At 48.0% G+C, this 285661-nt stretch overlaps 5 protein-coding genes and 1 non-coding gene across 6 annotated transcripts; 3 read left to right on the forward strand and 3 right to left on the reverse strand.

Moving 5' to 3' along the window:
* Positions 1-17219: 17219 nt before the first annotated feature.
* On the reverse strand, positions 17220-19264 carry UBIAD1 (UbiA prenyltransferase domain containing 1). Its single transcript, XM_056865245.1, has 2 exons — positions 18707-19264; positions 17220-17707 (listed from the first exon to the last, which is right to left on the reverse strand). Exons 1-2 carry the CDS (start codon positions 19227-19229, stop codon positions 17220-17222), a joined length of 1011 nt encoding a protein of 336 aa, XP_056721223.1. The 5' UTR covers positions 19230-19264.
* A 4858-nt stretch (positions 19265-24122) lies between these two features.
* Positions 24123-115787, forward strand: MTOR (mechanistic target of rapamycin kinase). Its single transcript, XM_056865639.1, has 59 exons — positions 24123-24144; positions 26623-26787; positions 27367-27475; positions 29923-30155; positions 31031-31231; positions 31580-31714; positions 32145-32420; positions 33493-33601; positions 34063-34249; positions 34834-34962; positions 37449-37693; positions 39443-39658; positions 40295-40500; positions 41168-41290; positions 41474-41563; positions 41890-41982; positions 42173-42307; positions 42870-42999; positions 44717-44967; positions 46161-46202; positions 47828-47914; positions 49595-49762; positions 50409-50521; positions 52989-53151; positions 54071-54163; positions 55271-55417; positions 57325-57467; positions 60503-60665; positions 62014-62159; positions 82762-82837; positions 85061-85200; positions 87566-87666; positions 88335-88450; positions 88986-89063; positions 89170-89277; positions 93976-94101; positions 96520-96651; positions 99988-100103; positions 100309-100426; positions 100798-101004; positions 102066-102166; positions 102396-102492; positions 103031-103129; positions 103218-103340; positions 105042-105224; positions 106395-106529; positions 106652-106826; positions 107486-107621; positions 107910-108057; positions 108221-108343; positions 109009-109091; positions 110378-110450; positions 110609-110683; positions 111504-111639; positions 112681-112746; positions 113937-114017; positions 114594-114674; positions 115042-115147; positions 115772-115787. The coding sequence occupies exons 2-59, from the start codon at positions 26668-26670 to the stop codon at positions 115785-115787; spliced, it is 7608 nt and encodes a 2535-aa protein (XP_056721617.1). The 5' UTR covers positions 24123-24144; positions 26623-26667.
* TRNAA-CGC (transfer RNA alanine (anticodon CGC)) lies at positions 48460-48528 on the reverse strand. The gene has a single exon. It is a non-coding gene; the product is annotated as a tRNA-Ala (tRNA).
* Positions 66759-74256, reverse strand: ANGPTL7 (angiopoietin like 7). Its single transcript, XM_056865640.1, has 5 exons — positions 73884-74256; positions 69850-69950; positions 69081-69275; positions 68013-68211; positions 66759-66956 (listed from the first exon to the last, which is right to left on the reverse strand). Exons 1-5 carry the CDS (start codon positions 74254-74256, stop codon positions 66763-66765), a joined length of 1062 nt encoding a protein of 353 aa, XP_056721618.1. The 3' UTR covers positions 66759-66762.
* Positions 115788-118521: 2734 nt separating the features above from the next.
* EXOSC10 (exosome component 10) lies at positions 118522-137745 on the forward strand. Its single transcript, XM_056865396.1, has 25 exons — positions 118522-118701; positions 119427-119563; positions 120235-120358; positions 121516-121620; positions 121940-122108; positions 122791-122902; positions 123879-123954; positions 124061-124171; positions 124870-125013; positions 125895-126085; positions 126698-126854; positions 127886-128034; positions 128213-128263; positions 128353-128464; positions 129540-129590; positions 130630-130708; positions 132045-132166; positions 132822-132917; positions 133239-133313; positions 133678-133780; positions 134822-134895; positions 135335-135503; positions 136420-136481; positions 137059-137135; positions 137683-137745. Exons 1-25 carry the CDS (start codon positions 118585-118587, stop codon positions 137711-137713), a joined length of 2694 nt encoding a protein of 897 aa, XP_056721374.1. The 5' UTR covers positions 118522-118584; the 3' UTR covers positions 137714-137745.
* Positions 137746-141392: 3647 nt separating this feature from the next.
* Positions 141393-153138, forward strand: SRM (spermidine synthase). Its single transcript, XM_056865394.1, has 8 exons — positions 141393-141550; positions 143667-143787; positions 144592-144684; positions 148375-148528; positions 148944-149027; positions 149949-150094; positions 151597-151719; positions 153083-153138. The coding sequence occupies exons 1-8, from the start codon at positions 141393-141395 to the stop codon at positions 153098-153100; spliced, it is 897 nt and encodes a 298-aa protein (XP_056721372.1). The 3' UTR covers positions 153101-153138.
* Positions 153139-285661: the final 132523 nt, after the last annotated feature.

Consider the following 285661-nt stretch of genomic DNA (forward strand, 5'->3'; position numbering starts at 1 on the left):
TGGAATTATCACTAGATAATGATAATCTTTATGGAAGCCATTTAAGAGGAAGTCTGATCTGCTTTTATGAGGTGACTTTTGAAAGTTCCAGTGCAGGGAGATGGAACGGGTTTGGCATACTAAGCACCTCGGAGGTTAGGAGGGAGATGACAGACCAGCGGCTTTTTTTCTCTAGCTAATTGGATCCCTAATTCCTGTTGGGCTGTGATCGCAGCGGGGTGCCTTGGGACAGGAGCAAGGTGCCCAATTAGTTCGGTGTCACATGAGCCAGGCTGGATGAGAAATCAGGTAGTGGCGGGGGGGGGGGGCAGATTAAGATGTGACACACAACCGCCTCTCCTGCTCTCCCCCTTCCCCTTCTCATCTACGGGAAGCATGTGGTTTTTTCAGGTGCATACCTTAGGGTTTGTGGCCACCTTGGAATTGCCATACAAATGTTCCACGACACAGCAGTGTTTAGCTGAGCAGAGATTGTGCACAATCATGCAGCTTCTTGATTTGGAAGTGCGCCCTGGATCCCAAACAGCAGGCCTCAGCATCTGCAGTACAGAGAACACTTGACTGCCTTTCCGAAGAGTCAACACTGCTCAAAATTCAAGGGCAAATGTGGGCCCGCTCCTTGCTGCTGCTGCGGTTACAGGAGACGCAGGCAACCATTTCCCTTTTCGCTTTAAAGAGGATTAGCTGGTGCTCCTACTCCTGGATTATTTGTTAAGGGGGGCTTTATCCGTATTCCTGTAAGACCTGGCTTAGGGATTTTTGGCACTCTAGGCAAACGATGACTTTGGTGCCCCCCCCCCTCCAATTCAGTAGAGGGAAAAGTGAGAAGGCTAGAAAGAACATTTTACTTACTGGGCATTTGATATGAACAACGTAAAAATAAAAACAAAGAACTTCTTCAAAAGCCCTTCCTGCTCCATCATGGCAAGACCGGTGTCAGCAGAGGAAATTCTAGAAGCCAAGGGATTCCAAGCTTTCCTTTCAAGCCGTCAGAAGGGGCTCCTCTTGCCTTTTTGGTGCCCCTCAAAATCTGGCGCCCTAGGCGATTGCCTCGGTTTGCCTAGTAGTCAGGCCGGCCCTGATTCCTGTTCACACCTTCCCTTCCCAGAGAACCTCTGTTACCTGTGAGCAGTGCCTCTAGAAAGCAGAAGCGGTAGGTGCCTGATTCCCCACGAAGTAACTTCCTATGTTCGTAGGGGCCCTGAATGTGATGGAAATGAGAGAAAAATGATTGTTGACATATAAATGAGCAAAAGAACACCACACCATCCGCCACAGACACCGCCGGGAGTCTTCACCGCCTTTGTTCCTGGGAATTCAAGTTATCGCCTTGCTGCTCTGACACCCCGAGCTGCCCGAGTACCTGCATCTTTGTCTGGCTGATCCCAGCAACTGGCTCCCTCCCCTTCTTCCACGGGTGACATTTCATCCTGGCAATGGCTCTCACCTTGTGCCATTTCTGCTCCAGCACATTTGGAGTCACGACTGAAATTATATTCATGAGGCAGGCTCAGAGCCAAGGGATCTCTCTTTCCCGTCACACAGTTGGCAGCGACCGGAGCAATTTCGAGCAGGCTGAAGAGGAAGGGCTTGATGAAGGAAGGGATGCTACTCCTCATCTCTGGGTTTAACCCCACCTGCAAGTAGGGTTGCCAACCTCCAGGTGGTGGCTGGAGATCTCCCGCTATTACAACTGCTCTCCAGGCGATAGAGATCAGTTCCGCTAGCCGCTTTGGAAGGTAGACTCTATAGATTAATACCCCACTGAAATCCCTCCCTTTCCAAACACCACCCTTCTCAGGATCCACCCGAGCCCCAAAATCTCTAGATATTTTCCAACTGAGAGCTGGCAATCCTACCTCAACCCTACCTCAAGCAGGGTGGGGGAAGTGTAGGGTTGCCAGGTCCCTCTTTGCCACTGGCGGGAGGTTTTTGGGGTGGAACCTGGGGAGGGCGGGGTTTGGGGAGGGGAGGGACTTTAATGCCATAGAGACCAATTGCCAAAGCAGCCATTTTATCCAGGGGAACTGATCTCAATCGGCTGGAGATCAGCTGTAATAGCAGGAGATCTCCAGCTGTACCTGGAGAACCCTAGGGTAGTGTCCACAGAGGAGCTAGACAGAAGGCTGATCTTCTAGTGGATCTGGAGGGCATGGCTTCTTGGCTTTTAGAAAATAGACTTCACCGAGAGGCCCTTCCTGAGTTACCTTTTAGGGATAAGAAAATATTCCCCATAGGGTTGCCAACCTCCAAGTAGGACCTGGAGATCTCCTGGAATTACAACAGATCTCCAGATCACAGAGATCAGTTCCCCTGGAGAAAATGGCTTCTTTGGAGGGTGAACTCTATGGCATTATACCCCCCCCCCACTGAAATCCCTCCCCTTCCCAAGCCCCACTCTCCCCAGGCTCCACCCCCAAAATTTCCAGGAATTTCCTAGCCCAGAGTTGGCAACCCAACTTCCCCATCTCATCCATACCCCCCTCCTTTTATATTTTTGCCAACCATTTGGATTTTCTGCTGTTGGTCTTGTAGATTCATTTGCGTTGCCTACGCACATTGTGTTGCTTTTATGAGCAATTTAGATGGTATTTTTTATGTTCCGTATGTGTTATTTATTAGGCATAATAAGGAAGATTTCTTGCTCAGCAAATAATGTTGAAAGATGCACTCGTTTTATGAGAAAAATTCACTACAGGGAAATAGGAAAAAAACCCTACAGGGTTGACTTTCAGGTCATACCAGTGAGGATGAGAAAAAGCTCCTGTCAGTTTCTTCTGGAGAGGTGAAGGCATGGAGCAGGTGGGTTGCAGTCAGTCAAAGGCCCCTGAAATGCTCTGGCTGCAGAAGGTCAGGACGTGGCACTGGTAAAGGTGCCCGTCTGAGATCCAACAGAGACCTTGCTGGGGAGAACAAAATTTGAGTCCAGTAGCACCTTAAAGATAGGATTGCCAACCTCCAGGCGGTGGCTGGTGATCTCCCAGTATTACAACTGGTCTCCAGAGATCAGTTCCCCTGGAGAAAATGGCTGCTTTGGAAGTTGGTCTGTAAGGCATTATACCCTGCTGAAGTCCTTCCCCTTCCCAGATCCCACCCTCCTCAGGCTCCACTCCCAAATCTCCAAGAATTTCCCAACCCAGAGCCAGAAACCCTACTTAAAGACCAACAACAGTTTCCAGGGCATAAGCATTCGTAATCCTGACCCGAATGGCCCAGGCAAGCCTGATCTCCCCAGATCTCAGATGCTAAGCAGGGTCGACCCTGGCTAGTATTTGGATGGGAGACCTCCAAGGACGACCAGGGTTGTGCCATGGAGGCAGGCAATAGCAAACCACCTCTGTTTATCTCTTGCTTTGAAAACCTGACAGGGTCATCATTAGTCAGCTGCGACTTGACAGCACATTCCACCACCCTAAGCATCCATCAGTCAAAGTTCACTTTGTCCATATACAAAAGATTCAAGGTGGGCAGAGTTAAGGTGACCAAACAGCCAGTACTTTGAGAGCTGAGGCTAAGGATCAACTGGAACCTTGGAGGCAGGCAGGCTGATGCAGACAGCCTGGAGATTGTATGGTGGGCAGCACAGCCTGGTGGTGGGCAGCACAGAGAGAAGACCAGGTGGTTTCTCCCAGCCCTTGGAGAAATCAGAAGGCCTGAGAGTCTTCATATTACCAGAGGCCGCCCGACTTTCTTGAATGAGCTCAGTATTTATGAGCTTTCTCAGCAAGCTTTGGGGAATACCAGCTCAGCTGTTTCAGAGAGTTCTCTCCTGGCCCATAATGTTGGCACGTTTGCATTAGTGGGGCTGTGAACAGGCATGCTCACCTCTGGCTCTCAGGGAACTGCCATGGCAGAGAGCAGTTTGAAAATGCATCTGCCCCTATGCCCCCCCCCCACCGCTCATTCTGGCCAATGCCCAAATTAACATGCTGTGAAACAAGAAAAGATTTTGTGTCTGGATGGGGGAAAACAACCATGAATTTTTTTTGCTAGAAGCAGTTGGGAGAATGATCATTGTAAGAAAGAGATGTTTGCCGAACAACAGGCCACGAGGTTGGAGAGTCAGTTCATGCAGTTCACAGCAATAAATGAGAACTATCAAAGGGAAGGAGTCTTCTGCTACAGGAAAAGACCTTCACATGGGATTTGTCCTCCATCCACTAGGTAAAGCTAGTGGATGGAGGGGAGGGGCTGTAACTCAGGGACTCAGGGGCTGTGGCTCAGTAGTAGAGCATCTGCTTGGCAAGCAGAAGGTCCCAGGTTCAATCCCCGGCATCTCCAATTTAAAGGACTAGGCAAGTAGATGATGTGAATAGAACTCTGCCTGAGACCTTGGAGAGCCGCTGCCAGTCTGAGTAGACAATAATGACTTTGATGGACTGAGGGTCTGATTCAGTATAAGGCTGCTTCATGTGTAAAGCTGCTCAACGTGTCTTCTGTTGACTGTACCTGTCTAGCACATCACCTCAAATTAATCTACAGAACCGCCATGTTTTTTCTTCAGCTCTCTGCCTTACAATGCCCGTCTACTCCGATTAGTCATTTATTTATTTATTTATTTTAAACATTTATTAGCCATTTTCTTCCTTATGGAGCTCAAGGCGGCTTACAGCATAGATAAAACACGTAAAATAAAATACATTAAAAACATAAAAACAAGATTTAAAATGGCAATTCGGGACTGCTAATCACTGAACCAAATGCAGTCCTAAATAAAACTGTTTTCAACGGCCTCCTAAAGAGCAAAAATGAGGAGGGGGTCAGGTGCAGCTCCCTTGGGGAGGTTCTGGAAGCAACCCAATTACTGCTGGTGTTTACATTCTCAAGGGAAAAGTGACTTTTAATTTTTGCTTCTCTATCCCTGTAGTATCTTTAACCTCACTTTGCCACCCAGCACTGCCTAATATAATAAACAGCATGTTTACTCAGAAGCCAATCCCAGAGTGTGCAATGGACATAGGATGGTGACCCAGGTTTGCAACATATTCCATTTTTAGACTCCACATAGGCTTCTCTCCCATGCCCCTAAACAACCTCCACTCTTGTGCGCTCGACATCCAGCCCGATGAAGAGCTCTGGAGAATCCTACGAGATATTTGATGGATCCTAATAAAGAAGTATTGTACTTCAGTTGTTTTGGAAGCCATCAATGTGAATGTCAATAAAAGTCAGCAGTTAACATTAAGGAACTTCTGCACACGGGAGATGCTTTGGAGTTCATTGCTTTGTAGCAATCGATGCGAGCTTGAGACGAAGGGTTAACTTTAAAGGACTCTTCCCACATGTGCCTACGAAGCAGTACATTTAACTAGGCATACACAAAGCCCCATTTTACGTTCTGAGCCCAGGAAGAACTGATGAGAGAGTATGCTCAATTCATAGCACATAAACATTCTGAGTTGGACAAATAATTAAGCAGCTAAATTAAGGAGGCAGCTGAATACAGTTTTATTTAGGACTGCATTTGATTCAGTTATCAACAGTCCCAAATTGTGATTTTTAATCTTGATTTTTATGCTTTTAATGTGCTTTATTTTGGGATTTTATCTATGTTGTAAGATGCCTTGAACTGGACACCTAACAAGCATTCTGAGCTGGACAAATAATGAAGATGAGGTGTGGATGAGATCTGATGTTCAGGGGATGAGAAATAATCAGACCCACATAGAATCATAGAGTTAGAAGGAACCACCAGGCTCATCTAGTCCAACCCCCTGCACAATGCAGGAAATTCACAATTACCTCCCACACCCCCCCCCAGTGACCCCCTACTCCATGCCTAGAAGGTGGCCAAGATGCCCTCCCTCTCATCAACTGCTTAAGGTCATAGAATCAGCATTGCTGACAGATGGCCATCTAGCCTCTGCTTGAAAACCTCCAGAGAAGGAGCGCTTACCACCTCCCGAGGAAGCCTGTTTCATCACTAACTGTTAGAAACTGTTAGACTCTAGACGGAAACTCTTTTGATTTAATTTCAACCCGTTGGTTCTGGTCTGACCTTCTGGGGCAACAGAAAACAACTCGGCACCCTCCTCTATATGACAGCCCTTCAAGTACTTGAAGATGGTTCTCATATCACCTCTCAGTCTTCTCCTCTTCAGGCTAAACATATCCAGCTCCTTCAACCTTTCCTCATAAGTCTTGGTCTCCAGACCCCACCTTCCACTTCTTAATGGATAATGTGGGCCATGCTTATCTGCATACATTCAAATAGGCCCCCTTAATGTACTCTGGACAGGATTCTCCAGTCTGGTTTCCCTGGGCAGGTGGTGTTTTGCACTCACGGAACCCAAAGGAATCTTCTTTCTTTCCTCTTCCCCACCTCCCAGTTTAAACTCAAAGTAGCAAGAGAAGCCTATGAATTATTAACTTTCAGCTGAGCTCCGTCACTGAAGCAACTTCACAGGTTTGGAAGTCTGTGAGAAATAAGCCGATCGATGGTGTTTCATGGTTTTGGGATGTGCCTTGCCATCAGAGGGTGGCCAACGACAGGAGGAAACTCATCGGGTAGCTAACTGCTTCCATTGATTTCGACCCTCCCCTCCACAGACACTCCAGTTACAAAAAGTGAGACTCTCTCTTTAGTTCCTTCACTAAGATAATTAATCAAAAAACAACACTAGGAAAGCAAGTCCCCTGAGAAAATTGCCTCATGTTTTACTGCTAGATATGTAGAAGGAGGTTTTTAACTGTGGGGCCGAGAGGAACATCTCAGAGGGGCAGGTTCAAGGTCAGCAGCTAGGAGCTGCCAATCCCAAACACAGAGACAATGTCTAGACATTAGGAAGAATTTTCTAACAGAGCAGTTCCTCTGTGGAACAGGCTTCCTTGGGAGGTGGTAAGCTCTACTTCCCTGGAGGTTTTTAAGCAGAGGCTAGATGGCCATCTATCAGCAATGCTGATTCTATGACCTTAGGCAGATCATGAGAGGGAGGGCATCTTGGCCATCTTCTGGGCATGGAGTAGGGGGTCACTGGGGGGGGTAGTTATGAATTTCCTGCATTGTGCAGGGGGTTGGACTAGATGACCCTGGTGGTCCCTTCCAACTCTATGATTCTATGATTTCTTCAAGGAATAAGATAACAGAGTGGATCCAACTGTCCTCTAAGTAGCATTCTTCCAACTTCAGTGCCTCTTCCTCCAATGGAACAGCCACTTAAATTGGAGGACACTCCTTAGAATGGAAGACTTCAAACTTGGGCCTTCCAGGAATGCCTGGAGCTGCTCTGCCGCCATGTGCTCTATCACATTTGGTCATTTCCTTCTTAGCCAATGAAGGAGGATGTTCAATAACAGCTTCCTTCAAAGGCCTAGAAGGGGGGTGGGGAAATCTCAATAAGGCATTAACGATTTTAACAAACGTCTCTGATACCAGCACGATTTTAAAGGCCGGAATGAGTGTGGATCAAGAACTCAGGTGGTGGCTCTCTGTTCCTATGGACCCTGTCAACATCTATCGGAAAGATTAATCAGAAGCTACCCATAGAAAAAAGGACAAACAGGTGCTTCTGACACCTGGGTAACATTGATTTATTGATGCACAAACAACATTGCAAAGCTCATTCAGTAAATGGAGGAAAAAATGGTGCATCAGAGCAGAAAACAGCAACAATGAAAGATCATGGGTTCAATTCACCCAAGACAGAAGTGAAATAAAAACTGGATTTTTGGAAACAGCAGCAACGAGAAGTTCTGAATCACCTCCTAGCTTCATCTGGCCCTACTGCCAATCGTTCCTAAACCACCAGCCCCTACTTTCCTTTTCTGCCACCTGTAGCTCTCCTGCTTCCTTCCTAGGGATATTTCAGCCACTGCATGAGGCATGCCCAGGTTAATGATCCACTATAGGGAGCTGCAGCCAACGCTGGCCCCCAAGAGAGCAGGGCTATACGGCTCAAGTCTTCACCAACATATGACATGAAATTAAGCCCCCCTTGGTTCTCAAGCTTTGAGAAGCGGTAGCATTAAGATGTCCTCTAGAATTTTAGCCTATTTCTTAGCAACTGGCCAAAAAACGCCTACTCAGCCCCTTTCCTCCACCAGTCCATTCATCTCTGTATGGTATTGACAACACTGGGTGATTAACTAGCAAGCAATCTCCCCCCCCCCCACCCCAAAAAGACCGCAGGTAGCCACCACGCCTCAACTCTAAGGAATACAAATGTGAGGCTGGCCAACCGATTCGAAGGCTCCTTTTTATGATTATTAATCATAGGGCTTTAAATCAATTAATCAGCCAGTCAATTACATCTTGATGCATTTACATGCTTCCGACATTTTAATGTCTCTTTGGGGGAAGAAGCTACAGAAAGAAAACAATGAAAACCATCAAGGGGTTGGAGTGTCTTTCCAATAAAATGTGCAAAGATGCTTGGGTTAGAAAACAGATGACCGGGGTGGGGGCGGAGCAGGGCATAGCTGGGGAGAAGCCGTGGCTCAGTAAGAAAGCACCAGATTTATGACCCCAAGACCCCAGGTTCACTTTCTGTCATCTCCAGTAAGAAGGCTCACAAGGAATGAGAAAGACCCCTTTCATCCTGAGACCCTGGAAAGGTGGTGCTAGAAGAAGAAGAAGAGTTGGTTTTTATATGTCGACTTTCTCTACCACAAGGAAGAATCAAACTGGCTTACAATCACCCTCCCTTCCCCTCCCCACCACAGACACCCTGTAAGGTAGGTGGGGCTGCGAGAGTTTGGAGAGAACTGTGACTAGGCCAAGGCCACCCAGCTGGCTTCATGTGGGAAACCAACCTGGTTCACCAGATTCGCCTCCGCTGCTCATGTGGAGGAGTCCATCACTCCTAACCACTACACCACACTGGCTCTCTAGCCAGAGTAGACAGTACTGCAACAGCCAATGTGGTGCCATGGTTAAGAGTGTCAGGCTGGGATCTGGAAGACCCAGGTTCGAATCCCCACTCTGCCAGGGAAGCTGGCTGGGTGACCTTGGGCCAGTCACTCGCTCCCAGCCTCATCTACCTCACAGGGTTGTTGTGAGGATAAAATGGAGGAGACTGATGTGAGCCATTTGGGCCCCTGTTGGGGTGAAAGGTGGAGTAGAAATGAAGTAAATAAATAAATACTAAGCTAGGTGGAACAGCGACCCGATTTGGCGCGCAGGCAGTTCCTTGGGAGGGACCCGGGCTCTGTGGTAGAGCACCTGCTTTGCAGAGCAGAAGATCTCAGGTTCAATCTCCAGCATCTCCAGTTAAAGGGATCTTGAATCACAGGCATACCGAAAGATGTTCCTCCTCTGTTTGAGACATTGTATAGTCACAGACAATCAAAGGAGACAATATTGAGCTGGACCAATGGGCTAACTCAGTCTAAGACAGCTTCACAAGCACACTGGAAACATAAGGGTGGGGGAGAAATGCAATGGATGAGAGGAAATGATTGGAAGCTACAATCCTACCTGCTTTACCTGCCCAAAGGCCCCAGGTTCAGTCCACAGCATCTGCAGTTGAAGGATATGTTTGCAGCTGCTCTGTCAGTCCTCGTAGAATTACTGCTAGTCAGCAGAGCCATTATTGGCCAATTTATCTTAAACCCCTCCCCCATTTTAGCCTCACAACAATCCTGTGAGGTTAGGCTGAGAAAGTACAACATGTTGGCTGTTGCGTAGTGAAGTTCATGACAGAATGGGGAATTGGCGTTGAACTCGTCTTCTTGCCCTAGTATGACACTCTATTCCCTATACTGCCGATAGTCTAAGCATAAAGCTGCATGCAAGAGCTCATCCTGTTTAAATCCATGCTCGCTTTTGGCTAAGGGGCGAGGCCGGCACACTCAGGGCTCCTCTTTGGTTCTTTTGAGCGTTCAATTGAACTTACACTCCTGATGAAGCATCATCTGCCTCACCTGGGAGCTCTCCAAGGTACTGAAAAACGCTCTGGTTTCTGGAATGAACAGCCTATGGGCGGAGGGGGGCAATTTAGTGCTTCCTGTTTCACCTGAGCCCTGATTGGGCTTTGTCCCGAGGACACTCAGCTTGACTGGTTCAGGGGGCAAGAGGCATTGAAATTTGGCTCATTCTTGAAGAGGTCATGAATCTTTCTCTTTCTCTCTCTCACACACAGAAAGACACAGCATAGTTTTATCTGATCTTTCACACCAGGGGTGACTGACTCTAGCACAGAATCTGGGACAGGTGGCCACGTGTGTGACGGTTTCCAAGGAAACAGATGCACTCGGCTTGTTCCTCCTGATGATCTCTCTGTTCAACAAGGTCTCTTGGTGCTTGACAAGCCACAAAGCCCTACCTGCAAGGAGCCGTCTAGAGTCTCAGGACAAAGAAAAAGGCAACGCAGAAAGTTTGAGTAAACACCGGGAAGGACTTATTTTATCTCTTGTGTGCTGCTTAAGATGGAGGGGCAGGAGGCTTCTTCCAAAATGGTGATGTCTGGCTGTTACTCCTGGCAGAAAACTGGAGTCCTCTGTTGCCTTTTAGACACACAGCTGCAATAACATGAGTTTTATTAAGCCTTATGAATTTTTTAGCAGTGCTGGGAGCTATAGATTTTTAACTTGGGCAGATATTTAGCTCCACCTTAAAGTGAAAAATGGCCTCTTGAAAGCCAGAACAGCAATTCAACCCTTAAGGAGGCGATTCCGGGGAAGAAAAATCTCCAGGCAAAGAGACAAGCCAAGCCCCTTAGTTGTAAAGCAATTCCACTGCAAAGCTTCACAGAGAGCAGGGAGCAGTAGAGCAACCTGGGACAATAGAGGAAGGGAGCAACACACATTTCTGTAAAGACAAGCCTGCTGGGCAGCAATCAATGCCTCTCTTTCTCTCTGCCCCCGTCACCTTGCTGTGCTCTCACAGAATGTTCACAAACATTCCAACTCCTCTCTGCCCTCGTTTGCTGTTAGTACATTGTTTTCTCTTGTTTCAGAATCTGGTAGGTGGTACGGAATGGGAACAGATAAAGCCGCCTGATAACCACATCATACCACTGGTTCACCTCCCTCAGCATTGTCTGCTCTGAATGGCAGCAGCTCTCCAGGGTCTCAGGCGGAGGGTCTTTCATATCACCTGTGATCTGATCCTTTTAACGGGAGATGCCAGGGCCTGAAGCTGGGCCCTACTACACGCAAGGCAGGTGCTTTATCACTGAGCCACCTTCAGATCTGGATTTCTGGGAGTTTTCTTTCTTTTAAAAGAAGATGATGCTATTAGTCCTCCTGGTCATGAAAATTGTGCAGACAGAAGAAGCAGAAACTCCAACTTAGCAAAGAAGGGCAGAGGTATATTAATAAAAGAAAGAATATCATTATTAAGGCAGCAGATATATTGTGTATAAGAAATAGTTAAGTTTAGAGCAGCAGGCGAAGAATAAAAGCATAGAATGGGAAATATGGAATGTATTAAGTATTATTGCTTCAATAGATAGCTTGAAAAGTAGTGGAAATATGGATAAAGGATTTAGATAGATCATTGATTTAATAAATGTCCAGTACGACACGAAGGTTTAACACAAAACGAACTTCCTGAAAGATGCTTATGCTGTATGTACGTGAATGACTGAGAATGGTATGTTTGTTTTTTTCTGAAAATTTTAAATAAAATATTAAAAAAATAAATAAATTATACAGAGTTTACAAAGGTTTGAGAATCACATCGACAGGAACTGTGTGGCGGCTTTCTCCCAAAGGATGGTGGAGGAAGCTGAGATATATTCTCCTGGGAGACCTTCCAGACACTCCTGTTGGGGTAGATAGGAGAGGATACTTTGTTCAGCCCCACACACCTTCAGAGAGCCAGCATTGTGTAGTGGTTAAGAATGGTGGTTTGGAGCGGTGGAGTCTGATCTGGAGAACTGGGTTTGATTCCCCACTCCTCCACATGAGCGGCGGAGGCTAATCTGGATTTGTCTCCCCACTCCTCCACATGAAGCCAGCTGGGTGAACTTGGGCAAGTCACAGCTCTGTTAGAGCTCTCTCAGCCTCACCCATCTCACATGGTGTCTGTTGTGGGGAGGGGAAGGGAAGGAGATTGTAAGCCGGTTTGATTCTGCCTTAAGTGATAGAGAAAGTCGGCATATAAAAGCCAACTCTTCTTCTTTTCCTCTCTCCTCCCCCAAGGATGAGGAGTAAAGCAGAGACGCTGAGCGGTTCCCACTCCCTTTTGCATCTTCCTGTCATTCCCCCCCCCTCCTCCTCTGCCTGCTCTTCTGACTGATCACAAGCAGGTCGTGGAGGAGGAGGGGGCTGGTCCTGCCTTTTATCCTCTCGAGTCCTTGGTCTTCCTCTTTGCACTAATGTCATTAAGGCTTTTCAATTACAGGCAATTTCCCCACCATTATATCCAGGAGAGGAGTCTCTGTAGTGCCGTGCACGCCTGATCTGCCGAACGTTTCCTTGCCCCAGCAAAATTAGCTCCTTAATGAAGGGGATGACAGGTGGAGGGGAGGGGGAAGAGGCGGCTTCTGCACTGGTAAGGATCCAAAGAGCCCTCTCCAGTGACCTTACTCAAGGCAGCTGGCCCAGGTGGGCAACAGTCCCGGCTAAAGGAGACGGCTGGGGTCGAGGGCCTCGCTCCTGGTGTTAAACGGGGAGGGAGAGTGTGGATAACTCCACCTCCTGGCCCATAGTGATTCTGCTCCTGAAAGACAAACCTCAGTTAGTAAAAGATTCATCTTGGGGCAGGAAGGTGTTCTGGATGAGCCAGAAGCAAGCTCTGAACCCCAAAGAGAGATGGGAACCTTTGTTGGGGCCAAAGTACAGCAGTAAGGCTGCCAGGAACTACCAGTAGTTAAAGAATGCTGTCGGTTCATTTCCAGGCTCTGTCGAAAGCGCTCTTTCTTTCCTTGATTGCCAGAAGCAATCTGCTGGGAGACTGACTTGAACATGTGTTTCATACGAACCTGCCCAATAATTGAGATCCTCTTCTGAGGTCCTCTGAAGAGAGATGGGCAGACAAGGAGAATGGGATCTTTTCTGCTGTGGCCCCTCATCCTTAGGGTACCCGCTACCCGGTACAAGCTTGGTTACTACTCAGTACCAGCCCCAAATGTTGCTATTTTCACAAAATTTTGTTCCTCTGTCACTTGTGCATTTGCTCTGCTGCTGCTGGCCTGTTAGTATTACATTCAGATTTGCTGCTTTGCACATTTGTATTTATGCCTCCTTCTCATGCTTTGAACACTCTGTTATCTGGGCTTCATTGTTATTTGCAAACCGCCCAGGACAAATATTTTGGAGAGCACGGAATATAAACGCATTTAATAAACATATCCTTTGGGACTCTGACAAAAAAGTTTAGAAGAGAAAGCCCACAGGTCCTGGAAGATCAGCACTAAGGGAAGGGTACAATGTGGATACCTGACTTGAAAACACATCTTATGTCAAACACAGGATGTGGAGGAGCATTTATTCCAAAAAGCTGTCGCAACCTAGAATTCACAGTGACACACTGCCATCTTCTGGATGATGGAAAATTGTCTTTATGGTCGCCTCTATTTTAAAGAATGAATTCTATAACATAGAATCACAGAGTTGGAAGGGACCACCAGGGCCATCTAGTCCAATCCCCTGCACCACGCAGGAAATTCTGAACTACCTCCCCAGTCCCCACCCCCCAAATAGGTATACTGTAGGCATGTGTTACCTACAGCTGGTAGATCTTTTGGGCTAAGTGTGTAGACCAAAAGATCCTTGGCAAAATGTCTAGGTTTTCCTTTGAATTTGGGGTTGGAATAGTTAGATTCATGGGAAGATATATTTTTATTATAGTCTCTGCTTTAGTGTATAGTGCCTTGCCTCTTCACTCAGTGCCTGGAAGGGGCCTTTCCTTGAAGAAGGCCAGGCTGCCCCAGAAAAAGTTACTGTTCCCTTATCTCTCTCTCAGAGACAGCCTGTCTGCATTCCTCAATTTTATTGTCCTCTCCCCCACTGCACCATCCGCTGGCTACATGTCAAATGTACCAGGCAGTCACCCCGGAGAGCTCCCGGAGAGCACCCTACCAACTGGGAAGGAGGGTGGGGAATCCGGGAAGTGGGGGGGGGGGGGAGAGAAGACAAAGAAGATGAAGAAAAAGATGAAGTGTTGGTTTTAATATGCCAACTTTCTCTACCTTTTAAGGAGAATCAAACCGGCCTACAATCTCCTTCCCTTCCCCTCCCCACAACAGACACCCTGAGAGGTAGGTGGGGCTGAGAGAGAACTGTGACTAGCCCAAGGTCACCCAGCTGGCTTCGTGTGTAGGAGTGGGGAAACAAACCCAGTTCACCAGATTAGCCTCCGCTGTTCATGTGGAGGAGTGGGGAATCAAACCCAGTTCTCCAGATCAGAGTCCACCACTCCAAGCCAGCGTGGTGTAGTGGTTAAGAGTAGTGGTTTGGAGCGGTGGATTCTGATCTGGAGAACCGGGTTTGATTCCTCACTCCTCCTCCACATTAGCGGCGGAGGCTAATCTGGTGAACTGGATTTGTTTCCCCACTCCTACACACGAAACCATGACTGGGGAAGGCACTGGCAAACCACCCCGTAAACAAAGTCTGCCTTGGAAACGTCAGGATGTGACGTCACCCCATGGGTCAGCAATGACCCGGTGCTTGCACAGGGGACCTTTACCTTACCTTTACACACGAAACCAGCTGGGTGACCTTGGGCTAGTCACAGTTCTCTCTCAGCCCCACCTACCTCACAGGGTGTCTGTTGTGGGGAGGGGAAGGGAAGGTGATTGTAAGCCGGTTTGATTCTCCCTTAAGTGGCAGAGAAAGTAGGCATATAAAAGCCAACTCTTCTTCTTCAAGAGCAGAGGTGCTCTGGGAAATACAGGGTGTGTGTTCTGCTTTTAAAAGAATTTTGTGGCATCAAGATCCTTGGCCCATCGTGGTGGCCAAATATCTTTCAGGGCTAAACAAATTGCCCTCGGCTGTGGGGATGACTCCTAGAGCATCTGACCTTGCTTCCCCGCCCACACTGCACAGGTGCTGATACATGAAGATGGAGTGGAAAAACTGGAGACGGCAGCCACCCACTCAGCCAGCTGGCTGGAAAACCCGAGGGCCCAGCTGAGGTTTGTGTCTACTTACGGAAGCAGAATTATGGGGTTTGTGCAGTGGCATTCCGGCAGCTTTTTCCAAAGGGCGAGGCGGTTTTATTGGTATCAACCTGTGCTTTCTCATTGCCCTTTAAAAGGAAGGAAGGAAGGAAGGCGGAAGGCCGGCTGGAATCCTGTGGGAGGACAACCGGTCTCATCTTGCCCAACCTTGTGCAGCCCAGGTTGGGGGTGGAGGAGGGCCAAAGGGCCAGCGCTGTCTGTTGCCATTCCTGGTAAAGCATGGGTGGAAAAGGACAGAGCTGTAGCTTTGTGGAGGAGGAAGCAGAACAGACACCACCTTGAGTGTACATGTGTCGCATAAAACCATCATGTTTGTTGTAGAATACTCCAAAAACTTTCATTGCACTGTGCTGCAGTTTTGGTTTTTTTTATTATTTTTTGTTTCCAATAAAAGGATACTACCTGGGCAGGTGTTGCCTAGTGGTTAGAGTGCCAGACTAGGCCCTTGGACAACCTGGCTCAAATCCCTCGCTTAACCATGGACGCCCACGAGGTGACCTTAGGCTGGTCACCATCTTTCCCCATTCCTACACTTGAAGCCTGCTGGGCGACCTTGGGCTAGTCACAGTTCTCTTAGAGCTCTCTCAGCCCCACCTCCCTCACAGGGTGTCTGTTGTGGGGAGGGGAAGGGAAGGGGATTGTAAGCTGGTTTGATTCTTCCTTAAGTGGCAGAGAAAGTCGGCATATAAAAACCAACTCTTCTTCTTCTCACCTACCCTCACAAAGTTGTTATTGAGAGGACTGGAGGAGTAGGGAACAATGTGAAAAGTCGCTTTGAGCCCGATAAGGGAGAAAAGCAGGATATAAATTAAAAAATAAGCATAACAAGCACCGGTAGCAGCCTTGATTCTGATGGGTGGAACAGGGTTATACCTTCGGGTTTTGTGTCGGCATGTGTGTGTGTGAGAGACAGTGAACACCCATGACACAGGGCCATCAGAAGCAAACCCGGCACCCATCTGTCAAAGTTTAAAAACCAAGGACCCAGAGGTCCTTGCCACATTCACGAGCATAATCCTGACATTTCAGCCACTGATATGAACGCAGGATAACCCTCCTTTGTGAGGGGTGTTAAGGTACACAACTGTAATGTTCACTGAATTCTATACATCTCAGAGGGAAAGGCGCTGGTGCGGCTCAGCCATCACCTTTGGAGGCTGTAGACATACATAAGTAAACATAGTGGTTTGTTGCGCCACAAACAACATTATGTTGTTTAACTCTCAGAGGGGGTTGGCTTTATCTGCTGAAGACAAAAATGGAGAGAGTCAAGGAAAAAAGACTTTGGCTCTCACTCACAGCCAACCTGGGGCATTCCTTACAACATGTATAAACCGTTGTTCCTTTCTTCTTTGAAAAGGTGTTCGTCAACGGCTATCTTGAAATGCCGCAGCTTTCTTTCACAGCACATTTCAAGCTTAAATTTGAAGCGGCAAAGATTTGTAGTGGAAGTTTTAAAAGCAAACCTTTCTTAGAACATCATACCAAAGAGGAGGGTGAGCAGCTCTGTTGGCTGAGCAATGGACCTAATGCCCTTGGGCAGTGGGGGGACACACACAAAATAACCCGAACTCCCTCCCATAGCAGGCCCAACTGAGTTCCTCCCGACAGGAATTTCAGATGCCAACAGTTCTTTTTCAGACCAGGATATGCACTGATCTTCTGCAATGCAATATTTTACAAATCCCCGGCTCTCTGTTTCAGTAGTGCGCATGCTTTTTTGACTCATTTAAAACAGTTCTTGCTGTATGTTGTGGGTTGAGAAAAGTTCCCAGCTCAGAAAAGCATGTTTAAAAAAAAAATCAAGGTGGAAACAAAGTTATTATCTATTTATTTATAACTTAAGAGCGTGAAGTTTTATAACACAGTCTTTGTGAAATTTATATATGTGTGTGTGTGTTCTATAATAACCCTTTCGAGGAGGCATATCCACAGGAGGCATATACGGGGTTGGCACAATCCCTGGCCTGGCAACACCCCTCAGTGGTCAAGGCCAACTCACAATTGCCACTGTGAGACCCCCGCCTCCCTGGTTCTTCAGTCTTGGAAGGGCCAGAACTGACCAGCCTCTCGCAGCTGTTCACAGATGACTTCCTCACCCGGCCGCCTCTCACAAATGTCCTGCTCCAGACCCCAGCCCAGCAGCATGCCCTAAAGCTTGGGCAGGGAGCCCGGCGGTGCCAAGACGATGCCAAAGACATAGAAGAGTCCCAAGAGAAGGTTGAGCTTGGCTGTCCTTTGGGGGATCTTGTGGAAGCTCTGGCTGCGGAACTGCCTCTCCAGCGAGAAGGCCATCGGCATGGTGAGCAAGGGCAGCGCCATGCTGATGGTGTAGCGGGTGGCGAGGACGCAGAAGATCACATAGGGCAGGAACAGCAGGGTGCTGTAGAGGACGTAGGAGAGGGTGGGACCGATGAGGATGGCCAGGGTGACGATGCCTGCCTGCCGGTCAGACTCCATGTCCCGCGTGTTGTTGCTGTGCAGGATGGCCTCGGTGCTGAGGGCCAGGGGGACGGCGTAGAGGAAGGGCGAGACGGAGAGGAAGCCCACCTGGATGGCGTAGGCGAACATCACGGCCAGTGGCCCAAAGGTGATGAGGATCACCACGTCGCCCAGCGCCACGTACTTGAACCCGATGCCTGCAAGTGCAGCAAAGAAGATCAGCCCTCGAGCACTTTGCAGAAAACCCTCAACACCTTGGGTGATGGCATTATCCTACAATGAGGGACTTGCTCATCAAGGGTTGCCTTGAACCCCCACGTGTTGAATTGTGAACAGACAAAGCTGCCTTCTACTGCGTCAGACCATTGGCTGGCCAAGCTTGGTATTGTCTACTCTGACTGGCAGCCACTCTCCAGGATCTCAGGCAGAGAAAGGACTTTTGAAACCATACCAGAATGGCACTCCCCAAACCTCAACTTTTACCTTTGCTACAGTTCAGGAAAATTCTGTGGTGCTGCCATTCAGATTAGGGCTACAGTGACCAGGGTTCAAATCCCACCCCCCTCAGCCACGAAGCTCACTGGGTGACCTTTGAGCAGAAGTAACTTTGAATCTAACATAGCTCCTTGTGACAAGAAAATGGAGGGGAAACTCACATAAGCCATTCTGAACTTTTTGGAAGAAGTAGAAAAGAGCAAGAGTTCAGCAGCACCTTGAAGACTAACAAAATTTCTGGCAGGGTATGAGCTTTCATGAGCCACAGCTCACTTCTGAAGAAGATATCTGAAGAAGAGAGCTGTGGCTCATGAAAGCTCTTACCCTGCCCGAAATTTTGTTAGTCTTTAAGGTGCTACTGGACTCTTGTTCTTCTCTACTGCTAGTGACAGACTAACACGGCTACCCATCATGATCTATTTGGAAGAAGGGCAGGATAAAATGGATAGGCAGGTCTGCATTGCTGTCAGCCTCCCCCAGTTCCACAGCAGCCTAAATTACGCAGAGTAGTTTGTGCAGCTTAAGAAACCAATTTTATTCATTTGTGTAACTCACACAGGTAGGAGACTCTTGACTGGCATGTTAACAAATCAACCTGCCCCTGCCTGCAGCCAGATCCGGCCTCACCACCCCAACCATTGATGCCAGCCTCTCGTGTTTTTCCTCCCACAAGGTAAGTGAGCAAGAGTGCATGTCCTTACCTCCAGTATAAAGGAAGGAGCTAGAGAGTCCTCCAAAGTAGATTAGGGCCAGATGCTCCAATTTCAGGGTGGAGAGGCAGTAGAGGCAAGCTGCGGAGATGCAGCCGAGGGTGTACAAGAAGACGCCAAATCTGACAACATCTTGAGGCTCCAAGATCCGGTCTACCAGAGTCCGGTCATCACTTTTCTTGTGATCAATGCCTTTGGAGAAGTCGTAGTAGGTATTAACAAGGTTCCCAGCCCCATGGACGGCCAAGACAGTGACTGCACTGCCAACCAGGAGTCCGGGATCCAGAGTCCCCTGGGACCGATATGCTAGGGCACTGCCCAGAGCCACGGGTGTCAAGGAGGCGCTGAAACTCCAAGGCCGGAGGGCCAGGACGTAGGAAGCGCATTTATGTTTCCAGGTTGTAGAAGTGCCCTTCTCAGAGCCAAGCAGCCCCACCCCCTGATCTCCTGCCTCGCTCTCTCGGAGGTTTTCAGCAATGATACTGATCTTTTCCACCTCCTCTTCTGCTTCCATGGTTTAACCGGCTGATGCAAGATCAGGTGTCAGAAGTGGACCTGAAAAACAAGGGAGGGAAGTCTGTACTGTAATCACAATCCTGCAGGGGGAAAATCATCGAGATCCAGCTGTTGTTGCTCTAGATCTTGGTGTAGAGATTGCAGCAGCAGCAGCAGCAGAAGAGTTGGTTTTTATACGCCGACTTTCTCTACCACTCAAGGAAGAATCAAACCAGCTTACAATCACCTTCCCTTCCCCTCCCCACAACAGACACCCTGTGAGGTAGGTGGGGCTGAGAGAGTGTGACTAGCCCAAGGTCACCCAGCTGGCTTCATGTGGAGGAGTGAGGGAACAAATCCAGTTCACCAGATTAGCCTCCACTGCTCACATGGAGGAGTGGGGAATCAAACCCAGTTCTCCAGATCAGAGTCCATAGCTCCAAACTACTGCTCTTAACCACTACACCACACTGGCTCTCCATTAGTGAAAATGGAAGCCTCCAGTGAGTCACATCACAGCCATATATGTTGGAGAGCCACGAGAGCCACAATCACAGTGCTGGAAATGGTATATCGCATAACGCGCAAGACTAAAATCCAATTGCATAACTATAAGAATGAATGGGACCCCAAAACTGCCCCCTCCCAAACACAACACAGCAAGCCACAGGTAAACAGAAGATTACTATGGAAGGTATCTGTGCAGCAAAGACTTGGCAAATCACTCACAGAAGTAAGCCAAACGTCATGTCACAATGTTCACCTTGTTGCAGTGGGATCCTTCCACCCGCACCCTTCGCTTTTATGAGTCATATGGCTGCTTTCCCACCTGAGTAAAGACCTGAATGAGTCTCTGACCTACACAATACCACACACACAGACACACACTGAAAAGCACAGCTTAGAAGGACCCAAACTAACCCCCACTCCACCTCCAACAGGTTACTACAAAACAAGATATCGAACAACCAAGGTCCCAGCAGCATACTCAAATAGTACAACACATCTCACATAAAGGAGACATGCTACACACTACAGCGGAAGAACTCTACACACTAAGTCAAAAGAACTTCACAACTGACTTCGAGAGACCCCAAACCTTTTAGCAAAACACACCAGCGAAATCCCTGTAAACATTGAGCAGAGAACATACGAATATAATAAATGCCATGCTGGATCAGACCAAGGTCCATCAAGTCCAGCAGTCTGTTCACACTGTGGCACCATGTATAGCAGGTGCCCAGGTTTAACCTCCAGTTGCATAACCTCAGGGAACAGATTGAGGGGGGGGAGCTTCCTCGGCCCGAGACCCCGGACACCACCGGCCCTCAGAAGACACCACAGCAATGGACTGGCTCCTTACAGATCACCTCGTATCTTTTAACAGCGACATGGGAGGCACTGCTTCAACAGGTATGCATCTCCCCGCAGCATGAATAAAAGAAGCTTTGCCTATCACATGAACACATGAAGCTGCCTTATGCTGAATCAGACCCTTGGTCCATCAAAGTCAGTACTGTCTACTCAGACTGGCAGCGGCTCTCCAGGGTCTTTCATATCACCTTCCTGCCTAGTCCCTTTAACTGGAGATGACGGGGATTGAAACTGGGACCTTCTGCCTGCCAAGCAGATGCTCTACCGCTGACCCACGACCCCTCTCCCATCTTCAGACCCTTGTACACAAACCAATCCCATGACCAGTGGGCATTCCAACTGGCATGCCATGTTGGACATCTGCCTGCTGTTAAAAGCAGGGGAACCCTCTCAAGGGAATCTGCCTGGCTGTCACGCTCGCCCCCAAAAGCAATGCAATGCAATCCTAATCTGCCTCAAACTGACATCACTTGCAGCCAACTTTCCTTTATTCTGGGTCACGAGCAAAACAAATCCAATAATACAGAAATAACCAAACATACACAAATCCAATATCTGAGCAGTGCAGTTAAAAGGAAGCATCAGGTCGCAAGGAAAACAAATCCAATAAATTCAATAATACAGAAATAACCAAAATAACCAAACATACACAAATCCAATATCTGAGCAGTGCCGTTAAAAGGAAGCATCCTTAAGAACATAAGAAAGGCCCTGCTGGATCAGACCCAGGCCCATCAAGTCCAGCAGTCTCTTCCCACAGTGGCCAACCAGGGGCCTCCAGGAAGCCCCCAAACACGACGACTGCTGCAGCACTGTCCTGCCTGTGTTCCCCAGAAGCTAATATAGTAAGCATGCTCCTCTGATACTGGAGAATAGGTATGCAGCATGACCAGTATCCATTCTAACTAATAACCATGGACAGCCCCCTCCTCCATGAATATGTCCACTCCCCTCTTGAAGCCCTCCAAGCTGGCAGCCCTCACCACATCCTGGGGCAGGGAGTTCCACAACCGAACTATGCGTCGTGTGAAGAAATGCTTCCTTTTACCTGCTTTGAATCTCTCCCCCTCCAGCTTTAGCCCCCATCCTTAAAAGCCCTTGCAGCAGATACATCCCAGGCTGTACTTAGGGAGGGGGCTGGGTTCAGAAGAGGGGCTGCTGGAGAAGGGCAGGGGTCCCGGGCCGGGGGGGGGGAGGAGGAGGAGGAGGAGGAGGAAGAAGAAGAGGAAGAAGAAGAGTCCCCGCCCTCTCCTTGGAGCTTCTCCCAGCTCACCTCTCCTTGAGCCTGCGCCATGCACGCAGCCCTCTCCTTGCTCCTGGGCTGGCCCTGCTGGCTCTTCCGGCAGGGAACGGAGGCCCGCAGTGAACAGTTCCTCCCCTCTCACGCCCTCGCGGTGGAAGGGGTTCCTGTCGGGCGGCTCGTGTTTCGCGGACGGTCCTAGGGCTGGTCGGCTTGGAAGCAACCCTGTGCAAAAGTTCGCCCCATCGCGCTCCCTCCCCGCAAGAAACGCCGGGGCCACTTATGCACGGGAGGTTTTGCTGCTCTCTGGATGCACATTTCCCCCATCTGAATTCTCAAAAATCCTGCATTGGGGGCTTATGGTTGAATTTGGCAAACCCAAAGCAAAAAAACCCCACCATCAACCGAAAGGGAGACTGCAGCCAAGAAATCAGGAAGGAGATGGAGACTGGGAAGGGCAGCCATGAAGGAGCTAGAAAAGCTTTTGAAGTGTAAGGATGTGTCACTGGCCACCAAGACTAGATTAATTCATGCCATCGTATTCCCTGTTACTATGTATGGCTGTGAAAGCTGGATAGTGAAGAAAGCTGACAGGAAGACTCCTTTGAAATGTGGTGTTGGAGGAGAGTGTTATGGATACCGTGTACTGCCAAAAAAACAAATCAGTGGGTTATAGATCAAATCAAGCCTGAACTGACCCTAGAAGCTAAAATGACTAAACTGAGGCTGTTGTATGTTGGTCACGTCATGAGACGACAAGAGTCCCTGGAAAAGACAGTCATGCTAGGAAAAGTTGAGGGCAGCAGGAAAAGAGGAAGACCCAACAAGAGATGGATTGACTCAATAAAGGAAGCCACGGCCTTCAATTTGCAAGATATGAACAAGGCTGTCAAAAGATAGGACATTTTGGAGGACTTTCATTCATAGGGTCGCCATGAGTCGGAAGCGACTTGACGGCACTTACACACACACAAAAGGCAAAACCTCATGCATAAATGGCCCGGGAGAGAGAAACGTCACCCTTGCATTTCATGGCTTCGTTTTTAAATTTATAAATTGGGGTCTGCGGTCAGCTTGAGACTTGCCACTCTCCTGACTTTCCGCAAACTATGCACAACTGAGCGATCCACACCCCCCCCCCCCAGCGGGCAATAGTGTTGTACAAAATGAGCCACACAATTACTTGGAACAACGATTAGGGACTGTGCTCTACACTACCCGGTATGTAATTGTGCATCATTCAATGGGTCGTGTCAACACCTATGCTTTGCTTCGCTGCACTTTTTGCTTTTTAGACTTGTGGTTGGTCCTACAACCCCAACCCTATTTCATTGGTTCTTGTAGGTTATCCGGGCTGTGTGACCGTGGTCTTGGTATTTTCTTTCCTGACGTTTCGCCAGCAGCTGTGGCAGGCATCTTCAGAGGAGTAACACTGAAGGACAGTGTCTCTCAGTGTCAAGTGTGTAGGAAGAGTAATATATAGTCAGAAAGGGGTTGGGTTTGAGCTGAATCATTGTCCTGCAAAAAGTATCAAAGGTAATGTGCTAATCATTGTCCTGTAAGTATCAAGATAATGTGCCAATGTGCTAATATGGTGATATTTAATTGGTACAACTTTATCTGTATTATGCACAGAGAGGTTTTAATCTAATTATTTATTTATGTAATCGATTTTAACTGATAAGGTTTGTAGTTTGTCTGGCTATTGCCGTAATAATAAAATCATTCAATGTGCTAATAATTCTCTGCGCATGCTCGGGGTAAAACAAATAAGCCTAAAGCGGTCTCCTCCCGTAACTACAATTCCGCGTCCTTGCAGCTGAGCGTCGTCCAAAGGTGACCGAGGGACCCCTTTCAGTGCCGCACTCCCAACCACCGAGATGCCCGGCGCTGGAGGACCCCGCTCTACATAGCACGAATAAGCCCTTTCACGCGCGTGCTTACATCAACTCATGGCTTCAGGGAAGGGCGGATATGGCGGCCCACTTCCGCCCCATCCGCTCTTCCCCAGCGCCAATCTGAGAACGTCCCTTCTTTGGCTGGCCGGCGCCTCACCCTCCTCGTCATCACGGTCATCCCCGCCCTCCGCGCGATCCTATTGGCAGCCGCCCTGTCCCTCGAGCGATCCCTGGCGCCTGATTGGGCGGCTGGCTGCACGGCTCGCCGTGTTGACAGCAGAGGAAGAGGAGGAGGAGGGAAAGGCAGGGGGAGGAAGCGGGGCTGGCTGGCGGCCGCCGGTGCCGGGCCGAAGCGGAGGATGAATTAGGCGGGCAGGAGCCGGTGGAGAGAAGGCAGGAGGGGGCGGTGGGGGAGGTGCCTGGTGAGTGAGGGGGGAGGGGAATCCACGCGGCCGTTCCCGCCCTTTCCCCTCCCCCCTCAGCGCCCCTCCCCCACGTCAGTTTACCTCAGAATTTCGACCTTCAAGGGGGAGCGGGGAGGCCTTTCTCCCTCCCCCCTCTGTTATTAATTGTTATTAATGTTGTTATTGCAACCGCGCGTCGTTGCTGTCACTCTTAAAATGCGAAACTGGTGGCAGATGTGCAAGATCGTGTGCAATACTAGGAGCCCCTGCGCCTCGGGTTGCCAGCCTCCCGGTGGGGCCTGGAGATCTACCGCTATTGCAACGGATCTCCAGGCGACAGGTGTCAGTTCCCCTGGAGAAAATGGCCGCTTTGGAGGGTGGACTCCGTGTAGGGTTGCCAACCTCCAGGTAATAGCTGGCGTTCTCCTACTATTTTAATGGATCTCCAGGCAATAGAAATCAGTTCCCCCGGAGGAAATGGCCGCTTTGGCAATTGGACTCTATGACATTGAAGTCCCTCCCCTCCCCAAACCCCGCCCTCCTCAGGCTCCGCCCCAAAAACTTCCCTCTGGTGGCGAAGAGGGACCTGGCAACCCTAACTCTATGGCATTGTACCCTGATGAGGTCCCTCCCCAAACCCCACCCTCCCCAAGCTCCACCCCCCAAATCTCCAGGAATTTCCCCACCCAGAGCTGGCAACCCACATGGTACCCCACAGAGGTCCCTCCCCTCCCCAAACCACGCCCTCCCCAGGCTCCACCCCCCCAAATCTCCAAGAATTTCCCCACCCCAATCTTAGGAATCCTCCCACAGCTTCTCTTGGTTCTCTCAGCAACAAACTCCCCTACTTATCACTGGCCTTATTTAAACATTTACAGAAATATATGAATGGTAAATTTAATTTAATAATGCATTTAATAACGTGCATCCCTAATTATATTAATTGTTCACTCCTATGACGATAATGAATGCTGTGGTTCGTAATAGCTTTTTAAAATTATAATTATAATGTAGTCTATAATAATCCTTATAATATCGTTGTTGCTGTAGTTGCATGAGCGTCACATTAGAATAATAGTAGTATATTCCATGCAAAGGTTATAATAGTATTATAATTACATCATGTTAGGTAATATCAGATTATAATAGCAATATACTGGAATAATAGTATTATATATGACCATTGTAATAATTTATTGCACTATGTAGTGTAAGGAGAGGACGGGAAGGCAGCTTGGTATAGCCTGATCTCGTTAGAAGCTAAGTAGGGTCAGTACTTGGGAGGGAGGCCACCGAGGAAGGCTCTGCAGGGGAAGGCCATGCCAAACCACCTCTGCTTCTCACTTGCCTTGAAAGCCCCCCACTGGGGTCGCCATAAGTCAGCTGCGACCTGATGGCAGTTTACACATACACAACACAATGAGTTGTAGCCTACTGCTCAGCTGATGAGTGCAGGGCCTTTCTTCATCCCAGTTAGCCTTCTGCCAGTGTAAGTGGTTCTCCCTCTGGAAGTAATATATAGGGTTTTATGTAAAATATTTTAAAGCCACCTTTTCTCCCAGTTCAGGGACTTCAAAGAAGGAAATTGTAACATTAGAACAAACAAGCTTTAAAATGTCTTAATTCGTTAAGCTGGCCCTGCATTGAGGGATTGGACTACATGGCCTATATGGTCCCATTCCAACTCTATGATTCTCCCATATTCATCCCATACTTCAATATTATTGCAGTTAATACAATGTTACGACTTGTGTTATTCCTAATGGTGTTGCGTGCAGTTTTGATGTCTTGTTTCATTACTTCTTGTTAGTAATAATTATAATAAATGAGAATAATTGAACAAGTTCATAAATTCTCCGTGCAGTCCTATTCAGAGTTACTTTGGTTTTAACCCAAATGAAGCCAGTCAGTTTAGGCTGAACTAATGCTGCTTAGGGTTGCTCTCTAAATAAAGTAATAGGAAGGAATAATCCATAAATAAGTTGTTGATATTATTAACAAGAAATTATATCTTATTCAGTGGGGCTTATTCCCAGGAAAGAGTTTTTAGGATTGCAGCCTTCGTTTATTATTATTGTCAACGTTGATATAATTTACTACAGTAAGTAAGTTAGTGTCCTATTTTCAGTAATAATAATAAATAACTAGCGGACAAATTGTGATTTAGAATGTAAGCATGCTCTTGGCTCAGACCAAAGGTCCTTCCTTCAAAAAAAGCGCCCTTCACCGAGTGGATCGGCAGCCTCCCTTCAACTTGGGGAGGAGCTGTGGCTCAACGGCAGAGCACTTGCTCAGCATATAGAAGGTTCCAGGTTCAATCCCTGGTATCTCCGGTTAAAGGGACTAGGCAATTAGGTGATGTGAATGACCTCTATCTGAGACCCTGGAGAGCCACTGCTGGTCTGGATAGGCGATACTGACCCTGATGGACCAAGGGTCCGATTCAGTATAAGCCAGCTTCATGTGTTGAACTCTTGGTGATTTTTTCTGCCACAGAAGACCAAGTAGACTGGATGCCGTGCGCTCTGACTTGCCGCCACCATGTCAGGGACGGTCACTATCCTCCAGCAGTTTGCCAGCGGCCTCAAGAGCCGCAACGAAGAGACCAGAGCAAAAGCCGCCAAAGATTTGCAGCATTATGTCACCATGGAACTCCGCGAGGTGAGTAGCACAAAGAGGGAGAGCTGGGAAGTGCCTTCTTAGCTGTTGCCTGGGGCCCGAAGTTGCAGATCTACCCAGGCTTCATTTTCCCTCTCTCCCTTCCTTCTACCTCCTGTCCAGCTGGAACTCAGCTTATGAACTCAAAAACCAGGGATCTTGTAAGCCTGCTGGGTCCTCTAGAGCTGTTCATTTAAATATTTTTAATTACTTTTGGCTGCCTGCTGTGTCTGCATTTGTTTTTTTTAATCTAAATTTTATGTGTTTAAATTTTTTGAAGATTTATAATCCTGGTGCTGGGGGTGTCACAATTTCAATGAAATTGTTTTATTAATTTTTATTGGTATAATTTCATTGTCGCTCTAAACCACTTCAGTATGAGTGTGTGGAAGGTCAAAATATTAGAAACAAACCATTCCAAATTCCCTTCACTAAGGCACCAACAAGTAAGTACAAGAGAACTCTTCCAGCCTGGATCTGTGTTCTTCTTATACTCCCCCCCCCCTCTTCTTACATGGGATAGTCACTGCCAGGAAAAAGCTGCTAATTGGGTTGACATATTTCTTTTTCCTTCCTGCACAGATGAGTCAAGAGGAATCCACTCGTTTCTACGACCAGCTAAATCATCACATCTTTGAGCTGGTCTCCAGTTCAGATGCAAACGAGAGGAAAGGAGGCATTTTGGCCATAGGTGAGTATGTGTATGTCCATCCAGCTAAAGGAAATTGGATGCCTTCTGGAGAGAAATTCTTCTCTTGATTGCCTTAGCAAGACACAAGTTTTTTAGTTACAAATTTTATAAATTGCTGTTCTTTTATGAATTGCTGTTCACATTTTAAATGTGAAAAAAAAAACAGCGAAAACAACAGCGCAGAAGCAGGCTACACCATGTGTCCTCAACATGGTACCTGTGGGTGCCATGGTGCCCCCAGACTCCTTTCCTGGTGCCCACCAAGTGTTTTCTGAAAGTGGGCAGGGTGGGGCTTTGCTCAGCAAGGCTTCTGATTGGCCATTGGAAATTTGATTGTGCCGATTAAAAAAAAAAGTTGCTTTGGCAGCAGCTGCCACCACAGCACGAGGATCTCCACTATGTAACTGAAGGTGAACTGTGGCTGCCCTATTAAGGCTGGCTCCGCCTCCTGCAGTAGCCAACTTGTGTCAGCAGTTTTGTGGCTGCGCCAACCACATGTGTCAGAATTCCAAAGGCGCCCACGGGCTCAAATAGGTTGGACTGGGCTACTCAATGATATATGTGCAAAGAAAACTCACCTGTAAGCTGTTTCTGTTGTGTTACAGTAAATCTGCATACCGTTGTCATTCAGTTTATGACTCACTTTTCCACCCGCAACAAAGCCACTTGGAATGAAAAGCAGCAAAACTTTAGAAACGTGAATTAACGGAGCAGTCACAAACAGCTAAGACGAGCAGAAGAGGAGGCAGAGTGTGGTGTAGCAGTTAGAGGGGGTTGGTCTAGAACTTGAGAGACCAAGATTCAGATCCCCAGTAAGCCCTGAAAATCGCAGAACGATCGCATTTCAGTCACACTGTGTTAATCTAACCTACCTCAAAGGGTTGCTGTGAGGAAAAAACAGGAAGGGAGAAACGCATAAGAGCATAAACCTGTTTGCAACAGAGAAACAAGTGTACATTGTTAATTTTTAGTTGTGAAGGAGAACAGCAGACAGCCGTATGCCCTCTGTGACCCTCATTCCTCACCTGAACCCTCATTCTGTGAGATCAGTTTTAAATGCAGTTATGAGGAGGTGGTGGAGGGAGGGGGACTTCCAAAATGTCAAGTGAACTTAGCATGAAGATCTCTTCCATTTTTGTTCCTTTTGCTGTGTTGCTTTTCTGGAAACAAGGTGCCTGGCTTTATTGATTTTTTTTTAATGGTCTGAGAGACCCATCCACCCAGTTTTCTATTGAAGAACCCCTTCATATTGGCCATGGAGCTTTTGCTTGCTGCAAAGGATTTTGGACTTTGTATTGCCAAGGAAGATTGGAAGCCGGTGGGCAGATGACCTTTTGGAGACATTTAGCTGCCATTAGTGATTATTCATTTAAGGATTCTTGATCATCTTGTGAGGAATCTCAAGGTTTTCTGGAGCACGGTTTGCAAACCAGTGAGATTTTATCTTTTGACTGGGTTAAAGAAATTTGCAGGGAGGGGCAGTTTTTCTCTTGCTTCCCACTCTGTTACCTTGTGCACTTCCCCCACCCCAAGATTCGATCACAGGTTCAATTTTAAAGCAATCGCAAGAAGGCAGAAATAACCAAGAAGCTTTTTTCTCTATTTTCTTTTGTTCTTTTTCTTTTGTTTTTAAAAGTTGATGCAGTATTGCTTTGAAATTGTTTCTGTGAATTTAGTGCTGTTGAAAGGTGCCGGCTTGACATCCCTGGACCCTGACGGCCTGTTCATCTGTGGCACAGGTACAACCCAGGAAGAGGCTGTGTGAGCTTCTGCCGCACTGTCCCCTCCCTCGCTGGTGTGCCTCAACCTTCGCTCTGCAGGGGGGAAGAGGGTGAGGCGAGGCCGCAGGCTCCAGAGTTAATTTCCACAGAGATGGCTGGGACAGGATGGGGAAGGCTAAGGGAAGTAGTTGGTGCTGGTGGATATTTGGAGACATCTGTTCAGTGAGTGGAAAGGAGGGAAGGGCCGTAGTTCAGTGGTAGAGCATCTGTTTGGCACGCAGAAGGTCCCAGGTTCAATCCCCGGCATCTCCAGTTAAAGGGACCAGACAAGTAGGTGATGTGAAAGACCCATGCTTGAGACCCTGGAGAGCTGATGCTGGTCTGAGCAGATAGTACTGACTTTGATGGACCGAGGGTCTGATTCAGTAGAAGGCAGCTTCATGTGTTCATGTGAGACGGCTGGGTGAAGTTCTGCTGCAAACAGAGTGGATTTGAACACTGTTTACTTAACTAATTCAAACTCCCCCCCCCCCCCAAAAAAGGTCTCTCTTTCTCTCTCTTTCCCTTTGATTGCTATTTTTATGGTGGTTTGTGGTACAGGAAGAATTAGTGTAGCATCTGTTTACACCAGTGGGTTGTGGGAATATTTGTGCTCATCCTGTACCATCTTGCTCCCTGACAACTCCGCCACCTTTAAAAATCTGCCTGGCGCTTTCTGTTTCCCAGCAAGCCTCATTGGCGTGGAGGGAGGCAACGCCACTCGCATCGGCCGGTTTGCCAACTACCTAAGGAACCTCCTCCCTTCCAATGACCCTGTCGTCATGGAGATGGCCTCGAAGGCCATTGGGCGCCTGGCCATGGCAGGAGACACCTTCACAGCGGAATATGTGGAGTTTGAAGTCAAGCGGGCGCTGGAGTGGCTGGGAGCTGACAGGAACGAAGGCCGGAGGCACGCGGCGGTAAGGGTCCCTTCAGCAGCTAGATGGAGTGGGAGTTGCAGGTGGGGAGGAGGGAAGCAGTTGTTCAAAGGAAGCTCAAGAGCTGTGAGCTGCAGCACAGCAGTTGCTATAGGCAGAGGCACTTCCTGTGTCTGGCTGGGCTTCCTTTTGCAGCCCCTTCTTGTCTCGGTGCCTTAAGTATCACTCATAAATGTACCCTGCCCAGTTCTGGCACCAGGCGTCCCTGGAACGTTAACGCCTCCATGTGCATATTTATACCACCAAATCTTCACTGTCGTGAAGAATTCCCAAAAGAAGCTTGGGAATTGTAGTTTGGTGAGGATGCTGAGAATTCTGTGTTGGAGATCCCTAGCTTACTCATCCCTTTCATGTAACTACAGTTCCCAGAGTTCCCTGAGAAGAGGGAACAAAAGTTAAACCAATTTAAATCTGTGGAGAAGATATGCCTAGGGGTGGGAAACATTTTTGCTGATCTGCTGCAAGCTTTTCAAGTAGAAAAGTGTTGTATAAATAAAATATCTACCCTGGAAGTGTCATTAGATAGAGAGGATGGCTTTTCACCTGATCTGTTATGTAGAAGTCATCAAACTTCTTTATATGGGTGACTTTGAGGAGGAACCGTGGTTCAGTGGTAAAGCCACTTGCTAAGCCAAGATCCCAGCAGCTCCAGTGTAAAGAGCCTGGGTGCCAGGTGTTTGGAAAGGCCTTTCTCTGCCTGAGACTCTGGAGAGCTGCTGCCAGTCAGAGGAGATGGGGCGGAGCTAGAGGGACAAGCGTGTAATTTGGCAGAAGGCAGCGTCAGGTGTTCTGCATATGTGAGTGGAAGAACTGTTGGTAAGCCTCTGAAATCCCCCCCCCCCCCGGGTTTTTCTCAGGTCTTGGTCTTGCGGGAGCTGGCCATCAGCGTCCCCACATTCTTCTTCCAACAAGTGCAGCCGTTCTTTGACAGCATCTTCGTTGCTGTGTGGGATCCGAAACAGGCCATTCGCGAGGGGGCGGTTTCTGCCTTGCGAGCCTGCCTTGTCCTCACCACCCAACGGGAGTCGAAGGAGATGCAGAAGCCGCAGTGGTACCGGGTAAGGGGAGAGTCTTTGGGGGCAGCTCCTTTCCCCAGCAGGTTTTTTCTAAAGTTCATCCTGTGCATGAGAAAGTCTAGTCTATTCTGGCCCACTAGGTCAAAATGTATTGGTCACCAGAGTAGACTGGACTTTCTCATGCACAGTTAGTGTTTTCTTGAGACGCTGTCCACTGTAGCAATGCCCATCCTATGTAACAGCTAGAGTTGACAGCTCACTTGAGACCCAGAAGCTGTTAAGGCCCGGCAGAGCACTGAGGAGCTGGGATTGTAGAGACGATGGTGTTCCTATTAGTATGTCTACCTTCCTAAGTGTTATCCTTATTAATGATGAATAATGTTCATTCAGCAAACATACGAGGAGGCTGAGAAGGGTTTTGATGAGACTGTGGCCAAAGAGAAGGGTATGAATCGGGACGACCGAATCCACGGTGCCTTACTGATCCTTAATGAGCTGGTGAGAATCAGCAGCATGGAGGGAGAGGTGAGTTAATGGAGGAGGTGGCGGCCGGCATCTGATCCCACGGACAGCCACAGGGTGGCAGCCATTCTGGCCCGGGGTGCATACTTAGAATACATTCATGTTAGAAGAGAAGCCTCTGTCAATTGCTGCTCATCATGATGGATGATATGGTGGTAGTACCTCCATGTTCCGAAAAAGTGTTCCTGTGAATACCACGTGGTGGGGGAGCAGACATTGCTGGAAAGGTGTCACACGCACAATGCCTGGGTGGGCTTCCTGATGGCACGCAACTGGCCCTTGTTTGGAGACCAGATCTTGGGCTAGACGGACCCTTAGCCTGATCCAGCTGGGCTCTCATTATGGACCTTCCGTGTGAAGGGAACTGGCTGCCTCCAGTGGGGTTTCTTGGAGTCGCCTCTCTTCTCAGCACCCTTTGTCTTCTTTTCACCAGCGTCTTAGAGAAGAGATGGAGGAGATCACGCAGCAGCAGCTGGTGCACGACAAATACTGCAAAGACCTGCTGGGCTTTGGGACCAAACCTCGCCACATCACCCCCTTTGCCAGCTTCCAGTCTTTCCAACCCCAGCAGTCGAATGCTCTGCTGGGGCTGCTGGGGTACAGCCCCCTTCAGGGAATTGTGGGCTTCAGTGCATCGCCCGTCCCAGTGAAGACCACCTTGGTAGAGAGCCGGTGCTGCAGAGAACTAATGGAAGAGAAGTTTGACCAGGTGAATTGGCAGGCCCTCCTTTTTTTTTCTTCCCCCTTTTCTCCCAAAGCTTCAGCAGTTATGTATGCTTGAAAAGCTTTCTTTAGATAAAGCCCCTGATAGAGAGCAAGGTTTACTCAGTTGTCCCTTGCTTAATCTATCCCAGGAAGGTGAAGAGAGGGATCTGAGCTTCCTTCACTGTGTTTCTCCAGATTAGGTCCTCTGAATTAAATCAACCCACTTGATGTCTCATTTCTGTCGTTGTGGTAGACTCCCATGCTGAAGGCAGAAGGGGAAAACAAACCAAGCATTGGGCTCCACAGCATGGTGGGGGCTGCCTGAAATTGCGGCTGGTGGGCTCTTTAATTTGCCAAGGAAGTTGCCTTTTAGCCTCTGCCCTGGAGAGCCACTGGGGGATAAGCCAGGCGCAAGCCAAACAGCGCCCTGCTGGTGGCACTGCAGGGGTGGGGGCTTGACTTGGACCCCGGGGATCACAACCAGCACAGGCTCACTCATCACTTCCTCTCCTGCTGCCCCAGCCAGGTCCAAGTCAAGCCCCCCCTGCAGTGCTTAGCTGAATGGGCCTTGCAGGGCTGCTGAACTCGGCTCGCTTCTGGGGCCTTTGAGGAACTCGATCTGTCTCTGGCCGTGGCAGCTTCCAGGTGGGCACCCGTGATACTGACGGCCGCTTCCCACGCTGTGGGGGAAATCCTGCTGACCCTGCACTTCTTCCTTGACAGGAATGTTTCCTCCCTTGCAGCTGTAGATAAAAGCAAATACGAATAAGGTGTATGAGGTAGCAGAGACTTGGAAGCAGGGCCTAGTTCTCACAAACAACGGATGGAATAAATCTGTTTCAGGAGTGTCCCCCTTCAGACTACAGGCAGAGGACTAGCATGAATTAATATTTCTGCATACCAAAAGAAAAAAGAACCCGTACATTCTCCCTGGTGTGCTAGGTTTCTGTACTCAGGAAAATCTTCTGTATTGGAAGAGTGATCTGGTTCGTAGATGGGTTTTCCATCCCAATCAGAGTTAGTGAGTACTGGGCCATTGTCAGGACTCATTAAAACGCAGTCCGTCTGTTTTTCAGGTGTGCTATTGGGTTCTGAAGTGCCGAAGCAGCAAGAACTCCCTGATCCAGATGACGGTCCTCAGTTTGCTGCCCCGACTGGCAGCTTTCCGACCTTCTGCTTTCACAGGTACAAATTGGCCAGGCAAAGCTGGGGGGTGGTGGTCAGAGAAGTGATGTGCCAGTTTGGGGGTGAGGCAGCACTGTTCCAGCTGTAAGTTCTGTTTTGTAGAGGACATAAAAAATACAGAAGGGAATATTCTTGCTCTAGAGGTTGGTCTGTGCCAAGCAGGAAAAATATGTCCTCCTCCTGATCACCATTACAGGCAGAACAATAGAAGCTTCCGTATCTGTCATTAATCTTAGCCAGAATCTCTTAATTCCTATTTTAACTAGGAGAGGTTTCCCTCTGCCAGCTGGCAAAGAAGGGGCTGTGGGTGCTTCCCATCGCCAAGCAGGGCTTTCCTCTCCTACTGACTGAAGATCTGACTTTGAGGGAGGTTTCCTCGCCATTTCTTATTTTTTTTTAAATAAAGGACTGACATTACTCTTGTTTGTGCTCTGCTCCCTTTTCCTTTTGTTGCCTACCAGCTGACCACTACCTTCCGGACACCATGAACCACGTCTTGAGCTGCGTGAAGAAAGAAAAGGAGCGCACAGCGGCTTTCCAGGCCCTGGGCTTGCTTTCTGTGGCTGTGCGGTCAGAGTTCCAGGTCTACCTGCCCAAGGTCTTAGAAATTATCAAGGCTGCCCTCCCTCCGAAGGACTTTGCCCACAAGTGAGTGTCTGCAGTAGCTTGGAGATGGCCCTCACTATTCAGAGCTCTGTACCTCATCCCCGAGGGACCGTTTCTTGCAGCTTCCCTGTTTGACTACTTCTTCCAAAAAGGTCGAGGGCACAACCTGATGCTAGCTGTGCTCTGTGCACATTAAAGTCTGTTGAGCATCCTGTTCCCAGGATGCAAACAAAGGGCCTTTTTTCCCCTTTCCCCTCATGTCTTTTTTTAAAAGATCCATTCTGGTAAAGATGGAGAACTCAGATTCTCTGGTTGTTTGAATGGCTTTTGTGCTTGGATTTGCAGCCTTATTACTGGAGGATTCCTCCCCCCCCCCCCATGTAGTGGTTTGACCTGGGATTTCCTGCATTCAAACATGTGCTCTTAACACTGAACTTAGGTCTTTGCTCTTTGTGGGGTAGTTGATGAGCACCTAAATTTGAATCGGGCTGGGAGGTTCCGGTTGGTTCTTAGCAACTGTGCCTCCTTGGGGGGGCTTTGCCTTAAGAGGAAGAGAAGGTCAAAGGGTGACATACAAAATGTTATTTTCTCCTCGAGTAGAACTGTAATTCCGCTTGCATCTTCAGGAGGCAGAAGTCAATGCAGGTGGATGCCACAGTCTTTACCTGCATCAGTATGCTGGCTCGCGCAATGGGGCCCTCTATCCAGCAAGACATCAAGGAGCTGCTGGAACCCATGCTGGCCGTGGGACTGAGGTAGGACTCCCAGTTACCTCCACAGACCACTGTGTGGTGCTCTTGGCTCTGCAGTTCCTTCCTAATTGATCACCAAGTAGGGCTTGCTGTGAATCTTAGAGCAGCTGTTATTTCCAGCAAGTCTTCTGTGCGCCTCTCCTTGAACATTGCAACATATGAAGTGGTGATGTATCTGTAGACACGGTGAGCGTATGCCAGAAAGCCACGATTGGCTGCCAGATCCTCGGTGTGCGTGCATCATAGTTGAAAGCGTGCATCTCTTGTGTAGATGTTAACAGTGTTTGCTGCATGGAGATACAGGAGCCATGAAGAGCTTGCAAGCAGACTTTCCAGGTTTCCGTGCTCAGGAGATTTGTTCCTTTTATGAAAACTGCAGCACCAGAGTGTTTTGAAGTGCTTGTCAACAAATTACAGTGCCTGAAATGTACATTGTATGGTAGGCTGAGAGAGATATGAAAATAATCCACTCTCTATGCAACTCAACATATTCATAGAATCATAGAGTTAAAAGGGACTGCCAGGGTCGTCTAGTCCAACCCCCTGCACAGTGCAGGAAATTCACAACTACCTCCCCCACCACAGCCCCAGTGACCCCCTACTTCATGCCCAGAAGATGGCCAAGGTGCCCTCCCTCTCATGATCTGCCTAAGGTCATAGAATCAGCATTGCTGATAGATGGCCATCTAGCCTCTGCTTAAAAACCTCCAGGGAAGGAGAGCTTACCACCTCCCGAGGAAGCCTGTTCCACTAAGGAACTGCTCTAATTGTTAGAAAATTCTTCCTAATGTCTAGATGGGAGCTCTTCTGATTTAATTTGAACCCACTGGTTCTGGTCTGACCTTCTTGGGCAACAGAAAACAACTCGGCACCCTCCTCCATATACTTGAAGATGGTTATCATGTCCCCTCTCAGTCTTCTCCTTTTCAGGCTAAACATACCCAGCTCCTTCAACCTTTCCTCATAGGACTTGGTCTCCAGACCCCTCGCCATCTTTGTTGCCTATTAATCCAGACCATAATGCAATGCAAGCAGAGGTTAGGAATGAATGATATGCTCCATTCTAGAGGTGTCTGCTCAGTTTAAATAAATGAAACACTTGGTGAAACCAGGTAGTTCAATCAAGAAGGCTAAAATGCACATGGTGCGGGGGAATGGGTAGAGAACCCCTCTCCCCCACCGAGTGACCAACACAGACTCCTTTTGAGTTTGGGGGAGGGAGAAGCCGGGGGAGAATTTTCAGCTTAAATAGTGGCAGTGTCTGAGACCCTGAGAAAGATGGAGAGATCGCCAACCTGGAAGCCCCAGCTGGGACTGCCAGTGAACCACCCTCAAACGCCGGATCAGATGGAACGTTTGAGTGTCTGTGCCAACTTTTCTTTGCCACCTGGGTCGCTTAGTTACCATCTTCACATCTGCCAGGTTCAGGGGGTGAGTTATTAGTGCTGAGGGAGCTGCTGCTTTCTGGTGAAAGTATCAGCTTCCTCTTCGTTGTCGGTTCGAGAGCCCAAGCCGCGTGTGCCTGGTATTTGAATTTATAAAATTCCATGTGAATTCCTCAGAAAGTCTCTTGGTCTATTTCCAGTGCTTGAAATACCTCCGGTGAGGGAAATGCCTAAGCAAGTCAATACTCTCCCCCATCGCCACTGAGAGGAGACTCGGAGAGCTGAATTCTTCACCTTTGACCCCCCTCCCTTTTCTAGGAGTCTGGCCACTAAAATGGGATTATGCCCAAGCTCTGGGTCTGAACTGTTTTCTGGCCTTGCAAGACAGGAAGGTTCAGAGGATTCCTTTGACTGCCTAGAATTGGGCATTTATTGTATGAGGGTGAGAGAGAAGCCTTAGGGAGACCCCGGGGAGAAGAGCTGAGAGTGACGCTCTGTTCAGCCTTCTGATGTAAATGGTGTAGACAGAGGCATCCTGGGAAGGATGGAACTGGCCCTTTCTAGTTAATGTTCATCGAAGCAGGTCTTGTGGTTTAAAGCAAGAATTATACTCTTCTGGCTTGCCTCAGGCGGTTAGCCGTGTCGGTCTGCGGTAGAAGAGCAAGATTTGAGTCCAGGAGCACCGTAAAACAAGACTGATACTCCCAGGGTATAAACATTTGAAAGTCAAAGCTCCCTTCATCCCTTCAGTGCTGTTCTCACTGTATTGGCCAACCTGTGGCCGGGCTCATACCCTCTTCAGATTGCTGGTAGGGTGGTCTACATGATGTAATGCGCCCTCTCTCATACCCTTCCACGTAGAAAACTGGCATGTCAGAGGGAGGGGTTGTAGCCTAGCCTTCTCCTTACTGCACTAGATTTCTGCAGGGGGGATTTTGTGCATATGAAGGTGCACCTCTACACAAGCGCACAGAATTTGAAATGGTACAGTCCAGGCACAGGTTGATGGTCTCTGAGAACCATGTCTGACAGAGGACCGGGAGGTGCCTGGAAATGATGCTGCCCACCCCAAGTAACCCCCATGGGCCTGCTTCTTGTCCTCAGCCCTGCTTTGACAGCCGTGCTATATGACTTGAGCCGCCAGATCCCACAGCTGAAGAAGGAGATCCAGGACGGGCTGCTGAAGATGCTGTCCCTGGTCCTCATGCACAAGCCCCTGCGCCACCCGGGCATGCCCAAGGGGCTGGCCCACCAGCTGGCTTCCCCCAGCCTCACCAACATCCCCGAGGCCAGCGATGTGGGCAGCATCACGCTGGCGCTCCGCACTCTGGGCAGCTTTGAATTTGAAGGTAAGGGGTCCTGGGGGCGGGGGGGGGGCAGAGGAGGGTCAGGTGCTCCTTTATGTTATATATATGGAGCTTCCCCTTAGTTCACCCCACAGCCTGAAATCCTCCTAAAATCCATTGTGGGAAAGAAGCAGATCTTTTTTAACCTCTGAGAAAGATGTGGGGCTGCCAGGAGTAGCTTTGTAGAGCTAGAGCCGTCCTCGATAGCTTGTCCCCAAATGAATTCCATCTGCATGTTTAATAAAGTCTCTTTTTTCAATAAAAGATTTGGGAACTTTGCCTGGGTTACATAAATGTAAAATGAAACATTGGGCTAATCCTGTTCAGGAGGAGGTCGTGTTTCCAGCGTTCCTCATTTTTCTTGGGGGTTTTCAGAGAGCTTCTTCCCCTTTCCAGCAATAACAGGGTAGTCAGAGATTTGGGGGAGGCGGTTATTTATTTTATTTTATTTTATTTTATTTTATTTTACAAAACTCATATCTCTCCTTTTTGCCCTCACAAGGATGCAAGAAAGGGATTTTCGAAACTGTTTGATTTTTAAAACTCCAAAACCCAAAACTTGTGAGAACGAGCTAAGAGTTTTATAATTTAAATTATACCCTGCTCTTCAACCATATGGGCTCTCAAAGCGATTTACAGTTTAAATCAATGATACTATAGAAATGAATCGAAGGTAGGATTGGGGTGGGGGCGCAAGTTCCCTCACTGAGCCTCTTACTGGTCCACCTGATGCTGCTGGTTTTTCTACTCTCCTCTGGATGTACATCTTCTTTGTTTAGAGGGTCTTATTTTCCACCTCGCCTTGCACTGATTTTCAGCAGTACCTGATGCATTATCTTCTCCTGTACAAGTCTGCCTGCTGCTTAAGAGATTCAGGGACTTTCCTCTCTGTGCCCCCACTGTCAGATGCAAGGTGGATGAGGCAGGGATGGTGCCACAACCAAGAAGGCTCTGAGACATGGGACCAAACTTGCGGTCCTTTGTAAGCCAGGAGAAAATGTTTTTATTTTCTTGAGCTTGTAAAATGACCGTTCCCTCTGTGGGAAAGTACAGCCAGGATCTGTTATCATTTTGTGGTGTAGGCCACATAATGTTTCACTGGATCTCTTTCCGCTTTTGTTTTTGATCTGCTGTTGGTTTTTAATTTAGTTGCTCTGAACTTTTATTTTTCAAAGACCTGACTTTGAGATGACTATTGGCTTTAATATGGTGATTTCCTGATGTGTTTGTTTTAATATATTTTTGCTGCTGATGTTTTGTGGGTTTTTCAGTATTGTTGTTCAACTAAGCCACCATAGGAGTCCCATGGCGCAGAGTGGTAAGCTGCAGTACTGCAGTCCAGGCTCTGCTCACGACCTGAGTTCGATCCCAACGGAAGTTGGTCTCAGGTAGCCAGCTCAAAGTTGACTCAGCCTTCCATCCTTCCGAGGTCGATCAAATGAGTACCCAGCTTTCTGGGGGTAAAGGGAAGATGACTGGTGAAGGCGCTGGCAAACCACCCTGCAAACAAAGTCTGCCTAGGAAACGTTGGGATGTGACGTCGCCCCATGGATCAGGAATGGCCTGGGGCTTGCACAGGGGACCTTTACCTTTTTAAGCCACCATAGACATGATTCTATGGAGAAGGGCAGGATATTAAAAATGTTTTAAATAGTGCTTCCTGTCATGTTCTTGGTTTCATTTCTGAGATAAAATCCTTTTCTACGCAACTAGAAATCTCCTTTCTCTTCCGCCCGGCCCGCTGTCTTTCAGGCCACTCTCTGACCCAGTTTGTCCGTCACTGCGCCGATCACTTCCTCAACAGTGAGCACAAAGAGATCCGGATGGAGGCAGCTCGCACGTGCTCGCGTTTGCTGACACCGTCCATTCACCTGATCAGTGGGCACGCCCATGTGGTCAGCCAGACGGCAGTGCAGGTGGTGGCAGATGTCCTCAGCAAACTGCTGGTGGTGGGGATAACAGATCCAGGTGAGTGCAGAAAGACTGTGTGTGTCCACGCGCGTGTGGGCGATGGTGCTTGGAAGCTGCATTATACTGAATCGGAGCCTCGGTCCATCAAAATTGTTATTGCCTACTCAGACTGGCAGCAGCTCTCCAGGGTTTCAGGCAGAGGTCTTTCACATCTCTTAGTATTTTTTAACTGGAGATGCCGGGGATTGAACCTGGGACCTTCTGGGTGCCAAGCAGATGCTTTGCCACTTGAGCCATAAGCCCCTCCATCGCTTAATTCCTCTTGCTTCACTGAGGCTTCAAGGGTGGTCATGAACCTGGAAGCTGCCTCTGCAGACAGGATGCTGAAGAAAACCAACGCTGGAATGGTCATTGGCTTCTAAGTATGCTTGCCTGGCTTTTGTAGGAAACAAAATATTGGGTGTGATGAGCCTTGATCTGATCCTGTGACAGAGTTTTTATGCTCTGATTCAGGGCAAGACGCACCGTAATTCTGGATCAGTTCCTCAGGGTGTTACAGCTTAGCAGTTCTTGTATGTTACTGCTGAATGCCATTGGATTGAATGAGTAGTTTCATTTAAGTAAGTTCTTGTATGTTAAAGCCCCATAATTCAGTGCTTCCAAGTGGCTACCATTTGAATGTGCTCTTTTCAGACCCCGACATCCGCTACTGTGTGCTAGCTTCCCTGGACGAGCGGTTCGATGCACACCTGGCCCAGGCAGAGAATTTGCAGGCTCTCTTTGTAGCCCTGAACGACCAGGTGTTTGAAATCCGTGAACTCGCCATCTGCACCGTAGGCCGGCTGAGCAGCATGAACCCCGCTTTTGTCATGCCGTTTCTGCGCAAGATGCTGATTCAGGTAACAGAGATGGGAGAAGCGGGTGAGATGTTAAGAAGCGGGATTCTTCAGCCCAAGTAGGAAAGAAATGGTGGTGGGGGAGAGACGTGAAGTTGAAGGAGGAGATGTCAAAATCGTCAGTTTCACATCACACCGTTTTTGCCTGCAGGTTGTTTCTTTGCAGTTTGAGAGGTTTGTGTCAGGGACATGAACAGCTGCAGGGTTTTACAGAAGCAGGTGGGAATGACCCTTCTCACTTTCCTCCTCAGAATAACCCCGCACAGGTCCCAGGACGCAGATTGAAAACAGTGTGTGTGTTTAATGTTGTGCATTCTTGGTGTGGAGGCCTATCCTCTGAGCCAGTTGCAAATTGGCAATGCGGGCTTTGAGTCTAACACTTTCTTCCGTTTCCTCATCTTGTGCTCCATTGTGAAGGATTATTGTTATTGGTGCATTGTTATTGGTTATTATTATTGAGACATTGACTATTGTTTACAATCGTATACTTGCTCCATTTGTTCATATTCAAGTGATGGGTTCAGGGGATGTGTTCATTTTGTACATCGTATTTTTGAGATACCATCTCGTGCTAGCGTACTTTGTTCTTGCGTTTCTTTCTACTCTCCATTGTGCCTAAAAAAACACCGTCTTCCCCATCTCCCTGGTGACATTTGCCTTTCCCATTCAGATCCTAACTGAGCTGGAACACAGTGGTGTTGGCAGGATTAAGGAGCAGAGTGCCAGGATGTTGGGTCACTTGGTCTCTAACGCCCCACGGCTTATTCGCCCCTATATGGAGCCCATTCTCAAGGTAGGGCTCATGGGCAGAGATCTGAACTTCATACATTCCTTCCATGAATGATTTGGGGGTTGCATCCAGCATCTCTGTGGGAACACTGATGGAATGGACTGGCTGTAAACAAGCGAGCGTGTTTTGTCTCAGAGGGTTTTTCCCCCCACTACCCAACTCCTTATTTGTTATGGCATCCAACAGGCGCTGATTGTGAAACTGAAAGACCCTGATCCCGATCCAAACCCTGGGGTGATCAATAACGTCCTGGCTACCATAGGCGAGCTGGCACAGGTAAGCAAGGCTCTAAGCTTTGCTCAACAAGAGTTGCCACCTTGTGGCAGGTAGATCACAATGGGTAGCCATATTCATCTATCTGTAGCAGTAGAAAAGAGCAAGAGTCCAGTAGCACCTTAAAGACTAACAAAATTTCTGGTAGATATCTGAAGAAGTGAGCTGTGACTCTCACAAGTTCATTACCTACCAGAAATTTTGTTAGTCTTTAAGGTGCTACTGGACTATTGCTCTTTTCTATGCCTTGTGGCAGATTGTGACGTTGCAGTGTTGATAATGTGCCCGTAACTTCCTTCCATGGTCACCCCTGTGTTTTTCTTCAACAGGTGAGCGGGCTGGAGATGAGGAAGTGGGTGGACGAGCTCTTCATCATCATCATGGACATGCTGCAGGACTCCTCCTTGCTAGCTAAGAGACAGGTGAGCACTGGCTGTTGAGTTCATGGGGTTGTTCCTCTCTGGTCCTAGGAAATGGGGCTAGCAAGCTTCGGGCCTGCTTGTGCTGCTCTGGGCTCTGAGAGTTTTGACAGGTAGACAGCAGACTGCTCAGTCATTTCTGGATCGAATTACAGCCCGCTCCCCTTTTTTTCTTGCTATGAATCTCTTCCAGGTGGCCCTCTGGACGCTGGGCCAGCTGGTGGCCAGCACTGGCTATGTGGTGGAACCCTACAGGAAGTACCCAACTCTCTTGGAGGTGTTGCTGAACTTCTTGAAGACGGAGCAGAACCAGGGCACCCGGAGAGAGGTTAGAATTAACGGGTTTTCCTGTTGTCATGCATGAAGCTGCTTGACACTGAATCAGACCCTTGATCCATCAAAGGCAATATTGGCTGCTCAGACTGGCAGCAGCTTTCCAGAGTCTCAGGCAGAGGTCTTTCACATCACCTACTATCTGATCCTTTTAACTGGAGATGCCGGGGACTGAACCAGGGACCTTCTGCATTCCAAGGAGATGCTCTACCACTGAGCCAGGCCCCTGCCCGGGGTGGGGCTCCCACAGCTTGGTTTCTGGCACCCGGCTGCTTGGTGTGCTGCAAGGGAGGAAGGGACTGGTGAAGTTTTTTGCAGATTTCTTGCGTTTTCCTTAGACACTGTTCACAGATTCTCAAGTTGCATGCAACCAGACAGTGTTGTTTCTTAGAGATTTTTGTCAACATCAAGTTCCTCCTGAACAGCAGATTCCACATATTATCTGCTCTGCCCTCAGAGTTCCTGGCTTGACCATGTTTGTAACAGCGTTGTCTTTTTGTGTGTCCCAGTGAGGCTGCCTTCAGAGCTCTCTGACCATCGACTTTTCTTCCCGCTAGGCCATCCGCGTCCTTGGTCTCTTGGGGGCCTTGGATCCCTACAAGCACAAAGTGAACATTGGCATGATCGACCAGTCACGGGACGCTTCGGCTGTCAGTCTGTCGGAGTCCAAATCCAGCCAAGATTCTTGTGAGTTGACTGGGCGAGGGCGGGTCATGATTTAGCCTTCTTTCTTGGGGAAGGTAGCCTTGCTGTGAAGGGGCTTCCCAAACAGTCATTCCAACATGTGCTTGTGAACAGGCGCAGAGTGTGGGGTTTTCAAACTACCCAACCGACAGCAACTTTGCTTTAAGTTGTATTTTGGAGAAAGGCTCCTCTGGGCCTTGGAGGGGGGGTTGTGAGGATGGGCTGCCTAAACTTACGATCACGGACCATTTTATCCTCACAACGTCCTGTGACGTAGGAAGTCAGAATGGAGATTTGTACCTGGGTCTTCCAGATCCTGTTCTGACACTGACTAGTGTACCACAGTGCCCCGTTGCAGGACCCCACCTGATATGGGATCAGGTGGTGCTTTCCAGTGAAGGGTTCCCCGTTTGAAACCCCTTCCACCAAAAGTTGCTTCATGGAATCACCCGTCCTCCTCTAGGACGGCGGTCTGTCCAAGAAATTCTTTAAGCCGTCTGGTTTTAAGCAGTGCAGCAGCCCCTCTGTCCAAAGAAATTGTGGCTGCGTTGGCACGGGGAAGGTGCCCCATGAGTGCACTCAGGACACGTCTGCTTGGTTTTCCTCATTTCCTGTCTCTTGCCTGTTTGAAAAGCTGTTTCCTGGATTAGAGAACAGTGAAAGGTGCTAAACTACTTGGCGGGGTGTGGCTGTCCAGCTGCAGGCCACATGGTTGCCTTCAGTTTTCACTTGTGCAGAATTTATTTAAAATTATTAGCAATCTGGATTTTTTGGTGGAACCCAATAAACCTGTATGTGAAGGCTGGAACCCCTGGAGTAAAACATGCGAAAGGGTGTAAAAGAAGCACCCACCACCTGTTTTTGGAAGCGTCTCTCTTCTTGGGTTGGGTTGGCAGCCAGGATTTGAAAATGCCCAAGCTGAAGGAGAGAAGGGAGCCGACAGAAGTAAAGGGGATTAGGAGGCTGTCCAACGGTGTCTGTAACCGGTTCAGCTTGTAAGATTTGCCGAGGAACTGAAAACTGATACTTAGAATAAATATCTATCGGGAAAATAATGAGATGCATATGCATGCTCAGATTGTGGAGTTCCAATGAAAAGAGGGTCGGATTTCACACTTTCTCTAGCACAGCTGCTTGGCTTTCTGCATGAACTAACACTAGCAGAAGAAATTAGGCAAAGCAATAAGCAGTGAAGAATGGTTTATGCAACATAACATTATAGCCATTTGCTTGTTGGGGACATGTCGCAGAATTTGTGTCACAGAATTTTTTCCTTCATTTTTAGTGTTGGCCTGACTGTTAATTTTACAAGCTTTTTTTTTTTTTTTTAATCCCACCATTCCTTTAAGGAGTTTAGTAGACAGTGGACATGGTTTTGTCCTCTTGTCTTCCCTCCCCATTTTTTCCTCACAACCACCTTGTGGTTAGGTTAGGAAGAGAGGAAGAGTGCCGTTGGCCCAAAGTCACTCAGCTTCATGGTCAAGGGGGGCTATGTACTGTACCATGCCAGGCTCTTAATTGGGGTGGTGGGGAGCGGCAGATGGAAAAGACCACAGCGATATGTGAGCAGCGTTGCAGGGCATCCGGCGAACTGCATTGGGCCACGTCCCAAACCTAGGCAGTCTCCTGAGCAGCTGTGTTATGACTCCTTTGGGGTGTTCAGATGCTGTTGTGGGCACGTGCCTGGCACTGGTGGCACACTAACTCCCCCCCTTTTCAGCTGACTACAGCACCAGCGAGATGCTGGTCAACATGGGCAACCTCCCCCTTGATGAGTTCTACCCGGCCGTCTCCATGGTAGCACTGATGAGGATCTTCCGGGACCAGTCCCTGTCGCACCACCATACGATGGTGGTCCAAGCCATCACTTTCATTTTCAAGTCCCTGGGGCTCAAGTGCGTGCAGTTCCTTCCTCAGGTCATGCCCACCTTCCTCAATGTTATTCGGGTTTGTGACGGTGCCATCCGGGAGGTGAGTGTGCCCTTGTATGGCTTTTCTCTCCTCCTCCTCTCCCCCCCCCCCCACACCTCTATCCCCCTGGAACAGTATTCTTCTTTTAAGAACAAACAGGCGATTTGACTGTTTGGGGCATTCCTGCGTCAATACCTTAGCTGCCAAGCTTGCTGCAAAAGTGAGTTTTTTTGCTTGTGCTTCCTGTGGCTCATTTTGGTGCTTTCTTGGGAAATCATGCGCTTCCCACCACTCCCTTGCATCTGCTCTCTCGAGGCTTCCTTTTAATGGCTAGCTCTGCATCGGACTTCTGTGTGGAACTTGCCTCCCTGCCACAGAAAGGAAGCCTCTTCCGGTCTAGCTGGTGCTGGCTCCTCTCCTACCCCGCTTCTAATCTTCAGACCTCTCCATCTGTAACGTGCTGTTTTTCTTCTTTTCCCCAAGTTGCCTTGAAAAGAAGTATGAATTGCCACAACTAGCAAACTCCCCATTCAGCATCTGCCTAGATCCCACCACAGTTCCTCGAATCAATTTCAGTTTAAAGGCCTAAATAAAATCTGTTATTTATATCAGGCTTTTCAGATTTGCATTTCTGTGCTCTGGGCTGCCTCCTGCGTACCGCGGGCATGGCCTCGTTTATGGAGCACTTCTTAAAATTTCAGGCCACCTTTTCCTTTGTTTAAAGAACCCGTCCCCAGAAGGGAGCGCGTATTGGCTGAGGTCTACTGAGCGAGCTGGAATACTTAAGAGACTGGAGTTTGTTTATCTGCTGGACTAGATTTGTCTCTCTGGGTCAGCAAAGGCCTCAGCTGTATTTTAATATCTGTTGCTTCCTGAATGGAGTTGCAGCCCAGGATAAATTTAGACATATGCAAGCTCCATCTAAGACTTTTGATTTAAACCCCAAACTTAAACCCCGTTGCTTTCAGTGCGACTCGGTCACACAACAGTCTCTAGATTGTGCCGTTTGTGTGTGCAGTGGACAGTTGGGAACCCTGGCATAGCTTGTGGAACCTGGCATGCGCTTTTGGTGTGAGCTGTTACTGAGTCGTTTTCCTAGAACTGTGGTCAGCACTGCCTACTCTCTCCCAGAATGGAATCACTCTGTGGATTGGAAAGGCAAAATTCTGGATTTGCTGGGTGCCTGAATCTGATTTGATCGAACTTCCTTGAAAGCTACGCTTTGTTTGCCTACTCTCTTTAAAAATTTTCAGGTAAAAGAAGATGGTGACAGTGTACTGGGAAAAAGAGCTGAGGTGGGTACACATGACATTTAAACACCCAAGCAAGGCACTTCCTGTGTTGTGTGTAAGCATGTCATCATAGTCCCTACTTAAAGGCCGTATCCCCGAAGCTCAAGGATTACATTTTGGAGAAGCATGAATGCGCAAGCTGTCTGCAAGGCCAGTTGGTTCTAATTAGCTAGACTTGAGTCCACCAAAATCTTAGAGACCAACCAGATTTCCGGGGTATGAGCTTTGGGAGCTCAGGCTCTCAAAAGCTCAGCCCCCCCACCAATCTTGCTGGTCTTTAAGGTGCCGCTGGACATGAATCTCCCTCTTGTACTGCTACCCTCTGAAATTAGTTCTAATCAGTATGTGAAGTGTAGCTTCCCCCCTACTTCTGAAGCCTCTTCACCCTTTGCTTGTTCACCTGCTCCTTCCTATCAAAGGCACACATCCTGTCCTGCCACAAAGTGCTGTTTCTTCCAGCCCCAAACCTCCTGAGCCTGACCAGCACCTGTGCTTGTTGCTCTCGTTCCTGCCAACTCTGCAGAAGCCTTTGTGCCCTAGCCAAATGCACCTTTCTCTTCCCTCGTGAAAGCTGCACTGTTGGCTAAGATTCTGTCGCTTACCGTTTGTCCTAAGCAGTTAGAATATAAAATCCAGGTTGTGCAGTTAGTGGCTTGCCCGCGATAAGTTACACGGTTGTCTTATTCCATCCTAAAAGACAGGATTGTTGGCCCCATGTTCTCTCCCACCCCTGGACTTCCCTCTACAAAGATAAATCTCTTGAGTTTTTATTGGCTGGAGTCACCAGAGTCAGGGATCACGTTTGAACATCTGCCTTGTGTTCAAACTGGGATCCATTTAGCTCAGTATTGTGTCCTTTGACGGGCAGTGGCTCTCCAGGATCTCAGGCATAGAAACACAAGCTGCACATACCCTGTGCTTCTGTCTGTTGCCCCTCCCTCAGCAACTGGTATTCAGCAGTAGACTGCTTCTGAACTTGGAGGTTCTGTTTATCGATCATGGTAAATAGCCATTGGTGGACTCCTCCTCCACAAAAGTGTCTAATCTCATTTTAAAGCAATTTAAGCTAGTGGCCATCACTGCATCCTGTGGCAGTGATTTCCACAAATTAACTACATTTTTAAACACTGTCTTGATCCTGGGCCTTCCAGTATTCAGTTTAGCTTCTTGCAAGTTCTTTGGTCTCTCCTGCCATTTTGTTTTCCCACAAACGCACCCAGGCACAGAGAGGGGAGGGGGACCTAATTTGGCTATCTTGGAAAATCTGGGTGAGTGTGGCTAGTGGGTCAAGTTTGGGGGGGTGAGGGTGGCAGTACTGTCAAGTGCAGCTGGCGTTCTGTGGCAGTCCAGGTTCTGGGGTTGTCACTTGGATGTCTGGATGTTTAGCTGCTACGCTTTGTCTCCGTGCCTTTGGTGTGCGTGTGCCTGTGAACCTCTGTTATGTGCACAGAAGTGCTCGCAGACTGTCGCAGGGTGGTTGTGAGAGAGAAGACGTCTTCCTGGGCTTAGAGCATGCCCTTGCCATGGTGCACACGTGCCAGCAAGAGCTTGCCAGTGGGTTGGTCTGTCACCAGCTCCATTTTGAGCTGTTCCTACTTTTCGGTAAAGGCCCTCTTCTTCTTTTCCAGTTCCTGTTTCAGCAGCTGGGGATGTTGGTGTCCTTTGTGAGAAGCCACATTCGGCCCTACATGGATGAAATTGTCACCCTCATGAGAGTGAGTATGTTGCCCTTCAGCTCTGCAAACCAGGCAGCCCAGAATCCTAAGGGTCTAGGGGAGCTGGTTGATGCTGAGTCAGTCCGATGAGAGCCCAGTTCTGTCTTCTCTGACTGGGGAAAGAAAAAACTAGGAGAAGAAAATCCACAGGTAGAAAAGAAATGTATTCTTTGAAAAAACTGATGCATTTCAGGGATATTGCTCTTTATTTCAGGATGGCTGTAAGATGTGATGGAAGTCTGTGTGTATGTGTTATATGCTGTTAAGCCGCTTTCTGTGAATTAATGACCTCCAGAACGTCCTATCATTAACAGCCCTGCTCAGGTCTTGCAAACTGAAGGCCGTGGCTTCCTTGATTGAGTCAATCCGTCTCATGTTGGGTCTTCCACTTTTCCTGCTGCCTTCACATGAATACATGAAGCTGCCTTATACTGAATCAGTCCCTTGGTCCATCTAAGTCATTATTGTCTACTCAGACTGGCAGTGGCTCTCCAGGGTCTCAGGCAGGGGTCTTTCACATCACCTACTTGCCTAGTCCCTTTAACTGGAGATGCCAGGGATTGAACCTGGGACCTTCTGCAAGCGAAGCAGAGGCTCTACCACTGAGCCACGGCCCCTCCTTCAACTTTTCCTAGCACTATTGTCTTTTCTGAGTGTTTCTAAAAATGAATTTTGAAACCAACCTATCTGTAACGTAGCAGTCATTATTACAAGAGCATCCCTTTAAAAGAAAGAGGTTCATGTATTTATTCTCCAGTAGTGGGGAAAGGTATCCTGGTGGTGGTTTACTCCACTTATGTAATTCACAGGCACGGTGTGCAGAGACCAGGCATGGAATTGTCTCTTCCCAGAAGGGGGGTGCTCCCTCTGGTTCTAATCCTGCCAACTCTGCAGGGCAAAGGGCTATTTCAGGCCTTCCACTTTCTTCTTTGCTTTCCGTGGTCTTGAGGCAGGAAGAGCACCTTTCCTCGAGACAGCAACAGATGACAACTTATGGGCACTTTAATTCTGTGAAGCGTCTACAGGCTATCCCATAAGTGCAGCTTGGCATTAAAAGACTCTGCACAATATCCTTGGCTTGAATTTTACAAGAGCGGCATTTACATCAAACAGGTTTATTAAGGTAGAGGTTTTAGGGTTTATAGGGTCCTGGTTTCCTTTGATCTGGTTATGGGGCATCAGAATGTGTAAAATGACTCTACAGAAATCAGACATGGCATTTGTTTGCTGTGCATTGAAAGAGGGAACAGAGGAGGTGACAACGAGACTCCACGGTATCAAAAAAGCAAAACTACAGTGCTGAGGAAAGTCATTTTCCTTCCTTGGGAACCCCTGCGAGATCCTTCTGGCATCCTGGCCAGCAGCTGCAGAACAGGCAGACACGTTTACGACAACCCGGAAGAGTGAGAGGCGGGAGGAAGATTGCATTTCAAGGCAGCGCGGGGAGACCGTTCCTTTGAGGCTTTGGTTGTCAAAGAGAAATCAACTGTCTGTTGCCGCCCAAGGAGTCCAAAGAAGTTTCCTTTGCTAAATTGCAATGTGACGTGAAGCCAGGGGACCTTTTGTATAGCAAAACACATACACTTTGCACTCCTCACTTTTTTGTCCTGACTTGTACCTGGTTCGTTGCTGAAATAGATTGTCGTAGTCCTCAGCTTTCCTCTTTTCCCCTCCCTCCAGGACTTCTGGGTTGTGAACAACTCAATACAGAGCACCATTATCCTCCTCATTGAGCAAATCGTGGTGGCCTTAGGTGGGGAGTTCAAGCTCTATCTGCCTCAACTCATCCCTCACATGCTGCGGGTCTTCATGCATGACACCAGCGGCACCCGCACCGTCTCCACCAAGGTGAGTGTGATGCTGAGCAGGTGGAGCAGGCCTGGGGTCTTCTTTGTGTAGTGGACAGGTACATTGAGGAGACCATCTGGCTGCAACCAAGTTGGGTGTGGTGCAGGGATGGGTCCGATGCGGTAATCATGGTGGGCGATTCGGTGGAAGAGGAGGCGGAATCCAAACAGCTTCTTTTTCGAGATCTGTTTACTGTACAAACGGCTTTTTGACGTTCATAAGCCCAAGAACAAAGAGCACTGAATGTTTTTGTAGAAATTACTCTGCAGGGTTTTCTTGTTTGCTGTAGACATTGTGTGCTGGAATACATTCCCCACAAAGAGCGAGGTCATATCTAGTGAGGTTATATGAGGTGATTATAGTCTTCTGGATAGGGGCATGTTGGCATCTGATGTCCTCCATAAATGCTTCTAAATGGACTATTGGCCAAAGGCATAGCATTTGCTGCATGGCGTTTTTTTCCCACCACTATAAATTTGCCTGAGCAAGAGTGTGATTGGGATTTGCTGGGTTCTTCTTACTTTCACCTGAACAGACGTTTCGGGAGCAGGGCTGTGGGTGTTCTTAGAAGCCGGCTAATGAATAAACTTAAAGGAATTGTTTTGGAAGTGGCTGTCCATCTTACTGGGCTTTCTCTCCTTTCCAGCTCCTGAATGCCATCCAGCTATTCGGAGCCAACCTGGATGATTACCTGCATTTACTGCTTCCTCCCATAGTAAAGCTCTTTGATGCACCAGATGCCCCGCTGACAGCTCGCAAGTAAGCATCGGCCTCTTCCGTTCCCTCTTCCTGAGCAGCCGGAGTCTGCAGATTTTTTGTGGTTTGTGCCCCTGACTTCTCTGCCCACCATCCATGTTCTCCTTCCGACCACCAAGTGGGAAGAAAATGCTCATTTATTTATTTACTTTTATTTATATCCCGCCTTTCTCCTCAGTGGAAACTCAGTCTTACATTGTTTTCCTCTCCTCAATTTAATCCTCACAACAGCCCTGTGAGGTAGGTTAGGCTGAGAGGGTGTGACTGGTCCAAGGTTCCCCAGCAAGCTTCCATGGCAGAGTGGGGATTTGAACCTGGGTTCCCCATATCCTAGTCCAGTGATGGCGAACCTTTTAGGGACTGAGTGCCCAAACTGCAACCCAAAACCCACTTATTTATCGCCAAGTGCCAATATAGCAATTTAACCTGAATACTGGACATTATTGCTAGGGTTGCCAGGTCTCCAGCCACCACCTGGAGGTTGGCAGCCCTAGTAGGGGAAGGGGGAGGGATGGAGAAAGGAAGGAACTGGGAGAGGAAAGAGAATGAAGGAACTGGGGAAGGAAGGAAGGAAGAAAGGGGGGAGGGACAGAGAAAGAAAGAAAGAAAGAAAGAAAGAAAGAAAGAACTGGAAAAGGAAAGAGAAGGAAGGAACTGGGGAAGAAAGGATGTAAGGAAGGAAGGAAGTGTCCTGGGTCGGGCCTCAAGCCCCACCCAGGACTTGCTCCAGGATGCACACCTGAAGTTCTCCCCCCCCCCTTACCGGCAGCTCTGGGGAGGCGGCGAGGCAATGGCGCAGGACGGCGGAGACGTTGGGCCCCGGCGCGGCAGCATTGGGCACCTGCTGTCGGGGGCAGGGGAGGAGGGGCGGCGAGAGCGAGGGTGCCAACACTTGCGACCCCGCCAGCCTGCGGGCGACCTTAGGGGGCGGGGAGGGAGAAGGCAGAGGCCACGCAGCCACGCCCAAGCCGGAGGACTCGAGGGTGGCTCCGGCTACCCCACAAGCTTATCTCAGGAGTCAGGGACGAGCGCGAACGGGGGAGAGGGGGAGGACGGCGGGAGATGGCAGGCCTTTCTCCGGCAGACGCACGGCTGTTGAGGGGCCGCCTGGCCCTCCACGAGCGCCCGGAGGAGGAGGAGGTGGGCGAAAACAGCCGGGGGAGAGGCGCCTGAGGAGGAGGACGATGGCGGCGGCAGCCTGGAGCTGGACTGCTGGGAGCCGCCTGAGGGGGACAAGGAGGAGGAAGGCGGTGAGGAGGAGGCCCCGCCTCGTTGCTGCTGGCCTCCCCGCCGCCTATCAGCTGTTGTGGGGCAAGAGGGGGGGAAGAGGAAGAAGCCAGCCGCGTGCGTGCGAGGCAGGAAGCTGACCCGCCGACGCACGCACGGTGGGGGGGAAGCTCAGCTGAGAGAGGGAGGGGCACAGACGACCCAGGAGGCCTTTTGGAGCTCACCCACGCGTGCCGGCAAAGAGGGCTACGCGTGCCGGAAGTGGCACGCGTGCCATAGGTTCGCCAACACGGTCCTAGTCTTTAACACTAACCCCCATGCCATGCGGGTTCTTCTTTGAGCTGTCGTATGAAGGAAAGCATATCACAGCTGAGCACATGTCACATGAGAAACGACTACCTCACCGCTGTACGGTTAGCTCATACCATCGCTAATGTGCAAAGGGCTGCCCCTTTTCCAAGTGGAGAGCATTCTTCTGATCCATAGAATCATAGAGTTGGAAGGGACCACCAGGGTCATCTAGTCCAACCCCCTGCACAATGCAGGAAATTCACAACTACCTCTGTTACCAAACCCCCAGTGACCTCTACTCCATGTCCAGAAGATGGCCAAGATGCCCTCCCTCTCGTCATCTGCTTAAGGACATAGAATCAGCATTACTGACAGATGGCCATCTAGCCTCTGCTTAAAAACCTCCAGGGAAGGAGAGCCCACCACCTCCCAAGGAATGCCTGTTCCACTGAGGAACCACTCTAACTGTTATGACAACCATCTTCAAGTACTTGAAGTGCTATCATGTCACCAACTTTGCTCTGAAGCTTCCCTTCGACTCAGCATATCATTTGTCCATCTAGCTGTGCATCGTCTTCCCTGACTGGCTGTGGATCTGCGGGTTCTAGGGCAGAGAAAGGTCTTCCCCAGCTTTTGCTACCTGAGAGCCTTTAACTGAAGAAGCTGGAGATAGAACACAGGGCCTTCTGCATGCGTAGCGCATGTTCAACCACTGAGCTATGGCCCCTTTTAAGGATTTTTATGAACATATGAAGCTGCCTTAGGCTATGTCAGGTCATTGGTCTGTCTGCCTGGTTTCATGAGAAGCACCTCTCCAAGGTCTCAGGCAGGGGTCCTCCACAGACGCCTTCCTACTAGAAATCCTTTTAACTAAGGGTTGAATTTGGAAACCCTTGTCATGGAGCCGCGGCCTCCTCATAATCACAGTGCTTCCTTTCTCCCATAACTTCAGAGCTGCCTTAGAAACTGTGGACCGCTTGACAGAGTCTCTGGACTTTACCGATTACGCCTCACGGATTATCCACCCCATAGTGCGGACCCTTGACCAGAGCCCAGAGCTCCGGACAACTGCCATGGACACGCTGTCATCACTAGTCTTCCAGCTTGGGAAGAAGGTAAAAAAAAATCCCTTCCGAAATGCAAAACAATTGGCTGAAATTAACATAGGAACATAAGGAAGGCCATGCTGGATCAGAATGAGGTCCATCAAGTCCAGCAGCCTGTTCACACAGCGGCCAACCAGGTGCCTCTAGGAAGCCCACAAAAATTTGAGTTTGTTGGTACGACTCCCTTCCTTCCTCTAATGTAAACTTCGTCAGGTTTAACAGTACCCGCTTCCACCAACAATGTTCTTTGTAGGGTTGGAATCCAAGTTAGTAGGCTGGTCATATATTGTCAAACGTCCCACAAAACTGAGAATGATGGTTTATAGGTTGTCATCTGCGCCCCCATCCCCAAATTGTTAGGAAAGGTTGCTTGCCCTCTTGTTCTTCATCTCCTACAGGACCCCCCCCCCCCGGTCTCACAGTGGCCTGCTCTAGCTGACTCTTGTTTTTTTAGTAGCAGCAGTTGGTTTTACTTTAATAAAAAATTTAAACAGAAATAATGTGGAAACTGTAGGCTGGTCCTGATATTCCAGGATAAGAGCCAATTTGGAGGCGGGGGAGGGAAGAATCAGTGAACTAGTCATGTTTTTAAAAACCTTACCTTAAAGGTTACAATAATTCATTACAACCTTTTGAAAAGTATATTTTGCAATAGTCATTTGGTTTCTGTTTTGCCATCCGTGTAAAAGTGTTGATGACTGAAGCACCTTCTATTGTTGCTGTAGCAAAATTGATGCTTTAAAATACTTTAACCAGGGCTTGTTTATATTCGATTAAATCTACTTTAAACTGGACAGGTGACCAACTTTAATCCCTTAGATTTGGGGGGTGGCTTTCGTTGCTTCTAATGGGAGCAGTGAAGTGGGTGGATTTAATCACAGACCTGGTGAGGATGACTTCCTTCTCTCCCCCCCACCCCAATCTGCAGTATCAGATTTTTATCCCGATGGTGAACAAAGTCTTGGTGAGGCACAGGATCAACCACCAGCGGTATGATGTTCTCATCTGCCGGATTGTGAAGGTCAGTGAAGGGGCAAAGGGGAGGGCCCTTTGCGTGTGTAGGGGAGGGGGATGTATTACCTCGGGAACTATGGGGCTCCTCTGCACATTTACCTTCAGTTGATAGGTAATAAATTTCATCATACTTGTGTGCGAACAGAGCAGGTCAAGGCCTTTTATTGTTTCATTCTGTCTGTTCACTGTCCTTCCTGTTACTCAAGGAGAAGCATATATCTGGCCTAGCCTTCTGCCCGTCTGCCCCCTCCTTCCATTATTTTCTCATCAAGCTTTTTATTGATCTGATTCAAAGGATAAAATGAACCTTTTTGATTTGTACCTTTCCGCATTTTGATCCTCCTGTGTTCGTTGCATGATCATGTGGCTTCAGTGTTGCACTCAAATGTCGGGTGGTTGCTGTGAAATAAGAAATAAGAAATATCTTGTGTTTAATTCTTTGCAAAACATCTGCAAATTCCAAAAGGGGAATTTTTTATTTAATTTGGGCCCCTCCTTTTTAGCCCCAAATAAGCTGCTGAAGCAGCTTGTCACAATTTAAAATACAGAGATAATATAATAAAAGGTTTTCAGGAAAGCAGGTCTTATGGAGGTTTGGATCCAGGCATCACGGGGAAGCATGCCTGCCTGCTTAATCTGGCCTTAGCAGTTGGGATGAGGAGGCTGCCAGTTGGAGCTGGATCCAGGCCCAGTGGAGGAGACTTGGTGGCTGCCTTTTCTCCCACTGGCCATATCTGTTGACATTGTGTCCGTCTCAGAAACCCCCCCCCCCCGGCCCTTTGAGATGGAACTACTACCGGCTAGTGCCTGAAAAGTCATGATTATTATTTTTTTGCTGAATCTTAGTACAGCAAAACTGCTGTAAAGCTGCCATAAAGCATACTGCTGGAAAAGGCCAACAAGATACAACAGGGCTATACCTGGGACAGATGAAATGTTAAGTCTAAATTCGGGACGTGGACAGACACCCAAACTTGGCAGACTGCTTCAGTCACCTTCGCGTAGCCCCAAAGGATATGTGAACGGAAAGGAGCGGACAGTGAATGAGCAACACCGTGCCAGACCTGCAGAGCCAGATATGGCCTTGGTTAATACCCTCCCCGCTCTGAATTAGGGCTACACTCTCGCCGATGAGGAAGAAGACCCCCTCATCTACCAGCACCGAATGCAGAGGAGTAACCAAGGAGAGGCGTTAGCCAGCGGCCCAGTGGAAACAGGTCCAATGAAGAAGCTGCACGTCAGCACTATCAACTTGCAGAAGGTAGGCGGGGTAGGGGTGCCGCTGCATCAGGAAGCAAAAGGAACCCGTTCAGGTCCCGCGTAAACAGCTTACGCCAGTTTATTTAACACGAAAGAATCATAACACACAAAACAGAAGGCGGCAGTGTCCAAAATGCACTTAGCTACAATCTGTGCCTATTGCATCAGTTTTAGGCAGACACAGCAAATGTTGTGACTATATATGCCAAGTGTCTCCCAGTTTGATAAAAGGAGGCTAAAATCAAAATGTCCTATTTCTGTACAACAGGCTGCCGTGCAAACGACTGCCAACTCTAGGGCCACCAGCCAGGAACATGTCTAGCTGCCCAGGAGTTTTCATTGCATGTAACATTTTCCCCTCCATCTGTTCTTGGCCAGGCATTAATACAATTGCATCTAATGCGTATGATCAAAGTGCACCCCATGGCAAGAGCTAAAAAGAGTTGCCTGAATGTGTGACTCTCTCCTCTACTGAGCTGTGAAAGGTGAGGGAATCTCACCTGGCTGGGAGGGATGTTTTTTAGGAAAGCTGTGTGGTAGTTTGCAGCACCTCTGTGATATTTCAGCATTAATAAATGTCTCCTGTCCTTTTTCATACCTTGTCAGTGCTAGAATAAATTGGCCAAATAAAGACTCGTGTGAGCTTGTAGCTCTGTTCGCACGCTGACTGCTGTCTCTCTGCATGAACCATTTCTCTGGCTTTGCCTTCTGCAAATCCATCTCTGTGAGAGGCTGGTCATTCTGCATCGATTGTGATTTGACCGTTCACTTGCTCGACAGTCAGAAGACTTGCATTCCTTCAGAGGAGGCTGCATGTTGAATCTCATGAGTCCCTGTTCTGGATGTGCTGCCTCAAGCAGTCAGGGGACATGCCCGGAACAGTGACTCATGCAGGTATTGGAGGCCACTGTAGGTAAGGAATCCTTAGCTCTTACATGCTCTTAAGTAATCCTTTTCACATGCAAGAATAAAGCGTGCCTCAGATTTTAACTTGAGGGTAAGAATGGAACATGCCTCAATTTTCTGAAGTTTGAGAAACAATCTAAACAATTTGTGGCATTGCTGTCTGGACTGCTGTCACTTCAGGCATGCAGGCTGGGGGATGGCAGGTTTGAATGTTCTCCACTCTGTGTGTGTGTTGGAGGGGACCCCTACAAAAAGATGGCAGTTAAATGGGGAAGAAAAAGAAGAGTTGGTTTTATTTGCCGAATGTCTCTACCACTTAACGAAGAATCAAACCAGCTTACAATCACCTTCCCCTCCCCACAACAGACACCCTGTGAGGTAGGTGGGGCTGAGAGAGTGTGACTTGCTCCAGGTCACCCAGCTGGCTTCATGTGTAGGAGTAAGGAAACAAATCCAGTTCACCAGATTAGCCTCCTCCGCTCATGTGGAGGACTGGGAGATCAAACCCGGTTCTCCAGATCAGAGTCCACCACTCCAAACCACCACTCTTAACCACTATACCATGCTGGCTATTTACAGCTGGTCAGAATAACATCCTAAACAAAAGCTGGGATGGGGTCAGACACATTCCAGTGACTTCTTGGGCACTGGGTTGCCTTTCATTGGAGAAAGTCAAAGTGTTCAATCGCCACATCCAGTTAACGGTTTACACTTAATACCAGTATATTGATGTCAAATGAGTTGCTGTAGTGTTGCTAGGATACCTTTTCCCCTCTTAGAAACCCACATTGCAGTTTAGAAGAAAACTTTTTGAAGCTTCCTGTTTAGCTTAGGATATTAGTAAATGGAGACGCTTTAAAATGTTTGCATTTAAGTGAATTGTAACGCTGGGGGTGGGGGGGAAACTTAAAATGAACAGGGAGAGGAGTGAGCGAGCGAGGGTGTCGAGCCAGTCTGTATCCTGGCTTTCCGCGGTCAATGAAAGTGTCTTTTGTGTTTCAGGCCTGGGGAGCGGCGAGGAGAGTTTCCAAAGATGACTGGCTGGAGTGGCTGCGACGGCTGAGCCTGGAGCTGCTGAAAGATTCCTCGTCGCCGTCCCTGCGCTCTTGCTGGGCTCTGGCCCAGGCCTACAACCCGATGGCCAGGTAATGGCATTTCCTGCCTCTCCTCCCACGCCCGCCTGCAGCCAAGGGCCGTAAGGAGTGGGGGGGGGGGAACAGGAGGCATTCATGGTCTCAGTTCGCTACCATACAGAGGCAAATAAAAAAGCATTTGGGAATCGCACTTTGTGGCCAGCTTTTTGCTGACCGGCATCTCCTTGAGGTGTGTTCCTCAGAACGGTGAGGAGAGAAACCTCACACTTTTAATAGGCCCGCTGCTATTTCCAGTATGTGAAAAGTGAGTCTGGAAAAAAGATAGTAAAACTTAGTTCTGCACAGGTCTCATGGCTCAAATAAAGAGCTCGTCTGGATGGAATAAACAACCCCTTCCCCGTGCACTTGCTTCACGACTTGGCTGTCTTATTTCTTTGATGAATGCAGGGGCTCCACGTACTCCCCCCTCCCCTCCATTTGCATAACTTACAAGCTGTAATTAAGAGTGTAGCTTAGCAATTGCCGTGCTGCAGTATGCCACAGGAGAATTGCTAGCATGCTGCTGGAAGCAATTAAAATATCCCCACCCTTCCTCATAAGAGGTTGCCTGCTGTGTCTCTGCATGAATTACTGCTCTAGTTTGCCACCTTCCATTCAGCCACAGCTGGGAATGAGCAATTCTGCAGTGGGTGTGCAGAGGACGCTGCATGTTGTGTCTGTACTTGAATCTAGCTGAGGCACAGACCAAGTGGTTGTGATGTAGGACTGACTTCCTTTATTTATCCTAGTGGCCATCATAGGATTTTGTGGCAGAGAATGAGTTTGAGGCATGAGAATGAATTTAATGAGTTTGAGACATGTTACAAACATTGCTGGGTGCTGAAAAGGCAGCCCTCATTTCAGTTATCCATACATTTTATATCTTTCTCTCTAGAAGTGACGGGCTGTTTCTCTCTTTCATTCTCATTCCCTGTGTTGATAGAAGTTTGGATTCCTTGTTTAAACCTGAGTGGATGTTTTGCACAGTAGGAACATGAGAGCTCTTATGCAATTAATCCTGTGTGTGGCAGGCAGGATTTGATGGACATGTGCGTGAAAAGCATTTTGAAGCCTGTGCTTCTAATCCACCTTGTGGCTTTGTGAACGAAGGATGGGATCAAGGAGTTCCAGCTTTTCTTGGATATAAAATCCAGTTGAGGATGACTTAGCCACAGAGATAAGCTAAGAGTTTGGCCTCCATATGGCAGAGGAGGGCATTGTGTTGCAGGTGTCGTATTCAAAGTCCTAATACAGGGCAGTTATCCCAGTTTCATGTTGAAAAGCACCAGCTCCTTCTCATGAATGTGAGGGCAGAAAGTAGTGGCAGGATTGGGTCCCTCTATGGTGTGGATCTCTGTACAAAGTTAGGAAAGGCTCAGCTGAATCAGACTGATGGTCACATGAAGCTGCCTTGGTCCATCAAGGCCAGTATTGTCTAAGACTGGCAGTGCTCTCCAGGGCCTCAGGCAGAGCTCACCTACTGCCAGATCCTTTTTTTAACTGAAGATGCTGGGGATTGAACCTGGGAACTTCTTCATGCAAAGCAGAGGCTCCATAAACTGAGCTACAGCCCCCCCCCCACCATCCTGTTTGCAACAGTGTCCAGCCAGATGTCTCCGAGAAGACCAGAAATAGGGCATGAAGACAACAGCCCTCTCCTGTTTTCTATTCCAGGCTTCTGGAAATCAGAGGCATACATTCATAGGAAGTGGCAGGCTGACTTCTAAGTGGTTGCTGAAGAGCCAGAGAACCTACAGAAAAGGAAATAGGCAGGCAGCTGGGAGGGAGAGATCTTAGGAGCAGGCATTAAGAGTCACAAACACAGAGTTGCCCTGTTGCTCAGCCAGAGACTGGAAGCGCTTAAACACATGTATCTCCAGGGTCTCAGGCCGAGGTCTTTCACATCACTACCTGGTGTCTGTAGCCTCTGAACCTCAAAATTGAGGTATCTTTCCTTGTCATTTTTCCTAGGGGTAGTTCCCCCCCCCCCCGTGCAAGCGTTCTTGCTGTTACTATTAGGCAAGCAGCAATCACCTTATATACTGCTGGGCAAATTGCCTTATAAACAGCTGTGAAATGTTTGCTGCCCACTCCAAAAGCAGTCCTTTTGCCCCGAAGGAAGCGTGTCTAGCTTGGGGAAGTTTGGCTGGGACAAAATCCCTTTTTGTCTTTTTGGCTGCAGCTGAGGCAGCCAGGGGACCTTCGAACAAGGGAAGCCGCCTCGTTCTGTGTGAGACTGATGTGGATTGAACCCTGGGGGCTTCCGTCTGCAAAGCATGTGCTCTACCATTGGGCCTGTGCCCCCTCTGCATAAACATTGCTTATATTTGCCTTGTTAGTTACCTTTTCACGTCCGGCAGGGTCCCAAGACAAGCTGGCCTCTCGGGATGCATCCAGAGCAGGAGCAGCTTCTCTCTCTCCTCCTCCTTGTCACATTTATATAACTGTAGTTATATTCCGACTTGCATCCCAAGATAACCTCTTGCCTGTTCAATTGTGCTTTGTCCACAGCTGCTTCTAAGAGGCTGCAGCTGTTGGGGCCGTAATCCCATTTTGTCTTGTGGGTTTGGTTTTCAGTTTCTAGAAACCCCACAAGATCCTTGCGACGCTCCTCATGTTCCAAGAAATACATTGGGTTCCAGGGCACCGTATCAGTTGCAGATAGACTGTTGAAGCAGCAAAACTTTATTGTTCAGGAGTGAAGTTGGCATGGGCTTTGGGCATAGCATCATGGTCACTGTAGGATTACAGTCCTGCTGGCTGTTGATTGTGCTGTGGATATTTTTAGGGTTGTTTTAATGGTAATTACTGATTAGGCCGTTGCCTGCATTGGATTCCAGCTGTGCTGGAACAAAGCCGAGTTTATAAATATTTTAGATTAATATAACTGGCCCTAAAACACTATCAGATCTCATCCCTCAGGACCTCTGCCCTACTGGCTTTGTTGGAGGATGGGGAGAAGAGGGCCTTATTGGCGTTAAGCTGTTCCACATTTGCTTGCTTACCACTACTTTGCTCCTCTCCCATCCCAACCCCTCTGTCCACAGAGATCTTTTCAACGCTGCCTTTGTTTCATGCTGGTCTGAACTGAATGAAGACCAGCAAGATGAGCTGATCCGGAGCATTGAGTTGGCGCTGACCTCTCAGGATATTGCAGAGGTCACACAGACCCTGCTGAATTTGGCGGAGTTCATGGAGCACAGTGACAAGGTAAAAGCCACTGGAGGAAACTCCTTTTTGGAGGGTTGGGGTGGATGGGGAGGCAGGGAAGGGGCTTAGCCCAGCCTGAAACCCAGGTTCACAAAGGTCACCCCCCCTTAAAGAAATTACTTCCAGTGGTGCTGTGTTTGTATCCTTCTGTGACTCACTTGTGGCTTAAACAACATAGAATCATGAAAGGGACCACCAGGGTCATCTAGTCCAACCCCCTGCACAATGCAGGAAATTCCAAACTACCTCCCCCCCACACCCCCAGTGACCCCTCTACTCCATGCCCAGAAGATGGCCAAGGTGCCCTCCCTCTCATGATCTGCCTAAGGTCATAGAATCAGCATTGCTGACAGATGGCCATCTAGCCTCTGCTTAAAAACCTCCAGGGAAGGAGCGCTTAGCATCTCTTGAGGAAGCCTGTTCCACTGAGGAACCGCTCTAACTGTGAGAAAGTTCTTCCTAATGTCTAGATTTCAACCCGTTAGTTCTGGTCCTACCTTCTGGGACAACAGAAAACAACTCGGCACCATCCTCTCTATGACAGCCCTTCATGTGAAGTGACATTTGTGAAGTTTCCTCACCGGAATGCCTGGGTGGGATTATCATTTGACCGGTCACAGGGCTGTATGCAAGCCCTGACGTGGATGTTACACTTGCATCCGCTGTGGCCTTTTGGGTCTGCCCAACTTGCTGACTTCCTCTGTGCATGGACCAGCATAGAATACCAGAAAGCAACGGGACCTCCAGGGTTGAATCTGAAACAGATGAACTCCCAGCTCACCTTTTCAATTTGGGACGGGGGGGTGTCAGATCAACCCTTTACATCTTGCTAGCCCTGTGCTGCCAAGGGGGCTGCTTTGGGCCTTGCAATTAAGCCCCGCTTAGCCCTGCCTCTCCTGCCTTTGCTACAAACTGTTTATACCTCGCACCTGGAAACTCAGTGATGCCCGACGAGCCCTGCTGAGCTGAGGCAATGGCTGTCCCTGGATGTGGCCCCTGGAGGTCTCTTGACTGTCCTGCGTTCTGCCTGCGAGAGCCAACATGGTGTAGGGTATATGAGCGGTGGTTTGGACTGGTGGACTCTGATCTGGAGAGCCAGGTTTGATTCCCCACTCCTTCACATGAGCGGCGGAGGCTAATCTAGTGAACCAGGTTGGTTTCCCCACTGCTCCACTTGAAGCCAGCTGGGTGACCTTGGGCTAGTCACAGCTCTCTTAGAGCACTCTCAGCCCCACCTCCCTCACAGGGTGTCTGTTGTGGGGAGGGGAAGGTGATTGTAAGCCTGTTTGATTCTCGCTTAAGCGGCAGAGAAAGTTGGCATGTAAAAAACAACTCTTCTTCTTTGCAGGGTCCGCTGCCGTTGGGGGATGACAATGGCATCGTCCTGCTGGGGGAGCGAGCTGCCAAATGCAGGGCCTACGCGAAGGCCCTGCACTACAAAGAGCTGGAGTTCCAGAAGGGTCCATCGCCTGCTATCTTGGAGTCCCTCATCAGGCAGGTCCAGTCCTACAGATTCTCCTTTGCCCAATGGCTGTGTTGAAAGGGGAGAGCAGTGGTAAACCGCGAGGCGCATCCTGATTGTGTGTGCCACAGTGCTTCAGTGGGGAAGTGTTGGACGGGGGAGAGGCAGGTAACTTTTTACCTCTGGGACACATCTGTGCTGGCTGTGGGAAAGCCGGGAAAGCGTTCACTGTTCATCCTGTGCAAGCTCCTTTTGAATGTGCCTGTGAGCCCTGGAGCAGACTCTTGTTCTGAAGCACCTCTATGTGGCACCTGACCGATGTGTGTCTGTGCTGTGAGTGGGTTATCACCGAAGCAACCTTTAAGGGTTGTCTTTCGGCCATTGACCTGAAAAATGTTGACAAAACAGCTTTGGTCCTCTTGTGCGGCGGCGTCTTGCTTGCATCTTGAATTCGTGCAGGTGGAAATGAGGTCAGAGCTCGCCCTGTGCCACGTTGAACTGCGCTAGCTATAAAGGGAAGTGTAAAGAATCCCTTTTAGTCTCAGGACTGTTTCCTGAAATGTGGGTGCGTGTGCGTCCCTTGAATCGCCCCTTTCCCCTCTTCTGCTAAGGGCAAAAGGCAAACCTTGGCACCAGGGACGTCTCCCTTGTGCGTGTCATCCCAGGCCAAAGCAATAAGCGACTTTCAAGAGACTTTACGTAAGGGACATTTGAAGACGTTTGCTAATGCCTTTTTTTTTTTTTAAGCACACAGATACCATAAATAGCTGCTCAGTTTATGAAGGCATCGTAGCGGGTTGGGGATTAGTTGAGATTTTGGAATCAATTGGCTTGGCAGCAATAACAAAAGTGCTCCTGCACAATAGAAGCTCATAAAAACTCTGGGAATCGACCCTCCTTGTGTCTTAAAATACCTTCCTCTGTTATTCAGGCGCCTCGGGGCCAAGCGCAATAGAAACAGTCCAGCTGTGTGCCAGCGGTTTTGCAGACTTCCTTGGCTCCCGCCTGGGCCCTGGCCTGGTTCTGCTGGAAGCGACCTGGCCCTTCTCTGCTTCTGATGCACAGTTTGGAAACTGCTCGACGCGTGGCCAAACCCTTCCTGCATTAGTAGAAAAGGGCAAGAGTCCAGTAACACCTTAAAGACTAACAAAAATATTTTCTGGTAGGGTATGAGCTTTCATGAGCCACAGCTCACTTCTTCAGTATCTGCTGAAGAAGTGAGCTAGTACATTCTAGCTGTATCTGAAGAAGTGAGCTGTGGCTCACGAAAGCTCATACCCTACCAGAAAATATTTTTGTTAGTCTTTAAGGTGCTACTGAACTCTTGCCCTTTTTGACTACTTGTGTAGGAAGAGTAATATATAGTCAGAAGGGGGTTGGGTTTGAGCTGAGTCATTGTCCTGCAAAGTATTAGAGGTAATGTGCAAATCATTGTCCTGTAAGTATCAAGATAATGTGCTAATGAGGGTGTGGTATGTTAATGTGGAACCATTGTATCCTGAAGTGATCTGTTAACATGTGGAATTCAAGGCTAATCTGCATGGCTATTGTGGACTGTAGTCTTTGTTAGTTTGGAGGTTTTCAGGACAGGAAGCCAAGCCTTATTCATTCTTAAACTCTCTTCTGTTAAAGTTGTGCTGATGTTTATGAATTTCAATGGCTTCTCAATATCTCTGAGCCTTTTTGCAAGTCTACCATTGATGAAAGAAAGTCCCTTTAGTCTCTGAACACTTCCAACAGTTTGCTTGGTTGGGTCTATACATTTTTTGTAAGTCTTTTGGTGCAAAATACCACCTATAAAACATTTTATACCAATTTTCTCGGACATCTTGAGATCTTGAAAAATTTGTTCCAACTTTCCACATTTTCTCCCATTCTCCCATTGGAATCATTTCGCCAAAATTTTGCATCCATTTAACCATACATGACTTTACTTGTTCCTCCGCGGTCTCCATATCCAATAACATTTTATAAATTTTAGACAGTAGATGGTCTTGTGATTTCATTATTGTTCAAAATTTGTCAAGTTGTTTGATGGTTGATAGTCCGATTTTAACGCATGTATAACTTGATGATATACCAGCCATGTTATTTTAATGTTTTCTCTTCTTAATTCCTCAAATGATTTAACCTGTCCTTTTTTCACCAAGTCTATGTATCTCAAAAAGTCATTAGATTTTTGACTCGTGAAGTCCATTTACGCTTCTGTTGGAGACATCAATCTGGATACTTTTGGGCTAACCAATGGTTTTGGTAAATTCCATATTTTAATCAAGTGATAAGATATAGATTCTCGAGATACGTTCTTGGGTATTTTCTTTGCGTCCTTAAACCATAACCAATAATGAAATCCGTATTAGAGCCTTTTCCAGTCTTATTGTTCTGCTCTCGGGTTGTATAATCCAATCTGTTAAAGCTAGTAGCGCAGCGGCTTGGTAGTATAGAAGTAAATTGGGTAGTGAGAATCCTCCTCTTTCTTTGGCATCTTGTAGAACCACAAATCTTACTCTGGGTTTCTTTCCTTTCAGATGTTACCAATTGATATTAGCAAAACCGTGATAACTAAATGGCAAAGAAGTATCAACAAGTTTCACTTTTTTTAGTAGCAGTTTTGAAGGATCCAGCACTACACAGCACTGGGAGAAATGTTCCTAGTAGCAGGCATCCTTATCTTAAGACCTTTGATAACAAGGTGCCTGTGATTTTTCCCTCCTCTGTCTCTTTCTCACACACATACTTTTATCCCAGCTTCCTTACAAGGGATACAGGGCACTGTGCATGTTTCTTGTCTCCTTTTTATTTCTAAATTAACCCTGTGAGGCCAGAGAGAAGGTAACTGGTCCAAGGTCATCCTGTGGTTTTCATGGCTGCATATGCAAACGCATGCAGACCTCTCCATTACTAGCCTGATGCTTTCGCCAATGCATCTCACTTGCTGTGAAGACATAAAGCACAACTCAGAGAAAGGAAGGCGTGTTAAAGCACCTTTCAAGTAAATGGGTTCTGCAGCACAGTTCTGTGTAGCCTGAGCCTGTGTATTCTCATTCAGAATAAGCCTCAGTGAGATCAGTGGCACTCATGCTTAAGTCAGCAGACTTGAGTTCTTCCATTTGTGGCAGGATTTAAATATGCCCCAATTCCTCTCGATTCCATCCATTAGCATCTTGGTCTTTCTTGTATTGAACGTTCTTTTGTTTAACATAGTGGGACATTTTTAACCCTACTCATATTATGTGATATGTACCAGGCCATAGTTTGCCTCCTCTCTTTGTTATTTCTGTTTGAGAATTTTAAATCAACCATTCCTAATATTTAAACATTCAAAAACATGTTTTAAAAACAAGAAAGTTTATTATAGAATTTGAGAAAAAAATATCCATTATGCAGGCATAGCAATTTTGCGCAGAGCACTTATTCAATGTACCGCACATGCAAATCCACCTGGAATACCTCCCACGTAAGAGTCTTACAAAATAATGTGATCTGCGCTCCGAGTGTTCCCCGTGCAATTTCCAAGTTTTGACTAGTCAACATATACACAACGCTTCCTAGAAAACTGTCATCTCCTGACAGCAGATTTAAATTAAGCAAAATTCCTCTTGTAATAAAAAAAAGTGAATAAAACCCCAGACATAAGAACTGTGAATCTACTCTGGCGATAACAGTTAAGCAGGAGATCGGGCTGCAGGAGAGGTCCATCTTGTAAGTGTTTTGAAAATTGTCCCAATGAATGATGGGGTAGTTTGAGAACGTGCGTTTGCAATGCGTGCTTATGCAAACAGTGCATCTGTTCTGTTCATACTGTTAGCCCTTACGCCTTTTAACATACTTCGAATGCTGTGTAATTTAGAATGTTAGCCTGCCTTTTGTTTAAAAAGTAACAAAAACCCATAACTAGGACAATGTGTAACTTTCAAACTCTGGAATCTGCTTGCTGGTTGCTTCCGGCATTCTGCTGGGATGGTTTCATCGCAGCCTCTCTGTGCCGTTGGAAGTCCCACTGCAGCTTCCATTTTAACTGGCAGCTGTCTCTATCTAAGCTTCATCTCTACCCTACTCCCCTTTTGAAACTGCAGGGCATAAAATGTCCTGAAGACTTCCTTGTTGTTACCTTTCTGACTCTACCCTTCCTTTCCTACCTTGGAATAAAAAAAAAACCTACCTTATTTTGACAGCATTTATATCTGTGGCTGAGCTAATGTAAAACACACATTGAGATAGCAGTTTGGACATAAATAAAGGCACTCTTCTCCCCCCCTCCCCATACCACATAAGACCACTTAGAAAAAGGGCCAAGGCAGCTCTGTGATAAGGACAGTATTCTTGTGAGACAGTATTCTCTGTGAGTAGGACAGTAGTCTTGTCCCTGATTGGGCGCTGTCGCAAGAGGTTCCCAATCCTGATGTGGTCTTTGTATCCTGTTGGAGAACCTTGTCATGAGAGAGGTGCAGAAGCTTTGGTTTGCATTTTGAAAGTCTGCGGTCTGTAGTCATACGTGAGTCACCATCCATGTGTACAGCCCCAGTATTTTCAGATGAGTGGTTGTGCTTTGCTATGTAAAATGTTTCCTTCTTTGTTATCCCCCCCCCCCCGCCGCCCCATAGTCCCCCATGAAGTGATGGCGGTGTTTCTGCCTTACTCAACTTTGTTGTTCTCCCCCTGGGCTTTGAAGTCTGCTGGCCGAATCTTCATCTCGACCCTTTTCAGGGAATAGGTTTTGCCGTGCCAGCCGTACCAGGTGATACCATCTGTGCTCTTGTTGTGTTCTCCGTTGCGGTAGTAAACCCCGTTCAGATTGGAGTCTGTGCAGCAGTTGTACCAATAACCACCTTTCAAGAAGCAAAAAGATAATATCATGTATATGTAATCCTCTGCAGTCTTCTAAGACAGTGACTTTCAAACTTCAAGAAAACTCTTCCATGGCAACTGGGGCACAGAGGAACGCTCGCCTTGAATGGCAGCCTGTTGCAAAGAGTTCTGGGTCGCACATTCAGTTCATGTGGACCACTGGCCAAGCTTGGGTCACCCTGTTACTTTGCCTGACCTAAAAGGTGACGTAAAATGCCCCGAGGCGCTCCTTTGCAGGGGTAGATCTAGCTGTCCAGCAGTCCAACCCTAAGCAGAATTACCCTTGTCTAAGTTGATTGATTTCCATCATTTCTCCCAGAGCTACGGAGGGATAAACTCAAAAGAGAGATCAAGATGTTGTTAAAACAGAGCTTGGATATAATTTTTACATTTGAAGGTATAAATAGGATGGCCCCAACTGACCTCTGGGGAAGCAGGGGGCAGGAGGAGAGGGCTGCGAGCAATGGAAGACATGAGGTTTTATCATCTCGACTTAAGAAATGGCAACGTTGCGCGCAGCCCTCTTTGGACTAACCCCAGTGTGATGCTCCTCTGGCTCAAGGCCGTGCTGCCCCGGCTCCACTGGGATCTTCCCTGCCGTGGAGGGCCTGCGAGGCTGCTCAGATTGGAGAGGGGAGGGGGCTGTCCAGCCCTGTTCCTCTGCCTCTCTGTATCCTCTGCTCTTCTGTTCATCCTCCCTGGCCTGCTGCAGATCCTCCTTAAGCTAGGCCACCCTTCCAGACCCCTCCTCCCCGCTACCCCTTCACCCAACCAGAAGTTTCCTGAAGCCTCCGAAGCCCTGTCTCAGCTGTAGTTGCCTTCCAGTTTGCTTCCTTTCCCAGGCAGGTTTTGTTGATATGACTGTTCTTACCTGGCTGTCAAACACCGTTACTGAACCTCAAGTGTGGAGCCCCACCCTGCCTGTTTTGGGAGCATCCTGGCTTGGCTGCTGCAGCTGCCAGTTGTGTGTGGCTTGTCTAAGCCAAGGTGAGTTGCCCCTGCACGTTTGCCAGAACAGGAACCTGCATGCAACTTACCTTTGCGTAACAGCGCACAGTGGTCCACGCATTTGTCGTTATCCTTGTCCTTGGTGCTGAAGGCCGTGTTGTTGTGGTATCTCATGGAGTCGTGTGGCGTGTTGCCACTGTAGTTGGCCAGGAACAGGCGGTAGCTGTTCAGCTCATTGCTCAGAGTGAAGTGGTTGTATTGCGCGTAGCGGATGTTGCCGTTCCAGTCCTGCCAGGTGGGAGGAGGGAAACCCTTTGCATTACCCATTAATCTAGGAAGATGTTTGCCTGGAGTACATTTTCCTGTTCCCTTGCAAAGTAGTACAGCCTTTCTTCCAGCATTTGTTGATTGTATTGTCTACAAAGCAATCTTGTTTGTTAGCTTGCTTTCTTTTAGACTAATAATCACTCTGTGTTTTATTTATTTTACTTAGTTTATATACACCATGTCTCTCCCTAACATCCATTATAGAAAACTGAGATAACTGCCTTCAGGAAAGATCTAATTTTGCCTCCTGTTTGGCAGATCATCAAAGGAAGGAGATTTCTTAGTGGTAGAAGAAAAAGAAGAAGAAGAGTTGGTTTTTATATGCTGACTTTCTCTACCACTTAAGGGAGACTCAAACCAGCTTACACTCACCTTCCCTTCCCCTCTCCACAACAGACACCCTGTGAGGTAGGTGGGGCTGAGAGAGTGTGACTAGCCCAAGGTCACCCAGCTGGCTTCATGTGTAGGAGTGGGGAAACCAATCCAGTTCACCAGATTAGCCTCCGCCGCTCATGTGGAGGAGTGGGGAATCAAACCCGGTTCTCCAGATCAGACTCCACCGCTCTAAACCACTGCTCTTAACCACTACACCTCGTTGGTGTGACCGTCTTAAAAAATGGCACTTGTGTGCTCTGGCTGTTTTCAATTTGTGTGAATCACTGAATTGTCAGCCTCATCATAGACCAGTGCTAAGAATTGCACATGCCCGTTAGACGGCCTTGAGCTGCTTTTGGAAGCTGCCCTTGGACTGCTCCACTTCCTAATGGTTCAACTTTGTATTTGCCACCTGTTACCATGGGTGGGCCTTGCATTTGAAACCATTCACTTGCCTCTAACTCCACGCGCAGCATGGTCGGGCGCCTGGAGAGCCGGTGGATATGTTCGTTTCCCAGCCAGAAGTCTCCCTGGATGCTGCCAAACCCTTGCTTGTACTGTCTCCAGTCTCTGTTGAAGGAGGTCAGGCCGACTTTGCGCCTCTGGATGACAGTCCAGCCACCCCCGTCTGTCTCCATGTCGCAGTACACCTGGAGGCATGGGAGACAGCAGCAGTTCCTGTTGGTCAGCAAGCTCAGGGATGGTTCACAACTCTTTTAATTTCATGTTGCCAGGCCAGTGTGACTGCTCAGAATGACTTGAACATGCTGTGCTGTGCCTGTTCTGTGTAATTGCATTTTTTAGCCCTGGTGCATCTTGATTTTCTGTTGTGGTGACTCACCTTTGCAGCTCCCTCCTGGTTGTGATTTTGTTCGACACCAGATTTATTAAGGTTAAGATGCCAGACCTTTCAGCCCTCCCAGGACTGATCAGAAGGTTGTCGTTTTGGTGGTTTCAATCTGTAAACTTATTAGATTCCCCACTTTTATTTTTGCTTCATAATTTCACAATGTTGGTTTCTGGAAAAGATGGATTTATTCCGTGTAGTATTTTTTAAGACTGTGATATATATTTTTAATTCTATGGTTGTGTTGCTGATTTTGTGTTGCTGTTTGCTATTTCTTGTCATTAAGTTTTGTAAGCCACCTGTAGAGGTTTTTAGCTGAGGGCATAGGGTAGAAGTGTCCTCACAAGTGAATGAAATAATATGTCATGGTTCCTTACCTGCAGCTCTGGGGTTCCCAGGAATTCGTCAGGGAGCAGCTTGTAAACCCCAGAGGTTCTGTAATTCCTCTGATAAAGGGATGAGCAGTCATAGACAGCATCTGTGTGAGTGCAAGAAGGGAAGTAAGTACACAAGGCCTGATGTCAGTCTGCTTCTCAGTCTCTTCTCCCTGCCCCACCACCCCAGTCTCCTACGCTGTGGTGGTATTTTAACTATTGAAGGCTTTTCTGTTACATTTGATAACGAGAGGAAACACTTTTGAATTCGTGGTTATCATCCAATACAAATGAACAAATAGCTTTCAGATGTAGTTGCACAGTGAATGGCAAACAAAACACCCTCTTACATTAAGCCCTCAAAAATATCCCATGATTATAACTGTATGGTTAAAACATTAGGAAATTACATATGCACAAGAAAACCTGTCCACCTCAGATACAGTGTGTGTGGGGGAACAATTTTTTTAGGACATTTTTTCAGTTTTCCCAGTAGAAAAACTGGGTAATTTTAGGAACTCCGAAAAAAACTATGAAATGTTTTCTCGTTTTAGTAGGTGTGAAATGCTTCTTAAGGAAAGGGTTTTCACACTTAAAATGCATACTATGAAAAATTCTGAGGGCTTTTCCAATGGAAAAATGCCAATATGCCAAATGTTAGATTTGAGGCGAGTAGCACCTTGGGCTATAAGCTTCCAAGAGTCAAAATTATATTCCGAAAATATTGATGGTCTCTAAAGCTACTGGACTCAAATCTAGCTCTTCTTCCACTGCAGGCCAACACAGCTATCCTCTAAAGCTAACACTGTTATCATTAACACATTTTAGCATAACGAGTCCAGCGTTTACAGTGTTGAAGTTTAACTTGATACCCAAATTTGCTGGTATTCCTACCTATTGTGACTACATGAGAGTGTTTCTGTCCAAACATGCTCCATGCAGAAACTTTCTGAATGCAAAAGAGCCAGATTCCATGTGCTCCATTAAGAAGTTGCTTCAAACCACCTGGGAAAACTCCCACACTGGAGTAAGGTCAGATAGGCCATGCATATTTGCCACTCTTCAAACCCAAATGTGTTGATCTGCTAGGATGGCCAGGCCTGGAGCCAGCATGCCTGCTTGTGCAGCTGGGCAGATGAGCCAAGTAATCAAATCCAACATGTTTGGGCAGTTCACGGTCTGTTTTCTGCTTCAGAGCCCACCCCTGTTCGTAAGGTGCATTCCTACTCAAGTGAGCATGTCAGCCTTTGGAAGCCTCCATTTCCTGCCTGTGTAGGAAATGAACATCCAGCTGCGTCAAGGGGAGAGGCTGCATCTGAGGAGAATTTTTATCCATCCTGACAGCTTTAGCAGCATGCAGGCGGAATGATTTCCACCTGTTGGGATTAGATGCCAACGGTGACTTCCTTGTATGCAGTGGTTCAAGTCCTTTTGTGGTTGCCTTCTATATGCGCTGGTTTGGTTTTTGAAACCATTCAGGTTTTGCCCTGCCTCTGAGATGATGTGTTGCAGTTAAAAAAAAAAAATTCTGTGTTCAGTGGCCTTGGTTTGGGAATAGACTCCCTAGAGGAATCCTACCAAATTTCAGAAACGTTAAGGTCAGGTAGGGTCAATTTTTGAGATCCCAGGCAGGCTTCTGAAACAGCCAGTTGTCTGTGCTGAGAAAGGAGAGCCAGCGTGGTGTAGTGGTTAAGAGCGGTGGTTTGGAGCGGTGGACTCTGATCTGGAGGACCGGGTTTCATTCCCCACTCCTACACATGAGCGGCAGACGCTAATCTGGAGAACCGGGTTGGTTTCCCCACTCCTCCATATGAAGCCAGTTGGGTGACCTTGGGCTAGTCACAGTTCTCTTAGAGTTCTCTCAGCCTCACCTACCTCACAGGGTGTTGTGGGGAGGAGAAGAGAAGTGGTTGTAAGCTGGTTTGATTCTTCCTTAAATGGTAGAGAAAGTCAGCATATAAAAACCGACTCTTCTTCTTTTCTAAGTGGCCAGGGAGAGAGAGGCTTGATTCTTGCTGTCATTTTAGGCCACAGGTAACTAACACAGGTATGTGTGGGCAAAGCAGGTTAGTAACATATTTATGGGTTAGTAGCCTTTGCCCTCTTATTTGCAAGGATGGCCTGAGGGGGGTGTGGTGGCAAAGTTGTTCACTGTTCTGCACCCAAGAGCCATGTGCGGTTACACATCAAAGGATATACATTTCACATGCTCCCACTGACTTGTATTGGTATGCTCCCTCTCTCCTAGCCACACACACATAACGCAAGCACCTTCTCCCCTCCACCCCCCAATTTGGTTGGTGAAGTGCCACTCCTTAGTTAAGCACTGCCCAAAGTAGGCACAGACCAATGACCAGAAGCCACTGTAGGAAAAGTTAGTCAGCCCCCTTCCTTTAGGTAACTGGAGCTGTAAGAGCATACAGTGTGCAAAGGGACAGCTGTGCTTGCCTGCTGCAGCAAGAATAAACAGGAGTTCTACGATCTCGTAAAAGTGGACATACGTTTATTGTAGTGTAAGCCTTTATGGGCCTTGACCTGGACGACCCAGGCTAGCCTGATCTTATCAGATCTCGATAACTAAGCAGGGTCAGCCCTAGTTAGTACTTAGATGGGAGACCTCCAAGGATTATCAGGGTGATGACGCGGAGGCAGGCAATGGCAAGCCACCTCTGTTAGTCTCGCCTTGAAAACCCTGCTGGGTTGCCATAAATGGACTGCGACTTGATGGCACTTTACACACACACACAAGCCTTTATGGGCTAGAGGCCACTTCGTGGAGGTTATGGAGGGAGACACTTTATAAACAGCAAAGTCAAAAGGCCATTCTCTGGTACTTATAATTTTTCCCCCCTCCAAATATGTCTACCAACTGAGAATCCACCTCATGAAGTGGGCTCCAGTCCACAAATTTGATGTCCTGATAACAACCTGTTGGTCTTTAAGGTGCCACAGGACTCTGTGTTTGAACATATAGTTTACCTTAGATAATAGCGGGTTTTAGACAAGTTGCAGAATGTCTCGCAGTCAGCACTTAAAACTGGGAAAGTTTGGAAATACCTTATACTTCTCAGAGACTTACGCTGTGGTCTGCCTCTGAGGAAGCACAAATGAAGACTGGATTAAAAAAAAATATTTTCCTTTGAAAATAGTCAGCACTTATGTATATCTTTATCTACATGTTGATAGTCTAGAGGTATTTTATTCTGAATCCACATGCGACTTTTTATGCAGATTAATCCATGCACTGTTTAAAATAATCCACTTTTTAAAATTAAAGCAACAAATCTCATAGATCAAATGTAAGTATTAGGATTGCAGGTCTTTTAGGTTGTTTGGAAAATGCCTCTCCTGCTTTTAACAGTGTCTTTGGTTATGAGTAGTGTTCTTGGCTGAGGAGAGAGAGGGTTAATAGGAGAAGATTGAAATGTATAGCCTGATTATGCCTTTCTATTCGGATAGAGGACGGAATAAGACATTTTAGGCAGATTTTACAGCCCTGCAGTCGAAAGCTCTGCTCTTGCTCCCCAAATTCAGTTTGAGATCCATGTCTACTCAAATGTAATTGCCACTCACTTCAGTGGAACTTACTACCAAGTAACTATGCAGAGCATTACAACCTAAGCTGTCATTCTGGGCATTCAGCCTTCCTGCTGGGGAATAATCCCCAATTGATGGATGCAATTTGTGGCAGAAACTGAAGGCCTCTCTGAAGTAGCAATTTCCTCGGCAGGCACGCTTTTGGAAAGATTCCTAGGGACACCTGTGGAAAATGTTACTTTCAAGGAGGTTTAACAGAAAAAGTACATGAGCTGGAATTCAGTATGCTGGTCACGGCTCTTTCTTGGAAGTAAAATCCACATAGATTTCCCCCCCCAATGCCAGTGTTATGATTTCCACAGCTGTAATTTCAAAAGCTTACCCACCAAGAAAATCACTATGCCAGAACCGGCCTCAAGGGAGACACGAGCCGGTGGCTGTTTTTTCCTCACTGCATTTATGAGCACTGCCTGGGCGGTACTGGGGGGTCCCCTCCTTACCGGCCGACGTTTGTGTGACGGTTTGGGCTGCCTGGAGCTGCACGATGCCCAGCTGGTTGTTCATCTCGGAGTACTTCCCTTCCACGTCGTGGAGGCGCAGGTCCATCTGCTTCAGGCTCCCTTCTAGCTCCATCACCTGCACGATGGCGTTCCCCATCTCGTCCTCCTGCTTCTTGCTGAGCTCCTCTATCAAGGTGGTCAGGTTGGCCACCTGCATCTTCAGCTCCTTCATCTCCTCGCAGCAGCCCACGGCCTTGGCGTTCCCACTGACCACCTTCCTCTTGGGGGGCTTCTGCAGCCACACTGGATAGATGGCCAAAGAGATGATGATCACACAGAACCAAGCCAGATGAGTGCTGACTGGGCTCTGCATTTCCCCCCACCCCCCGGCTCCCAGCAACTGCTTGAGAAATTCCTAAATTCACCCCGGGTGGAACTGGCTTTAGATTTGAAGTTTGCAGGTATGGAAGTCTCTGTAAGGACAGTGGCAAGCTAAAACTCTTGTTCTTGCCTTCTCCTCCTCTCTGTCTCTCTCTGTCTCAATGATCTGAGGCTGTCAAAGAAAGAGAATTCACTAGGACCCTGTGCTCTTTAGAAGTGCGTGTGTCTGTCTCACACAACACAGCATCTTAAATAGCCGCCACTCCTATGTACCTCCACCCCTTGACAGCCCTACACAGCCTGCTAAGCCACTCCCAATTCATCTGTTCAGATCAGGTGAAACCAAGGCAGCTTCAGGGTGTGTGTGTGTGTGAGAGAGAGAGAGAGAGAAGGAGGAAGTAATGGCATACTACTGGATTTTAGCCTTCCCAGTGGCTAATATTCCGGCATGCTGAGGAAGGGAAGAGGATGGGAAGTCCTGTAAAAGCAAAGGGTTCCACGGGCTTCATGATTATGCAGCAGGCTGGCAAACTGCCCTCCTCTGTGGGAGTAATCCTATTTCTAAGAGCCTTCGTTAAAAGAGCCAGCATGAGTTGTGCCTCCGGTATGTTTTCCTGGCCATCTCAGTCGGAAGGGGCCAAAAGGCCAATTGGTTTGACATTCCTCTCGGGAGGAAAGGCCCACATCGTACCACAGGCAAATGCCCCATGCAGGAGGTGTTTGCAGAGTAGGTTACAGAATCAGGCCAAGGAAGTGAATGGGAAATCTGAAGTGAACTCTGAAATCAGACGCCACGGATGAGCAGAGTGTGAAAATTTATTGAGCACAGCCATTCCGTTTCTGGCAGTCCCTGCCACCCCAGAAGGTAAACCCTAAGAAAGAAATGTCCCTTCCTGGCATTAACCCATTCCCTTTTGCCTGTTATTGAACCAAAGCCCCATCCGTGTCCACCAGAAGTTAGAAAATACATCAGAGAAACACATCCCTGTTTGTAGACATACAAAGAAGAGTTGGTTTTTATATGCCAACTTTTTCTACCACTCAAAGAAGAATCAAACTGGTTTACAATCCCCTTCCCTTCCCCTCCACAGACACCCTGTGAGGTAGGTAGGGCTGAGAGAGCTCTAAGAGAGCTGTGACTAGCCCAAGGTCATCCAGCTGGCTTTATGTGTAGGTGTGGGGAAACCAACCCAGCTCACCAGATTAGCGTCCATCACTCATGGGGAGGGGAATCAATCCCAGTTCTCCAGATTAGAGTCCATTGCTCCACACCATCGCTCTTAACAACTACACCAGCTGAGTGGCAAAGCTGAAGAGCAGGAGCTCTTCAATACTTTATCAGTATTGTTATTAGTAAAAAATGTTATGATGTTTTAGTGCCACATTGGGGGTATTCAAGGCAGCTTAACAGTACATAAAACCCAAATAACAATAGGAAACCACATTAAACAACAGTGTGAAAAACCAGCAACAATAAAACTACATTAGGCCAAAGGTTATGAGGCCAACCTTTTAGATTTGTTTAAACCTTGATTCTCCTTGAAAGGGCTCAGGGTGACATACATGGTTCTGTCCTCCCCTGTTTTATCTTCACAACAACCCTATGAGGGAGGTTAGGTTGAAGGAGAACGACTGGCCAGTGTTCATGACCTTCATATTTGCATGAGCAACTGAATCCAGCATTCACCGACCCTAGACTGATGCTGTAACCACTACTACACACCAGTTGTCCTCCTATCTCTCCAGCTGACATTGATCCTGCTCTCACACCTACACTGATCCTGCTGTCACACCTACACACACACCAAATCAACTGCTGCTTTTTACCCTCTTAAAGAAAGTTGCTTGGGGTTGCCAGACACCCTGACCTTCTAGCAACCTTCCAGGAAAGGCAATAGTGGTGTCCTTGATACAACTGTGTAGTGGTTAAGAGCCAGCATTGTGTAGTGGTTAAGAGCGGTGGTCTGGAGCGGTGGAGTCTGATCTGGAGAACCTGGTTTGATTCCCCACTCCTCCACATGAGCGGCGGAGGCTAATCTGGTGACCTGGATTTGTTTCCCCGCTCCTACACATGAAGCCAGCTGGGTGACCTTGGACTAGTCACAGCTCTTTCAGCCTCACCGACCTCACAGGGTGTCTGTTGTGGGGAGGGGAAGGGAAGGTGATTGTAGGCCGGTTTGAGTCTCCCTTAAGTGGTAGAGAAAGTCGGCATATAAAAACCAACTCTTCTTCTTCAACGGTGGAAAGGAAGAAACTTGAACATCCTGGAATTTCAGCCTTCAGTCCATGTAGGTGTGCTCATTGCGTGTACCCATGGCCTCTGGTTGCCACTGTTTCCCATGACCTGAGATACCACCAAATTCCGACACTCAGAAACCGCTGGTTTTTCCTCTGTCGAAGCTAAGATTTGTGTCTGGCAGATGCTTGGTCTCTTTTCCTGTTGTGTGCCCAGGCTGTGTTTTAAGACCCAGTTAAGTAAATAAATGGCTTTGAAGAAAGTCACAGGGCCTCGGCCACTGCATCCTCCCCTTCTTGCACACCCCAACCTTTGACCCTTTTCATTCTCTCTGTAATCCTGTCTGAGTCCCCCTCCCGGCCATGATTTCTCTTGTTCCCAGGGGCAAATTCTTCGTTGGGCCTCTTGTGATGCGAAACATATTTGTTCGAATTGGAGGCCAGATAGTAAAGCGAGCAGTGTGTTTGCTGTTTTCCTTACTTGTCCTCATTTTCCTGGGATCTCTCCTTGTGCCCCATCTCACATGTGCTGAGACCAAACCATGGGGAAGTTGTGGCTTCTGAGGCTTGTGCTTCGTTTTTTGTTTTTTCTCCTGGAAAAAGAGAACGATTTCACCAGATCTGTGCATGTGAGGAAAAACATCTACCTGTTTCTGACCAGCTTGCTTGTTAACGAATCTTGGCACTTGTCGTTCAAGCCAGCGGCACCTCTGCCTGATCGAAAAATTTGTCCCTTGGGTGATTTACAAGAGCATAATTTCTTCCCCGCTCTCGTTGAGCACAAACTTGAAAACAGTCTTGTAATTTCATAAGAATGTCACAGAATTCCAGAAGCTGGTGCGTGAACATCTGATTGAGGGTGAGAGCCAGAGTGTGCCGTGCCACTGCTCAGAGAGGCAGGAACTGGTTTTTTGAGAAACGGGATTGGAGAGAATTCTCCACTGGAACCTTTGAAAATGCTTTGAAGCTCCGGTCACAGCTTTGCTTGGAATTCAGTTGACTAAACAGTTAGTCACAGGCTTCTAGGAAAAGTGCGCTCTCTTTCCCATCTGCCTCTCTGCCATTCCAGCCACAGAAGAAAACATCATTGTTTTGAAGTGACTCTCCTCCTTTTAAACAACACATTCCTGTCGGTGACGGTAAAACTGATTTTATAATTTGTCAATAGGCCATCAATAATACTTGAGCTTCTCTGCAAACATACGTTGCATGGGCGTCTGCCTTTTGGTTTTGCAGAAAAGCTCAGCTATTATTAATGGGCTATTGACAAATTATGAAACAGATTCCGAGGATGGAAGAGATTCCCAGGAATCGGCTGTGTGAGTCAGTTGCAGAAAAAACCCACCAAGGAGCCCACCTTAAAGAGATAGTAAGAGACTCTTGTTTTTGTTGGTTGCCTGCAGAGCACACATGAACACACACATGAAGCTGCCTTATGCTGAATCAGACCCTCGGTCCATCAAAGTCAGTACTGTCTACTCAGACCGGCAGCGGCTCTCCAGGGTCTCAGGCAGAGATCTTTCACATCACCTACTTGCCCAGTCCCTTTAACTGGAGATGCCGGGGATTGAACCTGGGACCTTCTGCATGCCAAGCAGATGCTCTACCACTGAGCCACAGCCCCTCAGAGCACCTGAATCGAGCCAGTGGCTTGAAGAGATGAAATTGACCAGGTGGTATCTGATATTTTGTTTCAGTCCAGTCCCGTGCTCCATGTTTATCCATTTGAATACATTACTCAGGGCAATTTTGTACGTGCCAGAAAGGGAAGGGGGTTCTGGATGTGTTGGATGTCCATCTGACCAGCGTCTCCTGCTCCCAGAATCTCTCTGGCCTCAAATTGGTCTTGCAAGCAGGGTCTTCTGCAGAATTGATTTTGGATGAGGTGGATTAGCACATGGAATAGGATGCATGCCCAGTGCATTTCTCGTTGCCCTGCCCTCCCCAAGTGCTATGTCTGAGGCATCCTGGCTCTGCATTGTAGGATCCATGTCTTCCCAGAAGTCCAAGGAAAGTGCCTGTAAAATGCCTGGAACTCTCACAAGAGCAGCTAAATGCTCTTGCGCCCTCTCCGTCCACTGCAGCGGGCTTGCATATTTCAAGTTCCAGTTGGATTTCAGAATGTGCATTGGAGCCACAGTTTGATCAACGATTTTGCAGGGCAAAGTACTTTATAATAAGGATTGAAATAATTGCTGAGTGATCTCCATTCTACTGAGGAAAGAAAGGTTTTTTTTTAAATGTTAAAAGCGTAGAGTCCCCTCCCCTCCCCATTTCCAAGGTTTGAACATAAGTTCCATCTTGTTCAGTCTTGTTTAAGGTACAAAATATTTCATCTTATTCTAGAGAGAGGGCCCGCTAGTCAGTGGCAGCGAAGGAGCAGCACTAATTATGGAAGGGAAGAAAGAGATAATGGCCAATTTGTCAGTAGGTGTTGACAAGAGAGATAAAGTGGGAAGTAATTAACTGCCTGACTTGTGCAGGGAGCGACGCGCCTGCCAACGGGGATCTCTGGGCTGCGAAATGTGACAGCCATTTGTCACTGTTACAGCGTTCTGTTGGCTGAGTTCTTGCTCGGGATGAAAGCCGCTCCCATTCCGCTTCCTAGAAGAGCAGGAGTTTATCTCCGAAGTCCATCGTGGAAACAGCTGTTAGTCAATAACATTGATGTTAGCTGTAATTGGAAGGTAGTTTTGGAAGCTGGGGCTGGCAGCAGAGGAGGAGGATGCTCTTTCCAACATGAGCAGATAACCAGGCTCTTGCTACACAGTCCATAACTCCTGCCCTGCTTCTGTATAATCCAAGCTAGCAGTCTACATCTGCAGCCCCCAGGAAGGTATTTTAGTAGACTCAAGACCTTGATAAATGGATCCCGATCTTTGGGAAGGAGCCCCATGGCGCAGAGTGGTAAGCTGCAGTACTGCAGTCCAAGCTCTGCTCATGACCTGAGTTCCATCCTGACAGAAGTCGGTTTCAGGTAGCCGGCTCAAGGTTGACTCAGCCTTCCATCTTTCTGAGGTCAGTAAAATGAGTACCTGGCTTGCTGGGGGTAAAGTGTAGATGACTGGGGAAGGCAATGGCAAACCACCCCGTAAACAAAGTTTGCCTAGGCAACATCGGGATGTGACATCATCCCGTGGGTCAGTAATGACCCGGTGCTTGCACAGGGGTCTACCTTTACCTTTTTTAATCTTTGGGAGAGAAAAACCCTCCCCATTAGATGGGTGATTTAGTACACACATACCAATACAGATCCATATATAGCGGTTACACAGCACCCTATTTGGTGCTCAAAACACTTCATGAGAATATAACGTGGCTGGACCACGTCATCAAGTGTCCATCTACTCCAGGGTCCTGCTTCCATTTGTGGTGAACCAGATGTTCCCGAGTAGCCCACAAGTAGAGCATAAAACTGACACCCCGTACTGTTGCCCCCAAACAACTGTATTCGGTGGTATCTGCACTTCAATTAACATGTTGTGCTCAGTAGAGAGAGGTAAAGAGGGTGTGCGTATAGAGCTGTCTGAATGTTTGCTTGTCCCATGTCTCAACTAGAAGAGCATGGCTGGAACTCCAAGTAACATTCCATGGTACCTTTTTTGTTTGGGAAAGCAAGCCACTGTTGCAGGCTTACTTTGAACACTTATTCTCCTTTGTTGTGGGATAAATTATAAGAGTCAGAAGGGGCAATAAAGTGAGCGTTGCAAAATCCCAGGCACCCATTTAAAAAAAAAGTAATAATGGAAAATAGGCACATATGGTGGGAAGGCTTAGCCCCTCCCCCAAGACATTGCCTGGGCCCTTTCTAGTGACTCGTAAAACCAGTGAGAAGTCAGATCACTTCAAAGGATCACATGTTTTTTGCTCGGCTGCACAGGTGCGCCAAGGTTTGCCTGGCTTGCCCCTCCACCAGACAGCAGGCCTGACAAGGGAGTATTTTGTTCAGCTGCTGTTCTTATGCTGTTCTTATGGCGTTGACTTCTCGACACACTGAACACTGCATTGTGGCAGACGCCCACTGACCACTTATTGGATGCGGCATCCTTTTTGCCCATGACTTCGCTGTGTGCCTCTGGCCTGGCCATTTCAACTTCTTGCCCAGAGAAGCTGGTCTAACCAGAATCAGTCCTGGCACTGAGGTAGTGGAATGGGCTGCAGGTGGTCAATTCCAGCTTTCAGTGTTCTTTCATATTAAAACAACAATAAAAAACCTCCCTGCAAATAGAAAGAGCAAGCAAAGAGAAGGCGGTAGAACTTTTTTCTCTGCAACACTGCTAGTTTTCTGTGGGCAGGGAGTTGTTAACATAGGGGAGCATTCCATAATGTGATATTCTGTGCTCTTCCTCATGCAGTTGGAAGCGATGCCATCTGCTCTCTTGCCTCAATGCCAGCTCATTCCCCTGCATGTGTGAACCAGGCCTGGAGGAACATCTGTCCCTATATAAACTTCTTAAGACTGAGTAGGATGGCCCTGCTCCAGCAGGTTCCACATCTGGGGTAACTACAAGGACCTTTGTGATAGTTGCCCTGATTATCTGCAACCCTCTTCCTCGTGATAGTGGCTTATCCTCTTTCCTTAGCTCTTTTCAGAAGCAAAGCTTTTCCACTGAGCATTTTTTTAAAAAATATAAGGCTATATGATTTGGGCGCGGCTGTTCTTTCTTATGCATTTATCATATCTTTTGTAGTAATTTGATGGTGCTTACTTATCTGTTGTGAACTGCTAGGAAAGTTTGGCTATGTAATGGTTTATACATCTTCGTTAGTAAATGCACTTCACCCACATGGAAGAACCCGTTTATATGGCTTGCTGCAGATTTGGTTGAACACGTAGGCAGCACCGGCTTTCTACCATTAATAGTGTTCTCTTTCTGTTCTCTCTTGTACTTTGCACTACTGATTTTCTTCAGCTTAAGGGGGACTCTAAAACTTCACAGGGTTGAAAGCCGCTGGTGCAGAGAAAGGGGAGGGGTTACGGTAGGGAGGAGATTTAAGTGGTTAGGAGAGACCAACTGGGGCTGTTTTTTGCTACCCTGCCGCTCACCTGGGGGCACTCGATGCTTTCTCCAGGTGAGCAGCAGATTAAAACAGTTGAACCCTCTGTTATAAAGTATTCATGTCTTTTTCAGGCCTTACGGGAATTTAGGTTGAGAGTGCTGAAGTGCTCATTCTTAGGGATTTGCTCTCTTTCTAAAAGAGGAGGGGAAAACCGTACCTCGGCCCATCAAGGGAAGCCTGGAATATTCATGGCTGGTGTTTTGATAGCTAAAGGGGCTTGCGTGTGTGGATGATCAGGAGGGCGGAGCATGCTGAGGAGAGGAAGCGCGAGCTTAAGGGGAAAGTGGCCTGGAGGAAATTAAAACAGAATAAAACCAGGCACGTGAGCCTTGCTGAAGTCCATCTCCAGTCCCTTTGTTGAAATCACATGGCAGCAGAAGAAGCCGTGGTTGGAGAATGGGCGGGTCGCTGTCTGGGAAACTGAAGCAAAGGGACAGCGAATCATGTGGTGAATGGGTACTCACAGTCTTTGGACAGCCAGCACCAGCTTTCCCATCTTCAGACGCATCAGTTGCCTGCAAATCCCCATCAGTGCACAGCGATGTTCACCCGTGCCTTCTGCCTTCAGGGAGTGTTCTCCATGGTGGCCAGTCAGCTGAGGACCCCCTACACATCTGCTTGCAAGGTCCTACTGAGAACTGGTCAGGTCTCTGGGACTTCCTCCTAGCATTCTGCATGAGCCGAGTACATTGCAGAACACAACCGGTGCTTTCCAGAAGCACCCTTGTGAACAGAAAGGTCTGCAGAGGTGGGCAGGCTGTTTTTCAGGGACGCTCTTTGTCCACTGTGAATGGCTGACCTTCTCATTAAAACCCAGTGGTGTAAACAACATTTGCAGGCTTTTTGCCTTTACTTCTTAGATGCATAGGGTTGCAAGCTCAGGATTGGGAAATACCTGGTTATTTGGGGGATGGAGCCTGGGGAGGGTGGGATTTGGGGAGGGAGATACCTCATTGGGATACAATGCCATAGAGTCTACCCTTCAAAGCAGCCGTTTTCTCCAGGGAAACTGATTCGTGTCATCTGGAGATCAACTGTAATAGCAGGAGATCTCCAGGCCTCACCTGGAGGCTGGCATTCCCAGCATGCATCAAACATCAGTGATGCGGAATGGGCTAAATGCACTTACGGATTGTTCACAGAGTGCCAGTATCTGCCCTTAAACGTCATTCTTTTTGTTGTCCTTCTTTTCCCTTCTTAGCATTAACAACAAGTTGCAGCAACCTGAGGCCGCGTCTGGGGTGCTGGAATATGCCATGAAACACTTTGGAGAGCTGGTGAGTGGTCTCTCTTTTGCCTTGAACGAGAGCAGTTGCATGGCCCTTTGTGGAGCCAGGGACTTCCCAGAACCCGGAAGATCTGAATTAATGCACATTTGTGCCCTCCCCTCCTCCCAAAATAGAGGATAGGTTGATAATCGGAAAGGGTTTTGCCGCCTGATGGGCCCAACAGGGTCTCTAATCTAGAGAACCAGGGTTGATTCCCCACTCCTCCACACGAAGCCTGCTGGGTGACTATGGGCTAGTCACAGCTCTCTTAGAGCTCTCGCAGCCCCACCTACCTCTCAGGGTGTCTGTTGTGGGGAAGGGAAGGTGATTGTAAGCCGGTATGATTCTGTCTTAAATGGTAGAGAAAGTCGGCATATAAAAACCAACTTCTTTTTTTCTTCTCTTAACGCCCACTGGGCAGAGAAACGTGCAAATCTCATAAAGCAGAAATACATGGTGAAAAATGGGGGCTGCTGCAAGGTGTACAAAATGCTTTAGATCTAGGAAGCCCCTTTCATTCAGTCAAGGGCAGATCCAGTCATTGTGGGGGATACAGCCCCCCATACACAGAGCACGTGCCGTTCTGGAGTCCACCAACTCTCCGTGGCAGTACTAGGGTCTGTGTCCTATCGCAGCGGATGACAGAACACCTGCCTTTTCCCCACCTTTAATGAACCTGAGTGGGACCCAGCAGTGGGACCCAGTTCCTTTTGGACTTGAATGAGCTTTGAAGCAGCCTGCCCGTGGAGCCCTGGAGGGAAGTATTTCCAGGCCGGAGCGGTAAACTCTCACGTGGAGGGCACTGGTGCTGTGCATAGCTCTATCTGGCCTGCAGGCCATCAAAAAATCCACCGCTTGGCATCCTTCACAGCAAGAACTGCCAAGGGCTGAGCAGAAGAGAACATTGGCCTGGAGCCCACACTGAGGGGCGGGGGAGCAGAAAATCTAAAAGGATTCCAAGCACCTTTTTATTATTTTTATTAATACCTTGAAGCTGAGAATCCGTAAAGAAGTGAGCAGTTGGAGGAAGAAATGGCCAGCTGGAAAACTGTCCTCGGGTGGCACTTTTTTAAAAATGTCGTTCGAAGAGCAGGGGGGCCCAGGCCGTTTCTCAGGCTTTCGGAACCCTTCCCTGCCGCATGGGGTCCCGGCCCCAGGTGAGCCGCATGACTGTGGGCTCGGCCGTTAGCTTTATTGTTCCCAAGTTCCTCCCTGCTGCTTTTGTTTAAGTGTGTTGATGTGACTCAGGTTTTGGAGCTGGTAGGGGGCTGGCGAAGAGGGGGAGGCTCTGATGCTCTCCGGCGGTCTCCTGCTGGCCTTTTTCACACTGAGCATAATTAGCATGTGGTGTTCGCTGCCATGCAGTGGCCTAAAGCACAAAAATCCAAAAAGAAAAAAAAAGATTTTTTTCCCCCCAGCAGCAATTTAGGCATGATTGCTAGTATCGTGGATTATGTGCAGTCCTAAACCATAGGGTCGCCATGAGTCGGAAGGGACTTGACGGCACTTAACACACACACACACACACACACACAGAGTTACACCCATCTGTGCCCATTGACTTCAGCGGACCTAGAAGGATTTAACTCTGTTTAGAATGGTTCTCTCTGTGTGTGTGTGTTTGTGAGAGAGAGAGAGAGAGTTGTGAACCAGCAATTTTCCCATTCAGATCTCTCCTCTGTCAGCAGCTTGGGCACGCCACCACCTCCTAACCGCATCACCTCTGTTCCTGTCCATACACACTCATGCACACACACACACATGTCTGCAATAAGAATTAGCAGGCTTGGGGGCTAGGAATAGTTTTTAAGTGAGTTGAAAGTGGTTTAAGAGTGGCATTTGCTTCCCTTGGTGCAGACGCCTGCTTCTCTTTTCTTGCTATTACTTCTGGACAAAGACGTTTGGCCTGTCTTTGAAACTATAAACAAATCTTATTCTAGAAGCACAAGTAAGACGAGTGTTCATATCAAGTGTGGTCATTCCTCTTTCAAACTGCCTTCAACTTTTTAAGAAAACGTATCACCAACCCTTTAGGCTCATTTGTCCCCTTTTTATTTACATTCAGTCTTATTTTTCCACCTGTCCCCTTCTCCTGGAACACCATTAATAGAGCCAGTGGCATCATGTATGTGAGACAACAGATCATTTGGGGAGGTTTCTGTATCTTGGGCCCGACTCCCTCCCTGCGTTAAAACTACTTTTTTATCGGCTGCTCCGCTCTTTCCCACACAGGAAATCCAGGCAACCTGGTATGAGAAACTGCACGAGTGGGAAGATGCTCTGGTGTCCTATGACAAGAAGATGGACACGAACAAGGATGACCCAGAGCTGATGCTGGGGCGCATGCGTTGCCTGGAAGCCCTGGGGGAATGGTAAGAGGGGGCCTGGGCCTTGGTGTCTTTCAAACAACCCACTTCCAACCATCTTTGCACCTTCCTCACAAGGTGTCTGTTGTGGGGGAGAGGAAGGGATTGTAAGCCAGTTTGATTGTCCTTTAAAAGGTAGAGAACGTTGGCATATAAAAAAACAACTCTCCTTCTTCTTCTTCGGTTCATTTCCAAAAAACAGTGGAGTTTTTTAAAAATACAATAATTGCACACTTCTTACTTAGTTGCCCGTGTGTGTGATCTTCAGGGTAGCCCTTCTGTTGTACTCCAGCAAGAATTTTGGGCTACTGAGCTCATGCAGCGCTCCCAGGGGGTCTCCAGTCCTGGCAGTGACTGGACCACAGCAAGGCAGTGTATCAATGTGCCTCCCAACCCTAACCTTTAATAATTATTTTATTAATTTTAATAAATGGTTGCTTTGTTCTATTCAATTTTGGTAATGATTACTGAGTTTATGACACTTGTACTTGGTAACTGCTTTGACACAGAGAGCTTTTGCTGGAGAGCAGGGTATCATTAGTTGGGGGCAGGGAATATAGTGAAAATACCTGACCCCGTATCCTGTGGAAGCCAGATACGGCTTCTGTGGGAATTGTAAGGTGGGTCCCGCAAAAGGGAAAGAAAATGTGGGTGGAGTGTACTTTGCAAGCTCATATGGATAAAGCCCCTTGGCAATCTGTAACATGCCAGTTTTTAAGTGTGCATATTTGGTGTGTGGGGGTGGAGGTGACTCTGCCTTCTGGAGACAAATTGGAAACGACAAGTTCTGTGTAATGCAGCATGCAGTTTCTCCCCGGAGGGTCCAGCAAATCCTTGCAAGCCGTGCCGAAATGGCAAAAGTCTCTTGCTGGTGAGCCTGCATTTTGATGGGTCCTGATGTGAACCCATGTTGATGGCATATGGGGTGGGGGTGGGGGGGCGGGAAGAAATGTTTGTCCGTTGAAGTCACTGCATTGAAGACAAACCAGAGATGTAGAAATTGCACAAAGACTATTTATGACACCAGTTCATCCTACATTTTCCCTACCTTTTTGCATCCTGGTGTGCTTTGAAGAAGGAAGGAAGAAGAGCCCTTTGACAGAGACTCTGAGCTAAATCAGCCAGTGAATAAGGGGTTTTTGCTTTCAGATTGCCCTCCTGGGGGGGTTTGCCCACAGGGCCCCTCTGAGCACCTAATGGCATGTTTAAGAGCAATGTAATCTCAATTTTAAGCAGCAATAAAGTCAGCAAATCAAGTTGTTTAGCAACTTGCAGCAACAAACCTGACCCCAAAAATCACAGAAAAGGGGAGACATTGGCACAAATCTATTATATGCTTTAACTGTTCACTCTTGTGCACAAGCCAAGTTGTAAGAAAACAGAAGTGAGCACCAGCTCAGGTGTGTAATGAAAGGGCCCTGTTGCTTATGCTTAAAAAAAAAAAACCATAAGAAGAGCCTTGCTGGATCAGACCCAATGGTCCATCTAGTCCAGCATCCTGTTTAGCACAGTGGCCAACTAGTTCCTCTGGATGTCCAACACAGGGCATAGACTGAGGCCTTCTACTGATTTTGCTTCCTGGCATTGGTATTCAGAGGTTGATTTAATCTGAAAATGGAGGTTCCTTTCAGTAACCATGGCTTGTAGCCACTGGTAGGCCTGTCCTCCATGAAACTATCTAACCCCCTTTCAAATCCATCTATGCCTGTAGCCATCTCTGCATCCTCCAGCAGCAAATTCCACGTTTTAATCACTTGCTGTGTAAAGAGGTATTTCCTTTTAGCCATCCTGAATCTACTGCCCATCAGCTTCACTGGATGCCCTTGAGTTCTAGCATTTTGGGAGAGGGAGAAAAATTTCTCTTTGTCAATTCTCTCCATCCCATGAATAACTTTATAAACCTCTATTATGTATGTGTGTATCCCCCACCCTTAGTCACCTCTTTGCCTTTTGCCCAGGTCTTGACTTTTGTGGGGGACAGCCAGTGAGTACTGCCAGTGCCTTGCTCCACTGCAAACGGAAAACGTGGCCTCTGTTGAAAATGAGTTGTGCACATGAGGGGCGGACTCTAATCTGGTGAACTGAGTTGGTTTCCCCACTCCTACACATGAAGCTAGCTGGGTGACCTTGGGCTAGTCAGAGTTCTCTTAGAGCTCTCAGTCCCACCTACCTCACAGGGTGTCTGTTGTGGGGAGGGGAAGGGAAGGAGATTGTAAGCTGGTTTGATTCTTCTTTAAGTGGCAGAAAAAGCCAGCATGTAAAAACCAACTCTTCTTCTTCTTCTACCCTAAAAATACAGCAGTGAACTGGGGCAGGGATTCCACGGAAGGAGGTTTTCATCCTAATCACTCTCTGGTGTTTGTCTTCATAGGGGTCAGCTCCACCAACAGTGCTGTGAGAAATGGACGTTGGTGAACGATGAAACCCAGGCCAAAATGGCTCGGATGGCAGCCGCTGCTGCTTGGGGTTTAGGTAACTCCCTTCCCAACGTCTGGCTTATAACCATGCTGAGAAACATTATTTAGCTGCCATTTTACAAAGTGTATAAGAGAGAGAGAAAGAGAGAAGTTCTTCTGCTGACATTTAGAATGGGCCCACAGTAAGGACTGTGGCAGCCTGCTGGGCCCTCTATGACACTTTGGGTCCCTGGGCAAATATCAGACCCCCCCCCCAGTGTGCATAAGTTCTGAACATCTGTACAGGGCTGTCATTGTGTGATGAACTGGACATATTAAGGGGTCTGTTGCAGTTCGGACCTTCAAACCCAGGTCAGAATTGAGCACTTGGTCTCACTTTCCACCAAGAGGCACGAAGGTTTTGGGTGACCCTGCAGTCTGGTCTGTCAGCCTTTGTTGGGTTGCGGCCCTCCCACCTCTCTTTCCTCCTGTGCCTCAAGACCCCTAGTGTGCTCTTAGGCCCGTTTTTGGGCAGCCGAGGAGCACACGGTCACGCTTGGTTCCTCCTTTGCAGAGAGAGGTTTAAAGTATGGGGCTGTCCAGCAAGACTGATAACTTGCTCAGCACTGGATATGAGTTTCCTAGCTAGGAGAGCAGGAGAAATAAACAGTTGAAGGAGATTCAGCCATCCTGTTGAACCCTTCCTCACTCTGAGTGCTGACCCGACCGCCTCTTTGCCTGCAGGTCAGTGGGACAGCATGGAGGAATACACCTGCATGATCCCGAGAGACACCCACGACGGCGCCTTCTATCGGGCTGTGCTGGCACTGCATCAGGACCTCTTTTCATTGGCCCAGCAGGTGAGCATCGGGACCTTCGTGTTGTGAACCCTGATGGGTTCTTTTCAGCAGCTGGCTGTTGTGTCCCCCTCTGGTTTGCCTGCCTTCTTTTCAGTCACGTGTTGCTGTTTCCTCTTGAATGGCCGTGGCTGTCCCTGTTCTCTTTTTGTGTCCATGGTTCTCTGAACCTCCATGTTCAGAGGCTGTTCAGATCTGACTCTGCCTGAGATGGTGGACGGAGCAGACAGTTCTGAGCTAGATGGACCAGTGGTCTGATTGAGGGTAAGGCACTGTCGTAGGTTCAGTTTCTTGACAAGGAACCAAAACTCCACAGGCCCCTCTCTGTAAGGCACTGTTTTATGCTTCATAACCAAAATCCAACCTCTTCTCTCTTCCAGCAAGTGGAAGTGGTGGAATTTCTCGGTAGTATTGAGGGGTTGAAAAATTAGGGTTTGTTCTTCATGAGTGAAGTGTCAGGCATTTAACGCTGGCTTATGCTTGTGTAGCCTTGGAGGTCAAGAAATCTTAGTGGTCTCTTTCTCCCTTTCTCCATCAGTGCATCGATAAAGCCCGAGACCTCTTAGATGCTGAGCTGACAGCTATGGCAGGAGAGAGCTACAGCCGCGCATATGGGGTAAGCGCAGCCCCCTCCCACTATGGCCTCGAGTGCTGCTCTGCCATTTGGGATGCGTTCCGTGCAGTGGTGATTGGGATGGAATGTGATCGCCTGTTTCCTTTAGGCAATGGTATCCTGCCAGATGCTGTCAGAGTTGGAAGAAGTTATCCAGTATAAACTTGTACCAGAACGACGTGAGATCATCCGCCAGATCTGGTGGGAGAGGCTGCAGGTAAAACGGCTGAAGGGTCCCCCTCTACATGGCCAATGCTGCAATCAAATGGAGCAAGCAGACACAGTTTCAGTTTTCTCAGCTTGTATTATTAGTATTAGTATTATTAATCCTGCCCAGTTCCTTGCTCTTTGAGTGGACAGAGAAAGCAAGAGATGAAGTTCTAAGGCTAAGTAACAAATTACAAAGTAATAGCTCATCAGTTCTGGATGGCAGACATCCAGGAATGCTCAATAAATGCAAAATTCATTATCTTCCTACAAAAATATGCAGCTAAAATTAGCTTTCTTGTTGGATGGATAGAGGGAAGCCAGTGCAACACCATTTTTTTTCCTGAAGAGATCTATGTGGGAGTCAGCCTCTGACCCAAGTCTAAGCCTGTCCCAGAGGGTCGGACCAGAACCAACGGGTTGAAATTAAATCAAAAGAATTTCTGTCTAGACATTAGAAAGAATTTTCTAACAGTTAGAGTGGTTCCTCGGTAGAACAGGCTTCCTCGGGAGGTGGTGAGCTATCCTTCACTGGAGATTTTTAAGAGGAGGTTAGATGGCCATCTGTCAGCAATGCTGATTCTGTGACCTTAGGCAGATCATGAGAGGGAGGACATCTTGGCCATCTTCTGGTCACTGGGAGTGTGCGGGGGAGAGATAGTTGTGAATTTCCTGCATTGTGCAGGGGGCTGGACTAGATGACCCTGGTGGTCCCTTCCAACTCTATGATTCTAAGTAATTTGATGGAAAGTTTTATTAACAGTAAATTATTTTAATAGACCGATGAATAAGCCTTGCTGAGGGAAAATCAGCATGGCCCCTGCACACCTATATCCTGCCTCAAATACAACTGTGGGAGTGTGACAGAGGCTTATAATATCATGACAGGTGTGCAGAAAGTCCAAGCTGCTAAACTAGGTGGCCCCTCCTTTGCCCTCCCCAAGCAGGGCTTATGAGCACATATTTTGTTCAGCAATGATGGGCAAGCGAGTTCGAGAATCAGCAGCTTGTCCAAAGCTGTCCAGAAATGTTTTCATCCTTTAGCTCACCTTCATCATGGCCACAGTGTTCTACCTGTGGTTCAGTAGTTTGGCTTGAGCCTTCTTAAAAATGAGGCAGTGTTCAAAATGTGCACGTGATAATAAGCTGCACAATTCCTTGTCAGTTGCTGGTCTGCCATTGAAGATGCTTTCTGTCCAGTTCTGAGTTATTTATCCTTGGACCAAATGGAGCTGGGAGGGAGGGGTGCAGAGAACTCTTGGTGCCTGGTGTTTCCAGGTGAACTGGTGATGGAGGAGGAAATAAACATTCCACGCACCGCTGTCTGGGCTCCAGCCTGAGCATTTGTCCCCAAAGGCAAGCAGAGCAAAGAGCCTCACAGGGAGGGGCAGAGGTCACTTTGTCTTGCTGCTTCTGAGCTGGCACCCGTGGCCTCCAAGGTCATTACAGTAGTCTTCCTTACTCAGCCGCTGCCACAAATGCCTTTTCTGGGTGATGCCAGAACTCCACCTTCCCTCGAGAAGTTCCCCTGGATCTTAGCTGCCCCCTCCTTCTGTCTGCTGTGAGACAGACCCACCAGAGGCTGGCTGGGTAGTCGGCTGCCTGCTGCCCTGGCAGTCGCCCCACCCTGCCCTGGCAGTCTCCCCACCCTTCTCTTCTCCTCACCCTTCTCTCTCCTTCCTTCCTTCCTGCCTGGGCGTCCATGCTGTCTGAGAGCTGTTTACCTGTCCCTGCCAAGAGCTTTGTCCCATTCCCCCTTTCGGGAAGCTGTGACAAAGCTTTCTGCCTCCAATATTGCATTCCTGTCTAGAAAGGCTCAGAGAACATTCCGCCGGAGAGGCAAGGCCGTGAGCGGCAGGGCGGATGAAGTCTGCAGATGCGACTGTTTATGGTGCTGTGAAAAGGGGGTGGGGTGGGAGGCAAACAGAAGCGGTACACAGCGTTCTTGTGCATTTTATAAGCATCTTGCTAATAATTATAGAAAGCCCGCTGGAGCACTTGGCGGAATGTTTATTTGAAATGTCTGGGAGCTCGAGGTTTCCTGCCGAATATGAGGAAAAAAGCCGTGAGCACAGAGTACCTGGGATACATTCAGCTTTCGGCTCTCTTTGTTCCTCCAGGAAAACCATCAGTTCAAATTTCCGTTCCTTCTCCTTGCATTGTAGTTAGGCTGAGAGAGAGAAGTGACCAGCTCTGGATCCCCCTGTGGGCATTGTGGCCGAAGTGGAGATTCGAACCTGTCTCTCCCCAGCCCTCGCCCAACACCCTACCCCAGAGCTTCAGTCCTTGGCCTGAATGCAAGCCAGTATCTTGAGCTTCCTACACTAGGTAGACATTCTTATGGAAACAAAGGAGCTGTTGTTTAGAGAGCCACTATGGTGAAGTGGAGAGAGTATTGGACTTTGCCCGGCCATGCCCGGGTTCAAATCCCCATTTGGCACAAAGCTGACCGAATGAATTTGGGCCAATTGCACACTCAGTCTGACCTACTTCACAGGATTGTTGTACAGAAAAAATGGGATTACCCCTATGTAGAGGAGAGGGATCAATTACTCCCCAGCTGTGGGAAGAAGTACAAGTTGCACATCTGATCGGGGGGGGGGTAGTCCTGTGAAGCTGTTCTTTTTTGCATATTCTATGTCGTCATAGGAGCCCAGAGTGGCGCAGAGTGGTAAGCTTCAGTACTGTAGTCCAAGCTCTGCTCACGACCTGAGTTTGATCCCTATGGAAGTTGGTTTCAGGTAGCCGGCTCAAGGTTGACTCAGCCTTCCATCCTTCCGAGGTCGTTAAAATGAGGACCCAGCTTGCTGGGGATAAAGGGAAGATGACTGAGGAAGGCACTGGCAAACCACCCCGTAAACAAAGTCTGCCTAGTAAACGTTGGGATGTGACGTCACCCCATGGGTCAGGAATGACCCAGCGCTTGCACAGGGGACCTTTACCTTTACCTTATGTCATCACAACTACAAGGACTAGGAACTTGTGTTTCATGACACCAGTGAAAAACAGATGGAGTAGGAAGCCGAATTTCCAGGCCTGAAGTTAGGTTCCACACAGAGTTCAGCACATTTGTGGGATTATTGAAGACGGTCTTCCCCGCCACCATCTTCCCTTCGCACCCGCAAAGCGGACTCACCGTTCTCTCACCCAGCAGCAGTAATCCTGTTTTCCATCCCTGCCCCTGGAAGGTTCTGTACAGGGGATGGAGCCCCTGAATTCCCGCCAGGCCCTGCCTCCGTCTGCGCCGTGGTGGGTATTGAGCTGCCGTGGCTGGCGGCCCCAGCAGGCGAGAAGCAGACGGGTCTGCTGATTTCGTTTGCCAGCCAACAACACACCCGTTGTCGAGGTGGTGGCCTCATCGCTACAGAGGCAGCAGAAATGCCAGCTCTGGGCAGAAGGGACAGGAAAACACTGTAATAAAAAGAGTGTGTGAGGATGAATGACAGGCACAGAGAGACAGAGGACACCCAGCCCCCCCCCTTCTTTTTCTCCCTTCTTGTTTTTGTGCCTTTTGCTGGCACTAGTCACGGTCGAAACCCAGAATAGTGTGAAGTTCTTTTTGGAAATGTCGTTAGACCCCTGCCTTGTTGTTTTGAAAGGGATTTAGGTGAACACAGAAGTTACTGCTTCGTTTTTGAATCCGTTCCTGTTTCAGGAGGTTGATTGTTCATCCCTTTCCCTCCCTCCTTCCCTTTTTCCATTAATGAACATCTTTAAACTTGGAGAATTGGGTCAGCTTCTTGCACAGGGGCTACTATGAAGAGTTCCAGTTCCAATTCACAGTTAGACACCTTCAGGAAGGAGCGGTGTGCAAATGGGGGAAATATATATATTTTGTGTGTGTGTGTGTGTGTGAGAGAGAAAGAGAGAGAGACTGATTCTGCTAATGCTGAATGAAGCTTGTGTTTCCTAAAGGGGCACTTCACTGTTTTATTCTATATTTATGACAGCTTGTTTGAGGCACAGCACTCCCTGTTGTGTCCTCACTGCAAAGTATATACATAAAGTAAATAATGTAATTTAATTTAAGTTCAGAAGCTGCTTCATGCATTTCCCCTGGAAAGGCATTTCTTAGGGTTGGGCCCACCACCAAAAAGGCATTGTTCTCACTGAGGCCAAAGGAACATCCCCAAAGATGGCAAGCTCCAGGGAAACTGTTGATCTGAGTGGAATTGGCAGGTAGGTCCATATAGGGCCTCTCTATAGGATGGAAAGGGTCTCTCGCCCCCAAGCCATCGTTACACAATAATTTTTAAAAAATTATGCAGGTGGCCGGCACTACACCTGGTGGAAATGCATTCGGGTAGTTTAATTTGTTTGGGGGAGGGTTGGGATTTTGTTAATTAGTTTTTTGCATCCTCCCCTTCCTCCCAAGGAGCTTAGAGCAGGTATCTAGCCTTGTCTCCTGATAATTTTGTCCTCACAGTAACCTTGTCAGGTAAGTTAGTCTGAATTATAGTGACTGGTTCAAGGTAGCCCACGGAGCGTCATGGCGTAAAGGAGGCTTAAACTTCCGTCTCTCTCATCTTTACATCCCAGTGGCTCTTGTATGCCATGGACTGACAGTGTTTGGTATGCTTCTGCTTCTCCTTCTGAATCTTCTGCTGCTTCTTGTCTGACACCCACTGCCTCTTAATTTTAGTTTGGCAGAGAAGGCGACCAGGACAGCAAATACTCAGCGAGTCTGTTTCTGCTTCCATTTTGGCAGGGCTGCCAGCGGATCGTTGAGGACTGGCAGAGGATACTCATGGTCCGGTCCCTTGTTGTCAACCCCCACGAGGACATGAGAACGTGGCTCAAGTATGCCAGTTTGTGCGGCAAGAGCGGGAGGCTGGTAAGTGCACCGGACGTCTGTCTTGCCCAGCGAACCAAATACAGGTAGCTGAAGCCAGCGTGAGCAACAGACGCTGAGTCAGCAGGTGCTGGGACCAGGTGGCTGGTTCCATTAACACCCCTTGCCTCCCCAGAACCATAGGTCTAAGACCAAAACGTGTAATAGCAAACATGATGGGTTCAGGTATCTGATGCATTTGTATGAAGAAGAGTTGGTTTTTATACGCCAACTTTCTCTACCACTTACGGAAGAATCACTACACCACGCTGGCTCACGTGGAGTCTTGCATGCAAAAAGTTGCTTACCCCTCCCATCATTCTGCCTCAGCATGTGCATTGCTTCCTTGTTACAAGCTTAGTTATGGGTTTTTTATGTAATTGTAATAATATTTATTACTTCAGAAGAGCTTGTTGAATCTCAAACAATTCCCACTCGTGGTTGGCTACTGTAAAAAAAGCATTTACCTCCAAAAGGAAGAAAAAAAATCCGCATGAGTTCTGGAAACGGCTCTTGTTCAAATCCCTTGAAGCAGATGAATTATGGCAGCAACAGGTCTCTCTTGGAAGCAGCAGCTTTTTCACCGCAGTTGTTGACAGCTTTTTGTGTGTGTATACTCACACACAAGTGGAACCCTTCCACTGCAAACTCTGCCTTCTCTTGGATCCGTGCCTCTCACTGGACAGTTTCTTTACACTGACTCAGGGTCTCTAAGGGATAAGAAAGCAAGAAGATGCCTCAGCAAGGACAGTAATAGCATTTTTATAATATAAGAGGAATGCAAGTTTCCTCTTCCATTTGTGTGGCCGGAGAGCAAAAGCTGGCCTGCCTGTTGTTGCTTAGAACTAGTTCCAGGAAGGACCCCAGGATCTAAAGAGAGCCAGCATGGTGTAGTGGTTAAGAACGGTGGTTTGGAGCTGTTGAGTCTGATCTGGAGAACCGGGTTTGATTCCCTGCTCCTCCACATGAGTGGCGGAGGCTAATCTGGTGAACTGGATTTGTTTCCCCACTCCTACACACAAAGCCAGCTGGATGACCTTGGGCTAGTCAAAGTTCTCTCAGCCCCACCTACCTCCCAGGGTGTCTGTTGTGGGGAGGGGAAGGGAAGGCGATTGTAAGCCGGTTTGATTCTCCCTTAAGTGGCAGAGAAAGTCGGCATATAAAAACCAACTCTTCTTCTTCTAGTTTGGGACTGATACATACATTGCTTTTGCTAAGGATTGCAATTCATGGTCACTCTCATACGCTGCACACCTGGAAAACTTGTAAGATGCAAAACAGTAGCAGACAGATCTTGCCGCTGTCGGAACCACGCGCCAAGATGATTTCGGGACTTGACTGCAGGTGGGATCCATGGTGTGCTACGAGCTGGAGTTGTCGCATAATTAAAGAAATCCTTGTTTATTTTTTAAACTTCTTTTTGCTTTTGAGTTATAGTGGTACAAAACATAATAGGGATAGGAAAAGCTGAAGAGGCATTCCTTACTGTGGAGAGAGAGGAGGGGGGATGATTCTTCTCAAAAGGTACCCATGGATTTATAAAAAGAAGAAGAATGTGCTGTCAGGTCGTAGCTGACTCACGGTGACCCCTTCCAGCTTACCAGCGTGGTGTAGTGGTTAAGAGCAGTGGTTTGGAGCAGTGGAGTCTGATCTGGAGAACCGGGTTTGATTCCCCGCTCCTCCACATGAGCGGCAGAGGCTTATCTGGTTAATGGAATTTGTTTCCCCACTCCTACACACGAAGCCAGCTGGGTGACCTTGGGCTAGTCACAGCTCTCTCAGCCTCACCCACCTCACAGGGTGTCTGTTGTGGGGAGGGGAAGGGAAGGCGATTGTAAGCCGGCTTGATTCTGCCTTAAGTGGTAGAGAAAGTTGGCATATAAAAACCAACTCTTCTTCTTCTTCCATGGGGCTTTCCAGGCAACAGACAAGCAGAGGTGGTTTACCTGTCTTCCTCTGCATAGCAACCCCAATCTTTGGTGGTCTCCCATCCAAGTGCAGATTTCTAAGCTCTTACATCAAAGCAGAAATGTGTAAGGTGGTGGTTTCTTAAATCTGTTGTCCATATAATAGGAAGCACTTTTCCTAGCTGGTATAGGTTCTTCTTCAGTAAGACCAAGAAAGGGACCTTGGGGTGGTAGTGGATAGCTCAGTGAAAATGTCAGTCCAGTGTGCAGCTTCTGTGAAAAAGGCAAATTCAATCCTGGTCTTAATTAAAACAGATAATAAAACTGCTGCTGTCATACTGCCCTTATACAGATCTATGATGAGACCACCTTCAGTATACTGTGTACAGTTCTGGTCACCGCACCTGAAAAAGGATATTGTGGAGCTTATGTCCTCATGTTCTTAATTTTTAATGCCTGGATAGTTGGAAGTGTTCGCTGCACTAACCTGTCCTCTCCTGTTTGTTCGCTCAAGGCATTGGCCCACAAGACCCTCGTGTTGCTCCTGGGAGTGGACCCGTCCCGGCAGCTGGATCACCCCTTGCCAACTGTTCATCCTCAGGTGACCTATGCATACATGAAGCACATGTGGAAAAGCGCCCGCAAGGTAAATGCTGTGAAGAATCTCAAAAATCTCTCCCCCACCCCACCCCCCGGCAGCCAATTGCTCCATTCCTTATAACTATTGCTCAGCTAGGAGCAAAAGGAAGGCTGGCCCTTCACCCCCCAGCCACCTCCCCCAGTTTCGATGTACAGATGATTTCCTTCTCTGCCCCCATGGTTTTCTGTAGCTCTCTGTGTGTGTGTTTGTGCCCGTCGGTGCGTCTTGGTTCCTGATGTATGTTGCTGGTCAGTAAGGAAACAAGCAAGCATGTTGCATAGCTGGCAAAGATCTTTGCAGACAAAATACCTTTTTGCAGACAAAAAAAACAACAACCATCCAGCCGACAAACAGCTGGAAAAGGCCCCAGCCAAATAGTTTGGCTCCGCAGGGCCCAGGACCGAGTCTGTCTGGCACTGCAGCACGAGGAGAATTTACATAATCGAATCCAATAAATCTCAGCCTGGGCGGCTTCTCTTTCCCTTCGAATGTGTACTTAAAGTCCCTACTCCTGACTGTGATGCCACATCATTTCCTCCCTTCAGCCCTCCCTCACCGCCGATCCTGCCAGCTGCGGGGGCTGAAGCCGTCCTGGCCCAGTCTCCCTGCCGCTCATCTGCTCCAAAGCAGTAGGAGCCGTTGGCAGAGGGCTCTTTCTGTATTTTGATTACCAATTCTTATAGACCATACTAGCAATATCACAGTGCATGAAATAAGTGAATAGAGCCATATTTCAACAGTGAAGAAGAAGAGTTGGTTTTTACATGCCGACTTTCCCTACCACTTAAGGGAGACTCAGACCGGTTTACAATCACCTTCCCTTCCCCTCCACACAACAGACGCCCTGTGAGGTGGGTGGGGCTGAGAGAGCTCTAAGAGAGCTGTGACTAGCCCAAGGTCACCCAGCTGGCTTTGTGTGTAGGAGTGGGGAAACAAATCCAATTCACCAGATTAGCCTCCGCTGCTCATGTGGAGGAGTGGGGAATCAAACCCGGTTCTCCAGATCAGAGTCCACCACTCCAAAAAGTAATCACAGATATGTATCTTTGCTCACTTAGAAAATGTATTTAGATATTTAAAATACTGATAAGCCTTACCCAGGGGGAACTGAATTTTTTTTTAAGTCTTCTCATCCATTTTTGTCCCGCTTCTCCTCTAAGTAATTCAGGACAACACACCTGGTTCTCCTCTTCCCCACTGTACCCTTCCAACAACCCTGCGAGGTAGGATTTGTTGAGACATAATGACTGGCCTGAAAGTCACTCAAGAAACTTCATGGCTGACAGGGAACTTTTGAACCCAGGACTTCCCAGTCCTACTCTAACCCTAGCATGTAACATCAAAATGGGGCATACCATGGTTAGCACAAAGTTCCAAACTGTGTGCAGTTTGGAGGATCAGAATGCATTGTAAAAATTAGACCACATTCTCAGTAATTTTTATGACAACTCTGCATGGTTAGGTCAGTTTGTTACCCCCTATTGCAGATGTTTGGGGGGATGACTGTTTCATGAACTGGACATTTTCTAGCTCACAATTCACACCTGTTCGGCAGTACATCGTATCAGCTCCTCAGCAGTAACGCATCTTTGCTGACATCCCACTTTCTTGATAATTGAATGACCATGTTTAAAGGCATAGGTGATGTCACCACTGAAGGGGCCGTGGCTCAGTGATAGAGCATCTGCTTGGCATGCAGAAGGTCCCAGGTTCAATCCCCGGCATCTCCAGTTAAAGGGACTAGGAAAGTAGGTGATGTGAAAGACCTCTGCCTGAGACCCTGGAGAGCCGCTGCCGGTCTGAGTAGACGATACTGACTTTGATGGATCGAGAGTCTGATTCGGTATAAGGCAGCTTCATGTGAAGCAGCATTCAGAGTGTGGGCAGGTAACGGCTGACTTTGCTCGTTAAATGTCTCTTTATAACAAGAGAAATGTTCACTGCTGTAAACAGAACAGAAGCAAATAGCACCACAGAGCTCCTGACCTGAAATGACCTCTTTTTTTCCAATTTCAAGAGTTTTAGCTCCAAATTGCCTCCAGTGATGCACGAGCGCCCGTCTGTCTGACCTTTACAGCCAACCTTTTCTTCTCATTTTTCCACCAGATTTTAAAGAATCTCCCGTTCAAATTTATTTTTGTTGTTGTGTGTCTTCGCAAGGTTGTGACAGGAACAGTGCGCAATGTGCTGTTCCACTAGATATGTAATGCACTGGAAATGAAGCAGCCACTATCATAATGCCCTAATATAAATCTGTGATGCAGCGACATTTGGGAAACTGCACAGTTCTGGTCACCCCATCTCAGAAAAGGGTATTGTGAATCTGGAAATGTATGTGGAAAATGCCAACCAAAGTGATGAAGGGATTGGGACCCCTTGCATACAAGGAAAGGTTAAAGAGCTTGTGGGCTTTTCAGTTTTTTTAAAAAACTAAGTTGGGCATGATAGAAGTTTATAAAATTAGGCATGGTATGTTTAATGAGAGAACTTTTCTCTCCCTTTCCCAAATACAAGAATTGTTGGGACACCCAGTGGAGTGGAATCAGAGTAGACAAAAGAAAGTACAGGTTGGGTATCCCTTATCCGGACTGCTTTGGACCAGAAGTGGTCCATATTTCAGATCTTTCTGTATTTTGGAATATTTTGTAATTTTTGCATAAACATAATGAGATATCTTGGGGGTGAGACCCAAGTCTGAACATGAAATTCATTTATGCTTTATGTATACTTTATACACGTCACCTGAATGTAATTTTAAACTATATTTTTAATAATTTTGTGTGCATTGAACCATCAGTGGCACTGCTGAGGGCCTGTGAGTCATGCCTGTATGCCAGCTCAAAAGGTTTTTGGATCAGTCCGGATATTGGATGTCCGGATAAGGGATACTCAACCTCCGCTACTTCACACGATGCATACTTCACTTGTGGAACTCACCAACACAGGACTATTGGTGTGATACAGTAGTGCAGCTCTTTGTACATGCTAACAAGAGAGACTGCAGGAGCTGGTCTCTGCTGTCTGAGGCCTTTGTCATTGGAGATGCCTGGGACTGAACCTGGGACCTCCTGTGTGCAAACCACGTGTTTTACCATTGTGCTTGTGGGCAGCCCTTTCGAAAGTATTTGTATAGCCTATGAGTGGAAGACTTTACGTGTGAAAGCCCAGCCTGTGCCTCAAGGATTTGTTAGCAGGTGCTGAGGATCCAGGTCTGCTTTTGGGAAAGGCTGGGGAAAAGGGATGAGGAGAGGATCCAGTCTGCCTTCTCCGTAGAAGACTGGCAAAGGCTCCCTGGCATTGATGCTTCTTAACAGCCTTTCCAACCACCCGTTCCTGTTGCAGATCGATGCGTTCCAACACATGCAGCACTTTGTTCAGACCATGCAGCAACAGGCGCAGCACGCCATCGCCACCGAAGACCAGCAGCACAGGCAGGAGCTCCACAAGCTCATGGCACGGTCAGTACCTCCCTCCGGAGCGCTCTGCACCCAGCTAGCGACAGTGGGCACATTGACCAGACATGGGGGGGAAGCCCTAACCTCAGACCTCTGGCCATATACCAGCAACGGAGTAACCCCAGCAGAAGCATCCTCGGCGGAGAACTCTCCTTGGTCCCTCAGCTGCTGCTGCTTATGCTTTTTTCCTGCTTTGTTTTGCTCTCAGCTGCTTTCTGAAACTGGGCGAATGGCAGCTGAACCTCCAAGGCATCAACGAGAGCACCATCCCCAAGGTCCTGCAGTATTACAGTGCCTCCACCGAGCACGACCGCAACTGGTACAAGGTAAGCGAGGGGAAGGAATGAAGCCCACGGCTCATGGAATGAGATGCAGTTCATCAAGGGGTTTAATCCCAACCCAGTTTGACAGGCTGACTTGAGCACGGGCTCTCTTGAATAGAGAATCAACATGCAGCTTTTACAGGATGTCATGTTTCTGTCAGGTTCGAGTCCAGTAGCACCTTAGAGACCAACCAGGTTTTGGGGGTATAAGCTTTTGAGAGTCAAAGCTCCCTTTGTCAGATACGATTTGGCATATAGATATCTCTTGAGTCCTTATATAAGGGGGTCCCCTGGTCCTCCAGGCACCCAGCACTGAGCTAGCCCAGGCCATTCTGACTCTCATGATAACTGTGGTGGTCGTCTCCCTTTGACAGGCTTGGCATGCCTGGGCAGTAATGAATTTCGAGGCGGTGCTTCACTACAAACACCAGAACCAAGCCAGGGACGAGAAGAAGAAGCTGCGCCACGCCAGTGGGGCCAGTGTCACCAGCGCCAACACCGAAGGCAGCAATAGCGAGAGCGAGGCGGAAAGCACCGAGAACAGCCCCGTCCCGTCGCCTGTGCAAAAGAAGGTGATGGAGGTAGGACCCCAGCCCAAGGGCTGCCTGGGGGCTGGAGGGCTTCCTGTCGAAGGGGAGGCTCTTGGTCCCTCTGCTTAGACTATTGGGTATGTTTAGCCAGGAGAGGAGAAGATGGAGAGGGGATATGATAACCATCTTCAAGTACTTGAAGGGCTGTCATATGGAGGAGGGTGTTGAGTTGTTTTCTGTTGCCCCAGAAGGTTGGACCAGAACCATCGGGTTGAAATTAAATCAAAAGAGTTTCCATCTAGACATTAGGAAGAATTTTCTAACAGTTAGAGCGGTTCCTCAGTGGAACAACAGGCTTTCAGGAGGTGGTGAGCTCTCCTTCCCTGGAGGTTTTTAAGCAGAGGCTAGATGGCCATCTGTCAGCAATGCTGATTCTATGATTTTGGGCAGATCATGAGAGGGAGGGCATCTTTATTTATTTATTTTTGTGATTTATAGCCCGCTGTCCCTGACCGAAGCCAGGCTCAGAGCAGATAACATAATATAAAATACATTAATATAATCAATAATAATTTCCTGCATTGTGCAGGGGGTTGGACTAGATGACCCTGGTAGTCCCTTCCAACTCTGTTATTCTATGATTTATTGTTTTATACATACAGTAGATGTAGGGGTGTGTGGATGGCCATCTCTACAGACCGCTGGCAGCAGGTTCTAGACTTCACTTGTGGAACTTGTCCCAGGTTCAATCCCCGTCATCTCCAGTTAAAAGGATCAGGGTGTAGGTCACGAGAAAGAGGCCTGTGACCCTGGAGAGCTGCTGCCACTCTGAGTTGACAGTACTGACCTTGATGGACCAAGGGTCTCATTCAGTATAAGGCTGTTTCCTGTGTGTACATGGTTAGAACATAAGAAAGGCCCTGCTGGATCAGACCAAGGCCCATCAGGTCCAGCAGTCTGTTCGCACAGTTGCCAGCCAGGTTCCTTCCAGGTGGTTTTGCAGGCTCAGCAAGCCAGACATTCAGTTGGTTCTGTGCTTCTTCAGCCTCCCAGAACAGAATGGCTGATTCTTGTTCCTGCGGAGATTGATGTTCAGTGTTTCTTCCCAAAAGGACTTGTCCAAGACTCTCCTGATGTACACGGTTCCTGCTGTCCAGGGCTTCTTCCGGTCCATCTCTTTGTCCAGAGGCAACAACTTACAGGATACGCTCAGGTGACCAACAGAGAACTGAACCGGTGCATTTTGCCAATAATTGTCAGGTCATTTTTGTTCGGCTTGTGTGTGTTTTGCTGACCCCAGCAAGTGGTGATGCTTGTGCAGCTGTAATGAGTTGTTGTGCTTTTTTTGTTATCACACATGCACACACCCTGCTTTGTCCTACTCATTTTGGAAGGCTCTTTGTAAAAAACAATCCCTGCTTGTCTTGGTTTTCTTTCACCAGGGTCCTTACTTTATGGTTTGACTACGGCCACTGGCCAGAAGTGAACGAAGCTCTTGTTGAAGGGGTCAAGGCCATCCAGATAGACACCTGGTTACAGGTAAAGAATTGGTTTCGATGTGGGTTCCTCATCTTATTTCAACCAGCATGTTACGGGGCCTGTAGTATAAAATCTAAACTTGAGTGCGGCTGAAGGGAATGTTCCCGTCTTGGTCCGAAGAATGGGAAGATGAACCAGGAGAGCCAGCGTGGTGTAGCAGTTAAGACCGGTGGTTTGGAGTGGTGGACTCTGATCTGGAGAACCGGGTTTGATTCACCACTCCTCCACATGAAGCCTCCTGGGTTTCTTTGGGCTAGTCACAGTTCTATTAAGAGCTCTCTCAGCCCTACCTATCTCACAGGGTGTCTGTTGTGGGGAGGGGAAGGGAAGGTGATTGTAAGCTGGTTTGATTCTTCCTTAAGTGGTAGAGAAAGTCGGCATATAAAAATGAACTCTTCTTCTTTTGTGTACAGTTACGATTCCATTGTGACTTGGAGTCTCTGGCTCTGACATGAGAATCTTTCACTTGGAAAGACTAGCAAGGACTAATGACTGGGCTTGTGTTGTTGTTTTTTCTTCTGTTCTTGTCCAAACCCAGGTGATTCCTCAGCTCATTGCGAGAATCGATACTCCTCGTCCTTTGGTTGGTCGACTTATTTACCAGCTTCTCACAGATATCGGCAGGTACCACCCACAGGTGAGCTCCCCCACCCCAACCTTGCTCTGGCTCTTGACTTATAAACAGACAGCATTAATAAACAGCTGCATTCTGCTGTCTGCCCTAGGCTTTGATCTATCCGCTGACTGTAGCTTCAAAGTCGACTACAATAGCCCGTCACAGTGCTGCCAACAAAATCTTGAAGAATATGTGCGAACACAGCAACACACTGGTCCAGCAAGCCATGATGGTAAGCGAATGAGGGGATGTGTGTCTACAGTCATGTGTGTGTCTTGCCCACACACACAGCAGTGATTGGTACAGACATGTATTCAAATTCCACCCTTCTGGACCTCAAAGGTTCAGGGTCAGTTGCATTGTTTTCATTAATATCTCCTTCCACTTTACCCTTGCTCAGAAAAGGCGCATGGACTCATGCAGAAACACAATGGGCAGATTCCTCTCTCAATTCCTCTGCAAGGTTTTAAAAATGAAGTGTGCCTCATGCAGAAAAACCTTATGTCTCAGCCATTTTATTTTGAAAAGGATCCCAGCTGTCATAAGCCCGGGGACCACTGACCGAGCCAATCACCTGCATGAAAACACACCTTTCCTTCAGGGGACACAGCAAGACCTAGAAGGAGCCAGAAATCCCTCCCTGAGGCCAAGCGGCGAAAGCTGCTCCCTTCCACCTGACTAGCGACCAGGACTCCATGTGCTCACCGGATAATGTGGAGTACCCAGTGGCTCCAGCTTCCCCTGGCCTTCTACCCTGCTTAATTTTTCTCCATAGAAAAGCTCCTGGCCTTCTGACGGTGCATTCTGGACAAAATAGGTTTTATGTTTACATCCTGATCAGGAAATTGCTGGGGCAAGAAAAGCGTCGCTGCTTTGTAGAACTCTGTGTGAATCTCCTTTCGGAAGAGGCACTTGCTGCACCCTCTAGCGGCCATTTAGGGATGTAGTCCATCTTTGAAAACACACAGATCGTTCAGGACCTAATTTGGGCCTCTCTTTTTTTCTTTTTGCACCGTAGGTGGAAATTAAGATTCGAGTGGAGGAGCACCTAAAGACTAACCTAAAGATTTCCAGAGCCATGTTGATCTTTAGGTGCTACTGGACTCAAATCTTGCTCTTCTGTTGCAGATCAGCACTCCTGCCCACCTGAAACTATCAGGTGCAAATTAGAATTACTCCTGTGGGAAAACACACGTCAAAAGCATTACACCAGGATTGAAAAATTGGGTGGGGGAGTGCCTCCCTCCAAGGAAAGACCTATATGCAAAGAAAGATCTATATGTCTGATTATTCAGATTCATAGGTCTTGCCTGACAAGTTGGATTTCCAATTTTCCCACCTGTGTTTCTCCATGGAATCATTCCAACACTGTTCCTGTGGGGTTACATTTTTTGCTGTCTGTATAAATTAACACCTTGGCAAGCTGGAGCTGTGTGGAAGAGCACATACTTGAGAGACTGTAAATGTATATTAACTTCTGTAACTGTCCTATGAGGAGCTCCGTGGCGCAGAGTGTTAAGCTGCAGTACTGCAGCCCAAGCTCTGCTCACGACCTGAGTTTGAACCCGACAGAAGTCGGTTTCAGGTAGCCGGCTCAAGGTTGACTCAGCCTTCCATCCTCCTGAGGTCGGTAAAATGAGTACCCAGCTTGCTAGGGGTAAAGGGGAGATGACTGGGGAAGGCACTGGCAAACCACCCCGTAGACACAGCCTGCCTAGGAAACGTCGGGATGTGACGTCACTCCATGGGTCAGGAATGACCCGGTGCTTGCACAGGGGACCTTTACCTTTTACATTTACCTTTTTAGTTGTCCTATGAGTCAGACCACTGGTCCATCTTGTTTAGCATTGTGGGTTCTGGCCAACAGCAGCTCTCTGTGGGTTCTCTGTCTTGAGCAGAGAAACTAGAGGCTCCTATCTTATATCAAACCCAGGTGAGCGAAGAGCTGATCCGTGTGGCCATCCTTTGGCACGAGATGTGGCACGAAGGGTTGGAAGAGGCGTCCCGTCTCTATTTTGGGGAGAGGAACGTGAAGGGGATGTTTGAAGTGCTGGAGCCACTGCATGCCATGATGGAGCGGGGGCCACAGACTCTCAAGGAGACCTCTTTCAATCAGGTATGAATGAGCGAGAACGGCCCTTATCTGCTGCAGGGTCAAAATTCTGGGCAGTGCTTGTTGTATGCAAAATGGTAACAAGAGATTCTGTTGGGAGATTCATCCTGAGATTAAAAATGGCCTCTGCTTCCAGGCACAAAGAAGCCCCTTGGTATTACAGCTGCCCGCTTTTGCTGTGCAGTTCACTGTGTTCCTCAAACTATGGATTTTGGCCACACACCCATTTGCAGAGGATTCTGGGATACAAGCCAGGGTGTTCAAGCTATTCCTCTGGAGCGCTAGACAAGTCTGTGAAGATCCTGTGTGAAATAAAGAGTACACATTGCATGGGAAACCCTGGCCTTTCAGAGGAGCTAGTCCACAGCTTCTGATCTTCTCATGAAAAATCCCCAGGGGTTCCATAGAGCAGGGTGTGGAAACCTCTGTCCTATCGAATTGTTTGCTCCACTATGAATCAGAGAGGAGTCAGGGTTTATGCATCTTGCCAAGGGCTCCTATTCATCTCACACAGATTTTATTCCATTTCTTTGAATCCTTCAACAAATTGGAGTGAAGAGGCTGTTATCCCAGAATTACTGATTGTATCCATGGGCCCGTAGGAATGGAGTCACCCAGGGTAACTTTCCCCCTTGAGGCCACAGTTGAGAAAGCCACATGAGGTCCTGACAGCTGACCCCTTTGCTGAAAGTGCTTTCTAATGAAGGGGAGAGTCCCCAAAGGGTAATGCAGGCAAATGAGACGGGAACCCTTGAATCTGGAAGGAAAACAACCCCACGCACTCCCAAGCTTTCCAAATGCAGAGAATCTCCATCGTGTTGCTGAAATCTCTCAAGAGCCTTTAACAAATAGGCATGATGCAGGAACAGGAGAAAGTAGCGCAGATGCCAGGTGAGGAATTCGTTTCTGTCCCTGACTGAGGATTAGAAACTGAGAGTTGCGTGGGAAAGAGTAGAGGTGCCAGGTGAGAAACAAACTGCTGTCCTTGAGTAAAAATGTAAAGAAGGGAAGCCAAAAATCATACCATTTGCGGCAGAATGTCTTTCAGAAGGCAGAGAAAACAGATTTCTTGCTCTTTCAGAGGCAGGGGTATGGTATAAGGCAGGTTCCCTTTCTTGCTTCAAGAGGGTAAGCACAGAATTATGAAAGGTTATCCTTTTTTTGCCTCCTTAGGCTTATGGCAGAGATCTAATGGAGGCTCAGGAGTGGTGCCGGAAGTACATGAAGTCAGGAAACGTCAAAGACCTCACCCAAGCCTGGGATCTGTATTACCACGTCTTCAGGCGTATATCTAAGCAACTGCCTCAGGTGGGGGAAGAGGTACACTTTATTTTCCCCACATACACCCCAGCAGTGCGGTGCTCTGCCATCGCCAAGCAACTGTGGCATCCTCCAAGGTCTTGTATTGAAAGTGCTTTTCTTGTCGTCAGCTGACCTCCTTAGAGCTCCAGTACGTTTCTCCCAAGCTCCTGATGTGCCGAGATTTGGAACTGGCCGTCCCAGGAACATACGACCCCAACCAGCAAATCATCCGCATTCAGTCCATTGCGCCCTCCCTGCAGGTGATCACATCCAAGCAGAGACCAAGGAAGCTGACTTTAATGGGTGAGAAAATTTGTGGATGAAAAGATGAGAGGCTTCCCCGCCCCCTTTTTGTAGTCTATGTATACGCCTTCAGTGGCTTGAGCAGGCTAATTTCCCATCCCATCTCCTTTTTCTCCCTTTAACTTCATCTCAACTGCTCTCACTGTTCTGTGCCTCCTGAAGTATGATCATCTCCCTCTCCCATAATACTAGAACGTGAGGTCACCTGTTGAAGCTGGAGGGTGACAGATTCAAAACAGATAAAAGGAAGTATTTTTTCACACAACGCATAGTTAAATTGTGGAACTCCCTGCCCTAGGATGTGGTGATGGCTGCCAATTTGGAAGGCTTTAAGAGGGGAGTGGACATATTCATGAAGGAAAGGGGTATTCATGGCTATTAGTTAAAATGGATACTAGTCATGCTGCATACCTATTCTCTCTAGTATCAGAGGAGCATGCCTATTATATTAGGTTCTGTGGAACACAGGCAGGATGGTGCTGCTGCAGTCGTCTTGTTTGTGGGCTTCCCGGAGGCACCTGGTTGGCCGCTGTGTGAACAGACTGCTGGACTTGATGGGCCTGGGTCTGATCCAGCAGGGCCTTTCTTATGTTCTTATCCCTCTTTATACTTGCTAGCTGAATCATGGCCTTAATCTCATGCCTCCTCTCCCCACACAGGAAGCAACGGGCATGAATTTGTGTTCCTCCTGAAGGGTCACGAGGACCTGCGTCAGGACGAGAGAGTGATGCAGCTCTTCGGCCTCGTGAATACTCTGCTCGCAAATGACCCGACATCCCTCCGTAAAAACCTCAGGTCCGTAAAGCAAATCCAAATCTCTTGCAGTATACAGAATGAGTGTGTTGTCAATGGGCCAGGCGCCTCTGGTTTTCGGCAGAATGTATAGACCCAAAGCCCAACCAGTTGTAAGATACCGTGTTGTTTTGGAATTGCCTGGGCAGAATTGCTGTGCACCCTAGGTGAGCAAGAATGTGCACTTTGGTATCTTTCTCCGTGATTGAACTGGTAGATTTATGAATGGGCATGACTGGTTCCCAGAACCCAGCTGTTTGAAGTGACATTTTGTTATCCCGGTTGTTCTAGCATACAGCGATATGCAGTGATTCCGCTGTCCACGAACTCTGGCCTTATAGGCTGGGTGCCCCACTGTGACACTCTGCATGCGCTCATCCGAGACTACAGGGAGAAGAAGAAGATCCTGCTCAACATCGAGCACCGTATCATGCTCAGGGTGAGGCCGCTGCAATGGATTCGAAGGTCTTCCTGGGGAAGGGGGGAAGTCTGGGCATGTCTTACTGCTTAGGGCTTGGCCTGTGGAGCTCCATCCTGTTCCTGTCAGAATTGTACCTCTTGAAGGAACATTATAGTTGCTGACTGTTTCTCTTATTTTGTAGATGGCTCCGGATTATGACCACTTGACACTGATGCAGAAGGTAGAAGTGTTTGAGCATGCTGTGAACAACACAGCTGGAGATGATCTAGCTAAACTTCTGTGGCTGAAGAGCCCCAGCTCTGAGGTACAACCTCTCTGGCTGTTTCTGGTGGCTTCTGCGAGTATTAATATCCCTTGTATGAAAATTTGGTATTCAGCAAATGGTATGCACCTTCTGCAGAACTAGATCTTTGTTATTAATATAAAGGATTTGAATTTAAAATACACAGCAAGCAAGAGGCTATGCTCTTGCAGCTAGCAGAAAAAGGGAACTCTGTAGTTTTCCCTCTCTCTGAGTGAATATAAATTCCTATTTCTTGCAGAGAAATGGAAAACTACAGAGTCTTTTTGCTAGCTGCAAACTAGCTATTGTCCCATTAAGCCCTTTCAGTGATTGGCTGAGAAGCTGCTATGCCATGGAATGTTCACAAGCATTCTAGTTGCCAAGGGAGGGGAAAGGCAGTCAAGGAATGTCACATGTGCTATGAAGAAAACGGATTGTTCATGAGCAGGAGACTCACTCTTGGTTGGTATGGGGCAGAGAATTAACGTGTGTTGGAGGGTGGGAGAGTTGTGATTGAATCTCACATTGGTTTAAAATAGCCGGGCCCAATCTCTGGTTTCCTTTTCAAGCGTAAATTTAACCTCTGCTGTGTTTGTTTCTTAACATGCCTTTTTTTCTGAAATCATGTCTCTGGTGGACACAGTTCACTTGGGTCTCCAAATGTCTCATAATCTGTTTGTTTTTAGGTGTGGTTTGACAGGAGAACAAATTATACTCGTTCACTCGCAGTGATGTCCATGGTTGGCTACATCTTGGGTCTTGGTGACAGGCAAGTGACGCAGGACTTGTTTTCTCTCAAAAGCACCTGAATATGAAAAACAGACCCTAGAAAGGGCCAGAAAGCCATAAAATCCGGTCCCAGCCCAGAGGTTTAATGCATCATTAATCCACACAGATAAACTCATGTAAATTAAACTGCTCTGGGTGTAGCTGTTGTTTGCTGCATTTATTTGTATACTGGGAAGTCATTTGTTTTGGTTGACTGGGAGTTTTTTTTGCTGGGCATTTTAGCAGTTGACTTTCTTTGTTGTTGCTCTGCATGCATTATGCATACTTTTATTATTCTAGGAAGGTTTGAGTCCAGGAGCACCTTAAGGACCAACAAGATTGTCAGAGAATAAGCCGTCGAGAGTCAAAGCTCCCTTCTTCAGATTTCAAGAACTTTGACTCTCCAGATCTTATTCCCTGGGAATCCCTTTCGGTCTCTAAGGTGCTACTAGACTCAAATCTTGCTTTTCTACTGACCAACACAGCTAGCCACCTGAAACTTTTGTTATGCTAGTGTAAGCTGCCTTGAAAGCCAGATTGCCGGGGAGCATGGGAAATAAATTAATTTTAAATGACTGGACACGTTTATTATTAAATAATGTAAGAAGACTGTTCAAGACTTTCTATTTCTTGGCTCCATCATCAACCAAAAGGGAGACTGCAGCCAAGAAATCAGAAGGAGATTGAGACTGGGAAGGGCAGCCATGAAGGAGCTAGAAAAGATTTTGAAGTGTAAGGATGTGTCACTGGTCACTAAGACTAGGTTAATTCATGCATCGTATTCCCTATTATTATGTACGTGTGTGAAAGCTGGACAGTGAAGAAAGCTGATAGGAAGAAAATAGATTCCTTTGAAATGGGGTGTTGGAGGAGAGCGTTACAGATTCCGTGGACTGCCAAAAAAAAAAAATCAGTGGGTTATAGATCAAATCAAGCTTGAACTGACCCTAGAAGCTAAAATGACTAAACTGAGGCTATTGTATTTTGGTCATGTCATGAGACAACAAGAGTCCCTGGAAAAGACAGTCATGCTAGGAAAAGTTGAAGGCAGCAGGAAAAGAGGAAGACCCAGCAAGAGATGGATTGACTCAATAAAGGAAGCCACAGCCTTCAATTTGCAAGATCTGTGCAAGGCAGTCAAAGATAGGACATTTTGGAGGACTTTTATTCATAGGGTCGCCATGAGTCGGAAGCGACTTGATGGCACTTAACACACACAATCTAAGAAGGGTGAGTAAATTCTGTTAAGTCAATGGCACTCCAGTTACTGTTCCATTCCTTCCACAGGCACCCGTCCAACCTTATGCTTGACAGACTGAGCGGCAAGATTCTGCACATTGACTTTGGGGATTGCTTTGAGGTAACTTGGTGCCTGGATTCCTTGTTAGAGACAAAGCTAGGAAATGAAATTAGCTTCACCTTGTGGAGTAAACCCAGAGGAAAGCCTTCCTGACTAGCTCAGTACCCCCTTCTCAGCAGGGGAATATACTTGACTGTCTTCCATCCTGGCCTTTCTAGGTTGCGATGACCAGGGAGAAGTTCCCTGAGAAGATTCCTTTTAGGCTGACGAGGATGTTAACCAATGCCATGGAGGTAAGTGAGAGCCAGTGATGGCCATCCGTAAGCAGAAAGGGGAAGGGTGTGGGGCAAGCCTGGGGCCACCACTGGGAGTAAAACCTCTGCCCTTTCTTTCCTGGCCACATTTTATTATGTTGGTTTTCGGTCTGTGCTCCAAGACCCTTATCAGAGGGCCAGCATGGTGTAGTGGTTAAGAGCAGTGGACTCTAATCTGGAGAACCGGGTTTGGCTCCCCGTTCCTCCACAATGTCCTGCCTCCAGAGTGTGTTGGGGACATTCTAGGGTAGCTTGCTCAGTTCTTTCAAAGCAGCAAGAGTCCTGGCCAGCCCTCTGGGTGAGCTGGATAGAACGTGGTCCAGAATCCTCTGCAGCAGGAGTTTTGTAATGGGCAGTTCTCAAGCAATCTCCCTCTGCTGTCTTTTACTTACTAGTCTGTTCACTCCTGTTTCCCTGTAGTCAGAGGGACAAACTGCTGACAGGGAACTCACTGTGACTCTTTTCCCCTGCAGTTTAGGAGCCTTTCGCCCTTAGCAGCTCCGACCTTCCCTCCCTGCATTCTCTGTCCCCCTTGCTCCTTTGGATGTCCGCCTAAAAGAAAACGAGTCCTTTGAAAACCCAGTTCTGTGTTTCTTTGAAAACCCAAACACCTTCTGTGTCTCAGATGGAGTCAAACTTTGGTTTCCTTAGCATACAATTTGGAATGATGTGCATGCATAGAGCCTTCCTTAGACAACGGAGCTTCACACTGTAGTAGTACGACCTCATTTTGGGGGATACTCCCCTGTAGGAACTGGAATGCCGATTTCATCTCCCTCCCCTTTCCCACTCTTGACAGGTGACTGGCTTAGATGGCAATTACAGAATCACCTGCCACACTGTGATGGAAGTCCTGCGCGAACACAAGGACAGCGTCATGGCGGTGCTGGAAGCCTTTGTGTACGACCCCTTGTTGAACTGGAGGCTGATGGACAGTAAGTTGGCCCCAAAGAAAAGCCTGCGGCGGCAGCAGAGAGCTAATTGTGGGATCAAATTGTGCTGGGCTGCTGGGCCATTGCGCAACGCCACCACGTGACCAGTTCACGGGCCGAAATCTAAGCTAGATTGAATTCAGTAGAGCTCAGAAGACCAGAGAAAGGGCCGAGTGAGTTGGTGGATTAGGATGTAGACACAAAGTCAGCTCGAAGTTACTCTGGATATTCCATTTCCATTTGTCTACCCAACATCTGCTCTTTGGGGGAAAATGTTGGTGCTCGGTTAGACTATTTAGAGAAGATAAAGAAAAGAACATCGTCATAGCTGTCAAGTTGTTTCATTGTTTTAGCAGCAGCACATTATAGATAAAAAGGACTCTGCAGCATCTTTTCTTTTTGCAAACAATTAAGCAACCACATTGTGGATAAAGTCTGCAGTTGTGACTGGAGGGTCCTCCCTTTTTATTTCTCCCTTCCAGCAATGTTCCATGTTAGCAACCCTCCATATTAGCATTTTAAACTCCCCTCAGGTTTAAAAGATATTTGATATGGGAGCAGGTAGAAGGGGGAAAGCCGCCATTGGTGAGATGCTCATTTTCCCGACTGCCTCTTGTAACAGCGGTTTGTGAGCCACATCCCGAGACTGTTTTATCAGCTTGGAGTTTGTGAATTACTTTGCCAGCCTGGAGATTTTCTAGAGGTGGCTACCAAGAGGAGAAGTGCTTAAAAAATTCAGGTGTGCTTATGCCTGACTAGACTGAAGCCAAAATAATGGCCCAGAGCTAACTTGCTTTTAGTTTCATCAGGCACGGCCACAAAAGAGAGACATAATTTCCCTTTTGATAGGCACATGCCCAAGATTGAGTCTTTTAAACTTTTTTAAAAAGAGCACCAATATCAGAAGCACAGACCTTCTCCCTGAAGCGTGGTTGTCTGGAACAGAAAGAGTTTTAACCTTGTGCAGAGTTCAGGGGAACAAAGATTCACAGTGCGAGCCTGAAGTGTATTCTCTCAAAGTGACCATACCTTTACTCCTTGCAGCAAATACAAAAGGCAATAAGCGATCGCGAACACGGACGGACTCCTACTCGGCTGGCCAGTCAGTAGGTGAGTGCTGGCCCACCGCAGCCTTCAGCGGTTCCTTTTATGCTTTTCTATGTTTGGGTCTAGCAAAATCTTCATTTTCCCACTTGCCCCAGAAAAACAGGGATGACAGTGACAGGAAGGAAGTTCCTGGACTCGCTTGTAACAGCATTTTTGTTTCTAGAACTGGGCACTGAACATTCCCCTGCCCAGAGAGTTGCACAACCGGCACTTCAGCAAAGGAGGGAGATGAGAGCTCATCCCGAAAGCTGCTCCTTGACGGTCTGCCTCTGTGGGGCGTAACAGTGCCACCCTAAGAACACTTCCCTGGGAGTAAGCCCCACTGAGTAGAGCTGGCAGGGTTTAGAGCAAACCTGCTTCCGATCGCACTGTAAGTGGCCTTTCTGCCCAGAGAGGGACCCAGGGCCGTGACAGCTGTAACCCCATTCAGCAGGCTAGAGCTCTCGTTCTTAGCCCTATAATATAAAGGCTGCTCTTGTAAGCTGGAAACTCCAGGTGGGTTAGAAAGCTGCAGTGAGATTGCTGGCAGGCCAAGGACAGAAGGGAACACCCCTCACCAGCAGTCAGTCAGTCTTTATTACAGCCCACAGAACATTAAGAAGCAGAAAATACACTACTATATTAATAAACGACTTAAAATCTCAGCATGCATCATCCATCCTAATAAATCTAACAGTTTAAGGGTTAGAATCCGAGTAGATTATACACGGGACGTTAACGCAGCCCATATTTTAATTGCAGAGAATAGATACTTAGCCACAGATACAGTAGTTCTTTGGTCATTCCCCTGCCAGTAAGATTTTAAGAGTCTTCTGCACAGCGAACAGTTTTTTTAAGCAACCAGCCCAGGTTGCCATAATTCCAATGGGCCTGTACTTAAAATCTTCAATGGAAAAACAAGTGAACCGATGTTTCACCAGCACTGTTCTGTGTATTTTTTAGTTGTTGTGTGCTTTTTCTTATTATATTTTAAAATTGCATTAAGCTGCCTCAGGGACCTCCCTGGCTCCCTGGGGATGTAAATTTCACATCATTAATATTACTGTTGTCTTTCTTCCTCTGAGGGGAACCATAATAAATGAAACCCTGCTTATACTTTACAACCAGCAGCACGGAGACCCCTTGCAACAAGATAGCTAGCTACGCAAGGTGTGACCCTTGTCTTTGACCTTACCTTTCTCTTCCCTCATTAGAAATGCTGGACAGCGTGGACCTGGGTGAAACGGCCCATAAGAAAGCTGGGACCACCGTGCCTGAATCCATCCATTCCTTCAGTAGGTGTTGGGGTGGCTGCTGTTTACACTGTAGAGGAGTGACCGGGGGGTGGGGGGTGGGGAGGATGCATTGCTCTTTTGTTGGTATTATGCAGAGTGGGAAAGAAAGATACGTTCTATTCGCATAACGAAGGAAACATGAGCAGAGGCCTGCTACATCGGGATGGTTCCAGCTACTGGAATAGTTGTGTCAGGGGTCATAGGGCCCACATGAACAAAAGCCACGTGGAATGGGGAAAGCAGTGAAGAGGGCAGTTGGATGACACAGAGAGAGAAAGTTTGCAGGGTCCCAGCTACTTTTTTTCCTATCAGTGGCCAGCCCACACCCCTGGGAAGCCCACGAGGAGACAAGCGCCCCAAAGTGTTAGCTATTCTCAGAGTGAAGGAGCCCCAAGCCCTGAGCATCCTCTTCTGTTGATGAGATGAGATGAGGTGACCCAGCAATCTGTCATTGGCTTGGTTCCCCCCTCCCCGTGTCGTCATAACTGGATGGGATGCCCTCTAAGCACAGCTGTCTAGGAGAGGGGTCATCACCGAAACACAAATCCAACCTTTCTCCTTGTTCTTGCTTTCTAGTAGGGGACGGCCTTGTGAAGCCAGAGGCCTTGAATAAAAAGGCCATACAGATCATCAACAGGGTCCGTGATAAGCTCACAGGTAAGTGTGTGCCAAGTGAAGGGTAATACTTCACGCCTCTGACGAAGTGTGCTCTAATTTACGAAAAGCTTCTGCCCCAGTAAACCAGTTAGTCTTTCTGGAGTCACAGCATGCTGTTTTGTATTTCTTGCTGTGAGGGCATCTCATTCCGGGCTGCCCTGTGCGCTTCCTGTGGAAAGAACAAACTACTTCAAAAGAAGAGAAAAAGCCTGCGGTTTAAAACAAAATAGCGCTGATCCTATCTGCCTTCTCGAATGTTGCCTGGTACCCTGCCTGCCTGGTCCTTTTCTATGTGGCGAGAGCCTTCTTCCCCCTTGCAGTTCTTGCCTTGTGCGCGCCTCAGCCTCTGTTCTCTTTCCTTGCAAAGGGCGAGACTTCTCCCACGACGAAACGCTGGATGTCCCCACGCAAGTGGAGCTGCTGATCAAGCAGGCCACCTCCCATGAGAATCTCTGCCAGTGCTACATCGGATGGTGAGTTTTTACCTGGCCTTGGAACCAGCTGCTGTTCGCCTCCCCTTCTCCAAAAGGCCTGAATAGGAAATTGTTAAAAGAAAAAAGTTCATCTGCTTGCCTCTGTGGCCATTCCCTCACTCAGTGAGAAACAAAGGGCTTCTTCTGTTGTGTGAGAACAACCGTGGCAGCCTCTCTTTCAGCGGCCCTAATCTGTGAATTGTTCTCAGTGGAACTGCCTTAATTGATAGAAGCATTTTTTAATGTGTACAGACCGAGGCTGCTGGTTATTCTAAGCAGGAACACTCCTCTGGTGGGGTAGAGAGAGATGATTAAGTACACCTTACCTTTTCATATTTGTACGCATTGGTTGAGATCCAGAAGACTCCTCTAGACAACCCCAACTTCTGGCACTTTGACCTTTTTTCATTAGAACAGCAGACTTTCCCCCCTCCCTGTGCCTTTACCTCAAGCTGCTTTAGAAATTCCTTTTGGCTTCAGAAGTAGTTTTGAGGGATGGGCTGATGTTTAAGAAGCGCCAAGTCTAAAACCACCATAGGAAGACAGAATAAGTCGGGTAGACCTTTGGATCCTGACCAAATCCCAGGCCAACGTTACACACCTGCTCTCCTTTTCTTTCCGTAGGTGCCCTTTTTGGTAGTAGATTTGCACCGAAGCATCCACGAGTTGTACTTCTGGAGATTTTTTAACCCTCCGAGCGTTCTAGAAATCAGAGGAGGGGGGAAATGGATGGTGGGGGGGAATCCTGCCTTTGTGAAAGATGTTGATATGTAAATGAAAACACTGTATCCTAAAAGCTGACTTGAGTCTGTTTGGAGCTGCTGCTGTTTGTCGAGGAGCAGGCTGGGACGAAACACAGATCTTGAACTGGAGTTTCCAGGTTGGCGTAGAACAAACACAATTCTCCTCCCGACTCCAGACCTTGTGGGAATTGCTGGCTTGGCGAAAGTGGTGACTGGTCATGTTTTCCTGAGACTTTAACAAACACAAGACTCTGTTGAATGGTCAGGCCATTGTGAATTCATTTCAGTGGCCCAAGGGACTGTACTGGGAAGGTACGGAGCACTCAGGAGCAAGCACATCTGTTGCTCTGCTGTTGTCAGATTACCTTGTCTGCCTCCAAACTAGATTGGAACTGAAGCTGAGAATGATAACCTAATAATAGTATGTGTTCTGACTCAGTTTGCATGGAAGGATGAAGAAATGATCAAAACCCTGCAAGAGCAGGCTGTCTTGTTAGGGATAGGATATTGCAAGTGATAAGGGAGTTTTCCACACTGGCACTGAGCAGAAAGATGGAAAAATATTGGAGGCAAAGTTGAGCATAAAACCAGCAATGGGTTTGGGAGAAGAATCAGTCATATCTGAGGAAAATGGGTGTTAAAATATTCGGGCGAGTGCTTGACGGCATCCTGAATTTATTAACGAAACTATTACTAAGGAAACTGCACAAAGCATAGCCACGTTTAAGATGCCATGTTGTAGTTTGAATATTTTTGTGCCAATAAAGTACACCAGACTGTGTAAAGACCCCAGCAGGACCTTTTCGTCTGTGACTACATGGGGTGTGGCGGGAGGGCAGGTGAGGAGAGACATCTCGCCTGACCAGTTCATATGTGCCGTGGCGAAGCAGTGCGCACAGATCCCACCCCGCATAGAAATTGCACACTGCATGCCATGTCAGGGAGAATGCTTGAAATGTTGCTTTTTGCTCAAGACTGCAATTTCCAAAATTCCTTTCATATTACCCGAGGTGGTAGAGCCACCCCATGAGGACTGCCACATAAGTATCTCCCCCCCAGAAATTCAGCAAAGACTTGTGGGTCCTTGAGAGAGGTCAACTGAAACGTCAGCCATTCTAAATACAATTAGGGGTATGATTCTGATCCCAGCCTACTAGCAGCATCTCCCATATCCCACCCCCCATTGCTGAAGCCCCATGGAAATGAATTCTTATTAGGGACATTTGGCCAAGGAAAGTTCCTGTTTGACTCGTGTCCATGTTCTGGATTTTGCCTAGTTATTTTCAAGCAGAAAAAAGGGGGCCGCACCAAAACACAACAGAGACAAAACGCAACAATAGGTACAAGAGAATAGAATTAACATTTACCCATTAAAGTACCCCTTTAAAGTAAATTGAACGTCTAGGTGCTTGGCCCTGCCCTGGATAGCACATAGGGTTGCCAACCTCCAGGTACTAGCTGGAGATCTCCTGCTATTACTACTGATCTTCAGCTGATAGAAATCAGTTCCCCTGGAGAAAATGCGCACTTTGGCAATTGGACTCTATGGCATTGAAGTCCCTTCCCTCTCTAAACCCCTCCCTCTTCAGGCTCCGCCCCAAAAATCTCCAGGTATTTCCCAACCTGGAGCTAGCAACCCTAATAGCACAACGTATCCCAATCTTGTCAGATCTTGGAAGCTAAACAGGATCAGCCATGAGTGGGAGACGACCAGGGAATACCAGGGTTACTACACAGAGGCAGGCAATGGCAAACCACCTCTGAATGTCTCTTTGTCTTGAAAACCCCGTGGGGGTTACAATAGTGAGCTGCAACTTGATGGCAAAAAAATGTATATACTTGTGTTCCATTCATTGGAAATGAACACATTTTTACCACTGCAAAATCTGTAGCGACAGAATGCACTGTACAGCTTCAGGCTTCTTGCCTCCCCGCAACCAGAAAGCAAGTTGTACAGGGGGGAAAGTATGAGGGGGAGGGGCTGTGGCTCAGTAGAGCCTCTGCTTGGCATGCAGAAGGCCCCAGGTTCAATCCCCAGTGGCATCTCCAGTTAAAGGGACCAGGCAGGTAGGTGATGCGAAAGACCTCTTTCTGCCTGAGACCCTGGAGAGCCGCTGCCAGTCTGAGTAGACCACTGGTTCCCAACCAGGGGTCCGTGGACCCCCAGGGGTCCGCGAGAACTAAATTAAGGTCCGCGAAACAAAGTTATAAACCCATAATAAATTAATATTTTCAATTAAAAGTTCTCTATTATAAAAATATATATTCAAAGATTATTCTAAGTTTAATGTTTAACTAACAGTTATGATTAAAGTTTATTTTCAAATTCCCGGAATTTTTATTTTGAACCTTGGGGTCCCTGCACCGAACAAAAAAGTCCTAGTGGTCCCTGGTCAAAAAAAGGTTGGGAACCACTGGAGTAGACAATACTGACTTTGATGGACCCAGGGTCTGATTCAGTAGCAGGCAGCTTTCACGTGTTCCTGATTCTCCACTCGCCCCCAAAACGTCCAGAAATGCGGGGCTGCACGTGCCTTTCCCTTCTCCCTTAGGAGAGTACCTTGCCCCGCCCCGCCAGGACGAGTTATCGCGAGAGCGAGCGGGAACAGCGCTCCCTCGCTGCGGGAAGCGCTGTCCAATATGGCGGCTGCCTGCTGAGCGAGCGGACGCGGAGGCCTGAGACCCTCGAGGGAAATGGCAGCGAAGGAGCGCGGCGGGAAGGTCGCCGAAGCCCCTGGGGCGGCCGAGGCGGGCGGCGACAGCGCGGAGGAGATTCTGCCCGGGTTTCGGGAGGCCGACGCCTTCGTCAAGGTATCGCGTCACGGGAAGGCGGGGAGGCCGCGCTGGCGCTACGGAAGCTGCTGGGGGGGAGGGAGCGCGAAGCACGACGGGAGTTGTAGTCTCCCGCACCTCGGCCAGCCTGTTGCGTTAAAGGGGGGGAATGGGTTGCCTGGGGCAGGAGTGCGGTGGAAAACACGTGACCCTCAGAATGATGGTTAATAAGCAGATGATGAGAGGGAGGGCACTTTGGCCATCTTCTGGGCATGGAGTAGGGGTCACTAGGGGGGTGTTGGGGGGGGAGGTAGTTGTGAATTTCCTGCATTGTGCAAGGGGTTGGACTAGATGACCTTGGTGGTCCCTTCCAACTCTATGATAACATCCAACTCTAACCCCAACCCTGCCTTCCCCAGGCTCCACCCCTCCCCATCTCCAGGAATTTCCCAAATCAGAGTTGACAACCCTATAGGTGGGCCAATACGCTGACTCAATATAAGGCAGCTGGTAGTATCTGTCCTACAAAAAATAACCTTCTCCCAGCACCTGATACTGAGATCCTTTAAGAAGCGATGCTGATGGTTCAGCCTCACATCTTCTCCAGGCCAAGCAGGGGCTCTCTCCCTTAGCTACAGGCCCTCCTATGTAGGTAGCAGATGTTGCATCTGGGGCATTAGCAGACATCCATGCTCCTGCATGTCTAAGTGGCTTGATCTGCTTCAGCCCCTGACTGATCCAGTGTCCTTATTCCCTTTGTCCAGCATGCCCTCGGCACAGTGGTGACGGCCACCAAAGCGTCCGGTGGCCTTCCTCAGCCCGGAGACGAATATGACTTCTACCGCAGCTTCCCCGGCTTCCAAGCCTACTGTGAAACACAAGGAGACCGCTTGCTGCACTGGTGAGTCCCTCCGGGTTGCTTGGCGTGTGGATTGTGGCCAGAAGCACACCAGCGACCAAGACGGTTGGCATAATGTGGGGAAATGACATATAGAGGATGGTGCTGAGTTGTTTTCTGTTGCCCCAGAACCAGTGGGTTGAAATTAAATCAAAAGAGTTTCCGTCTAGACATTAGGAAGAACTTTCTAACAGTTAGAGCGGTTCCTCAGCGTAACAAGCTTCCTCGGGAGGTGGTGAGCTCTCCTTCCCTTAAAGCAGAGGCTGGATAACCATCTGTCAGCAATGCTGATTCTATGACCTTAGGCAGATCATGAGAGGGAGAGCATCTTGGCCATCTTCTGGGCTTGGAGTATGGGTCACTGGGTGTGTGTGTGGGGGGGAGTAGTTGTGAATTTCCTGCATTGTGCAGGGGGATGGACTAGATGACCCTGGTGGTTCTTTCCAACTCTGATTCTATGCTGGCACCAGGCAGAAGGTGGGCAGCCACCTTTTGAACTAGTCGAAGATTTTGGACACACCCTTGAAGGGCGGCCCTTGGCTTTAACTTTGAGGATAGGGTGGGGAGCATATTCAGAGCGAGGCTGGAACCCGGCCTCCCTCTGACAGCGGGTTAGAGTTCTTGCCAAAGGTCCGAGTCTTGACCGCCACATGCTTCCCTGTCCCTCCTGGCAGCATGAGCAGAGTGATGCAGTACCACGGCTGCCGCAGCCACCTGAAGGACCGCAGCAAAGTCATAGAGCTGGAGGACAAATTCGATCTGCTGGTGGACGCCAACGATGCCATCCTGGAAAGAGTGGTAAGTGCCACTCGGCGCCAACAATTGACGTTCCAGAGGGACTACAACCAAATCACAGCCATGTAGACACATCCCATGAATTGGATTTGGTCTGCCTTTTTGAGGATGAGGTCCTGTTCTTGTTTTCCCCCTGCTGTCACTCGCTGCCAATCAGTCGACCAGCGAAATATTGTTAATTAACCGCAGTTAAACATGGTCAAATCTTCCGTGAAAGCAAGAAGTACATTGCGTAGGTGATAGGCTCCCTTTCTAAATTTCATCCTGGTGTTTTGGGTTACCAAATGATACCTGACTCCTCAACCCACCACCACCACCCTGCATCATTTGAGACAGACCTAGGCAGCCAAACAAAGCTTCATCTGCAGGCCAACTTCTATATCTGTAGGCATTTCCAAACTGGAAGAGCTAGGTTGCTTCCCCCAGAGCACAAATGCTTTTAAACAGCTGGGTCTGTGTTTTTTTTTAAGTATGATTATTATTTTGTAAGTTTTGTAAAAGCCACAAAGAAGACTTGTTCAGGGAATTGTTCACATTGCTAGAAACCTTGGTCTAACATTTTAAAAAGTTGTAATAATTCATTGCATTATGTTTAAAGTGTTACTTTCTAACAAAGAGTGCTTTGACCCTTCAAAAGCTCACACCGCTCAGAAATATTACAAAAAGACACTCAAAGACCAAATAAAGACAAATGGAATTCCTTCTATGAATATATTAAAATCAAAAAATAACAACAAAATCTTATGAGTCATAAGAAAGTTAAGTCGACGATCAAATGTATTACATTAATAAATGACTGTAATTTTGAACCTTATAAGGGGTAGAACTATACTTTATTTTTTAATGTTAAATATTGTTTAACCGATGGTTTTCCCTTTCCCTTTTCTTTTCCCCTGTATCCTTATTTAATACTGAAAACTAATAAAAATATTTATTTTTTAAAAAAAGCCCACACCGCCCAAATCTTCTCAGTCTCTTAAGGTGCTGTTAGCTCATTTGTCTGTGGAATTGGCATAAATATCAAACTGGTTGCTGATGAAAGTGGTCTGTTTTTTCTGCTTTCAATGTTCAGCTGGTCAGTAGACCAAATCTTCTTAATGGTTTGAATGGCCCAAATCCTCCTGTGCCGTTTCCCAGAACTTCCCCTGCTTGCATTTCAGGGCATTCTATTGGACGATGCTGCAGGCATGAACAAGAACCAGCAGCCTATCCTCCCCTCGGGCTTGCAGGCACCCAAGACCATCGTCTCCAGCTGGAACCGCAAGGTAAAGGAGGGCTCTTCGTCTCTCCTTAGGTTTTGCCCCCATCCTTTGGTTTGGGTCTTCCTGCCTGCCATATTGCACTTCATATTCAAGATACCCCAAGCTGTGAGCTCCGGATGGATCGTGTTCCTTGAATGCCAGGATTCAGGCATCCCTGTCCTTGGGTGCCACCCTAGAAACCGGTTCCACAAGCTCAGAGGTGTATGTTGCCATCTTCTCAAACTTAGGAGGCTGCCTTATCCTCTCCTTGTGCTCGTATGTCCAACACAGTCTTCATTCTTGCTCCGTTTTAATGTGTCTTGCGGTGTTCCGCTTTTTCCAGCAGAGCGGAGAATCCAGCAAGTGGAACAAATCGGAAACCTTTCGCTTGCTGCATGCCAAGAACATCGCTCGGCCGCAGTTGAAGTTTCACGAGAAGGTTGACAACTCCAATACACCCTTCGTTCCCAAGCTCTTTGTCAAACCCAACGCCCTGAAGCCGCTACCAGAAGGTGAGGAGGACTTGGAGGGGTGGGGAGGGTCTCCGCCCTTCTGAGTGCCAAGGGCACACCCCTGGCTGCTGAATGAGGACCCCCTCCCTGATGAAGTAGTAAAAGGAAAAATAAGATTTTTCTTAAAACGTGTTAGTGATGTGTCCAGAAAAAACTGAGATCCTATTAAATGAAGATTAAACTGGGGACTTTGTCCAAAACTTGTGTTCTCCCAGTGAGCTCTGTCACTTTCCTGCACCTTGACAACTTTTAATTAACAAAAAAATTCTGGTGCTTGGGTGAGGCCAGAGGTTGGAGCAAGGGGTGATTCAGGAGGACAAGGCCATACAGGCAGAGGGTAGAGAGAACAATTTCTGCAGCTGGTATGGTCCCCCATCCTGCCTCGGCCGAGCAAACTGAGCATCTTGCATTCTGGCACATGGAAGTGCATGAAGTAGTGAGCTCGTGCATTAGACACATATATTTAAGCATGCACGTTAAGGAAAAATAGCACTGCTGCCTTTTTATTTAAAAGGGGGGGAAATTCTGCCTGTTCGCAAAAATATCCTAGCAACCAAGCAAGATTTCTGCCCCGTTAACCCCCACAAAAGTTGTGGTCAGCTTTTGAGCCCAAGAAGGTCAGGGGAAGGAGTGGGCCGTTTTCTTAGCCATGCACCTGACTGCCTGCTCCTGGATATCGCAGCGCTCTCGAGAAGCCAACGCGAACGAAAGGAGCGCCCCGAGGACCTGGACGTGCCGGCAGCTCTGGCCGACTTCCTCCATCAGCAGAGGACTCAGCAGACGGAGCAAGACATGTGAGATGCTGCCCGGGGAAGGAGACAAGGGGGCAGATAGTTCTGGGATTTGTCTTCTCCGCTTCCCAGAGCTGTTGTCAATAGTTACACTGCTATTTTTACAAAGGGTAGTAATGTGATGTGAAAGGCCTCTGCCTGAGACCCTGGAGAGCCACTGCCAGTCTGAGTAGACAATACTCCCCTTGATGGCCCAAGAGACAGCGTCATGTGTTCATGTATTATATGGGAGGGGCCGTGGCTCAGTGGCAGAGTATCTGCTTGGCGTGCAGAAGGTCCCAGGTTCAATCCTTAGCATCTTCAGTTAAAAGGGGACCAGGCAGTAGGTTATATGAAAGACCTCAGCCTGAGACCCTGGAGAGCCACTACCAGTCTGAGTAGATAGTGGTCGATCAAAGTCATAGAACTCTATGATTCTATGACTTTGATGGACCAGGGGTCTGATTCAGTAGAAGGCAGCTTCATGTGTGTGTAGAGGTTAAGAGCTGTGGTTTGGAGCAGTGGACTCTGATCTGGAGAACCGGGTTTGATTCCCCACTCCTCCACATGAGCAGCGGACACTAATCTGGTGAACTGGTTTTTTCCCCCCGCTCCTCCACATGAAGCCTGCTGGGTGACCTTGGGCAAGTCACATTCTCTCAGCTTCACCTACCTCACAGGGTGTCTGTTGTGGGGAGGGGAAGGGAAGGTGATTGTAAGCCGGTTTGAGGCTCCCTTAAGTGGTAGAGAAAATCGGCATATAAAAACCAACTCTTCTTCTTCTTCTGTGTGTTCAGTACAGGGAAGAGAGCAGAACATTCCCTGCAGAAATGATTCATGATTCACCTTCCCTTCCTGGATCACGGCTGCTCTCATCCCTGTTATCCCCCTCCCCAGTCTCTGTAAACAGAACCTGTTTCCTCTGCAGCTCTCTCTTCCCCCATCTCAGCCCAGTCCTACTCTTGGTTCCTAACCGCGCTCTTCCTCCCGGTTTGCACAGGCTCGCTCACCCTTACCAGTACGAACTGGAGCATTTTTCCCCAGCGGCTGACCTTCTCGAGAAACCGCAAGTTCAGGTGAGTTCCCCTGTCTGAGCCCACCCACCCCCTTCCCCGGCAGCACCTCTGACTTGGGTGCTGGAAGGGCTGTCCGCTCATCCTGCCTGTCGCTTTCCTCGGCCAGGTGCACCAGCCTGTCTCAGAAACCTCCTGCCATTTCATCTCCACCTTGGACCAGCTAGTAGAGTTGAACGAGAAGCTCCTGAGCTGTAAAGAATTCGCCGTGGATTTGGAGGTAAAGATTTTCTCCGGGACTTCTGAGGGGGTGGGGGGTGCACCATTTGAAAATCCAGAAGCAGCACCTTGAACTCCTCAAGATTTTCTTTAGTCTTTTAAAACAGTCATTGTAATTTTCTTGTAAATTTAACTTTCTATAAAGAAAAGCATTTTTTTTTGTCCCCACGCAATGTCTTTAAGGGGGACGGAACACATTCTTAGAGGAAAGGTCGATCAATAGCTGTTAGCCATGATTAAATGGTGCCTCCATATTCACAGGCAGTATAGCCCTAAATACCAGTTGCTGTGAAGTAACAACAGGGAGAGGCTTGGGCTTCTGTGCCTTTGCTTTTTGGGCTTCCAGGGGAATCATGTTCATTGGGATGCTGGACTACTTGGACTGGCTGGTGAAATCGATCAATATTTGTTAGGAAGACTCCTCTGTTCAGGAGCAGTGTACCTTTGAGTATTAGCTGCTGGGAACAGTCAACAGTAGAGGGCTATTAATTTTGCTGTGCTTTTGAGCTTCTTAAAAGCTGTTAAAGATAGAACGTTTTGGAGGACATTGATTCGTAGGGTTGCCATGAGTTGGAAGCAACTTGACGGCACTTAATACACAAAAGCATCTGGATGGCCTTTTCTTTGCCCCAACCCACCTGAGTTCTCCTGATGTTCTGGACAAACAAACCCCTTTCATTCGTGTGCCTTCGCTCCCAGCACCATTCGTACCGAAGCTTTCTGGGCTTGACGTGTCTGATTCAAATCTCCACCCGGACAGAAGATTTCATCATAGATGCTCTGGAGCTGCGGAGTGACTTGTACATCTTGAACGAAACGTTCACAGACCCCGCGATCGTCAAGGTGAGCTTTGCAGGTTGTGAGGAATCGTAGTTGGAGAGATTGTCTGGAGGTTTATTGGCTGTTCGGTTGAGTCTTTTTCTATTTCAAAAAGTTAATCACAGGTTGTATCACATAAATATGCTCAGTCTGCCACAAGTTAAAGAGCGGCTCTTTTTTTTTTTTACTATACTCTGATTCAAATGCTGATTCAAGCCCAAGTAAGTCTTATGTACGCTATTTAAATATATGCAGGCAATGCCAAAGGTTTCTCTTTTTGTAGTTAAACTTTATTGTGAACAGATGCATCATAACAATGTTTAGTGGTTTTTATTATAGTAACACATCCATTTTTACACACACAAAGCTGCCTTATGCCAAATCAGACCACTAGTCCATCAAAGTTAGTATTGTCTACTCAGACCGGCAGCGGCTCTCCAGGGTCTCAGGCTGAGGTCTTTCACATCAGCTACTGGTACTTGCCTGGTCCCTTTAACTGGAGATGCCGGGGATTGAACCTGGGACCTTCTACATGCCAAGCAGATGCTCTACCACTGAGCCACGCCCCCTCCCCTATCTGAACCTCCAACTTCTAGGAGAAGTGTTGAGCCTTTTCCTGGCTTTGTCTTCGGCCCACCTCCCTCCGTTCCTCCCACCCACCCCCCAATTTACTTCTGTTTCTTTAAAGTAGGCCACTTCTTCCCCCAAGAGAAACAAACACAGGCAACATAGAAAGAGGCCGTTGGGGTGCCGGGGTGCTTCCTCCCCTCCTTCCCAGGGTTGCTTTGTTGGTCTGCGAAGCTGCACGGTTGATTTTCAATGCTTGAGGGCAGAGGGCGTCCCCTCCTAATCCTGCTGCAGCTGCCTCGCCCTCCTGATGCCCTCTCCCCCCCCCGACTTCGAAGGTCCTACACGGTGCCGACTCGGACGTGGAGTGGCTCCAGCGGGACTTTGGCCTCTACCTGGTGAACATGTTCGACACCCACCAAGCGGCTCGGCTGCTCAACCTGGGCAGGCACTCCCTGGATCACCTGCTCAAGTTCTACTGCGACGTGAATGCAAACAAGCAGTACCAGCTGGCTGACTGGAGGATCCGGTAATGGTCTCTCTCTGCCCCCTCCCTCACCAATTCCTGATGTGGAAGATGAAGGAGTAGGGGTCACTGGGTATGTGGGTGGGGGGAGGTAGTTTTGAATGTCTTGCATTACGTAGGGGGTTGGACTAGATGACCCTGGTGGTCTGTTCCAACTCAATGATTCTATGAATTGATAAAGGTCTTGTGGGAGGAAGATGAAGGAAGGAATAAAGATCCTGTGGGCAGAAATGGGGGAGTGCTTGTCTGCTTCTGCAGCTAGAGTCTGGGCCTGCCCTGGGCCAGCCCTGGAGTGGGAGGGGTACCTGGAAAGAGGAGGGATCCCCCTCACCCACAGTCCCTGCCATACCCAAGACCTCAAGCACATCCCTGTAGGGAAGCCCCAGATCAACTACTCTGAAGGGGTCTCTGTCTAGGGAACTGGGGGAGCTAGAGGCAGGACCCCCCACACCCCCACTGGACCCATCTGCCTCCAGAATCCTCCACAGTCCTCATTCTCCCCAACCCTAAGAGGGTGGCAGGCCTGACAAAAGATTGTGGTCACATTTTGATGGGGAGGGACCTGAGGAGGGAGGAATCCTGTTTTATCCTTCTCTCTGTCTGTCCCTCGTCCAGTCCCTTGCCGGAGGAGATGGCCCATTACGCCCGCGACGACACGCACTACCTGCTCTACATCTACGACCGGATGAGAGAGGACCTTTGGGAGAAAGGCAACGGGCAGCCCGCTCTGCTGCAGTCCGTGTGGCAACGGAGCAAGGCCATCTGCTTGAAAGTAAGATGCCCTCGTAGCTCACCTGATGGGGCGGCGTCGGAATTCCAAGGGCACCACGAGAGGTTTGAGGCCAGCATGTGGGGAGCTTGGTAGAGTTTCCAGCCACTTTTCTTTCCTACAAAAAACATACCTCAGTTTCTGTTCCTTCTGAATCCACAAAGCAAGGATCTTGAACTGCCGCATGTAATCGGAAATCATGCACGGCAAGCAGCATACGGAGTGGATGGAGAAGCTTTTCTCCCTCTCTCATAATACTAGAACACAGGGTCATCTGCTGAAACTGGAGATGAAACAGGTAAAAAGAAGTATTTCATCACACAACACGTAGTTAAATTGTGGAACTCCCTGCCCCAGGCTGTGGTGATGGCTGCCAATTTGGAAGTCTTTAGAAGGGGGTGGACATGTTCATGGAGGAGAGGGGTATGCATGGCTACTAGTAAAAAATGAATACTGGTCATGATGCATTCCTATTCTCTCTAGTATCAGAGGAGCATGCCTGTGATATTAGGTGCTGTGGAACCACAGGCAGAATGGTGCTGCTGCAGTCGTCTTGCTTGGGGGCTTCCTAGAGGCACCTGGTTGGCCACTGTGTGAACAGACTGCTGGACTTGGTGGGCCTGGGTGTGATCCAGCAGGTCTTTTCCGATGTTCGTATTGAATAACCGGGTGAAATGCAGCAAAAACATGGGCTGCCAGATGCAGCGACAACTCAAAACCTGTTGCCGGGCCCCTCAAGTGCTCTGTCGAAGCATTGCTTTAGCTCGATTTTGGGAAGCCAGTAGAGCCAGAGCAGAGTGGGAGTGGGCACAATCTCAGAACGGCTGTCAGGAATGCCTTGTCCCATGGGTCTGGCCGCCCCTCCTGAACAGATGAGAGAGGGCCTCTGAGTGTCGTGTGCAGGGGCAGATTCATAGGGGAGGAGAGACTCCTGGAGTCATGAAATCTTTCCAGGTTGCAAGAGATCCTGATAAGGCTGCCTTTGCACCAGAGAGCTTCCTTTGCCCTTCCAACTGGCTGTTTTCTTTCCATAGAAATATCTCAAGCCCATCTTCACCGACGAGTCGTACCGCGAACTCTACCGCAAGCAGAAGAAGCTCCTCAACAGCCAGCAGCTGACAGCCTTCCGACTCCTCTTTGCCTGGCGGGACAAGATGGCACGCCAAGAAGACGAGAGCACCGGGTGAGGGGGACGTGGGGGGTCTTGGAAAACGGAAACCCCTGGGTCTGCGGCAGCGTTCCCACTCCTGGCTGTCTATGCTGTCTGTGGGTGGTGTGTTGGTCACCTCTGGGCTTCTTTATTTAGGTCAGGAATTCTGGAATGGTTTCAAGAGAGCTGTCATTTCTGTTTTGCTCCCCAGGTATGTGCTTCCGAACCACATGCTGCTGAAGATCTCCGAGGAACTGCCCAAGTAAGCAGATAACATTTTGGGCTGTGCCTCAGTGTGAGCCAGCTGCCCAAATGCTCCATGAATAAATGTCTCCCCTTTTCTGTCCGCAGGGAGCCCCAGGGCATCATTGCCTGCTGCAACCCGGTCCCGCCACTCGTCCGCCAGCAGATCAACGAAATGCACCTCTTAATCAAGCAGGCCCGAGAGATGCCTCTGCTGAAGGTATTTATTTGTTTGTTCATTTCTGCCCCCACCTTTCTCTCCATTGGTGGCTTGCGTCTTTCTCCTCTCCTTCATTTTATCATCACGAAAACCCTGTGAGGGAGTTTAGGCTGAGAGAGAATGACTTCCCCAAAGTCACCCAGCAAGCTTCCATGTCAGAGTGGGGATTTAAACCCGTGTCTCCCGGATCCTAATCTGACACTCTGACTGTTACAGTGTGCTGGGGGGGGGGGCATGCTGTTCATTATGTTGGTGAAAGAAGAAGAAGAAGAGCTGGTTTTTATATGCCAACTTTCTCTACCACTTAAGGAAGAATCAGACCAGCTTACAATCTCCTTCCCCTCCCCACAATAGATACCCTGTGAGGTAGGTGGGGCTGAGAGAACTGTGACTAGCCCAAGGTCACCCAGCTGGCTTCATGTGGAGGAGTGGGGAAACAAATCCAGTTCACCAGATTAGCCTCTGCCGCTCACGTGGAGGAGTGGGGAATCAAACCCGGTTCTCCAGATCAGAGTCCCCCGCTCCAGACTAAAGTGGTTGAATAGATACGTTGGCCAGAAAGAAGAAAACACCTTTCCCTGAAGCACCCCTCAGTTTATACCAAGTTAATCCTAGTTGTGAAATCTGGGTAAAATTATGCACCGTCTGCCAATGCTCTCTTGCTGACTACATGTTGTCTTTTGCGGGGCAGGCGGGGAAAAACGGCTTTTCCAACCCTGGTTTTAAGACCCCTGGTTTGCATCCTGTTTACAGAATTCCAGGCAGGGCTGAATAGAGTTGACGTGGTTGGTAACTGGTCACATGTTTGTCCTCTCGGGAAGTCAAAGTGACGACAACAGCAACCTCCAATTGAAAATATAACAAGCAGTGGTGACACCCAACAGACTAACACTAAGCAGCATAGACAGAATGTTTGTGAATATTCTGTATCTCATCAGCGCAGCTCAGCCCACGACTAAGAAAGCGAGGCTTGGACATAACAGGCTGCAGCCAGGATTGGGCGGGGCATGTGAACATGTATAAAAACTAGATTTGGAACCCGTTGGTGATTTTTCATCTTTTCATCCACTTTTAGTCTGAAATTGCGGTTGGAGTGAAAAAGAAAGGGCCTCTTCCCAACCCAGAGGTATGCTGTTTCTGGTATCGGTATTGAAGGGAGGGTTCGTGGTTCAGCGATATGAGCAGAAGGTCCCAGGTCCAATCCCCAGCATCACCATTGAAAAGGATCAGGTAGTAGGGGGTGTGAAAGACCTCTGCCAGAGACCCTAGAGAGCAGCTGCCAGTTTGAGTAGCCAATGCTGACCTTGAGAGACCAAGAACCTGGCTTGATGTCAGGCAGCTTCCTGTTTGTTAGTTACTTTTGACACAAGCTCCTTTTCGTCAGAATTGGCGACACCTCTCCCTTTTGTGTGCAGAAGCAACAGCCATGAGCCTTAACACGTTTGCCTTTCCCTGGGATTATCCCTTGTACATGTTGTTCTGGGATTCGGGTGTGGGGGAGGAAACCCAGACCCCCTTGCAGTATTAAGAAAGCATGAACAATGCTGTATTTAAAAGGGGAGAATGCTCCAACCAGTTCCTTCTGAAGACCAAAAGGATAACTACATATTTCAACAGTCAGCACTGTTTTCCCACACCCCTTTAAAATTCTGGCTCTTCTAGGATAATTGAAACTGTGAAGAGCAGAGAGTGTTTGTACTGCCACATTGAAACAGAGGTACAATCCTCCTCGACTCTTGAGACATATCCAGGAATTTTCTTTCCCTTTTTAAGAACATAAGAAAGGCCCTGCTGGATCAGACCCAGGTTCATCAAGTCCAGCAGTCTGTTCACACAGTGGCCAGCCAGGTGCCTCTAGGAACCCCCCAAACAAGAAGACTGCAGCAGCATTATCCTCAAGAAGAGCAGCTGTTCTCCATTTCTTTGGGACAGAGAGATGTCCAGGGGAAGGGGGAAGGGGCCAGGTGGGCCCTACTCGGGTGATGTTCTCAGGAACAAGCAATTTTGTAAGGATGCAGGACTTCAACATCTTAAAAGAGCCACCTATCCACTTACCCACTTTTAACAGTTTTTTTAGACGTGCATATGCCGACCTGAGCTTTTCCTTCATGTCAACACGACCTGTCAAGTGCCGTTTTGAGCCTGCCCCTTTTTGTTTTTGGCAGAAACTGGAGAATCGCTTGTTCGGACCACATGACAGCTCACGTGTTCCTCAGGACGAGAAGCGGAACCAGTCGGAACTTGGTAATTTTGGGAGGGCCCGGAAAGCCAGCCATAAAAACTGAGACAGGTTTGATCGAGGGTTGGGCTGCAAAAATCCCGGTGCCCTGTGGCTGCCGACATTTAGAAAGTGGGCCCAGCAACTGAGGAGCAAGAGACCATGGGATATTTATTTTTATTGGATTATAAGGTTTCCCAAAAGGTCAAGAAGACAAAACCATAAATCTGATTTCAAGTTCCATTTAAAATCTTGCAAACGGAGTAGCAGGAAAGTCCTTGTTCCTGAGCAGGCTTGGGCGCTGCCCCAAAATACTTCCAGAAACTTGTTTAGAGTATTCTTTTCTGGAGATCAAGATAAGACTTTTTCGTGATATTATTCCCAGTTTAGAAGTTGTTTTTAGTCGGTGCTGTTGGTTTTTTTCTGTAACCTTGGGCTAGTGGTTTTGTTATTGACTGTCCTGCCATCTGTTGTCTTGAAGCGATACTTATTTCTTTTTTGCGATCCTTCTGGGGTTTGCGCTACTGCTTTTAGTTTTCGTTGTACAATCATTTTTTTTATTCTTATTTTTTATTTTTTATTTTTATAATTAGGGGGATACAGAAAGGAAAATATAGGGAAGGGTAAAAACCGTTTAAAACACAAAAACAATGTAGCATATCAATAAAACAATAGACTTAATCAAATACAGTGCCGTATAACAAGCATGAATATTAATCAAGTAAAATAGAATATATCTAAATGTATAGTTATAATTATAAAAATATAAAAATCAATCAAATTGTCTAGCTATTGCATAATAAAAGTATGTTTTACCGTTCGAAAACCCAAAAGTTACGTAATAAATGATTGGGACAAAATAAATGAAACATTACCTATTACTTATACTAGTACTATTCGGTATATGTCAAATTTGATTAACTAGAGGTCATATAAATGTAAAATGATTCCCACTTTTTGTCAAATTGTTCTGTGGATTCGTTATGATTGGGATTCAACATAAAAGTCATTTTAGCCATAGTAGCGTAGTGTAGCATTTTTTCTTTCCAATCTTCTATTTCGGGTATCTGTATTCCAGGTTCTTGCCAGAACCACTCTGGCTGCCGTTGTAGCATACTTAAAAACATCATGGTATCTCGCGGGCAGATTTATTTTTTATTCTTGTTTTACATTTGCATCTATATGTTGTAAGCTGCCTCGAGTAGAAAGGTGTGATAATACATTTCCCAAATAAGTAAGCAAAACACCTACCAAGCATCTCTGTGTCCTCTGGTTGCTGGCGTCCCCTTCGCTCCCACTTTCCAATCTGGGGTCTCGTTGACCAGTTTTCTGTCTCTTGCTCCTCATTGTCTCCATGCGTAGAGCCCGAACTGGCCCTAGAACGCGGCAGTCTCTTTTCCGAAACGAAAGAGGAAGCGGACGGGAGAGGGGAATTGTCACCTTCGCCTTACCTCCTTTGGACAGCCAGCATCAGTATTTTCAATGTAAGTCAGAGTGGTGAAAAAGGTCTGATAATGGAGGATGGGAAAGGGAGGAGAAGGAAGACCTTGGGCCGGTCACAATCTGTAAGCCTAGCCCTCCCCTCACAAGGTTGTTATAAGGACTGAATGGCGAGGGAGGGAAACAATTCAGAAAGCTGCTTTGAGGCCCTGATGAGGGAGAAAAGTGGGATATAAATTTTAAAAATAAGTTATAAAATCATCACTGGATGAACCACAAAACAAGTACTGAAATTTGCCGGATTAAATAATTGAATGGCTTCAACAGCCAGCCAAATCCAAACCAGGAGTTGTACATCATTCTCCAAAAGGTCCCCTTTTTTTTTTTTTTTTTGCTTCTCACCATGGAAATCCAGGCAGAGTACTTTGGATGGTTCTCCTCCAGTTTATCCTTACAGCAACCCTGTGAGGTAGGCCGACTGGCCCAAGGTCACACTGTAATCTTTGCAACTGAGCAGGGATTTGCACTCGAGCCTCTCTGGCCCTCCTCTTATTCCCAGCACCGCTCCAGCTGTGATGGAATAAGGTCTGTTCTGACCGCCAAAGAGAAGGTCCGGGCTGGGGGTTCTGAAATGTTGCAAGCAGCCCCGTGCCTTTTGCTGTCCCACAGTTGCTAACAGCTTTCCCTGAATTCCCCAAGGAACCTGAACCAGACGAGGAAAAGGATGAGAACTTAACTGTGGCCCAGCGGAAATCCCGGCGCATCATGGAGTCCTTTGAAAACCCATTTCGAATGGTAAATGGCGCTGACAGTCGGAGGAGACGAGACGCCGATCGGATCTTCCCTGCGGTTTCTGTAATGGAAATGGCAAAGGACCCCGGTTTGGTTCAGGGCCACAGGGAGGGAGGAGATTTGATTCATTTTGCCATCAAAACCAACCACCTCTGTCAACAGCACTGAAGATAAAAAGACCTTCCCTTCCATGGGGCCATCCTTTTGCCTTGCATACCTGAGGGCTGGGCCCATCCCCCCAGGTGGCTCTCGGCCTCCCAAGAACCACACACATTGTGGGTGGCCAATCCAGACCATTGCGGGATCTCTTTTTCTTTCTTTCAGTATCTGCCAGCAGAGCAGAACCCTGCTCACGTCTCCCAGTCAGCAAAGTCTGATCCCTCGTCGAAAATCTACGAGGTAAGCGCCTCAGACGTGGACTTATTGGAATGCCCTCAACAAATCCACGTTTGGCTCTCGGGGTCCTTTCTTACATGCCCAGGGTAATGTGATCACCTCTTTAGGGTCAGGAAGCAATTTCCCTCCAGGCCACAGTCCCTCCCCAGATTAGACCAGATTTTCAAGGTAGAAGCTTTCGAGAGTCAAAGCTACCTTAATTGGAGACCATCTTGACTCTCGAAAACTTATCCCCCCAAATGCTGGTTGGTCTCTAATGTGCTCCTGGACTCGAGTCTCGCTTTTCTACTAGAGACCAACACAGCTACCCTTCGAAACTGGCATCATGAGTTTTATTTGCTTTTTTATTTTTGGCTTTGCCATCCAGATCAGTAATCGATGGAAGCTGCTGAGCCAAGCGCAGCTGCAGGCAGCAGCCAAGAAAGAGCCAACAAAGAAATCGCAACAGCAGCAGCAGCAGCAGCAAACAGGTGAGCACAGACGGCTCGCTTGCTTTCTGCCAAAGGTTGCACTCTCAGAGAATCTCTCGCCTTTTTAATAGCCAGTGAAAGCCAGTTTCTTTACCTCTTGGGGTTTGTTTCCCTGGGACCCCAGTCATCCATGGCATAGACAGCCAGCATGGTGGAGGGGTTAAGAGCAGGGCTTTGGACCGATGGACTCTAATCTGGAGAACTGGGTTTGATTCCCCACTCCTCCACATCAACGGCCTGAGGCTAATTGGGTGAATCGGGTTGGTTTTTCCACTCTTCTGCATGAAGCCAGCTGGGTGACCTTGGGCTAGTCACACTCTCTCAGCCCCACCTACCTCATGGTGTCTGATGTGGGGAGGGGAAGGGAAGGTGATTGTAAGCCGGTTTGATTCTTCCTTAAGTGGTAGAGCAAGTCGATGTATAAAAACCAACTCTTCTTCTTCATCCTGTCCTTTAAGACTTGGGGCCTTTTTGTTATGAAAAGCTTGAAGGGCTGAGATTCAGGGGGTTATGGAAAAGGACAGCTACAGCCTGACTCAGAGATGGTATGGAATTATGAAGGATGTAGTGGGAGAGATATTTATTCCCTATCTCTCAGAAAGCTAGAACATAGGCAAAAGGATTAGATGCACTCACGGAGGTGAGGTCCATTAATTAATCGACCTCTTGTTGAACCTCCACGTTCAGGGGTAGTCTACCTAGGAGTACCAACTGCTGAAGAGAAACCACAGGAAGGGCTCCAGCGTTCATGCCCTGCGTATGGACTTCTTGAATGCCTCTAAGGGATCCCTGAGAGCCAGAGGATGCTGGACTGGATAGATCTTTGGTCTGATTCAGTGAGACTCTTGTTATGAAAGAATAAGGGGGAAATCTCCTCTGTTCCCAGCCAAGAGTAAAAGTGTAGCAGAAGCATAGCTGACGGGACTGTTGAACTTTGATTTGGGGGGGGGGGGCTTCGTTCAGATCTCTGCCTGGCCCGCTGGACTGCTGCTGAATCCGTTTGGCAGTTCCTTTCTTGACTTGTCCTCTTTTCCTCTACAGCAACACGGGAGGCTGCTGAGAAGGAGTTCAAGGAAAAAGCCGCCAACACAGCCTCCGTGCGCCAGCTCGTCACTGTGAGTCTCTCTAAATCATTTGTGCTGCTTTGGGCGGGGGGCGAAGGATGTAGGGGGGAAAGTGACATCCAACGTACACACCTTGGCCTTGCCTTGTTCTGAGGCTGTGCTCAAAGCCACCCACCTGATCTGAGCTTGCCGCGGTTAACACATCTCCTGTAAGAAGGCTTGTCAATTTCAGCTTCACAATAAAACCCACATGGTGGAATCTCTTACATGTGGAGTGTGCAGAGCTCATGGGGGTGAGGGGTACATTTTGATAGAAAAGGCTCTCTGCCATTCACAGATTTTAGGTTGGGGGGGGGGCTTCAATAGCAAGGACTCCCTGCCCTCCATAGATTTGGGTCTGCCTTGCTGAGATTTGGGGGGCTTTTGACCACCGCCTTCTATAGTAAATAACTTCTGTTTTGCAATTCTTCTTCCTTGGGACTGTTCATAGCAAGAACAGGCTGGCAAAAAGAGGGAGAGAGTGGCCAGCGAACCGGGAACAGAGACCCCCAAGCAAGAAAAAAAGAAGCCTAAAGCCTCCCAGAAGCCGGAGGTGGAAGTTGAAACAACGCCTTTCACCCCCTTTGACTACAGCAAGTCCGACCTCAAAGTCTTTGCTGGTAGGAGCCAGAGTTGGAATGTTTGTGCCCCCTTCGAAGTCTGGACCCCAATGACCCTCAGAATTGTCCCAAGGATGGGGAAGGTGGCTTAACATAAGAAAGGCCCTGCTGGATCAGTCCAAGGCCCCGTCAAGTCCAGCAGTCTGTTCTCACAGTGGCCAACCTGGTGCCTCTAGGAAGCCCACAAGCAAGACGACTGTAGCAGCATTGTCCTGCCTGTGTTCCACAGCACCTAATATAATGGGCATGCTCCTCTGATTCTGGAGATAATAGGAATGCATCATGACTTAGCAGCTATTTTTACTAGCAGCCATGGATAGCCCCAAGTTCCATAAGAACAGAAGAAAAGCCCTTCTGGATCAGACCAAGGCCCGTCAAGTCCAGCAGTCTGTTCACACAGTGGCCAACCTGGTGCCTCTAGGGGTACTGAAAATTCTTGGGCGCTTCTGTGCCATGGCAGCTCAGGGGGCATCTTTATCCTTTCAAAATACGGCGTGCCCCTGGCACCCTGTGCAAAGGCCTCTAACATAGCTGAAATTATCCTTTTTTTAAAAAACAAAATGTATTCAGCTGCACAAAGATCCTTAAAAGCTGCAATAAAAGGGCAGATGAAAAGCAAAGCGAGCTTTCAAAACGATCGGTAAATAAGAGATTGCTCAGAGGAAAGCTGCATGTCAGCTTATTTAAGGAAAAGCAACAGAAATGAACCAAGGAAAGACAAATGATAAAATCCTTGGAAGAATGTTGCCTGATAGCTAGCATCTTAATGAGGCCTAATAGCTAACAGCTTTGGAACCAGGCAAATTTCTTCAGGTACGGAGTTTGAGAGTCTTGGTGCCACCACAGACAAGGCCCTGCACCTGTTTGTAGTGCAGACAATCAGCTGCACTCTCCTCCTCTCCCAACTCTCTTTCAGGGGCCAGTAAGTCCAAGGCCTCGTCCCAGTTCGATCCCGCCAGGCAGGCCCAGGCCAACAAGGTAAGTCGACGCTGTGAGGGAGGATGGGGAGAGAGACTTCGGGTGGGGGCAGGGAATTGCATGGCAGGGCGCTGTGCAGTTTCCCCTGAACGTAGGTAGAGGACCTCTGCTTGTAGCCGCATGCAGACATCACAGCGAACTCTAACAAAACAGGGGCTTGGTGGGTAGAACCGTTTGTGTTGTCTGAAGCCGCCCAGAGCTGCCTTTCTAAGAACTCGGGAATTCAGTCAGGAGATTCCTGTTCCCTTCGTTAGGTAGCCACAGATTCGGGCATGGAGGGAGAAGGAAACACATTCCCTGCCCCAGTTGTCATGACATGGGGCAACTATGGGTTACTGGCTGCAAAAGATTTAATAAATATCAAAGAGTCCTGCTGGATTAAAAGTGTGGTCCTTCCCACTGCTGTCTGAGGAGATGCCTCCAGAAGACCCATGAGCAGGGCATGGCAGCCAAAGCCTCCCTCTGTTGTTGCCCCTCAGCAGCTGGTCAGAGATATACTGCTTCTGTACATGGAGGTTCCTTTTTGTATTCCTACAACGGGGCCACTATTTCTCTTTCTCTTCTTTTTTTTTAATAGAAATTTTCGGGAGCTGGCAAGGTTGCACAACCGGCTGGAACAAAAAGCATGTCCTACCTGGCTGGGAAATCCAACCGGTAAGTTCACACAGCTTGTCTGCAGCCCTCCAGACAAGGAACTGGCTGATCCATTTCAAACCAGCGTGTGAAATTCTGTCCTGGCCCAACCAAGCAGCCCTCTTAATCCTGTAATTCTTTCTGGGTTTTTTCCACACTATTTCCCCACACACATACCTGACTCCTGCTTTTCCTTTCCCACCTGCGGGCCAATCCGCCAGATTCTCTTTTCCCAGTTCGCTGCTTGTTCTGCACCCTTCCTCCATCAGTCTGGATTTTACTCCCCACCCCCCTAAATCCCACCTTCCTCAGCTTTCCAGCTCTCTGCCTGGGGCTGGAATATTCCTGAATGTTTTGCAATATCCCGTCTTCTCAGCCGGTCAGCGTCAACAATCCCCACCGACAGAAGCGCCCCATAATTTTAATTTCTTATCTAGGAGAGTGGCACCACCCAAGTCCCTTCCGGGTGGAGGCAGCAAACACGTTGATCTGGCTGGGCTGCTCCAATGACCGGACTTACCCTGAGAAATTCACCTGTTCTGAAAATATAACCTCTCTCTCTGTGCAGGGGCTTCAGGCATAACTGGCCGAAAAGATAAAGTTGTTGAAGTAGCCCACCAGAAGGAACCAGGGAACGCACCTTTTAAACAGTGGACCACTGGGAGGTGTCTGGCCGCTGTTGCTGGTTTTTTTGTACGGATACTTGTTTTTTTATATATATAAAAACACGAACAATTAAACTGCCATTTCTTCCCCTGTAAGTGGGGAAGAGAAAATCTTAATTGCTGTGGAGTTTGCTTCTTTAGTTGTGAGACACTAATCGGTTTCTCTCCCCATTCAGTCTCGCAGATAACTTTTTGGGGAATGGGGTGGGGGGGTTAGTCCCTGTTCAAATGTGGCAAGTTCTGTTTCTAGGGAGACAAATTCTCTTTCGCGCCAATGCCCCGCTGCAGTGGTGCTTTCTCGTGTCATTTCCCAGGTCAGCTTCCTCCGCTCAGGCGCTGCGTTTAAAGATAATCCGCCGGGAAGCCTTCCCTTGCAGTTATAAACAAAAAGTGGTAAGCTGGTTCTTGCCTAGCCCCTTGGTCTAAAGGAGTTTGTCTCGGTTTTCAGGCTCAGCTCCGAATCACAGGCCAAAAGCCTGCTGTCGCACAGCAAATTCCATTTGAATTTTATGTATTTGTTGGAAGCAGTTACTGCAGATCATTTTTGGCATGCAAGCTTCTTTACAAGCTGGGTACGGTTGTACAAGCAGAAAACAGGAAGCGGGGCTCACCCGAGGCCCTCCAGCGAGTCTGTGGCGGAGACGGAAGCGGTCTCCCAGGCCCAAAGCTCATTTTTTGGCTCCATGGAAATTTTCATTACATAGATTTCATAACCAAGTGGGGAAATGAGAATTTTCATTCCTGTCTCCTATAACTCTTTCAACGTATTCAATGATTACTCTAATTAAAAGGGGGGAGTTGTGGCTCCGGCAAGCGTTTTTTGCGGGTGGCTGACGCCAGCTGACAGGTAGGCGGCAATTCGGAGCCCAGTTGGCACACGAATAGACAGCCACATGGGGATAACCCACACACACACACACACACCTGCACCCGTTGGTTTCCTTCTGCAGTACTTGGTTTCACTACTAGCCCTCCTCTCTATCCATTGTGCATGCCCAAAGTTCCATTCCCTTCGCTGTTGGAGGAACAGCATGGGAAGCAGAGTATGGATTTACATGTACTTTGAGAAGTTGGCACTTCTCACTCTGCAGTTTTAAGCACAGGATTTAACGGTATTTAAGGGAAGGTCTGGCACTGAGAAGATAAGGTGGGATACTTGCCAGTGCCAGAGGAACAGAAGGATTTAATTGTGCTATTGCTATGGATTTGTGCTTCCTTTTTTTTCTCTCCCCAAGAAATTTAAATCACGCTTCAGTTAAAAGATCTAGCAGGGCCCAATCTGCGTTAACTTCCCAAGCACAGCCGCTGCAACCCACACTCAAACCCTGTGCCCCTATCAGTTGGGTTTACTCTGAGTAAATCTACAGAGCCTTGCATGTTTGCATTTTCCTCCCGCACCGAGTTCTCTTTGTCCAGTGTGTGCGGCAGACATAGATATGCAGTTATGGGAGGGGGGAAACAGCTGGGCCCCAAAGCTATGAAATGAAAGAAGTGCAGCAGGTCACGATGTTGTGTAAAATTGAAATGTCAGCCAGTAAAAAGCACAGTCTGTCTACAGGAGCAGTAACTGAAGATAGCCCCACCCCTTTGAAGAGTATTTAGGAATGAAGTTCTCAAACAAGGGGTGGGTTTTGAAACCCGAAGTGGTTCATTGCTAGGGTTGCCAGCTGTGGGTAGGGAAATACCTGGAGATTTTTGGGGCAGAGCTTGAGGAGGGCGAGGTTTGGGGAGGGACTTCAATGCCATAGAGTCCAATTGCCAAAGCGGCCATTTTCTCCAGGTGAACTGATCTTTATCAGCTGGAGATCGGTTGTAATAGCAGGAGATCTCCAGCTAGTACCTGGAGGTTGGCAGCCCTATTCATTGCTCTGTTGCAGATGGGTTGCAGGGCCAACAGGAACCAGAAGGGATGGCCGAGTGGAATATGTGGGTTTACTTCTGTGTAACGTGTGATGCTATGGTATTTATAAATGCAGAACATGAAAAAAAATCGATAACGTTTGGTGTTAACTGCTGTGAGAGTCATGCAGTTGGCGGAGGCTGAAAGGATTCCTTCTCAGCGGGTCAGTCTGGACGCTCTCAGGAGGTCCCTGTGGAGTGGCAGCCAGTTACCAGAGTGCTTTCCAGAGAACCCTTGGTCTAAAGGAGTTTCCTAGTAAGGAAAACACAATTCCCCGTCCTTCTGTAACAACTTAATTTCAGATTCCCCAAAGTATGGAAAGTTTAGAGGTGCGTCCCTTCTAAAAGACACTGGAGCGATCTTTGTTCCAGATCCTCTGGAAGCAGCTTATTTTGCTCTAAAAAGTTATGGATCATTGAAAGCTTTAAAAAAAAATGTTAGATTTTCTCTGGTGTGAACACATCCCAGAGCATGCTGGGAAGGATCCTGCTTCAGTGCCCGGCATGGAAAGAACACACATGAACACATGAAACTGCCTTATACTGAATCAGACCATCAAGGTCCATCAAAGTCAGTATTGTCTACTCAGACTGGCAGCAGCTCTCCAGGGTCTCAGGCAGGGGTCTTTCACATCACCTTCTTGCCTAGTCCCTTTAACTGGAGATGCCGGGGATTGAACCTGGGACCTTCTGCATGCCAAGCAGAGCTTTACCACTGAGACACGGCCCCTCTCCATGAATCTCCAGGGTCTGAGGCAGAGGTTTTTCACATCACCTACTTGTGTGTGTGTGTTAAGTGCCGTCAAGTCGCCTCCGACTCATGGCGACCCTATGAATGAAAGTCCTCCAAAATGTCCTATCTTTGACAGCCTTGCTCAGATCTTGCAAATTGAAGGCTGTGGCTTCCTTTATTGAGTCCATCCATCTCTTGTTGGGTCTTCCTCTTTTCCTGCTGCCCTCAACTTTTCCTAGCATGACTGTCTTTTCCAGTGACTCTTGTCGTCTCATGACGTGACCAAAATACGACAGCCTCCGTTTAGTCATTTTAGCTTCTAGGGTCAGTTCAGGCTTGATTTGATCTAGAACCCACTGATTTGTTTTTTTGGCAGTCCACGGAATCACCTACTTTGCCACAGCCCCTCTCCAAGGCTCTCCAGGATCTCAGGCAGAGGTCTTTCACATCACCTCCTTGCCTATTCCCTTTAACTGGAGATGCCGGGGATTGAACCTGGGACCTCCTGCATGCCACACAGACGCTCTACCACTGAGCCACGGCCCCTCCCCTAATGCCCCCCCCCCCATCAGCGCCTCCAGAGCGCATTTCAGCCTCGGCTGCAGCAAGTCGCCCAAGGGCGCTTCCCCTGTTGAACCGCCCGCCTGCCAAGTGGCCCCACGTGCGAGGGCCTCTCCGGCCCGCCCACCCGCTTCCCGCCAGCCAATCCCGAACGCGCGCCGCCCAGCCGCGGAGGCGCGCCCTGCCCGACTCCCCCACGTGGCCGCCCGGGCCAGCCGCGCGCGCAGCCTAGCCCGCCGCCGCCGCCAGCCCGCTCCTCACTGGCCGCCTCCGACCGGGGGGCGGGCCCTGCGGAGGCGCGCGCCTATGGGGCCGCGGCGCCGGGGCGGCGCCCCGCCCCCTCGCCAGGCAGCAGGGTGGGTTGCGGCGCGCGCGGGTGGCAGGTGCGGCGCGGGCGGCCCGTGCAGCGGCAGGCGGCCCATGGAGCCCGGCCAGGCCGCCCCGGGCCCCGCCGGCCTCCGCGAGGGCTGGTTCCGCGAGACCTGCAGCCTCTGGCCCGGCCAGGCCCTCTCCCTGCAGGTGGACCGGGTCCTGCACCACCGCCGCTCGCCCTTCCAGGAGATCCTCGTCTTCCGCAGGTGAGGCGGGGGGGGGGGGTCCCCCGGGGGAGGGTTCTGCAGGCCGGACAGGGCGGCTCTGGCCACTGGGCTCTGCACCCTTCCCCCCGGGGGCTGTCACACGCATGAAGCTGCCTTGTACCGAATCAGACCATCCGGGCCCATCAGAGTCCGTCTTGTCTACTCAGGCCGGCAGCGGCTCCCCAGGGTCTCAGGCAGAAAGAGGTCTTTCCCATCACCTACCTGCCTGGTCCCTCTAACTGGAGAGGCCGGGCATTGAACCTGGGCCCTTCTGCAGGCCAAGCAGAGGCTCTGTCCCTGAGCCACAGCCCGTCTCCATGGGTTCTCCAGGGTCTCAGGCAGGGGTCTTTCACATCACCTACCTGCCTAGTCCCTTGAACTGGATTGCACCTGGGACCTTCTGCAGGCCAAGCAGATGCTCTGCTACTGAGCCACGGCCCCACCCCATGGCCCTCCAGGGTCTCAGGCAGAGGTCTTTCACATCACCTACTTTGCCTGGTCCCTTTAACTGGAGGTGCCGGGGATTGAACCTGGGACATACTGTGTGCCAAGCAGAGGCTCTACCACTGAGCCACAGCCCCTCCCCATGGCCCTCCAGGGTCTCAGGCAGAGGTCTTTCACGTCACCTCCTTGCCCGGTCCCTTTAACTGGAGATGCTGCCGGGGATTGAACCTGGGACCTTCTGCATGCCAAGCAGAGGCTCTGCCATTGAGCCATGGCCCCTTCCCATGGCTCTCAGGCAGAGAGGTCTTTCACATCACTTACCTGCCTAGTCCCTTTAACTGGATTGCACCTGGGACCTTCTGCAGGCCAAGCAGATGCTCTACCACTGAGCCACGGCCCCACCCCAAACTGCACACAAAGCTGCCTTCTACTGAATCAGACCGTCAAGGTCCATCAGAGTCAGTATTGTCTACTCAGGCCGGCAGCGGCTCTCCAGGGTCTCAGGCAGAGGTCTGTCACATCACCTACTTGCCTGGTCCCTTTAACTGGAGATGCCGGGGACTGAACCTGGGACCTTCTGCATGCCAAGCAGATTCTCTGCCCCTGAGCCACAGCCCCTCCCCATGGCTCTCCAGGGTCTCAGGCAGAGGTCTTTCCCATCACCTGCTCGCCTTGACCCTTTAACTGGAGATGCCGGAGATTGAACCTGGGACCTTCTGCGTGCCAAGCAGATGCTCTACCACTGAGCCACAGCCTCTCCCCATCATGCTCCTCCGACCGGCCGCGGCTCTCCAGGGGGGCTTCAGGAGAGGAGAGGAAGAAGAAGGGTTGGTCTTTACATGCCGGCTTTCTCTACCACTTAAGGCAGAATCAAACCGGTTTACAATCCCCTTCCCCTCCCCACAACAGGCACCCTGCGAGGTAGGTGGGGCCGAGAGAGCTGTGACTAGCCCAAGGTCACCCAGCTGGCTTCGTGTGTAGGAGTGGGGAAACCAACCTGGTTCACCAGATTAGCCTCCGCCGCTCATGTGGAGGAGTGGGGAATCGAACCCGGTTCTCCAGTTCAGAGATCAGGGTTACAATCGCCTTCCCCTCCCCACAACAGGCACCCTGCGAGGTAGGTGGGACTGGGAGAGTGTGACTAGCCCGAGGTCACCCAGCTGGCTTCATGTGGAGGGATACAAATTTGGTTCACCAGAGTAGCCTCCGCCGCCTGCTGAAAATGGACTTGCCATCTCTCTCTCGCAGCCCCCTTCACTTCCTACTACTGTCTCAAGCAAAAAGAAACGTGTGCGATGCTCTGTCACTGGAAATGGGGTCTCCGCCCTAAAGGACAAGCAGGCCCAACAAAGGAGAGAGATCCCAGAGTTTAAATACATGTGTTCAATCCCTGGCATCTCCAGTTAAAGGGGCCAGGCAAGTAGGTGATCGGAAAGACCTCTGCCTGAGACCCTGGAGAGCCGCTGCCAGTCTGAGTAGACAATACTGACTTTGATGGACCAAGGGTCTGATTCAGTAGAAGGCAGCTTCATGTGTTCACGTGTCCACAAATGCAGTTCGGTGTATTGAGGCTTTAATAGGGGGGAGGCTGTTTTTAAGAGTTCGGGGTGCGCATTTTGGGCAAGGAGGTCTGTCCTGGTTCCCTTCATCTCTGTTTCTTTTGCCCCAGCAGCAAAACATACGGGAACGTGTTAGTCCTTGACGGCGTTATCCAGTGTACAGAGAGAGACGAGTTTTCGTACCAAGAAATGATCGCCAACCTGCCTTTGTGTAGCCATCGAAATCCACGCAAGGTGAGCCTGGGACGCCGCCTCGTAAGAAGAGCCCTCCTTCTGGGGATTCGGGAACAGCAGCCCTGTGGGAAATGGACAGAATTGTATAGTTCTGGATTGGAAGGAAAGATAATCAGAAAACAGATTTCGGCAACTTGCAGTCTTGTGCAGCTGGTATAGTCTTCACCATAACGGGAACACGCCGTCATTCGGTGTTCAGTAGTGAACTATACCAAGACCATGGTTACATAGCCCGGATAACCTACAAGAACCAATGAACTCTGACCGTGAAAGCCTTTGACAATATTTTATACTCTGTGAATTTCCAAAGTCACTTTCCTGCCCGCAGAATTCCATAGCAGATGCTGCTTTTGTGAATTGGATGCCAGGTTGCCTGTAATTGAACACATGAAGCTGCCCTATACTGAATCAGACCTTTGGTTCATCAAAGTCAGTATTGTCTACTCAGAGAGGCAGCGGCTCTCCAGGGTGTCAGACAGAGGTCTTTCACATCACCTACTCCAGGGTCTCAGGAAGCGAAAGGTCTTTCACATCACCGACCTGCCTAGTCCCTTTAACTGGAGATGCTGGGGATTGAACCTGGGACCTTCTGCATGCCAAGCAGATGCTCTACCACTGAGCCATGGCCCCTCTCCATAAATTATGCACTAGAAAGAAGATTGTGCTCACTAGTGTGGGTGCTGTGGGGCTCGTGCCTGTTTCTTATGCCTACAGCCCCACCAACACACCAGCGACCCTTTTGTTCCTTGAGGAAACCTTGGTGAGGATGGGCCCCCCAATGATTTTGCTCCTCTTTTGCTGCAGGTACTCATCATTGGGGGTGGCGATGGAGGTGTCCTACGAGAAGTGGTGAAGCATCCCTCCGTGGAGTCGGTGATACAGTGCGAAATTGACGAGGTGGGTCTTAACGCTTGGTGATGTTCCCCACGTTGGGGCAGCCATGTCTGCCTCTTTCTTTCTGGGTTAAACATGGAAGTAATCTCCCCTCCCTACCTATGGCGGGATGCGTAATCTGTCTTCTCCGTAAACTGACAGAGCAATGGGGTGGGTGTCCTCCTTACAACTGTAGGGCATTTATTATTATTTATTTTTTCGATTTATAACCCGCCCTCCCCAGTTGAAGCCGGGCTCAGGGCAGGTAACAACATTTAAAGTACATCACTGTAACCGAGAATAAAATTAATCTTAAATCCTAAATTAAAAAATGCTAAAATCCCAATTAAAACTAAAGTCTACAGATGGTTCCTAAATTAACCTCATGTTGTCAGAGACAGGCAGCAGGTTACCCCTCAGTTAGTATGAAGTAATATAGGTGGGGGGGGGGGAATTGGGAGGCAAGCAAGATGACATTCATGGCTGTCCTCAACCGTAGGCCTGGCAGAATAGCTCTTTCTTGTAGGCCCTGCAGAACTCTTTAAGGTCCCACAGGGCTCTGATGTCACCAGACAGAGCATTCCACCAGGCCAGCACCAGGGCCGAAAAAGCCCTGGCTCTCGTTGAGGACAGCCGCACACTCTTAGGGCCAGGGACTACCAGTAGATTGTTATCAGATTATTGTAGAGGTCTTTGGGGGATATAGCCCTGTTCTTTACCTTTTCCCCTCTTTTTCTTTTGCCCAGTCAAGGGTTTTTTTTTTTTTTTTGCTTTGTGAGGCTGGGATTCCCTTGCACTAGTTGGCTAGACTTCACCAGGAACTCCCTTCACATTCTTGCTTCCTCTGCTAGAGATGCTGTTCCAGTTACTATAATGGGGCAATGGTTGAGTCCAATGACACATGAGGTCTCCCCATTCAAATGGGCATAAAGTTGTCTCTGCATCCTGTATGGTGGTGGTTAGATGTTTTTCCTGAGGCTTTTTTACCCAGTTTGGGAACCTCCTCTGTATTAGACTCACAGGTGTACCTCATTGGGGCTGCATCCTGGAGCATCCTTGGGATAATTCTGCTGCCTGCATCTCACCTGGGATCAGTTACCGCACTGGGCCTCCCCGGTCAGATGCGTCTAGACCAGTGGTTCCCAACGTGTGGGTCGCGATCCCCTTGGGGGTCGCAAAGTGTTTTCTGGGGGGTTGTCGCTGGTCTCTTTTTCCTTCCTGCCTGCCTTCCAGCAGCTGGGCGCAACCTCCTGAGGGCGAAGGGGGGGGTGCCGGCCTCCCACTCGCCTCCTGGCTCCCCTCCTCCTCCTCCGCCGCCGCCTCTCCTTCCCCGGGTCCAAGGCCCCAGCGCCTCCACCGCCACTCACTCAGCCTCGGCAGCCTGGCGGCAGTGACCCCCCTCCTCCTCTTCCACACAGCCAAGCAGGCAGTTCCTTCCCCGCCCTCCTCTTCCTTCCCCAGTCTGCCCCTTCCCTTCCTGCCGCTGGGATCGCAGGAGGGAGGAGGCGGGTATGGGAGACGACTTCTTCCCCCCCCCCTTCTTCCTCCTCCTCCTCCTGCTTTCCTTCCCTGGCTCCTGGGAGGATAGAGTCTTGTTTGGGGGGCTTCCTAGAGGCACCTGGTTTGGCCCCTGTGTGAACAGACGGCTGGACTCGATGGGCCTTGGTCTGATCCAGCCAGGCCTTTTCTTATGTTCTTAGGATCTCCTGTGGCAGCAACCTTGCTTTGCCTCCCCTTCCCGGAGGGCGGGGGGAGAAACAACAAAGCCGGGAGGTTGAAGAAAACAAAACAGGCGATAATGGGGAGGGAGACTAAAAGGCGACTGCAGCGTGGTCGCTATTCCAGTGTGCCTTTCTTTGGGGCGGCCTGAAAAGTTTGAGAAAAAACGTAAATATTCAGAAGACTATCTAAAATTTGGCTTTACCACCTTGATCAGCAATGGCATGGAGAAGCCACAATGCGTTTTGTGCAATGTTGTTCTCAGTGCTGAATCTATGAAACCTTCAAAACTCAAACGTCACTTAGAGACAAACACTCAGCCACGAATTTTGAAGCTGGTTACCCAGATGCAAGCACAGCCATCGCATTACATATTAATTAATTATTTAATGAAATTAGTTAAATATTACGTTGGAATTGTATTCTGAAAAATCTATTTTTAATGTGTTTTCTTTATCCTATTGAAAATGTCATTTTATGGCTTTATGCAAATGTGGTGGGGGTCGCAGGCGACTCGAAAAAGGTTGGGAACCACTGCCGAGGAATGGGCCCACAATGGTAGATTAGTGGCATGCCTCCGCCTCTCTTGTAGCCACGCTGTTTGGTTTATTTGAAGCATTTCTGTTCTGTACTCTTGACCAAAGTTAACAAGGTGATTTAAAATGGCTTTAAAAACCAGGTGGTTGTTGTTTTTTAAATGAAGAATACGATTGGCAGCAAAAATATTGAAAACGTTAGCAATAAAAATCCTCAGCATAAAAACAAATCCTCACAGTAAAAGAGGAAATCAAACGTTACATTGTTGCGAATTTATTTTAGAGGTTTATATTAAGGTTGTGCGGAGTGTTCTTTAGATGTTTGGTTTTTATATCTAGCTGGATGTTTTTGTGCATTAAGATGCAGGTTTTATGAGTCGTTTTCTGAAGACTTGAAAAGCAGAATGCAAATATCAGAGTGGCTCGGCGCTGAATCTCGGCAAGATGAAAAAGCGTAGCTTTGTGTGTGAGGGGATTTTTGAGCCAGGGTGTATCCATCAGCAAATGTTCAAGGAAAATGAGAACACTTCTGCTGGATACCTAAAACTCCACAAACTGGGTGCCAGATCCGTAGCTTGGAGGAAGGAATTCCCCTGGCATGACTGTACCACTGAGCAAGCCCTGTAGCCCCAGACCATAATATGGCAGCAGTTTGCAAAAGTTATTTGGCTTGGGTGGAGGAGGAAGTGAAGACTTCCACTTGGCACTAGATATTGCCTAACAAAGGCGGTTCCGGTGAGGAATTGAGGCTCCAGGGCAGGGATGGGTTAGTGATGGATTTCCCCATCAAAGGCCTTCTCTGAAACATACCGGAATTCAGGATGCTGCCGCCCTAACAAATAGGGAATAGGCTGAGAAAGGAGCAGTTGGGGCTCTGGCAAAAGCTTCTCAGGCAGTTTGAGTCACCCCTGGCCCAGAGAGTACAGATCCAGCCGCAACATAGCCAAAAGAAACTTGTGCAATTTTGAGCATGTTCGGGACTGGCGGAGAAAGAGGACTGGCTTCCATGTTTCCATAGCCACACTAAAAGAAGAGTTGGTTTTTATTTGCCGACTTTCTCTACCACTGAAGGGAGACTCAAACCAGCTTACAATCACCTTCCCTTCCCCTCCCCACAAAGGACACCCTGTGAGATAGGTGGGGCTGAGAGAGCTGTGACTAGCCCAAGGTCACCCAGCTGGCTTCATGTGTACATTGTGCAGGCAGGATGTCATTTTTAAAATTTTATTGACTTCTTTATGAGAATCTTCAAGAATCCCTTAATTTACGCAACATGTTTGCATACCACACTCTTAATTTTTTTAAAGAAAAGAAGAGAGTTTCCAATGTTTGAGCTTGTAACCCATTAAAAAAAACCAGGCATGATCTGTGGCACGCCCTCACTGATGTGATACAGGCCCGTTTGTGTCTTTACTGGCCTGCGTTGCTTTCTTAATTCTTTACTCCGGCTGCTTTGCAGGACGTGATCGCGGCGTCCAAGAAATACCTCCCGGGCATGGCTGTAGGATACTCCAGCCCGAAGCTCACCCTGCACGTCGGGGACGGCTTTGAGTTCATGAAGCGCAACCAAGAGGCTTTTGATGTGATCATCACGGACTCCTCCGACCCCATGGGTAAGCGCCTGAGTGTCCGTACATGGAAACATAAAATAGAATCATAGAACCATAGAGTTGGAAGGGACCACCAAGGTCATCTAGTCCAACCCCCTGCACAGTGCGGGAAATTCACAACTACCTCCCCCCCACACACCCCCAGTGACCCCTATTCCATGCCCAGAAGATGGCCAAGATGCCCTCCCTCTCATGAACTGCCTAAGGTCATAGAATCAGCATTGGTGTCAGATGGCCATCTAGCCTCTGCTTAAAAACCTCCAAGGAAGGAGAGCTCAACACCTCCCGAGAATCTATGATTCTATGATTTGTCTTAAAAAATTTTTTTTAAGATATTTTAAAAAAGAGGATCCTACTAACGGCATCTCTCAGATGCCTCCTGATGGCTGTGAACCGCTGTGTGGGTCTCTTTTTCCAGGTCCTGCAGAGAGCTTATTCAAAGAATCTTACTACCAGCTAATGAAGACAGCTCTAAGGGAAGACGGAATCCTTTGCTGCCAAGGTGAGGCTGGACTCAGATGGAACCAGCAAGTCAGTCCTAGAGAGGCTCCAGTGTCCAAGCAAAACATCGACTTCGGCCTTCTTAGTCAACGTGCTTGAAATGTTGGTGCTCGGCTTCTTATAATTGAGAGCCAGTGCAGTAAGAGTGACAGGCTAGGATCCTGGAGCCCTGGGTTCCAGTCCCCACTCTTCCATGGAAGCTTGCTGGAGTCAGTTACACACTCGCAGCCTAACCTACCTCACAAGGTTGCTGTGAGGATAAAAATGGAGGGGAGGAGAACAGCATAAGCTGCAATGAGTCCTCACTGGGGAGAAAGGTGGGATACAAATGAATAATAGTAGTTGGCAAATGTAAAAAGCCTTCTGGAAACATGGCAGTCCATGCAATGAAATCCTCTAAGCCCCTGTTCAGTGGTTCTCCCCCCCCCCCCCCAGCCGGCCGTGTGTATAGCCAAGTGCTTGCACAAAGCCCCTTTCCAAGTATGTCTGTGTGGGAGCACCTCTGTAACCACCATTCCAATCACATGGAAATACCTATGTGTGTTAAATGCTGTTGAGCCGCTTCCGACTCACGCCGATCCTGTGAACGAATGACCTTCAGAACATGATATCATTTAGGGAGGGGCTGTGGCTCAGTGGTGGATCATCTGCTTGGCATGCAGAAGGACCCAGGTTCAATCCCCGGCACCTTCAGTTAAAGGAACCAGGCAAGTAGGTGATGTGAAAAGACCCTGGAGAGCCGCTGCCGGTCTGAGTAGACGATACTGACTTTGATGGACCTTGATGGTCAGATTCAGTATAAGGCAGCTTCCTGTGTTCATGTGTTCCTTGCTCAGGTCTTGCAAACCGAGGGCCGGGGCTTCGTGGATCGAGTCAATCCATCTCATGCTGGGTCTTGTGTCTCTCTCTGTCTCTCGGCCAGGCGAATGCCAGTGGCTGCACCTCGACCTCATTAAGGAGATGCGGCAGTTCTGCAAGTCGTTGTTCCCCGTGGTGGAGTATGCCTACTGTACCATCCCGACGTACCCAAGCGGCCAGATCGGCTTCATGTTGTGTAGCAAGGACCCAGTAAGGATTGAGCAGCTCGTTTTTGTAGCTGGGCAAGGCCAGTGTGGTCGGGATGCGAGGGGAGCTCATCTCTTACAGGGGGAGGAGCGCTTTAGCTCGATGGACAGCGGCTGAGCTTGCAGGGACAGGGAGCAACCTTCTGTTACAAAGTGCTTGGTTCAGGGTCTTGCAGAGTGTTTTGGAGGGTGTGTGTGCTGTCCTTGACTTGCAAATAGCATCTAATGCAAGATGCATTGCAGGTTAGGTTTGGGGAGGGGCTGTGGCTCAGTGGAGGTGCCTCTGCTTTGCGCACAGGAGGTCCCAGGTTCAATCCCTGGTATCTTTAGTTTTTTTTAAAAAAAGATGTACCAGGCATAGGTGATGTGAAAGACCACAGCCTGGAGAGCAGCTGTGAGTCTGAGTGGACAATACTGACTTTGATGATTGGGTACCAGCTGAGTCTCAGTGGCAGAGCTTCTGCTTGACATTCAGAAGGTCCCAGGTTAAATTCCTGGCATCTCCAGTTAAAAGTTCTAGGTAGTAGGTGATGTGAAAGACCTTTCTCTGCCTGAGACCCTGGAGAGCCGCAGCCAGTCAGAGTAGACAATACTGACCTTGACGGACCAGTGGTCTGATTCAGTATAGTGCAGCTTCATCTGTGTATATGTGAGGTTTTGAGGGCACCCTTTTTCCATAATTCATTGCCGTTTGCAGGGCAGGGGAGTCTTGCTTGCAGGGCTGGGGAGTCTTGCTCCACTTTACACAGACCCTGATTTGGATGGGTTGGGTAAAATTGCCAAAATAAACAACCCCCACAACAATACATTAGGAGCAAATGTGCATGTTATTTTCTGTACCTCATTTTGGTAACCAGAGATCGTCACTGCCTTGAAATTATTTTGCTTATTTTACCTGTGCTTTTAAACCAAAAATGTGACTTACGGTTTCCAGTGTCAAAAATGGGGGTGGGGGGGAAGGCCTGGGTCCAGGCTGCCTTCTCCCCTCCCTCTGCGAGAAGAGCCACTGTGGTGCAGTGGACAGAGGGGCGGTCTAAGTCCCTGGGTGACCCGGGTTTGAATCCCCACTTCTGCCATAGAAGCTTGCTGGGTGACCTTGGGCCCGTCACAGACTCAACTAGCCCTACCTCACATGGTAGGAAATCGAGGGGGAGGGTGAACCACGTACTAAGCTGCTTTGAGTCCCAACGGGGGAGAAAAGCAGAATGTCAATAAATAAATGAAATTTGGAAGGCTGAGGCTGGGGGCTGTTGGCTGGAGCGGAATCCAGATGGGTCCAGGCACCAAGGGAATTGGGGCCAGGCTCTCTCCCCAGGCTCTCTCCCCAGAAGACAGTCGCCTGAGCTCCCAGAGGTGCTGGAAGAGTTAATTGAATGCCCCCGTGTCACCGTGTCTTATGCTCGTTCAGGAGCCTTGAATGCTCGAGTCCCCACATGCGGAGGGCGTAGTAATCTCTCCTTGTGCATCACAGAGGGCCTGATGGATTTCCTGCTTTCCTTCCTGCAGAGCACAAATTTCAGGGAACCGGCGCAGCCGCTGTCCCAGGAGCAAGTCGATGCCATGGACCTTAAGTATTACAACTCAGACGTCCACCGGGCAGCCTTTGTCCTGCCGGAATTTGCACGGAAGGTAACGGGGGTGGGTTCTTATGAAATGACTGGTTAATCTGATGCGGGATGCAGAAACCCTGCATAGTTCCCCTCATAAGAGAGCTGATCTGCAGCATCTTCCCTGTTCTTTTTTTATTTTATATAAGAGGGGTACAGAAGGGGGGGGAGGGGGGGAAGAATACACATCAACCTCCGAGCTTCCACATAATTTACATTTAACAAATAAAGAAAAAATATTACCAGATCTGATATCATTCAAAACATTACTCCATCTCAAGATTATCTTAGAAGAGAGAAAAAATGTTTCCTCCACTGAGCCTCCGCATCAGCTAAACTTAAAAAAGAATCGTATACCATGTCTACAGTCAAATGTCTGAAGCTTGGAGGGCAAACTTGGTGTTAGTGTCTGGCTGCCCCATCCTCTTCTCGGCGTGACGTGGCCCAGCCGGCAGAATTGCTGCTGCAGCGCAAGGGGGCCTTAAGGCATGAGTATTTCTCCCTCCCCACCCCAAGAAAGAGTTCTTGAAACCACGTCTCTCTTTTGTGAGAGCATCGGGCCAGATGGTCTACGTTTCATCCTTCCTTGATATACACGCTCTGTAGACCCATGCTGTGGTTACTTCCAGGTTAGATTACTGCAATGGGCTCTACCTGGGGCTGCCCTTGAAGACGGTTCAGGAACTTCAGTTGGTAAAAAAATACTGCAGACAGATGCTGGGCAAATGTATATTGCTGGTGTTTAAGGGGTTCTTTCTCTTCCATTTAAAGCCCTGTATGATCTGGGACTGGAATTGGAAGGGCCCCCTAATCCTACTTGGATTTGATTAATTGTTGAGACTCTTTTCTGAGACTCTTTGCACTGCCAGCATATGATGGAGGGCCCTAAAATGCAGCGCCTTTTCTGTTGTGGCACCTTGTCCATAGAATGTCTGCCCCTGTCCCTCTGCCTGGTGTAAACCCTCTTGATGGGGTGGGGGGAGAGACACTGGTTACTGGCTTTGATTAATATTGTTGATGGTCTTCCATTGCTTGCTTTGCTGGCTGTTTTTGAGGCTCTCTCTTAATCTGTTCTTTTTTTTCTTGCTCTGTCCCGTTGCTCCATTCTAGTTTGTTCAGATGGTCTTCTACTTTGCCACCTGTTGACGCTTTTTAAACGGTTGTCCTCTTTCCATGCAGTTTTATGCATGTTATTCCATTTCTGCTTTTATTTCTGTTTTGTATTTTTGGGAAACCAGCTTGGCCAGTTGGCTGGGGGGGAGGAGTTCATGCCATTGATTAAGCAGTTTTGCCTACCCAGAATGCTCTGCCAGAGTCCTCTGATTTCCCCCCCCCCTTCCCTTCTCTCTGGCCCATGACAGATGCCTCCTCTTCTTCTTCCCCAGGCCCTGAGTACGGTGTGAAAGCTTTTCCGGGGGCAGCTCTGCCTCTTATCTGAGACCCTGGAGACTTCGAAGGGCGGCCGGAGCAGCGGGTGTTCTCCAGCAGGGGCCTCGGCAGCTTCCCGTCGCCCCCTGGTCCAGCCAGCCCCCCTTTATCAGCCAAACATTCCTTCCTACGACGTATTGAAAGACTTTGGGCTCGCGCCTGGTGGGACTTGGGAGAAAGACCCCGGTCTGGGCCTCGCTGGTCATTTGCTTCAGCTGTTTTTTTCCAGGGCTGGGAAAGTCGCACAGAGCTTCTTGGCCTCAGCCCCTTTCTCCCCACCCCCTTGAAGTGCGGTATTTATAACTGACAAGCATTCTCTCCTCTTCCTGTTACGCCAGCCTGTTACCTGCCAGCATGGAAGGATCCAACACCTGGTTTTAATATGCTGCCGTCAGTGGGATGGAAAGGGGAGGGCTGGGATTGCGCGCACACATACACACACGGCTTGCTGCTTCTGGCTTCCCTGTTCCGTTTGCCCTGGGAAGCACACACCTCTCTGCCGTCTGTTTGGGCACTTGGTGGCATGAGTCCCGGGCACAGACCTGCTCCTTCCGACTCTGAGCCAGTTGCCTTCTGGGAGCACCTTTTTAATCGGTTTGGTGGAGGGGGTGGCTCTCGGGCATTGCCCAGAAGGGAACCATTGTCCGCTCCTATATTAAATGGTGATCTCTTTGGCAAAGGGTGGGCAAAGAGGACCTGGGCAAACCCTCCCCGGGGGCCACAGCTAGAAGAATTGGGCTGTCTTTCTGGCTGGGCTGTTGACAACTGCCAGTTCAGGGATGCTGTGGGTTGCTTTCCTTCTTTCTCCATCTCCCCGCTCCCCATCCCCTGAAATTGCTGAGGTAATCATGTTTCCTCCAAGGTTGGGGCCTAGAAGCAAATCTCTCATCTTCATTTTCTTAAAGTAGCTATTTTTTAAATATTCCTCTTACGTTGGTGGTGGCCCCCTCAATGGCTCTGCTATTAAAAACAGTGGGCAATCAAGGGCAGAGTTAAGGAGATGCCGTCTTTTTGGAGGCTTTATTGGGGGAGTTATGGGCAGAAGGAAAAACTTTTAGCTGCTGTCATTTGGTAACAGGACAGTGACGAAATGGAAAATTAAATATCTCCTCTGTAGCCCTGCCCACTGCCATAACAGAGGGGGAGGGGGAGAACAATTTATTATAATACACTCTTCAAGGTTAATGGTGTGGGGGGGCACTTGATATTTTTGGCCCGTTTCATCTGTATGGGCAGGGGGACAGAAAAACAGACCACCTTCCTACGGTAGCTATTTACGTTACCCCACAATTCCTGGAGGTTCAACACAGCATCACCTATTCTGTTTACACTGGAATTTGAAATTACATGTAAAACTCAAGATCATGGGGAAAAAAACTGAATTCTAATGGTGTTATTTTTTGCTTTATTTGGGGGTACTTTGTTACGCTTGAAGAACCCCTTCAACGAAGGGCATTTATATGCCCGCCAGGCTTAATGCCCTTCCTTCGGAGGTACTAAATGATAGATTTAAAAATATTCCCTTCGAGAAAAAAATATGTGTACGTGGCTTGAGTCAATACGACACACTACAAAATTTTCATCTGCATGACGGCCCCCGTAAGAAAATAATTCTACCCTTGATTGATAAATTGAAATCTATCCAAGAATCCTCTGTATGCCAGTTTTTATTGAACGATTCTATTCCTGAAGTCACTTTAAAGGTGGTGGAATTTCTGATGGAAGTTGTCAAAACTAGGACCAAAGTTTAAACTGTATTTAAACTGAAAATGAATGGACAGAGAATTTTGTGCACTGCTACTGTTGTGTTTCTGGGTATATGCCAATAAAGGTTGATTGGGGTGGGGTGGGGGAGATGGCTCTGTCCTGGAGCTCATGGTTTACATGCCCAAGGCCCCCAAGTTCAGTGCCCGGCAGCCCCACATAAAGTCTTGCAGGAACAGGGACGTATCTCCCTCTGCTGGAGTCTCTGGAAATGGGAGATGAAACTGACCCACCTGGACGGATGCTCTGATTCCAAATAAGGTAGCTTCGCAGATACACTTGGATGCTGTTCATGCGGAGGGCCCTAGTTTAGTGCCAGGCAATGCACCTTCTAGGGTCTTGGATCCAGAGGGTTAAGCAAGGCTCTTCTCTGCCTGGGGCTCTGGAGGTTTGCTTCTCATCAGAGAAAAGAACGCTTCGATAGCGGCTGAGAGATTAGAGGTCTATAACATTATGCATGGTTTGGAGAGAGTGGACACTTCTCTCTCGAAATACTAGAACGTGGGGTTATTCTTTTACCATTTTGCACCCTGGTGCATGTTGTCTCTCGATCTTGCCAAAATCACGCCACCCACCCCAAAAGAAGATGGTTATCCTTAAGGATTAATGTCTTTGGAATTAGATTCTGGCCATGAAGTACAAGTGGGGACCCCACAGTTTTAAGAGGACTGGGAAAGCATTTCTCTGAGCCGGTAGAAAAGGGAGATCATCTCCTAGGCAGCCCTGCTTCAAATGGCAGACTCTGGGGAGGGGGGCGGTACATGTCTTTCTTAAAAAAAAAAAAAAAAAAAACTACCTGCTAGAATAAAACTTGTAGATTTAGCATAATTCATTAATAATTTTTGTTTACATGTGGCACGGTGTAGAAACGGGAAAAAACACCCCAAATCAGTATACAGGGCAGAATTCTGCCACTTTTTCCTGTGTAAAGGCTAGATTGGCTATGCAACTTTGCATCAGAGTAGACAGAGTTTCCACAGGGGCTGGGCCCTGGTAGAACAAGCCTGACGTTAAACCCAGCTAAGTAAAGATGCACGCGAGACGTTATTTGTAGGTTTATTTTGGTTATTTATAGGCTTCTTTCCCACCCGGCCGGTTCTCAAGGAGGCAGGCAAATAGATTCCAATAGAACAATCCAATAAAACATCTTAAAATGATAAAGCAGGGTTAAGTAAAGAAAACGTGATTCGGTTATTCAGTGAGAAACCAGTGGTGAATAGGTGGTATTTAAAGATGGCTTGTAAAATGTCTTCTTCATCGAGAGGGATTGGAGCTAGCGGTAGGGTTATGCAAAGGTTACCAAACTGATTCTGGAAGCCGAGGATGCTTGACAAGAGGCAGAATATGAACAAAGCCTTCCCGAGGGGGATTTTATGGTAGTGCTATTGGATGGTCAGGAGTTGGTTGATATACATACTCTTCCTTTGAGGAAGGGCTGAAAAGTTTACCCAGAACGTTTACCAACACCGCCCAGCGTGCCCTCTCCTTCTCATCACTTTTTCTGACCAGGCCTGTCTTGCTCTGCGATCCGTCCTGTTGGCAGCAAACACAAGGGAACGAACGTCAGAACTCAACCCCAGAATCTCTCCAGTGGCAACCGTAATCTGGATGGCCTCTCGCTAGAAGATCATAGGCCATTTATGCATGGGAGGTTTTGCCTTGGATTTGCCACTCTTTATATGCACATTTTCTCCATCCAGATTCTCCAAACTCAACAATATGCCCCCATGCAGAGTTTTGAGAATGCGGATGGGGGAAATGTGCATCTAGAGAGCAGCAAATCCAAGGCAAATCCTCCCGTGCATAAATGTCTATAGAGTCATAGAAGAACCGAGTTGGAAGGGTCCATGCAGGCCATCTCGTCCAACCACTTGCTCAATGCAGGATCAGCCTTGAGCATTCCTGACAAGTGTTTGTCCGGCCGTTGCTTGAAGACCAAACCAGCTTACAATCACCTTCCCTCTCCCCACAACAGACACCTGTTCCTTCTGTTGCTAGGCAGATTTTGGCCGCTGTCAGATGCTGGTTGGTGACTTGATGACTGGAAAGACATTGGTGGTCAAAGGACTCCCACCCCCTGCACAATGCAGGTAGTTGTGAATTTCCTGCATTGTGCAGGGGGTTAGACTAGATGACCCTGGTGGTCCCTTCCAACTCTGTGATTCTATGAGATTGCTGGAGGGCTAGCAACTGGGCAGCCGGTGCCTCGTGCTCTAGTGTCGGGGCTCAGCTCCATCCCCTGCCCCATCCTCGCTCAGGTTAAGGTTTGGGAAAGACGTAATCATGAGGGACAGAAGCTTTGCAGTCAAACTTTTATTTGTCCAAGCTTGGCTTTGAGCGAGAGTATGAGAGGAAAGTCCTGATCGGTCATCTCAGCAAGGACTGGAGGACAGGCAGAGGCTGGTGGTGGAGTGGGACGGTACTCCCAAGGCAAACCGGCCGGCACTAGCAGGGATAGTAAGTCTTCCAGAAAACCCTGTTGCAATTTTGCCTCGGTCCTGGCGTGGTGCTGTCCCGGGCAAGCCGATTCCGAGCAGCCGCTAAAGCCGAAGAGACCTCACCCTGCGGGCGTGCAGCAAACAGAGCAAAGGTGAGGGCTAAGGAGCAGGGCCTTCCTTAAGGTTGCCAACCTCCAGGTACTGTGGAAATCAAGAAAGTAGCACAAGACAATTCTTTCTATAATAAGACCAAACTATAGCAATTAGTGCTATTAAGAATATGTATTGGAAACATACAAAGAACAAAATTCTGGAGCAAAAAAGTATCACATAGGTAATTAAGACCCCAACTTTCAATAAGGGCTTTACGATACAAATATGAGCCCAAATTCTCAATCCTTATTCAGTCTACATAAATAATTTCATAAAGTGCATGAGTGAACCACGGGAACAATACTCAGTCCTTATAGAGTCCGCATGAAATTTCATAAAGTGCATCAGTAGGTCGCAAAAGCAAGATGAAGGGCAATGGAAATCCGGTATAATTCCATTTCGTGCAGTCTTTTTCAAGCCTTCAATCTTTTTGTGCACTATTCAGTCAATGCACATAGGAGTGTACCCTTTTCTTGTATCTGGACGGCAAAGACGTCTGCCGTCCAGATACAAGGAAAGGGTACACTCCTATGTGCATTGACTGAATAGTGCACAAAAAGATTGAAGGCTTGAAAAAGACTGCACGAAATGGAATTATACCGGATTTCCATTGCCCTTCATCTTGCTTTTGCGACCTACTGATGCACTTTATGAAATTTCATGCGGACTCTATAAGGACTGAGTATTGTTCCCGTGGTTCACTCATGCACTTTGTGAAATTATTTATGTAGACTGAATAAGGATTGAGAATTTGGGCTCATATTTGTATTGTAAAGCCCTTATTGAAAGTTGGGGTCTTAATTACCTATGTGATACTTTTTTGCTCCAGAATTTTGTTCTTTGTATGTTTCCAATACATATTCTTAATAGCACTAATTGCTATAGTTTGGTCTTCTTATTATAGAAAGAATTGTCTTGTGCTACTTTCTTGATTTCCACACTCCCTACTTAGCACTTGCAAGCCCTTTTTTGATTACTAACCTCCAGGTACTAGCTGGAGATCTGCTATTACAACTGTTCTCCAGCAGATAGAGATCAGTTCACCTGGAGAAACTGGCCACTTTGGCAATTGGACTCTATGGCATTGAAGTCCCACTCCGCCCTCCTCAAGCTCCGCCCCCAAAACCTCCTGCCGGTGGCCAAGACGGACCTGGCAACCCTAGCCTTCCTTCAGAGCTTACAGGCCACGCAGAGACACATGGCAGGGATGGCCCCAGCCGGAGCCCTCTGCATGTTTGTATACCCATGCAGAGGTGAAAAAGAATAAATAGGGGCCGATGCCATGACTGGAAAGAGGTGTTTATACATGAAGTGCAAGAAAGATAGATTATCCTTATCCAGTTAATGCCTCTCTCATTTCATGGCCTTGTTAACCTCATCTTTCACAACCCACCCCCATCCCTGTGTGTGTGTGTGTTTGCGAACTGATGTCTCACTTCGTGCATGTACAAAGCGGGCTTTGGAAAAAGAGTTGGTTTTTATACCCCACTTTTCTCTACCTTTCAGGAGTCTCAAAGCGACTTACAATCACCTCCCCCCTCCCACAACAGACACCTTGTGAGGCAGGTGGGGCTGAGAGAGTTCTGAGAGAACCGTGACTGCCCCAAGGTCACCCAGCAGGCTTCATGTGAAGGAGTGGGGAATCGAACCCGGTTCTTCTGATTAGAGTTCGCTGCTCTTAACCACTACACCATGCTGGCTCTTTAGAAGAAGAAGAAGAGTTGTTTTTTTATATGCCAACTTTCTCTACCACTTAAGGGAGATTCAAGCCAGTTTACAATCCCCTTCCCCTCCCCCCAACAAAGGCAACATCCCATAATAAGGGGAGGGGCCGTGGCTCAGTGGTAGAGCATCTGCTTGGCATGCAGAAGGTCCCAGCTTCAATCCCCGGTATCTCCAGTTAAAGGGAGTAGGCCTGGAGAGCCGCTGCCTGTCTGAGTAGACAATACTGACTTTGATGGACCTTGATGGTCTGATTCAGTATAAGGCAGCTTCATGTGTTCATACCTCATCAATGGCTGCCACAGTCCAGGCCAGAAGCACGAGGATGAGAAGGCAGGACGCCACCTTCATAGCACTTCTCAATGGGAGCATCTTCCTTGGGCTGGCGAGGAGGTGGCTGAGAGGGACGGGGCTCCTTCCCTGCCTCCGCTGCCCTCTTTATGTAGCCCAGCCTAGAATTAATGAGCCCAGTTATCCTTGACTAACATCAGCCCCGCTGGGTCTCAATGGGACTGAAGCGCAGCTGGTTGGATCTGGGCCACCGTGGGCGAGTCTTGCTGCTGGCAGCTCTGAGAACAGTAAACACCTTTCCTGAGACACAGCTGCTGCAGCTGTTTATCTCAACAGGGAGAGATGTGGCTCAGTGGTAGAGCCTCTGCTTGGCATGCCAAAGGTCCCAGGTTCAGTCCCCCGGCATCTCCAGTTAAAGGGACTAGGCAAGTAGGTGATGTGAAAGACCTCTGCCTGAGATTCATGGAGAGGGGCCGTGGCTCAGTGGTAGAGCATCTGCTTGGCATGCAGAAGGTCCCAGGTTCAATCCCCGGAATCTCCAGTTAAAAGGACTAGGCAGGTAGGTGATATGAAACACCTCAACCTGAGACCCTGGAGAGCTGCTACCTGTCTGAGTAGATGATACTGACTTTGATGGACCCAGGGTCTGATTCAGTATAGGGCAGCTTCATGTGTTCATGTGTTCTTTGCTTCCAGCAGCTTCAGGAGAACTGAAGATGCAGCTCTGGAGATCCTTCTCAAGATCCTTATTTATTTGGATCGCTGACGTGCCCGCTCTCCATACCAAGCGGCTTCACCAGACATTAAAGATACGTGAAAGACACCAGATCAGGAATGATAAAACTCAAAGATACAATTTGCAGCGGTGTAATTTCAGTAAAACAAGCTCCCCGATCAATATATTGGCATGAGCAACTTTGAAGAATCAAAGTTGAGGCTCTCCAGAGAGGCAGTGTGGTATAGTGGTTAAGAGCAGTGGTTTGGAGCGGTGGAGTCTGATCTGGAGGACCGGGTTTGATTCCTCACTCCTCCACATGAGTGGGGGAGGCTAATCTGGTGAACCGGGGTGGTTTCTCCACTCCTACACACAAAGCCAGCTGGGTGACCTTGGGCTAGTCACAGCTCTGTTAGAGCTCTCAGCCCCACCTGTCTCACAGGGTGTCTGTTGTGGGGAGGGGGGGGGAAAGTGATTGTAAGCCGGTTTGAGTCTCCCTTAAGTGGTAGAGAAAGTCGGCATATAAAAACCAACTCTTCTTCTTCTTTGTCTTTTCAAGTTGGGCAAAGAAGCACTGTAAGTTTTCTTTCTTTTTGTTTATTTTCTGGATGTTGCCCCTGTGAATGGGTTTGTTGTGCCAGACGAAGCTGAAAAGCCATTGGGTGTCCCCTTTCCATCTTTTTCAGAGCTATTGTGCAGCCCTTCTTTTTTGCACTGGCCACTAACGGGTAACTCCTGGACCTGGAATAATTTCAGGACGAGGGGCCTGCCTTTCTGTTCCCTTGCTCAGATCGGTGGCTTCGGTGGAATATTCTGCTCTTTCTCTCCTGGTGTTTGACTTGTATTGTCACAAGAGCCTTGAGCAAGGTTGCATCAAATGCTTTTTCTTCCCTTGGCTCTCTTCAGAATTTCAAAATGTATTGGCAAAATCGGTGAGATCCAGTTCCTGAGCAAAACATTTCCATGCCTTTCATGTGGAACTCATTGGGACACACCAACAACCAGCCCCTGGGGTCATCCCCACACACGCCTATTAAGAAGGAGCACATGTACCTATCAAAAAGCACAGAGACATTTGGCCGGTGCAACTAGTCCACCTTGATGAGAAACTCTGTCCCTGGCCACTGTTGTGTTGCCAACGAGTCCCCACACTATTTCCTCTTTCCCTCCTCCTGGAAACCCCCCTATCTGCACCTTCGCTCCCTTCCTTCACCTAGGGTTGCCAGGTTCCTCTTTGCTATCGGCAGGAGGTTTTGGGGGCAGAGCCTGAGGAGGGTGGGGTTTGGGGAGAGGAAGGACTTCAATGCCGTAGAGTCCAATTGCCAAAGCAGCCATTTTTCTCCAGGTGATCTGATCTCTATCAGCTGGAGATCAATTGTAATAGCAGGAGATCTCCAGCTACTACCTGGCAATTTAAACCTAAACATTACTGTCGGGATGATGTGATTAAAATTCTACATCAACAGGAATTTAGGTACATCTATCTCTTTAAAACACTTTCCCCAGCTGGATTGAACAATGAATTTGAGCTATCTAGCTTTCTTTGAGAGGCTCACTAATAGAGTTCAGCTGCAGGTGCCCCGTTTGGGATTTAAGTGTTTTGGCTGTAAGGAGCACTTACCAGCCCTCAACTGAGGTGAGACACGCGCTTGGTCTGCTGGTCTGCAGGGTAAGCATATGAGGAATGAATTGTAGTATTAATATTATGTTATAAATTTAATCTGATTGTATGAGCACTAATGACTGTGAGACGTTTATCTATTTATATATATTTTTTCAGAGGTCTTTGACCCTATAAAATTATAACAACTGATGAAGCTTATGAGCGAAACGAACACGTATCCGGAAGTGTCGTTTTGTCACTGACTTTCTATGGTACTTTTCTGATTTTTTGAAACCGTCGGATTTGGACGTCCAGCATTACTTTGCCACTACCATTTATTTTGTTATACTGAACATCAGCTTAGAAGATGTTTCTTTGATGAACTGATCAGCACGTCAATTCTCCTTGAATCTTATCAGGAGCTGTGGATTACAAGAACGAGAGGAATTGGACTTTCCTTTTCAGTTGATTGTACTGGGTATATGTACTCGTTTCTTTCTGTTGATTTATTCCGGTGATGTAACCGGTTTAGTGGCTTTTCATTTCATCCTCGTTTTTTAGTATACTGAATTTTGAGTAAAAGTGACTGTCATTATGAAAAGAACTTGTTAGTTTTTCATGAGCCAGTGCTGTATGTTACTTCAACTATTGTTTGTTCAGCATATGTAACAATTTATTAGCACTACCTGGAGGATGGCAATCCAGGTAGTAGGAGGAGATCACCTGCTAATTCAACTGATCTCCAGCCGATAGAGATCAGATCACCTGGAGAAAAATGGCTGCTTTGGCAATTGGACTCTATGGCGTTGAAGTCCTTCCTCTCCCCAAACCCCGCCCTCCTCAGGCTCCACTCCAAAAATCTCCCGCCGGTGGCAAAGAGGGACCTGGCAACCCTACCTATGGCCCAAAGTCACCCAGTGAGCATCTATGGCAAAGTAGAGATTTGAACCTGAGTCTCCCAGATCCTAGTCTGAAACACTAAGCACTACTCACACTGGTTTCTGTGTGGTGGCTGCTGTTCAGCAATAGCCAGCAGCTAGGCCTGGATGAGCTATGCAGTTCTGGTGGTGGGAATTCACCTGGTTTCTGTTGAGCCTGGCCCTTAACGACTGCTTTGAACTATCAACCTCCCACTGTGTTATATTGATTCGAAATTAATGTTATAACACAGGCATTTCAGAAGCCACCGTTATCGCAGCTGAATAGAGCTCCTATTCTCTGTGAGCCTGTGTATCTGCAAGCCCCCACCCCCACCCCCCTTGCATTTGCAAGAAGCAGCTCTGCCTACTCTGCATTCTTTGGATGTGAACTCACTGTATTGCCTTAGATGGTATATGAATCTACCTCCTTATGTGGAAATGTATCCGCCTCTTTGAATAAAGTATAAAAGCTTTCCTTTGTCCGGTGTGGCAGCCGATCGGGTCTGTCCACCCAGTTCTGTGCTTGGCCAAATAAAGAACCGTACTCCTTTTAACCCAACCTCCTCCCTATTGTCTTCATTGGACTCTACAGATAATTGGGTCACAACAGGACAGGAGGGGCTTGAAAACTCCAGGGGGGGGGGCCACAGGAAGACCTACCAAAGGGACAAGAATAGCTGAGAGAGACTCCAGTCCTGTTCAGGTGTGACGTTGAACACACTCAATATGCAGAGCACATTCCGGCCAGTTTTCTGCGGTTGATGTACATGCATTAATTTTATTTAGTCCTTTATTTGCCCAGTTGCTTATGGTGACGGGCATCCAATTCAGTGCTGGAACAATAACGTGCCCCAAGAACACGGCTTGTTTTTGCTTCAGGAGACTAACATGTCTCTCCCTTCCCCCTGTGTACATTTGACAGTTCGTACAACCACGTGTGTATCCTTTGGTCACGAACCCTTGTGCATTTCTTATGCATACACATGCCATTAATGCAGGTGAAATGTTAATTTGTGCATATTACATCTCTTCGACCTTGGTGAGCAACCTGGGTTTGTTGCGTTGTGATGTGTGAAATGTTCCCACGATCATTTTTTAAAAAGGGAGAGAGAACTTTTGGGGGCAAACTTTATTTGTGACTCCAAATAAGACTTTGAATCGCCAGGCAGCTGACGAGAAACCAGGGGGCAAGCTTTGAGAACAAAGCGATCGGTGTTTGTGGCATGGTGAGGCCGCTGTACCGAGTCAGAGGAGCAGGGGATGCACCCTTCTAGCATGGTACCCAGTTGTTCCGGTAACTCTTTCTGCAAATCACGTCTGGTTCATTCTTCTCAGCACTGCGGGAAGCTCGGTGGTGGCCAGAGAGTAGGCCTTCGGGGGATCTCAGCCTACGACTCTGGAGCACTTCCTGTTGGAAGGGGAAACGAGACATGTCCTCTGTGGTCATGGGTAAGCCATAGGGATGCCCGCCTCCAGGTAGGACCTGAGGATCCCCAGTATTAGCTCCAGACTACAGAGATCAATTCCCCTGGAGAAAATGGATGCATTGGAGGGTGGACATTTTACCCCACTGAGGTCCCCAGGCCCCACTCCCAAATCTCATGGAGCTTCGCAACCTGGAGCTGGCAACCCTACCCGCCCCCCCAATCCCCTGCCAGTGGCCAGGGGTGACCTGGCAACCCAAGTAAGCCCCCTTCTGAGCCTCACCCTTTAAAGCCCAGCCGACAGGGATGCGGGAATCTGACTTTTTGTTTGTTTCTTTCGTTGTGCCTTAGAGTGTCATCATTTCAAGTGTTTTCATGTAACCAATTTTTTTTATTCTTGGTGTTCCCAATTCATTTGTTTCTTTAATGCCATTTTAATGCAATTGATGCAAAAGTAATATTAAAACGAGAGATTTAGCGAGAATAATTGGGTATGAGAAAACAAAAGATACCGTATATTGGTTCTGATTATGCATTGTTGCATTTTAATAAAAGTGTTTTTAAAAGAAAGAAAACAGAAAATAGCTTCCAAAAAGAGGGAGAGAGACAGGAAATAAGAGAAAACTAAGTGGGGATTTTCAAGTCAGAACTGTAAAGGTAAAGGTCCCCTGTGCAAGCACCAGGTCATTCCTGACCCATGGGGTGACGTCACAACCCAGCGTTTACTAGGCAGACTTTGTTTGCAGGGTGGTTTGCCAGTGCCTTCCCCAGTCATCTTCCCTTCACTCCCAGCAAGCTGGGTACTCGTTTTACCAACCTCGGAAGGATGGAAGGCTGAGTCAACCTTGAGCCGGCGTGGGCAGAGCTTGGACTGCAGTACTGCAGTTTACCACTCTCTGCCACGGGGCTCCAGAACTGTAGGGCTGCAAAATTTAGTTGCTTTCATCCTGGCTGCCACATTCTGTATAATTTAAAGGATTTTTGAAACAGCTAACCTAAAATACCATAAAAGCTCATTAACAATACACTGAGAAAATTCTTAAACTAAAAACAACAAAGTTCTTGCCAACATAGAGCTCTCATCCAAACATGGACCCCTTTCTGCTAACTCTTGATCCAGAGAACAGAATCTTTTCTTCTTGAGGAGCCATCCTAACCTATAGCCCTGTTAAACAAGGACTTTAAAATGTTTTATTTATTTGCTTACTTCATTTATACCCCACCTTTCTCCCCAATGGGACATAAAGTGGCTTACATCGTTTTCCACGGCACCTTGTTGTCCTCACGACAACCCTGTGAGGTAGGTTAGGCTGAGAGAATGTGCCTGGTGGAAGGTCACCCAGCAAACTTCCATGGCAAAGTGGGGATTCGAACCTGGATCTCCCAGAACTTAGTCTGAACCTCTAACCACTATGCTACACTGGCTCTCTCACTCAATGTAAGTGTAGAGAAAGGTAATTATTGTTATGCAGACCAAACAGGTGTTATTAAAAATCAGAGAATGATCCACCACATGTGGGGAGTGTGGATCTAATCAAAACAGCAAGCAATAAGCAATATGACATAATTCCATTTTTTTTTCTAGATGCCAAAAAAGTACTTGATCACATGAGAGAGAAACCTAGATCCAATTCCTTAAGCAGAGGGTGCCCAGAAGATTTCCTGTTGAAGATTTCACGGTAGAGCTATCGGGCATCTGGGGTAGCTCGGTAGTTATAATTGTCAGGAAACACCTCTCTTTTCACCTTTTCAGCACGTTTCCTGGAAACTTCACTCAGGTCACTCAGTTCTTCCTGCTGAGAGCAAATGTTGCTATCAGGACTCAGTCTCAAAAGTCCCTCCAACAGCCGACATGAATTGAATATGCTTTACCCCCAGGGCAGTCACAACACCCGCCGTTATTTCAGATGGGTGCTGTGATCAGGCAGGATTGGGCTGGAGGCCCTTGCTTGTGCTAGGACAACCCCAAATACCACATCTCCGCTGTTTCAACCTGTTCCCATTTTGCTACATCCTTGTGTGACCGAAACCTCTGCTGTTTTATCTTCAGGCTGTTTTCTGTTTCCTTGAAACAGCTTTCCCCCCATGAATGGTACACATTTTTCAGTGTTCTTTGTGTGTCAATAAATCTGCACCATGCATTTCATTATTATTATTATTTTTGCTGTCATGTTGCAGCCAGCTTATGGTGACCCCCGCAGGGTTTTCAAGGCAAGAGACGTTCAGAGGGGGTTTGCCATTGCCTGCCTCCATGTAGTGACCCTGGTATTCCTTGATGGTCTCCCATCTAACTATTAACTAGGGCTGACCCTGCTTGGCTTCTGAGATCTGACAAGAGCAGCTAGCTTCAGGTCAGGGCATTTCTTTACATGCATATGCACAAGCACACACACACACACACACACACACACAGCTTGCTGTGGGTAAAGTGTGGATGACTGAGGAAGGCATTAACAAACCACCCCGCAAACACAGTCTGCCTAGGAAATGTCGGGAATGCACCATAAATATAGTCTGCCCAGGAAATGTTGGGAATGAACTAGTGCTTATATATACATATACATATACATACATACATACACACACATACACACACATGTACTAGGGTTGCCAACCTCCAGGTACTAGCTGGAGATCTGCTGTTACAACTGATCTCCAGCCGGTAGAGATCAGTTCACCTGGAGAAAATGGCTGCATTGGCCATTGGACTCTATGGCATTGAAGTCCCTCCCCTCCCCAAACCCCACCCTCCTTAGTCTCCGCCCCAAAAACCTCCCGGCAGTGGCAAAGAGGGACCTGGCAACCCTAATACACACACATTTTATATATATATAAAATATATATACACACACACACATACATTATATATATATATTGTTTTATGTGCAATTTAAATAGCATTATATAAATAGCATTATATACAATTAATATATAGAAAGCATGAAAACATATATGTTGATTTAAATTAATAAATGAACCTGGCTGAATGCACATGCAACACAAATGAAACCACCACCAAACCCAATAGCTAGAAGTGGAGAACTGTCGACAAAACAGTATAGAGCAGGACAGAAAGTAAGGAAGGAACATTAGTTTGTCCCCATTTGACCTGGCCTCTTTAGGGTCCTTTCTTTCCCCCGGCTTCCCCAGTCACCTCCCTTCTACCCACCTGGCTGCACTGGGCTATCCCAGCCAAGATCAACAGCATGATGGCAAGCAGGCCGGCCGACACTTTCATGATGACCCCTGGCTCGGCACAGAGTTGCCCCAGAGGTTTGTCCTGCCCCAGATGGAGGCTTCAGCCTTCCTTATGTAGGATGCCCTCCCTCTCTCCCAGAACAAGGAAGTACCCCAACTGTCCAAGAAGGCATCTCATCAGGAACTATTTTCTGCTAGGGACTTCAATGCTCAATAAATGTAATGGGCACACCATTTCCCCATCATGCTTGACAGCATTCACCTATCCACATGGTCGGCGCCAGATTTTTCCAGCTTTCTGGTCTGTCAACAGGCTTAGAGCTGGCGCCATCGTCTGCAATTCCCTCTTTGTTGGTGCATGACCCAGCCAGAATAACGGCATCCTGCTCTTTCTCCACCGTGAAGGGTACCTCTGAAGTACTGCACCCCTTGCCAGCTGTGTCTCCAGTGCCAAGTCCAGGACCAACACCATGCTGTTGTTGAGGGAGACCCATCTTAGCATTTCCAAATGATCATAAGCCTTCTAAAAGCAGTAACCTTCTTTCCTGCGCCTGCAAGTTGAAGGAGCTTTCCACAGGAGCTCAGCCTTGGAAGAATCATAGAGTTGGAAGGGACCACCAGGGTCATCTAGTCCAACCCCCTGCACAACACAGGAAATTCACAACTACCTCCCCCACACACACACCCAGTGATCCCTACTCCATGCCCAGAAGATGACCAAGGTGCCCTCCCTCTCATGATCTGCTTAAGGTCACAGAATCAGCATTGCTGACAGATGCCATCTAGCCTCTTCTTAAAAACCTCCGGGGAAGGAGCGTTTACCACCTCTCGAGGAAGTCTGTTCCACTGAGGAACCGCTCTAACTGTTAGAAAATTCTTCCTAATGTTTAGACAGAAACTCTTTTGATTTAATTTCAACCCTTTGGTTCTGGTCCGACCTTCTGGGGCAACAGGATACAACTCGGCACCCTCCTCTATACAACAGCCCTTCAACTTGGCACCATCCTCCATGTGGTGGGAGTGACGAGGGTGCCTTTCTTCAATCATAGTAAGTTGACACACCAGTGGCAACCCTCCTTGGTGGTCTGACAGTCAAATATGCACTGGAAACCTCGCAGCTAGACTACTGTAATACTCTGTGTGTGGGGCTGCCACTGAAAACATCTCTACAATGTCAATCAGGCCAAAATGCAGTTGTACAGTTAATTTCCAGGTTAACCTCTGGGACCACATTATACTTATCTTGATTCAGCTGTCTTGTATTTAATTTGTTCCCAGGTGCAATTCATACAATCTATAGGATTTTTTGCTTGAAAGAACTACTTCTCTTTGGTTTCATAATAGTTAATTGTACACCTGGTTTTTTCGTTAAAAGCCGCAATTTGGTGTCAGTAAAGGTGTTTTGAAGAACTGTTCGCTAGTGTTTTGATTGGATTACAAATTGTTGGTTTTCTTTATTATTATTTTTGCTAATTTAACACAGTGCTGCATGTAACCAATGGTTTTTAACTACTTTAACTACTGATTTAAATATTTGTGAATTGAATCTTCATTTTTCCAGATTGTACTAAATCACTACCATGGCTAACATCTTTAAAATGTGTGTGTGTGTGTGTGTGTGTGTGTGTTAAGTGCCGTCAAGTCACTTACGACTCATGGCGACCCTATGAATCAAAGTCGTCCAAAATGTCCTATCTTTGACAGCCTTGCTCAGATCTTGCAAACTGAGGGCCATGGCTTCCTTGATGGAGTCAATCCATCTCTTGTTGGGTCTTCCTAGGGTTGCCAGGTCCCTCTTCGCAACCAGCGGGAGATTTTGGGGGGCAGAGCCTGAAGAGGGCGGGGTTTGGGAAGGGGAGGGACTTCAATGCCATAGAGTTCAATTGCCAAAGCGGCCATTTTTCTCCAGGTGATCTGATCTCAATCAGCTGGAGATCAGTTGAATTAGCAGGAGATCTCCTGCTACTACCTGGCAGTTGGCAACCCTAGGTCTTCCTCTTCTCCTGCTAACCATGCTTAATTTAACTGATGTAAGACTGATTGAAATGAAGCGCCTTCTTCTAGCTCCATTTGTTTCTTAGCATTGCAACTGTGTTGTTACTGAGCAATATTTGTTTTTAAAAATCCTAAACTGCTGTTTTTGGTTTGTCAGGTGAGATACCAGAAAGATATCCCCCATATAGGAGCCTGGCCAAACACTGAGATGATCTGGAAAGGCCATGATTTGTTGGCAAAATCTTACAGGGTCTTTTCAGTGGTGGCACCAAGATTATGGAACCTCCCTCGTGTCTTTCAAGGCAGCTATGAAAACATATGTGCTCGGACAAAGATTTTTCGGTGACTATGTGCATTTTAACGTTCCTGTCCTCTCCTAAAAAGTAAAGTGTGGATTGTGATTGTATTAAATTGCTGTGAGCCACTGTATAGGGCCCTAGGTACTGAAAGGTAGGCTAGAAATTTGTGTGAAATCTCATCCCGCATTTGGCTGTCCATCTTCTAAAATTAACCTGCTTTCTGACCAAAACAAGGATGAACTACTTCTTTTACCATTTTGCACCCTGGTGCATGTTGTCTCTCGATCTTGCCAAAATCACCCCACCCACCCCAAAAGAAGATGGTTATCCTTAAGGATTAATGTCTTTGGAATTAGATTCTGGCCATGAAGTACAAGTGGGGACCCCACAGTTTTAAGAGGACTGGGAAAGCATTTCTCTGAGCTGGTAGAAAAGGGAGATCATCTCCTAGACAGCCCTGCTTCAAATGGCAGACTCTGGGGAGGGGGGCGGTACATGTCTTTCTTAAAAAAAAACAAAAAAAAAACTACCTGCTAGAATAAAACTTGTAGATTTAGCATAATTCATTAATAATTTTTGTTTACATGTGGCACGGTGTAGAAACGGGAAAAAACACCCCAAATCAGTATACAGGGCAGAATTCTGCCACTTTTTCCTGTGTAAAGGCTAGATTGGCTATGCAACTTTGCATCAGAGTAGACAGAGTTTCCACAGGGGCTGGGCCCTGGTAGAACAAGCCTGACGTTAAACCCAGCTAAGTAAAGATGCACGCGAGACGTTATTTGTAGGTTTATTTTGGTTATTTATAGGCTTCTTTCCCACCCGGCCGGTTCTCAAGGAGGCAGGCAAATAGATTCCAATAGAACAATCCAATAAAACATCTTAAAATGATAAAGCAGGGTTAAGTAAAGAAAACGTGATTCGATTATTCAGTGAGAAACCAGTGGTGAATAGGTGGTATTTAAAGATGGCTTGTAAAATGTCTTCTTCATCGAGAGGGATTGGAGCTAGCGGTAGGGTTATGCAAAGGTTACCAAACTGATTCTGGAAGCCGAGGATGCTTGACAAGAGGCAGAATATGAACAAAGCCTTCCCGAGGGGGATTTTATGGTAGTGCTATTGGATGGTCAGGAGTTGGTTGATATACATACTCTTCCTTTGAGGAAGGGCTGAAAAGTTTACCCAGAACGTTTACCAACAACACCCAGTGTGTCATCTCCTTCTCAGCACTTTTTCTGACCAGGCCTGTCTTGCTCTGCGATCCGTCCTGTTGGCAGCAAACACAAGGGAACGAACGTCAGAACTCAACCCCTGAATCTCTCCAGTGGCAACCGTAATCTGGATAGCCTCTCGCTAGAAGATCATAGGCCATTTATGCATGGGAGGTTTTGCCTTGGATTTGCCACTCTTTATATGCACATTTTCCTCATCCGGATTCTCCAAACTCAACAATAAGCCCCCATGCAGAGTTTGGAGAATTCGGATGGGGAAAATGTGCATCTAGAGAGCAGCAAATCCAAGGCAAATCCTCCCATGCATAAATGTCTATAGAGTCATAGAAGCACCGAGTTGGAAGGGTCCATGCAGGCCATCTCGTCCAACCCCTTGCTCAAGGCAGGATCAGCCTTCAGCATCCCTGACAAGTGTTTGTCCGGCTGTTGCTTGAAGACTGTGAGGGGGAGGTCACCACCTCCCTAGACAGTCGATTCCATGGCTGTACTACTCTCACTGTAATAAATTTTTGCTAATGTCCAGCCTATACCTTTCCTCCTGTAATTTATACCTGTTATTGTGAGTCCTCTATTCTGCTGCCAACAGGAACAGCTCCCCGGCCCTCCTCTAAGTGTGTGTGTGTGAAGTACTGTCAAGTCGTTTCCAACTCTTGGTGACCCTATGAATCAAAGTCCTCCAGAATGTCCTATGTTTGACAGCCTTGCTCAGATCTTGCAAATTCAGGTCTGTGGCTTCTTTTATTGAGTCAATCCCTCTCTTGTTGGGTCTTCCCTCTTTTCCTGCTGCCCTCAACTTTTCCTAGCATGACTTTTCCAGTGACTCTTGTCTTCTCATAATGTGACCAAAATATGATAGTCCAGTTTACTCTAAGTGAAAGCCTTTCAAATACTTCAAGAGAGCACTCATGTTGTGTGAATGGATGCTATTCTTGTCTTGTTGTAGAAACCTGAGCTTTGCATAGAAATATCATGACTGGGGTTCTTGCATTTCACAGGCCCTGACCCCAGCGTGCCACTCCACTGAACAAAGTTTGATGCAGTGGTTAAAGTGTTGGGACTAGGTTCTGGGAGACCCAGGTTCGAATCGCCCTCTGCCCTCGAAGCTTGCTTAGTGGCCTTGGGCCACTCACTCAGCTTAACCTACCTCACTGGATTGTTGTGAGGATAAAATGGCAGCGGGAAGAGGGGTGAACACATTGCACTGAGTTTGCAGAAGGAAAAGGGGGTCAACATGTGGCAAATAAATAAGGAGACTCCTACAAGATCATGTCTTGTTGAAGCAGTCTTGGGAGCTGTTTGGGGTGCTGACCTCCTTGCCGCTGAGCAATAGCACCCGCTCCCTGGAAACTCCAACAACCGGTCACCTTGCTGCCGCGAGAGCAGTATGGTTTAAGCGCTGAGTTTGTAGGAGCAAGAACAATCCCTGTCTCCCAGCAATGGTTTACCTCTTCAGATACTTCCAAATTAAAGAACTGTCATTGGAATATACCATTGCAGTGTGGGTTGTCCCTGGAACATCGTGGCTATTTTCCTCTTCCTTTTTCATTAATATGTTCCAGAGAAGGGCCATGGCTTGATGGTAGAGCCTCTGCATCACACGCAGAAGACCCCAGGTGCCATCCCCAGCATCTCCGGCAAGGATCAGGTTGTAGGTGATGTGAAAGACCTTCAACTGAGACCTTGGAGAGCTGCTGCCAGCCTGAGTAGACAAGACTCACCTTGATGGACCAAGGGTCTGATTCAGTAGAAGGCAGCTTCATGTGTGTTCATGTGTGTGTGTTCGTGTGTATGTGGTAAGGTGAAGACAATTGGCCTGGTAGCTAGGGCCTATGCATGAGCCCTCCCCCCTCAGCCCTACCTGCAATATAGGACAATGAGGCTTACCTACCTTTCAAGGTCATTGCAGGTCATGCAAAAAGTTACCATATGCAATGGCTTTGAGCGGGAGGAGCGTTGACTCAGTGGTAGAGCATCGGCTCGGCATGCAGAAGGTCACAGGTTCAACGCCCAGCTTCTCCAGTTAAAAAGGACCAGGTGGTAGGTGATGGGAAAGACCTTTCTCTGCCTGAGACCCCAGAGAGCCGCTGCCAGCCTGAGCAGACAAGACTGACCTTGATGGACCCAGGGTCTGATTCAGTAGAAGGCAGCTTCATGTATGACATTGGCAGGTGGTATGCATTGAATATAGATATACCATAACGACAATACTATTGAAGACTGGATGGCAACATATATCAAGTGCAAAGAGACACTGATCAGAATGCCCACCCACACAAATGAAGCTCCCAGAAAGCCCCAGCACTGGCATCTTTCGACCTACTCACCAGCCTGTCCTGGCTTGAGGTCCCTCCCCAAGCTTCCTCAGTGACTGCCCCTGTCCAGGTCAGCAGCAGGACAGCAAGAAGGGTGGCTGACAGCTTCATGGTGATTCCTGTGGGGAACGTCAATCTGGTTTGGCCAAAAGGAAGCACTGCTCTGGAAGTCTAGTCTGCCTCAGATGGGTGGTAGAATCATAGAATCATAGAGTTGGAAGGGACCACCAGGGCCATCAAGTCCAACCCCCTGCACAATGCAGGAAATTCACAACTACCTCCCCCCTCCACACCCCTAGTGACCAGAAGATGGCCAAGATGCCCTCCCTCTCATCATCTGCCTAAGGTCACAGAATCAGCATTGCTCACAGATGGCCATCTAACCTCTTCTTAAAAACCTCCAGGGAAGGAGAGCTTACCACCTCCCGAGGAAGCCTGTTCCACTGAGGAACCGCTCTAACTGTTAGAAAATTCTTCTTAATGTCTAGACGGAAACTCTTTTGATTTAATTTCAACCCGTTGGTTCTGGTCCGACCTTCTTGAGCAACAGAAAACAACTCGGCACCCTCCTCTATATGACAGCCCTTCAAATACTTCCCCTCTCAGTCTTGTCCTCTTCAGGTTAAACATACCCAACTCCTTCAACCTTTCCTCATAGGACTTGGTCTCCAGACCCCTCACCATCTTTGTTGCCCTTCTCTGGACACGTTCCAGCTTGTCGACATCATTCTTAAATTGTGGTGCCCAAAACTGAACACAGTACTCTAGTTGAGGTCTAACCAGAGCAGAGTAAAGCGATACCATCACTTCGCATGATCTGGACATTATACTTCTGTTGATGCAGCCTTTTTAGTTACAGCATCACACTGCTGACTCATGTTCAGTGTTTGGTCTACTAAGACCCCAAGATCCTTTTCACACACACTACTGCTCAAACAAGTCTCCCCCATCCTATAATTATGCATTTTTATTTTTCCTACCTAAATGCAGAACTTTACATTTGTCTTTGTTGAACTGCATTTTATTAGTTCTAGCCCATTTCTCCAGCCTGTCAAGATCATCCTGCATCTTGGCTCTGTCTTCTACCGTATTCGCTACCCCTCCCAATTTAGTATCATCTGCAAATTTAATAAGCATCCCCTCTATTCCTTCATCCAAATCATTTATAAAGATGTTGAACAATACAGGGCCCAGCACAAATCCCTGAGGAACTCTGCTAGTCACTTCTCTTGCAGATCCATCTAACAATAATAGGATCTAACCCACATTTTCCCAATTTGTCAACTAGAATACTATGTGGAACCTTATCAAAAGCCTTACTGAAATCTAGATAAACGATGTCTACAGCATTCCCCTGATCCAGCAAGGTAGTAACTTTCTCAAAAAAGGAGATAAGATTAGTCTGACATGACTTATTCTTGAGAAACCCATGCTGGCTCTTAGTGATCAGATCCATCCTTTCTAAATGCTCAAGGACTGACTGTTTGATGATTTGTTCAACTACTTTTCCTGGTATAGAAGTCAAGCTGATGGGTTGGTAGTTACCTGGATCCTCCTTTTTCCCCTTCTTGAAATTGAGGACAACATTTGCCCGCCTCCAATCTTCTGGCACCTCACCTGTTTGCCAAGCCTTTTCAAAAATAATGGACAGAGGTTCCGAAATTACATCTGCAAGTTCTTTGAGTGCAATTCATCTGGCCCAGAGGATTTTGTTTCATTTAAAGAAACCAGGTGTTTGTGCACTACCCCAATGGCAATTCTCCAGATCACTGGATGCCACTCCAATGCCCTTCCCAAACAAGGAAGGAAGGAAGGAGCTGGATTCCCAAAGGGCCGTCCAAGGGGGCATCTCCTAAGGAGCAACTTGTGCCATGGTTTTTTTAAGGCTCACTAACATTCTGATGGGCACAAGGTTTTCTGTCATGGTTGGTGGCCCTTTCCGCATCACCCATGCCAATGTTTGTCATGGACCTGATCTGTTCCAGGTCATGCTCATTGAGAAAGGCTTCCTCAATCTTTGTTCGTGCTTTGTATGAGGTTCATACATGTCACGCACTGCTGTGACCTCAAAGTCTCCTTCACTTTGGGTTAGGGGTGTCATCTTCCATGTGGTACCAGGGGAATCCCCTGGAATTACAGTTCATCTCCAGTCTACACAGATCAGTTCCCCTGGAGAAAATGGATGCTTTGGAGGGGGGACTCTATGGCACTGTTCCACACTGAGGTCCCCGTCCTCCCAAGGGTCCACTCCCTAAACTCCAGGAGTTTCCCAACCTGGAGCTGGCAAGCCTACCCCCCATTCCCCGCTGGTGGCCAGGAGGGACCTGGCAACCGTAAAAGGACCCTTGGTCCAGCTCAGCACAAGGCAGGCTCATACATTCAGGACATCCAAGTTCACCTTGGCCAACATGTGGAGCCAAGTGTATCCAGAAGATTAACACAACCTGAGCTCTTTCATGTGTCCTATATCGATGCCATTGTTCTGCAGGAACCAGAACGTTCCTCTTCATTGAAAGGAGGAAATAACCAATTGTCCCCCCCAAACTGCTTTTGGTCTCATTCCAGACATACAGTGTGTTACCTGGGAGGGCTCTGAACGGGCTTTATAGAGAGGGCTGCAGGGGCCACCCAAAGTACAGCAGACTTGAGGAGCAGATCTGCCACTCCACTCTCCTTAACCAAGCTCAAGGAGGACACCCCCATTCTGATCCATCATGAGGCTGACGGCCGTCTTGCTCATCGCAATGCTGGTGATTGCGACCCTGGCAGATGAGGAGCCAACGGTAACTGGCTCTTCACGAGTCTCCATTCTTTATGCAGCCTTTATGGGGGCCTCAGATTTCCTGCAAGGAACACTGAACTCCTCCGGGTGGTGGCTGGAGATCTTCCGCTATTGCAACTGATGTCCAGGTGACAGAGATCAGTTCACCTGGAGAAAATGGCCACTTTGGCAATTGGTCTCTATGGTATAGAACTGGACTCTCTAAACCCCACCCTTCTCAGGCTCCACCCCCAAAATCTCCAGGTATTTCCCAACCTGGACCTGGCAACCCTATGAATTGTGGATTGCTGAAAGGCGGTTGGGGTGGGGGGTTCTTTAGGGTTTCACTATGTCAGGGTTTGTTTTTTTTAAGAAGGGTGTCATGTTTTTCCCATTACCATGTTATTTCTTTCTGAAAAACAGGTAGAGATGTGATGGCCTGGGGGAAAACCAAACAAATTCAGGGGGGGGGGAAACCCCCCCTGGGTTTTCATTCGGATTCTCAGGATCTTTGAAAATGCCTTTCATCTTCTTAGCAAGTTTGCCTAAACGTGTCTTTAGTTTTTCCATGGCTTTGTCCTTCGCCTTATCAATGATTCTGTGAGCAAGGCCTGGTTTTTCTTCTTCTTCATTTTCTTCCTGTGGGTAGGAAGCAGAAGAGAGAACATAAGAACGTGCGTGATTGAATACACACGTTCTTATGTTCTCTCTTCTGCACAACATGCTAAAACAAATGAGTTTTTAGAGATGTAAAATTTCCAGCAGTTTTAAAGCCACAAAGGGGGGGGGGTGTTTCTTTTTGGGGGGGGCGGGCAGAAGGGAAACAGAATTTTTGGTGGAAACTGAAATATATACTTATTATTGAAATATATTCAATACTTATTGCCCTATCAAACCTAAGTTAATGTTACGGCTTTAACAACATGAATGTATCGTTTCTAACTTACTCAAGTAGTATTTAAAATAGGACTGTTATGTCAAACCAGCTGTCATTTTTGGCAGGTCCCTGTTTGGGCTAGGGGTGTAAGGAGTCTGCGTATGTGTACAGTAGCCCTGGGTGGCTGTCGATGATTGGCAGCTGGCAATCATCCTGTGGTGTTTTTGGATCGCAGTTCATAGCTCTGGCCAGTGAAGCTGTTAATTAAAGAAGAAGGCTGCCCCTTGGATAATAATAATGAATAATATAATAATAATGAATAATGGGCTGCGGGGCTCTGGTTTTTGTGTGTGTTTTTTTTAGGAGGGTTTTGGGGCCAAGTGTGTGTGCTGGCCTATCTGTACAGGGGAGGAAGGAGGCAGGCCTGTTTCCCCCAGCCCGTGGGGTTTTAGAGAGCTTCTGGGGGCTGTTTTTCCCGGTCACCACCTTCAGGTGGTTTTCCAGCCAGGAGGCTTTTAAGACGCAGTGCCGGGGGGGGGGGGGGTCTGGAGAAAGCGTGCGTGTGCAAACATGTTTCAGGTGGCCCGGAGGCACACCAGAAGCCAACCCCCCTCCCCACCCCAGGCAGTGAGACAGACAGACAGAGAGAGGGGGAGAGAGGCAGGCAGGCAGGCAGGCTGTTCTCACTGGTTTCTAGCCCATCCTCCAGCTAGGTTGGAGAGTGGGGCAGACGCGAGGGTTTTTTTTCTGCTTTCCAGCAGAAAAGTTTTGAGAATGCAATGAGCCCCTTTAGCGGCTGTGGGGCTGGAGAGCCCTTTTTTTTGAGAAAGCAGATTTTTTGCATAAAGTCTGCTGGGGACGGAGAAACACCCTGCCCCCACCCTTGCAGAACGCCCGTTCCTAAAGCAGTCAGATAGGCAGACAGAGATTTCAGAGAGGATAATTCACAGTGGGTAGCCGTGTTAGTCTGTCTGCAGTAGTAGAAAAGGGCAAGAGTCCAGTAGCACCTTAAAGACTAACAAGAATATTTTCTGGCAGGGTCTGAGCTTTCGTGAGCTTTCGTGAGCCACAGCTCACAGCCACAGCTCACTTCTTCAGACTGAGTTTTCATGAGCCACAGCTCACTTCTTCAGACTGAAGAAGTGAGCTGTGGCTCACGAAAACTCATACCCTGCCAGAAAATATTTTTGTTAGTCTTTAAGGTGCTACTGGACTCTTGCCCTTTTCTACTTTTCAGAGAGGGAGAGGGAGGCCGGAGTAGGGAGGGAGGGGGTGGGTTTTTTTTTTTTTTTTTAAACTAACTCGTTTTTCCAGATCAGCAGCACACGGTCGAGAAAACAGCTTTTGCTATATTTTACCCCAGTCTGCCCCGAGAGAGAAAAGTGCTAGAGTAAGACAAACCACAGCCGTTTCCTTATCTGATAGAAACCCTACCGTTACCCAACAAGTAGCTAGTTTCCTCCTGTCTGCACAAAGGATTCGCGAGCAGTTTGTACGTACTTCTAAGTAATGTCCTTTTAATGTAATCTGTTTTAACCGATTTTGTAATTCTGTTTATTTACTGATGTAAATGCCTAATAAAGGTGATGATGATGACAAACCATAGCCGTTTCCTTTCTCTCCCAGCCCCCGAGCAAAAGGCTGTAGGCAGGGGGAGAGAGAGAGAGAGAGACATTTCTAAGTGGCTGAACAAGGCCAACCTTGCAAGGAGAGAGAGAGAGACAGAGCGCTTCTTTTGCAAAGCCCCAACGAGGCCTTCAGTTTATGATTACAACTAGACGCGACAACGGGGAGTGATTGACACCACCCCCCAGTAAAATAAGCCCGGATACTCCCCCCGGCCCCTGAAACCGTCGAGGGGTGGCTCTGCCGCCAGCCCCCCACAATAAGTATTGAATATATTTCAATTTCCACCAAAAATTCTGTTTCCCTTCCTCCCGCCCCCCAAAAAGAAACACCCCTCTTTGTGGCTTTAAAACTGCTGGAAATTTTATATCTCTAAAAACTCATTTGTTTTAGCATGTTGTGCCCTATTCAATCACACACGTTCTTATGTGCTCTCTTCTGCTTCCTACCCACAGGAAGAAAATGGAGAAAAACCAAGCACTGCTCACAGAGCCATTGAAAAGATCAAGGACAAAGCCATGGAAATAGCAAATTCAGGTTTAGGCAAACTTGCTGAGAAATTAAAAATTTTTTTCAAAGATCCTGAGAATCCGAATAGGGCAGAACCACAAAAATGAACGCCCCCGTCTTTGTGTTTTGCAAATGCCGTGCAGTGCCCTCTGCTTCTGGATCGGGGCCATGCTTATCGCAATCCTATTCCCCGCTGTACAAAAAGAACGCACATAACTAGATCCCCATGCAGTGGTATCGACTGTGTGGCGGCTCCATTCACAAATAAAGGAGAATCAAACAGCTTGTCTGTGTTCGTCTGAATGTTCAAAAGCACACAGGAGCTCACAGGGTGTGTTTAGAATCATAGAATCATAGAGTTGGAAGGGACCGCCAGGGTCATCTAGGAAACTCACAACCACCTCCCCCCTCCACACCCCCAGTGACCCCTACTCCATGCCCAGAAGAGGGCCAAGATGTCCTCCCTCTCATCATCTGCCCAAGGTAACAGAATCAGCATTGCTGACAGATGGCCATCTAGCCTCTGCTTAAAAACCTCCAGAGAAGGAGCGCTTACCACCTCCCGAGGAAGCCTGTTGTTCCACTGAGGAACCGCTCTAACTGTTAGAAAATTCTTCCTGGTGTTTATTTACTTGCATTCATCTGATCCCACTTCCTCACTAACTTCAAAATGGAATATATATCTAAAACAAGTAAAATACAACACAAACCTGAAGAAGAATGTCAGGCAGAAGCATTTCCTATTAAGTTACCAAGAAAAGTTTCAAAACCTTAAAGGCCCAAAGGAAATGCAAGACCACCTTAGCAGAATCCCCACGTGGCTTTGACCACCATAGGAGTCTAGCAATTCCACTTGACTTGACTTGTTCTCTTGATAAAAGCACAATTTCCTTGGCTGGAGTCCTTCCAGGTCCCTCCAGGGTTGGGTTGTGAGATACAAGGTGAATCCCAGTCTGACGTCCCTTAGATGCTGGTCTGGAGATCTCTTGTGGGGCTCCAAACTTGGTGGGGGAGTCTATGGGGGGAGAGAAGGGGATCAGAGGAGCAACATGTGATCTATTTGGTCTATTAGTGAGGTGGGCTTGGTGGACTTGGTCAACTGAGAAGTAGCAGGGATGGCAGAGGAGGTAAGAGGAGAGGAAGATGGGGGAATGGGGAAGGTCACCTGACTACTATCTTAGGGGTGGCTGTTGGGGGCTTTCACTAGTATCTCATTAAACAATTAGACAATTCAAATGATTGCTGGAAGAAAGGTGATGTTTGCCCAAACAGCCATCTCTTTACATTCCATCATGAGGAAGAAGATGTCAGCTGGGTGTCCAACGCAGCCTACATATGAAAAGTTCTGGGTTCACACGAACCAGGAGCCAGGTGTTAGCCGTCAGAAAAGCTTTTTGATCCATAAATGAGAGAGTGCTGATATCTTGCAGCCAAATAAGAGTTTTGTGCAAAAGAGAGTTCACAAGATCACAAAATCACAGAAGGTTGAAAGAGACCACAAGGGCCATCCAGTCCAACCCCCTGCCACGCAGGATCCCACAATCAAAGCACTCCCGGCAGATGGCCGTCCAGCCTCTGCTTAAAGACCTCCAAAGACGGGGACTCCACCACCCTCCGAGGTAGCGCATTCCACCGTCGAACCGTCCTCACCATCAGAAAGTTCTTCCTAATGTTTAGGTGGCATCGCTTTTCTCTTAGTTTAAATCCATTACTCCGTGTCCTGGTCTCTGGAGCAACAGAGAACAAGCTGGTTCCCTCATCAACAGGACATCCCTTCAAATATTTAAACGTGGCTATCATGTCACCCCTTAACCTTCTCTTATCCAGATTAAACAAACCCAGCTCCCTAAGTCTCTCCTCATAGGGCATTGTTTCCAGACCTTTGACCATTCTGGTCGCCCTCCTCTGGACACGCTCCAGCTTGTCAACATCCTTCTTAAACTGTGGAGCCCCAAACTGGACACAGTATTCCAAGTGAGGTCTGACCAATGCAGTATACAGTGGTAGTATTACTTTCCTTGATCTGGACCCAATACTCCTATTGATGCAGCCCAGGATTGTATTGGCAAATGTTGCGAATCTCAGAGGTCGACATGCATGCTTGTCTCCCAAGCGCATGATTGCCCCTCCTCCTTCAGCAACACTTCCAGCTTTAAAGATTGTTGTTTTGTGCGGATTTAAATTGAAAATCCAACAGTTTGCCAGTCAGTTTTGGCAACCGGGTCAACTCCACGGCCCGATACTGTCCAACCCCTGACCTTGAGCCCTCTCTCACCCCCTCTCCCGCCAGGCTTGCCAGGCCCCGTAGCTCCACCGGCAGGAGCTTTGCGGGGCTGCGGTGCACAATACGCATGAGTGCCTGGTGCAGCATGCGCACACACCCAGCACGATGAGCCTACGTCACTTCCGATTTTACCTGGAAGCGACGTGGATGCTCTAGCAATCTCAGCCAAAACTCTATGGTTTTGGGCCACGGCACACAATGCACATGCGTGCCTGGCACGGCATGCGCACACACCCTGCGCGACACGCCTACGTCACTTCTGCTTTTACCCGGAAGCGACGCAGGCGCTGCAGCGATCTCAGCCAAAACTCTATGGTTTCCATAGATTTTCAGCCGAGGATGCCAGAGCATCCTCGTTGCTTCAGGGTAAATCCTGGCGGCAGCAGACCAGATGCCGCCACTGCACGCTGCTCGCCTGTCACCTCTTCCAGCCCTCCTGGAGCGGCAAGGCAAAGGGGCCAACCGAGGCGGTGGCAGCCGACCCCTCTCATGCGCCCACTTTTGGGGTTTCACTTGTGAAAAGTGTGTGACGTGAGAGGGACAAACCAGCGTGGTGTGTAGTGATTCGATTCATTATTATTATGGCATTATCCAGAAAAGATGCAAACCTTGTCAATAAAACCAATTACATGATAAAATAATCTGTACAAAATACAAATAAAATTATATCAATTAAAATTCAGCTTATTAACACTAATACCCTTTTCCTTTTTTAAATTTTTTTCATTTTTTTTATTTCAAAAAGTGATAATTAATAACAAAAAAGTATAGCATTTGATGTTTTTCTATCCCTATTTGAGTCTAATTTCTATCCCTATTTGAGTCTAATTCAACTCTCTATCATCTGTACTATTTAATCATTTATAATAACCTGTAAATTAGATATATAAAAGTTATTTACATAACAACGTAGTATACATTATAATATTCTATCCAAAGAAAGCAAAATAAAATATAGAATATACCCACCACCCCTATCTCCTGTGAATCACCCCCTCCTCCAGTGGTTGACCTCCGGTGAAAGCTCTCATAGACTATAATTGTTCTGTTTTTTTTACCCTTTTTGTTTATTTATTTTATTTAAAATCTTTCAACATATATTTAAAGTCAATTTTTGCTGTTTTTTCCCAATATACAAACGCCTTTTGCCACTGTTCTTTGAATAGTTCTGTGTCTTTGCCATTTAGACTATAAGTAATTTCGGCCATTTGTATGTAATCTAATAATTTGTCTCTCCATTACGGCTGTTGAAAAAATAATTCGGTAAAATTCGGATTCGGCAAAATTCGGCCCATTTTTATTCGGGAAATGCCGAAGTCCGAACTCCCCCGATTCGGATCCATGCAATTCGACGCGAGATTTAGAGTTCTCTTTGTACAAAATTCAAATAAAATTATATCAATTAAAATTCACTTATTAACACTAATACCCTTTTCCGAGCGGATTTTAATTGCTGCAGAGCAATACTTGGCTACCTGCGTGGCATAGTGGTTAAGAGCGGTGGTTTGGAGGCAGTAAATTTGGATTTAGAGTGGGCTCTTTGGTATTGTTAAAAACATGTGTTGTTTTCTTTAATGTGGTAATTGGTGAGGTGGAAGACCTGGAGAGCTGCTGCCAGTCTGACTAGACATGCCTGACCTTGATGGACCAGTGGTCTGATCCAGCAGAAGGCAGCTTCACGTACCCAGGTGTGTGCTCAGTCCTAGATTTAAGACAGTCAGGTACTGTTTTAAAGGCAAAGATGCTTCTGGGTTGCTCTTCGTTTGGAGGCGAACAGCCACAGAAACAGGTCGGGTCGTCACATCTCTACTTGTTTTTTCAGAAAGAAATAACATGGTAATGGGAATTAACATGACACCCTTCTTAAAACCATGACACAGTGAAACACTAAAGAAAAGACACACGTTCCCCTCCCCCACCTCCGACTGCCTTTCAGCAATCCACAATTCAGTGTTGATTGCAAGAAATCTGAAGCCAGCATAATGGCTGCATAAAGCATGGAGAATCGTGAAGAGCCAGTTACCTTTGCCTCGTCATCTGCCAGGGTCACAATCACCAGCACTGCAAGGAGCAAGACGGCCACCGTCCTCATGATGGATCAGAATGGGGGTGTCCTCCTTGGGCTTGGTTTTAAAAGATCTGCTCCTGCAGTCTGCTCTGCTTCAGTCCCAGGTCTTTCACATCCCCTACTTGCCTAGTCCCTTAAACTGGAGATACCAGGGATTGAACCTGGGACCTTCTGCATGCCAAGCAGATGCTCTACCACTGATCCTCCAAGATCAGGCACTCAAAAAGAATATGAAATTAGGTGTCAATTCTACCTGCAGGGCAAGGGCAAAGATGGTCAGAAAACAGAGCCTAGGGTAGCTATACTAACCAAAAGTCTACTCAAAAGTAACTCCCATTTTCTTCAGTCCTACAGCCAGGATAGCCTTTGTAGGATTGCAGCCTACCACTCTGCAACAGCAGCATCCCAGATGGAAGGAAATCTAAGATGGGGAGTTCCCTCGGGCTTCTGCAGGGGAAATCTTTACAGTCCCCTGGCACACAAGCTCTCCGGAGAACAGCATTTCCTAGGATTCCTAGTGCCTGAGGCATTGATGTTGCAGTGTCCTAAGAACCCCAAAGGATTGAAACAGAGAGAGAACTTACTGCCCCTTCTGGGGCTATGCCCCACTGCCTGACAACTCTGAGATAAGGGAATGGAAGAGTGTGGCTGTAAAGGGAAATACGCCCATTGAATCCTCAGTTGGATTCAGTATCTCAGCTCACCTCATAATAAGGTGAAACGTATTGAAGTTGGAGTGATTCTAAATTTAACCGCTGTGATCTTCATCCTCGTAGAAGAAGAAGAGTTGGTTTTTATATGCTGACTTTCTCTACCACTTAAGGGAGACTTCAACTGGCTTACAATCACCTTCCCTCCCCCTCCCCACAACAGACACCCTGTGAAGTAGGTGGGGCTGAGAGAGCTCGAACAGAGCTGTAACTTACTTTCCCAAGGTCGCCCAGTTGGCTCCGTGTGTAGGAGTGGGGAAACAAATCCAGTTGAGCAGATTAGCCTCTGCTGCTGCTGTGGAGGAGTGGGGAATCAAACCCGGTTCTCCAGATCAGACAGCACCGCTCCAAACCACCGCTTTTAAGCACTATACCACGCTGGCTCTCACCACGCCAAGCAAATCCCTTACTAGTGATTCACGTGGCGTGATGGTCAGACCCACAGTACGGTCGCTATGGGTTCAGCTGCACACCCTGGAATATGTCCCAGAATCCTCTGCATGCAGCTCCCATTCCCGTCCTGTCGGAGACAATCCGGGGGCTTCCCAGCGGACAGGTCGGCTGATGGAACGTGCTCTTTCAGGCAGTAATTTCGTGGATAGAAAAGCCTAACATCTCTTCTGCTTCCTACCTCATGGCTTGGTGAAAATAGCCATTGGAATGGTGCAAAGAGCAGGAAACAAAGTGCTGGACAAAGTAAAAGGAAAATTCAACAAAGCTGCTGAACGTCTGAAAGAGAAATATGGGGATCCCGAGAATCAGAATGCGGCGGGACCACAAGCATGAAACTCCCATCTTTGCATCTTGTGAATGTTCTGCGGTGCCCTCTGCCTCTGGATCGGGACCAAGGAACCCCATGCTCACCCCAATCCTATTACCCACCATAAAAAAAGAACCCACAGAACTAGATCCCCACTGAGTGGTACTGATTGTGAGGCGGTTCCATGCACAAATAAAGGAGAATCAAGCAGCTGTCTTGTGTTCATCTGAACTTTCAGAAGCACCTGGGAGCTGACAGGGCAGGTTGATTGACTTGCAAATATTTAATCCCACTTCCTAACTAACTTTGAAAGTGAAATATACATCTAGAACAAGTAAAATACACCACGAACATAAACCAGAATGATTATAACAGCACTACTTTTCGTGCTTTCCGCATTTGTTCATCTCGGTTTTTCAGAATACCACCATCTGTAGTTTGCCCGCTTATACTTATTATCTGACAACTCCTCGTCTCTCTAGAGCCTTCTGTTTAGCTAGACTGAATGCTAACCCCTCTGTGGTTATGCAGGGCAGGATTTTGAATATACCGTACCCAGACAGAACCTGTCCTTGCTCTTCTGGCTCTATTGAGACATTAGCTCATGCCCTCTTGGAATGCCTTTTCTATGAGGACCTTCGATCATGTTCTATCTCTCCCCATTTAACATATAAATCTGATGCCTCTGTGTCTGACATAATACCTTGTCCTATTGATAAAAATAAGGATAATAATAGGGAGTATAATAAAATATATGTACATTTATATTCAAAACATAAATCATATGCAATGGCTTTGAGCAGGAGGAGCGGTGACTCAGTGGTAGAGCATCGGCTTGGCATGCAGAAGGTCACAGGTTCAACGCCCAGCTTCTCCAGTTAAAAAGGACCAGGCGGTACGTGATGGGAAAGACCTTTCTCTGCCTTAGACCCTGGAGAGCCGCTGCCAGCCTGAGTAGACCCGACTGACCTTGATGGACCCAGGGTCTGATTCAGTAGAAGGCAGCTTCATGTATGACATTGGCGGGTGGTATGCATTGGATATACCATAACGACAATACTATTGAAGACTGGATGGCAACATATATCAAGTGCAAAGAGACACTGATCAGAATGCCCACCCACACAAATGAAGCTCCCAGAAAGCCCCAGCACTGGCATCTTTCGACCTTCCTTCTACTCACCAGCCTGTCCTGGCTTGAGGTCCCTCCCCAAGCTTCCTCAGTGACTACCCCCATCCAGATCAGCAGCAGGACAGCAAGAAGGGTGGCTGACAGCTTCATGGTGATTCCTGTGGGGAACGTCAATCTGGTTTGGCCAAAAGGAAGCGCTGCTCTGCAAATCTAGTCTGCCTCAGATGGGTGGTAGATGTCTCCAAATCACTGGATGCCACTCCAATGCACTTCCCAAACAAGGAAGGAAGGAAGGAAGGAGCTGGATTCCCGAAGGGCTGTCCAAGGGGGCATCTCCTAAGGAACAACTTGTGCCATGGTTTTTTTAAGGCTCACTAACATTCTGATGATGGGCACAAGGTTTTCTGTCATGGTTGGTGGCCCTTTCCGCATCACCCATGCCAATGTTTGTCATGGACCTGATCTGTTCCAGGTCATGCTCATTGAGAAAGGCTTCCTCAATCTTCGTTCGTACTTTGTGTGAGGTTCATACATGTCACACACCGCTGTGACCTCAAAGTCTCCTTCACTTTGGGTTAGGGGTGTCATCTTCCATGTTGTACCAAGGGAATCCCCTGGAATTACAGTTCATCTCCAGTCTACAACAGATCAGTTCCCCTGGAGAAAATGGATACTTTGGAGGGGGGGGTCTATGGCACTGTACCACATTGAGGTCCCCGTCCTCCCAAGGGTCCACTCCCTAAACTCCAGGAGTTTCCCAACCTGGAGCTAGCAAGCCTACCCCCCATTCCCCGCTGGTGGCCAGGAGGGACCTGGCAACCGTAAAAGGACCCTTGGTCCAGCTCAGCACAAGGCAGGCTCATATATTCAGGACATCCAAGTTCACCTTGGCCAACATGTGGAGCCAAGTGTATCCAGAAGATTAATACAACCTGAGCTCTTTCATGTGTCCTATATCAATGCCATTGTTCTGCAGGAACCAGAACGTTCCTCTTCATTGAAAGGAGGAAATAACCAATTGTCCCCCCAAACTGCTTTTGGTCTCATTCCAGACATACAGTGTGTTACCTGGGAGGGCTCCGAATGGGCTTTGCAGAGAGGGCTGCAGGGGCAATTGGTTAAAACAATTGGCCTGGTGGCTAGGGCCTGTGCATGAGCCCTCCCCCCTCAGCCCTACCTGCAATTTAGGACAATGAGGCTTACCTACCTTACGAGGTCGTTGCAGGCCAAGCAACCAGTTACCATATGCAATGACTTTGAGCGGGAGGAGCGGTGACTCAGTGGTAGAGCATCAGCTTGGCATGCAGAAGGTCACAGGTTCAAAGCCCAGCTTCTCTAGTTAAAAAGGACCAGGCGGTACGTGATGGGAAAGACCTTTCTCTGCCTGAGACCCCGGAGAGCTGCTGCCAGCCTGAGTAGACCAGACTGGCCTTGATGGACCCAGGGTCTGATTCAGTAGAAGGCAGCTTCATGTATGACATTGGCAGGTGGTATGCATTGGATATAGATATACCATAACGACAATACTATTGAAGACTGGATGGCAACATATATCAAGTGCAAAGAGACACTGATCAGAATGCCCACCCACACAAATGAAGCTCCCAGAAAGCCCCAGCACTGGCATCTTTCGACCTTCCTTCTACTCACCAGCCTGTCCTGGCTTGAGGTCCCTCCCCAAGCTTCCTCAGTGACTGCCCCTGTCCAGGTCAGCAGCAGGACAGCAAGAAGGGTGGCTGACAGCTTCATGGTGATTCCTGTGGGGAACGTCAATCTGGTTTGGCCAAAAGGAAGTGCTGCTCTACAAGTCTAGTCTGCCTCAGATGGATGGGAGATGTCTCCAGATCACTGGATGCCACTCCAATGCACTTCCCAAGGAAGGAAGGAAGGAAGGAAGGAAGGAAGGAAGGAAGGAAGGAAGGAAGGAAGGAAGGAAGGAAGGAAGGAAGGAAGGAAGGTAGGAAGGAAGGAAGGAAAGAGCTGGATTCCCAATGGGCCATCCATGGGGGCATCTCCTAAGGAGCAACTTGTGCCATGGTTTTTTTAAGGCTCATTAACATTCTGATGGGCGCAAGGTTTTCTGGCATGGTTGGTGGCCCTTTCCGCATCACCCATGCCAATGTTCGTCATGGACCTGCTCTGTTCCAGGTCATGCTCATTGAGAAAGGCTTCCTCAATCTTCGTTCGTACTTTTTGTGAGGTTCATACATGTCACGCACCGCTGTGACCTCAATGTCTCCTTCACTTTGGGTTAGGGATGTCATCTTCCATGTGGTACCAGGGGAATACCCTGGAATTACAGTTCATCTCCAGTCTACACCGATCAGTTCCCCTAGAGAAAATGGATGCTTTGGAGGGGGGACTCTATGGCACTGTACCACACAGAGATCCCGGTCCTCCCAAGGGTCCACTCCCTAAACTCCAGGAGTTTCCCAACCTGGAGCTAGCAAGCCTACCCCCCATTCCTCGCTGGTGGCCAGGAGGGACCTGACAACTGTAAAAGGTCCCTTGGTCCAGCTCAGCACAAGGCAGGCTCATACATTCAGGACATCCAAGTTCACCTTGGCCAACATGTGGAGCCAAGTGTATCCAGATGATTAACACAACCTGAGCTCTTTCATGTGTCCTATATCGATGCCATTGTTCTGCAGGAACCAGAACGTTCCTCTTCATTGAAAGGAGGAAATAACCAATTGTCCCCCCCAAACTGCTTTTGGTCTCATTCCAGACATACAGTGTGTTACCTGGGAGGGCTCTGAACGGGCTTTATAGAGAGGGCTGCAGGGGCCACCCAAAGCACAGCAGACTTGAGGAGCAGATCTGCCACTCCACTCTCCTTAACCAAGCTCAAGGAGGACACCCCCATTCTGATCCATCATGAGGCTGATGGCCGTCTTGCTCATCGCAATGCTGGTGATTGCGACCCTGGCAGATGAGGAGCCAACGGTAACTGGCTCTTCACGAGTCTCCATTCTTTATGCAGCCTTTATGGGGGCCTCAGATTTCCTGCAAGGAACACTGAACTCCTCCAGGTGGTGGCTGGAGATCTTCCGCTATTACAACTGATGTCCAGGTGACAGAGATCAGTTCACCTGGAGAAAATGGCCACTTTGGCAATTGGTCTCTATGGTATAGAATTGGACTCTCTAAACCCCACCCTTCTCAGGCTCCACCCCCAAAATCTCCAGGTATTTCCCAACCTGGACCTGGCAACCCTATGAATTGTGGAAAGGGGGTGGGGGGGTCTTTAGTGTTTCACTGTGTCAGGGTTTTTTGTTTTTTTTAAGGAAGGGTGTCATGTTTTTTTCCCATTACCATGTTATTTCTTTCTGAAAAACAGGTAGAGATGTGAAGGCCTGGGGGGAAAACCAGACAAATTCGGGGGCGGTGAAACCCCTGTGGTTCCCCACTGTTTCCCCCCCCAATGTCTTTTCCCCCCAGTTTTTCCAATGGAAAAATTAGACATTTGGGAAAATATTAGAGGGGGGGGAATCCTATTAACTACTTTCTCTTTTAGAACGAGTGAAATGCTTTTAAAGACAAGTTGGGCGTGCTGTAGACACATGCACCTCTTAAATCCAAGATGCATTTCTGCACCTAAAAGGATACCTAAACTTCCCGCAGGGCGCATGCAGGGCTTCCGTTGCTTCTCAACAGTGGCATATGCCTTCTGTTGTCCTTTTGACCTGATGTGGTTGACCTTTTCACCTCTCCCTCAAACTAGGGTTGCCAACTCTGGCTTGGGACACACCAGGAGATTTGGGGTTAGAGCCTGAGGAACGCGGGATTTGGGGTGGGGATGGACCTCAGCAGGGCATAATGCCATAGTTTCCACCTCCCAAACTGTCCTTTTCTCTGAGGGAAGCGACCTCTGCAGTCTGGAGATCTGTAGTCTCATCTTGAACACATGAACACCTGAGGCTGCCTTATACTGAATCAGACCCTTAGCCCATCCAAGTCAGTATTGTCTACTCAGACTGGCAGTGGCTCTCCAGGGTCTCAGACTGAGGTCTTTCACATCACCTACTTGCCTGGTCTCTTTAACTGGAGATGCAGGGGATTGAACCTGGGACCTTCTGTATGCCAAGCAGATGCTCTACCACACTGAGCCACAGTGGTCATCTGCAGGCCAGTTGTAGATCCTGGAGACCTCCAGGTGCCACCGGGGCGTTGGCAATCCTCCCTTAAACAAAAATGATACATTTTCCCACAGACTGGGTAAAAAGTAGTTTATTGCCCTACTTTGTAGGAAGGAGAAAAAAAGATCAGAAGGATGGGGGCAGAAATTGCACCCAAGCCTCAGAGGAAAACTGAAAGTTTCATTGAGATCCGAGCTCTCCCTAACCAGATAGCAAAAATTAAGGGATATGTGCTAAGACAGCTAAAGGGACATCAATCTGCAGTTTCCTTTCAAGTATTGGGTATATTTGCAATTTTGCTTCTACAAAACTAAAACAATTGTAACTTTTACGTTCCATAAATATTTCAAATATTGAAATTTATATGCTGAGTTAGTTATAAACCATACATTCATGTTGTTAAAGCCGTAACATTAGCTTAGGTTTGATAGGGCAATAAGTATTGAATATATTTCAATTTCCACCAAAAATTCTGTTTCCCTTCCCCCCCCCCAAAAAAAAAACGGGAAAAAAAACCCTTTGTGGCTTTAAAACTGCTGGAAATTTTACATCTCTAAAAACAACTAATTTGTTTTAGCATGTTGTGCCCTGTTATTCAATCACGCACATTCTTATGTGCTCTCTCTGCTTCCTACCCACAGGAAGAAAATGCAGAAGATGAAAAAAACGTAAGCCTTGCTCACAGACTCATTGAGAAGCTCCATAAACTATCGCTCAAAGGCGTGGAAAAACTAAAACAAGCTCTAGACAAAGCTGCTGAGAGGGCGAAAAGCTTTTTCAAAGATCCTGAGACTCTGAATGCGGCAGGACCACAAAAATGAACGCCCCCGTCTTTGTGTTTTGCAAATGCCGTGCAGTGCCCTCTGCTTCTGGATCGGGGCCAAAGAACCCCACGCTTACCGCAATCCTATTCCCCGCTACAAAAAAAGAACCCACATAACTAGATCCCCATGGAGGGGTATCGATTGTGTGGCGGCTCCATTCACAAATAAAGGAGAATCAAACAGCTTGTCTGTGTTGGTCTGAATGTTCAAAAGCACACAGGAGCTCACAGGGTGTGTTTAGAATCATAGAATCATAGAGTTGGAAGGGACCGCCAGGGTCATCTAGGAAACTCACAACCACCTCCCCCCTCCACACCCCCAGTGACCCCTACTCCATGCCCAGAAGAGGGCCAAGATGTCCTCCCTCTCATCATCTGCCCAAGGTAACAGAATCAGCATTGCTGACAGATGGCCATCTAGCCTCTGCTTAAAAACCTCCAGAGAAGGAGCGCCTACCACCTCCCGAGGAAGCCTGTTGTTCCACTGAGGAACCGCTCTAACTGTTAGAAAATTCTTCCTGGTGTTTATTTACTTGCATTCATCTGATCCCACTTCCTCACTAACTTCAAAATGGAATATATATCTAAAACAAGTAAAATACAACACAAACCTGAAGGAGAATGTCAGGCAGAAGCATTTCCTATTAAGTTACCAAGAAAAGTTTCAAAACCTTAAAGGCCCAAAGGAAATGCAAGACCACCTTAGCAGAATCCCCACGTGGCTTTGACCACCATAGGAGTCTAGCAATTCCACTTGACTTGACTTGTTCTCTTGATAAAAGCACAATTTCCTTGGCTGGAGTCCTTCCAGGTCCCTCCAAAGTTGGGTTGTGAGATACAAGGTGAATCCCAGTCTGACGTCCCTTAGATGCTGGTCTGGAGATCTCTTGTGGGGCTCCAAACTTGGTGGGGGAGTCTATGGGGGGAGAGAAGGGGATCAGAGGAGCAACATGTGATCTATTTGGTCTATTAGTGAGGTGGGCTTGGTGGACTTGGTCAACTGAGAAGTAGCAGGGATGGCAGAGGAGGTAAGAGGAGAGGAAGATGGGGGAATGGGGAAGGTCACCTGACTACTATCTTAGGGGTGGCTGTTGGGGGCTTTCACTAGTATCTCATTAAACAATTAGACAATTCAAATGATTGCTGGAAGAAAGGTGATGTTTGCCCAAACAGCCATCTCTTTACATTCCATCGTGAGGAAGAAGATGACAGCTGGGTGTCCAACGGAGCCTACATATGAAAAGTTCTGGGTTCACACGAACCAGGAGCCAGGTGTTAGCCGTCAGAAAAGCTTTTTGATCCATAACCTTCTCTTATCCAGATTAAACAAACCCAGCTCCCTAAGTCTCTCCTCATAGGGCATTGTTTCCAGACCTTTGACCATTCTGGTCGCCCTCCTCTGGACATGCTCCAGCTTGTCAACATCCTTCTTAAACTGTGGAGCCCCGAACTGGACACAGTATTCCAAGTGAGGTCTGACCAATGCAGTATACAGTGGTAGTATTACTTTCCTTGATCTGGACCCAATACTCCTATTGATGCAGCCCAGGATTGTATTGGCAAATGTTGCGAATCTCAGAGGTCGACATGCATGCTTGTCTCCCAAGCGCATGATTGCCCCTCCTCCTTCAGCAACACTTCCAGCTTTAAAGATTGTTGCGTTGTGCAGATTTAAATTGAAAATCCAACAGTTTGCCAGTCAGTTTTGGCACCCGGGTCAACTCCACGGCCCGAGACTGTCCAACCCCTGACCTTGAGCCCTCTCTCACCCCCTCTCCCGCCAGGCTTGCCAGGCCCCGTAGCTCCACCGGCAGGAGCTTTGCGGGGCTGCTGTGCACAATACGCATGAGTGCCTGGTGCAGCATGCGCACACACCCAGCACGATGAGCCTACGTCACTTCCGGTTTCACCTGGAAGCGACGTGGATGCTCTAGCAATCTCAGCCAAAACTCTATGGTTTTTGGCTACGGCACGCAATGCACATGAGTGCCTGGCACGGCATGCGCACACACCCTGCGTTTTACCCGGTTTTTACCCGGTTTTACCTGCGTTTTACTTCTGGTTTTACCAGGAAGCGACGCAGGCACTGCAGCAATCTCAGCCAAAACTCTATGGTTTCCATAGATTTTCAGCCGAGGATGCCAGAGCGTCCTCGTTGCTTCAGGGTAAATCCTGGCGGCAGCAGACCAGATGCCGCCACTGCACGCCGCTCGCCTGTCACCTCTTCCAGCCCTCCTGGAGCGGCAAGGCAAAGGGGCCAACCGAGGCGGTGGCAGCCGACCCCTCTCATGCGCCCACTTTTGGGGTTTCACTTGTGAAAAGTGTGTGACATTAGAGGGACAAACCAGCGTGGTGTGTAGTGATTCGATTCATTATTATTACGGCATTAGCCAGAAAAGATGCAAACCTTGTCAATAAAACCAATTACATGATAAAATAATCTCTTTGTACAAAATACAAATAAAATTATATCAATTAAAATTCACCTTATTAACACTAATACACTTTTCCTTTTTTAAATTTTTTTCATTTTTTTATTTCAAAAAGTGATAATTAATAAGAAAAAAAGTATACGATACAATATAATATAACAATATAACATCATTTGATATTTTTAACAATTTCTATCCCTATTTGAGTCTAATTCAACTCTCTATCATCTGTACTATTTAATCATTTATAATAAACTGTAAATTAGATATATAAAAGTTATTTACATAACAACTTAGTATACATTATAATATTCTATCCAAAGAAAAAATAAATAAAAGCAAAATAAAATATAGGATATACCCACCACCCCTATCTCCTGTGAATCACCCCCTCCTCCAGTGGTTGACCTCCGGTGAAAGCACTCATAGACTATAATTGTTCTGTTTTTTTACCCTTTTCGTTTATTTATTTTATTTAAAATCCTTTCAACATATATTTAAAGTCAATTTTTGCTGTTTTCCCCCAATATACAAACATCTTTTGCCACTGTTCTTTGAGTAGTTTTGTGTCTTTGCCATTTAGACCATTAGTAATTTCGGCCATTTGTATGTAATCTAATAATTTGTCTCTCCATTACGGCTGTTGAAAAAATAATTCGGTAAAATTCAGATTCGGCAAAATTCGGCTCATTTTTATTTGGGAAATGCCGAAGTCCGAACTCCCCCGATTCGGATCCATGCAATTCGACGCGAGATTTAGAGTTCTCTTTGTTCAAAATTCAAATAAAATTATATCAATTAAAATTCACTTATTAACACTAATACCCTTTTCCGAGCGGATTTTAATTGCTGCAAAGCAATACTTGGCTACCTGCATGGCATAGTGGTTAAGAGCGGTGGTTTGGAGGCAGTAAATTTGGATTTAGAGTGGGCTCTTTGGTATTGTTAAAAACACGTGTTGTTTTCTTTAATGTGGTAATTGGTGATGTGGAAGACCTGGAGAGCTGCTGCCAGTCTGACTAGACAAGCCTGACCTTGATGGACCAGTGGTCTGATCCAGCAGAAGGCAGCTTCACGTACCCAGGTGTGTGCTCAGTCCTAGATTTAAGACAGTCAGGTACTGTTTTAAAGGCAAAGATGCTTCTGGATTGCTCTTCGTTTGGAGGTGAACAGCCACAGAAACATGTCGGGCCGTCACATCTCTACTTGTTTTTTCAGAAAGAAATAACATGGTAATGGGAATTAACATGACACCCTTCTTAAAACCATGACACAGTGAAACACTAAAGAAAAGACACACGTTCCCCTCCCCCACCTCCGACTGCCTTTCAGCAATCCACAATTCAGTGTTGATTGCAGGAAATCTGAAGCCAGCATAATGGCTGCATGTGGCGTGATGGTCAGACCCACAGTACGGTCGCTATGGGTTCAGCTGCACACCCTGGAATATGTCCCAGAATCCTCTGCATGCAGCTCCCATTCCCGTCCTGTCGGAGACAATCCGGGGGCTTCCCAGCGGACAGGTCGGCTGATGGAACGTGCTCTTTCAGGCAGTAATTTCGTGGATAGAAAAGCCTAACATCTCTTCTGCTTCCTACCTCATGGCTTGGTGAAAATAGCCATTGGAATGGTGCAAAGAGCAGGAAACAAAGTGCTGGACAAAGTAAAAGGAAAATTCAACAAAGCTGCTGAACGTCTGAAAGAGAAATATGGGGATCCCGAGAATCAGAATGCGGCGGGACCACAAGCATGAAACTCCCATCTTTGCATCTTGTGAATGTTCTGCGGTGCCCTCTGCCTCTGGATCGGGACCAAGGAACCCCATGCTCACCCCAATCCTATTACCCACCATAAAAAAAGAACCCACAGAACTAGATCCCCACTGAGTGGTACTGATTGTGAGGCGGTTCCATGCACAAATAAAGGAGAATCAAGCAGCTGTCTTGTGTTCATCTGAACTTTCAGAAGCACCTGGGAGCTGACAGGGCAGGTTGATTGACTTGCAAATATTTAATCCCACTTCCTAACTAACTTTGAAAGTGAAATATACATCTAGAACAAGTAAAATACACCACGAACATAAACCAGAATGATTATAACAGCACTACTTTTCGTGCTCGCCGCATTTGTTCATCTCGGTTTTTCAGAATACCACCATCTGTAGTTTGCCCGCTTATACTTATTATCTGACAACTCCTCGTCTTTCTAGAGCCTTCTGTTTAGCCAGACTGAATGCTAACCCCTCTGTGGTTATGCAGGGCAGGATTTTGAATATACCGTACCCAGACAGAACCTGTCCTTGCTCTTCTGGCTCTATTGAGACATTAGCTCATGCCCTCTTGGAATGCCTTTTCTATGAGGACCTTCGATCACGTTCTATCTCTCCCCATTTAACATATAAATCTGATGCCTCTGTGTCTGACATAACACCTTGTCCTATTGATAAAAATAAGTATAATGATAGGGAGTATAATAAAATATATGTACATACATTTATATTCAAAACATAAATCACGGTTGGTTTATGCAGCATATAGATTTCAATTTTTAACACAAGTATACACTATTCAAAAAATATAGTGGTTCAGTAGAAGGCAGCTTCATGTGTGTTCGTGTGTGTGCGTGTGTGTGTACGTGGTAAGAAGGTGAAGACAATTGGCCTGGTGGCTAGGGCCTGTGCATGAGCCCTCCCCCCTCAGCCCTACCTGCAATGTGGGACAATGAGGCTTACCTACCTTACAAGGTTGTTGCAGGCCACGCAACCAGTTACCATATGCAATGGCTTTGAGCGGGAGGAGCGGTGACTCAGTGGTAGAGCATCGGCTTAGCATGCAGAAGGTCACAGGTTCAACGCCCAGCTTCTCCAGTTAAAAAGGACCAGGCGGTACGTGATGGGAAAGACCTTTCTCTGCCTGAGACCCCGGAGAGCCGCTGCCAGCCTGAGCAGACCCGACTGACCTTGATGGACCCAGGGTCTGATTCAGTAGAAGGCAGCTTCATGTATGACATTGGCGGGTGGTATGCATTGGATATACCATAACGACAATACTATTGAAGACTGGATGGCAACATATATCAAGGGCAAAGAGACACTGATCAGAATGCCCACCCACACAAATGAAGCTCCCAGAAAGCCCCAGCACTGGCATCTTTCGACCTTCCTTCTACTCACCAGCCTGTCTTGGCTTGAGGTAATGTCAGGCTGCTATCTCGGTTTCGTTATTGCCTCTGTCTCTGCGCTGTATTGTCTGCCCCCCAAGGTCGCATACCTAGGCCTGGGAACGCAACCCCCGGGAAACTGTATTCAGCCTATGCGTGTAATCTCCCGCCTTTCCTGCCTTATAATATCTCCCAGCTAGTGAGTCTCTCATAGCTGTCATTTTATTCGTTTGCACTGTATGCCTATTTGACCAGTAAAAGCCATCTGTTTGGACTCTATATGACTTTGTGGTGATTTCTGGTTCTGTGGGCCAAGGGCTGACATTATGACAGCTATATCTCTTCACCATTCTACTAGCCAGGCTGGAGCCCAGGGGGGTTCGCCTGCCACTTGGATGGGAGCTGTGCAGCTCTCCAGGTGATCTACTACCCTGGAGCCCTTCTCTGAGGATCCTACTCTGTTACAAGACGTAATCGCTGAACTTTTCCGGACGACCCGAGAGGTTTGCCGCTTGAGGGGACTGGTACAGGAACAGTGGCAATCTCTTGCAGGACGTCTCTGGATGTTAACGTCGGAGGATACTGATGCTCGTTTAGATCTTCAGGACTTGGATCAATTACTGGACGATGCCCGATTGGCGACTGAGGATTTACAAATATTAACTGGACTTTTGGATAATCTTATTTCTCGAGAAACTCTTTCTACCATGGCGGGAGCCCCACCGGAGGGGTTTTCCCTGATCCCGGATGCAGCCAGCTGTCAGGCTGAGGCCAAGCGAGTCGCTATTAGCACCGCTCTTCTCCTTGTGGAATGTACAAAGGACACCCCGGTAGCCACCTTGGCTCAAGTTCTGACCTCGACCTTTGGAGCCGAGGCACCCGCACTGGCGGTTCGAGTACAACCTCTGCTGGGCGGGGAACCCGACCCCATACTCTCACTCCTGGAGACAGAACTTTTGCCGCGCATTACGGCAGAGACTGCCCTGAGACTTGAGAACGCCAAAGTTCTTGCGGATCAGCAAGCTGCCGAAGCGGCTAAGGTCGCAAGAGAGAGAGAGGCTGCGGAAGCAGCCAGGGCGGCTGCAGCAAGGATTAGGAATCAGGCGAACGTGGACACGCGCCCTAAGGGCAATGTACTAGGGCTATCAGGTCTGTCCTTTTCCCCGGCGTTTGTCCCGTCGCGCGCGACCCAACGCGCACGCCGTTTGGCTGACCGACGTCGAGACTCAGGAGAGTCTGAAGACGAGGATTTATATGGGGATAGCTCTCAATGGGCCACAAGCTTCCGGACCAGTAAGCCTCATCTTACTGGTGGCCCAAGTGAGGAGGTTCATCTCTTACGAGCCCAGAATCGGGAGCTCTCCGACCGTGTTGATCAACTCCAGGAAGTAATGGAACGTATGCTTCAGGAGAACAGGCAATTACAACAAACCCTGATAGCTCAGAGACAGCCCGTTCCGATACCGGGTCAGGGGGTACCCGTACAGCCACCCGCTAATGTGCCTGCTCCACCCTTGCCTCCTGGAGCTCCTGTTGCTCCTCCGCCCGGACCACCCGTGCAACCACCCGCTAATGTGCCTGCTCCACCCTTGCCTCCTGGAGCTCCTGTTGTCCCTCCGCCCGGACCACCCGTGCAACCGGGTCAACCTGCGCCCGGCCCTTGGAAGCAACTCAAATTGAGGACTACGTATGACGGATCTCTCGAGACTTTGCCTTGTTTCTTGCATCAAGTGGACAGTTATATGCGAGAACAAGGACAACTTTTCCCCACGGAAGATAGCCGGGTGCGTTACGTAGCTTCCCTTCTAACAGGTAAAGCGGCTGACTGGATGGTCCTCCAGTTTGACACCCGCTCTCGTGCTATTCGTTCCCTCAACAACTTCATGACTGCCCTGAGAAGAAGGTTTGAGGACCCCTTCCTGGGGGAAAGAGCCAAAACGGAACTCTTACAATTAAAACAAGGCTCTGCTACAGTACGAGAATTTGCCGATGAATTTCAACGACTGGCAAGTAAAATTGTAGGTTGGCCCGAGACCACCCTGATCCATCATTTCAGGGAAGCCTTGCATCCTGACATTCTGAACTGGTCTTACATGCGGGGCGATCCCGATACCCTCGAAGACTGGATCCTATTAGCCGAGGAAGTGGAAAGCCGCCGACGCTTTATTTCTCTCGTCCGTCAAAAGCACAAGGAAAAAGGCACCCAAAAGCCTCAACCCAAGGCACCACTGCTCATCCCACGAAATCCCCCACGTCCACCCCAGGAACGTGAAGCCCGATTTCAGAGGGGTGCCTGTCTTACTTGCGGAGAAATGGGCCACTTTGCAGCCGTTTGCCCGCGCCGCCAGGAATTATTTCGTCCCAGCACGACAACCCGCGCCCGAGGTCGTCCACCACGCAGAGGCACCGCGGCCACCCGCAGCGCAGCTCCGGGAAGACCCACACCCTCTGCACTCCATGCCGGGGACCCAGCCTCCCTGCCTACTACCAACGACCCCGCCGGGTCTCGGATTACAAGTGCCCCATTGGGGGACAACTTTCCCTCTTCGGATGAGGAAAATCCTTGGATTTCTCCAGCCTTAAACCTGGAATCTCCCCTCGACTTGTCAAAAAACGGCTCCGGTCTGTGGTGAATGGAGCGTCTCCACAGACCTCTCAGGATCTTCCTATCAAACCGAATGCTCCTACCAAAATCAAAGAAGTGGACTCCACCGTCTACGTGGATGCAGTTTTACAACAACTTAACGGTGGCCCACAAATCCCCGTCAAAGCACTAATTGACTCCGGTTGCTGTCGCACTCTCATAAGCGAAGCCACTTTTGCTGCACTCAGAGCCGACTCTGAGGCTTTACCCGCCCCCGTCCAATTTGCCCAAATGGACGGAAGCCATTTCCAGGGGGGTCCAGTTGATCACCGCACCATAGGGGTGGCAATGGGAATTGGTTCCCACTGGGAACAAATAGACTTCACTATAGCCCCTATCCGATTTGAAGTGGTCTTGGGAATTAACTGGATTAAAGGACATAGTCCCAGTATTGATTGGGAAACAAACACTATCTCCTTCGCTAGTCCCACCTGCGACCAGCATCGGCAAAACTTTGCTCTGCTATATCCGCCCGTTCCAGCATTAACCTCTACCGCCCCAACACCACCGGCTCTACCCGCTGTATACCGGGACTTTGAAGATGTCTTCGACCTTAAGGAATGTGATGCCTTACCCCCCCACCGGGCCTCAGACTGTGCGATTGAAGTGGTGAAGGACTGCACATTGACCAAGAGTAAGATTTACCCTATGAGCGCTTCCGAGCGCACTGTCCTCCGGGACTTTTTGGACAAAAACCTCGCCAGAGGGTTCATTCGCCCTTCGAATGCCCCAAACTCGGCCCCCGCGTTTTTCGTCCGGAAAAAAGAGGGCGACCTTCGCCTGTGCATTGACTTCAGAAAGCTCAATGCGGTTACCCAGACCAACGCCTATCCTATCCCATTAATATCAGATATTTTGGGACAATTACAGGAAGGCCGTGTGTTCTCTAAATTAGACTTGGTGGAAGCTTACTACCGAGTCCGTATCCGCGAAGGGGATGAGCACCTCACTGCCTTCTCTAGCTGTTTCGGAATGTATGAATTCCTTGTGATGCCGTTCGGATTAAAAGGGGCCCCGGGGGTCTTCATGCAACTCATCAATGAAATCCTACATGATCTTCTATATCGTGGGGTGGTGGTCTACTTAGATGACATTCTCATTTATTCGAAAACTATGGACGAGCATGTGGCTCTGGTCAGGGAAGTTCTGCAACGCCTGCGTAACCATCAACTTTTCGCAAAACTAGCTAAGTGCGAATTTCACCAAAGCAAACTCACGTTTTTGGGATACATCATCTCCCACCAAGGTCTTCGCATGGACCCCGCCAAAGTCCAAGCCGTCCTCGATTGGACTCCCCCCACCAACCGTAAGCAAGTACAGCAATTTCTGGGATTTGCAAACTTCTATCGAGGATTCATCCCTAACTTCGCCCAGGTGGCTCTACCCATTACGGACCTACTGAAAACTAAGGGAAAAGTAAGCTCGGCTGCCTTGCCCTCCGCAAAAATCCTATGGACTGAGCAATGCCAAGCCGCCTTTCTGGCCCTCAAACGCCTCTTCACTTCGGAGCCGGTGCTACAGCACCCAGACCCAAATCAAATGTTCATTGTGCAAGTCGATGCTTCCGATGTAGCCATGGGAGGGGCTCTCCTCCAGCAAGGACCGGATGGTCTTCTTCACCCTTGCGCTTACTTTTCAAAAATATTTGCGCACGCTCAATTAAACTGGCCCATCTGGGAGAAAGAGGCCTCAGCAGTTCATCATGCACTGACTCTATGGCGACAATTCTTGGAAGGGTCTAAAGTCCCCTTTGAGGTTTGGACCGATCACAAAAATCTAGCTGCCCTCACGGGGTCCCATAAGCTATCAGCGAAACAACAACGGTGGGCGGAGTTCTTTGCTCAGTTCCGTTTCACCCTGAAGCACGTCCCTGGGAAGCAGAACGTTCTCGCGGATGCCCTCTCCCGTTTACCACAATATCCGGTAAAACTCGAGAGACCCACCAACTCTCTGTTCACCCCTATGCAACGTGGGGCCCTACCTATGCTGGCTGTGCAAACTCGATCCCAGCATCAGCACACCTTACCCAACTTACAAGCTCCGCCAGCCCAACCGGCTGCCCAGCCGCCACCGCAACAAACCGGAGTTCCCGCCCTTCCTACCCCTCCGACCGCCCAGCCGCCTGCAGTCTGCGCGCCGCCGCACGTAAGCACTAGCCCCATAACTGTTTCTAAGAGCTCCACGGCCGACGGGGGGCCCCCCTCCAAAATTCCCATCTCCGAGTCCTTTTTAACTGTCCTTCGGGACCAGTGCCTTTTAGAACGTTCCGCTCATACCCTACCTCCTGGTGTTTTGGAACAAGGAGGATCCTGGTACAAGGACTCGAAATTGTATGTCCCCAAGGCTCTCCGGAAGGACGTTTTACATTTAGCCCATGGAGCCAAAACAGCTGGGCACTTCGGGTTTCTGAAAACCCTTCACTTATTGCGCAGACAGTTCTGGTGGGGGGGAATGCGTTCCGACATTGACTCCTTCATCCGCAGCTGTCCCGTTTGTGCCGCTGCGAAACGATCGCAGGGCAAACCCCCGGGACTGCTACAACCTCTTGAAACGCCCAGCAAACCTTGGGAAGTGATTGCTATGGACTTCATGACTGATCTCCCTCTCAGTGGGGGTAAAACTGTGTTGTGGGTTGTTACTGATTTGTTTTCTAAGCAAATACATTTGATTCCATGCGCAGGGATCCCCTCTGCTCAGAAACTGGCCCGCCTCTTCGTGACGCATATCTTTCGTTTACATTCGTTTCCGCGTAAGATAATTTGTGACCGCGGAAGTGGTTTCGTTTCTAAGTTTTGGAAAGCTTTCCTCAAGTTGGTGGGAGTGGAACAAGGGTTGTCTAGTGCATACCATCCTCAAACTGATGGTCAAACTGAACGTGTCAATGCTGTACTTGAATGTTATTTACGCTGTTATGTAAACTACCACCAGGATAACTGGGTGGAACTGTTACCTTTAGCAGAATATGCCTACAATAATGCCATGCATCAATCCACAGGTTTTAGCCCATTTTTTGCTGTGTATGGGCAAGATTTCAGTCCCATCGCTCCTGCAGATGATGTGGAGGGGGAGGGGAACCCCGACATTGCCTCCTGGGCACACGCCCTCCGTACCACTTGGCCCTGGCTCGTTAGCAACCTCGACCGGGCCAAACGTAAATACAAAGCGCAAGCTGACAAACATCGCTCCCCCGGGGGTGATCTGCAAGTGGGTGCTTTGGTTTACCTTTCCACCAAAAATCTCCGTTCCACCCAACCGTGCCATAAGCTCAGTGCTAAATTCATTGGCCCTTTCCCCATCACCCGGGTCATAAACCCTGTCACGGTGGAACTGGCTCTCCCCAAATCCTTGAGGCGTGTGCATCCTGTCTTCCACATTAGCCTCCTCAAACCCCATGTTGCTTCTCCACAGTGGCATCCGGACCCACCTCCTGCGCAACCCATCATGGTGGGGGGGGGGAGGAACACTTCGAAGTCTCCAAGATCCTTGACTCCCGTGTTCACCATGGCAACCTGCAATATTTAGTCCGTTGGAAACATTTCCCCCCTGCCTATGACGAATGGGTGCGCGCACGGGATGTCTCCGCCCCCGACCTCGTCGACGCCTTTCACATTGCTTACCCGGATAGGCCAGCCCCCTTGCGAACTGGGAGGGGGCCTTAAGGGGAGCAGAATGTCAGGCTGATATCTCGGTTTCGTTATTGCCTCTGTCTCTGCGCTGTATTGTCTGCCCCCCAAGGTCGCATACCTAGGCCTGGGAACGCAGCTCCTGGGAAACTGTATTCAGCCTATGCGTGTAATCTCCCGCCTTTCCTGCCTTATAATATCTCCCAGCTAGTGAGTCTCTCATAGCTGTCATTTTATTCGTTTGCACTGTATGCCTATTTGACCAGTAAAAGCCATCTGTTTGGACTCTATATGACTTTGTGGTGATTTCTGGTTCTGTGGGCCAAGGGCTGACAGGTCCCTCCCCAAGCTGTCCTGGCTTGAGGTCCCTCCCCAAGCTTCCTCAGTGACTGCCCCTGTCCAGGTCAGCAGCAGGACAGCAAGAAGGGTGGCTGACAGCTTCATGGTGATTCCTGTGGGGAACGTCTATCTGGTTTGGCCAAAAGGAAGTGCTGCTCTGCAAGTCTAGTCTGCCTCAGATGGGTGGTAGATGTCTCCAGATCACTGGATGCCACTCCAATGCCCTTCCCAAACAAGGAAGGAAGGAGCTGGATTCCCGAAGGGCCGTCCAAGGGGGCATCTCCTAAGGAACAACTTGTGCCATGGTTTTTTTAAGGCTCACTAACATTCTGATGATGGGCACAAGGTTTTCTGTCATGGTTGGTGGCCCTTTCAGCATCACCCATGCCAATGTTTGCCATGGACGTGATCTGTTCCAGGTCATGCTCATTGACAAAGGCTTCCTCAATCTTCGTTCGTACTTTGTGTGAGGTTCATACATGTCACACACCGCTGTGACCTCAATGTCTCCTTCACTTTGGGTTAGGGGGGTTATCTTCCATGTGGTACCAAGGGAATCCCCTGGAATTTCAGTTCATCTCCAGTCTACAACAGATCAGTTCCCCTGGAGAAAATGGATGCTTTGGAGGGGGGGCTCTATGGCTCTGTACCACATTGAGGTCCCCGTCCTCCCAATGGTCCACTCCAAAAACTCCAGGAGTTTCCCAACCTGGAGTGGGCAAGCCTACCCCCCATTCCCCGCTGGTGGCCAGGAGGGACCTGGCAACCATAAAAGGACCCTTGGTCCAGCTCAGCACAAGGAAGGCTCATATATTCAGGACATCCAAGTTCACCTTGGCCAACATGTGGAGCCAAATGAATCCAGAAGATTAACACAACCTGAGCTCTTTCATGTGTCCTATATCAATGCCATTGTTCTGCAGGAACCAGAACGTTCCTCTTCATTGAAAGGAGGAAATAACCAATTGTCCCCCCAAACTGCTGTTGGTCTCATTCCAGACATACAGTGTGTTACCTGGGAGGGCTCCGAATGGGCTTTACAGAGAGGGCTGCAGGGGCAATTGGTGAAAACAACTGGCCTGGTGGCTAGGGCCTGTGCATGAGCCGTCCCCCCTCAGCCCTACCTGCAATATAGGACAATGAGGCTTACCTACCTTACAAGGTCGTTGCAGGCCACGCAACCAGTTACCATATGCAATGACTTTGAGCGGGAGGAGCGGTGACTCAGTGGTAGAGCATCAGCTTGGCATGCAGAAGGTCACAGGTTCAAAGCCCAGCTTCTCTAGTTAAAAAGGACCAGGCGGTACGTGATGGGAAAGACCTTTCTCTGCCTGAGACCCTGGAGAGCTGCTGCCAGCCTGAGCAGCCCTGACTGACCTTGATGGACCCAGGGTCTGATTCAGTAGAAGGCAGCTTCATGTATGACATTGGCGGGTGGTATGCAATGCATTGGATATACCATAACGACAATACTATTGAAGACTGGATGGCAACATATATCAAGTGCAAAGAGACACTGATCAGAATGCCCACCCACACAAATGAAGCTCCCAGAAAGCCCCAGCACTGGCATCTTTCGACCTTCCTTTTACTCACCAGCCTGTTCTGGCTTGAGGTCCCTCCCCAAGCTGTCCTGGCTTGAGGTCCCTCCCCAAGCTTCCTCAGTGACTGCCCCTGTCCAGGTCAGCAGCAGGACAGCAAGAAGGTTGGCTGACAGCTTCATGGTGATTCCTGTGGGGAACGTCAATCTGGTTTGGCCAAAAGGAAGTGCTGCTCTGCAAGTCTAGTCTGCCTCAGATGGATGGGAGATGTCTCCAGATCACTGGATGCCACTCCAATGCACTTCCCAAACAAGGAAGGAAGGAAGGAAGGAAGGAAGGAAGGAAGGAAGGAAGGAAGGAAGGAAGGAAGGAAGGAAGGAAGGAAGGAAGGAAGGAAGGAAGGAAGGAAGGAAGGAAGGAAAGAGCTGGATTCCCAATGGGCCATCCATGGGGGCATCTCCTAAGGAGCAACTTGTGCCATGGTTTTTTTAAGGCTCATTAACATTCTGATGGGCGCAAGGTTTTCTGACATGGTTGGTGGCCCTTTCTGCATCACCCATGCCAATGTTCGTCATGGACCTGCTCTGTTCCAGGTCATGCTCATTGAGAAAGGCTTCCTCAATCTTCGTTCGTACTTTGTGTGAGGTTCATACATGTCACGCACCGCTGTGACCTCAAAGTCTCCTTCACTTTGGGTTAGGGATGTCATCTTCCATGTGGTACCAGGGAATCCCCTGGAACTACAGTTCATCTCCAGTCTACACCGATCAGTTCCCCTGGAGAAAATGGATGCTTTGGAGGGGGGACTCTATGGCACTGTACCACACTGAGGTCCCCGTCCTCCCAAGGGTCCACTCCCAAAACTCCAGGAGTTTCCCAACCTGGAGTGGGCAAGCCTACCCCCCGTTCCCCGCTGGTGGCCAGGAGGGACCTGACAACTGTAAAAGGACCCTTGGTCCAGCTCAGCACAAGGCAGGCTCATACATTCAGGACATCCAAGTTCACCTTGGCCAACATTTGGAGCCAAGTGTATCCAGAAGATCAACACAACCTGAGCTCTTTCATGTGTCCTATATCGATGCCATTGTTCTGCAGGAACCAGAACGTTCCTCTTCATTGAAAGGAGGAAATAACCAATTGTTCCCCCAAACTGCTTTTGGTCTCATTCCAGACGTACAGTGTGTTACCTGGGAGGGCTCTGAACGGGCTTTATAGAGAGGGCTGCAGGGGCCACCCAAAGCACAGCAGACTTGAGGAGCAGATCTGCCACTCCACTCTCCTTAACCAAGCTCAAGGAGGACACCCCCATTCTGATCCATCATGAGGCTGACGGCCGTCTTGCTCATCGCAATGCTGGTGATTGCGACCCTGGCAGATGAGGAGCCAACGGTAACTGGCTCTTCACGAGTCTCCATTCTTTATGCAGCCTTTATGGGGGCCTCAGATTTCCTGCAAGGAACACTGAACTCCTCCGGGTGGTGGCTGGAGATCTTCCACTATTACAACTGATGTCCAGGTGACAGAGATCAGTTCACCTGGAGAAAATGGCCACTTTGGCAATTGGTCTCTATGGTATAGAATTGGACTCTCTAAACCCCACCCTTCTCAGGCTCCACCCCCAAAATCTCCAGGTATTTCCCAACCTGGACCTGGCAACCCTATGAATTGTGGAAAGGGGGTGGGGGGGTCTTTAGTGTTTCACTGTGTCAGGGTTTTTTGTTTTTTTTAAGGAAGGGTGTCATGTTTTTTTCCCATTACCATGTTATTTCTTTCTGAAAAACAGGTAGAGATGTGAAGGCCTGGGGGGAAAACCAGACAAATTCGGGGGCGGTGAAACCCCTGTGGTTCCCCACTGTTTCCCCCCCCAATGTCTTTTCCCCCCAGTTTTTCCAATGGAAAAATTAGACATTTGGGAAAATATTAGAGGGGGGGGGGAATCCTATTAACTACTTTCTCTTTTAGAACGAGTGAAATGCTTTTAAAGACAAGTTGGGCGTGCTGTAGACACATGCACCTCTTAAATCCAAGATGCATTTCTGCACCTAAAAGGATACCTAAACTTCCCGCAGGGCGCATGCAGGGCTTCCGTTGCTTCTCAACAGTGGCATATGCCTTCTGTTGTCCTTTTGACCTGATGTGGTTGACCTTTTCACCTCTCCCTCAAACTAGGGTTGCCAACTCTGGCTTGGGACACACCAGGAGATTTGGGGTTAGAGCCTGAGGAACGCGGGATTTGGGGTGGGGATGGACCTCAGCAGGGCATAATGCCATAGTTTCCACCTCCCAAACTGTCCTTTTCTCTGAGGGAAGCGACCTCTGCAGTCTGGAGATCTGTAGTCTCATCTTGAACACATGAACACCTGAGGCTGCCTTATACTGAATCAGACCCTTAGCCCATCCAAGTCAGTATTGTCTACTCAGACTGGCAGTGGCTCTCCAGGGTCTCAGACTGAGGTCTTTCACATCACCTACTTGCCTGGTCTCTTTAACTGGAGATGCAGGGGATTGAACCTGGGACCTTCTGTATGCCAAGCAGATGCTCTACCACACTGAGCCACAGTGGTCATCTGCAGGCCAGTTGTAGATCCTGGAGACCTCCAGGTGCCACCGGGGCGTTGGCAATCCTCCCTTAAACAAAAATGATACATTTTCCCACAGACTGGGTAAAAAGTAGTTTATTGCCCTACTTTGTAGGAAGGAGAAAAAAAGATCAGAAGGATGGGGACAGAAATTGCACCCAAGCCTCAGAGGAAAACTGAAAGTTTCATTGAGATCCGAGCTCTCCCTAACCAGATAGCAAAAATTAAGGGATATGTGCTAAGACAGCTAAAGGGACATCAATCCGTGGTAAAAATGATGGTTTTGCCTAAAATGCTTTTTTTGTTTCAAAATTTACCAATTATAAAAGGGGTTAAAATGTTTAAAATTTGGAGAAGAGACATTTTAAATTTTTCATGGGGAAAGGAAAAGCATTGGATTGCATATAACAACTTAATTGAATCAAAAGAAACAGGAGGGTTAGGGTTACCGGATTTAAGACTGTATTATGAAGCAGCCTGTTTTACTTGGTTAAAGACTTGGATATTATTAGAAAATATCAAACTTTTAGAATTAGAAGGCTTTAATCTACGTTTTGGATGGCATGCATATTTATGGTATGAAAAGGAAAAGGTAAACAAAGATTTTAATATTCATATTATTGGAAAAGGATTATTCCAAGTCTGGAAAAAATATAAAAGGATTTTGGAATTTAGGACTCCAGGATGGATTAATTCAATTGAAGCATTTATGAAAAGAGGAACCCATCTAAATTTAGACATGGAAAGATATAGTGAAATTATAAAATTTAATGATGGAGGATGGGAGTTAAAAAGTAAGGAAAAACTTAATATTAAAGATTGGTTTATGTATTATAAATTAAAAGATATATTCAATAAAGATAATCAATTGGGTTTTAATAAATCTAAATCCAACTTGGAAAAAACATTAATGAAAGGAAATAAAGGTTTGATTGGTAGAATATATAAATTATTAAGTGAAATTAATTTAGAACAGGAAAGAATTAAACCAGTAATGGTGAAATGGATGAGGGAATTAGGATATAATATAGATTTAGATATTTGGGAAAATTTATGGAAAAGAGAGTTTAAATTTACAATTATGAATGAAATTAGGGAAAATTTATATAAAATGTTTTACAGATGGTATATAACACCGGTGATGATAGCTAAAATGAAGAAAGGGGAGACGGATTTATGTTGGAAATGTGGAAAGGAAAGAGGTACCTTTATGCATGCATGGTGGACTTGTAAATTTTTTAAAAATTTTTGGAAAAAAGTTGTTAGGGAAACTAACAACTTGATTAACACTACCGTGAAAAGAAAACCGGCATTTTGTTTAATGGGAATCCCACAAGGAAATTTGAATAATAATGATAGAATTATATGTCAATATAGTTTTGCTGCTGCAAGTGAATAAACCTTTAATAAATGATTGGAGAGAGAAATTATGGACATATATGAGGATGGCCAAATTAACGGAATTCCTTCATGGAAAGGATATGGAAGAATTTAAAAACATGTGGAAAAAGGCCGCCTCATATTGGGATAAACTGGCAAAAACGGATTTTATTAAATTACTTAGTGAGTTATAGAAATTAGCATTTAAAAAATATTTTTATATTTTATAGTAACAAATAAGTTTGAAACTGTCATAGCACTTCTTCGGAAGTCAGGTGAAGGGTCACAAAGGGTGGTGGGTGGTGGGAAAAGGGGTATCTTAATAGATTTAATAATGATACTTTTAATTGTATTAGTGAATATATATGGATACTCCTGGTTTCTTCTTATTGTTATTTTGGTGATTATATTTTTTTTCTTGTTGTTGTTATTTTTCTTTTCTTTTTTTCTTTCTTTTTCTTTTCTTTTTATGTTATAAAAAATTAATAAAAATTTACAAAAAAAGAAAAGGGACATCAATCTGCAGTTTCCTTTCAAGTATTGGGTATATTTGCAATTTTGCTTCTACAAAACTAAAACAATTGTAACTTTTACATTCCATAAATATTTCAAATATTGAAATTTATATGCTGAGTTAGTTATAAACCATACATTCATGTTGTTAAAGCCGTAACATTAGCTTAGGTTTGATAGGGCAATAAGTATTGAATATATTTCAATTTCCACCAAAAATTCTGTTTCCCTTCCCCCCCCCCCAAAAAAAGAAAAAAAACCCCTTTGTGGCTTTAAAACTGCTGGAAATTTTGCATCTCTAAAAACAACTAATTTGTTTTAGCATGTTGTGCCCTGTTATTCAATCACGCACATTCTTATGTGCTCTCTCCTGCTTCCTACCCACAGGAAGAAAATGCAGAAGATGAAAAAAAAGTAAGCCTTGCTCACAGACTCATTGAGAAGCTCCATAAACTATCGCTCAAAGGCGTGGAAAAACTAAAACAAGCTCTAGACAAAGCTGCTGAGAGGGCGAAAAGCGTTTTCAAAGATCCTGAGACTCCGAATGCGGCAGGACCACAAAAATGAACGCCCCCGTCTTTGTGTTTTGCAAATGCCGTGCAGTGCCCTCTGCTTCTGGATCGGGGCCAAAGAACCCCACGCTTACCACAATCCTATTCCCCGCTACAAAAAAAGAACCCACATAACTAGATACCCATGGAGGGGTATCGATTGTGTGGCGGCTCCATTCACAAATAAAGGAGAATCAAACAGCTTGTCTGTGTTGGTCTGAATGTTCAAAAGCACACAGGAGCTCACAGGGTGTGTTTAGAATCATAGAATCATAGAGTTGGAAGGGACCGCCAGGGTCATCTAGGAAACTCACAACCACCTCCCCCCTCCACACCCCCAGTGACCCCTACTCCATGCCCAGAAGAGGGCCAAGATGTCCTCCCTCTCATCATCTGCCCAAGGTAACAGAATCAGCATTGCTGACAGATGGCCATCTAGCCTCTGCTTAAAAACCTCCAGAGAAGGAGCGCTTACCACCTCCCGAGGAAGCCTGTTGTTCCACTGAGGAACCGCTCTAACTGTTAGAAAATTCTTCCTGGTGTTTATTTACTTGCATTCATCTGATCCCACTTCCTCACTAACTTCAAAATGGAATATATATCTAAAACAAGTAAAATACAACACAAACCTGAAGGAGAATGTCAGGCAGAAGCATTTCCTATTAAGTTACCAAGAAAAGTTTCAAAACCTTAAAGGCCCAAAGGAAATGCAAGACCACCTTAGCAGAATCCCCACGTGGCTTTGACCACCATAGGAGTCTAGCAATTCCACTTGACTTGACTTGTTCTCTTGATAAAAGCACAATTTCCTTGGCTGGAGTCCTTCCAGGTCCCTCCAAAGTTGGGTTGTGAGATACAAGGTGAATCCCAGTCTGACGTCCCTTAGATGCTGGTCTGGAGATCTCTTGTGGGGCTCCAAACTTGGTGGGGGAGTCTATGGGGGGAGAGAAGGGGATCAGAGGAGCAACATGTGATCTATTTGGTCTATTAGTGAGGTGGGCTTGGTGGACTTGGTCAACTGAGAAGTAGCAGGGATGGCAGAGGAGGTAAGAGGAGAGGAAGATGGGGGAATGGGGAAGGTCACCTGACTACTATCTTAGGGGTGGCTGTTGGGGGCTTTCACTAGTATCTCATTAAACAATTAGACAATTCAAATGATTGCTGGAAGAAAGGTGATGTTTGCCCAAACAGCCATCTCTTTACATTCCATCGTGAGGAAGAAGATGACAGCTGGGTGTCCAACGGAGCCTACATATGAAAAGTTCTGGGTTCACACGAACCAGGAGCCAGGTGTTAGCCGTCAGAAAAGCTTTTTGATCCATAAATGAGAGAGTGCTGATATCTTGCAGCCAAATAAGAGTTTTGTGCAAAAGAGAGTTCACAAGATCACAAAATCACAGAAGGTTGAAAGAGACCACAAGGGCCATCCAGTCCAACCCCCTGCCACGCAGGATCCCACAATCAAAGCACTCCCGGCAGATGGCTGTCCAGCCTCTGCTTAAAGACCTCCAAAGACAGGGACTCCACCACCCTCCGAGGCAGCGCATTCCACCGTCGAACCGCCCTCACCATCAGAAAGTTCTTCCTAATGTTTAGGTGGAATCGCTTTTCTCTTAGTTTAAATCCATTACTCCGTGTCCTGGTCTCTGGAGCAACAGAGAACAAGCTGGTTCCCTCATCAACATGACATCCCTTCAAATATTTAAACGTGGCTATCATGTCACCCCTTAACCTTCTCTTATCCAGATTAAACAAACCCAGCTCCCTAAGTCTCTCCTCATAGGGCATTGTTTCCAGACCTTTGACCATTCTGGTCGCCCTCCTCTGGACACGCTCCAGCTTGTCAACATCCTTCTTAAACTGTGGAGCCCCAAACTGGACACAGTATTCCAAGTGAGGTCTGACCAATGCAGTATACAGTGGTAGTATTACTTTCCTTGATCTGGACCCAATACTCCTATTGATGCAGCCCAGAATTGCATTGGCCTTCTTAGCCGCCATATCACACTGTTGACTCATGTTTAGTTTGTGGTCCGCTAAGACTCCCAAATCTCTTTCACATGTACTGTTGTCAAGCCAACTCTCTCCCATCCTGTACCTGTGCCTTATGTTTTTTCTGCCTAGGTGAAGTACCTTACACTTCTCCCTATTGAAATCCATTTTATTGCTCATGGCCCAGCTGTCCAGTCTATCCAGGTCATTCTGAACTCTGACCCTGTCCTCTGGGGTATTAACTACCCCTCCCAACTTGGTGTCATCTGCAAATTTGATTAGCATATCTTCTATTCCACCATCCAAGTCATTTATAAAAATATTAAATACTACAGGTCCCAGGACAGACCCCTGTGAGTTTGTGGCCAAGAGTTCGAGGGACTCTTTTCTCAAGCAGAGGGAGTGCCTCCATATCATTAACCCGAGAGTGGAGACGGCCACGATAGTAATTCAGCCATTTTAAGTCCCAGTGGGGCCAGCGGGATTTCTACCTGATAGGCCAAGAGGCTAACCCTGTTCTCCATGCTTAGAGGTTCTTGCCATTAATGAGCCAAGGAATCTTCACTTTCTGAACACTTCCGATACATGACTAGTGTGCTAAGTTCACATTGGGCCAAGTTACCAATTGGGTCAGTGGGTTTTCTACCTGATAGGCCAAGAGGCCAAACCTGCTCACCATCCTTTCTGAACACTTCCAATACTCTATAAACTGTGTTACTGTTCATAGTGACCACTGTGATGTGATGCTTCTTCGTGGTTGTCTTTTCCCATGGCACAAAGCGTCCGCTGGAAAACATGTGCCTCTTCTCTGAGTCATGCTTCACAGATGTTTCTTTTGAGGAGGAAAGTTGGGGAACTGCGGCTCAGCGATGGAGCGCAAACTTTGGCCGAAAACACATGGCCGTTTTATCTGGCACTTTTCCCACAAATGTTGCGAATCTCGGAGGTCGATGAGCATGCTTGTCTCCCAAGCGCATGATTGCCCCTCCTCCTTCAGCAACACTTCCAGCTTTAAAGATTGTTGCGTTGTGCAGATTTAAATTGAAAATCCAACAGTTTGCCAGTGAGTTTTGGCACCTGGGTCAACTCCATGGCCTGAGACTGTCCAGCCCCTGACCTTGAGCCCTCTCTCACTCCCTCTCCCACCAGGCTTGCCAGGCCCCGTAGCTCCACCGGCGAGAGCTTTGCGGGGCTGCAGCGTGCAATGCACATGTGTGCCTGGCGCAGCATGCACACACACCCCTCGTGACATGCCTACGTCACTTCCGGTTTTATCTGGAAACGAAGCGGACGCTCTAGCGATCTCAGCCGAAACGCTATGGTTTTGGGCTATGGTGCGCAATGCACATGCGTGCCTGGCACAGCATGCGTTCACACCCTGCGCAATGCGCCTATGTCACTTCCGGTTTCCATAGAGTTTTAGCCAAGGTTGCCAGAGCATCCGCGTCGCTTCCGGGTAAACCCGAAAGTGATGCATGTGCAGCGTGCACATGTGTGTGCACGCATTGCCCGCCAGCCCTCAGCTGGTCGGTGGGCAGCCTGGTGGATTTTACCCGCCACCACCGGGCACTTGGCAACCCTATCTCCTGCACCTCCATTCACTGCCAGCTTCCCCTTGCCTCCACCCTATGATGGTGGGGTGGAGGATCGCACTGCAGCAGCATCTCCTCTCTCTGGCCGCCCCAGCCTCCACTTGCTGCCGGCCTCCCCTCGCCTCCACCCTGGGATGGCAGGGTGGAGGGGGCAGCGGCAAGACAAGGTCAAAGGGGCAGAGACAGGTGGCGGCAGCAGACCAGATGCCACCACTGCAGGCCGCTCGCCTGTCGCCTCTTCCAGCCCTCCTGAAGGGGCAAGGCAAAGGGGCCAACCGAGACGGTGGCAGCCGACCCCTCTCATGCATCCATTGTTGGGGTTTCACTTGTGAAAAGTGTGTGACGTGAGAGGGACAAGCCAGCGTGGTGTAGTGGTTCGATTAATTATTATTATGGCATTAGCCAGAAAAGATACAAACCTTGTCAATAAAACCGATTACATGATAAAATAATCTCTTTGTACAAAATACAAATAAAATTATATCAATTAAAATTCACCTTATTAACACTAATACCCTTTTCCTTTTTAATTTTTTTTTATTTTTTATTTCAAAAAGTGATAATTAATAACAAAAAAAGTATAGGATACAATATAATATAACAATATAACATCATTTGATATTTTTAACAATTTCTATCCCTATTTGAGTCTAATTCAACTCTGTATCATCTGTACTATTTAATCCTTTATAATAACCTGTAAATTAGCTATATAAAAGTTATTTACATAACAACTTAGTATACATTATAATATTATATCCAAAGAAAAAAATAAATAAAAGCAAAATAAAATATAGAATATACCCACCACCCCCATCTCCTGTGAATCACCCGCTCCTCCAGTGGTTGACCTCCGGTGAAAGCTCTCATAATTATTCTGTTTTTTACCCTTTTCGTTTATTTATTTTATTTACAATCCTTTCAACATATTTTTAAAGTCAATTTTTGCCATTTCCCCCCAATATACAAACACCTTTTGCCACTGTTCTTTGAATAGTTCTGCATCTTTGCCATTTGTATGCAATCTAATAATTTGTCTTTCCATTCTTTCTTGTGTAATTTTTTGTCTTCCTTCCAGTGTTTAGCTATAGTTACTCTGGCTGCTGCAAAACTATATTGGCAGACTGTATTGTCTTCTTTACTTAAGTTTTTAGGTGACAGTCCTAATAAACAGTACTCTGGATTCCTGTTTATTTTACCTTGTATAAAATTTGCGGTTTCTATTATAATTGCTTTCCAAAATTTCTTAACCTTTACACAGGTCCACCATAAGTGATAAAAAGTTCCTTTTTGTTCTTTGCATCTCCAACATTTATCTGATATTTTTCTATCCATCTTAGCCAGTAGTTCTGGAGTCACATACCATCTGTAGAACATTTTATGCATATTTTCTTTTATACTACTAGCAATTGTGAACTTATGTTCCTTTGACCAAAGTCTTTCCCAGTCATCCATTTCTATATTATGGCCTAGATCTCTTGTCCATGCTATCATAACTGATTTAACCCTTTCTTCTTCCAAATTATATTCTAATATGAGTTTATATAATTTGGAGATTTGGCCTTTATTTTCTGTTTCTAATATCTTTTCTAGTGTAGATTTTTTGTCATCAAAGCCTAATAGTAAATCTTTTTTAAAAGTATTATTTACAGTAATTGCATATATTTTTACCAATCTGTTATTCCCAGTTCTTCCCTACTTTTTAATATCCAGTAATCTCCTTCTTTTTGTATGCATTGCCTGTATATTTTACAATCTCTGTCCATTTTTGGTTTCCTTCTTGTGATTGCCTCCAAGGGATTGAGCCAACGTGGAGTCTTGGATTCAAAACCTGTTTTGTATCTTTTTCACACTTGTAAGAGGTTGGTTCTTATAACATGTTGATTAAAATCTCTATTAATCATTTCCTTTTCATGCCATAAATAAGCATGCCATCCAAATCTCAAGTTAGCCCCCTCAAAGTCCAACAGTCTAAAATTCTGAAGCTTAATCCAGTCCTTTATCCAGCCATAACAGACCATATATTCAGATGTTCCCTTATCCATATTATTTTTTAAATAATCAGTTAATGATTCTTTTACAGCTTTTCTGTTTTCTATTCTCTTTAATTAAGTTTCATTAATTCTCCATGTCCTCCTTTTTGGAGAACCAAACTTTATCTTGGTTGATATTAAATTATGATCTGTTATTACTCTTGGCAACATTTCTGCTTCTTCCATTTCAGTTATTAAATCTTTGGATACCCAAATCATAGCTATTCTTGATTAGGATAGATGTCTATCTGGAAAAAAAGTATATCCTCTACTTTCCAAGTTTTTCACTGTCCTTGTATAAAACATCTCCCAATGTCTAACCATGTTGCAAACTGTCCCTTGCAGTTTTCCTTCCCTTTTATCCTTTTTTTTTTTTTTTTTTTTTTGCATCTCTATCAATCTTGGGATTTGTTACTCCATTAAAATCTCCCAACCATATCATTTTGTTATGCCCAAATTCTGTTATTATCTTTTGTAAATCTATATAAAAATCCTTCTGATTTTTATTTGGGGCATAAATCCCCACTATTAGTATTTCTTGGTTTTGTATTTTTATTTTAATAATTAATATTCTTCCCTTTACGTCCTTATAGATCAACTCTGGTTGTAAATTTTTTGCAATGTAGAAAGCCAACCCATTTGTTTTTTTGTCATTACAAGCAGCAATTAGGTGTCTAAGTTTCTCACATTTTAAAAGATGTTTATCTTTTTCCAGCATATGTGTCTATAATGCACCATGCATGCTACATAATGCACCAAATTTCTCATCCTTTCATGAGGGTGGATATTTACTAGGCAGTGCACCTTGTCTAATAGGAACAGCCTAGCTATAGCAGAAGATTATGCCTGGAGTCAGTAACCCTCAATGGGAACAGTGCGCTCGAAGTTCCACTTAATGGGGCAGAAATGTTTTCATTTGGATTCCTCACCAGGTTGATTCAGAGGCATCGCAGGGGGAAAGAGGCGAAGGTCAGGATGCCCCACATGGTTTTAGGGCCTGTTCTTGGATTTGTAAAGGATTATATTGGAGAAATATGTAGTTTTAGAGCACTTCTCGAGGTTGTGTTTGGGGAGGGGCCGTGGCTCAGGGGTAGAGCAGTTGCTTGGCATGCAGAAGGTCCCAGGTTCAATCCCCGGCATCTCCATTTAAAGGGACCAGGCAAGTAGGTGATGTGAAACACCTCCGCCTGAGACCCTGGAGAGCCTCTGCTGGTCTGAGTAGACAATACTGATTTCAATGGACCAAGGGTCTGATTTAGTATAAGCCAGCTTCATGTGACCCCCTGATGCTTTATAGATTTTGATCCACAAAGGTCCAAACAGTCTGTTCCCCCTCCTGGACAGCTCGATTTCAAAGAAGAAGATGCTGTGCTCATATTTTTTTTTTAATTATTTTTATTATTTTCTACAATTCAACTAAAATAAACATATCTCAACAATATATTCAGTTGTAACTGCTTGTAACAAAAAAAGTTCATTGCTATTACTGAGAATATGTTATCTATAATATTCTATGCTATCTACTATATGTGACTTCCCCGCATCTTCTTCAGTCACTAATTCTACTGGTTAACACTTTTGCATTTCAAATTAATTTCTAATCCTTATTTTCTCTCATACAGACTTGCTTTAAGCTATCTATACTACTTCTATAAGCAATTTCAAGTCCTACCTAGTTATAATATTATCATCATTGTCTCTATATAACATTCTATTATTCTAAATTAAAGGGATTAGATCAATACATAAACAAATTTTCCCATTAAAAATTCATCAAAGTAAATCCACCGTGGCTCCCTTACACCCCAAAAATAAGCATCATTTTAGCCATTATCTTGTTTTGGGAGGGGATCTGCCAGTCCTTCTTTATTTCCCAATCCCCACCCCCCGTTTTTCAATATAGTAGCTGCAATTCTGGCCTCTGAAGATGTAAAAGAAGATCCCGGTGATTGTATCCATTGGCTTCTTGTTAAAATTTCCAGCATCTTCTTGGTAAAATCCTTCATCATGTCTCCCTCCATCGCTGGCTGCCAGGAAGTGTTTTCTTGGGATAATAATGCTCCTCCTGTCAGCAGTGACTCAGACAAGTAAATTGTAGAGGTATTGAGTTCTCTCATGTTGCTCTCTCTCCTTGCCTGCTGGTCACTTGCAGCTACCTCTTTAAAATCTTGGGCCTTCATATTGTGGATCTCCTCAATAATTGTGTCCAGTTTTCCATTAATTGATTTAAATAGGATATTCATCACCTCAGCTAGTTGAAATGCTTGATGTGAGAGCGCTTGTTGTTTTTCAAAGACTAAATCTTGTTGCACTGCAAACATGTCCATTTGTTTGAGTAACATCTCTTCCATCCTCTTGTTTGACATATCTACTTGTATTCTTATATAGAAGCAGGCTTTGTAATTTTCAAGATATCCTCAATTATGCTTCAAAGCAGCACAGATAAAGAAAAGAAAGTAGACAGGAAACTGCAGTATCATAGACCCTGCGTCGTCTCCTCTCGGTGGTTAAGTAGTAGGGACGATTTGATGGTTACACCGGGGAGATTCACTTCAAGTCTTCCAATCTGCCCTGTCTTTTCGATGGTAACAAAGCCCTTCTTGTTATCTTCCGGTCTTAAGAGGCGACGTGGCTGGACATTGAATCAAAGAAGCCGGAAGTGGGGGGGGAAGGTTTTCGTCTCCCTCCCTCCCCTCAAAGCATTTAATTGGTAGTTGTAAAGTCATTCACAAGTCCCTTTTATTGTGTCTACTCACTGATCAAGTTGATAAGGTCTTAGTCAGTTCATTTAATGGCATTTGTTTATTTTAAAAGTCTCGTTACGCTGGGCAGGGAGTCGCCTGTTTTCGTAGGTGTTTTTATTGTCGTTCAGATCTTCTCAATCAAGATAAAGGCAAAAAGTGTCTTTTTACTCACTCTGACTTCCAAAGGTGAGGCTTCTTGTTCTTTTCATAGATTATTTGATGTTAATGTATAGAGGAGGTCAAAGCCTATAATCCAAAGAGTCGTCCGTGGCAATGGTAGCCCCTATGCCGGCGGGGACAACTTCCAACTCTACGGGAGGCTTAAAAAAGCTCTCTCAGAGAATATGGGAGTCCAAACCGCTCTTGAAGGCTGCAGGGGAATTTCCTGTTTCCCGATCCACTATTTAGGACCGAGTTGGAGTGCTTTTTGCACTCCAAATCTAAACGACTCTTGGTGTTTCCTGGGAGCCCCCAGGAAACAATGGCGCTCGGACCAAACGCTCTACAGGAAGTCGATGCTGTGCTCATATTGATGCCAAGTGAATTCCAATAATCAGTCGGTATCGAGGACCCAACAACTGCCACAGTGATACAAGCTTCCAAGGACTTAGCCAAAATGTGAAATGGGGGTTGGGACTCGGGCCTGCCACCCCCTCTCCCCACCTTCCTGCAACAGCACTTGGCAGGGAATGTTTGCGTGGCAGCTGCTGCCACTAGGAAGGACATCGTTTTGACTCCCACGGAAGATAGGAGAGGCATGGCTATAAAAGTCAGAGGGAGTTCAGGACCTCCCAGTCAGAGGCCTTCCTCCCCTCGCTGCAGAAGAAGTCAGGAGCACCAGCCGGGTAAGAGTCTCCTTGTCGTTTTGGGCAGCTGGATTGAAAGAGGCTTATAGTAAAATCTCTGCTTACCGAAAAATGTTTCCTTTCTATCTTACTGAGTGCCCTGACCTGCCTGGTCCCAGCTAGTCAGATCTCATCAGATCTTGGAAGCTAAGTGGGGGTCAGCCCTGCTTAGAACTTGAATGAGAAACTACCAAGGAATTCCAGGGTCACTGCACAGAGGTGGCAAACCACCTCTGACCGCCTCTTGCCTTGCAATCCCTATGGGGTCGCCATAAGTCAGCTGTTTGACGGCACTTTCACATGAACACATGAAGCTGCTTTATACTCAATCAGACCCCTCTTGGTCCATCAAAGTCAGTATTGTCTACTCAGACCGGCAGCGGCTCTCCAGGGTCTCAGGAAGAGGTCTTTCACATCACCTACTTGCCTGGTCCCTTTAACTGGAGATGCCGGGGATTGAACCTGGGACCTTCTGCATGCCAAGCAGATGCTCTACAAACTAAGCCACAGCCCCTCCCCTATCATCATGTCCTCAATCCGGGTGCTACTACAAAACTTGATATTTTGGCTGGGATGTGAGGTGCTGTCAGCCCTAGAAGCACCAGCACGCTGCATGGAGCGCTATCTTTCCTAAGTTGCTTTCTCGGTCTTACTCTCTCCTTCAGCCAACCCAAATTTGATACCAGTTCCAGCCACCATGAAGCTTCAGCTGACCCTCCTGCTGGTGGCCGTACTCATCTGTGATTTAAGAGCTCTGTCCCCAGACCCCAAAGTAAGTGCCAGACAAGAGGACATCATAAATGGGGAGTCGATGCAGCAATGAGGGGAAAGGGATATCCAGCCAGTTCCTGGCAAACCTAGGTCAAAAATCCTCACTGTCTTCAAAATGCTGGCCAAAAAAAGACAAGTCTGTGGGTGCTACAGAACACAGGCAGGATGGTGCTGCTGCAGTCATCTCGTTTGTGGGCTTCCAAGAGGCACCCGATTGGCCGCTGTGTGAACAGACTGCTGGACTTGATGGACCTCGGTCTGATCCAGCGTGGCCTTTCTTATGTTCTTATGTCATTTGGAAAGTTTGCTGAGAATCTGCAGACACTGTACCGCCAGTAGCAGTGGAACTACAAGTCTCAAGTTTCCTTGGTGGGGTGTGTGTGTGCAAATATCAGTTCAATCAGTTTAAAGGTGGAAGGCAGATTTACCTGTTCAGGGTAGCCTAACACATTCATTTCTCTTTTGCAAAGTGTCATGATTTCGGTGACCGGATTCTTTGCCAAAGATCTCTCACTGTGGGAGAAGACATGCTGAGCAGTGGCCTCTCGGGGGCTGAGAGTGACAAGCTCGTCCTGTTCCGGAGGGAAAGTGAAGCAGGTTGGTCCAGCCTTCCCGGTGCCCAGATCAGTTCCACGAGAGGCCTGGGGTGCAAGAATCGTGGGCTGCCTCTTCCAGCTATTCCTCCCTCTCAGTCTCTTATCTCCTTCCATTAATGCAATAGCTGCATGCATCATCACAGTCCTGATGTTTTCCTCTTTGCATTGGCTTTTCACGCTGCACAAGAGGTTGAAATTCAAGAGGTGCAGCTTCCACCAGCATAGAAAGGGCAGGAATGGGAGCTGCCCAATGTCTCACAAAGCCGCTCAAAGGCATGGGAGCCCTCCTAGAACCTCGGGTTTCCTCTATTGTGGGTTTGCTGTAGGATCACCCTCAATGGACTTGGATCCAAAGCAAGATCCTGGTAGAATCCAGAGTGTCGGACAGAAGAAGGTTCTTTAATGGGCATGGACAGTTAGGAGAAGTCACCTCCTGCCTGTTGCTTTGTTCATGTCCAGCATCCTTAAGGCCATTTATGCACGACTGTTTCCTCGTGGTAACCCCACTGACTACTTTGGGGTTTTTCCTTGATTGTGCATGCATTTTCCGAATGTCAGAGGTTGCCTCTCTGACCTTGCAATATTTCCATGCGTTTTGCCTGCATTTTCTGGATCTGGCAACCAGAAAACCCGGGCAAAACACACAGAAACACACGGGGAGAGTGAGGTGACCTCTGAAGGTTGGAAAATGCATGCATAATCCAGACAAACCCCCAAAGTAGTCAGCAGGATGAAGAAACAGCCATGCATAAATGGCGTAAGAGCCAGCGTGGTGTACTGGTTAAGAGCAGTGGTTTGGAGCAGTAGATTCTAATCTGGAGAACCAGGTTTGAGTCCCCACTCCTCCATATGAGCGGCGGACTCTAATCTGGTGAACCAGGTTAGTTTCCCCACTCCTACACATGAAGCCAGCTGGGTGACCTTGGGCTAGTCACAGCTCTCTTAGAGCTCTCTCAGTTCCACGTACCTCACAAGGTGTCTATTGTGGCGAGGGGAAGGGAAGGAGATTGTAAGCCGGTTTGATTCATCCTTAAGTGGTAGAGGAAGTCGGCATAGACAAACCAACTCTTCTTCTTCTTCTTCTTCTTCTGCTTCTTTTGCTTCTTCTGCTTCTTCTGCTTCTTTAACCTCCATGGAAACTCAAGGGTGGCATTTGGACCTTGAATAAACCTCCCTCCTCTAGTAGTAAACTCTCTAGCCCCACGCCTGTACTCCACTGATGAGGCACTCCTACCCCGCAAAAACATGAAGCTGCCTTCTACTGAGTCAGACCTTGTTCTGCCAAAGTCAGTCTTGTCTACCCTGACTGGCAGATGCTCACTGTGGTCTCAGTCACAGAGTGGTCTTCACCACTACCTGAGATGGTTTAATTGGAGATTGAACCTGGGGCATTCTACATACCAAGCAGGGGCTCTACCCCTGAGCCTTCCCTAAATGAGACTGCCTTCTACTGAGTCAGAGCCTCAGTCTGCCAAGGTCAGTTTCACCAACTCTGACCAGCAGCAGTGTATCATGGTCAGGTTCTTGCACATAACCTGTTACTTGGTCCTTTTCCCTGAAGCTGCTGGGGATTGAACCTGAGTCCTTCCATACTCAAAGCAGCCATCCCCTTACACACCATACCCATTTTTCAGAGGAAACTTCTGCTGATAACCCTTGAGAAAGCCTCACTTCTTTTCTGTGGTCTATTGACAGATGAGGATGCAGAGATGGTAGACATCCTGGAATAGTGACCTGCTCCCAAGAATCCAACTAGATGGCTGGCAAAGCTGCAGGGATATTTGAAGACTATTCCACTGTCTAACGCAATTACAAATAAACGGTGTCCTAGAGACCCTATTATTCTGAATGTCTTGATCTGAACCTAGCAAATGGAATGCCCTTGGAACAAGTGCCATGTAGAAGCATGCTCCTGAGCAGGGGCAGAGGTTTTGGGTAGAGGTTTTGGTGCAGAGCCTGAGTAGGGTGGGGTTTGGTGAGGGGAGGGACTTCAAAGCCACAGAGTCCAATGGCCGAAGTAGGTTGTTTCTGGCTGAGTCCAATGGCCCTCTGGGGGTATTCCATTGGCGGCTGTCCTGCAGACATGAAGGTCCCAGACCGTGTAAGGCTTTAAAGGTTAAAACCAGCACCTTGAACCTGATATTCCTATACTCCAGTTGGTCATGGCGGAGCAACAAGACTTTATCCGCAAAAAACGCTTGAGAAAGCCTCACAGCTATTGGCGGAATTCACAGTTAAATTTGGTTGTCCCCCAGGTACAGGGACGTAAGTGACCAAATTGTTCCAAATAATTGTGCTGGGAGTAGGATTGCCAGGTCCCTCTTCGCCACCGGTGGGAGGTTTTTGGGGTGGAGCCTGAGGAGGGCAGGGTTTGGGGAGGGACTTCAATTCAATAGAGTCCAATTGCCAAAGAGGCCATTTTCTCCAGGTGAACTCTATCGGCTGGAGATCAGTTGTAATAGCAGGAGATCTCCAGCTAGTACCTGGAGGTTGGCAACCCTGCTCTCTGGGCCAGGGTGGCCCAGAAGGTGGTGCCGGGGAACTTTGCCTGGTGGCTTTAATGGCCAATCCATAAGAACATAAAAACATCAGAAAAACCTTGCTGGATCAGACCCAGGCCCATCAAGTCCAGCAGTCTGTTCACCCAGTGGCTAACCAGGTGCCTCTAGGAAGCCCACAAACAAGACCACTACAGCAGCATTATCCTGCCTGTGCTCCACAGCACCTCATATTATAGGCATGCTCCTCTGATCCTGGAGAGAATAGGGAGGCATCATAACTAGTATTGACTAATAGCCATGGAGAGCCCTATCCTCCATGAATGTGTCCATTCAACTCTTAAGAAGAAGAAGAGCTGGTTTTTATATGCCGACTTTCTCTACCACTTAAGGCAGAATCAAACCAGCTTACAATCACCTTCCCTTCTCCTCCCCACCACAGACACCCTGTGAGATAGGTGGAGCTGAGAGCATGTGACTAGCCCAAGGTTGCCCACTGGCTTCACGTGGAGGAGTAGGGAAACAAATCCAGTTCACCAGATTAGCCTCTGCCACTCGTGTGGAGGAGTGGGGAATCAAACCTGGTTCTCCACATCAGAGTCCACCACTCCAAACCACCGCTCTTAACTACTACACCACGCTGGCTTAAAGCCTTCCACTCCTGCATGGGCTTAGAAAGCAGGAGGGAATAGGCAACTCCTGTCTTCTGAATCACTTCTTGACCACTTCCCAATTCAAACATTTGTTTTCTGATTCCCTGTCTCTTTCGCTCAACACCGCTCTGACTTTTCAATCCCGTTGTCACTCGCTGATTCCTCCAAATGAATTGCCATCCCTCGCAGAGCCCTCTTTAATGACATCAAATTACACCAGCATGGTGTAGTGGTTAAGAGCGGTGGTTTGGAGCGGTGGACTCTGATCTGGAGAACCGGGTTTGATTCCCCACTCCTCCACATGAGCGTTGGAGGCTAATCTGGTGAACTGGATTTGTTTCCCCACTCCTATACACAAAGCCAGCTGCATAACCTTGGGCAAGTTACAGTTCTATTAAGAGCTCTCAGCCTCACCTACCTCACAGGGTGTCTGTTGTGGGGAGGGGAAGGTGATAGTAAGCCAGTTTGAGTCTCCCTTAAGTGGTAGAGAAAGTCAGCATATAAAAACCAACTCTTCTTCTTCTTTTTCCTCCTCCTCCTCCTCCTCAAATGTTACACCTACTATTGCCATTTCTCCAACTTCCTCATCTTTGTTTCCAATTCTCTGCAGTTATTTTTTCCTAAATATGTTATCCAATTATCATGCACTCCCTAGATCTCCCAAAACCATCCCTTTTCTGTTTCCAGAATCTATCATCTCCTGATCAAATCATGACAAATTAATGTCACTCATGAAAATTAATAAAATCATCAATTCAGGAAACTGTCAGTATTGACTTCCTTGCAGGAAGTATCACATCAACTGTCACATCAATAAAGGAGCTGAACAATGAACCCCTCAACCTTCAGTTCAGTCAATCAGTTCAGCAGCTCAATCAGGTAGGATTGATCCATGATTCACTGGTTAACTCAAACAATTATTTCCTTCTCCAGATCACAAATCAGGTTTAGCCGATCATCTCAACAGATGGCTCGGCCAATATGTGAGGCTTGAAAAAGGCCCTCTGAAAATGACCTCGGTACAACATTGCCCTGTGGTCTCTGGTGGAAAGAAGGATGAATAGACTCCCTTTTGGGGAGAATCACTCTAATTAATCAACGATGTAGTTAGGCACAGATACATCCCTGACTTCAATGGACTTAGAACGTGTAACTCTGCTTGCTAACTGCACAGTAACACTTTCTATCGCACCCAACCTTGTCTGAAAACTATCCTTTGTTTTTTTACCAATCCCATCCTATAGCATTCATTCTAAGCATAAATGTGTTTCAGTTTCCTATATAATATACACTTTGGGATGAGAATCATCCAGGACAGAGTTCAAACTGTTTCTAAAATGGGAGCAATCCTTATACTGTGGTTACCTTGGCACAGCCTGGAGTTCCATTGCTCAGTTGCTTCCCCATAATCCTTGCTGTTTGAATGGTGGTGGTGGAAAGAGCTGCTAAGCTGCAGGCAACGTATGGGGACTCTGTAGGGTTTTCAAGGCAAGAGACGTCCAGAGGTGGCTTGCCATTGCCTGCCTCTGGGTAGTGACCCTTCATGATCTCCCATCCAAGTACTAACCAGGGCTGACCCTGCTTAGCTTCCAAGTCTGACAAGATCAGACTAAGGCTAGCCTGGTCCATCCAGTTCAGGGCAGATGAACAGAGGTGGATTTGCCATTGCCTGACTCTGTGTAGCAACCCTGGACTTCCTTGGTGGTCTCCCTTCCAAATACTAACCAGGGTTGACCCTGCTTAGCTTCCAAGATGTGATGAAATTGGGCTAGCTTGGCCCGTTTGGTCAAGGTCCCGTTTCAAGAGGCTAAAGAAATTTAAAGTACTAAAGACAGGAGAGTTTTCAGCACCATGGAGGGAGTCTCCCATTGGGTTTTCCAAGTAGGAAATATAATCTCAAAGTGATTGCTAGTGCTCCTTTTAGAAGAGGGAATTTTCTTTAAAATAATCCCGGGGTCTGGAGGTGACACCTCTGCACTTACCAACTAAATTGGAGGCCACCCAGTAACATGCCAAGTCTTCTGCCAGACCCAAAGGATCTTGGGGGCATGGCAACAGCAAAGGTGGCCCAACAGAGGGAAGGCCCAGAAAGGGAGGCCAGAGCCAGGGGAGAGCACCCAGTGGTGTGGAGGAAAGTCCACGTGGCCTGAAACCTCAGCCAGCAACAGCCAGCTGGAGTCGATGCTACTGGGGGAGAGGAAGGACAAGGGAGCTCCATATGCTCATGACCTCTCAGTTCACCTTAGTCAGCATAGGAAACCAATTAGATCCCATTGAATGATTTCAACCTGAGCTCTTTCACATGCCACAAATGGATGCCACTGCTCTGCAGAAACCAGAACGTTCTCTTCATCACAAGGGAATTTACTGGTCAGATTGACTGTACCCAATAAATATTATTATTATTATTATTATTATTATTATCGCAAGCAGGAAGTTATAGATCATCCTGTACTAAAACTGAACATGGTCTCATTCCAGACGTACAGTGTGTTACCTGGGAGGGCTCCGAACGGGCTTTATAGAGAGGGCTGCAGGGGCCACCCAAAGCAGAGCCAACCAGAGGAGCAGATCTGCCACTCCGCTTTCCTTAACCAAGCCCAAGGAGGACGCTCCCATTCTGATCCATCATGAGGTTGATGGCCGCCTTCCTCATCACAATGTTGCTGGTTGCGACCGTGGTAGCTGAGGAGGAAAAGGTAACTGGCTCTTTATGAAGCCGTTATGCTGGCTTTGGATTTCCTGCGAGAAGCACATAACATGTAGATTACTGAAGGCTTTCAGCAGAGCAACGTGTGTGTCTTCTCTTCAAGATTTCACTGTGTTCTGGTTTTTAGTTGGGGTACCATCATTTCATTTTCAAAAACAAGTAATTCATGTAGGCTTTCTTTTCCTAATATCCATTCATGTTCATTCTTATCCTCATGGGGTTGAATCCAAAATATGTTTCATTGAGTAAAGGTAAGGTAAAGGTAAAGGTCCCCTGTGCAAGCACCGGGTCATTCTTGACCCACAGGGTGATGTCACATCCCAATGTTTACTAGGGAGACTTTGTTTACGGGGTGGTTTGCCAGTGCCTTCCCCAGTCGTCTACACTTAGCCCCCAGCAAGCTAGGTACTCATTTTACCAACCTCAGAAGGAAGGAAGGGTGAGTCGATCTTGAGCCGGCTACCTGAAACCAACTTCTGTCGGGATCGAACTCAGGTCGTGAGCAGAACTTGGACTGCAGTACTGCAGCTTCCCACTCTGTGCCACAGGGCTCCTTCCATTGAGTAAGGAGCAATAATTCCATTGTAACTTCACTGGGGTGACATGTTCAGGGATTGTACCCCTCACCCAAGGCACCCTCCTTCCTAAATTCCAGGCAGAGAGGGAAAAAAGGGCCCAGTCTTATACCCAGTATTTAGTCTGATGAACTGTCCTGTGCTACCTGAAAGTTTGCTCACTACACGGGATCCTTTTAACTGGGCTTAACAAAGGGTTTTTAAAACTTCTGCTCCATTGTGATGGTATTGCAGCTTAAATGGATATTGATCAATAAGGAAGGGAAAATAGAAACTTTAACAGTCAATTCTATACTACTGCTTCTTGGTCTTTTTTTTTAATGCTTCGTCTTCTGTTGTCTACGCGTTCATGTAAAAAAGCAAGCAACTAAAAAGGAGATGTTTGCAGTTTTAAATACATAAATGCATGTTTGGATCAGGATCATGTCCCTATGGCTGTTCTCCCATCCTCCAAGTCCAAATCAATCAAGAAATATGTTTCCCATTAAAACATTGAAATACCCACCTTTAATTGCAATATTAAAGAGACCAACTCAAGTTTTTTAGAATTCAAAAGACTCATTTCTGACTCCAGCTCCCTCTTTCTCTGGTTGGTTGGGGGAGCGGGGAGAAGACAGAAAGGTCCCGGACCCGCTCTCTTCCTCTACCAACTTGCCAGCCTCCAGGTACTAGCTGGAGATCTCCTGCTATTACAACTAGGGTTGCCAGCTCCGGGTTGGGAAATACCTGGAGGTTTTTGGGGTGGAGCCTAAGGATGGCAGGGCTTAGGGAGGGGAGGGACTTCAATGCCATAGAGTCCAATTGCCAAGGCAGCCATTTTCTCCAGGTGAAGTGATCTCTATCGGCTGGAAATCCGTTGTAATAGTGGGAGACCTCCAGCTACCACCTGGAGGTTGGCAACCCTAATTACAACGGATTTCCAGCTGCTAGAGATCAGTTCACCTGGAGAAAATGCCCCCTTTGGCAACTGGACTCTATGGTATTTAAGCCCCTCCCCAAACCACACCCTCCTCAAGCTCCACCCCTAAAATCTCCAGGGATTTCCCAACCAGGGGCTGGCAACCCTTGCCAAGGTGCCTAGACCAGCTGCACCCCAGATCCCAGGAATCCTAGCCATTGGATCTCTCCTGGACTTCTAAATGAGAATCCTTTTGGACACAAGCACTCTGGAAAACTACATTTCCCACTGCTATTGCAGTGTTGTAGGGACCATGTCTGTGATTGTGTGTGTGTGTGTGTGTGCATGTATGTGCATGTGTGATCCTCACTGGTACTGAGTAACAGCACCTTTTTTGGCGGGGGGGGAGCTTTTCCAAGTCCTGAAGGAGGAATTGGTGGGGATTAGAGCCACCCTGGTGTAGTGATTAAGAGAGGTGGACTCTAACCTGGTGAACTGGGTTGGTTTCCCCACTCCAACACTTGAAGCCAACTGGGTGACCTGGGGTTAGTCACATTTCAGAACTCTCTCAGCCCCACCTACCTTACAAGGTGTCTGTTAGGGGGAGAGGAAGGGAAGGAGGTTGTAAGCCAGCTTGATTCTCCTTAAAAGGTAGAGAAAAGCAGGACATTAAAACCAACTGTCCCCCTCCTCCTCCTCCTCCTCCTCCTCCTCCTCCTTCTCCTTCTTCTCCTTCTCCTTCTCCTCCTTCTCCTCCTTCTCCTTCTCCTTCTCCTCCTCCTTCTTCTCCTTCTCCTTCTCCTTCTCCTTCTCCCTCTCCTCCTCCTCCTCCTCCTCCTCCTTCTTCTCCTTCTCCTTCTCCTGCTCCTCCTCCTCTCCTCCTCTCCTCCTCCTTCTTCTAAAACTAAAAAAGCACTGCTTGGAACCCCAATGGATTGACTCAGAAAGCAAGCTTCCTTGTGTCCTCCTGGTCCTATTTTTTTCCTGACCTACTGCCAGGCAAGTTTGAGAGAAAAGCATGCAAAGGGAGAGGCTGTAAAGTGAAGGGACACCCCCTCTGAACCCCCAAATAGCCCAACATCAAGCCTTTCATAGCATGGGCTCTCTCTCCGGTCAGGTATTTTGAATGCTTTTGCTGCAGTGGGAAAGCCTAACTACTCTTCCACTTCCTATCAACAGAAAGAAAGTGGACCGGGCTTCTTTACAAGCTTAGTAAACAAAGGGAAAGAATGGGCAACCGCCGCAGGAAATATGTTCTCTAAAGGTGCCAGTTATCTGAAGAATGCTCTTTTTGGCAAACCGAAGGAAACTGATTAGAAAATTTTTAAAAAGTCATCCCCGTCATGAATTTTTGTTTCATCCCACTACGTCAGATGAATGGCCATCTAAAGGATGTCCAACATTAGCAGAACCCCACTGAAGGATTGTGATGTTGGTGGAACCGTTCTCAAATAAAGGAGGATCCAACGTCTGACTGTGTCTGTCTTTGAGTCTTCCAGGTGCTAACAGGATGTGTTTATTTACATGATCCTCCTTAACTTTGAAGTGACATTCAGATTTAAAACTGTAAAAAAAAAAAAAAAAACCAATGCTCTAAACAATGCATAAGTAAGGTAAAAGGTAAAGGTCCCCTGTGCAAGCACCGGGTCATTCCTGACCCATGGGGTGACGTCACATCCCGATGTTTCCAAGGCAGACTTTGTTTTACGAGGTGGTTTGCCAGTGCTTTCCCCAGTCATCTTCCCTTTACCCCCAGCAAGTGGGTACCCATTTTACCGACCTCGGAAGGATGAAAGGCTGAGTCAACCTTGAGGTGGCTACCTGAAACCAACTTCCGTTGGGATCAAATTCAGGTCGTGAGCAGAGCTTGGACTGCAGTTCTGCAGCTTACTGCTCCAAACAATACATACATCAACATAAATGACAAAAAACCATGCCATTTTCAAAAGATTTTTTCACTGAGTTAGCAAGCAATGACTTCCACACCAGGATTCAGGAAAGTCTTTTTGTGAAGAATCTGTATTTGCCAGATCACACACACACACACACAGGGTTTGTGGCTATATTATATCAGAAAGCCCTCTCTAAACTTCTTAGATGTTGTGAATGTAGAAAATTAAAACCCTGTACACAGAACCTCCCATCAGGATAATCCTGTTTGGTTGGGAACATCAGCAAACTCTTCTGGTTGGACAACATCTCTGTCAGGCATATATCTGCTGCATCATTCTCACCCACTCCCAAGCATGGGAAGGTCTTACCCTACATGTGGGCCTCTTGTAAAATAGCATTCCACGGCGAGAACTCAGCCCCGTTGTCATACTGATGATGAAGAAGAAGAGTGCATTGAAGTTGTTAGATGGAAGGTTTCAAAATATTCCTAAACATGAACGGAAATGTGAATGTGGCTCTAATTCTTTGGATTCAATCGAGCACATATTGCTAGATTGCTCATTGTACGCGTCCGCTAGGAAGAAATGGTTAAATACTTGGATGCATTCTAAATATTTTCTTCCTAATAAAATAAAATGTCAAATCTTATTGAATGATACAACAGTAGAGATCACTGTGGCAGTGGCCAATTTTTTAATTGATGTGTTAAGAATGAAAAATTTGGGAAACTCTGTGTTATGATTGTATGTCTATTTTAGTTTTTAGCTGATAGTTGTATTTATACTGCTTTTTCCCCCTCTTTGTAACATTGGATATGCCATTAAAGGTTTATTGATTAATTGATTGAGAAGAAGAGTTGGTTTTTATATGCCGACTTTCTCTACCACTTAAGGCAGAATCAAACCAGCTTACAATCACCTTCCCTTCCCCTCCTCACAACAGACACCCTGCGAGGTAGGTGGGGCTGAGAGAATGTGACTTGCCCAAGGCTACCCTGCTGGCTTCGTGTGGAGGAGTGGGGAAACAAACCCAGTTCACCAGATTAGCCTCTGCCGCTCATGTGGAAGAGTGGGGAATCAAACCCGGTTCTCCAGATCAGACGCCACAGCTCCAAACCACCGCTCTTAGCCACTACACTATGCTGGCTCTCCTCCAAACACCAGGATAGTCTAGTAGGAGGTAACCACCCACCATATTATATACCCCACCATGTGAAACCATGTGCATGGTTAGAGAGGGAGTTCTCAGGTCTATGGGGTTGACACTGTGACATGGGGCAGAAGAGAAAGTCAGCCTTCTCCTGGTGTTTCCATTTGCAGACAAACATTATTCAAAAGACCAGGGTCTCCTGGAAAACCGACTTTCAAGCAGGGAACCTCCAGGGATGACTAGTCTTCCTATTGTGGAGCTTCTATTAAGAAATGGTGGTCACGCTTCCTTAAAATGCGGTTTGCCGATTTCCACCCCCAGTGTGAAGCCGCAGAGGAGGACCACTGACCGCTTGCTTGCAGCTCCTGTGGGCTGCTGATGAACGGCAACAAGATGGCCAGCAAAGGTCACGTGAGCTGAGTGGGTGCCCAGACATGCCCAGAAGGAAGCAGAGATGCTTCAGGAGAGAGGGAAGTGGAGAAAGAGTCCCCAAAGTGAAGCGATTCAGAGAAGCCACTGTCCTGAATAGATCATGGGACCTTAAATAGGCTCCAGCTCCTCTACCACTGACCCATCACGGTTCCCTATAAAAGTGCCTTACAAACACTTGAACACATGTAGCTGCCTTATACTGATCAGGCCATCAAGGTCAGTATTGTCTGCTCAGACTGGCAGCCGCTCCCCAGGGTCCCAGGTATGGGTCCTCCACATCACCTACTACCTGGGGATGCCGGGGATTGAACCTGGGACCTTCTGCAGGCCAAGCAAAGGCTCTTCCACTCAGCCACAGCCCCTCCCCTGCATTGCACTTCTCTCCCCTCATGGGTTCTGTTTCCGTTTGCTTAATTCCTCCCATTAAAAAAAAAAAGAATACATTTTCCATCATTATTTCTGTATCAGCTGCTTGTAAGTCAGATTTTTGAAAAGTGCCACGTAGAAGATGCTTAAAACGAGGGAGAGCTGAACTGAGGAAAGCATACAAAAGTTAATAAACAAATGACCATGTCAGCTCCTCCTCATCTCAGGGCAGTATATCTCAGTGCTCTGCACTGTGATTAATGCCATCTACATACATGCTGGTTTACAGCAAGCAAGCACACAAGAAAGAAAGGTCCCTGTCCCAATCTGAGTACAATTGGTTCCAAAATTCTCCTCATACAAATTTCTGCATAGAATTTGGAGTCCCAAATCGTCTGGTCTTGCTTCTACAATGGACAAAATGGAATATGAACCTCCTTCTTCTTTTTTTAATATCTGGAATTTTCTTTGGAGCATTGAGATTGCACTTCCTAGAGGTGATTCATACCCCTTTGCCCCTCCTTGTCTTTTACCAATGGATATATGGGCATTAAAAAAAAGTTTTATAAAATCCATCTTGCTGCAAGTCCTGGGCTTGGGGCTTGGCACATCACTAATTCACAGGAGCGCATATGAATTTCACTAAAATGACACATAAACGTCGTTTATGCTTGGTAATTAGCAGCACGTTCCAGGCTGAAGTGCCCCGCATATTTTTTTGAGTTCTTCACGCTGAACCGTGATTCCAGAAGTCACTGCGAAGCTGGCACATACCTGCTTTGCATTTCTTAAGAGCCTTTTTAATGCAACCTTTTTTATTTGCACCGTCCCCACCTCGAAGCATCCACTCAAGGAAGCATGAAGAATCACAGCCAAGGGTTAGCTATGCAAATGACAATTGCTGTGTAGAATAGCAGGCGAGGGAGGAAATCAGATGCCTTTACTTGGAATTCAACTGGGAATTGAAGCAAGAAAGTCCAGTGTGCAGAAGAGGAAGTTGTACTGGGCAGAGAAAGGCAAGATGGAGATGTGGGACAGTCCCAGAGGACAAGCGACGATTAAATTTCCTGCCCAGTGCATCACTAATGGGGCATGCCCAGGTGCCCATGGGAAAGCTTCTTTCTGCACTTCATTTATCAGGCTTCCATAACTGTACATCGTTACTAGGAAGTACACCCTGTCAGGGACAGATATAGTCATATTAATAGTTATAGTGGGTGACCATACCTGGGTCCAGTAACTTTATTTCTCCCTTGTATGGACCAAGCCTACAATTCTGTTATTCTCACACTTTTTAAACATTGACTCACACTGAACTTTCCCTGCAAGATGTACACATGGTTGTCTCTATCTGTGCACCAGTAATTCTGCATTAAAATTTGCAAGCGTACACAAACAAGAAACGTTGCAGTTGAGGGGTGAAAGATACACAACATGCACCTTTTACTGCAAACAACCTACAACATGAGCAGTGAAAATGAGGTCTTGAAACCGCTGAGAAAAATAGAAATGAATATGATAAGGAAATTAGGAAGATCTTCTGGTCCCTAATTGGGGAGGGCGGAGGGTGAGGCCTTTAGGCAAAGGACCTACTTAAGAGCAGAGTAGCTGAGGTAGAGAGGGAACACGACTTGAGTAAGATTCTGAATCCTCTCTTTAGAACCCTGAATATCGCAGAGCTTTTATGCTTCTTCAGCATAACAACCTGCCTTCCACGTTTTTGGAGGGTTATATAATAAATGCAGTCTTGGGCTGCATCAACAGAAGTCTAGTGTCCAGATCACGCGAAGTGATGGTATCGCTTTACTCTGCTCTGGTTAGACCCCAACTAGAGTACTGTGTTCAGTTTTGGGCACCACAATTTAAGAAAGATGTAGACAAGATGGAACGGGTCCAGAGAAGGGCAACAAAGATGGTGAGGGGTCTGGAGACCAAGTCCTATGAGGAAAGGTTGAAGGAGCTGGGTACATTTACCCTGAAGAGGACAAGACTGAGAGGGGATATGATAACCATCTTCAAGTACTTGAAGGGCTGTCATATTGAGGAGGGTGCCGAGTTGTTTTCTGTTGCTCAAGAAGGTCGGACCAGAACCAATGGGTTGAAATTAAATCAAAAGAGTTCCCATACATCTTCCCTTTACCCCCAGATATGGCACAGCCCATCACACATCTTCCAGCAGCCAAGGAAGACCACAAAGAAAGGCACAACACAGAAGGAGGGCTGAGGAAAAGCATGCCCAGTGCCCCCAATCTGAACATTAGGCCACACGAGATATCTGTTGCTGTTACCCAAATTGCGTGAGTATGATGTACACTCAATAATCCAGCAAAGTGACACAGTATAAACGGGTTCTAACCAATGTTTATGGGAGTCCAATCCGTGGTTCAAAGAGAAAGCAGAGTCAGTGAATTTTAGTTTTAAGGAAGGTTTACTTTAGAAATTATTATGTTCCACAAGCATACAAATAACACATAGACATCAAGCATACAGTGTCTAGGAGTAAAAGGTTGTAAGGAGAGAGAGAGAGACTGTTGCCAATGTGGTAGTTCTCAGATGACGGGCGATGTGTTACCGAATCAGAGGCGGGTTCCGTGCGGCTACAGGAGGAAGGGGGTATGGGGGGAGACTTCCCATGGCTTTCCCAGCGAGACTGGAGAGCTGGGTGGTCTGGCATTGCTACCCAGACCAACAGAGTAACAGCAAGTATGTGAAGGGGAAGACCTAAGCTAAAGAGTGGGCTTTGGAGACCCCAGTTATACTCTTCTGAGGGCGGGGGCTAATTGGATTACCCCGAGTGGTTCCCATAGTGACACAAAAGGTTCTAATGCTCAGTAATGGGCAATTGAGGTGGGTTAAGCTAAAACTATTGGCTTGCGCAATTCGGGGGGACTCGGGAGACGATCGTTAATGTTCTTATCTGGCTGGATACAAAGGTGCGGACAGCTGCGTCTGGACAAGTCCTTTCGCAATGCCGGAGGAGCAATCTTTCAGTGCTAGTATCAGAGGCATTCTGATGAGTTATGCGGATGGGGGGGGGGAAAGGATGCGTGTTACGTGCCGGGTTGTTCCCTGCGTGATGGCTAAGTTCTGGACACTCGAACGGGTTACAGGAAAAATGGAGTCCCTCTGGTTCACGTAGAGGAGGGTTGCCTGCCGGTGGTTCCTTCATGCCTGTGTCGCGCGAAGATGTGAGCTCTGTCCCATGGCGACTGGGGCTTGCTGCACTTCTGGAACGGTGATGGCACGCAGTTCTTTGGGGAGAAGGGACCCATATCGTTACATTGCCCTCGCCTGGATGGCCCAGGTTAGCCAGATCCCATCAGATCTCACAACCAAAAACAGCGTCATTCCCTGTTAGTTTTTGTATACGAAATCACCAAGAAAGTCCAGGGTAGCTCTGCAGAGGCAGGCCATGGCAAATCACCTCAGCCATTCCACTCATTGAACTTGGGCAGGGGCCACGTCTCCGTGGCAGAGCAGAAGGTCCCAGGCTCAACCCCTGGAATCTCCCAGCAGAAAGATCAGGTAAGAGGGCAACCCTATGGTGAGCTGGTCCCAGAGTCCCTCTCCCCCAGTAGCATTGACTCTGAAGATGACCGGATTTCTCCTCTCTTCTGTTTCTACTTCCCAATCCCGGTATCAACTGTGGATCTGGTGTGAGGCTATAGTTGTTGGTTATTTAAAAACATCCCCATTCAGACACAGACAAGGCCAATTTTGGAAGCCAAATGGAAGTTGGTCAAGAAAGCCCTCCAGGAGAGGCAACAAAGAAAATGAAGGAGACCAATCAAAGCAAATTGGACATTGAGGTAGCGGTGCCCACCAGGTCCCCAGCTTGGGCATCGCGTGGTTTTCTCTTGAAGATAGCCCCCCATATTTTGGAAATGTGCCACCTGGTAGGAGAGTGAAGCTCCAAGTACCAGTTACCGGAGGGAGATCTCTGGGACAGCTGAAGGAGGACTTTTAAAGTGGCAACTGAGCCAGGGAGGGATAAAAAAATTTAAAAACACATTTTTCCCAAATGAGAAGAGTGACCTTTTGCTGCCCCCCACCCAAAGAGCTGGTGGCTCCAAACACCGAGGGAGGGGAAAGAGGGGAGCCATTGAGGCTGCTGAGAAGATCATCTGGCTTCAAGCTCATCTCTCATCTTTTGGGACTGGCTATCATCACCATGCTGACAACATACAGTTTGCTGCCTTCTTATCCGAATCTCTTGAGGATGTGGAAGGGCTCCTGAATCATCCAAGTCCATCTTGTCTACTCTGATGGCCAGGCCTTCCCCAACCCCTCTTACCTGCTCTTTCTGCTGGGAGATTCCAGGGATTGAACCCGGGACCTTCTGCTCTGACACGGAGCCTTGACCCCTCCCCAAGTTCAATTAGTGAAATGACTGAGGGGGAAGATGTTGAAACTAAATCCTGACCAGACAGAGGTGATGCTTTTCGGGAAGGCAGAGAGCTTGCAGGACACGGTACCCCCCCACACCCTGTTAGCGGGGCATTTGAAAACTCAGACAAACACAGAGGGCCATGGAATCCACTTTTGTTTATTGATTTATGTCCCTGGCAAATTGCCTTTTGTGGCAGCTGAATTTCTTGGTCATTCGATTATTAAGTTTTCCACCCTCTTTTCCCAAAGACCAAAATCATCTTCTATCAGACTTTTCATCATGTCATCGTGTCACCAATATATCTGTGGGAAGGAAGCAGACAAGAGTTTAGGCTTCCATCTACAGAGGAGGCTTTCAAAATTTCTCCCTGGAAAAACCTCCCCCAAAGACAGACTCCCTTTCCATAATTCATACTTCATGTCCTCCTCCAAGGGTCCCTCACCCCTATAGCATCGACTCCAGGTGGGAGTTGGGGACCAAGGTCTCAGTCCAAGTGCCATCAGGGGACTTGTTTAGGACTGGTTCAAATTGTCCCTCACAGACGAGACACAAAAGGGTGTTGCTGGAGACTGGTTGTCCTCAGTGAGGGACATATTCTGTGGGGTTTTACGGGCAGCAATCCTATCTCTCCCCCCCCCCCCCATGCTTTTTCAGCACCTAGGGAAAGCCTTTTAGGGCAAATCATCCATCCTTTTGAGCCTGGCTGTCATCAACATGCTGACAACATTCTCCACCTTGTTATCCACATCTCCTGGAGATGTGGCTCCTGAACCATCCCAGTGTAATCTGACTTGCCAGGTCTTTCTCAGCCCCTCTTACCTTATAGTCCCCCACAGTATCAGAGTATTATGGTATCGGATACCTATCGCGCAAGTTCTTCTGTGGGAAAGAAGCAGAGTTTAGGCTTCCATCTATAGAGGAGGCTTTCAAACTTTATGCCTGGGGGGGAACTGCAAGACAGACTCCTTTTCCATTATTCATACTTCATGCTCTCCTCCTTATGTGCTTCTTGCAGGAAATCTAGGGCCAGCCCAACGGCTGCGGAAAGTATGGAGCTTTCTGAAGAGCCCCTTCCATCCTGCCAGATAAGCTGCCACAGCAGTAATCAACAACATTGTGAAGACCAAGACGGCCGTCATTCTCATGACGGATCAGGACGGAAGGGTGGCCCTTGGCTTGCTTAAGGAAGGTGGAGCAGGATTGGTGTTTCTCCAGTATACTGTGCTTTGGGTGGCCCCTGCAGGTCTCTCTATAAAGCTCTCCCGAAGCCCTCCCAGGAGACACAGCATATTTCTGGATGGAAGCCAAAAGCATTTGGAGGGAACAAGAGTTGGTTATTTCCTCTTCACAATGAACAGGAATGTTCTGGTTCCTGCACAACAACGGCATCCGTTTGTGATGCATGAAAGAGATCCTGATGCATTGACTTGGCCCCAAATGTTGGCCAAAGTGAATTTGGAGGCCATGAGCATAACAAGCTTCCTCATAGTGAGATGGTCCAAAGGTCCCTCCCCACCCCCACCCCCCAGTAGCATGGACTCCAGCTGGAAGTTGCTGGCCAAGGTCTCAAGTCAAGTGGTCTTTCCAAGCCAGGCTATCTTTTAACCAGACATGGGAGGATTGAACATGGGATTCTGTGCCCTGCCCTGCCCCTGAGGTATGGCTCCCCGGGTTTCCTCCTCCAAGTGTCATCCACCCACCCACCACATCCACATGACTGGTGGCATGTCAGAAGCCCATCATTCTGCACCTGGGCAGGCTGTTCACAAGGTTAGCCAGGACGCATGGAAGCAAAGAGCAGCAGGAACGCCTTGAGTGCCACAGAGGAATGGGAGACAGGGGTCTGCCAGCCCAAGTGATCTCGTATGCAAATACTAACCAGGGATGACCCTGCTTCGGTTGTGATATGTGATGGGATCCAGGTGAGGGCAACTGATATCTAATGGGGCACTTGACACACTTTTCCTCAGCCTTCCTTCTGTGCTGTGCCTTTCTTTGCAGTCTTCCTTGGCTGCTGGTGGAGGCCTGGCAGGCTGTGCCATTTCTGGTTCCTCTGTGCCCTGCTGGGTGTGTGGTCGGGTGAACACCCCCAAGTGTATGAGGTGTGGGTTCTTGGCCAAAGTGAACTGGGAGGTCATGAACATAACAAGCTTCCTCATGGTGAGCTAGGGTTGCCAACCTCCAGGTGGTGGCTGGAGATCTCCCGCTATTACAAATGATCTCCAGGCAATAGAAATCAGTCCCCATGGAGAAAATGGCTGCTTTGGCAATTGGACTCTATGTTTTTTTAGACGACTGTAAATTGGTAACTTACCTGTTTTTACTTGTGCTGGTCATTGACTGTAATACAATTTCTATTCTATTCTATTGGACTCTATGGCATTGAAGTCTCTCTTCTCCCCAGACCCAAACCTTCCTCAGACTCCTCTCCCAAAATCTCCAGGAATTTCCCAACCCAGAGAAGGTACCATGGTCCCTCTCTCCCAGTAATATCAACTTCAGGTGGGAGTTGGGGACCAAGGTCTCAGTCCAAGTGCCATCAGGGGACTTGCTGTGGACTGGTTCAAATCGTTCCTCCCAAACCAGACACAAAAGGGTCTTGCTGGAGACCGGTTGTCCTCAGTGAGGGAAAAATCCTGTGGGGTTTCACAAGATGCAATCCTATCTCTCCCCCCCCCCCATGCTTTTTCAGCACCTATGGAAACTCCTTTTACGGCAAATCATTCCTCCTTTTGAGCCTGGCTGTCACCAACATGCTGACAACACCCAGTTCTCCACTTTGTTATCCAGATCTCCTAGGGATGTGGCTCCTGAACCATCCCAGTGTACTCTGACTGGCCAGGTCTTTCCCAACACCTCTTACCTTATTGTTCTGCCATAAAAGAACTTTCGTCCGACTCGGCATATCCTTGCATGGGCTGTAAGTGCACCATCTTCTCTATGGGTGGAAGCAAACAAGAGTTTAGGCTTCCATCTATAGAGGAGGCTTTCAAAATGTCTGCCTGGAAACATTCCCCCCCAAGACAGACTCTTTTTCCATAATTCATTCTTCATGTCCTCCTCCTTATGTGCTTCTTGCAGGAAATCTAGGGCCAGCCCAACGGCTGCGTCAAGCATGGAGCATTCTGAAGAGCCCCTTCCCTTCCACGTACCCTCCTAGCTGCCCCAGCAGCCATTAGCAGCATTGCGAAGAGCAAGATGGCCGTCAGCCTCATGATGGATCAGAATGGGACGGTCACCCTTGGCCTTGCTTAAGGAAAGCAGAGCAGGCTTGATGCTCCTCCGATCTGCCCCGGTTTGGATGGCTCCTGCCCCCGTCTTTATAGCCACCCTGGAGCCCTCCCAGGAAACACAGCGTGTTTATGGAATAAGGCCAAAAGCAGTTTGAGGGGGCAATTGGTGATTTCCTCCTCCGTTCTGGTTCCTGACCAACAACGGCATCCGTTTGTGACACATGAAAGAGATCAGGATGCATTCACTTGGCTCCAAATGTTGGCCAACGTGAACTTGGAGGTCATGAGCGTAGCGGGCTTCCTCATGGTGAGTCCAGTACACTCAGGGGCATTCACCCACCCACACACCCAGCTGGGCACAGAGGAACCAGACATGGCACAGCTTGCCAGGCATCCGCCAGCAGCCAAGGAACACTGCAAAGGAAGGCACAGCTCAAAAGGAGGGCCGAGGAAAAGTCCGCCCAGTGCTTCCAATCTGAAAATTAGGCCTCACTAGATATCAGTTGCCCTCTCCTGGATGGCCCAGGCTAGCCGGATCCCATCAGATCTCACAACTGAAGCAGGGTCAGCCCTGGTTATTATTTGGAGGGGAGTTCACCAAGGAAGTCCAGGGTAGCTAAGCAGAGGCAGGCAATGGCAAACCACCTCTGTTCATTTCATGCCTCGAAAACCCAATGGGGTTGCCATAAGTCAGCTGCAACTTGGCAGCGCTCTCCATCATCAGATACCAGAGGCTCTTCAAGGAGTTCCAGGCACAGCTGAGGCACAGGCACCGGGGACTGATCACAACGTTCCTAGACCAGATCACAAAGTTCTCAAAGAGACGGGACATGGTGGTCATGGGAGATTTTAATTACCCGGATATCTGTTGGAAGTCCAATGCTGCTAAAAATGCAAGATCCAATAAATTCCTGACTTATCTTGCTGACAACTTCCTATTCCAGAAAGTGCCAGGGAAACAAGGGGATCTGCTATCTTAGACTTGATTCTCACCAACAGGGAAGAACTGGTTTATGAGGTTAAAGTAGTAGGCACCCTGGGTAGTAGTGACCACGTACTCTTGGAATTTACAATCTTGGGGAAAGGAAAACCTGTACGTAGTCAGACATATAGGTTGGACTTTCAAAGAGCAAATTTTAACAAACTTAAACTTATGCTAGGTAGAATCCCATGGTCAGAAATACTTAAGGAGAAGGGAGTTCAAGAAGGGTGGGCGTTTCTTTAAAATAAAATACTGAAGGCGCAATCCCAAACCATTCCTATGAGAAGGAAAAATGGGAGGAACCTAAAGAGGCCAGGGTGGCTCCATAAACAGCGCTCTCCACCAACAGATACCAGAGGCTCTTCAAAGAGTTCCAGGCACAGCTGAGGCACAGCCACCAGATACTGCCCACCCCACCCCGCACATCCATCGCTTGGGCAGGCAGACACCTGATGCCCACTTTTCTGCAGCACTCAAGGGGTTCTTGCTGCGCTCTGCGTCCTGGCTAACCCTGTGCTCTGCATGTTCAGCCTGCCCAGGTGCAGAATGTTGGGCAGACTGGTGGGCCTATGAGATGCCAGCAGTGATGTGTGGTGGGTGGGTGGGTGACACCTGAAGGAGGAAAGTTGGGGAGCCATACTTCATGGGCATACTTCACACTTGGCATGCACAGAGTCCCATATTAAATCCTCACATGTTCTGGTTAAAAGGTCGCCTGGCTTGGAAAGACCACCTGGCCTGAGACCTTAGCCAGCAACTACCTGATGGAGTCCATGCTACTGGGGTGTGGGGAGGGACCTTTGGACCAACTCACCATGAAGGAAGCTTGTTATGCTCATGACCTCCACGTTCACGTTGGCCAACATTTGGAGCCAAGTGACTGCGTCATGATCTCTTTCATGCTTCACAAACGGATGCCGTTGTTGTGCAGGAACCAGAACGTTCCTCTTCATTGCAAGGAGGAAATCACCACTTGTCCCCCAAATGTCTTCTGATCTTATTCTATAAACATGCTCTGTTTCCCAGGAGGGCTTCGGGAGGGCTGTATAGAGAGGGCTGCAGGGGCCACCCAAAGCAGGGCAGACCGGAGGAGCAAAAATCCTGCTCCGCTTTCCATAATCAAGAGCGACCCTCCCATTCTGATCCATCATGAGGTTGACGGCCGTCTTGCTCCTCGCAATGCTGCTGATTGCATCTGTGGCAGCTTATCGGGAAGGTGTAAGGCAGGGGTGGGGAACCTTTTTTCTGCCAAGGGCCATTTGGATATTTATAACATCATTCGCGGGCCATAAAAATTATCAACTTAAAAATTAGCCTGCTATATTTGGTCAAACATTTAGCCAAGAGGCCCGACTGCAGATGGCTCCAAGTGTCTCCCATGTAGTTTCTCCATGGCCCTGGTGGGAAAGGGTTAACACAGTTTCTTGGGTGGTCCTAGCAGCTCCATAGCTAACAATTCTTCTGCAAGGGGGGGGGGAAGTGTTCCTTTTCTCGGCAAAACAATCTCACATCTGCCTTGAATAGAGGCTATTCCTGTCAGCGGGAGGGGGTGGATCATCAGGCTTAGATCCTTCTGAGCTAGAGATCTTCCAGGACCCACGAAGGGCCAGACCAAATGATTTCGCGGGCCTTATACGGCCCCCGGGCCTGATGTTTTCCACCCCTGGTGTAAGGGAAAGGGCACTTCAAAATGCTCCATGCTTTCCGCAGCCGTTGGGCTGGCCCTAGATTTCCTGCAAGAAGCACATAAGGAGGAGGCCATGAAATATGAATTATGGAAAAGGGGGTCTGTCTTTGTTGGGGGGGGGTCTTTCCAGGGAGAAATTTTGAAAGTCTCTGCTGTAAACGGAAGCTTAAACTCTTGTTTGCTTCCTACCGACAGGACTTTCAGATAAGAGATGACTTCCCAGAAAAACCTTGGAAATACTTAATCAGAAACTGACAAAGAGGTTTCGCTGCCACAAAAGCCAATTTGCCAGAAGTATAAATGAACAAGGAGGATTCCATGGTCCTCTGTATTTGTCTGAGTTTTCAAATGCCCTCAGGGGCCAATAAGGTTGGGGGTACTGTGTCCTTCAACCTCTCTGCCTTCCCGAAAAGCATCACCTCTGTCTGGCAAGGATTTAGTTTCAATGTCTTCTGTCTCAGCCATTTTGCTCATTGAACTTGGGGAGGGGCTGTGGCTCCGTGGTAGAGCAGAAGGTCCTGGGTTCAATCCCTGGCATCTCCCGACAGAAAGATCAGGTAAGAGGGGTTGGGAAAGACCTGGCCAGTCAGAGTTGACGAGACTGATTCAGGAGTCCTTCCACCTCCCCAAGAGATTCGGATAAGAAGGCAGCGAACTGTGTGTTGTCAGCATGTTCATGACAGCCAGTCCCAAAAAGATGAGAGATCAGCTGGAAGCCAGCTTCTATTCTCAGCCCTCACAGTGGCTCCCCCCCTTTCCCCTCCCCTGGTGTCTGGAGCCACCAGCTCTTTGCGGGGGGGGGGGGGAGCGAAAGGTCACTCCTGTCAATTGAGCAAAAATGTGGATTTTTAAAAATATAACCCCCCCCACCTCACTTGCCACATTCAGTCTCCTTCAGCCTTCCCAGAGATCGCCTCCTGTAACTGGTACTTGGAGTTTCACTCTCCCACCAGTTGGCACATTTCCAATATATTGGGGGGGGCATCTTCAAGAGAAAGCCATGTGTTGCCCAAGCTGGGGACCTGGTGAGCACCCCTACCTCAATGCCCAATTTGCTTTGCTCAGTCTCCTTCATTTCTTTTGTTGCTTCTCCTGGAAGGTTTTCTTGACCATCTTCCATTTGGCTTTCAAAATTGGCCTTCTCTGTTTCTGAAGGGGGATGTTTTTAGATAACCGAAAACTACAGACTCACTCTAGATCCACCCGTGTGTGAAACCTCTAAGAGAAAGAGACTGTTAACACAGGGGCTCACATTTGGCAGAAGAGTCTTCAGGAGCACTGGCCTTTTGCCAGGAAAGGGTGAGGCAGAGCCCAGGGTAATGATAAGAGAAGACGCAACTATACAGAAATAGATCTTTTCCCAGTCCACCCTCCAATAACTCACTGGAAATGAGGATGCTTGTGACAAACAGCTTCTGTCAGCTCAGAGCCTTTGCTGATCTGCAGGACAACAGAAGGCAGAGGCCAGCCAAGAACCCACACCTCACTCGAGGGCATTCACCCACCCACACGCCCAGCAGGGCTCAGAGGAACCAGGCATGGCACAGCCTGCCAGCCATCCTCCAGCAGCCAAGGAAGACAGCAAGGAAAGGCGCTGGACAGAAGGAAGGCCGAGGGAATGCACGCCCAGTGCCCCCAATCTGAACATTAGGCCTCACTAGATATCAGTTGTCCTCACCTGGATTTTAATAATAATTTTCAATTTTTAACTCTTACAGGTCTGCTGCCTCACTGGAGACCGGTTGTCCTCAGTGAGGGACATATCCTGTGGGGTTTCACAGGCTGCAATCCTATATCCCCTTATGTTTTTTCAGGATCTATGGAAAGCCTTTTAGGACAAATCATTCATCCTTTTGAGCCTGGCTGCCACCAACATGCTGACAACACCCAGTTCTCCACCTTCTCATCCAGATATCCTGGGGATGTGGCTCCTGAACCATCCCAGTGTACTCTGACTGGCCAAGTCTTACCCCTCTTACCTGATCTTAATATGGGTAAGGAACACCTGGTGCCCTCCGATACCCTCCGTATGGGTAGGAAGCACACAAGTATTTAGGCTGCCATCCACAGCAGAGGCTTTCAAAATTTCTGCCTAGAAAGATCCTCCCCCCAACACAGACCCCGTTTCCATAATTCATAATTCATGCCCTCTTCCTTATGTGCCTCTTGCAGGAAATCTCGGTCCAGCCCAATGGCTGCGTAAAGCATGGATCATTCTCAAGAGCCCCTTCCCCTTCCACCAACCCCATAAGCTGCCACCGCTGCAATCAGCAACATTGGGAAGAGCAAGATGGCCGTCAGCCTCATGATGGATCAGAATAGGAGGGTCGCCCTTGGCCTCGAGTAAGGAAAGCGGAGCAGGATTGTTGCTCCTCTGCTCTACTTTGCTTTGAAAGCATACAGTTCTTACATTTAGTACTTTTTGTGAAGGAAGACAGATCCTTAGCCTTTAGACCATTCAAAAAATCTATGGCAAGAAATTCCAGCTTGCACTATAATTCCTATCACCCTTACCATCTTAAGAACAACCTTCCTTTTAGCCAGTTCATTCATTTGAAACGTAATTCCACGCAATTCAAGGATTATGAACTAGCTGCCAGTAAACTAAAAACTGACCTTGCAGAAAGAGGTTATCCCCGAGATATCATAGGCAATCCTAAGCTAAAGGCAGACCTCAGGGATCGTAGATCCATGCTGCTAAGCAGCAAGAAAAGTTCTCAGGACAGATTATTCTGTTCCTTGACCTTTAGCCGCCATTCTAGTTCCATCCAAAAAATAATCACCAAGCATTGGCATGTAGTTTCCAGCATTGCAAGATGTTCTGATCCACCAGTCTTTGGCTTAAGGAGGAATACCTCTTTAAGAGACACTTTAATTCATTCTGACATTCTTCCGAGACACCCACCTCCAACCGCAATCCTTGCGGTTCCTGCACAGTCTGCCCACAGAGTCTTCCAGTAAAAGAATTCCGTTCATCTACATCTGATTTTAGGTTTAAAATCTCGCATTTTTCTAATTGTGCTACTAGCAGGGTCGTGTACGGGATTACTTGCAAATGTGGGAAGCTCTATGTAGGCAGCATTGTTCGCCCAATCAAGCTGCGCATTGGCGAGCATAAATCTAGGATTAGGGCACGCGTGCTTGATGCCCCCTCACTTCCCATTATTTGGAGAATAAGCACAATGAGAACGACCTTCGTTTTTTTGTTATATGAACTTATAAGGGAAATTCTATTGATATTGAGAACATACAGAAAATTTTGCTGAGACTAGAGAGGAAGTTCATCTATCTCTTTAAATCTTATTTTCCTTTTGGCCTGAACAATGAGTTAGATCTATCTTGTTTTCTATGATCATAACAGTGCTCCATTTGTACAGCTGTTCCTAATTACAACCTGTCAGGCTAGCTTGGTAACATAGGAGTTGAGAATATATTTACCTGCACCTGCCCCTTTAGAATCAAATCACCTTTAGCAAAGCAGCCTGTTGGGCGCATAGAGGGAGAAGAGATTTGAATTTATTCCTGTAATATTATTTCTTAAGGTATGTACCTGCTTCTTACATTGTGTACTATTTATATTGTATATACTTGATGTATTCACAAGACACAGGCTAATTTGCCAATATATTGTATATTTATTACAATTACGTAGGAACAAATTTTGTTTGAGAAGCTGACGGCTGAAGAAGCTGCTCCATTTCAGCGAAAGCGCGAAAATACATCCGGACCGTGTTTCAGCTTTTTCCAGGCTTCCTTGAGGTCCTTGTATACACTGAAGATGACTTACTTCTATTACAAGGAAAACAAATTGTTGTAATATCAACTTGCTATAACATCTTTGTAGCTATTTTTGCTACATTGTGTTGTTTTGTTTGACTTGTACACCCTGAGACACTGTGTCAGTTTGTATCCTCCCAAAGCCCTTGTGAATTTGTGTTGATGTTTGTTTGACGCTTGTTTATTATACTGAAAATACTTTGCTGCATTCTAGTGAGCCTCATACTATTCTTTGCTACAGCTTGACTATATAGTATTAGTGCTTATTCGTTTCAGCTCAACCTCCAGATGGTAGCTGGAGATCTCCTGCTATTACAAATGATCTCCAGGAAATAGAAATCAGTCCCCATGGAGAAAATAACAGTTTTGGCAATTGAACCCTATGGCATTGAAGTCTCTCCCCTCCCCAGACCCAAACCTTCCTCAGACTCCTCTCTCAAAATCTCCAGGAATTTCCCAACCCAGAGAAGGTCCCATAGTCCCTCTCTCCCAGTAATATCAACTCCAGGTGGGAGTTGGGGACCAAGGTCTCAGTCCAAGTGCCTTCAGGGGACTTGCTTTGGACTGGTTCAAATCATTCCTCATGGACCAGACACAAAAGGCTGTTGCTGGAGATGGGTCATCCTCAGTGAGGGACATATCCTGTAGGCCGCAATCCTATCTGTCTGCCACCCAACCCCCCATGCTATTTCAACATCTATGGAAAGTCTTTTAGGACAAATCATCCATCCTTTTGAGCCTGGCTGTCACCAACATGCTGACAACACCCACTTCTCCACCTTCTTATCCAGATCTCCTGGGGATGTGGGTCCTGAACCATCCCAGTGTACATGACATGCCATGTCTTTCCCAATACCTCTTACCTTATTGTTCAGCCATGAAGGACCATCCATCGGAGAAAGCACATCATTAGCAAACTTGGGACCCATGCATGGGACGGTATCGCACCATCTTCTCTATGGGTAGGAAGCAGATAAGAGTTTAGGCTTCCATCTATAGAGGAGGCTTTCAAAATGTCTGCCTGGAAACCCCACCCCCCCAAGACAGACTCCTTTTCCATAATTCATTCTTCATGTATTCCTCTTTATGTGCTTCTTGCAGGAAATCTAGGGCCAGCCCAACGGCTGCGTCAAGCATGGAGCATTCTGAAGAGCCCCTTCCCTTCCACGTACCCTCCTAGCTGCCCCAGCAGCCATCAGCAGCATTGCGAAGAGCAAGACGGCCATCAGCCTCATGATGGATCAGAATAGAATGGTCACCCTTGGCCTTTCTTAAGGAAAGTGGAGCAGGCTTGATGCTCCTCGGGTCTGCCCCGGTTTTGATGGCTCCTGCAGCCCTCTCTTTATAGCCACCCTGGAGCCCTCCCAGGAAACACAGTATGTTTATGGAATAAGGCCAAAAGCAGTTTGAGGGGGCAATTGGTGATTTCCTCCTCACCATGAAGAGGAACGTTCTGGTTCCTGACCAACAACGGTATCTGTTTGTGACACATGAAAGAGATCAGGATGCATTCACTTGGCTCCAAATGTTGGCCAACATGAACTTGGAGGTCATGAGCGTGTGTCGGGCTATGACATAATCATGGTATTTCTGTGAACATGTGCAGAATTATTTCCATATAGAGCTTAAACACATCATGCAAACTGAGCCACTATAGAGGATTGTGTAATGTATAATGAAAGTCTGTGTCATGCTGACAGGCTAGCTCTGTGTCATGTTGACAGGCTAGCTCAAGGTTAGCTCTATCAAAGCTAACTACTAAAGTTACCCTGATCTGTCCTTGAAGGGGCAGAGCTGAGCACCTTCCCTTGAAGGGGCAGCGTAAAGCACTTTGTCCATAAAGTGTGCAAAAGTCACCTTTCTGACTCAGCTGCCAGATGTCAGAATCTCAAAGGCCTTTTCAAGGTCTCAATAGCTGAAACTGTGCTATTGAGGCATTACAGTTCTCTTAAGATAAGAGTAATATGCTTTCTTGCCTTCTGAATGTAAACAATGACACTTTGCAAGTGACAATGTCAGCTATAATTGTGTTTCATGAGTTATATAGTTAAACGTTGTGCTACAGATTTCTAAGTAGTCTCATTTAATGCGTATTGTCCTAACGAAGAGGATGGTATAGAAATTAAATATGTAACGTGATCATGTAACTCAGAAATGAGGGTTTATATAACCACAGAGGAGTGAAAGGGAAGGATGTCCATATTTGGACAATAAGATATCAGAGGACAGGAGCAGATGCCACTAAGCTCCTGGTATCTGATAAGAAAGAATAAAGGTACCCTTTTGAAGGATAAGAAAGAGAGAATAAAGGCACCCCTCTGAAGGATAAGAAGGAGGGGATAAAGGATCTTTCTTCACTCTTAATGAGTCTAGAAACAGTATAAATATAGCTACAAATACTGCCAGTACTTTAGAGTGTTATGACTGACAGACTGCAGCTGTCTGGAATGACACTTCTCCATCTCAAAAGGCTTGAGATGTAAAACATTGAAACTCTGTCCTTGCGTGGACAGTAGTTCTCAGATATCTTGAAGTATCAAGATCTGGATATTTCAACATATATTACAGTCTTCTTGTGAGGCTGCTCTATTCCTAGAAGAGGATAGAGACCCTTAGAATTCCTATTCTTTGAATAGGAATCTAAGTGCAGTGATCTTTCCATGTATTGGAACACTGAGAGTCCATCAGATTTATGGATTCTTACAAACTAAGCCTATTTGGCTTACCAATGCTAAGAAGCATCCTGAATACAGGGCTAATAGCTAGACCTCTGAGATTGTGTCAGAACGTCCTCTACTTAGCAGAGGGACTTCTGAACCTCCTCAGAGCAAGAGACCAGAGAAGTTCCTGAAGGGAAAGGAGACTTTCTGTGCACAGTGCACATACACAGATTGGCACAGTCAAAGAGACTGTAAACAGCTTTAAGCTAACACATAGTATTTATATATTCAGCATTGCTGTCTAAAACTAGAAAGAGCATGCATAGCATGTACATACACAATGCCTGATCTTAATGATGATCAGTTAAGAATATTAATAGAAGTCTTTAAAGGATTCAAGACTTAGCAAATACAGATACTCTGGGATAACTTCATATGTTCTCATAGAGCTTAGACTCTTAAAGGACTCCAGATGACACAGATGACACAGCAAGGTATAGTGTGTCTTCTGTACAAAAATGTTATGATGTTTTGATTGATTTAAGTTAGGATGCTTCTAACCAAATCTTTCTTCAAAGAATTAACCATATTTTGACAGGATTTCTGTAACCTTATATTCTGAATGAAGGTGCATTGCACTAAGGATACTTTATGAGTATATTCTGACTAAGATACTCCTTTATGGAGGCATAGAGAATGTGAATGATTACTTGCTACATAAACATGTTTAAGACTAATGATGTCTATCCTTATATGATATTTTAAGGCTTTGCAACCAAAAAGCATATATTATATAATGTAAATAAATGTGTTTTTTATATACTTCTACTCTTGTCCATTATTATAAATTTATTGGCGTGTTCAAGAGATGTCCTAGGAACAATAACAAGTTTCTAGGAACCGTTGATTCCAGTCTAGTGGTGTCTCGCTGAATAAGATAACATATCCCTTCTCAGGAAGGGGTCCTTTCTAAGAGTGTAGGCACTTAACGGGCCGAACCGCGACAAGCGTAGCGGGCTTCCTCATGGTGAGTCCAGTACACTCAGGGTCATTCACCCACCCACACACCCAGCTGGGCATAGAGGAACCAGACATGGCACAGCTTGCCAGGCATCCGCCAGTAGCCAAGGAACACTGCAAAGGAAGACACAGCTCCAAAGGAGGGCCAAGGAAAAGCACGCCCAGTGCTTCCAATCTGAAAATTAGGCCTCACTAGATATCAGTTGCCCTCTCCTGGATGGCCCAGGCTAGCCGGATCCCATCAGATCTCACAACTGATGCAGGGTCAGCCCTGGTTATTGTTTGGAGGGGAGTTCACCAAGGTGTAAGGGTCTGTAAGCTTTTGCTTTGTGTGCTCCCCCCCCCCCCCTGGACTCATAAAAGCAGTCCAGGCCTTTTGCCTTTCTTTGGTTCAGGCGCTGCGTCCAGCAGGCCCCAGGTTGGAATGTCTCTTCCCACCATCCTCCTCCCTTGCTCTCTCCGACTCCCTCCCACCAGCTATGGCCTTGGTGTGTAGATAGTAATAACGAGCTTCCTGAGGTCTTTGATGTTCCTGTACCATGCACAATTATCTCGTAGATTCCCATAACATGCTTTTGACATCTGCTTCTCTGTAGGGGTTATAATTCTGTCTTTGTGAAATTGCTAGCACTTGCAACTTTGCCATTGTAAGGCCTATACTAACCTGAAGCTTCCAATAAAGTTCCTTTTTCTGAATGACCGTCTGAGCAAGTGATTTTATGGAGTTTGCACAGGGAGGTTGGGAACCCTCACACAAGGAAGTCCAGGGTAGCTAAGCAGAGGCAGGCAATGGTAAACCACCTCTGTTCATTTCATGCCTCGAAAACCCAATGGGGTTGCCATAAGTCAGCTGCAACTTGGCAGCGCTCTCCACCACCAGATACCAGCGGCTCTTCAAGGAGTTCCAGGCACAGCTGAGGCACAGGTACCGGGGACTGCCCGCCCCACACATCCATCCTTTGAGCTGGCAGAGACCTTGGCCAGCAACTACCAAATGGAGTCCATGCTACTGGGGAGAGGGAGGGATCCTAGGACAACTCACCATGAGGAAGCCTGTTATGCTCATGACCTCCAAGTTGAGGAGAGGGCTATCCATGGATACTAGTAAAAATGGATACTAGTCATGATGCATACCTATACTCTCCAGGATCAGAGGAGCATGCCAAATATATTAGGTGCTGTGGAACGCAGGCAGGATGGTGCTGCTGCAGTAGTCTTTTTTTGGGAGCTTCCTAGAGGCACCTGGTTGGCCACTGTGTGAACAGACTGCTTGACTTGATGATCCTTTGTCTGATCCAGCAGGGCTTTTCTTATGTTCTTATGTTCTTATGATCAGCCCTGGTTATTATTTGGAGGGGAGATCACCAAGGAAGTGCAGGGTAGCTATACAGAGGCAGGCAATGGCAAACCACCTCTGTTCATTTCATGCCTCAAAAACCCAATGGGGTTGCCATAAGTCAGCTGCAACTTGACAGAGCTCTCCACCACCAGATACCAGAGGCTCTTCAAGGAGTTCCAGGCACAGCTGAGGCACAGCCACCAAATACTGACCATCCCACACATCCATCGCTTGGGCAGGCAGACACCTGATGCCCACTTTTCTGCACCACACAAGGGGTTCTTGCTGCTCTCTGCTTCCATGCGTCCTGGCTAACCTTGTGCTCTGCATGTTCAGCCTGCCCAGGTGCAGAATGTTGGTGCAGACTGGTGGGCCTATGAGATGCCAGCAGTGATGTGTGGTGGGTGGGTGGGTGACACCTGAAGGAGGAAAGTTGGGGAGCCGTACTTCATGGGCATACTTCACACTTGGCATGCACAGAGTCCCATATTAAATCCTCACATGTTCTGGTTAAAAGGTCGCCTGGCTTGGAAAGACCACCTGGCCTGAGACCTTGGCCAGCAACTGCCTGATGGAGTTCATGCTACTGGGGTGTGGGGAGGGACCTTTGGACCAACTCACCATGAGGGAAGCTTGTTATGCTCATGACCTCCAAGTTCACGTTGGTCAGCATTTGGAGCCAAGTGAATGCATCCTGAGCTTTTTCATGCATCAAAAATGGATGCCGTTGTTGTGCAGGAACCAGAACGTTCCTCTTCATTGCAAGGAGGAAATCATCACTTGTCCCCCAAACGGCTTCTGGTATTATTCGATAAACATGCTCTGTTTCCCCAGAGGGCTCCGGGAGGGCTGTATAGAGGGCTGCAGGGACCACCCAAAGCAGGGCAGACCGGAGGAGCAAAAATCCTGCTCCACTCTCCGTAATCAAGAGTGACCCTCCCATTCTGATCCATCATGAGGCTGATGGCTGTCTTGCTCCTCGCAATGCTGCTGATTGCATCTGTGGCAGCTTATCGGGAAGGTGTAAGGGAAAGGGCACTTCAAAATGCTCCATACTTTCCGCAGCCGTTGGGCTGGCCCTAGATTTCCTGCAAGAAGCACAGAAGGAGGAGGCCATGAAGTATGAATTATGGAAAGGGGGTCTGTCTTTGTTGGGGAGGGTCTTTCCAGGGAGAAATTTTAAAAGTCTCTTCTGTAAACGGAAGCCTAAACTCTTGTCTGTTTCCTACCAACAGGACTTTCAGATAAGAGATGACTTCCCGGAAAAATCTTGGAAATACTTAATCAGAAACTGACAAAGAGGTTTCGCTGCCACAAAAGCCAATTTGCCAGAAGTATAAATAAACAAGGAGGATTCCATGGCCCTCTGTGTTTGTCTGAGTTTTCAAATGCCCCCAGAGGCCAACAGGGTGAGGGGTACCGTGTCCTTCAAGCTCTCCGCCTTCCCAAAAAGCATCACCTCTGTCTGGTCAGGATTTAGTTTCAATTTCTTCTGTCTCACCCATTTTGCTCATTGAACTTGGGGAGGGGCCGTGGTTCCGTGGCAAAGCAAAAGGTCCCAGGTTCAATCCCTGGAATCTCCTGACAGAAAGATCAGGTAAGAGGGTTGGGGAAGACCTGGCCAGTCAGAGTGGACAAGACTGACTTGGATGATTCAGGAGTCCTTCCACCTCCCTGAGAGATTCGGATAAGAAGGTAGAGAACTGTGTGCTGTCAGCATGTTCCTGACAGCCAGTCTCAAGAAGATGAGGGATCAGCTGGAAGCCAAGTTATCTTCACAGTGGCTCCCCTCTTTCCTTTCCCCTGGTGTCTGGGCCACCAGCTCTTGGGGGGGGGGCAACAAAAGGTCGCTCTTGTCAGTTGGGCAAAAATGTGTTTTTTAAAAAATATATAATCTCTCCCTTCCTCACTTGCCACTTTAAAAGTCCTCCTTCAGCTGTCTCAGAGATCACCCTCCTGTAATTGGTACTTGGACTTTCACTCTCCCACCAGTTGGCCCATTTCCAATATATGGGGGGGGGGGATCTTCATGAGAAAGCCATGCGATGCCCAAGCTGGGGACCTGGTGAGCACCGCTACCTCCATGCCCAATTTCCTTTGCTCAGTCTCCTTCATTTCCTTTGTTGCCTCTCCTGGAGGGCTTTCTTGACCAACTTCCATTTGGCTTCCAAAATTGGCCTTGTCTGTGTCTGAAGGGGGATGTTTTTAAATAACCGACAACTACAGCCTCACTCCAGATCCACAGGTGTGTGAGACCTCTAAGAGAACGAGTTTGTTAACACAGGGGTTCACATTTGGCAGAAGGGTCTTCAGGAGCACTGGCCTTTTGCCCGGAAAGGGTGAGACAGAGCCCAGGGCCACAATAAGAGAAGACACAACTACACAGTCATAGTGTGGTGCCCAGATATAAGGACTGGTATAAAACACTATGTACATATATGCACACACAGAGATATGTTTGGGAACATTGGCATCCACAACTATAAGATGCCAACAGATTACACTTGCTTGCCTGGTACTGCCTCTCACCAGTAGAGAGAAAGCTGTCTTTGAATTACCTCTAACCTTAGGAATGTGGTTTCTGTTTCCTAGCTCACAAGATCAAGCACTTGCTTAGTTATGCCTTCTGGCACTATCTATAGGCTATGCTAATTAATGTGGAGTAGACACCTAACGTGTATTGGTGCTTTTGTGTATCAATCTGCTTGTAAGCAGCAATGGGCCTGCCCCATACTAATGCATAAAAGATGCTGACCTTCCTTTGTTCCTTGGTGAGTAACCCTGTGCCTTATCTGTGGTTATTTCACCCCAGCTCTGTGTTTAGCTAAATAAAGAACTGTTGCTTTTAACTTAACCTCCTCCTTGTAGTCTATCATTGGACTATATAAGACAACCAGGCACTTCAATAGAGCTTTTCCCAGTCCACCCTCCAATAACTCACTGGAAATGAGCATGCTTCTGACAAACAGCTGCTGTGGGCTCAGAGCCTTTGCTGACCTTCAGGACAACAGAAGGAAGAGGCCAGCCAAGAACCCATGCCTCATAAACTGGGGGGGGGGTATTCACCTGACCACATACCCAGCAAGGCTCAGAGGAACCAGACATGGCACAGCCTGCCAGGCCTCCTCCAGCAGCCAAGGAAAACCACAAAGAAAGGCCCTGCATGGAAGGAAGGCCGAAGAAAAGGATGCCCAGTGCAATATGAACTGTGCATTAAACCCAGGGCCCACCCTCAGTGCTTGGGCAACCCTCACGGGCTTCAAGCTTCAGACGCCCACAGACCACCCCTGTTTTTCCAGCCCCACAGGATCAGCCCTATTTATAAGACCAAACCCCACAGTAAGCAACAACATGAAGCAACCGGGAAACATTCCCCTATCCCAGCCAGTCAGATAGGGACTCCAAAAATTTCTGTTGGGCCTCAAAGCAAACAGCTACTCACATGTTGTTATCACAGGGAGGGAAGGCGGGGCTCTGCAGCAAAAGATGGGGCCAGAACATGAGAGATCAGCTTGAAGCCAGCTTCTGCTCTCAGCCCTCTAGTGGCTCCCCTCTCCCTCCCCCCCCCACCGCAGAGAACGAGATTGTTAACACAGGGGCTCACATTTGGCAGAAGGGTCTTCAGGACCACTGGCCTTTTGCCAGGAAAGGGTGAGGCAGCGTCCAGGGCAATGATAAGAGAAGACGCAACTACACAGTCATAGATGTTTTCCTAGTTAACCCTCCAATAACTCACTGGAAATGAGCATGATTGTGACAAACCCTTTGCTGACCTGCAGGACAACGGAAGGAAGAGGCCAGCCAAGAACCCACGCTTCATACACTTGGAAAGATTCACCTGACCACACACCCAGCAGGGCTGAGAGGAACCAGAAATGGTTCAGCCCGCCAGGCCTCCTCCAGCAGCCGACTGCAAAGAAAGGCATAGCACAGAAGGAAGGATAAGTAAAACCACGCCCAGTGCCCCCAATCTGAACATAAGGCCTCACGAGATATCAGTTGCCCCCACCTGGATGGCCCAGGCAAGTTGGATCCCATCAGATCTCACAACCGAAGTAGGATCAGCCCCGGTTAGTATTTGTGCATGAAACCACCAAGGAGGCCCAGGGTAGCTCTGCAGAGGCAGGCAATGGCAAAACACCTCTGTTCATTTCGTGCCTCAAAAACTCTATGGGGTAGCCATAAGTCAGCTGCAACTTGGCAGCGCTCTCCACCACCAGGTACCAGTGGCTCTTCACAGAGTTCAGGCACAGCTGAGGCATGGCCTCTGGGGACTGCCCACCACACACATCTATCGCTGGGGCTGGCAGACCCCTGTCCCCCACTTCTCTGCGGCACTCCAGGGGTTTTTGCTGCTCTCTGCTTCCATGTGTCCTGGCTAACCTTGTGCTCTGCATGTTCACCCTGTCCAGGTGCAGAAGGTTGGGCCGATGAGATGCCAGCAGAGATGTGGATGTGGTGGGTGGGTGAGTGGGTGAGTGACACAGGAAGGAGGAAACTCGGGGAACCAGACTTCAGGGGCAGGGCACACACTTTGCATGCACAGAGTCCCATGTTCGATCCTCATGAGTTCTGGTTAAAAGGTAGCCTGGCCTGGAAAGACCACTTGGATTGAGGCCATGGCCAGCAACTACCAGATTGAGGCGATGCTACTGGGAAGGGGGAGGGGTCCCACGGACCAGCTCACCATAAGGGAAGCCCGTTATGCTCATGACCTCTAAGTTCACTTTGGCCAACGTTTGGAGCCAAGTGAATGCATCCTGCGCTCTTTCAGACGTCACAAACAGTTGCCCTTGTTGGTCAGGAACCAGAACGTTCCTCTTCATGGCAAGGAGGAAATCACCAATTGTCCCCTCAAACTGCTTCTGGTCTTATTCCATAAACAACACTATGTTTCCTGGGAGGGCTCCGGGAGGGCTGTATAGAGAGGGCTGCAGGGGCCACCCAAAGCAGGGCAGACCGGAGGAGCACCAATCCTGCTCTACTTCCCTTAAGCAAGACCCTCCCATTCTGATTCGTCATGAGGCCGTCTTGCACTTCGCAATGCTGCTGATGGCTGCTGTGGCAGCTAGGAGGGTAGGTGGAAGGGAAGGGGCTCTTCAGAATGCTGCATGCATTTTTAGCCATTGGGCTGGCCCTAGACATCCTGCAAGAAGCACATAAGGAGGAGGGCATGAAGTATGAAGTATGGAAAAGGAGTCTGTCTTGGGGGGGGGTCTTTCCACCCAGAAATTTTGAAAGCCTCCTCTATAGATGGAAGCCTAAACTCTTGTCTGCTTCCTACCCATAGGGTCGAATATGCGATGATGACCGGCATCGTAGAAAGGTAAGAGGTGTTGGGAAAGACCTGGCCAGTCACAGTGCTTGGTTCAGGAGCCACATCCCAAAGACATTTGGATAAGAAGGTAAAGAACTAAGTAATGTCAGCATGTTGATGACAGCCAGGCTCAAAAGGATGAATGATTTGTCCTAAAAGGCTTTCCATAGATGTTAAAAAGCTTGGGGGGGGGGGGAGAGATAGGATTGCAGCCTACAGGATATGTCCCTCACTGAGGAAAACCCGTCTCCAGCAACAGCCTTTTGTGTCTGGTCCGAGAGGAACGATTTGAGCCAGTCCACAGCAAGTCCCCTGATGGCACTTGGAGGGAGATCTGGGTCCACAACTCCCACCTGGAGTCGATGATACTGGGGGAGAGGGACCCTGGGACCCAATCCAGGTTGGGAAATTCCTGGAGATTTTTGGGGAGGAGTCTGAGGAGGGCAGGGTTTGGAGAGGGGAGGAACTTCAATGCCATAGAGTCCAATTGTCAAAGCGGCCTTTTCCTCCAGGGGAACTGATCTCTATTTGATATGCCTGTATTACTGTATCAATTCCCAATGACAATAACACAGTAGGAGGTTGATAATTCAAAAAAGTTTGTTTATTAGGCCCAATATACACACTGGGTGAAAATTGCCCCAAAGGCGCAGGACAATTCACACAAACATCAAAGGAGTGCAAGCACGGATATAATCTTTGGTAATGGGAGGTACAAAGACGTAATACATGGCCTCAATACATAGAACCAATAATAGATATTTAAGGATTTGAATACCATTAGAGATTCGGAGGCGTTACATAGAAATGGTGATCTCATTCTCACTAATGAGCAGTGAAGACCCTCATGATCAGGTGCTTCTCTATTTGATCCAAAATTACTGCAGTTCTTCTTATCTTGGACCCTGGCTGCTGCCAAGGCTAACTAAGGGAGTTTTCCTAGCTGGCCCTTATGAGTGGGGAGCCAGCTTATGAAAACATACTCGTGCCTTCTATGGATTCTCTAATTAGCTTCTAATGAGCAAAGTTGGGCCTCTTATACTCAAGGCCTTTAACATATATATGTGCTTGGTGTGACTTTAATCATAGACGCCAACTCTTATACACTGAGTATGGCATATTCATAAGTGCAGATTATACTTTATTGATTACAAAGAATATATTTCAAATCAGAGAATACGTTTCCAATACATTTTTAGTGAATGAATACATTTCTTCAGTGAAAGAATACATTTTCAATAACATATAATGATTTCAGGCATTACATATTGGCTGGAGATCCGTTGAAATAGCAGGAGAACTCCCGCCACCACCTGAAGGTGGGCAACCCTAGCTCACCACGAGGAAGCCCATTATGCTCATGATCTCCAAGTTGACTTTGGCCAACATTTGGAGCCAAGTTAATGCATCCTGCGCTCTTTGATGCGTCACAAATGGTTACTGCACATGAACCAGAACAATCCTCTTCATTGCAAGGAGGAAATCACCAATTGTCTCCCCAAAATTGCTTTTGGCTTCTGTGTTTCCTCAGACTGCTCCGAGAGGTATATTTAGAGAGGGCTGCAGCAGCTAACCAGGGCAGGGCAGACCAGAGGAGCACCAATCCTGCTCCGCTTTCCTTAAGCAAGGCCAAGGGCAACCCTGCCATTCTGATCCGTCATGAGGCTGACGGCCGTCTTACCCTTCGCAGTGCTGCTGATTGCAGCTGTGGCAGCTTATCGGGTAGGTGGATGGGAAGGAGCTCTTCAGAATGCTCCGTGCTTTCCGCAGCCATTGGGCTGGCCCTAGATTTCCTGCAAGAAGCACATAAGGAGAAGGGCATGAACTATGAAGAATGGAAAGGAAGTCTGTCTTGGAGGGGTGTCTTTCCAGGCAGAAATTTTGAAAGCCTCCTCTATAGATGGAAGCCTAAAATCTTCTCTGCTTCCACCCATAGGTGGAAACTACATGATTCTAGCATTAATGTGGTAAGAGGGGCTGGGAAAGACCTGGCCAGTCAGAGTACACTGGGATCGTTCAAGAGCCACATCCCCAAGAGATTTGGATAACAAGGTGGATAAATGGGTGTTGTCAGCATGTTGATGACAGCCAGGCTCAAAAGGATGAATGATTTGCCCTAAAAGGCTTTCCATAGATGTTGAGAAAGCATGAGGGGAGATAGGATTGGGGCCTGTGAAACCCCACAGGATATGTCCCTCACTGAGGACAACTGGTCTCCACCAAGATCCTTTTGTGTCTGGTCTCTGAGGAACAATTTGAACCTGTCCAAAGCACGTCTCTTGATGGCATGCTGTGTTTCCTGGGAGGGCTCTGGGAGGGCTGTATAGAGAGGGCTGCAGGAGCCACCCAAAGCAGGGCAGACCTGAGGAGCACCATTCATGCTCTGCTTTCCCTAAGCAAGGCCAAGGGCGACTCTCCCATTCTGATCCGTCATGAGGCTGAAGGCCATCTTGCTCTTCCCAATGCTGCTAATAGCAGCTGTGGTACCTTTTCCAGTAGCTGAAAGGTAAGGGGCTCTTCAGAATGCTCCATGCTTTTTGCAGCTGTTGGGCTGGCCCTAGATTTCCTGCAAGAAGCACATAAGGAGGGAATGAAGTATGAATTATGGAAAATGAGTCTGTCTTGGAGGGGGGTGTCTTTCCAGGCAGAAATTTTGAAAGCCTCCTCTACATATGGAAGCCTAAACTCTTCTCTGCTCCCTTCCCATAGCAACTACGGTTCATGAAGGATCTGTTTGCTTCAAAATGGAAGAAATTTAAGGTAAGAAGGGTTTGGAAAAACCTGGCCAGTCAGAGTACACTAGGATGGCTCAGGAGCCACATCTCCAAGAAATCTGGATGAGAAGGTGGAGAACTGGGTGTTGTCAGCGTGTTGATGACAGCCAGGCTCGAAAGGATGAATGATTTGCCCTAAAAGGCTTTCCATAGATGCTGAAAAAGCATGGAGGGGGGAGAGAAAGGACTGCTGCCCGTGAAACCCCACAGGATATGTCCCTCACTGAGGACAACCGGTCTCCAGCAAGACCCTTTTGTGTCTGGTCTGGGAGGAATGATTTGAACCAGTCCACAGCAAGTCCCCTGATGGCACTTGGACTGAGACCTTGGTCCAAAATTCCCACCTGGAGTCCATTTGACTGGGGGAGAAAAACACTGAGACCTGCTCTGGGCTGGGAAATACCTGGAGATTTTGGGGGAGGAGTCTGTGGTGGGTGGGATTTGGAGAGGGGAGAGACTTCAATGCCATGGAGTCCAATTGCCAAACCGGCCATTTTCTCCAGGGGAACTGATTTCTATTGCTTGGAGATCAGTTGAAATACCTGGAGAACTCCAGCCACAACCTGGAGGTTGGCAACCCTAGCTCACCATGAGGAAGCTTGTTATCCTCATGACCTCCCAGTTCACTTTGGTCAAGAACCCACGCATCATACACTCGAGGGCATTCACCCACCCACACACCCAGCAAGGCACAGCGGAACCAGACATGGCACAGCCCGCCAGGCCTCCTCCAAAAACCAAGGAAGACTGCAAAGAAAGGCACAGCAGAGAAGCAAGGCCAAGGAAAAGCATGTCAACTGTCCCATGAGATATTAGTTGCCCTCACCTGGATGGCCCAGACAAGCTGGATCCCAATAAGATCTCACAACCAAAATACGGTCAGCCCCGGTTAGTATTTGTGAAATCACCAAGGATGTCCAGGGTAGCTCTGCAGAGGCAGGCAATGGCAAAACACCTCTATTCATTTCATGCCTCAAAAACCCACTGGGGTTGTCGTACATCAGCTGCAACTTGGCAACGCTCTCCACCACCAGATACCAGAGGCTCTTCAAGGAGTTTCAGGCACAGCTGACACACAGCCACCAAGGACTGCCTGGCCCACACATTCACTTAGGCTGACAGACCCCTGTCCCCCACTTCTCTGCGGCACTCCAGGGGTTCTTGCTGCTTGCTGGTTCCATGTGTCCTGGGTAACCTTGTGCTCTACATGTACAGCCTGCCCAGGTGCAGAAGGTTGGGCCTATGAGATGCCAGAAGAGATGTGGTGTGGTGGGTGTGTGACTAGAAGGAGGAAACTCAGGGAACCAGACTTCAGGGGCAGGGCACACTCTCGGCATGCACAGAGTCCCATGTTCAATCCTCACGTGTTCTGGTTAAAAGGCAGCCTAGCTTGGAAAGACCGTTTGGTTTGAGACCTTGGCCAACAACTACCACGTGGACGCAATGCTACTGGGTAGTGGGGAGGAACCCTTGGATCAGCTCACCATGAGGAAGCTTGTTATGCTCATGACCTCCAAATTCACTTTGGCCAACATTTGGAGCCAAGTGAATGCATTGTGATCTCTTTCATGCTTCACAAACGGATGCTGTTGTTGTGGAAGAACCAGAACGTTCCTCTTCATTGCAAGGAGGAAATCACCAATTGTCCCCCAAAACAATTTCTGATCTTATTCCATAAACATGCAGTATTTCCTAGGAGGGACCCGGGAGGGCTGTATAGAGAGGGCTGCAGGAGCCACTCAAAGAAGGGCAGACCAGAGGAGCATCAATCCTGCTCTCATTTCCTTAAGCAAGGCCAAGGGTGACCCTCCCATTCTGATCCATCATGAGGCTGACCGCCGTCTGGCTCTTCGCAATGCTGCTGATGGCTGCTGGGGCAGCTAGGAAGGTACGTGGAAGGGAAGGGGCTCTTCAGAATGCTCCGTGCTTTACGCAGCCGTTGGGTTAGCCCTAGATTTCCTGCAAGAAGCTCATAAGGAGGAGGGCATGAAGTATGAATTATGGAAAGGAGTCTGTCTTGGGGGGGGTGTCTTTCTAGACAGAAATTTTGAAAGCCTCCTCTGTAGATGGAAGCCTAACCTCTTGTCTGCTTCCTACCCACAGGACTCTTTGCCATACTTAGCCGGTGTATGATCTGAAAGACAACGATTTTGATAGATGGAAAGTAAGACATTGGTAAAGAAATTCAGCTGCCACATAAGGCAATTTGCCAGGAGCACAAATCAATAAATGAAAGAGGATTCAATGGCCCTCTGTGTTTGTCTGAGTTTTCAAATGCCCCCAGGGGCTAACTGGGTAGGGTGTATCATGTCCTTCAAGCTCTCTGCCTTCTTGAAAAGCATCACCTCTCTCCAGTCAGGGTTCAGTTTCAATGTCTTCCCTCCCAGCCATTCCACTCATTGAACTTGGGGTAGGGTCAGCTCCATGGCAGAGCAGAAGGTCCCGGGTTCAATCTCTGGAATCTTCTGACAGAAAGATCAGGAAAGAGGTGATGGGAAAGACCTGGCCAATCAGAGTTGACAAGACTGACTTGGATTCAGGAGTCCTTCCACCTCCCTGAGACATTCAGATGAGAAGGTAGAGAACTGTGCGTTGTCAGCATGTTGATGACAGCCAGTCTCCAAAAGAGGAGAGATCAGCTGGAAGCCAGATTCTATTCTCAGCCCTCACAGGGGCTCCCCCCGTTTCCCCTCCCCTGGTGTCTGGAGCCACCAGATCTTTGAGGGAGGGAAGAAAGTGGTCGCTCTTGTCATTTGGGCAAAATGTGTTTTTTTTAAAAATATATATATATAATTCCCCCCCCCCTCACTTGCCACTTTAAAAGTCCTCCTTCAGCTGTCTCAGAGATCACCCTCCGCTAACTGTTACTTGGAGTTTCACTCTCCCACTAGTTGGCACATTTCCAAAATATGGGGGGCCATCTTCAAGGGAAAGCCATGCAATGCCCAAACTGGGGACCTGGTGAGCACCGCTACCTCCATGCCCAATTTCCTTTGCTCAGTCTCCTTCATTTCCTTTGTTGCCTCTCCTGGAGGGCTTTCTTGATCAGCTTCCATTTGGCTTCCAAAATTGGCCTTGTCTGTGTCTGAAGGGGGATGTTTTTAAATAACCGACAACTACAGCCTCACTCCAGATCCACACATGTGTGAGATCGCTAAGAGAATGAGATTGTTAACACATTTGGTAGAAGGGTCTTCAGGAGCACTGGCCTTTTGCCAGGAAAGGATGAGGCAGAGCCCAGGGCCACAATAAGAGAAGACACAACTACACAGTCATATAGCTTTTCCCAGTTAACCCTCCAATAACTCACTGGAAATGAGCATGCTTCTGACAAACAGCTTCTATAGGCTCAGAGCATTTGCTGACCTGCAGGACAACAGAAGGAAGAGGTCAGCCAAGAACCCATGCTTCATAAACTGGGGGGCATTCACCTGACCACACACCCAGCAGGGCTCAGAGGAACCAGACATGGCACAGCCTGCCAGCAGCCAAGGAAGACCACAAAGAAAGGCCTTCATGGAAGGAAGGCCGAAGAAAAGGATGCCCAGTGCAATATGAACTGTGCATTAAACTCAGGGCCCACCTTCAGTGCTTGGGCAACCCTCACGGGCTTCAAACTTCAGACGCCCACAGACCACCCCTGTTTTTCCAGCCCCACAGGATCAGCCCTATTTATAAGACCAAACCCCACAGTAAGCAACAACATGAAGCAAGCAGGAAACATTCCCCTATCCCAGCCAGTCAGATAGGGACTCCAAAAATTTCTGTTGGGCCTCAAAGCAAAAAAAAAAAGGGAGCGAAGGCGGGGCTCTGCAGCAAAAGATGGGGCCAGAACATGAGAGATCAGCTTGAAGCCTAGTCTCAGCCCTCTAGTGGCTCCCCTCTCCCTCCCCCCCCCCCCCCGCAGTGTCTGGAACCACCTTAAAAGTCCTTATTCATCTCTCTCAGAGATCCCTCTCCAGTAACTGGTACTTGGAGTTTCACTCTCCCACCAGTTTACACATTTCCAAAATATGGTGAACACATGAACCCATAAAGCTGCCTTAAACTAAACCAGACCCTTGGCCCATCAAAATCAGACCGGCAGTGGCTCTCCAGTGTCTCAGGCAGAGGTCTCTCACAACACCTACCTACCTAGTCCCTTTAACTGGCGATGCCGGGGATTGAACCTGGGACCTTATGCATGCCAAGCAGATGCTCTACCACTGAGCAACGGACATCTTCAAGACAAAGGCATCTTCAAGAAAAAGCCATGCAATGCCCAAGCCGGGGACCTGGGGAGCACACCTTTTTGCATGCCCAGTTTGCTTTGCTCAGTCTCCTTCATTTCCATTGTTGCCTCTCCTGGAGGGCTTTCTTGAACAACTTCCATTTGGCTTCCAAAATTGGCCTTGTCTGTGTCTGAAAGGGGATGTTTTTAGATAACTGACAACTACAGCATCATTCCAGATCCACGTGTGTGTGAGACCTCTAAGAGAATGAGATTGTTAACACAGGGGCTCACATTTGGCAGAAGGGTCTTCAGGAGCACTGGCCTTCTGCCAGGAAAGGATGAGGCAGTGCCCAGGGCAATGATAAGAGAAGACGCAACTACACAGTCATAAATGGCCCAGGGCCACATCATTCCAGATCCACATGTGTGTGAGACCTCTAAGAGAACGAGATTGTTAACACAGGGGTCACATTTGGCAGAAGGGTCTTCAGGAGCACTGGCCTTTTGCCAGGAAAGGGTGAGACAGAGCCCTGGGCCACAATAAGAGAAGACACAACTACACAGTCATAGAGCTTTTCCCAGTCCACCCTCCAATAATTCAATGGAAATGAGCATGCTTGTGACAAACAGCTACTGTGGGCTCAGAGCCTTTGCTGACCTGCAGGACAACAGAAGGCAGAGGCCAGCCAAGAACCCATGCCTCATACCCTTGGGGGCATTCACCTGACCACACACCCAGAAGGGCACAGAGGAACCAGACATGGCACAGCCCGCCAGGCCTCCTCCAGCAGCCAAGGTAGTGTAAGCATACTGGCCACCTATCTCCCGGACTGGTCATGGCAACCCCGATGTGCATGCACACGACTACTGTTCCAGCTGCGCGCCTAGCCCCAAGCACTACAGGGAAGGCAGCAGTGCGCACCAGCGAAACTGACACAACCGCTCCTGTGCATTCCAAGCAGCCTGCAGCTGAGAAACCGAGGCCAGGGCAACCTCCAGCAAACCTGAGTTCATCAAAGGACTCCATTTTCCTGTGCATCTCCGTTCCAGCAGAAGCCATATCAGAGAAAGTGCAAGGACACATAGGCTGCATCTACATCCCCCCCTGCTTAATCAGTCCGATGATGCAAGGGAGAGGGGGGGCCCTCTCCCTTGCATCATCGGAATGATTAAGCAAAGCTATTTAGAGACATTGAGAAGTGACGATTCCCAGACACAGCAAGATCGCACCTATTGTTTTAGATCATTAAGCTCATCAGCGAGACTCCCTGTTTTTCTCCTAGGATTGCACATCTCACTGGAATTAGAATAGATTTCCAAATTGTCACCACCCCACTCAGGCAGCCGACCATTAAGTCACCTTTTGTCACCTGGGAACCACGGAGGGTAATCCAGTCAGCCCCCACTCCCTGAAAGCGTATAACTAAGATCCTGAAAGTCCATACTCCTCTCCTTAGGTCTTGCCCCTTCATACTGACTGTCTCTCTGTCAGTGTGGGTAGCCATGCTCGAACATGCGGGGGACATCCCCTGCCCCCTTTTTATTCCTCTTATCCTATGGAACTCAGGACTACACCACTACAGGAAAGGTATCGTATAGCCCATAAAAATATTCCTGCCAGATTTGGCCATTGTCTCTCTCTCTCCTCCCTTTGAATTCCTAGATTCTCTGTATGTTTGTGTTGCATCAATGAACGCCTGAAAACATAAACTCTTTTAATTCGGAATCCCCTGTCTCTGTCATTATTCTAAGGTCGCAAAATACGGGCTCTAGTATAGTTGGTTGCATCCCGCTATATAAATATTATAGTTACCGTGTGGTCAGCTAATTCCCCAATTCAAAGAGCATTTCGGGTAACAGTAGACTGCAAAGAAAGGCACACCACAGAAGGAAGGCTGAGGAAAACCATGCCCAGTGCCCCCAATCTGAACATTAGGCCACACGAGGTATCAGTTGCCCTCACCTGGATGGCCAGCAGTGATGTGGATGTGGATGTGGATGAGGATGTGATGGGTGGCTGACACCTGAAGGAGGAAACTTGGGGAACCAGACTTCAGGGGCAGGGCACACACTTTGCATCCTCAGAGTCCCATGTTCAATCCTCACGTGCTCTGGTTAAAAGGTAGCCTAGCTTGGAAAGACCACTTGGCCTGGGACCTTGGCCAGCAACTACCAGATGGAGACCATCCTACACAGGGAGACAGGGGACCATGGGCCAGCTCACCACAAGGAAGCCAGTTGTGCTCCCTTTGGCCAACATTTAGAGCCAAGTTAACATTTACAGCCAACCTTTAGAGCTCTTTCATGCACCACAAATGGATGCTGTTGCTCTACAGGAACCAGAACGTTCCTCTTCATTCTGGGACTGGCTCACCATAGAGTTGCCCTCTTACCTGATCTTTCTGCTGGGAGATTCCAGGGGTTGAGCCTGGGACCTTCTGCTCTACCACAAGAAACGGCCCCTGCCCATGTTCAATGAGTGGAATGGCTGAGGTGGTTTGCCATGGCCTGCCTCTGCAGAGCTACCCTGGACTTCCTTGGGGATTTCGTATACAAAAACTAACAGGGCCCTGCTTTGGTTGTGAGATCTGATGGGATATGGCTAGCCTCGGCAATCCAGGCGAGGACAACTGATATCTAGTGAGGCCTAATGTTCAGATTGCGGGCACTGGGCATGCTTTCCCTCGGCCTTCCTTCTGTCCCGCACCTTTCCTTGCCGTCTTCCTTGGCTGCTGGAGGATGGCTGGCGGGCTGTACCATTCCTGGTTCCTCTGACCCCTGCTGGGTGTGTGGTCAGGTGAATGCCCCCAAGGGCATGGGTTCTTGGCATGGGCTCTTGGCTGGCCTCTGCCTTCCATTGTCCTGCAGGTCAGCAAAGGCTTTGAGCCCACAGAAGCTGTTTGTCACCTGCATCCTCATTTCCAGTGAGTTATTGGAGGGTGGACTGGGAAAAGATCCATGACAGTGTAGTTGTGTCTTCTCTTATTGTGGCCCTGAGTGCTGTCTCACCCTTTCCTATCAAAAGGCCAGTGCTCCTGAAGACCCTTCTGCCAAATGTGAGCCACGGTGTTAACAGTCTCATTCTCTTAGAGGTCGCAAACATGTGTGGATCATTAATTGATCACGAGCTCCGGAGCAAATTCCCCTCCATTCCGCCAATCTGCTCACCCCAACGTTTTGGAACTCCACCAAACTTCAGCCTAAATTATTTGGAACATTTTGACCATTCCAAGCTCAGGAAAGCTTTTATGCAAGCCAGGACTAACACACTACCCTCGGCGACCCTACGTGGCAGGTCAAGAAAGCTCTCCAGGAGAAGCAACAAAGGAAATGAAGGAAATTGAACAAAGCAAATTGGGCAGAACTGGGGTGTTCACCAGGTCCCCAGCTTGGCCATCGCATGGCTTTCTCTTAAAGATGTCCCCCCCCCCATAATTTGGAAATGTACCAACTGGTGGGAGAGTGAAACTCCAAGTACCAGTTACAGGAGAGTGATCTCTGGGAAGGCTGAAGGAGGATATTGAAAGTGGCAAGTGAGGCATGGCGAGGGGGTTATATTTTTAAAAAACCACATTTTTGCCCAATTGACAAGAGTGACCTTTTTGCCCAATTGACAAGAGTGACCCCCCCCCAAGAGCTGGTGGCCCCAGACACCAGGGGAGGGGAAAGAGAGGAACCACTGTGAGGGCTGAGAATAGAAGCTGGCTTCCAGCTGATCTCTCATCTTTTTGGGACTGGCTGTCATCAACATGCTGACAACACACAGTTCGCTGCCTTCTTATCTGAATCTCTCAGGGAGGTGGAAGGACTCCTGAATCATCCAAGCCCATCTTGTCTACTCTGATGGCCAGGCCTTCCCCAACCCCTCTTACATGATCTTTCTGCAGGGAGATTCCGGGGATTGAGCCTGGGACCTTCTGCTCTTCCACGGAGCCACGGCTCCTCCCCAAGTTCAATGAGCGGAATGGCTGACAGGGAAGACATTGAAACTAAATCCTGACCAGACAGAGGTGATGCTTTTTGGGAAGGCGGAGAGCTTGAAGGACATGGTAACCCCCACACACACACACCGTGTTAGCCCCTGGGGGTATTTGAAAACTCAGACAAACACAGAGGGGCATGGAATCCACTTTTGTTTATTGATTTATGTCTCTGGCAAATTGCCTTTTGTGGCAGCTGAATTTCTTGGTCAGTCTATTATTAAGCTTTCCACCCTCTTTTCCCAAAGACCAACATCATCTTCTATCAGATTTTTCATCATGTCATCATTTCACCATTCAAACTGTGTGAAGGAAGCAGACAAGAGTTTAGGCTTCCATCTACAGAAGAGGCTTTCAAAATTTCTGCCTGGAAAGACCCCCTCCCAAGACAGACTCCCTTTCCATAGTTCATACTTCAAGTCCTACACCAAGGGTCCCTTTCCCCCAGTCGCATCAACTCCAGGTGGGAGTTTCTGACCAAGGTCTCAGTCCAAGTGCCATCAGGGAATGTGCTTTGGACTGGTTCAAATCATTCCTCCCAGACCAGACACAAAAGGGTCTTGCTGGAGACCGGTTGTCCTCAGTGAGGGACATATCCTGTGGGGTTTCACGGGCAGCAATTCTTTCTCTCCCCCCCCCATGCTTTTTCAGCATCTATGGAAAGCCTTTTAGGGCAAATCATTCATCCTTTTGAGTCTGGCTGTCATCAACATGTTGACAACACCCAGTTCTCCAGCATCTTATCCAGATCTCTTGGGGATGTGGCTCCTGAACCATCCCAGTGTACTCTGACTGGCCAGGTCTTTCCCAACCCCTCTTACCTGATCTTAATGCAGCGCCATCAAATATTCTTCCTATGGGTTGGAAGCAGACAAGAATGTAGGCTTCCATCCACAGCAGACGCTTTCAAAATTTCTGCCTAGAAAGATCCTCCCCCCCAACACAGACCCCCTTTCCATAATTCATTCTTCATGCCCTCTTCCTTATGTGCTTCTTGCAGGAAATCTTGCAGCACGGATCATTCTCAAGAGCCCCTTCCCCTTCCACCAACCCCATAAGCTGCCACAACTACAATCAGCAACATTGGGAAGAGCAAGACGGCCGTCAGCCTCATGACGGATCAGAATGGGAAGGTCGCCCTTGGCCTCGCGTAAGGAAAGCGGAGCAGGATTGTTTCTCCTCCGCTCTACTGTGCTTTGGGTGGCCCCTGCAGCTCTCTCTCTCTAGCCCTCTTAGAACAATCCCATGAAACACAACATGTTTATGGAATAAGACCAAAAGAAGTTGGGGGGACAATTGGTGATTTCCTCCTTGCAACGAAGAGGAACGTTCTGGTTCCTGCACAACAACGAGGGTTGCCAGATCCCTCTTTGCCATCGGCAGGAGATTTTTAGGGCGGAGCCTGAAGAGGGCGGGGTTTGGGGAGGGGAGGGACTTCAATGCCATAGAGTTCAATTGCCAAAGCGGCCACTTTTCTCCAGGTGATCTGATCTCTATCGGCTGGAGATCAGTTGAATTAGCAGGAGATCTCCTGCTACTACCTGGCAGTTGGCAACCCTAACAATAGCGGCATCCTTTTGCGACGCATGAAAGAGATCAGGATGCATTCACTTGGCTCCAAATGTTGGTCAAAGTGAACTTGGAGCTCATGAGCATAACGGGCTTCCTCATGGTGAGCTGGTCCAAGAGTCCCGTTCCCCCCACCCCAATAGCATGGACTCCAGCTGGTAGTTGCTGGCCAGGGTCTCAAGCCAAGTGGTCTTTCCAAGCCGGGCTACCTTTTAACCAAAACCTGTGAGGACTGAACATGGGACTCTGAGCATGCCAACTGTTTGCCCTGCCTCTGAAGTCTGGTTCCCCAAGGTTCCTCCCTCAGGTGTCGGCCACCCACCACATCCACAGAACTGCCGGCATCTGAGAAGCCCAGCATTCTGCACCTGGGCAGGCTGTTCACAAGGTTAGCCAGGACGCATGGATGCAGAGAGCAGCAGGAACACCTTGAGTGCAGCAGAGAAGTGGGAGACAGGGGTCTGCCAGCCCAAATGTGTGGATGTGTGGGACAGGCAGTCGCCAGGGGCTGTGTCTGTGGGAGGAAGACCTCAGCTGAGCCTGAAACCCCTGAAGAGCCACTGGTATCTGGTGGCAGGGAGGACAGTCAAGTTGCAGCTGACTTATGGCAATCCTGTAGGGGTTTCAAGGCATGAAAACAGAGATGGTTTGCCATTGCCTGCCCTTTCTTAGCTATCCTGGACTTCCTTGGTGATCTCCCCTCCAAATAATAACCAGGGCTGATCCTGCTTCGGTTGTGAGATCTGATGGGATCTGGCTAGCCTGGGCCATCCAGGAGAGGGCAACTCATATCTAGTGAGGCCTAATGTTCAGATTGGGGGCACTGGGGGTGCATTTCCTTGGCCTTCCTTCTGTGCTGTGCCGTTTTTTGAAGTCTTCCTTGGCTGCTGGAGGATCCCTGGTGGGCAGTGCCATGCCTGGTTCCTCTGTGCCCCACTGGGTGTGTGGTTGGGTGAATGCCCCCGAGTGTATGAGGTGTGGATTTTTGGCCAAAGTGAACTAGGAGGTCATGAGCATAACAAGCTTCCTCATGGTGAGTGAACTAGGGTTGCCAACCTCCAGGTGGTGGCTGGACGTCTCCCTCTATTATAAATGATCTCCAGGCAATAGAAATCAGTCCCCATGGAGAAAATGGCCGCTTTGGCAATTGGACTATAACATTGAAGTCTCTCCCCTCCCCAGACCCTGCCTTCTTATCCAAATCTCCTGGGGATGTGGCTCCTGAACCCTCCCAGTGTACTCTGACTGGCCAGGTCTTTTCCAGCCCTTCTTACCTTATCATCCCATCAGACCATCTATCCAATTCTCATCGAGATATAGTGGTTCTTTCTATGGGAAGGAAGCAGAGAAGAGTTTAGGCATCCATCTGTAGAGGTGGCTTTCAAAATTTCTGCCTGGAAAGACCTCCCCCTCCAATACAGACTCCTTTTCCATAATTCATACTTCATGCCCTCCTCCCTAATTGCTTCTTGCAGGACGTCTAGGGCCAGCCCAACGGCTGAGGAAAGCATGGAGCATTCTGAAGGGCCCCTTCCCTTCCATCCTACCTTGATTGCTGCCACAGCAGCAATCAGCAGCATTGCAAAGAGCAAGACAGCCGTCAGCCTCATGATGGATCAAAATGGGAGGGTCGCCCTTGGCCTTGCATAAGAAAAGCGGAGCAGGATTGGTGCTCCTCCGGTCTGCCCTGGTTTAGATGGCTCCTGCAGCCCTCTCTTTATAGCCGTCCCAGAACCCTCCCAGGAAACACAGAGTGTTTACGGAATAAGGCTAGAAGCAGTTTGAGGGGACAATTGGTGATTTCCTCCTTGCCATGAACAGCCTCCGTTTGTGACGCATGAAAGAGATCAGGATGCATTAACTTGGCTCCAATGTTGGCCAACATGAACTTGGAAGTCATGAGCTTAGTGGGCTTCCTCATGGTGATCTGATCCAAGGGTCCCTCCCCCCTCTCCAGCAGCATCACCTCAAGGGGGCCAGTGCCACCAGCGTTCCTTCCCTCCTCTCAAAGTTGCCTGGCCATGGGTCATAATGCCAGCCTCAGAAAGGGCCAGTGCCACTATATAACCATACGTCTATTTTATATGCATTTATTAGTGGTTAACTCCTTTACATGCAACAAAATATATATATTCATTACATTCATTAACAAGGTGGTGTAGTAGTTCAGAGTGGTGGTTTGAAGCGCTGGAGTCTGATCTGGAGAACCGGGTTTGATTCCCCACTCCTCCATATGAGCGGGGGAGGCTAACCTGGTGAACTGGATTTCTTTCCCCACTCCTCTGCATGAAGCTAGTTGGGTGACCTTGAGCAAGTTGTAGAGCTCTCTCAGCCCACCTACATCACAGAGTGTCTGTTGTGGGGAGGGGAAGGGAAGGTGACTGTAAGCTGGTTGCGCTCATGGCCTCCCAATTGACTTTGACCAACAACCGACACCTCATACACTCAGGGTCATTCACCCACTCACACACCCAGCAGGGCTCAGAGGAACCAGACATGGCACAGCCCTCCAGGCCTCCTCCAGCAGCCAAGGAAGACCACAAAGAAAGGTACAGCAGAGAAGGAAGGCTGAGGAAAACCACGCCCAGTGCCCCCAATCTGAACTTTAGGCCACACGAGATCTGAGTTGCCCTCACCTGGACGGCCCAGGCAAGCTGGACCCCATCAGATGTCACAACCAAAGCAGGGTCAGCCCCGGTTAGTATTTGTACATGAAATCACCAAGGAAGTCCAGGGTAGCTATGCAGAGGCAGGCAATGGCAAGCTGGACCCCATCAGATGTCACAACCAAAGCAAGGTCAGCCCCGGTTAGTATTTGTACATGAAATCACCAAGGAAGTCCAGGGTAGCTATGCAGAGGCAGGCAATGGCAAAACACCTCTGTTCATTTCGTGCCTCGAAAACTCTATGGGGTTGCCATAAATCAGCGGCAACTTGGCAGCGCTCTCCACCACCAGATACCAGTGGCTCTTCAAGGAGTTCCAGGCACAGCTGAGACACAGCCGCTGGGGACTGCCCACCCCACACATCCATCGCTTGGGCAGGAAGATCGCTGTCCCCCACTTCTCTGTGGGACTCCAGGGGTTCTTGCTGCTCGCTGCTTTCATGTGTCCTGGCTAACCTCGTGCTCTGTACGTTCAGCCTGACCAGGTGCAGAAGGCTGGGCCTATGAGATGCCAGAAGAGATGTGGATGTGGTGGGTGGGTGACACCTGAAGGAGGAAACTTGGGGAGCCATACTTCAGGGGCAGAGCACACTCTCGGCGTGCACAGAGTCCCATGTGCAATCCTCACGGGTTCTGGTTAAAAGGTAGCCGGGATTGGAAAGACCATTTGGTTTGAGACCTTGGCCAGCAACTACCACCTGGAGGCAATGCTGCTGGGGAGGGGGGAGGGACCCTTGGACCAGCTCACCATGAGGGTAGCTTGTTATGCTCATGACCTCCCAGTTCACTTTGGCCAACATTTGTATCCAAGTGAATGCATCCTGATCTCCTTCATGCGTCACAAATGGATGCCATTGTTGTGTAGGAACCAGAACATTCCTTTTCATGGCAAGGAGGAAATCACCAGTTGTCCCCTCAAACTGCTTTTGGTCTTATTCCATAAACACGCTGTGCTTCCAGGGAGGGCTCTGGGAGGACTGTACAGAGAGGGCTGCAGGAGCCACCCAAAGCAGGGCAGACTTGAGGAGCAACAATCCTGCTCCACTTCAATATGTCCCAGAATCCTCTGCATGCTACATGCATTCATACTCTGAGGGACACAATCCGGGGATGCCCAGCTGACCGGTCGGGATGAAATGTGCTCTTTCCAGGCAAAAATTTTGAAAATCTTTGCTGCAGATGGCAAACCTTACCTAAACTGCCCTCCAATATGATGAGAAAGAGCAATGGAAAATCCATATGAACCTGACAAAAAAAGTTGCAATCCAACAACTGTGAATTTGCTAGGGCCAGGCTAATGAAACCCACATATCAGCATGTTGTGCATTCTTTGCAGTGGCCTCTGTCTCAGCACCGGGATTGAGGAACCACATGTTTGATTACAGTTGAGGATCTCCTCCCCTACACACAGCCACGGGTGACTGCCGGCCCCACATATCCATCTTTTAAGATGGCAGACAGCTGTTCCCTACTTCTCTGTGGCACTCCAGAGGTTCTCGCTGCACTCTGCTTCCATGCGTCCTGGCTAACCTTGTGCTCTACATATTCAGCCTGCCCAGTTGCAGACTGGTGGGCCTCTGAGATGCCAGCAGTCATGTGGATGTGGTGGGTGGGTAGGTGACACCTGGAGGGGGAAACTTAGGGAGCCATACCTCAGGGGCAGGGCACACACTTGGCATGTTCAGAGTTCCATGCTCAATCCTCCCTTGTCTGGTTAAAAGGTAGCCGGGCTTAGAAAGACCACTTAGCTTGAGACCTTGGTGAGCAACTCCCACCTGGAGGCGATGCTACTGGGGAGGGGGAGGGATCCCTGGATCAGCTCACCATGAGGAAGCCCGTTAAGCTCATGACCTCCAAGTTCACGTTGGCCAACATTTGGAGCCAAGTGAATGCATCCTGATCTCTTTCATGCATCACAAGCGGATGCCGTTGTTGGTCAGGAACCAGAACTTTCCTGTTCATGGCAAGGAGGAAATCACCAATTGTCCTCTCAAACTGCTTTTGGCCTTATTCCATAAACACGCTGTGTTTCCTGGGAGGGCTCCGGGCAGGCTATGTAGAGAGAACTTCAGGGGCCACCCAAAGCACTGCAGGCCGGAGGAGCACCATTCCTGCTCCACTTTCCTTAACCAAGGCCAAGGGCCATCCTCCCATTCTGATCCATCATGAGGCTGACAGCCGTCTTGCTCTTTGCAATGCTGCTGATTGCTGCTGTGGTAGCTAGGAGGGTACGATGGAAGGGAAGGGGCTCTTCAGAATGCTACGTGCTTTACGCAGCCATTGGGCTGTCCCTAGATTTCCTGCAAGAAGCACTTAAGGAGGAGGGCATGAAGAATGAATTATGGAAAACGAGTCTGTCTTGTGTGTGGGGGGGTGTCTTTCCAGGCTTAAATTTACACTGCCTCTTCTATAGATGGATGCCTAAACTCTTCTATGCTTCTTACCCATAGGGTCAAATTATCAGTGACGATCGGTCCAGGAATATATTGAGGGATGCTTATGCTAAGTGGGTAAGTGGGGTTCGGAAAGACCTGGCATGTCAGAGTACACTGGGATGGTTCAGGAGCCATATCCCCAGGAGATTTGGATAAGAAGGTGGAGAAATGGGTGTTGTCAGCATGTTGATGACAGCCAGGCTCAAAAGGATGAATGATTTGTACTAAAAGGCTTTCCATAGATGTTGAAAAAGCATGGGGGGGAGAGATAAGATTGCGATCCACAGGATATGTCCCTAACTAAGGACAACCCGTCTCCAGCAATAGCCTTTTGTGTCTGGTCCGTGAGGAACGATTTCAACCAGTCCACAGCAAGTTCCCTGATGGAACTTGGTCTGAGATCTGGGTCCACAACTCCCACCTGGAGTCGATAATGCTGGGGGAGAGGGATCCTGGGACCCAATCCAGGTTGGGAAATTCCTAGAGATTTTTGGGGAGGAGTCTGAGGAGAGGGGAGGGACTTCGATGCCATAGAGTCCAATTGCCAAAGTGGCCTTTTTCTCCAGGGGAACTGATCTCTATTGGCTGGAGATCTGTTGAAATAGCAGGAGAACTCCCGCCACCACCTGAAGGGGGGCAACCCTAACTCACCACGAGGAAACCCGTTATGCTCATGATCTCCAAGTTGACTTTGGCCAACATTTTGGAGCCAAGTTAATGCATCCTGCGCAATTTCATGCATCACAAATTGTGGCTGTGCATGAACCAGAACAATCCTCTTCATTGAATGGAGGAAATCACCAGTTGTCTCCCCAAACAGCTTCTGGTCTTATTCCATAAACACGCTGTGTTTCCTGGGAGAGCTCCAGAAGGGCTGTATAGAGAGGGCTGCAAGAGACACCCAAAGCAGGGCAGACCGGAGGAACATCAATCCTGCTCCGCTTTCCGTAGGCAAAGCCAAGGGCGTCCCTCCCATTCTGTTTTATCCTGAGGCTGACAGCCGTCTTGCTCTTCGTAATGCTGCTGATTGCTGCTGTGGTATTTTTTCCAGTAGGTGGAAGGGAAGGGGCTCTTCAGAATGGTCCATACTTGACGCAGCAGTTGGGCCGGCCCTAGATTTCTTGCAAGAAGCACATAAGGAGGAGGGCATGAAGTATGAATAATGGCAAAGGACTCTGTCTTGGGTGGAGGGGTCTTTCCAGGCAGAAATTTGGAAAGCCTCCTCTATAGATGGAAGCCTAAACTCTTCTCTGCTTCCACCCATAGGTACAAAGGGAGCGGGAAAAGCTTGATTCTAGCGTTAATGAGGTAAGAGGGGCTGGGAAAGACCTGGCCAGTCAGAGTACACTGGGATGGTTCAGGAGCCACATCCCCAGGAGACTTGGATAGGAAGGTGGAGAAATGGGTGCTGTCAGCATGTTGATGACTGCCAGGCTCAAAAGGATGAATGATTTGCCCTAAAAGGCTTTCCATAGATGTTGAGAAAGCATGAGGGGAGATAGAATTGGGGCCTGTGAAACCCCACAGGATATGTCCCTCACTGAGGACAACTGGTCTCCACCAAGATCCTTTTGTGTCTGGTCTCTGAGGAACGATTTGAACCAGTCCGAAGCACATCCCCTGATGGCATGCTGTGTTTCCTGGGAGGGCTTTGGGAGGGCTGTATAGAGAGGGCTGCAGGAGCCACCCAAAGCAGGGCAGACCGGAGGAGCACCATTCCTGCTCTGCTTTCCCTAAGCAAGGCCAAGGGTGACTCTTCCATTCTGATCCATCATGAGGCTGACGCCCGGGCCATCTTGTTCTTTGCAATGCTGCTGATTGCAACTGCAGCAACTTATCGGATTGGTGGAAGGGGAAGGGGCTCTTCAGAATGCTACGTGCTTTACGCAGCCATTGGGCTGTCCCTAGATTTCCTGCAAGAAGCACTTAAGGAGGAGGGCATGAAGAATGAATTATGGAAAACGAGTCTGTCTTGTGTGTGGGGGGGTGTCTTTCCAGGCTTTAATTTACACTGCCTCTTCTATAGATGGATGCCTAAACTCTTCTATGCTTCTTACCCATAGGGTCAAATTATCAGTGACGATCGGTCCAGGAATATATTGAGGGATGCTTATGCTAAGTGGGTAAGTGGGGTTCGGAAAGACCTGGCATGTCAGAGTACACTGGGATGGTTCAGGAGCCACATCCCCAGGAGATTTGGATAAGAAGGTGGAGAAATGGGTGTTGTCAGCATGTTGATGACAGCCAGGCTCAAAAGGATGAATGATTTATACTAAAAGGCTTTCCATAGATGTTGAAAAAGCATGGGGGGGAGAGATAAGATTGTGACCCACAGGATATGTCCCACACTAAAGACAACCCGTCTCCAGCAATAGCCTTTTGTGTCTGGTCCGTGAGGAACGATTTCAACCAGTCCACAGCAAGTCCCCTGATGGAACTTGGTCTGAGATCTGGGTCCACAACTCCCACCTGGAGTCGATAATGCTGGGGGAGAGGGATCCTGGGACCCAATCCAGGTTGGGAAATTCCTAGAGATTTTTGGGGAGGAGTCTGAGGAGAGGGGAGGGACTTCGATGCCATAGAGTCCAATTGCCAAAGTGGCCTTTTTCTCCAGGGGAACTGATCTCTATTGGCTGGAGATCTGTTGAAATAGCAGGAGAACTCCCGCCACCACCTGAAGGGGGGCAACCCTAACTCACCACGAGGAAACCCGTTATGCTCATGATCTCCAAGTTGACTTTGGCCAACATTTTGGGGCCATGTTAATGCATCCTGCGCAATTTCATGCATCACAAATTGTTGCTGTGCATGAATCAGAACAATCCTCTTCATTGAATGGAGGAAATCACCAGTTGTCTCCCCAAACAGCTTCTGGTCTTATTCCATAAACACGCTGTGTTTCCTGGAAGAGCTCCAGAAGGGCTGTATAGAGAGGGCTGCAAGAGACACCCAAAGCAGGGCAGACTGGAGGAACATTAATCCTGCTCCGCTTTCCGTAGGCAAAGCCAAGGGCGTCCCTCCCATTCTGATTTATCCTGAGGCTGACAGCCGTCTTGCTCTTTGTAATGCTGCTGATTGCTGCTGTGGTATTTTTTCCAGTAGGTGGAAGGGAAGGGGCTCTTCAGAATGGTCCATACTTGACGCAGCAGTTGGGCCGGCCCTAGATTTCTTGCAAGAAGCACATAAGGAGGAGGGCATGAAGTATGAATAATGGCAAAGGACTCTGTCTTGGGTGGAGGGGTCTTTCCAGGCAGAAATTTGGATAGCCTCCTCTATAGATGGAAGCCTAAACTCTTCTCTGCTTCCACCCATAGGTACAAAGAGAGCGGGAAAAGCTTGATTCTAGCGTTAATGAGGTAAGAGGGGCTGGGAAAGACCTGGCCAGTCAGAGTACACTGGGATGGTTCAGGAGCCACATCCCCAGGAGACTTGGATAGGAAGGTGGAGAAATGGGTGCTGTCAGCATGTTGATGACAGCTAGGCTCAAAAGGATGAATGATTTGCCCTAAAAGGCTTTCCATAGATGTTGAGAAAGCATGAGGGGAGATAGAATTGGGGCCTGTGAAACCCCACAGGATATGTCCCTCACTGAGGACAACTGGTCTCCACCAAGATCCTTTTGTGTCTGGTCTCTGAGGAACGATTTGAACCAGTCCGAAGCACGTCCCCTGATGGCATGCTGTGTTTCCTGGGAGGGCTTTGGGAGGGCTGTATAGAGAGTGCTGCAGGAGCCACCCAAAGCAGGGCAGACCGGAGGAGCACCATTCCTGCTCTGCTTTCCCTAAGCAAGGCCAAGGGTGACTCTTCCATTCTGATCCGTCATGAGGCTGACGCCCAGGCCGTCTTGTTCTTTGCAATGCTGCTGATTGCAGCTGCAGCAGCTTATCGGATTGGTGGAAGGGGAAGGGGCTCTTCAGAATGCTACGTGCTTTACGCAGCCATTGGGCTGTCCCTAGATTTCCTGCAAGAAGCACTTAAGGAGGAGGGCATGAAGAATGAATTATGGAAAACGAGTCTGTCTTGTGTGTGTGTGGGGGGGTGTCTTTCCAGGCTTAAATTTACACTGCCTCTTCTATAGATGGATGCCTAAACTCTTCTATGCTTCTTACCCATAGGGTCAAATTATCAGTGACGATCGGTCCAGGAATATATTGAGGGATGCTTATGCTAAGTGGGTAAGTGGGGTTCGGAAAGACCTGGCATGTCAGAGTACACTGGGATGGTTCAGGAGCCACATCCCCAGGAGATTTGGATAAGAAGGTGGAGAAATGGGTGTTGTCAGCATGTTGATGACAGCCAGGCTCAAAAGGATGAATGATTTGTACTAAAAGGCTTTCCATAGATGTTGAAAAAGCATGGGGGGGGAGAGATAAGATTGCGACCCACAGGATATGTCCCACACTAAGGACAACCCGTCTCCAGCAATAGCCTTTTGTGTCTGGTCCGTGAGGAACGATTTCAACCAGTCCACAGCAAGTTCCCTGATGGAACTTGGTCTGAGATCTGGGTCCACAACTCCCACCTGGAGTCGATAATGCTGGGGGAGAGGGATCCTGGGACCCAATCCAGGTTGGGAAATTCCTAGAGATTTTTGGGGAGGAGTCTGAGGAGAGGGGAGGGACTTCGATGCCATAGAGTCCAATTGCCAAAGTGGCCTTTTTCTCCAGGGGAACTGATCTCTATTGGCTGGAGATCCGTTGAAATAGCAGGAGAACTCCCGCCACCACCTGAAGGGGGGCAACCCTAACTCACCACGAGGAAACCCGTTATGCTCATGATCTCCAAGTTGACTTTGGCCAACATTTGGAGCCAAGTTAATGCATCCTGATCTCTTTCATGCATCACAAATGGTTGCTGTGCATGAACTAGAACAATCCTCTTCATTGAATGAAGGAAATCACCAGTTGTCTCCCCAAACAGCTTCTGGTCTTATTCCATAAACACGCTGTGTTTCCTGGGAGAGCTCCAGAAGGGCTGTATAGAGAGGGCTGCAGGAGACACCCAAAGCAGGGCAGACCGGAGGAACATCAATCCTGCTCCGCTTTCCGTAGGCAAAGCCAAGGGCATCCCCCCATTCTGATTTGTCCTGAGGCTGACAGCCATCTTGCTCTTCGTAATGCTGCTGATTGCTGCTGTGGTATTTTTTCCAGTAGGTGGAAGGGAAGGGGCTCTTCAGAATGGTCCATACTTGACGCAGCAGTTGGGCCGGCCCTAGATTTCTTGCAAGAAGCACATAAGGAGGAGGGCATGAAGTATGAATAATGGCAAAGGACTCTGTCTTGGGTGGAGGGGTCTTTCCAGGCAGAAATTTGGAAAGCCTCCTCTATAGATGGAAGCCTAAACTCTTCTCTGCTTCCACCCATAGGTACAAAGGGAGCGGGAAAAGCTTGATTCTAGCGTTAATGAGGTAAGAGAAAATGAGGGCTGGGAAAGACCTGGCCAGTCAGAGTACACTGGGATGGTTCAGGAGCCACATCCCCAGGAGACTTGGATAGGAAGGTGGAGAAATGGGTGCTGTCAGCATGTTGATGACAGCCAAGCTCAAAAAGATGAATGATTTGCCCTAAAAGGCTTTCCATAGATGTTGAGAAAGCATGAGGGGAGATAGAATTGGGGCCTGTGAAACCCCACAGGATATGTCCCTCACTGAGGACAACTGGTCTCCACCAAGATCCTATTGTGTCTGGTCTCTGAGGAACGATTTGAACCAGTCCGAAACACGTCCCCTGATGGCATACTGTGTTTCTTGGGAGGTCTTTGGGAGGGCTGTATAGAGAGGGCTGCAGGAGCCACCCAAAGCAGGGCAGACCGGAGCAGCACCAATCCTGCTCTGCTTTCCCTAAGCAAGGCCAAGGGTGACTCTTCCATTCTGATCCTTCATGAGGCTGATGCCCAGGCCGTCTTGTTCTTTGCAATGCTGCTGATTGCAGCTGCAGCAGCTTATCGGATTGGTGGAAGGGGAAGGGGCTCTTCAGAATGCTACGTGCTTTACGCAGTCATTGGGCTGGACCGAGATTTCCTGCAAGGAGGAGGGCATGGACTATGAATTATGGAAAGGGGGTCTGTCTTGGAGGGTTTGTCTTTCCAGGCAGAAATTTTGAAAGCCTCTGCTGTAATGGAATCCTAACCTCTTGTCTGCTTCCTACCTACAGGACTTTCAGAAAAATACGATAGAAGATCCTTCTCCTTGGTGGGAATAACATAGCAATTATTGACAAAGAGGTTTCGCTGCCACAAAAGCCAATTTGCCAGAACTATAAATAAACAAGAGGGATTCAGTGGCCCTCTGTGTTTGTCTGAGTTTTCAAACGCACCCAGGGGCTATCTGGGTAGGGGGTACCGTGTCCATCAAGCTCTCCACCTTCCCGAAAAGCATCACCTCTGTCTCGTCAAGATTTAGTTTCAATGTCTTCCCTCAGCCATTTTGCTCATTGAATTTAGGGAGGGGCCGTGACCCCGTGGCAGAGCAGAAGGTCCCGGGTTCAATCCCTGGAATCTCCTGACAGAAAGATCAGGTAAGAGGGGTTGGGAAAGACCTGGCCAGTCAGAGTAGACAAGATGGGCTTGGATGATACAGGAGTCCTTCCACCTCCCCGAGAGATTTGGATAAGAAGTCAGTGAACTGTGTGTTGTCAGCATGTTGATGACAGCCAATCTCAAAAAGATGAGAGATGAGCTTGAAGCCAGGTGATCTTCTCAGCCGCCTCAGTGGCTCCCCTCTTTCCTTTCCCCTGGTGTCTGGAGCCACCAGCTATTGGGGGGGGGGCAGGAAAAGGTCGCTCTTGTCAATTGGGCAACATATGTTTTTTAAAAAATATATAATCTCTCCCTGCCTCACTTGCCACTTTAAAAGTCCTCCTTCAGCTGTCTCAGAGGTCATCCTCCGCTAACTGGTACTTGGAGTTTCACTCTCCCACCAGTTGGCACATTTCCAATATATGGGAGGCCATCTTCAAGAGAAAGCCATGCGATGTCCATGCTGGGGACCTGGTGAGCACCGCTACCTCAATGCCCAATTTCCTTTGCTCATGCTCCATTTCCTTTGTTGCCTTTCCTGGAGGGCTTTCTTGACCAACTTCCATTTGTCTTCCAAAATTGGCCTTGTCTGTTTCTGAACGGGGATGTTTTTAGATAACCAAAAACGACAGACTCACTCCAGATCCACCCATGTGTGAAACCTCTAAGAGAAAGAGACTGTTAACACAGGGGCTCACATTTGGCAGAAGGGTCTTCAGGAGCACTGGTCTTTTGCCAGGAAAGGGTGAGGCAGGGCAGAGCCCAGGGCAATGATAAGAGAAGACACAACTATACAGAAATAGATCTTTTCCCAGTCCACTCTCCAATAACTCACTGGAAATGAGGATGCTTGTGACAAACAGCTTCTGTGAGCTCAGAGGCTTTGCTGATCTGCAGGACAACAGAAGGCAGAGGCCAGCCAAGAACCCACACCTCAAACACTTGCATTCACCCACCCACACGCCCACACAGCCCGCCAGCCATCCTCTAGCAGCCAAGGAAGATGGCAAAGAAAGGCGCAGGACAGAAGGAAGGCTGAGGGATCAGATGCCCAGTCCCCGCCATCTGAACATTAGGCCACATGAGATTTCAGTTGCCCTCACCTGGATGGCCAGCAGTGATGTGGATGTGGATGTGGTGGGTGGCTGACACCTGAAGGAGGAAACTTGGGGAACCAGACTTCAGGGGCAGGGCACACACTTTGCATCCTCAGAGTCCCATGTTCAATCCTCACATGTTCTGGTTAAAAGGTAGCCTGGCTTGGAAAGACCACTTGTCCTGGGACCTTGGCCAGCAACTACCCGATGGAGACCATCCCACATGGGGAGGGGGGGCTGGGCATGCTCACCATTAGGAAACCAGTTGTGCTCCCTTTGGCCAACATTTAGAACCAAGTTAACATTTAGCGCCAACCTTTAGAGCTCTTTTATGTATCACAAATGGATGCTGTTGCTCTGCAGGAACCAGAACGTTCCTCTTCATTGCAAGGACAAAATAAGTAATCCCCACCACCACCACCAATTGCTTTTGGCCTCAATCCAGAAACATGCTGTGTTTCCTGGGAGTGCTCCGAGAGAGGACAGATGAATTTCCCTGCGGAGAAAGTTGGGGGCCATGACTAAGAAGGCCCTCTGCTGTTGCTAATGGGTCCAAGAAAGGAGGTCAGAAAGGCTACGCTGAGCTCAGCAACTCAATGGGCATCCCATCGCCCTCCAGTGGGGTCCTCTTTCCTGGGTCAGAAAGAGGTGAACCAAGAAAATAGGTGACATGCATGGAGCCGGGGTTGCAAACTTTCAGGCGGCACCTGGGGATCTCCTGCTATTACAATTGATCTTCAGATGACCATGTTGCTGATGGGTCCAAGAAAGGAGGTCAGAAAGGCTACTCTGAGCTCAGCAACCTTGCTCAATGGGCATCCCTGAGACCATGGAGAGCCGCTGACAGTCTGAGTAGACAATACTGACTTTGATGGACCAAGGGTCTGATTCAGAATAAGACAGCTTTATGTATTCATGATCAGTTCCCCTGGAGAAAATGGCTGCTTTGGAGGGTGGACTCTATGGCATTGTACCCTCATGAGGTCCGTCCCCTCCCCAAACCCCACCCTCCCCAGGCTCCACCCCCCCAAATCTTCAAGAATTCCCCAAACCAGAGCTGGCAACCCTAGGTGTAGTAAGTAGGGTTGCCAACCTCCAGGCACTAGCTGGAGAAAATGGCCGCTTTGGCAATTGGACTGTGGCATTGAAGTCCCTCCCCTCCCCAAACCCTCCCCTCCTCAGGCTCTGCCCCAAAAACCTCCTGTTGGTGGTGAAGAGGGACCTGACAATAGGGCCTTTATCTTCACTCTCCTGAAGGACTCATCCTCCACCCTCCCCGATTAGGGACCAGCAGATTTTCCTAATTTCCTTATCGTAATCATTTCTATATTTCTCAGAGGTTTCAAGACCTCATTTTCACTGTTCGCATTGTGGATTGTTCGCAGTCAAAGGTTGTGTATCTTTCACCCCTCAACCGCAACGTTTATGGCAAATTTTAATGCAGAATTACTGGTGCACAGATAGAGACAACAATGTGTCCATCTTGCAGGGAAAGTTCAGCATGTGTAAATGTTTAAAAAGTGTGAGAATAACAGAATTGTAGGCTGGGTCCATACAAGGGAGAGATAAAGTTGATACCGGGATTGGGCAGTAGAAACAGAAAAGAGGAGAAATCCGGACATCTTCAGAGTCAATGCTATTGGGGGAGAGGCACTCTGGGAACAACTCACCATGGGGTTGCCCTGTGAGAGCCAGCGCGTTGTAGTGGTTAAGAGCGGTGGTTTGGAGCGGTGGAGCCTGATCTGGAGAACTGGGTTTGATTCCCTACTCCTCCACATGAGCGGCAGAGGCTAATCTGGTGAACCGGGTTGGTTTCCCCACTCCTCCACATGAAGCCAGCTGGGTGAGCTTGGGCTAGTCACAATCTCTCTGAATCCTTTAAGCCCCACCTACCTCACAAGGTGCCTGTTGTGGGGAGAGAAGAGAAGGTGATTGTAAGCTAGTTTGATTCTGCCTTAAGTGGTAGAGAAAGTTGGCATATAAAAACCAACTCTTCTTCATCATCATCATCATCATCATCTTTTCTTCTTCTTAACTGATCTTTCTGCTGGGAGATTCCAGGGGTTCAGCCTGGGACCTTCTGCTCTGCCACAGAGACACGGCCCCTGCCCAAGTTCAATGAGTGGAATGGCTGAGGTGGTTTTCCATGGCCTGCCTCTGAAGCTACCCTGGACTTCCTTGGTGGTTTCACATGCAAAAACTAACAGGGCCCTACTTTGGTCGTGAGATCTGATGGGATCCGGCTAACCTGGGCCATACAGGCGAGGGCAACTGATATCTAGTGAGGCCTAATGTTCAGATTGGGGGCACTGGGCGTACGTTCCCTCGGCCTTCCTTCTGTCCTGCGCCTTTCCTTGCCGTCTTCCTTGGCTGCTGGAGGATGGCTGGCGGGCTGTGCCATGCCTGGTTTCTCTGAGCCCTGCTGGGTGTGTGGTCAGGTGAATGCCTCCAAGGGCATGAGTTCTTGGCATGAGCTCTTGGCTGGCCTCTGCCTTCCGTTGTCTTGCAGGTCAGCAAAGGCTCTGAGCCCACAGAAGCTGTTTGTCATCAGCATCCTCATTTCCAGTGAGTTATTGGAGGGTGGACTGGGGAAAGCTCTATGACTGTGCAGTTGTGTGTGTCTTCTCTTATTGTGGCCCGGGGCTCTGCATCACCCTTTCCTGGCAAAAGGCCAGTGCTCCTGAAGACCCTTCTGCCAAATGTGAGCCACGGTGTTAACAGTCTCATTCTCTTAGAGGTCTCACACATTGTGTGGATCATTAATTGATCTTGAGCTCCGGAGCAAATTCCGCCAATCTGCTCACCCCAACATTTTGGAATTCCAGCAAACTTCAGCCTAAATTTTTTGGAACATCTTGACCATCCCAAGCTCAGGAAAGCTTTTATGCAAGCCAGGACTAACACACTACCCTCGGCGACCCTACATGGCAGATTTCTGAAAATACCTCACGCTGAAAGGGTCTGCAGATGTGGCGCAGGAGGCCCTGACGCCTCATCCCACATTCTCCTGCACTGTCACCGATATGACACTGCAAGAGAAAAACTCATAAAACCCCCAGTCTCGAATTTTGCCCTCATAAATCCCTCAGTCTCGAACAAAAAGAAAATGCTTCATAATCTACTAGCAGACCGGGATCCTGAGATCACAGGAAACATGGCTAGATTTCTGCTGATAGCTGCTACCCAATGGGAACTCAGTCAGGTCAGACTATAACCACAAGGAACGAACTACATCCCAATTTTTAACCTGATTTCACTCCTTGTATTTTAAAACTGTATTATGCCATTAAAGGTATTTGTATTCTATTACTTTATTGTAACATACGTGGATCTGGAGTGAGGCTGTAGTTGTCTGTTATTTAAAAGCATCCCCCTTCAGACTTAGACAAAGCCAATTTTGGAAACCAAATGGAAGTTGGTCAAGAAAGCCCTCCAGGAGAGGCAACAAAGGAAATGAAGGAAATTGAGCAAAGCAAACTGGGCGAGGAAGCTGTGCTCACCAGGTCCCCAGCTTGGAAAGCATGGCTTTCTCTTGAAGATGGCCCTCCATATTTTGGAAATGTGCCAACTGGTGGGAGAGTGAAACTCCAAGTACCAGTTACAGGAGGGTGATCTCTGGGAAGGCTGAAGGAGGATATTGAAAGTGGCAAGTGAGGTGGGGGGGTTATATTTTTAAAAAACCACATTTTTGCCCAATTGACAAGAGTGACCTTTTGCTGCGCCGCCCCCCCAAAGAGCTGGAGGCTCCAGACACCAGGGGACGGGAAACAGGGGGAGCCACTGTGAGGGGTGAGAATAGAAGCTGGCTTCCAGCTGATCTCTCATCTTTTTGGGACTGGCTGTCATCAACATGCTGACAACACACAGTTCGCTGCCTTCTTATCTGAATCTCTCGGGGAGGTGGAAGGACTCCTGAATCATGTAATGCCTGAAATTATTATATACTATGGGAAATATATTTGAACGTATGTTCTCATGTTCAGTCTGCACATTTGCAGTTATGAAAATGCTAAGCCCAGAATGTAAGGGCTGGTTTGGAATGCTGTGTATTCATATGCACACACACATGAGGACTCTTTGGGAATGGTGGCATCCACAACTAAGAGACCAAGCAAGCACTGTAATCCATTGGTGATTGCTTGGTACGGCCTGTTACCAATAGAGCTTCAGAGTTACCTATTACTTAAGGAATGTGTTTTGTACAAGACCTAGCATCTGCTTAGAGACAGCTTCAACTAATCTCTATACACTATGTTAATTAAAGTAAGATAGATAACCAATGTCTAGTAAGTCTACGTAATTGGAACATCGCTAACCAGAAGTTATAATTGGGGTTGCAATCCTTTGTTCGGTGTGCGAGCTGTCTTCCGCTTTTGGGAAGCTCCCACCCGGTATGTATTATTAAGCTTAATAAACAAACTGTTCTAAATTATCAACCTCTTCCTGTGTTATGGTCATTGGAACTTAAAACCATTTCACAGTCATAACAATCATCCAAGCCCATCTTGTCTACTCTGATGGCCAGGCCTTCCCCAACCCCTCTTACATGATCTTTCTGCAGGGAGATTCCAGGGATTGAACCTGGGACCTTCTGCTCTGCTACGGAGCCACGGCCCCT

This window comes from Euleptes europaea, chromosome 19 (assembly GCF_029931775.1).
Source record: "Euleptes europaea isolate rEulEur1 chromosome 19, rEulEur1.hap1, whole genome shotgun sequence".
NCBI classification, from domain to species: domain Eukaryota; kingdom Metazoa; phylum Chordata; class Lepidosauria; order Squamata; family Sphaerodactylidae; genus Euleptes; species Euleptes europaea.

Bases quoted from the DNA above. Each gene is read 5' to 3' on its own strand.
- ANGPTL7 (XM_056865640.1), bottom strand. From the start codon at position 74,256: ATGCAGAGCCCAGTCAGCACTCATCTGGCTTGGTTCTGTGTGATCATC. The intron at 69,951-73,883 runs GTAAGGAGGGGA...GCACTCACACAG, and splicing joins CGTCACACAAACGTCGGCCG to ATGCTGTCTATGACTGCTCA. The intron at 69,276-69,849 runs GTAAGGAACCAT...CCATGCCTCCAG, and splicing joins TGGGAACCCCAGAGCTGCAG to GTGTACTGCGACATGGAGAC.
- UBIAD1 (XM_056865245.1), bottom strand. From the start codon at position 19,229: ATGGAAGCAGAAGAGGAGGTGGAAAAGATCAGTATCATTGCTGAAAAC. The intron at 17,708-18,706 runs GTAAGGACATGC...CTGCACTTGCAG, and splicing joins CTCCTTCCTTTATACTGGAG to GCATCGGGTTCAAGTACGTG.
- MTOR (XM_056865639.1), top strand. From the start codon at position 26,668: ATGTCAGGGACGGTCACTATCCTCCAGCAGTTTGCCAGCGGCCTCAAG. The intron at 39,659-40,294 runs GTGAGTGCAGAA...TGCTCTTTTCAG, and splicing joins GGTGGGGATAACAGATCCAG to ACCCCGACATCCGCTACTGT. The intron at 100,104-100,308 runs GTCAGTACCTCC...TTTTGCTCTCAG, and splicing joins CTCCACAAGCTCATGGCACG to CTGCTTTCTGAAACTGGGCG.
- EXOSC10 (XM_056865396.1), top strand. From the start codon at position 118,585: ATGGCAGCGAAGGAGCGCGGCGGGAAGGTCGCCGAAGCCCCTGGGGCG. The intron at 118,702-119,426 runs GTATCGCGTCAC...CCCTTTGTCCAG, and splicing joins AGGCCGACGCCTTCGTCAAG to CATGCCCTCGGCACAGTGGT. The intron at 124,172-124,869 runs GTAAAGATTTTC...CTTCGCTCCCAG, and splicing joins AATTCGCCGTGGATTTGGAG to CACCATTCGTACCGAAGCTT.
- SRM (XM_056865394.1), top strand. From the start codon at position 141,393: ATGGAGCCCGGCCAGGCCGCCCCGGGCCCCGCCGGCCTCCGCGAGGGC. The intron at 141,551-143,666 runs GTGAGGCGGGGG...TTGCCCCAGCAG, and splicing joins GAGATCCTCGTCTTCCGCAG to CAAAACATACGGGAACGTGT. The intron at 148,529-148,943 runs GTAAGCGCCTGA...CTCTTTTTCCAG, and splicing joins GGACTCCTCCGACCCCATGG to GTCCTGCAGAGAGCTTATTC.